The 288,358-nt window shown below is 43.9% G+C and overlaps 1 protein-coding gene across 1 annotated transcript; it reads right to left on the bottom strand.

The window, feature by feature from the left end:
* Positions 1-6,031: 6,031 nt before the first annotated feature.
* On the bottom strand, positions 6,032-235,342 carry ZMIZ2 (zinc finger MIZ-type containing 2). The gene is made up of 19 exons (XM_033948638.1): positions 234,903-235,342; positions 109,607-109,752; positions 107,989-108,103; positions 101,331-101,533; positions 95,582-95,774; positions 92,964-93,230; positions 90,578-90,751; positions 76,033-76,113; positions 72,669-72,840; positions 71,438-71,579; positions 70,595-70,805; positions 70,155-70,260; positions 69,893-70,050; positions 69,498-69,565; positions 61,339-61,407; positions 51,630-51,886; positions 41,770-41,942; positions 21,149-21,400; positions 6,032-8,652 (listed from the first exon to the last, which is right to left on the bottom strand). Exons 2-19 carry the CDS (start codon positions 109,654-109,656, stop codon positions 8,545-8,547), a joined length of 2,799 nt encoding a protein of 932 aa, XP_033804529.1. The 5' UTR covers positions 109,657-109,752; positions 234,903-235,342; the 3' UTR covers positions 6,032-8,544.
* Positions 235,343-288,358: the final 53,016 nt, after the last annotated feature.

A 288,358-nucleotide genomic window follows, 5' to 3' on the forward strand; every position in this document is an offset into this window, starting at 1 on the left:
CTTCCCCGCTGAACATTATGGAACAACCTTCAAACTGAACTTTCATTTTCCAAATTTAAATCGTTAAAAGCCCCTTTCAGCTTGCTTTCAATATCCCGGTCTTGTCATAGAACTCTCAGAGTTGTAGGTGGGCAGTTGCAGATCAGAGAACATGCAGGGTTTGCCCCCAAAAAATTTTGTGTGAATGTTTCTGAGTGATTGGTCTGACCTTTGTCCTTTTATTTGATGGTGTTCTATTCTTTTACTAAGTTTTTTTTTATATTTTATAAGCTTCATTGACCTTTGTAGGGTATCAAGTATGTAACAAACAAAAATATAAACATTAAAACAGGTCAAGCCTCAAATGTTCCTGAACCCTGGTCATATGTTTGATTATAGCAGAAAAACATCCAAGTCAAAAGCCCACCCTAGTTCTACCCATACTATGTCTCTAATATAGTGTCTCGCAAACTATCCAGAGCCACGGCAAGCTAAACAGCGGGCCGCGGCTGGAGGGTACCTAGAAGTATGTAGACATCAACACGATGTCATCATGCCGATGGCTGCGCATGTGCAAAGGCACTGCAGACAGGCTCTGAACCGTCAGTGGGGGTTGCTCAACAGGAGAGGCATGGAGAGGAGAGTCATTGGCTGACTTACAGGACGTGCCTCTCTCCATCTACTCCTTTATGCCACTTTTTGGTTGTTTTTTTTAGAAAATGAGCTCCATCGTCTTTATCTGCCTTCATTTTTTTCTGTTTCTATCTTTATATGATGAAAATCACTTTAAGCCCCCTTATGGGGAAATAAAGGAATATATAAGCCTAAGAACAGAATAAAAAGAATAGAAGCATTGTTATGATTTCCTTAAGGAGAACCACATTTCCATACTTTCAGTTGAGAAGACCTAGGACTGAATCAGTCTGATCAAGCTGACCTGGGTGAGGTGGCAAGCATATTGAAGAAGAATGTGAGGTAGGCTCTGATTACCAGGTGACATATCTTTTTATTAATGAGGAAGGAGACTTGTTTCTGGCCTCTCCCATTAAGTGGAATTTGGATATGAAGAATCATCCCCTGGAACAAGATGAAGCCATCCTTCCAGGTTTGCGTTATCATTGTACTGTATATATAATTTGTTCAACTTTAAAATGAAAATTTAAGTCTAAGCTCTCCTCCCCAAAAATCATATATGTGATATGGTTGTTAGGAACCAGATAACGATATTCCAAGCCACAGAAAAATAACAGTTAAAGAGCACAAATACAAAATCCAAATCATTCAGCTAAGTAGGAAAAACACAACTTAAAAACAATTAAGGACTAGCAATGTTGGGAGAATCTCTCTCTGTCCTCTGTGCACATGCTCAAAGCTGAAAATGGCTTATGGGGGTTGCCATAAATGTGACAATTTCCTTAGCAGGCCCCACTCTCAGCCAGAGTTGTGAGATTAAAGATCAGGTAATGTACAATCACATTTCAACCCAGTATCTGATCACAAGTACACTTTCCAGAAGTTTTGTGATTTGGGCAATCATGACATCACGCTGTTTGGATGATGTCATTGCAATTTTAAAATATAACGCAGGCGCACAATCGGCAGTTTGCCGACGCCATTTTCAGATCTGCAAAGGCAGATCGTGCTATACACGGTGAGTACCGTTATGCAATAAGAATACTTGGTTTTAACCTTTATATGTATTTTTCACACTTTTTAAGTTATATTCTCTCTTTTATTATGACAGCTTGAATAACTAGACCCCTGATGAAGCCTTAATTGGCGAAATGGGTCCCGTTGGGCCATCCGTTCAAGCTTGACAAACAAGTGTTTCACTCAAAAGATAAGTGTGACAGTTTATCACAATTTTTGTTTGTTGTTTACACTAAATTATAGAGTCCTTCAATAAATGGCTATACTGAAAACTGGAATTGATGCGTTATATCATGACAAAAAAGAAGAAATTATTCCAGTATTTGTAATAAACTCCAAATTCATAAGAAGTAAGATACTCAGTCCTCAGAGGGTCAAATTACCCAATGGTTCAAATGAGCAGAAGCTCATAGAACCCGATCTTCATGGGATCCAAATGTATCTTTATATACTTTTTTTTCAATTTTCTTTCATCCATAAATCATTAGTAAAAATGGTTTTTACTTAGCTTTTATCTAGTTTTTAAAGGGGAGCGCCTCCACCAACATGTCCATGTTTCACACGCTTTCCTCAGGGTCGAGGCTCCCAATTATATTCATGCACACAGTAGAAATCGCTCCATTCGAGATAATTTCATGCCGGCATGAAATTATCTCGAATGGAGCGATTTCTACTGTGTGCATGAATATAATTGGGAGCCTCGACCCTGAGGAAAGCGTGTGAAACATGGACATGTTGGTGGAGGCGCTCCCCTTTAAAAACTAGATAAAAGCTAAGTAAAAACCATTTTTACTAATGATTTATGGATGAAAGAAAATTGAAAAAAAAGTATATAAAGATAAATAAAGATACATTTGGATCCCATGAAGATCGGGTTCTATGAGCTTCTGCTCCTTTGAACCATTGGGTAATTTGACCCTCTGAGGACCGAGTATCTTACTTCTCCTTATGAATTTGGAGTTTATTACAAATACTGGTACACTAAATTATAAGCATTATCAAAAAGTTCAAAAAATTATATGTATGCCCGATGAAAGATAACGTGCAAACCTGTACATAGCTGTTTCAGTGTGATTATTTTGATCACTGCACAGGTATCTGAGGGCTAAATTTATCCTTACCGAGTGCTAGCAAGTCCGTTCTTTCTGAATTACTGCTGTTACCTTTGGGACTTGACACCATTGCTTTTGAAGTAGTGAGTCACAAGTACACATACCATCTAAATCTGTATTTTTTCCTCATATGTATGTCTCTTAATGTTATCTGTAAAAAGCAAATGTAAAAGATGTCACTTATGTGTGAAGCTCAGTATCTACTTGTGTCAAAAGATGTGCATCACTTCCATGCACCAATTCAAGCCATGAATTTGTGTTTTAAAGCCACATTTCAGTCTTAAGGGAATAATTCTTCTCTATACAAAAAAATCAAAGCATAGAAATTAGCTGCATGGCACTTTGAAGTAGAAATCTGTAGAGAAGCTGGTAAGAAAAGTTTCATTAAGACCATTGATGGAAGAGGATGTATGGGAGAACTGCTTATTCTATTTCAAGGTAAAAAGTTTTAGAGATTAATTATTCCCTTGAGACTGAGCTGTGGCATGAAACATGAATTCATGTCTGAAAGTGATGAAGTGGTACGTATATGAGAAGTGGTTAGAAGTGGTACGTATATGAGAAGTGATGCAAATCTTTCACACAAGTGGATATTGAGCATCACATGAAAGATAAGTGACATCTTTTTTAGATTTGCCATTTGTTCACCATTGTTTGCAGATTAAAATATTAAGGGAGGAAGTTATCAATATAGCCCATGACTTGTGCTATTTTAGCATAGGTCCCATTTTATGCAATAAGTCTTAGTTACTAATAACTGCAAAATAACATATCTTAATGGTAGCCCACATTGATAACTTCTCCCCTAAGAGAAAAACATTCATAATTTGAATATGTGGACCTATGATTAAACAGAGTTGACATGTGCTCATACATTACATGATTTTTAATTTCCCAACTACATTATTTTTCTACTGATCTGGATGCTTGGATTTTCTTGTTAGGAACCAGTGGTATGGAGGTGAAGGATAACATTGATTAGGCCTGAAACTATATAGCAGTATATCTCAAACTGTGTGCCTTCTGAGATTCCAAGTGTGCCGCTGCACACTGAGGAGGAAGAGAGGCGCTTGCTAGCTGACTTCCCTAAGAAGAAAACCGTCAGCGCTGCCCGATTCACCGAAGGCCTGCATGTTTCCCCCTTCTCTCTAGTGTCCTCCGGCTTCCCCCCTGGCCTCCCGGTCTCACCTTTAAAGCTAATTACAGCAGCCTGCAGAGGCATCGCTGGTAGGTAAAATGATTTTATTTTCAATATAGTGATTGAAATGTGTCAGTTTTGAGAATTTATATCTGCTATTTATGTAATGTAATTTATTTCTTATATACCGCTAATCCGTTAGGTTCTAAGCGGTTTACAGAAAATATACATTAGGGTGCATTAAAATTATAAGTAAGATAGGTACTTAGAAATTCCCTTACTGTCCTGAAGGCTCACAATCTAACTAAAGTACCTTGAGAGTAATAAAGAAGAGAAAAATAGAGATAGAGGAAAAGATAAGAAATTTATATTGTGTGTATATGAAAAATGAATGGAAAAAATTGCATTACAATTAGTAAAGGGGATGGGATCTGGGGCAGAGCTTAGGTGGGCCTAGGGAGGTCTGTGGTTGGGGTACTCAGTTGATATTTGTTAGACTTAGGGGGTACTTAGCTTGAAGTAGTTGAGAAACACTGCTGTAGGCAATCAGCTGGCACCAGTGCCTCTTCTCTCTGGCCCTCTTCCCTGCTGGCACCCCCTACTGGCATCTCAGGGCCCATTTGGAGGGCCTCTGCACATGTGTAGACATCGATGTGATGATGTAGCACATATGCATGATGTCATCACGGTGACATCTGCACACTTCTGGGTGCCTCAAGCCATGGCCACTACCTTTAATGTGCCCTGGCTCGATAAAGTTTGAGAGACACTGCTTTATAGTTTTCCAAAATGGAAGATCCATCCATGAAGATAAAGCAAACATTACCCCTACCCCTCAGAAAAAAAAGCATAAACAATATCTACATTAGGAAAAAAAGGAATTTCACAAGGAATATTATTTTGTAGGTATTTTTGGAAAATAACAGAGTAAAATCACATATATTGTATTTCTATACCCTCATCGTATCCTTTTTTTATAGATCCAATTGTGGTTAATTCATTTTTCAGGTTTATCTGTTTTGGCTTTAATCATAGTGTTTTAGGAATTCCCCTCCCCCTCCCCCCCCAAATTATATTTGGAAAAGCCACTGTAAACACTGAAACATCAAAGCCAGGAAGCAGAGCACCTATAATTAAATCTGCCAGTGCCAACTGCCCTCTGTCCCAAGGTCCCCTTTTCCACTGAAGAACCTGTTCCATGTGCCCCACCTACATCCTAAACTAAAACAGAGAAAATATCCATTTTCATTCATGACCAGTGTGTTACAGCAGCAGTGTAAGCATGACATTGCAAACATCCATCACAAAAAAAAAAACATGGCAACCTTCATTTATAGATAGTTTATATACAGAGAATCAATCAAGATACATAAGAACTAAACAGAGCGTCGAGCTGGACACAGGATTCCATTTTCACAAGATCTTGGAGGAACAGCTGTTTGTCTTTTTTTTCCATTTTGATAACCAGAAGATTTAAAGTTTTAAGGCATACCTGCAGTTCTTCCTCTTCTGCAAAATATGTATGTATGTATACACACACAGCAAAACTACCACAACTACAGTAATGTAGACTCTGATGCAACATGCACCCTTAATAGAGTGATACTCTGTGGGGTCCTCATGACCTTTCTTCACCCAGATTTTTAGGATATCCACAAGTAGGCAGAACAGATTTAACTAGGTTGATTTATTCAGTTGTATCAAATGCTTTTTTGTTATAGATACAGTATCCTAAAATCTAGGCAAGCTGGTACATATTCCCACCCCCACCTGAGAACCAGGTTGTTGATCACAGCTACTGTATATAATTGCCTACTGACTCCAAGTCACTTCAGTAGACCGAGACAATCTTGGCTGTGTCCCACAGTCTATATGGAGTTGTAATTCCACTTTCTCAAAGAAAATCAGGAACTTCAAATCCAGAGATTCAAGGGCAATAAAAACCAAGGAATGCTCAACCTGAATAGATGAGCTGAAATTCATTGATGACCCCACTTCCATGCAATCCTGTGAGAGTGTGAGGGTACAGCAGAAGGCGCTATTGTTTCTGAATATTACTAGACTCTTCTGTACCCAAGACTCTTTTCCCCTTGCAGAGTGTGCTGAAGCTTTGAGTTGTCTTTTAACTCAAGAAGAAAAGCAGGACTACAAATGGTGGCATACTCTGGAGTTTATGAGAGAAAACAAAAATCAAGACTAGGGCAGGGGGTTATCTGGTCTGCTGGTACCAATGGGCGTCACTACTGTGCATGTGTCTATGGCGTATACACTGCTTTAACAAGTTACATACAGAGGCACAATTACAAACAACCATTACAATTTTTGTTTCACATAGGCAAAGTGTGACACACACAGTATGAACAATACAATGCAAAATTTCTCAAACACCGAGAGGATGCATCTGTACTTCCCCAGATGGTACAGAGAGGATGTATAATTTTTTTACCATGACATAGTGTGTATTTTCCCAGATGGTAGACAGAGAGGATGTGTGTGTATATGTTTCCCTAAATGGTGCACAGGGAGGCTATGTATATATACATTTACTACAACAACACAGAGACTGTGTGTGTGTGTTTCCCCAGATGATAAAGAGGGAAGATGTATATGTATATTGTACATATTTCTCCAGATGAGATACTATAAAAAGGCACATGCAGTTTGGCAGAAGTCCAGGAGCCAAGCAGCTAATGAGGGCTTAGAAAAGATTTGGCCATCAGCTTTTATTGGTTGATGGCCAAATAATGGCTTTCTGGCACTCTGCATACATGTGAGTCTAATCGGAAGGAAAATCCAGGACCACACAGAGGATGGAGTGTCCCTGCAAAAGAGGCAGAGGAGCAGGAAAAGGGGAAGAAAACTAGTGAATATTCCACAAAAGAAACAGAATGCTCAAGGGATCAGCATTTATTTCTAAAAAGCAAACCACAATATCAGAAGGAAAAATAATCCAAGAAAATAAGTTTGGACTTCAAAATTCTGGGCTACTAAATCTTGAAAAAAATATACATATATATATATGTATATATGTACATGTATATATATGTTTCTCTTGATTTATTTTCCCAGATTTGCGGCACACATTTAAGAATCCACAAAATAATTAAGAAGATTCCAATATGGCTGAAGTTTCAGGGTCTCCCTGTTCCTATCCCAGTCCCATAATGGAATGGTTTCATCACACAAGCTGCAAAGTTTTCTTTATAATTTCCATATGCAATTTCTCTTAAACAGAAAAAGAAAGTCTCCATGAAAAGAGGCAGTGATACCCAGGAACTGTACAAGAAAAGGATGGTGAGGGCAGGGGAGCCTATTGGTTTTCCTTTAAATATTTTTTGTTACATTTTAGTGTTTCTACACTATATACAATTTTGCTGTATTGTGCTTTATAGTTGGGTCATCCATAGATGAATATGTTGTGTCAGCTTACAATTATACAATAGTCTTATTTTGACCTTCTTAAGCTCTTTTTCCTCCTCCTTGGAATATTGATTTTATTTTCACTTGTCAAATACATTACTCTCTACTTACAAGGATTCAGCAGGGCCCCTTAGGGCATCAATACTGATGCTCCACCTTTTCCTTAACCAACACAATCCCCCAACTGAAAACTTGCTTAGGACAAATGTTCTGAATGGGGTGGTATATTTCCAACACAGCCTATGGACATATGTTCCTAGTGTCGTAAGCACCACAAAACTCTTAGCACAAGTTGAACTGTGCTGGTCTGGTAAAGGCTGTCTGTAGCACCAGGATTTATGGAGGAAAAGGGTTACAAAGGAGGGGGCTATCAGACTGAATTCTTCACCAGGCCTCTGAGATCTTATCAAGAGAAGAAGAAAAGCAGACTCAGCACTTTCAGTGCACCATACCGTAGAAGCTGGTACTAGCCCTTCCTGGTACCTTCTTTATCTGTGTCCTTCGACAGCCCAAGAAAAAGTGGTGGCTGGCAATAGGATTTTTTTTCCTCCTATAGCTTTCACTTGGGCCAATGTGACGACATGGGCCCTTCCCATAAGCCTCACAATTCAAAACAGGCAAAAACCAAACACAATCAATCATGGGGTTGGGGGAAAGACTGGACTGTGTCTGCTGAGTTATGGGGTATCAGAGATGATGAAGCTCCTTGAGGCTCTCCAGTCACAGAATGCAGAGCTTCTTTTTTCCAGCGGAGGCAGTCACCTCACATTTACATAGGTTATGAGGAGGGGGTTAACGACAAAGGTTTCTCGGCCCAGCATCATGAGGCTATGGATATATATATCTAGAGGCTATGGATATATATATCTAGAGCCCCAGTTAAATGGCTGCATTCTTCACGCCAATCTCAAGGAGAAGGTGGCGGTGGCTAGCTTTATGGTTCCCAAAGCAGTCCTTTGAATACAGCAAGAATCTTAACTACCAAGGTCCAGATGTCCCATGTCAACCCAGAGAGGACAACCAAGTCCTCAGTAAGAAAAAAATCCCTGGCTCAGCAAACTATACAAGCACCACAGAGTGATGAGGCAGGCTCTGCCCTGCAACATAACAGAATTCCATGGCTGCTTTCCACTCCAGAGGGAAGAAAAGGTGCTGGAGCTGGCTGACCAGCCCTCACTCTTCCAATTTTGGAAAGTTGATGGATCATTGTGAGCCTGTTCATTTGCACAAGAGCCATGGGCATCATCAGTTGTTCTCAAAGAGTGAGAGAAGATCATCATTGTTGTTGTTGGGTAGGTCTGGGGGGCCAAGGTAGGACAGAAGCTCCTCTGGATTTGTAAGTTCTGGAAGAAGCTGAATAGGGAAAAAAACCAAACAAAACTTTATCAATGCTGAAATTATAATGGACATCAAACACATGCCATGATTTAACAGTACTTTCTCAAGGTCGGGGGAACTGGACATTACAGCATAGCTTCTCCTAGTATAACCAGCCATTCAAAAATATAAAATAGATGGTTATTCTAGGAGATGATTTAACAGTATCATATACAGTAAAGTTAAAAAAAAAAAAATCTTATAGGAAACATATGCTGAGGTTTATCAGAAAGGTGAATGATTAGAGATACTCCAACTACTCTATGATTAGCCAGGTCTAAAAGCTACACTTTCAGAAAGCAGTTGGTATCTATTGGCCTGGCAGTTTCCTCTTGCATTTTTGGGTTTTCTGCTCAGCAACAACAGACTTCTTTTGGGCCAAGGTTCCATGAATCCTCAGCTGTAATCACAAGGCATTTTCCTCCCTATTTTTATATCTCCTGTTTGTCATCTACCAATAGTCACGAACTACAGCTCCCTCCACCCACCTCTACCTTTCTCTTGAGACTATCACTGGAATGCTTGTAATGCTTTACTTTTGAATTGTGCTTCAATGCAGAGGCCAACTGAATTTTGGTTTCGGTGCCAAAACTTTCCCAAAATTTGTTTCTGTCTGGTTTTGATCAAAAGGCTACAGCCATAGTTTTGGTTTTGGTAGAAATTATGTGCTTTCAGTGGAAGCCAATAATTTGTATTTTGTTTTTTTTATCTCCCTCCCTTCTCCTCCCCTCTGAACAGGAGTTGCCTTTCCCCATTGCCCACCTTTGGGCCCCCCTCAAGCCCATTTTACAATCCCAGGTGTTCTAAGTATAGTCACGGCAGGAGTGCTCTCCCAGTCATTTCTGTCCATGCTGGCTCTGCTTTCAAAATGGCTGCCATGACCTCTAGTGGCAATCTTGTAAAACTGTTGCAAGAGGTCATGGTAGCTATCTGACAGCAGAGACATGGCCAAGAGGGACAGGGGATCACTTTTGCCCTGAATACACCACTAGACCACAAATGATTATAAGGTAGTCTGGTGGGGAGAGCTACTCTTTGCAATTTTTTTTTTGTGTGTGTAATGTAATTGCGAGTAATGCAGTTGTGATCCCCTCCCTTTAGGTATAATAGGGAATTCCAGCCAGGAAGGGACACTAATACATTTATCAACTGGGAGGTTAAGGGCCTAGCCTGTGTGGAATAATTTATTGATATGGAAAAAGGAGGAATTGGAACATTTGGGAATCTTCAAAGTAGATATGGCCTGGTTCCTAGAGACCTTTTCCCCTACTTGCAGGTCAAACATTGCATTCCGAGTTCAGGGATTCAGAGGGAGTTATGCCAGGGGATGACTGAATTTGAGAAATTATTAGAGCCGGTGGTTTCCAAGGGAATAATATCAGCTATCTATCAGTGTCTAAATGTTAGGTGGGGGGAAACCTTGAAATATATGGTAGCTTGGGCGAGGGAGTTGGGCTGGGATGTATCCTTGGTGGATTGGGAAGCTACAGTATATAGCAACACACTGCTTCCTTGGCCTGGCAACCAATATGGTGGAAAGTGTATATAAAGCCCTCATGCGGTGGTACTATATTCTAACACTGTTTACCAAGATGAGGGGGGAGAATGTTGGGATATGTTGGAGAGGCTGCAAACAAGAAAGGACATACCTACACATGTGGTGGGATTGTAGGTTTTTTCAAGAGTATTGGAACGCTGTGTTCAGAATGCTATCTCAAATTTTGAATAAGCCACTTTGTGCATCTGTGGAAGTGTCTTTGCATCAATAGGCACTGGATATCAGCTTTTCTAAATTAGCACTGACAGCTGCCAGATTTGTCATAGCAACAACTTGAAAGACACCAATTCAACCAGACTGCCGTCTAGTAGTTCACAAATTAGACTACTGATATACTTTTTATAAACTGACAGCTGTGAAACACCACAAGTGGCATAAACTTAAAATCTGGAAACTAACATTGTGGAAGCCCAGACCAGATATATTCCACGTATAAAAAAAGGTGACAGAAGAGAAAACAAGAGCTGGTATAGTTAAAAGGTAAAGAAAAAGAGGCTATTACAGAAAAAAAAATCCTTTAAAGAACTGAAAAAGGATCCCAATGAAGAAAATAAGAAGAGACATAAGCACTGGCAAGTTAGATGCAAAACATTGATAAAGAAAGCTAAACAAGAATATGAACAACTTGCCACAGAGGCAAAAAATCATAGTAATAATTTTTTTAGATACATCAAAAGCAGAAAACCTGTGAGGGAATTTGTTGGATCGTTGGTTGATCAAGGAGTAAAAGGTGTGTTCAGGGAGAATAACGCCATAGCGGAAAAGCTGAATGAATTCTTTGCTTCGGTCTTTACGGAAGAAGATGTAAGACATTTTCCTGATCTGGAAATGGTTTTCAAGGGTGATGAGGCAGAGGAATTGAAAGAAATCTTGGTGAACCTGGGAGACATACTAAGCCAAATCAACAAGTTAAACTGATAAATCACCTGGACCGGAAGGTATGCATCCCAGGGTACTGAAATAACTCAAACATGAAACTGCTGATCTGTTGTTAGTGATCTGTAACCTGTTGCTAAAATTGTCTGTAGTACCTGAAGATTGGAGGATGGCCAATTTTACGCCTATTTTTAAAAAGGGTTCCAGGTTCTTAAAGTTTTCCAGTTTTAATTACTTATATTGTTCAATCAGCACAAGCCTACAACTCCAGCTGAGTTTCAGTTGAGTTCATCATCAGGGAGGTTGAAGATATACATACTTTTTGGTGTATTTGTCAGCTATTTGTGACCTGAATTGGAAACAGGATACTGAACTTGATGGAGTTTGTCTGTCACACGATGTCAAGACTTACGTTCGTATGTCCTGAATGTGGTTTCTAGTTCATTGCAAATGGAGCACCCCAACCGGCATTCCCTGATGATGGACTCAACTGAAACTCAGCTGGAGTTGGAGGCTTATGCTGATTGAACAATATAAGTAATTAAAACTGGAAAACTTTAAGGAAGAGAGAACCTCAGAACTGATTAAGCATTTTAATTGGACCATTAATATAAGGAACAACTGGCCTGGTCAAACCTACAGATTACTACTCAAGGAGATATTGGGACTTTAATTGACTCATCATCAAGTTAAGTGAGTTTCATTGGGCCTGAATGGCTTCAAAACTTAACATCATTAAGAACCTTGAAGATTGATTGATGGACTCTACTTTAAAGCTTTAGATAGTACCTGTAGGTTTTCCCAGCCTATGATTTTGTTATTAGTAGCACTTTGCATTACATGTTGTTGTAGATTTTAAATGTAGATGAAATAAAGTTTGTTAGTTTTTAGGATATGAATTGAATTAAGGAAATCAATAAATTAAATATTCAATTAATTTTATGTTATGGTATTCTTGGTACAGCAGCCCAAGACAGGTTTACCAATCCTCTCTGCCTCCCTCCAGGGTCAGTAGAACAGAGCTTCCTATTTCCATATCAGCTCTCCTTCCATTGTTTGAATTGTGAAGTGCACTTTTGATTTGCCCAGTTCAAACTGTGGCACTAAGAGAGGAGGTAGCAGGCAAACACAAAACACCACTCACTGGCCATGAAAAAGAGTTGGGGACAGAACTTGTATACTGTCATTTTGTGGTTACACATTCAAAATGGTTTACATATATACAGGTAAAGTGGTACCTTGGAATCCAAACTTAATCCGTTCCAGAATGTTCCAAAATGTTCAAGTTCCAAGACAATTTTTACCATTGAAAATAATAGAAACTGGATTAATCCGTTCCTTGGTCCCACAAACTCAGATCGGGTTCCCACCGGCATAGACAGCAAGATCGGGCCCCCCTGACATAGACAGCAAGATTGGGCACACCAACCAGCATAGATAGCGAGATTGGTCCTCCCTGGCATAGATAGCAAGATCCCAGCAGCATAGACAGCAAGATTGGGCCCCCGCCAGCATAGGCAGCAAGATCGGCAACTGTAACTGCAAGTGTTGCTCAGCCCAAAGCTACCCTCTGCCGCGAACCGTCCAGGCGGAAACAGGAAGCTGCATCAGAGGGGAAGCTTTGGGCTGAGTAACGCTTGCAGTTCCCATATGTTTGGATTCCAAAGCACGTTCGAATTCCGGGACAAAATTTAATAAAAAAAAATAGTTTGGATTCTAAGTTGTTCGAGTTCAGGGGTGTTTGGATTCTGAGGTACCACTGTACTTATTTTATACCTGGGGCAGTGGAGGATTAAGGGCTAGAGTCACTAAAGATAGTGACTCAATCACTGTTGGCCGATTCTCTGGCCAATTTTCCAATAGCAATTGATTAACTATCAAGTTTGCATGCAAATGATTTGCACAGAGGTTTGTTTTGGCCAATCAGGGACTTCCTTAGGCTCCTTCCTCAGGAAGTTCCTGATTGGCTCAGACACCTCAAGCCCCTAAGGGAGGAGCTTGAGGCGTATGAGCCAATCAGGGCCTTAGGCCCCTCCCTGTGCATCACATGATGCACTGGGGAGGGGCCTAAGACCCAGTGTCATCATCAGAAAGGAGGAGCAGAAGGTGTTTTCAGTACCTCCTGCTCTCAACTTCAAAGTACGGGGGCCTGGAGGGGGGCCCTCTGGTGGCAGGAGGGAGTGTGCAACCCTCCTGCCTTTTTCTTTGGGGGGGGAGGGGAGGGGAAAGTTTTTCAGGGCAGGAGGGAGTAGGCATCCCTCCTGCCATTTTTTCTGGGGGGGGGGGGAAGCAGGCACCTTCGTGGCAGGAGGGAGTGAGCATCCCTCCTGCCTTTTTCTTGGGGGAGGACTTTTTCTTCAAGGGGGGGGGGCGTGATTGTCGGGGTCATTGTGGTAGGGCTGTGGCAGTGGTGGGGAATTATTATTATTTTTTTTTTTAATGGGCTGATATTTTGCTTGTGTAAAATATCTGCCATTGGAAAAAAATGAAAAAAAAAACAACAAAAAAACACGCAGACCTGTCGGTAACACAGTTACTGACAGGTCTACAGCAATTGGGTTTTAGGATTGGTAAAACCCGATGCTAAATAGCCAAACAATGTAAGTGAATCAGTACCTTGGCTATTTTGCATGGCCGGATTGGAAAATGGGCGATCGAGGGGAAAAACACGCGGTGGGCCGTTTAGTGAATCGGGTCAGTTAGCTGCGATCATTGCTAAACCTGTGAAAACAGGTTTAGCGACGATCGCTGACTTTAGTGAATTTAGCCCTAAGTGACTTGCCTAGGGCCACAAAGGAAAGCACTGAGATCAATCCCACAACCTCAGGGTGCTGAGGCAGCAGCTCTTTCACTAGGCCACTCCTCAGAAGATCGCCTCAGTGCCAGATGCATCTTGCAGGTCTCGGTGTGCCAGTCCCCTCAGCCTGAGAGTCACAATTTCCTTTATTATTCCCATCAGTGATTTATAAAGCGGAGGCAAAAACCAACCAGTTCTGCTTTGCCAATAGCATGACTGCATTTCAGGTGAGCCTTTGTCAGTAGCAGTCTGAGTGGGACCTGTCCCTCATAAATAAGCCCAGAGCACACTCTGCTGTGTTAAGTGTCTGTGCACATGTCCTTTTTGGCAGCTCATCTCCCTCTTCATCTTCCTCACCTCAGCAAGCCTACTCTGGGGGGTTCAGTGGGGGAGGGACAGAAGGTCAGAAGGCCCAAACTATAATTAGAAATACTCCCTTTAATATTCAAACACCAAGGTCAGCATTGAAACACTGACTTCAGTGTTTAAGTTTATACCAAATGTTCAGCACCAGGCTATACCCAGACATCAGTGATGAATATTCGGGTATAACATGGCCACTGAAGGCTTAGTTGGATACTGTTGATACTCTCCTACTCAGATAATTATCTGAATGAGTTTGGACAGCTATTTTACTAACTCTCCCAACTTATCCAGGTCTCAGCACTGAATATCAACTGTACACAGATAACATCTGATGGCCCCCTTATAGCTGGATATTCTCTGTCCTCATCTCCTCCTCTGCCAGATCCAAGATTAGAAAAGAGTGAAAGCTGTGAAGGTCCTGTAAGCACAGCCCTGTGCTCAAACACTGACATCTCACTCCCTCTGAAACAGACTTGTTGGGAGGGGGAGGATGAACAACAGCAGCACTTCAGCAATTACTCTTCTTAAAGCATAGGAGGAGGTTGTGGTGGGGTTATTAGTGGCCCAGAAGGGGATAGGAAAGGGGAGATAAGATGCAGCCCAGTCTTTAGGGGAAAAGGGAGTAACGAGAAGAAAAGGAAATGCTGGCTACTTTGGCGGGTGGAGTAGAGAAGACAGAGAGATGATGCTTAACTATTTTGTGTGTGTGTGTGTGGGGGGGGGGGGGTAGTAGGGCCTTGAACTATCCCTAGGTTCGAATTTGAAGGCTCAGCTCTACTCAGTCACTGACCAATGAGGCTCTAGGCTGTTTTATAACAGCTGAAATGCAGAAGAGTCTGAAGTACAGTAGAGAATGACACGGTGGCGGTTTACCTGCGGCTACCGTGTTTAGCCGCGGGTAACCCGCCAAAAACGGGGAATGAAAATTAGCAGCCTCTGCGGGGACGGGGACAAGGCCATCACCGCCCCGTGGAGCGGTGAATGGTCTTGTCACCGCAGTGAGGCATAAAGGATTGTGCGGTCCCCGCAGCCCCACCCACCCACCCGCACGCTGGCTCGATCGTTTAACCAGCTTCCTCTCTCCACCTCACCTTAGTTTGCCGGCTTTCTTTTTCGGCGACCGGAACGCTTTCAATAGAGCCGCGCATGCGCGGCTGCTCAGTAGTCAATCTTCTGCTCTGACCCAACCGGAAACAGGAAGTTGCAGCAGAGCAGGAAGATTGAACTTTGAGCAGCCGCGTGTGCGCGGCTCTTTGGGAAAGTGTGCAGATCGCCGAAAAAGAAAGGCTGCAAACTAAGGTGAGGACGGATATAACCATTTTCTGAAGCCTGTTAAAAATGCCAAGGTGATTCTCTCTTCAAAATTCCAGGGCCTGCGGGCTGCTTGTCATTTTGTATGCTGTCAAAATCTTTGATGTACCCCAAATCTTAATGTCGGGGTATGAAAAATGCTTAGCTCAATTTAAGCCTCTCGCAAAAAAGGGCTAACAACTGTAATTAAACCATTAAATTCTTGTTTACGCTTCACATAGAGAAAATTAACTTCCCACCAACCTCATTTTCTACTTGAACATGATTTTTTGGACATGAACACAGTTCAGCTGCAATTACTGCAGAACTATTCATCCCTAGTTGCTAAAAGATTTGGGACATTAAGACAGCTTAGAGTTATTCAAAATGGGAGTGAAAGGGAAAAGGATTCTGGGCCAAGGGGATGAAGACGGAAAGAAAACCACACAGCAGGAAAGAAAGGGGAGGACAGGCAGGTGAGCCAGATACTGGAAGCAGGGGTGGGGGAAGAAAAAGGGAAAAAAGCTAGATGGGGTTGAAAAGAAGAGACACACTGGTATGGAAGAGGAAGATAGGGGAAATCTGGACACAGGAAGGTAACAGAAAGAGGGGAAATTATGTGCATGGGGCATAGGGACAGAGACATAAAGGGGACATGCCATGGGGATGGTATATGGACACAGGGGCGGGGGCAATGGCAGATACATAGGGAAGATATTACAAATGGGGAAAATAGGAGCACAGAAGCGAGATGGTTTGTGGGGATGGGATAGGGACCGAGCTCGCAGGCTCTAGTGGCTTGCACAAATTACATTGTAACGTGGCACGAAAATAAGAGGGAGGAAGGTAGATAGATAGGCCACGCGAGAGGAGCTGAAGGGTGGTAGAAAGGAACAGATGGTAAAGGAGGGAGGAAAGGGTGGTGGTGGAAAGGAATAGAACAGACATTGAAGGAGGGTGGAGAGGAACAGACCCTGAAGGGAAATGTGGAAGACAGAGTGGGGAGAAGATGCTGGAAGGGAAGAAGACAGATGCCAGACTATGGGGGAACGGAGGGAAGAAGATGGGTGCTAGACCAATTTGGGGGGGGGGGGGGTGAAGGAAGAGGCACAGTAACAGCAAATGGAAGACGCAGAGAGAAGACACACAGTGGATGGAAGGAATTGAATGAGAAGATGTGGAAAGCAGAAACCAGACAACAAAGGTAGAAAAAACAATTATATTTATTTATTTATTTTTTGCTTTAGGATAAAATAGTATATTAGTTGTGTTGATAAAAATTTATAAACAAAGCCCTGCCAGTTGAACATCTCTTTCTCTAGTTCAGCAGCAGGAACTTTGATTTATAAGAAAGGAATAAGCTAAATATTACAGTACTAAGGCTTATATGGATGCTGCGGGGACGGTGACGGGGCGGTGAATGGGATGGCAGTGGCGGTGACGGGGCGGTGAAAGGGATGGCGGTGACGGTGACAGGGCGGTGAAGGGAACGGCGGTGACGGGGCGGTGCAGAGGATGGTGGGCCGGGGATGGGTTGGTGACGGGGACAGATTTTTTTCCCCGTGTCATTCTCTAAAGTACAGTATGCAGGGTTGCAGTCTTACACCATAACAGACATCAATAAGCACTAAGGAATGTAGTTACATTTTGGGAATGCTTTGTGCTTTTTACAAAGGACAGAATGGGCTCCTATTTAAGGAAACAATTAGAACCCTAAATATATTAAAAAGCTAGGAGTGTCCTATGGCAGGCCTGAGACACATACTGCAGGAGCTCATGTTTCTTCCATTTGACAAACTCATAGCAATTACTGACCAGCTACAGAATAACTATCAGTGAAAAACTACCTGGCATTAAAGAAAGAAAGAAAGAAACACTCCAGCACAACAACGCTGCACAAACCCCTTGTAATCTCTAAACCACCACAACCTGGGAAGATTGTCTTTTTAAAGTGTGGTCCTCCAACTCCAGGCCTGTCACTGCAGAGAAAGGAAATCAACTACGTCAGCCTAAGAATGCTGAGAAACAGCAACACATCTAGCCCCCTGCTCCCTTCTTTAACTTCTCATAATCAGGAGAAAGGTGCATGATGAAGGCCTAACATGGCTATCTAGAAGATAAATGGAAGGCCCTGCCACACAGGGAATTTTTCAGTCAAACAAAACAGTTGATGATATTCATAAGAGTTGATATTTTGAAGTGATTGGTTCATTTGGGTAGTTGGCGAGATAAATCTTGCTGACTCTGGTCGGCCATAATGTAGGCCTACAATAAACTGGACAAGTTGTTTGGTTAGCTTAACACGCTTAAACATTGCCATCATGGCTAAACATTGCCCGGTCATTCCTGTGTAGAATGCAAGGACTTTTCCCAGCTGACAGCCACACACTTCTGACTGATTGTATTTATTTACATTGCCCCTTATCCAAGTCAGTTTTTATTTCATTCTGCGGTGTTTCTCTTTCATCCCAGGTAGATAATCCTAACAGCCAATCCTCCTGTCTTACCTCTTTGCTTTATGCTTATCTAAATATCTGTTTCAGTGGCTTTTCTGGAGAGCAACCAACCATCACCACCACTAACCTGCTGGGTTACTTTATGGCCTGCAGTGATGTTAACTTGTATTTTTCTTTCTCTGTTCCTTGTTTGGTTCTGATCACTTTTCCCCTTATGCGTGCTCTTGAGGGAATAAAGGTTGCAGCCTAGCCCTATTTATAATATTGTCCTCTATATCTTTCCCAAGCCTGTTGGTAGGTTATTCTACACAAATAGGGGCAATAAGCTCAGAACATTCAAAAGTAGAGTGATGAAAGGAATATCTTGGATACAAAGAAATAATCACTCTTAATAGTATTTACGATATACTGTATCAAGGATGCGTGAACTGTTAGTAAGTTTTATGCTCAGAGTCATGGAGGCAATAACTGGGGAGAACCCCGCCACTACTGCCTCACCGCCCAATCATTGCATATTCAAGAAGGTATTGAAAAGAGATTCAACTATATAAGTTTATAAGGTCGTGTGCCACTTGGGCTCAAATTGCTTGCTTGTGTACGCCTGTAATTTAGATATGAACAGCAAACTTATCTTATAGCTTGCAGGTTCCGATGTGCCATGTTTCGTTCCTGCTTCAGGGAACCAATGAATATTTACAAGAGTTTTCTAATAATGGGCGTAATTGACTCAAAAAGTAGAATATGTCTCACATATTAGTGAAAACAATTTGCAAAGCTTCCTCCTGATGTTTTTGCTAATATGTGAGACATACTCTACCTTTTCAGTCAATTACGCCCATTATTAGAAAACTCTTGTAAATCATCATTGGTTCCCTGAAGCAGGAATGAAACGTGGCACGTCGGAACCTGCAAGCTATAAGATAAGTTTGCTGTTCATATCTAAATTACAGGCGTACACAAGCAAGCAAGTTGAGCCCAAGTGGCACACGACCTTATAAACTTATATAGTTGAATCTCTTTTCAATACCTTCTTGAATATGCGATGATTGGGCGGTGAGGCAGTAGTGTCGGGGTTCTCCCCAATTATTGCCTCCATGACTCTGAGTATAAAACTTACTAACAGTTCATGCATCCTTGATACAGTACCGTATTTTCGCGGATATAAAGCGCACCCGTGTAAAACGCGCACACGGGTATAGCGCGCAGAAACCACACTTGTATGTACGGAAACTTTTGTATACAGCGCTCATGGGTATACCGCGCATGCTGCCCGACTCTCCTCTGGCCACCCCGACTCTCCTTTCGCCCTCCCCGACTCTCCTCTGGTTGCCCCGACTCACCGTTCACCCGCCCTGACTTTCGGTGCACTGCCCCGCCTCTCCGTGCGCTGTCCCGACTCTCCATTCACCTGCCCTGACTTTCCGTGCACTGCCCCGCCTCTCCGTGCACTGTCCCGACTCTCCGTTCACCTGCCATGCCTGTCCCCCCTTGAAGTCCTGTCCCCCCTTGAAGGTCTGCCTGTCCCCCTTGAAGGTCTGCCTGTCCCCCTTGAAGTCCTGTCCCCCCTTGAAGGTCTGTCCCCATCCTGAAAGCCTGATGCCCCCCCTCGACGTCCGATTCTTCTCCCCCCTCGGCAGGACCACTCGCACCCCCACCCCGAAGGACCGCCGACTCCCCGACAATATCGGGCCAGGAGGGAGCCCAAATCCTCCTGGTCACGGCGACCCCCTAACCCCACCCCGCACTACATTACGGGCAGGAGGGATCCCAGGCCCTCCTGCCCTCGACGCAAACCCCCCTCCCCCCCAACGACCGCCCCCCCCAAGAACCTCCGACCCGCGATCCCCCTGGCGACCCCCACGACCCCCCCACCCCCCTTCCCCGTACCTTTGGTAGTTGGCCGGACAGACGGGATCCAAACCCACCTGTCCGGCAGGCAGCCAACGAAGGAATGAGGCCGGATTGGCCCATCCATCCTAAAGCTCCGCCTACTGGTGGGGCCTAAGGCGCGTGGGCCAATCAGAATAGGCCCTGGAGCCTTAGGTCCCACCTGGGGGCGTGGCCTGAGGCACATGGTCGGGTTGGGCCCATGTGCCTCAGGCCGCGCCCCCAGGTGGGACCTAAGGCTCCAGGGCCTATTCTGATTGGCCCACGCGCCTTAGGCCCCACCAGTAGGCGGAGCTTTAGGATGGATGGGCCAATCCGGCCTCATTCCTTCGTTGGCTGCCTGCCGGACAGGCGGGTTTGGCTCCCGTCTGTCCGGCCAACTACCAAAGGTACGGGGAAGGGGGGTGGGGGGGTCGTGGGGGTCGCTAGGGGGACCGCGGGTCGGCTGGGGGGGCGGTCGGAGGTTCTTGGGGGGGGCGGTCGTTGGGGGGAGGGGGGTTTGCGTCGAGGGCAGGAGGGCCTAGGATCCCTCCTGCCCGTAATGTAGTGCGAGGTGGGGGTAGGGGGTCGCCGTGGCCAGGAGGGTTTGGGCTCCCTCCTGGCCCGATATTGTCGGGGAGTCGGCGGTCCTTCGGGGTGGGGGTGCGAGCGGTGGGGGTGCGAGCGTCCTTCCGGATGATGAATCGGGCGTCGGGCGGGGTGTGAAATATGTAAAAAAAATTTTGTATACCGCGCTCAGGCATATAACGCGCGAAGGGTATGCGCGGTACGTAAAAACGCGTATAACGCGCGCGTTATATCCGCGAAAATACGGTATATTGTAAATTTGGTAGATTATTCTAGGCATGTACTATCCTCTCCGTAAAGACCCATTCTCTCACATTTCCTCAGAACTTTACTCCCTATAACTTCATATCATAACCTCTTATTCATAAATTCCCTTTCTAAGGAAAATGTTCCTTTCTGTAATCTAATTAAAAAAATGTCAAATATTTGACACTTTCTATCATACCCCATCTTTATCTCTGCCAGAAATTGCATTTCAACTTTCTCATGTGTTGCAGGCCCTGTATCATAGGCCTTTGCCCTCCTCTGCATGTTCACCAACAAGCCAATGTGATCCATAATGCTAGGTAATAAACAAGAGTGCCATTTTGTGCCAGCTAGAAACAGGCTAGGTGAAAACCAGAATTTCATCCAGCACCTTTCCATGCCACCTTGCTGAAAACTTATCATACTTACATCAAGAGATGGCTCCTGAACTTCTCCGGCCCCTGTCATCCCTGGCTGCCCCAGCATGCCAGGCCCAGGGTTAAATGCCAGGTCACCACTGTGTGCAGGGCCTCCTGTTCCAGGCTGCCCTACGGGTTGCCGCAACTGTGGTGGAGGGTTCCGGTGATGCAGTTGCTGAACTGATTGGCTGCTAAGGTTGGGGTTATGTAGCCCCTGTTGCACAGGATTATGGGAGGGCTCCATTCTACCTGACTGTGCCATCTGTAAGAGAAAGAAAGAGAAACCCCTGAGGAATACTATCACTTACTAATGCAATGAAAAAAGAAAACATGTTTAAAACATGGCACATTAATGTACAACATCACATGCTTAAAGCATGACACATGCATGTAGAATGCACAATTTATACTTAAGGACAATCATGTGTGCATCATGTACTGGGCCGGCCCAGAAGTATCTGACATCCTAGGTGAACCTTCAGACATGTGCCCCCCTCAAATCCCAGCTCAACATCCTTGTCCCCTCACATTTATAATCTTCCCTTTTCTACCTCTCCAATTGATTCCAGCATCTCTCTCTTTCCCTATTCCCCTCTCGCTATGTTGTCCAACATCTCTCTCCTTCCTTTCCTCCCAGGGATGTCCAGCATCTTCCCTACCTCACTCCTTCATGGTGTCCAGCATCTCTCTCCTTTTCTTATTTCTCCCCCTCCCCAAGGGATCCAGCACTTCCCTATCCTCCCCCACAAGGTGTTCAGAAGGTTACTTTCCCTTCCTTATTTCCTTCACAGCAGCACTGCATATTAGTCACATTGTTGACACATCACACCTGACGTGGGGCTTTTAGCTTTGGCACATGCTCAGGGTCCACTGGGTCCCACCCCTTCTGAAACAAAAAAATTAGAGAGAGCAGGACCCATAGGGCCTTGAACATGCATAGGTGCTATGTGTGTTGTGTTGTAAGCTGACTGACATGATAGTGCTACTGCACAGGAGGTAAGGAAAAGGAAGCTACTGGGGGAGAATGGAAAGATGCTGAACACAGATGTGCTGATTATTGCAACTGTGCTGCCCCCCTATCAGTTGTGCCTTAATAGGCAGATGCATATAAAACATGACAGATGATGTTCAAATATAAAGGTACAGATGCTGAGCAGAACTGGTTTTAAGGAAACTGGTATGTGAGAACACAGTCTGCATACAGGACTGACACTACCAATGGGCAACCTTATCACACAAGCTCTGCTTTTCAGCCTCTACTAACTTATGCAAAGCACCACCTGTAGAGCCATGTTCTGTAAAACTGAAGCTTATAACACTGTAGGATGTACAAAGAAGCTACTAGTGAGGTTACAAGTCAAGCAGAGAAGACAAGCACAGGCAACATTTTAAACACTGTAGTGAGCACTAGAATATCAATACACCAGATCAAAACAAGCCAGATTAATAATAATAATTTAATAATAATAATTTAATTCTTATATATTGCCAGGGCAGGATTAATTCGAAGGCCCCTTTGCACACAAGTACACTGGGCCTCCTGCCCCGCCCCACCATGCACCCAGGCGGAAACAGGAAGCTGTATCAGAGGGAAGCTTTGGGCAAGCAGCACCACTTGCACAATTACAGTTCCTGTTGCCTTTCTTACCCACATTGCTTGCTTGTCTTACTTTCCGTCGATGGAGGGGGCTGCGTTGGTGATTGGGGTAGGGCCTGCATTGCCGATCGGGGGGGCCCGTGTTGCTGATCAATGCTGGAGGGGCCCATCGCCGTTTGGAAAAAACAATGTTGATGCCCTCCTTCATCGGGCCTCCCTGACCATTTTGGGCCCTAGGCACGTGCCTACTTGGCCTATTGGTTAATCCTGCCCTGTATACCGCCAAAGCCATGGAAGTTCGAGGCGGTTTACAACAAGAAGTGCTGGACAATCAGCAAAGAGGTCACAATCAGATCATCAATACAATCTTACATAATGAAAGAAGTGGAAAGCTATATAGCTCTTTAGGTTACTGGTTGAATTAGCAGAGCTGTATAGATTCTTAGTTTACAAAACGATTGAACAAACTCATTTTTACCAATTTTCTAAAACTTAAGTAGGATGAGGAGAGGATGATAATGTTACTAAGCCAATCGTTCCATTTGCCTGCCTGGAAGGAAAGAGTTCTGTCGAAGAATCTTTTGTAGTGGCAGGCCTTTATTGTCGGATAGGTGAACAGATGTATTCTTCGTGTGGGCCTAATAGAACTTGCCAGATTAAATTGGGAAACTAGGTAAATGGGGGCCAGACCAAATATTGATTTATAACACAGACAAGAGAACTTAAACAGGATTTGCGCCTCCAGGGGCAGCCAATGGAGTTTTTGATAGTATGTGTTCCCATTTCTTCAGCCCAAAAATCAGTCGAACTGCCAAATTTTGAATGACTTTGAGCCTTAGAATGGTTTTTTTTAAGGATCCCAAGATTAGTACAAATTGATCCTGCACAGTCAGTCCATACTAACAGAAAACCATGCCTTTCATACACATAGAACACAGAAACACCCTTGCCCAATACGGAATAAGTAAACTAAAAATAGAAATATATAGACAACAGTTAAACTGAACAACCAAAAATCAGACTGCTTACACTGCAACACCACAGAAAGAGTGACACATGCCCCCTAATATTGTGCAAAATGTAAATAAAAAGATAGTAGTTGTAAATTTGAAAAAAAAAATGAGAAAAAACAATCATCACTTTACAATTTTTTTTTCTTTGTAAATCTTTATTGGTTTTCAAAATATAAGAACATAAGAATTGCCACTGCTGGGTCAAACCAGTGGTCCATCCTGCCCAGCAGTCTGCTCACACAGCGGCCCTCAGGTCAAAGACCAGTGTTCTAAATGAGTCCAGCAACAATTATACATTCAAAAATATGAAATAACAGCACTTACATTCTTGCAAACAACTGAAACAATTACCCTATCCCCTTCCCCCACCCTTCCCTCCCTCCCTTCCTGGATGTGTGTAGAAACCTAAGGAACTAAGGAATTAATCATTCCATTACTTGACGAATGCCTCCAATGGACTCCAAATCTCTTTGAACCTTTCACTATTTCCAGATTGTTCTGCTATCATCCTTTCATTTCTATAGTACAAACAAAGTGTTTCCCACCAAAAAGAAAAATTCAGCCTATCCCAATTTTTCCAATTTCTAGTTATTAATTGCATGGCCACCCCTGTCATAATAAGAAGTTTATTTTTATATGTGTCAATTGGATTCTTAAGTTTCAACAATGTCCCAAATAAAACCACTAAATATAATAGAGGTACAATCGTATTCAGTTAAGAATAAAATGTAGTTGTAAACGTATTGTAAATAATAATAGCAGCAGGGATTCATTCACACCACAATGACAAAAAGAACTGTTGACAAAATCATAGAAAAAAATGGAGAAAAAATAAACCTCAATTGTGGGTTGCCGGGACTACACAAGTGCCCTAAGCCCCCCACATCATCACAGGTTTATAAAAAAAACTCCGTATAAATATAAATCACTCTCATACATTGAAATATAATCTCAAAAGATTTTCAGAAGGTAAATATTTTCAGTATTTTCAGAATATTCAGTGATTTCAGTGACAACGTCCAAACATGTCTTATAAGATAGTGATTAAATCCCAAGCTCACTACACTATGGCAATCAGCTCAGCTGTAATTCAGAACGGTTAAGTTGCGTAGCTTGTAAAACCCGAGTATCAATATCTCTAAGAAAATATATCACTCATCTGGAGATGAAACAATTCTTCGTCCCTGACAGAAAAGGCTTTCTGTTTCGCCTGAGAGCAGGCTACTTCAGGGGATCCATATTATATAGGTTACTTCCACGCTTCTTAGCAACACAACAAAAAGCTGGCTTCTCTCAAAATGGACCTGGGACTGCGAGACGCGCCCGACTCATTCAAAAAGGAGGAAGGAGCCGGGCGTCATGACATCATCACAAAAACGTGATGTGTAATAGGCTGAGCACCAGGGTGTAAGACATTACACAAAATATAGAAAATCCGGATGAAAAATAAACTGCATTCTCACAAAAAAGGTTGCCATTCATACACCGTATTTAAACCCTGCAGTTCTATGGTGTGTAAGCGATTTATCCATTGTTGTTCTTTCTGCCACAACAACTTTCTGATATCTCCTCTTCTTAAAGATGGAACAACTTTCTCAATAACCCAACATTTCAGATTTTCAAATTTATGCTCGAAATCCAAACAATAAGCCACTATGGGGGCTGTAACCTTACGTGTATTTAAGCAGCTTTTATGCTCTGTTAGCCTTGTAGTAAAGCTATGTGATGTTTGGCCCACATAAAACAGTTCACAGGGGCATTGTATTACATACACGACGTTGGCTGTTTGACATGTAGAAGTGTGTCGTAAAACATAATTTTTTACATCATTCGGGTTAATAAAACTAGAGATCATAGCCATAACCATACAATTCGAACAATGTCTACACGGACTATGTCCTGAAAATACTGAAAATATTTACCTTCTGAAAATCTTTGAGATTATAATCCAAATAAAACCACGTCATAAGACAATGTAATAAAAACACCTAATACCATATTAATTTTACACCAAATTGACTTCCAAAAATTGAGTATCAATGGACAATAAAATAAAAGATGATCCGGTGTCCCTACTTCAAATTGACAGTGCCAGCATCTATTAGACTTTGAATTATCCAACTTTTGTAAACGAACTGGGGTCCAAAATATTCTATATAACAGAAAAAAACAAGTTTGTCTCATAGATGCTGATGCTATACATCAGTGTTTTTCAACCTTTTTACACCCGTGGACCGGCAGAAATAAAAGAATTATTTTGTGGACCGTCAAACTACTAAGACTGAAATTTAAAAAACACATTTCCGCCCCATCTCCGCGAGCTCGGTCCCTGCAAACCATCTGATCCCATCCACACAAGCCTCAGTTATGATTTTATATTGAACGTATTTTATTAAAGTATAAAAAGAAATAATATTCTGTACAATTGTCATTTTATAAATACAAATATACAGAGCAAGGACCAACAAAACCCCTGTCTTCTCAACCCTTCACATATATCCCCTCTACTATCAAGAAAACTGAACAAGCCAAATTATTACAGAATGCTACACAGAAATATCATGCTAACAGAATACTGCAGTCACACATGACAGGAATAGAATTAGGGGAGTGCCCCCTGGTCAGAGAGTCCTAAGCCAGCTTGAAGCTAAAGAAACACTGCCTGAACTTTGCAGTCCCCAGTTATATCTCTAGCAGGATATATTTCAAATCTGATATATTATAATGACAAAATAGAAATAAAATTATTTTTTTTCTACCTTTTGTTGTCTCTGGTTTCTGCTTTTATCTTCTTTTCACTCTTTTCCTTCCAGCGTCTGCCCTGTCTCTTCAATCCAGCATCTGCCCATTCCATCCATTGTCTGCCACTTCCAGAAACTGTCTGTCTCCCCCTGCCATCTCTCCTGTAGACCCCCACACTTTGGTCTGGCATCAATCATCTTCCCTCTGTTACCTCATGGTCTGGCATCTTTCTCCTTTCTCTTTCCCTCCCCCCTTTGGTTTTTAGCATCTCTCTCTTCTCATTTCCTCCGCTCAGATCTGATATCTCTGTCTCCTTCCCTGTTCTCTGGCATCTCTCTCTCCTCTCTCTCTCTTCCCTTCTCTAGTCTTCCTTCTCTATTTTCTGCCTCCGTCTAAACTAAATTATTTCTTACTATGTAGTCCTCAGTTTCCCTCTTTTCACTGTGTCTACCCACAGCATGCCACCCCTTTCTTTCACCCCTCCACTATCTCACTAACTCTATCTTCTTCCCCCATCCAGCATATGTCATTTTTCTTTATCCCTCCTTCCATCCAGTATGTGTTCTCTTTCTCCACTTCCATTTAGCATTTGCTCTCCCTTCTCCCATCATCTGCCCCTTCTCTCTCTTTTCCCCACTTCCATCATCTGTCCCTTTCTCTTGATCTCTCCATCCACCACAGGCCCATCTCTCTCATTTCCTTTCACTTTTCTTTCTGATTTTGGCAACAAGCTCTGCAATGCCGCCCCTCCCCCCCCTGCGATGACACTTAAGATCGGCAACCAGCCTCCTTCTCCCCCTGGCATCAACAGCACTTCAGATAGGCAAAGTGGTGCTCAGTCCAAAGCTTCCCTCTGACTCGAACTGCCTGGGTGGAAACAGGAAGCTGAATCAGAGGGAAGCTTTGGGCTGAGAACCGCGTTGCCGATTTGAAGTGCTGTTGATGCCTGGGGGAGAAGAAGGCCCATTGCCGAACTTGAGTGCCATCGCGGGAGGGGGGAGGCCCGTTGCCAATCTTGAGTGCCGGGGCATCACGGGGGGGGGGGGGGCTGCCAATGCCGCTCATCGCCGTTGCAGGTCCCCAATCGGATCTTGCCAGCCCTGTGCGGACCGGCAGGAATTTTCTGCGGACTGGCATTGGTCCGTGGACCGGCGGTTGATGAACAGTGCTATACATCTTATTCTCCAAATCCAAATCCATGGCCATTGTGTAGCAGAAATATGCTGCTTTGTTTCTATATTCCAAATGTCTCTTAAGCTTGTTTTAGGTTTTTTCGCCAAATATTCAGCTATTAATTTATACCACTTGGCGGCCTGATGTCCTTGAAAATATGTCTGGAAACATAGACCTGGCAAACTATACTGATTTTTTAAGTTGCGCCAGTCAGGGAACCCTTTCTGAATGGCCTGCTTCAACTGTAATCATTTATAACCTTGAGATTTTGATATACCGAATGATTGTTGTAACTGTATTGAAGATACCATTTTCCCATTAAAAATTACATCATCTAGAGTACGTATGCCTGCCTGCAACCACTGTTTCCAGAGGATTTTAGACTCGCCGATTTGAATCTTGGAGTTCAACCATAGGGACTGACATTTGGTTTGCTGTATCGGAATAGGAGTTAAGGCATCTATAAATTTTAAGGTAATCCAAGTTGAGTGGAAAATAATATTGTCCTTATACATTCTAGGAAGCTTGATACTCAATATATGGCTAAGATGAATTGGGGGGTCGGGGTTCCACAGATGGCAATTTAACATTTTTATCAGAGCACCGTTTGAGCACAAGCACTTTATTCAGAGGTCTATGGTCGCCAACAGAAATATCAATTAAGCCACCAACTAATTAACCCACAAAAAAGATAAGTGATAAGCCATACTCTTTATGGTGTTTATATCTTCATTTAGCAGTGTGTTTTTATGTGTAGGATTTAGAGAGTGGCAATGGGACAGTAAAGGCAATGATGGTCCCATTGGCAACCATAGTTTGGTATTATCACTGAACAGTGTGGTTGAGGGTCTGAGCACTTTACTAATTAAACTACATATTTATTTGTAGTATTTATTTAATTTAATATAAAGAGTGAGAGCTGTGATATTAAAAGTGGTTTAAGATGAACTGGGGCCATAAGATGACTTTCCAAAATCAACCAATCCAGCAGATTCTTCATGAGTTCAGGAAGGATCCAATACATACCCTGACGTAAAATAAAAGCTTGATGATATCTGTAAAAATTTGGAAAATTTACTCCTCCCATCGATTGAGCTTTTTGCAGATACTAAGGCCATTCAAGGAATTTTATCAAGCCAAAGGAATTTTGAAAGAATCCTATTTAGTTTTTTGTAAAAAGATGATTGAAAATAAATTGGTAACATACTCATTTGGTAACAAACTACAGGCAAGATCATCATTTTGATGGTTTGGACTCTCCCCCACCAAGAAAGATGTAATGGATTCCAATACTCACACATTTCTTTGACCTTCAACAAAAATGATTTTTCATTTACTGTAATTGTATCTTCCAATGTCTTTTGAATCATTATACCTAAGTATTTTATTCCCTCTTCCTTCCAAAGGAATGGGAATGGATCAAGTATTCCTTTTACACAGTGTACATTCAATGGATGCACCTCTGATTTATTCCAATTTATCTTATAAACAGAAAATTTACCAAAACGATCAATCAATTCCAGTAAATGAGGGATGGTTGATTCAGGATTCTTCAAATGAAGCAATATATCATCTGCATAAGCCAAAACTTTATAATCTCGACCTGCATATGGAATTCCCTGTATCTCCTTTGCCTGCTGAACAAGGGTTCCAAAACAATATCAATAAGCAAAGGAGATAAGAGACATCCTTGTCTAACTCCCCTCTTCAGACAAAAATGCTCCGAGAATGAATTATTAATATATAATCTAGCTGAGGGGGAACTATACAAGGTTTGAATCATTTGAATAAATCTGGAACCCATCCCAAACCAATCCATTGCTTGGTACATAAAAGTCCATTCTACTCGATCAAAGGCCTTCTCTGTCTGCATCCAAGGAAACAGAGAAGGCTGGATCGTCTATTGTTTTTGCTAAATTAAGCATGTGAAGTGTCAATCTGGTATTATTTGCAGAATGTCTTCAAGCAACAAAACCCGTTTGGTGCATTCCAATAACATAAGGAAGAGCCTTAGCTAATCTCAGAGCCAATAGTTTAGTCAAAAATTTTCCATCCACATTAATTAAAGAAATAGGTCTATAGTTTGAAACCAACATGGGATCTCTGTTTGGCTTTGGCAAAACAATTGTTAAAGCTTCTGCCATAGTACCTGATATCTGACCTTTCGCCAATTGTGACTGATACAATTGAAAAAGATGAGGGTGGGTGACGAGATACTTTTAATTAGAGTGCAATTGTTGGGTATGTATAAAGGGGGGATGATATATGTATTTGTCATAAATATAATTTGATAGAATTTAAGGGCTCCTTTTACAAAGGTGCACTAGCGTTTTTAGCGCACGCACTGGACTAGCGCGCGCCAGCTGAAAAACTACCGCTTGCTTAGAAGGAGAAGGTAGCAGCTAGCACGTGGGGCAATTTAGCGTGCACTATTCCGTGCGTTAAGGCCCTAATGCACCTTTGTAAAAGGTGCGCTAAGTGTTATTAAAGTGTAAAATGTCTGTAAAATATGTTGCACTTATTTTTGGCTTTAAAATGAATAAAGATATAAAAAAAAAAAGATGAGGTAACAGTAAATTTTGAAAAGATATGTAGAACTCCACTGTAAATCCATCACTACCCGGAGCGGACCCAGCTCTGAGAGACTTCAATGTTGACTGAATCTCTGTAGAAGATATAGGCGCTTCAAGATTTTCTTTTACATGCTCTAGAATTTTGGGCCCATGAACTGAATTCAAAAAATCTCTTCCATCATTTTCTTTATTTGAATATAGCTCAGAAGAGTATAAAGCTTTATAAAAATTTAAAAATTGGTTTAAAACATCATTTATGTGGGTGTAAATCTTGCCTTTTTCATCTTTAATGGCTGCAATCTTTCCTCTTCTCTTTTTAGCTTTAAGATAGTTAGCCAACACTCTTCCTGCTTTATTCAAGTTTCCATAATACACCGCTTGCTGACAAAACAAATATTTTCTAGCCAATTGTGAGCAAATCTCATTATATTTGTATTTAGTTTTCATAAGGGAAGTTAAATTTTCTGGATTCCATTTTAAAGCCAATTTTGATTCTAAATCAGAAATAATTTTTTCCAAATTATAAAACTCCATTCTAAGTAATTTCCTAACATGCGCCGAATAGAATATAATTTGCCCTCTTAAGGTTGCCTTAAATGCATTCCATATAGTTTCCAAAGGGATCTCCTCTGAGGCATTGAGTTGAAAAAACTCCTTCACTTTTATTTGAATTTCCTCTAGAAAGTTTGAGTCTGCAAGCAGTGTATTATTGAACCTCCAAACAGGTCTCTGGGAATCATCTTTAGTGAACTGATACTCAATCCAAATTCCCGCATGATCTGTCAAAATGATAGGATCTATATTAGCTTTTGTGACCTGTTGAACTAAATGATCTGAAACAAACAAACAAAAAAATCAGTTCTTGAAAATGATTTATGAACTAGGGACCAAAATGTAAATTCCTGAGCTTTAAAATTGAAAATCCGCCAAATATCTTTTTAAACCAGAATTGTTCATGTGATTATCAAGACCTAAAGATTTCAATTGTCTGCTTGGTTGTTTATCAATAATTGGATCTATTACAGCATTAAAGTCTCCAGCGAGTGAAAGAATTACTTGGAGTTTTTAAATAATTCCATCTGATTTGTATTTGGTGCATAAATATTGAAAAGCATCAGGGTATCATTTCCTGAAGTCATATTAACATACAGCCATCTAACCTATTGGATCAGCTTGAAAGTTATCAAACTTAGCAGATATCGTTTTATTAATCAGGATTGCCACACCTGCTTTTTTCCCAATCGCTGGGGCAAAAAACCCAAAGTTTTATCCAGCCTCCTTCTAGTGTAGCCGATTCTATTGCTGACAAATGAGTTTCTTGTATAAAATTTATGTCTGCTTGTTGTTTTTTCAAAAAGGTAAGTATCTTTTTCTTTTTGATGGGATGATTGAGTCCATTAACATTCAATGAATAAAATTTCAAAGCCATTTTATTAGAATAAAAAAAAAATTAAACTTTCAATATTCCAGTTAATACCCTTCAGATTTAATAGTAATTCCACATACATCCAGGACCACAAATATTTAAACTCCCACAACCCTCCCCTCCCCATCCCTTGAAAATAACACAAAAACTTGAGTGCACGCATGAAGACTTGCAATCTATATCTTCCCCCAAGCACTAAAAATTTCTCCCTAAAAAAAAATAAACGCAAATCAAATATCCCAATTCATATAAAAAACTATCTATATTGTGATAACAATTATATGCAAAAGGTAATCAATAGCTAGAGTTTTAGACCTAAACTTTAAATACATCTAATTGAACAAGTAGAATCTATTCAAGGGAATATATCAATTCATAAAGGGAAACTAAAAAAATAATAATAAAATCAATAATTATATGAATAATCAATAGCAATTAATATAATGTCCCTAAATTAATTAACTTCCCAATTTAATATATTAAGCATTGAAGAATTAATTAATATAAATCACATCAAAAGTAATCTAACAGAATAATCAAAATAGATTAATATAACAATATCCTAAATTAATTACATTTCAATGACAATATATCAAGTACTGATATACTAACTTCATAATAATCATAATCATAATAATTGATTCAATGTCAGAAAAATGATCCAGTTGTATCCAAAATAACAAAAGTCTTAAAGAACAGATCAAATAAACTACCCCCCAAAAAAAAAATAACAAAAACTATATATTAACGGATTAAATAAACTTAAGACAATCTGTTAAAGGAGACTAAAAAAACAAAATAAAATAAAGTAAGAGTAAATATCTCAAAGATAGTGTTTATTTTTCAAACAGATTGTAGCCAAGCCGCTGTTCCGTACCAGAACTCAACGGCACCTCTAGTGGCTAAACCTAGTAAGTACAGCAGCGTGTGACCCGGCCTGGAGTCACCCTGCAGGAACGGATTGACATGCCAGTGGAACTCACAATAATCAAAAATAAAACACCAAGAAAGGATAAATGCAAAATACTTCACTTTTACTTGGTCAATAAAAATATGCCAGGATGCCTCCAATAAGGATAATAATGCTTCATGCAAAACTCACAAGCAGGCAAAGAAACAATGTAGACAAAAAAAAAAAAAATCCCAACTTTCCTTGTCTTTAAACACAGTCAGTATTATTTGAGCCAAGGCTCTCCCCAGAGCCAGCACAGCCTGTATTCTAAATCAGGTTCAAAATCAAACTCCAGTCCTGTGTATCACTTTCAAACAGTTCACGCTTTCACAGATAAAGCCTCTAGCAGCAATTTGCAGTTCTGCTAGGATTAGGAGAGTGTCTTAGGTTTGCAAGAAAAAGGTTTTCAAAGGCTTTCAAAATTCCCTCCCTGGGTGACAGCAAACCTCTCCCCAGAGACACTTCCAGCTTCACAAAGGAAAAAACCAAAATAGTAAAGCTCAAACAAAACAGTCCCAAAAACAAACAGTTACAAAACAAAACTCACTGTTTGTAGTTTACTGCTTGTGGCTGGTGGATAAACCAACCTCCATGGCTTCAACAGAATGCTCCAAATCTGTAGGCAAAGATTCTTGTATCTCCATAGGATGCTCCATGTCAGACAAAGATTCATTCAGGGCATCTCCAGCTTCTTCTACCTCCATAGGTGTGGCTTGGTCACTCCTGTTTGGCCCAGGGAGATTCTCAGGGAGAAAAGGCCTAATCCTCCTCCCTAGCTTGCCAGCCTGTTTGTTCCCAACTGCTGGCTTTTCTATCCTAGGGACACGCCCTAACCTGGCTGAGTCAGCAAGGAACAAGGTAGCTCTTGGGCTCCTCCGGTGGTGACCCAAATACTAACTACCTACTACCTTCTCAGCCAGCTCAGGCTCCCCCTGGTGGTTGCCGGGGAAATTATCATAATCAGGGCCAGGAAAGAACTTGTAAACTCCCTTCCTGGGTTTCCCCTTTACTTTACCTTCTGACTTAACTGGGATGCTGGCAGGCGCAGAGCCTGTCTGGTCACAAGATATACTAAACTCAAGACATATATCTGAAGGAAAAGTAACTAAAATTAAATTACCAAATTAAACAAACCCCTGACCCTAAACCATTAACAGTAAAAAACAAAACAAAAACCTGAATTATAGGTCATGGTTTTCCAAACAGATATAATAAGCTAAGGCATATATCTGTTAAGATAACTACAAACCACAAATCTAAATAACTGAAAGGATAATTTTAATAAAATATTATTACATAAAAACCTTATAGTAGAAGTGCATAAAAGAGAACATGGCAATGAATAATTGAGCAACCATCTAATATAGAATATTATTAAAACACTAATATCATTCCCCTTCATTATTATTGCTTTCATGTCTGGAATATAACACCCTTATAGTAGATTCACTTAATCAGATCAGTGCATCTTACTACAATTTCTTCTCCTAATTCAGGAAAAGGCCTCAGAAAAGGAGTCTACGCACAGTCTTATCATAGACCGAGATGATCCATGTAGTTTATACTATTCCAAGACATATTTCTAGTCTAGAATGGGGGGAGTGGAAGAATTAACAGAATTTTTCAGATATATTAACATATGTCATCCTAGAGTGAAATTTACACATACATATAATGCCACTCAAATATCTTTTCTAGATGTTCAAATAACAGTGAAAGATGACATGTTCTATAAGGAGGTCCACACTAAACCTACTGATTGTAATTCTATTCTGCATTTTTCTAGTGTTCATCCTGCTACTTTAAAAAAGAGTTTACCCTATTCTCAAATTTTGAGGGTGAGGAGAATATGCTCATAAGAACATAAGAAGCGCCATCTCTGGATCAGACCTTCGGTCCATCAAGTCCGGCGATCCGCACACGCGGAGGCCCTGCCAGGTATACACCTGGTTTATTTTATAGCCAACCATACTTTATATGCCTCTCTCAAGGAGATATGCATCTAGTTTGCTTTTGAAGCCTAGGACTGTCGATTCTGCAATAATCTCCCCTGGGAGAGTATTCCAGATGCCAACCACTCTCTGTGTGAAGCAGAACTTTCTGACATTAGTCCTGAACTTGTCCCCCCTTAGCTTCATTTCATGTCCTCTTGTCCATGTCAAATTGGACAATGTAAATAATCTTCTCTGCTCTATTTTGTCGATTCCTTTCAGTATTTTGAAGGTCTCGATCATATCCCCACGCAGTCTCCTTTTCTCAAGGGAGAACAATCCCAGTGTTTTAAGTCGATCCTCATATACCAGTTTCTCCATACCCTTCACTAGTTTGGTTGCTCGTCTCTGCACCCTCTCCAGCAGTTTTATATCCTTCTTTAGGTAGGGAGACCAATGTTGGACGCAGTATTCCAAGTGGGGTCTGACCATTGCCCTATAAAGCGGCATTATAACTTTCTCCGATCTACTCGAGATTCCTTTCTTTATCATGCCCAACATTCTATTTGCCTTCTTTGCCGCTGCCGCGCATTGTGCTGACGGCTTCAGGGTCCTATCTATCAGTACACCCAGATCCCTTTCTTGTACACTTTTTCCCAGACTTGCACCTGACATTCTGTACTCGTATTCCTTATTCTTACTGCCTAAAAGCATTACCTTGCATTTCTCCACGTTGAACTTCATCTGCCATTTCTCCGCCCATTTTTCTAACCGACACAAATCGCTCTGGAGTTCCTCACTATCCTCCTGCGATCTGATTGCCCGGCAGAGTTTTGTGTCATCTGCAAACTTGATGATCTCACTGGATGTTCCGTTTTCCAAGTCATTGATATAAATATTAAAAAGGATCGGTCCAAGTACTGAGCCCTGGGGTACACCACTAGTCACTATCTCCCAGTCGGAGAACTTCCCATTAATGCCCACTCTCTGCTTCCTGTTATCCAGCCATTTGCCTATCCATCTTTGTATATCTCCCTCTATGCCATGGCTTTGTAGTTTCCTGAGAAGTCTTTCGTGTGGAACTTTGTCGAACGCTTTCTGGAAGTCCAAGTATATTATGTCCACCGGCTTTCCACTATCAATTTGCTCGTTCACGGTCTCAAAGAATTGGAGTAAATTCGTCAAACACGATTTCCCTTTCCTGAATCCATGTTGACTGGGTTTCATCAAGTCGTGTGTGTCCAAGTGCTGAACTATGCTATCCTTGATCAGTGATTCAATCATCTTGCCTGGGACAGACGTAAGACTCACAGGTCTATAATTGCTCATCCACAATTGACTTTAAGAAGCAGTCGAAGGTGCTTAAAAATAAATTTCTCTGGCATTTTAGAGTAGGGCTTTATCTCCAATGAGATGGTCTGTCTCTCCTCCTTCTTGCCTCTGTCTTGTGACTGTTCCTCTGGCCAGCTCCAGCTGATATTGTGGCAGGCGTCTCCATCTTGTTCAAAAAACTCTGAAAGTTCCGCCCCATTCATACACCATCGGGTTCTCCATTGGCTCTCTTAATACTTAGTACAGCTATTACCAGAAACTCTTTCGTTAAAACAACACTAATTAAAAAAAATTAAAATCAATACTAATCCAGAATTTATTTATTTATTTAGATTTTTATCCCGTTCTCCCAGTAGCTCAGAACGGTCTACAGATAAACATACACAATGGAGAGTAATTAGACAAATAACATGTTCTATAGGTTAAATGTTTGGACATACAGGACTGCGAAGTAGTTAAATACAGGGAGTATACAGTAAATTAAGAGAAGAGTTTAAGTATATGTAGTTTAGTTTAGTATCAGTCGTTTAGTTTGGTATGAGTAGTTTAGTTTAGTACAAGTTAGTTGAGTTTCGGTACAATTTATCAGAGTACAGATTAAGAGAGGACTGTACTGAAATTTAGGGAGAAGTTGGACAGGGGAGGGAAGAGAGAGGGGGGTTTAAGGGGGTGTGGACTGAGGGTGACTTTTAGTTGAAGAGGAGGGTCTTTACCATTTTACGGAATGTCAATAATGATTTCTGTTGTCTGAGTTGAGGGGGAAGTTGGTTCCAGAGATGTGGAATGAAGTGGCTGTAGGATCGTTTGCGGGCAGTTTCTGAGAGGAGGGACCTTCCAGAACAATGTATGTTTCTTCATTTAAAAAAACACACAACTTAACCAAAAAGATTATCTATTTTGAAGAGAAATCTGGACTGTTCTTGTTACTTCCTAAGTCATCGGATCTAACTGCTGATTAATATACTCTTGTAGTTTAGTTGGATCATCATAGTGAACAGTTTTATTGAGGTGCATGATCTTCATAACAGCCAGATATAGAAGTCCATAATTAGCCCCCAACTGCCGCAGCTGAGCTCAGAGAAGCAAAAACTGCTTCCTCAGATTGGCAGTTGCTTTAGGAAAATCAGGCAAAAAGAGAATTTTAGTGTCTTGCCATTTTAATGATTTGTTTGGCAGTAGTTAGGCTATCCAGAGCTCGTTGGAAACAAAGTACTCTGCAGATCAGGGGTCCGATACCATTTTGTCTGTGATCTATACGTGAAGGTACACAATGGGCTCTCTCTATTTCCAACAGTTGTTTCAGTTTGAGGGAGAATAGCTTTGTCAATAACTCCTCTAAAAAATCAATTGCATTTGAGCCCTCTGGAAGACCCAACAACCTGATGTTATTTCTCCTGCTTCGGTTATTGGCATCTTCCAGATCTTTAGTTAAACGAGCCAGTACTTTATGGTCATTTTAAAATTGATTCAAACTGCCTTCTGCCTCAGAAACACAACGTTCTAACTGCTCAGTCCGGGTATCACTTACTTTCATCTGTTGAAAGAGAGTACGAACTTCCTCTTGTAAAGTATTTAACTTGGTGGTATTATCTTGAAGCATTTCTTTTATAGATTTCAGCTTCAATATTACTTGCTCAAACATTTCAGATGTGTTTTTAGGGAGAGGCACTTTTGATGGAGTTAGTGGGTCTGGTTTAGCCCGTTTAGCTGTGCCCCCTGCAGCAAATGCTGAATCCAATCTGGTCTGTCTCCCAGAAGCCATACTTGCTGTAGAAGATGTTACTAATTAAATTAATCAGTTTTAGAGAGAGAATTTGATCTCCTTTGCTGACAGATGAACTGAATAGTGTTATTGAGGGAAGAGCTGTGTGATCACACGTCCATCTTGCTCTGTAGACAAGCCACGCCCCCATCACTTTACAAATTTGCAAATAAAAATAAAACCAAAAATGGAAAATAAGGTAATACTATTTTATTGCATTAATACATTTTTCAAAAACCTTCTTCCTCAGGTCAGTAAAGTATACTGCTGTCCTGACCTGAGGAAGGGGGTTTTGGCTTCTGAAAGTTAGTCAAAAATGTATTAAAATTAATCCAATAAAAGGATTACCTTATTTCCATTTTCTATTTATAAACGTTTATCAACACAGCTACAATACTACTTTATCCTAAAGCAAAAAAAGAAAAAAAATAGAACTTTTTTTCTACCTTTGTCCTCTCTGATTTCTGCTTTCCTCATCTTCTCGTCATTCTCTTCCTACCATCCACTGTCTGCCCTCACTCTGCTCCTTCCATATGGCATCTGCCATTTTCTATGCCCCTTCCGAGAAACTACCTGCCTCCCTCTTCCATTTCTCCCGCCCCCCTATTGGTCTGGCATCCATCTTCTTCCTTTCCCTCCCCCCCATGATCTGGCATCTCTCTTTTCTTCCCTTCCACCTCTCCCTTCCCCCCTTGGTTTTTAGTATCTCTCTCCTCTCCTGTCCTCCACCCAGATCTGGTTTCTCAGTCTCCTTCCCTATTTCCCCTCTCCCCCCACCCCCATTTCCATCCAGGTCTGCCCTTCTCTCTCCTCCCCAATAGCATTCAGCATCTGACTCTCTCTCTCTCCCCTCCCTACTTCCATCTAACATCTGCTTCCTCGCTCTCTCCTCCCCACTAATATCCAATTTCTGCCCCTTCTCTCTCTCTCCATCCACCCCACTTTCATCAGCATCTTCCCCCTTCTCTTTCTCTCCCTTCACACCACTTTTATCCACATCTTCTCCCTTCTCTCTCTTCCTTAACTCCACTTTCATCAGCATCTGCCCTTTCTCTCTACCTCTACCACCATCCATCTCTCCGTCTGTCTCTCTCTTCCATCCCAATTCCATCTATCTTTCTACCTCCTCACCTCCCCACTGCTGCTGCTGCTGCTTTCCTGAACCAGCAGCAGCAGTAGCAGTAAACTTAAGAACATAAGAACATAAGTATTGCCTCTGCCGAGTCAGACCACAGGTCCATCGTGCCCAGTAGTCCACTCCCGCGGCGGCACCCCAGGTCAGCGACCTGTAATTGATTCTTTATTTAAGACATTCTGACCTGTATAGTACCTGCTCTAACAATCCCCTTCAATCCCCTTTTCCTTCAGGAACTTGTCCAACCCCTTTTTGAAACCCAAAATCGTACTCTGCTCTATCACCTCCTCTGGAAGTGCATTAAAGGTTTCCACCACCCTCTGAGTGAAGAAGAACTTCCTAGCATTTGTTCTGAATCTGTCTCCCTTCAATTTTCTTGAGTGCCCTCTCGTTCTTGTTACCCCGGCCAGTCTGAAGAATCTGTCCCTCTCTACACCCTTTATGATCTTGTAAGTTTCTATCATGTCCCCTCTAAGTCTCCGTTTTTCCAGGGAAAAGAGCCCCAGTTTCTCCAGCCTCTCGGCATATGGAAGATTTTCCATGCCCCTTATCATTTTTGTTGCTCTTCTTTGGACTCTCTCGAGTGTCGCCATATCCTTCTTAAGGTACGGTGACAAATATTGAATGCAGTACTCCAGATGCGGGTGCACCATTGCCCGATATAACAGCAGAATAACTTCTTTGGTTCTGGTAGTGATTCCTTTTTTGATAATGCCCAACATTCTGTTCGCCTTCTTTGAGGCCGCTGCGCATTGTGCCCCCGGCTTCATTGTTTGGTCCACCAGAACCCCCAAGTCCCTTTCTAGGTTGCTTTTCCCCAATACCATCCCCCCCTGCTATAGTTGTACATCGGGTTTCCTTTCCCTATGTGCAAGACTTTGCATTTCTCTACACTGAAGCACATTTGCCATTTATTCGCCCAGTCACTCAGTTTGTTCAGGTCCCTTTGTAGTTCTTTACATTCCTCAACAGTTCTAACCCCGCTGGAGAGTTTTGTGTCGTCCGCAAATTTTATAACCTCGCACTTCGTCCCTACTTCCAGGTCATTTATGAATATATTGAACAGCAGTGGTCCCAGCATTGACCCCTGCGGGACACCGCTTGTAACTGCTTCCCATTCCGAGTAGTGTCCTTTTACTCCTACCCTCTGCCTCCTGTCCGCCAGCCAATTACAGATCCATCTGTGCACGTCCCCCTCTACTCCGTGGTTCCACAGTTTTCTTAGCAGGCGCTCATGGGGTACCTTGTCAAAGGCTTTTTGAAAGTCCAGATATATGATGTCTATGGGGTCACCTTGGTCCAATTGTTTATTTATTCTCTCGAAGAAGTGCAGTGGTTCGTTTGGCAAGATCTTCCTTTACAGAAACCATGTTGGCTGGTTCTCAGCAGATTATTTATCTCTATATGCTCATTGATGCTGTCCTTGATTAATGACTCAGCCATCTTCCCCGGAACTGAGGTTAAGCTCACTGGTTTGTAGTTCCCTGGGTCGCCTCTGGATCCCTTTTTGAAGATAGGTGTAACATTCGCTATCCTCCAGTCCTCCGGGATTACCCCTGTTTTCAGGGATAGGTTGCAAATCTTTTGTAGTAACTACGCTATTTCGTCTTGGAGCTCCTTCAGTATTCTCGGGTGGATTCCATCTGGTCCTGGTGATTTGTCAGTTTTTAATCTATCTATCTGTTTGATTACGTCTTCGAGGCTTACCTCTATTGATAATAGTTTTTCCTCTTGGACCCCCTTGAAGGTTTTTTCTGGATTCGGCTTGTTGGATGTGTCCTCTTTCGTGAAGACTGACGAGAAGAACTTGTTTAATCTGTCTGCCACCTCCTTTTCCTCTTTTACCACTCCTTTCCTGTCTCCCTCATCCAGGGGTCCCACTTCCTCCCTCGCCGGTTGTTTTCCTTTCACATATTGAAAGAATGGTTTAAAATTCCGTGCCTCCCTGGCAAGTCTCTCCTACTCTTTTTTCGCTGCCCAGACCACACGGTGACATTCTTTCTGATGTTTCCTGTGCTCTTTCCAGTTTTCTTCGGTTTTATCCTTTTTCCATTTCTTGAATGATTTTTTCTTGTCTCCTATCACATTCTTAACTTCATTGGTCAACCTTGCCGGGTCTTTTGTTTGATTCTTTTTGCTCCCTTTTCTGGGTATATACAGGTTTTGCGCCTCGTTTACCGTGTCCTTGAATAATGTCCAGGTTTGCTCCACCGTCTGTGCTTTTCTGGAGCTGTTCTTGAGTTTTCTCTTTACCATTTGTCTCATGGCGTCATAATTCCCTTTCTTGAAGTTGAACGTTGTTGCAATGGTCCTTCTCCCCTTAAGGCATTTTTATTTCCACTTTGAATCGGATCATGTTGTGATCACTGTTTCCTAATGGTCCTAGTACTTCCATTTCTTGTGTAGGTCCTTTCAGCCCGCTGAGGATTAAATCCAGTATAGCTGTCCCTCTCTGACGAGCTGCTCCAAGAAGCAATCTCGTACAGCCTCCAGGAACTCTGTTTCCTTGAAACACTTCGAAGCTTATATCTAGCCATTGTAGGATCTTCCTGCACCTATCTGCAGCTGCTGGCTGTGCTCCAAAACAAGGAAGCGATGTTGCAGGTGGTGGACTGGCAGCCATGGGTAGGTGAAGGAAGGTCACATGATAGCTAGATATTAGTTTACTACTGCTGCTGCTGGTTTGGGAGAGCAGCAGCAGTAGCAGCAGCAGAGTAGGAGTAGGGCAGGAGGTCCTTTTTATGCCAGCTCAGCGATAGGGCAGCCACACAGCTTAGAGGGAATGCTAGAGTACCACCTTTTTGCTTGCATCTAGGGTGGATTGCTCCCCCCACCCCCTTGGTATGCTACTGGTTATTATAAGAAGAAGTACCCTGAAGAATGGAGGTCATCCCTCTGAAGTACAGGAGCCATTTGGCCACTTATTAATGAACAAAAAATGTAATCATGATCACACACTGGCTGCTTGATTGTTGCTAAATGATCAAGCACTGACCTGTCCAGGTATAGAAGGGGCTGGAGGCTTCTCTGGGGACAAGAGGCTGCTGGGGATGTCAGACTGGTAAGAGATAGGTGGTGGTCCCGGGGTAAACTCATTCAGCGTTGGGGTACTGGGATTCGTAGTGGGGAAAGAGTCAGGGAAACTTGCTGGACCAGAGAAACCGGAACCTGGAGTAGGGAATAAAAGAGTTAGACAAAACCACAGCCAAAAAGAAACAAGCTAAGAACATTAACAATCTGATAGAAAATATGCTGGGCTGCAAGCACCAGTGAATCCACAATAAGTCCTAAGTTATCATAATGGGAAATGTGATAATGAGATTAACTGAATTATATCTTTCCCTCCAAGTTCATTTCACAAGCAATTAGGGATCAATATTCAAAAGGATTTTTAACTGGGCAGCAGAGGCTCCTGGCTGATTAAATCACTTGTGTGGAGCTATCCACTTATACTCACTTAACTAGTCAATGCCGCTGAATAACAGCATTAAGCCCTAAAGCCATAGTTGGCTATTTTATGGGTAGTGTAATATTCAGAACTTATCTAAGTTAACCAGACAAATATCCCATAAAACTCAGTTTTATCTTTGTCTGGTTTAACTTAGGCAGTTAAGTGCTCACCTTGGGTTCTGCATCCTGAATCCTATATGTCATGTCTGTCTGTCCAAGTTAGATTGTAAGCTCTTCCGAGCAGGGACCGTCTATTAAATGTCAAAATGTTCAGCGCTGTGTATGCCTTTCAGTGCGAAATAAGTGATAAATAGTAGTAGTAACAGTAATATATCGCACTTATCTGCATAAATGATAGCTGGCTTAGAGAATGACACGGTGGTTGTTACCCGCGGCTAGCCGCGAGTAGCCGCGGGTAACCCGCCGAAACGGGGAAGAAAAAACAGTGGCCTCTGCGGGGACGGGGACAAGGCCATTCACCGCCCCGTGAAGGGTGAATGGACTTGTCTCCGCAGTGAGGCAATCAAGGATTACGTGGTCCCCACCCGCCCGATCGCAGCGTTCCGCCATCTCTCTCCCTCCACCTCACCTTAGATGTAGAGCACTGTTCTTCAACCGCCGGTCGCAGGAAATTTCTGCCGGTCCGCGCAGGGCCGGCAAGATTAACGGACAGGCGCAAAAAAAAAAAAAAAAGCCTCCCTCCTTTTCCCCTGCTCTTACCGCCCTGCTGCAGTTGCTAAAGCCGACAGAAAGTCTTTCTGACGTCGGAGAGGATGTTCTGGGCCAGCCAATCGCTGCCTGGCTGGCCCAGAACGTCCTCTCCGACTTAAGAACTGATGTCGGAAAGACTTCCTGTTGGCTTTGGCAGCTGCAGCATGGCGGTAAGAGCAGGGAAAAGGAAGGAGGGAGTCTTTTTTTTTTTTTTTTTTGAGCGGCAAGGAGGCAGCAGGCTGGCTATGGCAAGGGAGGGAGAGAGGTAGACAAGCAGGCAGGCAGGCTTCGGGGGTGGGGGTGGGACAAAGTGTGGAAGACAGTGAGAGGGACATTGGAAGGAGGCACTAGGGGCACTAAAGACATGGGAAGGATGCACTGGGGGCACTAAAGACATGGGAAAGAGGCACTGGGGGCACTAAAGACAGGAAGGGGCACTAAGGATATGGGAAAGAGGCACTGGGGGCACTAAAGACATGGGAAGGATGCACTGGGGGCACTAAAGACATGGGAAGGATGCACTGGGGGCACTAAAGACATGGGAAGGATGCACTGGGGGCACTAAAGACAGGAAGGGGCACTAAGGATATGGGAAGGAGGCACTGGGGGCACTAAAGACATGGGAAGGAGGCACTGGGGGCACTAAAGACATGGGAAGGAGGCACTGGGGGCACTAAAGACATGGGGAGGAGGCACTGGGGGCATTAAAGACAGGAAGGGGCACTAAGGACATGGGAAGGAGGCACTGGGGGCACTAGACATGGGAAGGAGGCACTGGGGCACTAAAGACAGGAAGGGGCACTTAGGATATGGGAAGGAGGCACTGGGGGCACTAAAGACATGGGAAGGAGGCACTGGGGGCACTAAAGACAGGAAGGGGCACTAAGGATATGGGAAGGAGGCACTGGGAGCACTAAAGACAGGAAGGGGCACTAAGGACATGGGAAGGAGGCACCGGGGGCACTAAGGACATAGGAATGAAAAAGGGAGAGAATAGAAAGGGACAATTCTTGGGCCTAAGTGCAGAAAGAAAGAAATGAATGAAAGGATACACAGACAGAAGGAAACGCAACCAGAGACTCATGAAATCAATCACCAGACAGCAAAGGTAGGAAAAATGATTTTATTTTCAATTTAGTGATCAAAATGTGTCAGTTTTTGAGAATTTATATCTGCTGTCTATATTTTGCACTATATTTTGTCTATTTTTCTATAGTTACTGAGGTGACCGAGCTCGCGGAGATGGGGTGGAAACAGGGTTTTAAAATTTTAGTCCTAGTAGTTTGCCGGTCCACAAAATAATTCTTTTATTTCTGCCAGTCCACGGGTGTAAAAAGGTTGAAAAGCACTGATGTAGAGTATGCCGGCTTTCTTTTTCGCCCAGCCGCACGCGCGGCTGCTCGAGTTGATCAATCTTCTCCTCTCCTGTAACTTCCTGTTTCCGGTTGCATCAGAGGAGAATATTGAACAAATGAGCAGCCGCACATGCGGCTGGGCGAAAAAGAAAGCCGGCATACTCTACATCTAAGGTGAGGTGGAGGGAGGGAGATGGCGGAACGCTGCAATCGGTCGGGTGTCTGCTTTTTTGTATCACTGCCTGCCTGCGCTCACGTTCCAGATCCTCCTGTTGCTCATTGTACTGCAGCATCTGCATGATTATGTGCTCAGGTGGGCATTTTTAGTGTGCACAATTGACCTGATTCGAGCTATAGGTGAACATGGGGGACACGTCATTGCAAGGGAGGACAAGTCAATTGATTTATTTTATGTTCTGTTTTTACTACAGGGCAGAGACACTGAAACAGATTCTCAGTGCAGTAGTAGTAGTTCTGTCTTCATGGTGTTTTGCAGTACTGAGGCTTATATGGATGCTGCGGGAACGGGGACGGGGCGGTGAAGGGGATGACGGTGACGGTGAAGGGAATGGTGGTGACGGGGCGGTGAAGGGGACGGTGAGCCTGGGACGGGGCGGTGACGGAGACAGATTTTTTCCCCATGTTATTCTCTAAGCTGGCTGTACACAACTGTTTATTCAATACAAGTGACTGGACATGGCCTGACATTGACTATCCAGGCATAATGCCGGTAGTAGTCAAATAAATTCTGACCTCTGACGGCTGAATATTTACCCCTAGATTTTTCCACTAAATTTAGCAGCAGTGGGAGATCACGTGACGCCATGAAGCAGGGCAGACGCTGACCGCGTTCTCTCCTGCCGCTTCCTCGCTCAGCCCCCTTTAATCGGCACTTTTTCACCGCGCCCGCCACCGCGTTGCCGTGCAGGCTAGTGCCTAGCGACCCGACTACAACCGGCGGGGTTCAACAGCCTGCGATGTCGGCGAAAACCCCTAGGAAAGACCGGGACAAGCAGAAAGCGGGGGACAGTAAAATGGCGGCGCCGGCTAGCCCTGAGGTGACGGGGAGCCCGGCGTGGGTGTCGGAGGTGGCTGCTGAGGTGACTGCCGCGATGGAGCTGGTTTTAGAAAAGCGGCTGCTCCCCCTTGATGTTAAGCTGGAGCGTGTGCAGGAGAAACTGGACACGATGGGGCAGGAGGTGTCTTCTTTTCACCAGAGAGTGGAGGCTCTGGATGACCGCGTGCTCGGAGCGGAGGGCCTGCTGAGTAACCATGCTAAAACTCTTGCAGCTTTGGAGGATCGTTTGGAAGACCTGGAGAACCGGTCGCGACGCTGCAATCTGAGGTTTGTTGGCCTGCCTGAGGAGTTGCCAGAGTCTGATCTCCGTTCCATGATGGAATCTTGGATTACTTCCTCCCTCACTCTGCCACCAGGTTTGGGGCCCCTGTGCATTGAAAGAGCTCACAGGTTGGGCCTTAAGCGGTCCATGATGGCGAGACCGCGGGTGGTGATTATTAAACTGTTGAACTATGTACATAAGCAGGCTATTCTTCAGGCTATGCGTGGGGGCCAGAATTTGACTTATAACAACAAGAGAATTTTATGTTTTCAGGATTACTCTGCTAAAGTTTCGCAGCAGCGTAGAGCCTTTGCCCCAGTGTGTACGGAGCTGATACAACGCAATATTCGCTTCGCCTTGCTGTACCTGGCGAAACTTCGGGTCCACAGCAATGGGACTACCACTTATTTTACCACTGTGGCGGAGGCGCAGTCTTTCCTGGCCCAGGAGCCTGCGGCGGGTCCCTCTACCAGTGCAATTTCATCACCGAGGGGCCGCCTGAGTGAGGAGCTACCCTGTTTATCCTGTGGATCTGCGCACCTGATTGCTTGTTGACCGCAGAGTACCGCTAGCCCAGTTGCCATTGTTGTGTTTTTCATTTTATTTTTTTATTTTTCTCTTCTTGCTATTGACCTTGGTTGCTTGGAGGTGCTCTGAGCTCTTTTACATACATATGTGTTCCTGGAGCCATTTATGTTTTCTACTGGAGTGGAGAGCGCCGTGCCTGGACTAGTCCAGCAGTTCGGAGCTCAGCAGTCTGTGGGTCGATGTCTGCCGGTCTCAGGCCTGTGACCGATGTTTTGGAGCTTCTCGAGTTGGGCTCTGGGCATATGGAGCTTCGGAGCTTCGGAGACCCGGAGTTTCTCGTCCATATTTGTACTTTTCTTGTTTGCTGCCTTCTTGTAGACTCTTTGGACGATTTGCTGTTTGGGTTCTACTGGGGCTCCTTTGGTGTGTTTCGGGGGGGTTTGGTTACAGGTTACACTGGGTGCGGGTGATGTGCAGTGGGGTGGGGGGGGTTGGCCTGGGTTCACCTAGGATGTATGTGGAGAGAGCTGGGAGTTCCAGTTGGGTTGGGATTAGTTCCTGCTTGTTTTCGTTGGATGTCTTGCAGAGCTGGGGCTTGTTGGCCTCTTGGCCCTTGTCTTGGGGGGTTCCTTTGGGCTTTGTTGGTATTACCTGCTGGGTTTGGGTGTTGGGCAGTTGCGGCTTCTATGGTGATAGGGGTTGGGGAGGGAGTGGGCGTCAAATGTGATCTGCTTTTCCTTCGGGGAAAGCCTTTCTTGGGGGGTTTCTGGGATGGGTTTGGAGTTGGGATTGGGGAACAGTCGGGGGGTGGGAGGAGTGGGGGTGGGGTGGGGTGGGGGGGGTTTGATTTTTGTTTCGTGGGGTGGTTTTAGTGTGGTGTTTTTTTTTTTGTTCGTTTTTGCGGTGCCTGATCCCGGGAGGCCCTGGGGTCTTGTCTTGTTTTCTGCTGGATGCTGTAGGCTGGGGCAGCATCTTGGCAGCCTACTCCTTTTCATCACTTTTGCACTGTATCTGTTTCATTTTTATGTCAGTTAAATGGTGAAAATTCTTACTTGGAATGTTGGAGGCATTAACTCGCCTGTTAAGCGGGCAAAAATTTTACAAAATTTGCAGAGACAGCGAGCGGATATTGCTATGTTGCAGGAGACACACCTTACTGACTTAGAACACGCTAAATTGAGACGGGGTTGGGTGGAGCGCTGTATTACGGCGGCCGCCGTTGGGAAGAAACGGGGAGTTGCTATTCTTTTTCGGAAAGCGGTGGCTACTCAGATTACCCCGGTGGCTATAGATGCTGATGGTCGTTATGCTTTTTGTACGGCGGTGCTTGGGGGGGTTCAAATGCTGGTGGGGTGTGTCTATGCTCCCAACGCTTATGATAAATCGTTTTACGCCCGTTTGAAGGCATTACTGTTGTCGCGTGCTTCTCTTCCGATGATTGTGGGGGGGGACTTCAATGTTGCCTGGGATGCTTCCTTGGATAGATCTCGTTCATCTGGGGGTGGAGAGGGTACTGAGGCTAGGGGTCTTCCTCAGTTGTGTCATCTTCTAGATCTCTTGGACGTTTGGAGACTCTTGCATCCGGGGGAGCGAGACTATACCCATCTCTCTCGCGCCCATGCTTCGCAATCTCGTATCGATTATCTGCTGGTTTCTCGATCGCTCTTTGCTAGGGTTCGAAAGGTGGAGATAGGGCCCTATGCGATTTCAGATCACGCATGGGTTTGGATGGATTGGGATTCGGGTGGGGGGCCTCGCCCACCTGGGTATTGGGCTTATCCGCTGTGGTTACAGGAGGACCCTAACTTTTTGCCCTATCTTCTAGGGGCGTGGAAGGATTATCAATACCATAATAAGCAGCATGAGGAGAACCCGGTTTTGTACTGGGAGGCGGCGAAGGCGGTCCTGCGGGGAGTGATTATTAGTTATGTTAGCCGGGTGCGGAAGACCAGAGATAGAGAGTTGTTATGTCTGTCGGATCTGATGATGAGAGCTCGGCGTACCTTTGCTTTGCGTCCTACGTCGGAAAACAGACAGAGTCTGCTTTCCTTGCAGGCGGCGGTTAATGCACTTTTGCATCAACGGGCAACTAAGTCTTTGGCTTACTATAAATACCGCTTATACGTCCACGGCAATAAGGGAGGGAAACTTTTGGCTCGTTTAATCTCGCAAAGGGAGAGCCGTAAGAAGATATTGCACCTCCATACGGTAGAGTCTGGACGGGTCACTAGTGATGCGGACATATGTGAAGTCTTGCGCCGTTTTTATGCAACTCTTTATGCTCCACCTCCGGATTTGGGACTTTCTGGGGATCTCTATTTGGAGGGGCTTGATCTCCCGTGTCTTTCGGAGGAGCAGACGGGTCAGTTGAACGCGCCTATTGAGGTGGAAGAGGTGGAACTGGCTATAGCACAAAGTCCTACCTTGAAAGCCCCTGGAGTTGACGGGTATAGAGCTGAATTCTATAAACTTTTGCAATCTGAAATTGGGTCGCCCCTGGCTCACATGTTTAATGTGGTGATCAATGCTGAGGCGATGCCTGAACACCTTAATGTTGCGCAGATTATTGTTCTTCCGAAGCCCGGAAGGGACCCTACTCTGCCAGAATCATATAGACCTATTTCGCTACTTAACTTTGATGTTAAGCTGCTGGCAAGGATATTGGCTAACCGATTGGCACGGGTGTTGCCGCTTCTTCTCCATGAGTCTCAGGTGGGTTTTGTTAAGGGCCGATCGGTGGCTAAGAACCTGCGCAGAATTTTGATTTCTTTGGAGTATGCTTCAAGAGTTGCGGCGCCTTCTCTTCTTATTAGTTTTGATGCTGAGAAGGCATTTGATCGCGTCCGTTGGGATTTTTTGTTTGCTACTTTGGCTAAATATGGGTTCGGGGGTCGTTTCGTTTCAGCGCTACGGGCATTATATGCTTCTCCACAGGCTTCTGTGTGGGTAAATGGTTGTCGTTCATCTTTGTTTGAGATTCATACGGGAACTCGCCAGGGATGTCCGCTATCCCCTTTGTTGTTCGTGTTGACGCTGGACCCCCTCCTTCGTGATATCTATTCGAATCCGACTATTCGGGGGATTCAGTTGGGGGATCAGAGCTTTAAGGTGGCTGCTTTTGCGGACGATCTCTTGGCTTTTCTGACGGACCCTTCTTCTTCTTTGCAGGCTCTTTTGGAGACCATGAGAGAGTATGGGGATTATGCAGGCTTCCGTTTGAATTTGCTTAAATCTGAGGCCTTGCCGTCCTCACAGGCACTGCAGGTTCGGTGGGGCGCCTCTTTTCCTTTACGCTGGGCCCAGGGCTCCTTTCGATATTTGGGGGTCTACATTTCGGTTTCCACGTCTCAGCTTTATTCGCTTAATATTCCCAAGCTTTTGGCTGATACTAAGGTCCAGCTGGAGGCCTGGGAGGGCCTCCCTCTGACCCTGTTGGGCCGCATCTCTTTGGTTCGCATGGTGATTTTTCCGCGATGGCTGTATGTGATGCAGACGTTGCCGCTTCGTTTGTTGAAAAAGGATGTCAACGGTTTATATCGTTTGCTGACCCGTTTTTGTTGGAATTCGCGCACACCGAAGGTTCGTTTATCCTATTTGGTGGGAGGTTGGCGACAGGGAGGACTGGGACTTCCGGATTTTGGCCTTTATAATGAGGCCTGTTTGCTGCGCCATTTGAAAGACTGGCTCCTGGATGAACATCAGTATACTCCGTTGGATTTTGAACGGGCCTTCTATGCTCCTCATACCTTGAACAGTCTCTTACACTTGCCCGCTACGGATCTTCCCCCGGAGTTCCGTGCGTGTGTTTCTTTGAAGTCTATGCGTGCTGTGTGGGAGAGCTTGGTCGGCAGACTGGGAGGGGACCCGAGGGTGTCGAATCAACTTCCCCTACGGGGGAATTTGGCCTTTGCGCCCGGCCGGGATAGCCAGGCTTTTCTCGACTGGGCGGCCCGCGGCTTTCATCTTTTGGAACATCTGTTGACGGAGGAGGGCGGTCTGCAGCCTTTGGCCGCTTTGAGGGATCGATTGGGTGGGGGTTGGGGAGATATTTTTGCCTATTGGCAGGCTAAGCATTATATTCTTTCCCTTCCGCAGGATCGCCTTGCTTTCCCGATGGGGGTGCGTCTTCGGTTATTTTTTGATGGGGTGGCAGTGGCTTTTACTTCGGTGTCGGCATTATATAGGGCCTTGTTGGAGCTTATGGATACTAAGGAGGTGTCGCAGCTTAGGCGAAGCTGGGGTCGTGAACTTGGCCTAGATCTTGGTGCTTGGGATGTTTTGCGAGCGGTGCGTGGGGTCCCTTATCTGATTACGGGGGCGGAGTATCGTGAGTGTTATGTTAGAGTGATTTATAGGGCCTATCTTACTCAAGTCCAATTGCATAAAATGGGAGGTATTGACTCCCCTTTGTGCTTGAAATGTGGCAGGGCCCCCAATACTTTCGCTCACTCTTTTTGGGATTGTTGGACTATACAGGTTTTTTGGAGGGCTATTGCTCGATATTTCCGTGGGTTATTTGTGAGTGCTATTGTGGGTACTGTAGAGCAGCTGGTTCTTGATCTTCCTGGGGCCTTTCGCGGTCTTCCTAGAGGGGGTAGCCTTTGGTGTCGTAAGGTGTGTCTCCTTGCTCGCAAATGCATTTTGAAATCTTGGACTGTCTCGGAGCCTCCCTCTTTTTGGTCCTGGAGAGCGCTGGTGCATAATTTGGCCATGTGGGAGGCCCGTGAGGCTGTTGGCCACCCTCGTCGCCGACGTCATTTTTTGCTTGTCTGGGGAGTTTATTTGGACTCCTTAACTCCTAGAGGGCGTAGTCTCCTGTTGAATCCTCTGGTTTAGCTGGGCTGAGGCTCTAGGCATCTCCTGGGTTCGGGCACCGCTCCCCCTTTCTTTCTTTTTTATTTTTTTTTTTATTTTTTTGTTTTCTTTTTCCTCTTTTTATTAGTTTTCTTCTTTAGGGTTGTTGAGGGAGGGATGGGTGATTCCTTGGGTCAGCTGGGGGCCACCAGAACACGGGCCTTCGGTATTTGAAAGTTACGTCTTTTGGCTTCTGTTTGTTGGGGGTGGGGGTAGGGGCTGTTTTGGGGGGGGAGGGTGGGGTTGGGGGGTTGTTGGCTTTGTACGACTTTATACTGCACGGATTTGGGTATTTTTGGAAGCTTAGCCCTTTTCAGTGTGGTAGTTGTTATTTGTTGCTTTCTTATTCACTTAATAAAAAATAGATTTGAACATAAATTTAGCAGCAGTGAAAATAACTCTTGATCACAGAAACTAACATACACACACTGTCCCAATGCAGAGAAGGTACAGCTCAAGTTTCCTGTATGCACACACACGGTCTCATCCAAAATAGGAACAGCATGAGCAAGAATTGAGACTCTTCAGCTCCTGCATCAATGCTTTTTGGTCGCTGAGGCAGGACACTTAGTTCTCAAATGCATTGTACAGACAAATTTGTGCTCTGGTACACTCACCCTGCCCAGTGTAATCACTGCTGCCACCGCCACCACCTCCTGGTGGCACAGACTGCAGAGCTGCAAAAGGGGAAGAGCCTGGTCCTAGGGCCGCAATCATCTCCATTACATTGGGCATCACCATGTGGATGGGACTCATAGTCCGACAGCGCTTCAGGACTGGCCCATCCTGTTCTTCTTTGATATGGATGTCAGGCTTGATTGGAACTGGCTTCCAGCTGCATGTTGGGTCAATGGTAATCTCTTCATAATCAGAGCTGGAAGGAAGTAAATTGACTTTTCTGTAAATGAGTTGCAGGAAAGTGGCCTAAACAATGTTTAGTCAAGGACAAAACTAGAAGACCAACTTGAGTCAGAGTCAGGCTGAGGACCACTCACATCACAACTGAAATATGGCTTTTAGTCCTGTGGAATGCCAAGCTATTCTGACACTAAAAGTAACTACCAAACAGTTGCATAGGAAGCATCAATTGAGGCTATCTCAAAGGAGATGCTGGAAAACCTGTCTTCTCTAAGGGAGAAAACAGGAAAGCAAAGGTGCTTATCTGTAGCAGGTGTTCTCTGAAGATAGCAGGCCAATAATCTCACATGTATCCATGGAGCCCCCAGGTGCAGACACTTAGAAAAGTGTGTATATGTCTTCAAATCTTCAAGACAGAGCCCCACTGCACATGCGTGGGTGCCTTATCACCGGCCTTGCGAGCATGGGACCAGCAGTACAATGTAGCCAAACTAAATAATTCAGCTCCTAGAGGAGGTGGGAGGATATGTGAGATTACTGGTCTGCAGTCCTCAGAGAACACTTGCTACAGGTCTCTGAGGACAACCAGGCCATAGTATGTAATTTCACATGTGAGAATCCACTGAAAACAACAAAAGTGGGTCAATAGGAACTCACAATGGCGAGTTTAAGAACAATTAACCTCATAAAGGTGCAGCCCAGAACAGAATATAATGGGCCTAGGGGTAGAGTTGGATTCTAGACCCCAAACTTTGCAAGACTGACTAAACCTACTATTGCGTCGAGTGACCAGGTGCAGGCAATAGTGAGATGTAATGAGTAAAACAAATAGACACTTATAATATGGAGAGAAATATTAGTAATGAGTAAAACAAAGCCATGCATATTTCTTCAATGGAGGCTGATCTCAAGTGGGCTTCCGATGCAGCCGTGGCTCGAACAGCATGAGCCATGATGTGACCCTAAAGTATAGAGTCAATCTAGCCTGGGAATAATTAAAAGAGATGCAGTCTGCTAGCCAATTAGAAATTGTGTGTTTACCAATGGCGGACCCCATCCTGTTGGGATCAAAAGAAACAAAAATATGAGTGTACTGTCTGTGGCACTTAGTCCGCTCATTGTAAAAGGCCAATACTTGCTTACAGTCCAATGTGTGCAAAGTGCTTTTGCCCGGATGGGCATGAGGTTTGGGAAATAATGCTGACAGGACATCTGACTGATTCAGATGGAACTCCGACACTACCTTGGGAAGGAACTTAGGGTTTGTGCGGAGAACTACACTGTTGTGGAATTTAGTATAAGGTGGGCCTGAAGCTCACTGACCCTGGAAGATGAAGCAACAGTCACCAAAAACACAACCTTCCAGGTAAAGTACTTCAGTACATAGGAATCCAGTAGTTCAAAAGGAGCTTTCAACAATTGGATGAGGACAATGTTGAGGTCCCTTGACACCAGTGGAGATCTGACGGGGCCTTTGTCAAAAGCAAACCTCTCATAAAATGAACAGCTAGAGGTTGTCCAGAGATGGGCTTACATTTCACATGAAAATGGTAAGCATTAATTGCACTCAGTGGCATAGTAAGGGGGGGGGCACCATTTTGGTGAGGGCGCAGGCACCTGTCCTCCTCTCCGCCCCACCTGCTCCTTGCCTGCCCCCCCCCCCACCTCTGCCCCACGTGCGTGCCGCTTCCCTTCCCCCATACCTCTGTAATGTTCCTGACGTGAGCAGCAACCCCCAAGCTGCTGTTGTGCCAGCATCAGTTCTTCCTCTGATGTCACTTCCTGGACCCACATTAGAGGAAGACCCAACGCTGGCACTACAGCTTGTTGGGGGTTGCTGCTTGCACCAGGAATGTTATAGAGGTACAGGGGAAGGGAAGCGGTTTGTGCACGGCAGGAGAGGGCGGGAAAGCAGTGTGTGGAGGTGAGGGTGGAGAAGCGGGGGAGAGGCACCACCATCCTGGGCGCCTCTCACCATCACTACGCCACTGATTGCACTTTTGAATCCTTACAGGGTTGGTCTTGAGACCAGAGTCAGAAAGATGCAGAAGGTTTTCAAGCAAGGTATGTGTATGGCATGAGAATGGATCTATGGCCTTGCCCTCACACCAGAAGACAAACCTCCTCCATTTAAAAGAATAACACCTCTTAGTAGAATCTTTTCTGGAAGCCAGCAGAATCCTACAGACACCCTCTGGCAGATGCAAAGAAGCCCATTCTATGCTCTCAACATCCAGGCTGTGAGGGCCAGAGACTGGAGGTTGGAATCTAGAAGAGACCCCTTGTCCTGTGTAATGAGAGTTAGAAAACAGTCCAGTCTCCATGATTTTTTTGGAAGATAGTTCCTGAAGAAGAGGGAACCAGATCTGTATTGGCTAGAATGGTGCAATACGAATCATGGTTCCCTGGTCTTGCTTGAGTTTCAGCAGAGTCTTCCCTATAAGAGTTATGGGAGGATATGCATACAGAAGACTTGACCCCCAATGAAGGGGAAAGGCATTCGAAGCTAGTCTGTCATGTGACCTGATCCTGGAGCAGTACTGAGGGACTTTGTGATTGTAAGGAGTGGCAAAGAGATGTACCAAGGAAGTGCCCCAGACTCAGATCTTGTCAGCAACGCTTGAATTGAGAGACCACTCGTGTGGTTGCATGATCCTGTTCAGTATGTCTGCCAGGCTGTTTGATTTTCCCACCAAGTCTGTGGCTTGGAGAACCATCCTGTTTTGGCAGCCCAGTTCCACATCCTAACTGCTTTCTGACACAGAGGTTATGATCGTGTTCCCCCTTGCTTCTCGGTTTAGTACATCACAACCTGGTTCCTAATCCTGTCCTGGGGGACCACCAGCCAGTCAGGTTTTCAGGATATCCCTAATGAATATGCATGAGAGGGATCTGCATACCTGTCACTTCCATTATATGCAAATCTCTCTCATGCATATTCATTAGGGATATCCTAAACTAAACTAAAACTTAGCTTTGTATACCGGGTCTTCAACCAAAATGGAGCTTGACTCAGTTAACAGAAACTAAAAGAAATACGAAGAAAAGAAGAAAAGAAGTGTTTAGCAAATAAAATAGTTTTTAAAGATTTGCAAAAACGTTGAAAAGGACCCTGTCCCCTTAAGATAAGAGGAAATTTGTTCCATAGTTGAGATAATTTGAAGACCCGACTGGCTGATGGTCCTCCAGGACAGGGTTGGGAACCACTGGACTAGTCGATCTCTGAAAGACTTTAGAGCAGGGATGAAACCTGTTTCTGAGCCTCTCTGGATTTCTGTGTTCTTTTCTGCAAACACAAGCAAAGAAGACAGTTTAAATGGCTATGTTCTGGCCTCAACTGAATACACCAGGAATGGATGTCAAGAAGCAGAGCTAGTCCGACTGCATCGGGCACAACGTTTGAAGTCACAGGGAACCTTCAGTGACATGGAAGGAAAAATAACCAGGGCTAAATCAAACGATTTGATGGTAAAAAAAAAAAAAAGGAACACTCACTGTAAAAATGAAGAAAGGGAAGTTCCCAACCAAAGCTCAAGTCTAAGAGGGCCAGTGACCCACGGAAAAAAATAAAATGGGGAAAAAACTCTATAAAACTAGAGGAAAGGGTTAAATAAGGAATACCTGAAGGCAAAATGAAGAAAAAAATTATTTAGGGAAGGCACCCCACAATGAAAATTGACACTTTGAAAATGAGGCTGAGAAGAGCTGCGATATAACATATCTGCCTCTCACCACAGATAAAATTAAGACTGCTTGTCCCATGCTCACAAGGCCGCCGGGAAGGTATCCGTGCATGTGTTATGTGATGCTGAAGATTTAAAGACATATACACACTTTTCTAAGTGTCTGTTCCCAGGGCTCCATGGATACGTCACCCAAATGTGAGATTATTATGGTTTGCTTGTCCTCAGAGAAAAAATGGACACCTGGTATGGCTGCTCCCTGATGAGAGCTGGATGGTCTTAGCAACAGAGGTCAACCTTAAAACCCTGATCGCAACTAGGAGGCAGTAAGGAGAGATGCTAGGCAGGGCTAGGAACCAGAAAAGAACAAAATGTTGAACTGGTATTTGGGGAACAAGATGCTAGGATTGTAAGGCTGGTATTAACTGGTCAACTGTTATTTAGCCAGGCTGGCACATGTTGGAAATTAGCAGTGTAAAAGCTTTGTACATTAGTACTGCAGTATAAGCTGCCTATGTCTCTCTTTCAGTGGTACACCTGGCTTTTCATAGCAGACACAAAGAAAGGAGAAAAATAACATTTAGAGAAAAAAGTCCAACATATCCAAAGGAATAAATCTTTGATGATATATTTTTAACACCTTTAAAAGATTGTGCACAACAATAATCGTTAAAATTAACTTCTAAAATAAAAAAGGGCAAAAAAATTCTAAGGAAATCACTTTGGCATAAGATGTCAACCTATGTTCCCTCTAAGCTGAGCATGTGAGCTCATACATTCTAGCAGCGTCACTCACAGATTTTACAGGGTCGTTCATAAAACTACTTGCGAATCTGGAAAATTGTTGGTTTTAGAACTTGTTGCTCACATGAAAAAATAATTTGTATGCACCAGGCCAATCCTTAAAGGAACAACAATCACAAAAAATCTCCATGTCTGACCCAAGAAAGGTGGGTAGCACTGCAATCCAATACCCTACAAACGAGGGGAACACTGTCTTTCAATAAATATCAATATAATATATTATATTTATCTAATAGTGGGGCCTCAGTGCAACAGTCAAAGCTATGGGGCACTGATTACCAGTGCTCCTAGCTTAACATAATAAAGCAGTGCACCATAACTTTGACTGTTGCACTGAGGCCCCACTATGATCCGCTATAATAATACCCTTAGAGTGCATGTGCACTTCAAACTTCATGGCTCCGTGCATCCGTGGTGCTGTGTCCCCGCATGTGCAGTAGAGTAGAAATCTACCTGCACCGGTTTCCCCATCGCCCTTCCTCGACACAGTTTCCAGGCTCCGCCCCGCGCTTCTAATGTGTAGCGGGCCAAAAGACAACAAACAAACACTGCCCAAGGAGCCGAGCAGGAAGTGAGGGCCGGCCGAACGGAGTCGCACACTCAACTCATTATCCTCCACTCCTTCTCTTCATGATGCTGTCCCAGCCTCCCTCTTCTCCTTCACCTGCCCCTGTCTGATGCGAGGGGGTGGGGAGGGGTATTTGAGTACCCTGGAGCAGGAGCACAGGGAGACGGTTCGAGTGTTGGGTAGAGCTGAACAAAAGTGGACGCTGCAGGCACCCCGGCAACGGTAGGAGGAGGAGAGTGTCCGGGTATCCGGGTGATAGGGGGAGAGAAAGTGGAGGGTGGTGTGGGCACCCAAGTGCAGGCGCTGCAGAACCCTGGACAGAGAGTGCGGTTACTGATGCACAGGGACAGCGAAAGATGATCGCTGGGAGCAGTACTCCTGAAGGAACTGACAGGGGTAGGTAAAAGGAAAGGAGAAGTGCTACTGTTGGACAGGGAAAAGCACTAAAAGAGTATGGATGGACCCATAAAAATAGGCATAAGCATTTCATTTTGTAACAAGCCATCTTCTTTTCCCCACATACTTTGCCTCTGTGAAGTATGAAAGGCAGTGGCAAACCAGACCTTCAATTATTTTCAAAGGGGAAGGAGCTGATCCCAAAGCAGGTGGGCACAAAATTTTGACCTACCCTTGCTCTCCACCTATGTCCTGCTCTGTGCCCCCCCCCTTACTCTAAAATCAAACTTTAAATACCTGAGCCAGTGGAGATCTCCACGTCCGAACAGCTGCTGGAAGGAAGAAAGGAAGAAAGGAAGAAAGAAAGAAAGAAAGAAAGAAAGAAAGAAAGAAAGAAAGAAAGAAGGAAAGAAGGAAAGAAGGAAAGAAGGAAAGAAGGAAAGAAGGAAAGAAAGAAAGAAAGAAAGAAAGAAAGAAAGAAAGAAAGAAAGAAAGAAAGAAAGAAAGAAAGAAAGAAAGAAAGAAAGAAGGAAAGAATGAAAGACACACAGCCAGGGAGAGAGACATACAGACAAAAAAACAGAAGGGCATGAAAGAAAGAAACGCCTCTGCGCCCCATTGTGCTAAACATCTACACATCTATTCTAGCATCCATTAATATAACGGGCTTAAACACTAGTATATATAATATATTATATTGATATTTATTGAAAGACAGTGTTCCCCTCATTTGTACGGTATTGGTATTGGATTGCAGTGCTACCCACCTTTCTTGGGTCAGACGTGGGGATTTTTTGTGATTGTTGTTTGATTAGTATTCCCCTTTGGGTATTTTTGCTAGTTTTCAATCCTTAAAGGAAGCATTGATGCTAACTGAATTTTGGTTTTGGTTACAGCACCAAAACCAGCTCAAAATCCATTTTCTGCCCAGTTTGGGTTTTGGCCATAAGGTTATTTTTATCAGTCATGGCTGAAAATGACCATGTGTTTTAAGTGGAAGATGAAAATTTGTGCTTTGTCTCATTTGTCTCCCTCCCTTCCATGAACAAGAGTTGTCCCTCCTCCCGGACTCCATTGAGTGTCTCCCTTTCTCACCACAGGACCCCCTACTGGGCCTATCTTGGTGGGCTAGGGCTTGAACGGTTTGGCCCTAGTTACTGCTTCTAATTCCGCTTTGCTCTCAAAATGGCTGCCATGACTGGGGAAATCACTCCTGTCCTGACTACACCACTAGATCATCAGGGATTTAAGTTAGTCCTGGGGGAGGGGGGAGGGATATTCCTTGTATTTTTTTGTACTGTGATTGCAAGTAATGCAGGTATGATTTTGCACAACAGTTTTAGGAATGGAGTGGAGGAATAGCTCAATGGTTAAGATGGGTAAATTGAGTAAATTACCATTTAAGGGACATTTACTCTTTGGTAAATGTCTGGATGTTCTTATGGCCAGCATGAAGGATTGTAAGCTGAAGTTTTTACTATCAGACCACTGGCAGGCTTTATTAAACTTCAGGAAAGCGATAAAAAACCCACTTTTTTTATCTAACTCTCACTCTCACCCCCTAACTCTAAACCAACTGTCTAAATCTACTTCTGCAAGACTTGTACCCACTTCGTTGAATGTGCCCTACCACTTGAATCGTAGCTGTAATCAAGTCACAATGCACATGTTCGGTTTTGAACTATGCATAGATATGTCTCTCTACTCCATGTACTCACATCAAGAGCGCCTTAACAACTGCCTTATTACTATGCCTAGTGACCAAAACAAACATCCGATCTTTCATGCTGTGCATCAAATGTATTTTATTGTTGCTTTACATAGAGTGTCTTATCAATTGTCTCTAAAACATGTATTCAGTCGGTATATAGGAATTATCTTACTGTTGCTGTACATCATTTTCAGACCTGATATTTGTTTTCTCATGCTGTATTTAGAAATTGACTCACTACTATATGAGGCCGAGCCCATCTAGTAGCTATCCAAACAGGCTTCCTGTCAACCAAACATCTAGCCCCTTCAGAATATTGCTATGTCTCACTATTTTATGCCTACTATGTCCCTAACTGCTGTTATGTATGTCTGCTGAAATGTCAACTTGTAATCTTGTTGCTAGCCATTCTGGGCTCTTTTGGGAGGACGGGCTAGAAAATCAACTAAATAAATAGTGTTGTGGGTTCAATTCCCGCTACAGTTCCTTGGACGTCACGTAATGTTCCATTGCCCTGGGTACAAAAACAGATTATGTGCCCAATAGGGACAGAGAAAGTATTTGCATAGAATATGTAAACCACTTTGGTTGTACACAGAACAGCAGTATATCAAATTCATTACTCTTTACATGCTAAATAGAGTGCTCCATATCAGGTGTGTAGTCAAACCTCAAATTTTTTTGGGGGGGCCCCTGAGCTCAAAGTGGGGAGCACAAAATTTTGGCTTACCCCCCCTGCCACTCTCCCCACTCCCATCGGAGCCAGTGAGGGTCCCCAAGTGCCACTAGCAAAAGCTGTTCTCCATCCAAACCTTGGCAGTTAGCCATTGCAGTACTGGCCACTCCCTCTTCACATGCTTGGATTTGTGAAACTGAGCATGCATGAGGAGGCCCGCCCTTGCAAAATGATCAGTTTTTGTGGGTTTCTCTCACATATGCTCGGTTTCACAAAAACCAAGTATGTACAGGGGACAGCATGACAGCAGCAGCCAGGAAAAGCTTTGTATAGAGCAGTGTATTTTAAACTGTGTGCCAAGGCATACTAGTGTGCCTCCTGAGATTTCAGGTGTGCCATGGTTCACTGGGGAAGAAGAGAGGCGCCGGCGCCAGCTGACTGCCTACAGGACGTGCCTCTCGTGGCGAGAGGCACATCCTGTAGGCAATCAGTGGGGGCCAGCACCTATTCTTCTCTCTGGCCCTCTTCCCTTTTGGCACCCCCCCACTGGGGCCGCCTGGAGGGCCTTCACACACATGCGGACATCGACATGATGATGTCACGCATGCACGTGATGTCATCACAGCAATATCCGCGCACTTCCAGGTGCCTTGAGCCACGGCCACTACCTTTAGTGTGCTGTGGCTCGAGAAAGTTTGCTGGACACCGGTATAGAGAAAGGCTTGCTCCCCATGTCATTCTCTACCTCTTGAGAAGCAGTCATGGCACTGTGGGGACAACAGTAACCAGTGTGCACACACTTCATCTCTGCATATGAAAGGGCAGGGAGATTACACCCAGGGATTTCAAGCTTAAAGCTTCCACATTCATACTTTACCCCTTTTTCAAAGCAGATGTGGAGTACTGCATCCTCTGGCTGGCTCACAGGGTACAATGTATCCACAGCTCTGCTAGTCCTGCAGGTGGTTTAAATTTCACACTGGCATGTAACTTCATTTACCCCATCCCAAAACTGTCAACTAGCAATTGTAATTAAAGAAAAAATACAGTTAAAATGAGTTTCATCTTCTACATATTCCCCCCCTGGTTCACACATCTGTAAACCAAATTTCAGGTCATTTACCAACATCCCTGCAAAACACACTATGAGTATGCATATCTGCATTTTTGTCCCCATCATTTCTGATGGGCTTTTTACCCTAGAATTAAATAATTTAGTCGGTTTCTGTTTTTGCAAAAGGATAAATGCATAGACAAGACATCTGTATCTGCCTTTTGTAAAGAGGGATATGAATAGGTAAAAGTGTGTTGATTGTGTGGGAGAAAAAAAAGGGGGAAGTCTTCCACATAGTTGGCCACCCTAACCCAGCCAATCTGCCCTGTGCCAGGCTTGAAGCTGTTTGGTGCCACTCCTGTCTTTTCATTTGTGCTACACTGACCTCTGGTGGTAAGAGGGTGCCATTCCTGTTATATACTGTATTTTCAACACACAATGCAGCTTACAGCTTCTTGTGCTTGCCTTGAATCCCACATTAACCAGGAACAAGTACAGGATAATACAATGGTAATTAATAGCCACCTCATGTTTTCTATGTGATAAAGAGGATGAGAAGCAATAAGTGGATCTTACTTTTGGATGTAAATAAGGATCCCCAGCATGTACTGATCGACCTCCAGCCCCTCCAACAATGCCGTTTTACTGTGAATGAGACAGACACACAAAAAACACATATCAGTTCTACCCGTGCCTCACTATTTATTACTTCCAACAATTCTTATCTCCCTAATCACAGTAGTCACGTTTAAGGAGTATCACTATTTATTACACCATATTTCAGTTCAGGTACTTTCTACTGGTTTGGGCACAGAGTATGTGGTTTACTACGAAAAGGACTAATATCCCCTCACCCATGTCCCCTCTAACACAGCTTCAATTCACATCAGGGACTAATGTTATGACCTGGTAATAATGCAGCAGCCATACTGGGTAAGTAAAAACATCCCTAACTTCTTTAGGATAGTGAAGTGTGGCTTTTGCATTTTGGTAAGATGCTCTTTAGGTCAACGTGGATTCTCCCAGGGCCAATATATGCTCCTCCTAATATCAATGGCAGTCTGTACTTCACACAAATTCGAGAGTTGCACAAGGATAGAAATTTCACCCATCCGCAATGGAACCTAATCCACCCCCACCCATACCTGCTAAGATCTATTCCATCCCCACAATTAATCTCCTCCATCCCCACAGGAGCCAATGCTATTATTTATTTGCTCACAGCCCTCTGTTTCCTTCCAACTCCAACAGCCTCCCATAGGTTTTTGGGATGGTATTCACTATTCAACCAATGAATGTTCCAAGCCTCATTCTGCCACTTCAACTGTCTTTCTCAGTGCATTCCAAGTCTCATTATGAGTTCACCAAAGATTTTGACTACAGTCCCATGGGAATCCCATGGCAATTTGCTGACCAATGTACACAATGGCTCACCAGAATAGAAATCTCTAATGTAATTCATGACTCTGCCATGCAAATGACCTCATTAGTATTAAAACAATGTCATTAATATTAAAATGAGCCCTCCAATTGATGCCCTAACATTACTAAGGCATGCACTAAATTTAGTGACGGCTGCTAAGGACCCAAAATTACCAACAGGTCTACTGTATTACCGACAGGTCTACCACAGCGACCCAATAGGCTTGAGAGGCCATTTTTAGTGCATCTGAGCCCCCGTATATATTTTTGCTACAACTACATTCTGTTTGCCACTTTTTAATCACCTTTCTCATAGCTGAAGCTACAAATGACTTTAATTAAGCAAATCCTAATTCAGAATGCCATTTTTGGAGATGAGTGAGTTAAAGTGTGTGGAGTTATAAAAGTCTGAACTCAGAGGTCACGTGATGAAGTGAGCAGCAGCAGATGCGTTTCTGTAGAACTCAGGATCCCTACCATATAGAGATGGTGGGGATCCCTGAGAATGCGTGTTGTCCTACCCTGACCCTTAAATGCTTTGATCATGGGGGTGAAATATAATGGTGATTACTGGGGAGAAGGTAGTTGTGTTAGGGGACTTGGGGGAGGGGATGGGAAGGTGTGGGTTATCAGGGGAACAGGAATGGGTTTAATGTCTTCCTGGGCTGTTCATTTCATGTATTATTCTTATAGGTTGTTCTGAAGGTGTTATGGGGGAACTATACATATACTGGGCATATATCAGAAGTCTGGGTGAGGGCTGAGCACTGAGGCCATCTGATTATATTATACTGTACATGTAATTGGTTAATTTTTAGTACTTTGGCCAGGGATGCCTAAAACGATTCAAATCGTATCTTGGAATGTTGCTGAGTAACATCTCCCATTAAGCATAGGGTGGCAGAGTCCAGTCCAGATCGAGCCCTGCCCACATGTATTCAAAACAGCTTAGACAACCACTGTACAAAGGTGCAACAGCCAGAAAGCTTTTATTTTTCTTGAGACCTGAGTCTGTTTCTTCACAAACTCAGGAAAGGCACAAACAATTGGCTAGATGTTCCACAGTATTGTGAAGTCAGGCACTGGAGATTTCCTTCATATTTGAACACCAATTTAGAATTTTAAAAATTCCTCCATAAAAAATAGGTAGATTATAAAAAGAACAATCAGGCTCACATGGGAAATGCAGGTTTATTTTGGGACACAGCTAAAGTGGTGTTTAGGGGAGCAATAAGATGCAGCAAACTCGCCGCCAGTATGCCCGGTCAGGTAACCTAGCTGATTATGAGGCTTGGGGGGGCAACCAAAGTTGCTCTAAACACTCTCTTGCATGAGAGAACCATGAAGATGATGATCTACTGTAAATATGAATTGCATAAATATGGAAACAGAATGGGGAAATTGTTAGCAGCTTTAGTAAAACAAAGAGGAGACTCTAGATTTATACCAACAATGTGTGGTCCACAGGGAACCTGCTCCACTGAACCAGAAGAGATAGCACAGATTCCCCAAGATTATTTTCTTCTTTTTTTTTTTTTTTATTAAAGGATCAATGCACAAGAGAAAATACAAAAGGCAACCAACAAAGAGAACAGCAAAATACAATGTCTCATACAAGAGACAACAAAAACAGGTAAAGACAGCTATAGAAGCATCTCCTATGCAAAATCCAATTTTGAATAAAGAAATAGACCACCACCTCCCATCCTCCCACCCACCCATGCATCCCAGGACTCCATCCTGCTCTAAAAGGAACTCCAGCAATCCAGGTAAGCTACAGATTTCCAACTGGATGCCCCCTTTCTATGCTGTCTCTCCCAGCTTGCCATCTGAGACATGTTAGCTTCCCACTGTTAAACTGTAGGTCCCCAATGTTGAAGGATGAGTTTTTTTAGTTATTCCCAAAGCCACTAAGAAAAAACACTGCTGAGGCTCGGAAATACCAGCCTCCACCAGGGGACTCGTGACACCCAACAGCAACGTCTTATAAGACCATTCTAAGGACTGACCAATAATATTCTCCAGCACCCGAAGCACAGATACCCACAAGGGCCCCACAAGGGAACATTCCAAAAAATGGTGTACCAACGTATTCCGATGAGCCTGGCGAGGGCAACAGGCATCTGGCCGGAGCCCCATCTTATGCCCTTTACAGCGCGTCATGTAGGCCTCGGGTAGAATATTTAGATGCACCTCTTGCAAACTCACATTTGGGGAGGCTCCTAGATTATTTTCAAATAGTATAGGAGAGGGGCAACCCAGTGAATTCACAGCAAATTCTGGCCTATTTACAAAAGTCGAGCATGCCTCAATTAAAACCAGAGGCAATAGCATTACTAGAGGGGCCTCTCCAAGCTAAGTAACGCCTGACAGAAATCCGCACAGAAAAAAACTATTCTTCTTCAGGCCCGGATGGTTTTACCTATGAATTTCAGAAATTACTGCAGTACTGTGTAAACCTTTATTGGCCTATTATATACTCCGAACCCTTTTGCCTTTCCTCCACTCAAGGGCACTCAGTGCAAAAAGATGTTTGATAACCTTCTGGCGACGCAAGCAGCAAAACTTAACCACTCCATCTCCAACCTGTTGACGGCAACGGGCGACCTCAAAACTTTTCGAAAAGAAATCAAAACCCTACTTTTCAAAAAATGTATCCAGATATCTTAACCCAACCCTTCTCCCTCCTCCTAGATAAATTCTCCCCCAAAACCTCCACTTAAATAATCTCTTCCTCCCCAAAACACCAACCAAGTATTCAGATCCCTGAAATGTAACGTAATCTTATTTGTACTCTAACTGTAATCTATTTGTTATATCACACAGTCAATTTAATATCCAATTTGCAAGTTCTTCCAGAATTAATCCAGGTACCTCTCCTCCCTTGTAACCAAAAAAAACCAAACACAAAACCCCAAAACTGTTGTAACTTCACTGGAAATGTCCAGTTAGCTCTTTTGTAATCCGCCTTGAACTGCAAGGTATAGGCTGAATAGAAGTCCCTAATGTAATATAATGTAATGTAATATATGGAAACAATAGAATGGGAGACATTTATGCCTTACGCAAATCATGCCCTCATTAGTTTACTCCCCAAACCGGAGAAAGCCTTCGTTTTTCCAGCATCATACCGTCCAATATCTTTGTTAAATGTTGACATTAAACCACTTTCCAAAATGTTGGCAGACAAATTGTCTTCCTATTTGCCTTCTCTCACTGCAGAAGTGGGAAAATTGTCTGTCATCAATGTGGGGAAAATATTGCTGGCTATGGAACATTGTCAACAAAATGAGATACCTGCTGTACTTGCAAGTTTAGATGCAGAGAAAGCCTTCGATAAGGTGTGTTGGGACTTTTTGTTCCACACACTGGAACATGGTGGGCTCTTGGGATGGTTCTTAGAGACAATTCGTATACTTTATATAATCTGTCCTAAGCCTCTTTGGTGGTTAATGGAGTAAGAACAATGCCTTTGAAATGCAGGTGGTTATCCGGCAAGGATGTCCCTTGTCCCCCACTCCTGTTTTTATCTTTAGAACTCTTTCTTTGTATAATATGGACAGAGAAAGGAGTGACAGGGGTAATCTTGAATCCTCGTATATTTATAGTCTTGGCATTTGCTGATCTAATGTTAATTCTTACGACCCCCTCAACCTTCTTTAACTTGCTTTTTGCAATTATTGCAACAGTGTGGAGCATTATTAGGCCTTACTCTAAACTTGCAAAAATCAATAGCTTTCTCCCTTCAGCACAGATTAAGATGCAACAGGAGGGTCCATTTCCCTTGGTTTGGGTCTCTGAGTATGTTAAGTATGGGGGGTTCTTAATACCTAGGGAACTGCGAGATCTCTATAAGCTGAATGTAACATCATTATTACAATAAATGCAAGTTAAATTGGCTCTTTGGCAGGCTTTACTTTTATTACTGCTGGGTCACATGCAAGTATTTAATATGATGATCAAACCTTGTTGGCTGTACAAATACCAGATGTTACCTCTATACCTGAAGAGTAAAGATGAACAGTTACTTCTTAAGTCCATTCAGAGGTTTCTGAGCAATGGAAAGAGGCCAAGAATGGCCATAAAGAAAATCATGCAGCCCAGAGAGAAAAGTGGTTTGGGGCTTCTAAACATTAAGCAAATGATGTTAGCTAGTCATATGCATCACATGAATGACTGGTAGAGGAATATCAAGATGTTTTCAATCACTGACTTGGAATCTAAATTTTGTTCTCCAATCCACTTTAGTGCAATTCTTCATGCACAGGCTGGAAAGACTCCAATTCCCTTGAAAAGGTCCATCCTTTTAAAGCCTCTGTGCTGTACTTGGAAATGGGCATGTTCTTACTTAGAACTCTCCACTACTATTTCCCTCTACATATCCATCTGCGGAAATCCTCAATTTCCACCAGGAATGGACCATCAGACTTTTAGGGACTGGAATGCTAGAGGGATGTGTTATTTTATGCACTTTTTACAGGCAGACGGTACTATAAAGACCTTCCAGGAATTGGAACAAGAATTCCACCTTCCAAAATCACATTTTTTGCTTATTGGCCATTACACCACTGCATCCACTCACTGCCAAAGGCTTACCTTACAGACGAGGTACAAGAACGATTGACTACTTTATATATCTTTGGTTCTCAGCGAAAAGTTCACTGCAATACCATTATGTCACTATCCAAGAATCGGCATCACAGACATTTTTTCGAATTTTGACTGAGTGTTGGTCTGAAAACCTAAATGTCACAGCATTAGAGGACTTTCTCCACAATGCCATAAGAAAACTGAGATTTATTAGAGACAATGCTCAGCTGTGGAACACATTATACAAATTTCTCTTGATATTGCAAGAGTCTCTGAGGTGTGCATATAATGCCACCCTTCAACAAAGTTATTATTGTCCTAAATGTGGGCAAGTAGAAGCAATGCTTGGACATATGTATCGGCATTATCTGGCTGTGCAGCAATTTTGACAAAAAGTGGTAAATTTCATAATGCAACAGTGGAAACAGAGGGTGAAGTGCCATCCAATTGATGTTGTTTGCACAGAACAGTATCGCTGCTCCTGTACCAAAGGGCATACAAAGTTTTAAAATGTGTAAAGCCATCTTAATAGCCCAAAAATTTATCTTATTGGGTTGGACAACCCCACATGCATCCACATTAATGTGGCACTCTCACATAATACATCTTATGACTATGGACAAGTACAGTGTCAAGGATATAACATCTGCCAAAGGGATTCAGTGTCAACAGACACAGGAACCTTTCTGGAACATCAGCACACCCGATGCACACAGCAGAATATTAAATTTTCCACGGTTACTATTTTCGATGATATTCAGTTTGTTAGATTTCTGAATTGAACAGCTCAGGAATTAGTAGAAGTGGATAGATAAAGTAGTAGGGCAGGGAATGGGGGGAATAAAAACTTATAATTGTGGAGGTATATGCCTGTTTGATGTAGTGCATAATATTACTCTATAACTAAACTGACCAGAAAGTTGAACTAAAGTGATATGGGAACTGTTAGTATTTAATTTTCCTCCAATAAACATGATTGAAACATAAAAGTCTAAACTGCATAAGCTAGCCCCAGCCTTGGTACTGCTAAATCATAAGAATAGACATATTGGATCAGACTAATGGTCCACCTGTTTCTATGGTGGCCAATCTAGGTCACAATTTATTTATTCAATTTTCTTTACCATTCTCACAGGGGTGCTCAGAATGGTTTACATGAATTTATTCAGGTACTCAACCATTTTTCTCTGTCTGTCCTTGTGGACTCACAATCTATCTAATGTACTTGGGGCAATGGGGGAATTAAGTGACTTGCCCAGGGTCACAAGGAGCAGCGTGGATTTGAACCCACAACTGCAGGGTGCTAAGGCTGTAGCTTTAACTACTGCACCACACTCCCCCCAAGAACCTGGTGAAAACCCAAATAGTAGCAACATTCCATGCTACCGATCCCAGGGCAAGCAATGACTTCCCTTATGCCTGTCTCAATAGCAGAATATGGATTTTTCTTCCAGGAACTTGTTTAAATCTTTTAAAACCCATCTACATTAACCACTGTACCACATCCTCTGGCAACGCTTTCCAAAGCTTAACTAGTCTCTGAGTGAAAAAATATTTCCTCTTATTGGTTTAAAAGTATTTCCCTGTAACTCTGAGTGTCATCTAGTTTTTGTAATTTTTGATGGGGTAAAAAAAAAAAAAAAAAAAAAAAAAATCGATCCACTACTCAGGATTTTGTAGACCTCAGTCTTATTCCCCCTCAGCCATCTCTTTTCCAAGCTGAAGAGCCCTATCCTCTTTAGCCTTAACTCATATGAGAGGAATTCCATCCCCTTTATCATCTTGGTAGATCTTCTGTGAATCTTTTCTAGTTCTACAATATCTTTTTTTAGATACAGCAACCACAACTGAACGCAGTACTCAAGGTGAGATCATACCATGTTGCAATACAGAGGCATTATAATACTCTTAGTCTTATTTACCACCCCTTTTCTAATAATTCCTAGCATCTTGTTTGCTTTTTTGGCCACTACCACACATTGGGAAGGAGGTTTCAGCTTATTTTCTACAATGACAGATCTTTTTCTTGGGCGCCGACCACTAAGGTGGACCCTAGCATTTGGTAACTATAACTTGGATTATTCTTCCCAATGTGCATCACTTTTCATTTGTCTACATTGCATTTCATTTGTGTGTATACCTGGTTCCTATTCCACAGGGTAAATTATAGGCAGCCATCTACAGTATGCAGAATACTTGAATCTGTGGTTACATTAGTTAGATCCTTCTTATGGGGGAATTTTGAGATGTGAAGGAGCTTAGAAAATGTTATGGAATTTAGATGTGATGTGACAACTACCTTACTTTAATCTTGATGGACCAAGGAAGCAGAGGACATATCTCAAAGATGACCCTGCCCCTCACCATTTTGGTGATTCCTAGACCTAGCTTAAGATATGAGGTTGGGTGCACTCTACACAACATACAAGCAAAGTGAGGCTGTTTATATGAGACACACACACTCACTGCTCTAATTCATTCACTGATCCTGTTTTGGACATATTACAGAAGCCAGTGTCACATGGAAGCAACAGAAACACAAGGGTTTAAGTTAGTATTGCCCTTCTCAAAGTAACTAGAGACAGGCCCATTTGCATACATCATTGAAAGCCTGAAGGATTGCCTCTGCAACAAGCTATATCCATTCCCAGCCTCCCAGTCGTCCTACATGGATGTAACTTCCTCAGCGCCAGATGCCTTACCCTCCCCCCACCCGGACTCACTTGCACACAGGACACCTCCAGGTTCCACGCTCACAGTTCAACTGAAGGTATGACTCCAGGTCAAAACACTGAAGGAAGAAAAAGGAAGAGACTGGCGGGGTTAATCCATCACAGACAAGCAAGTGGTCAGACTGACCATCAAATACCCAGCTATGGCAATAAAGATCTATCTCTCCTCCTCACTGACCCTATATTTCAATCTGGCTGGACAAAACTGAACCATCAGAATACTGGATGTCCAAAGGTATAGAAAGGAACTGACTGATTTCAACAACAAGATTTATAAAGGAGGAGAAGCAAGAGATCTACTCCAGACTCCAGCCATCTCTTCCATCAGGATACCCTGAAGTGGCCATGCCTCATCTAGCTAGGGGTGCCAAGAACCTTATACTGACCTGTATGTGCCGACAGTCATGACCTCGAGCTGGAAGCTGGATTCTCCGGAAGGTAATTGGACATTTCAACGAAACTTTGATAGCTGTCTGCTCCACTCCGTCTTCGCCATTGGGGCCAGGGGTCCCAGGGATTGTCCCACTGCTGAAATTCCGCTTTACTGAACAGAACGAGAAAGGAAAGCATTGTTGCTAGAACAAACACTGACACTTTGCTCATCATAATAGAGTAACAGAGGAGGATGGGATGGAGAGAGGGACCCACTTTTGGTGATGCAGTGCTCTGCTGGAAGAAGCCGTTTCTTTATTAACCCTTGAAGGACTGAGCGAACCGACGGCCTGTGCACCAGCTGCAGTACAAAGAGGTGTGACTGCAAAAGGCAAACAGAAGATAAAAAGCAAAAACATTAGACCAGGGGAGGAGGGGAACAGGAAAAAGGCCATATGGTACCATTAATGCACTTTAGTGGAGATTTACAGCTGGTGCCAATAATTCAGTATGACCCTTGACAATAGACTCCCAAGTCTCATCACCCATGGTTGAACTCCCATTATATCCCCAAACTGTACTAACTTTCACCACCCTGGGCCAAGCAATAGTCATACAATTTGGGTCAGAAGATGCGCTGATCCCTCCAGGCCTCGCCCTTCGAATGGAGGAGCCTTCAACTTTCTGTGCACTGCCAAGGGAAACATGAGACTCACGCAGCAGCAGGCGGTGACTGTGATCTGGATGGTATTCCTGCCCGGCTGGCACACTTGCTTCAAGTAGAGGGGCTTGTGTGATGTCTTATTATCCCCACGCTCAATGGTCAATGGTGTGGCATTCACGCTGACCTGCACCGAGGCTGGCCAGTTGGTGTTCATCTGCCGGTCTTCATGGTGGTAGCATTTGAACTGGAGTTCCAGGTCTGGCCTGGAGGACACATGCAGAACAAGAGAGGCATGAGACTTGGATGTCAGAGGACATTTGAGCATGAAGTGAGGCACAAGAGTCAGACGGGAAAGGGAGCGTGAGGCTCTAGAGATAAAAGAAGCAGCGTTTTGTGAGACTCAAGAGATGGCAAGGACAAAGAATGAGAGACAAAACGAAATTGGGTTGGAGTGCAAAGAGGTTGCATGGGATACAAGGAAGAGAGGTTAACATGGGAGATGAGAGAAGAGGTACAGTAAGAGGCAAAGACAGAGAGGATGCAATTTTAAGCAGAGGTCCTAATGCACTTTCAAAAGCAGCCAAAAGGCTAACCAGAACCTGCTGCATTCATCTGTAACCCAACCTGTATCAAACAGTGCCTATTTCACTCTCTCCCATTCCATAGAAGAACTCCACATTCCAGGCACATCTCCAGCTGTGAGCAGTATTGTTCCGTTTCTATCATTTACTGCCTTCTACCAGGGGTCTGGCATATATGGCCACCATATTTAAGATGGTGAGCACATCACCATGTCTCCTCAACCCTACATGTGTACCCTTAGCCCAAAATCAGCCTTGCTGTTCCCCCGAGCTGCAGCCATGCCCAGGACACACAGAGAAGAAGGTGCTCTTACCTGAGCATGAGAGTCTTGTAGACAGTGTCACGCAGCTGAAAGACATGGTTGCTGACTGCCAGGTTGTGTTGCAGGCGGAAAGGCTCTAGGACCACTCCATCACGGACAGGGAAGGTCAGACGCAGCTCATCACTGGGGCTCACTACAGTCAGGAAAAAAACACAAGTGGGGTTGTCACTATGGGGGGTGGAATGGACGTGCAAGGGAGCTCAGTATCAGAGCTGACACAGAGAAGTAGACTCTGAAGTAGAATGTATACTGTGCTATTGTTCCACTCTGCAGATTGTAGTGTTCCACTGCATAGTGTCATAGCTTTTATTTTTTGGGATTTATTAACCGTTTTTATGAAGAAATTTGCCTAAGACGATGTACAGCAAGTACAATTCGACATAAAGCTTACAATTTTGTTAACAGCACAACAGTAGTAAAAGGACCAAATAGAAGCAAATACAGTGAATGAGGTAAACTCAAAATCAGCAAATTGAAACTTACCCCCTCCCCTCCCTTTTACAATACTGTAGCACAGTTTTTAGCGCCAGCCATGGCGGTAACAGCTCCGACATTCAGAGAATTCCTAAGAGCATCAGAGCTGTTACCACCACGGCCTGCGCAATACCTTCCCTCCCCTCCCCCCCCCCCCGGCTTTTACAAGGCTTTTTTTTATCACTTGCCATAGCTCCAACAATCATAGGAATTCTATGAGCATCGGAGCTAATACCGGTGATAAAAAAGCCTAATGCGGATTTTTAAAAGGAGCCCATACTTATTAACAGCACTGAAATTCAAATAAGACAGATATACAGTGTGTTACAATGTAGCTATCCTCTATAACACAACATTCATTTCTACATAGTTACATTATAACATGTAGTACTAACATAGTGTCTCATTGCTCATTACTAGAGAGAAGTATACTACAGTAATTTCATAACGAAATAGCAGAATAGCATTACATGGCTGCTTAAAGCATAATTTGAAGTAATTTTATGCGCTTGTAGGTGTGAATAGTGCCATGGATGCTCAGCAAAAACAGCTCCATACAGTCTGTGCTTGATACATGGCTATTATAAGCTTAGAAGATGCTTCTAGCCGAGCTGAGCTGTGCTCGGTTTCCTGGAGAGATCCTGGAAAAAGTGGGTAGTGGGCACACCACTGGTGACAGCAATAGCGCTGAGCTTCCATTTTTTGGAGGAAGCCTGGAGAAAGCAAGAAGCAGGCCGAGGGTACTCACCCGCAGGCGAAGCATGCAGTGCAGTCATATTCGGTTTGATGTCCGGCAGGAAAGGAGACTTCATGTCCTGCCCTGGTGACATGTATGGTGGCATATTACTTCCTGGAGTCATAGGAGGTGTGGGATTGCCAGGAAGAGGGGAGCTGGGATACCCAGGTATGGTTCTTGCAGGCTATTAAGAAAGCCCATATGTTAATTTTTAGTATACCTACAATTTATTACTTAAGAATAAGTGTACAAGGTTTCTCACGGGTACATCTCTCACATCTCATCTTTTGGTTTTCACCCCTTAATGTCCCAGGATCCTCAAGAGGAAGATATGCCTCTGATCATCCCCAGCCTTAAAATCAGGCTGAAAATTTCAACAGCATTTAGGAAGCTCCACATGTATGGATCAAAATGCTGGTCACCTCAATAGTCCAGGGAAAGACACGACACTCTGGAGGTGGAGATATTTCCTAATTAGCCCAACTGAAAAAAATATTCCCTAGGCTTCACTGGAAATTAACTTTTAGGCCTGACTTGTCCTACCTTTTTCTTTCAGGGGTCACATTTTATATTTTGTAATATTCAGAGAGCTAAAGCACATATGTGCACATGCGTGTACACATACAAACTCATACTCTCCTTTTAAGAATCATACACTCATGCACTCTCTGCGAACACTCAATCTCTTTCTCTCTTATGTACTCCTCGCAGACTTCACTCAGTCTCTCTCTTGTTCTCACGTAGCCCCCTCAGCCTTCACACTCAGTTTCTTTCTCCTCATCTGGCTCCAGCAGCAGAAGCCCAGTGGGATTCCTGCTTCCCTCTGTGACTCTGATCTCTGCAAGCTTGGGCAATGTGGTGCCAGAGGTTTGGGTTGGTCTTGCAATTTCAAGTCTGGTGAGAGTTGAAAACGTGAGACCATCCGGCACAAGCAGCTCAAGCTTGCAGATAGCTGAGTTGTGGTGGGGGAAAGTGGGAATTCTGCTGAGTTTATGAGGGCCAGGTAAAAGCTCTTGGAGGGCTGGGTTTTGGCCCATGGATCGTAGGTTGGCCAAGCATGTTTAAGTCCCTCTCTGGTCTCTTCTGTGGCTACTTCCACAGAGAAGTCAAAGTCACAGCAGCTGATGCTTTTGCCATATCTGGCCTTCCAACTCACACAGAGACCAGAAGGGGGTGCTGTACAATCACAAGAATTTCTAGACAAAGCTCCTTCCTCCCCCTTTCTTATCCATGAACCTCTTCCAAGCCTGGCCTGCCTCCCATCCAAAAATGGTCATCTATCCTGAACAAATGTTGAAATTCCAGAGAAGTCCTTGCTCACCCCTCTCCTTGCGAAATGTGCCTCTCTTTTCAGTTCAGCTGGTTAGAAAAATTACATGTGATGCAGTACGAAAACAAAATAAAAGATGTTGGCAGAGGAGGAGCATTTGGCCCACCCAGCCTGTCCAGCTGCCCCTGCTTGTGCTACTCTAAAGCTCTGACCTTTTCCTTGCCCTTGTCCGTGTCCTATGTACTACAGGAGGTCTGTCAATTCCTCCTGCTTTGCTGGACTTCCAGTTCAATCAAAGTCAACCTAAGGCCACATGAGCCTCAATCACAACCACCCAGAGGGCTTTCCCCATTTTTCTTCTTCCCCCCTCCCGCTTAGCCCAGCAATTGTGACGACTGTACTTAGCCATGTGAACAAATGACTGTAGCTCCTTCATGATCCCTGTAGATAAAAGCTGGCCAGTAGGTGTCACCGCTGAATGATGGCACCTACTCCTGCCATTCCCCAAGGGTGGAACAGGTTAATGCAGTGCATCGCAAACTGTGAGCTGCTCAGTGTGACCCCTGAGATTTCAGGTGTGCCGCGACACACTAGCGAGGAGAGCCATCCACGCTGGCTGAATGCCTACAGGATGTGCCTCTCGCAGAAAGAGGCACGTCTTGTAGGAAGTCAGCCGGCGCAGACGACTCTCCCCCTGGCCGGCATCTCTCCTCTTCTCCCCGCACCTCCCGGATCCCTCCACCGAAGCGGTGGTGGCCAGATGGACCTCCGCACATGCGATGACGTCACGTATGTGTTATGGCATTATTGCGTTGACGTCTGCGCACTGGCCGGGGCATTGGATTTAATGTGCCGCCGGCCGGAAAGTTTGCGAGACCCTGGGTTAATGTTATCTTACTCTGTTCCTGACATGAGGAGGGCACTTCTATGATGAGGTGCTTAAAGAAATGTAGGCACCTATAAAGAAATGTAGGCACCTATACAGAATATTAGTGTAGCAGTGACAAAATGGACATATAATTTAGGTGTAATCAACTACACCAGCCACAGAGCCAGGGCCGGATTACAGGATAGGCCCAGTAGGCACGTGCCTAGGGCCCGAAATTGTGAGGGGAGCCCGCTGAAGGAGGGCAAGCAGATCACTCACCATCACCTTTCTCATTATTTATTTATTTTTTTCCCAAACGGCAATGGAGGGACGACACTAAGATCGGGCCACCCACAGCATAGATAGCAAGATCGCCCCCCCCCCCCGGCATAGATAACAAGATCACCCCCCCCGGCATAGACAACAAGATCGCCCCCCTCCCCCTCCCCCGGCATAGACAACAAGATCGGCAACAGCAATTGCAAGCAGTGCTCAACCCAAAGCTTCCCATCTGACACAGCTTCCTGTTTCCACCTGGGCGATTCGCGTCAGAGGGAAGCTTTGGACTGAGCACCCCTAAACTGTATTACTGCTTTACAATGCATTTGAACACTTTTATATACGTATGGAACGTGTTCAGAGTTAAAGTCCTGGGCAATTAGGTGGGAAGGGAAGGAAGGGGGGGAGGGTTATTCAGAGATGTTTGGGGCTTGCAAAGAACTAAAACTGTACACTGACATTTGTTGTTGTTTTGAATTTTATAATAAAAGAAAAAAAGAAATACAAGTGGAAATAAAGATTTAAATAAGAAAACAGGTAAATAAAAGAGGATGGGTGGGTGCGGCAGGGCTAGGAGGCCCAGTGTACTTGTGTGCCTAGGGGCGCTCGAAGAATTAATCCTGCCCTGCACAGAGCTGGTGTATGTATTCATGCCTAGATTATTAAAAAATGTGTGCAAAGTATTAACATTCTATAATTTAATTGTCTAACTGTGTATCCCCGCCTTCAAATTATGCGCCATTGCATTTGGGCTCCACTTTATAGAACAACGCATAGCTGGAAAACTGGCATTTACATCTACATAGGTGTCCACGTATTTACTGCTATGCTTGTCATTTATGAGCATTCTTGGTGCCTAAATGTTGATGCCCTCGTTACAGAATTGCCTCCATCGTGTGTCGGCTCATGGTGTTTTACCCCAGTCATTGCATGCAGTGAAATGTTTCACGGTATCTTACCCCATTCATGCTGGGCTGGCTGAAGTTACTGAAGTTCCCTCCGTTGAAATTTGCATTCTGCCCATTGTACTGGTCCGTGGGCTGAGAACAAAAGCACAGAGGACAAGATTGAGAAAGCCTGACCAGCTCCCAAGCTTCAGTCAGTGAACAACACCCTCCAGGTATTACAGAGCAAAGTGTGAGGGAGGAAGGGAGGGGTCACCTTCTATCCATTTCTTATCCTATATACAGGTTCACTTTCACACTGTGGGGAGGGAGGAGGTCATCTTCCCCTTGTGTGTTTGGTTTTTAATTGATAATCAGCAAAGCTATCCTGTAAAGTTAGAGGGTGATTTTGTGCAATAAGAACCAGGTGTTTTTTTCTGCATAGATTTGAGCAGACAGTACCCTCTGGCAGTTCTCTCACCTAACTATTATGAGAACACACAAGCAAAGTCCCACCCCACAACTGGCCACATTTTCATGGTTGTTGCCCAGGTTTCCTCCACATTGCCAAACTACACAAAACTACTGTACCTGCCTACATTCCCTCAAATGCAAGTCATCACTCTTACTGCTTCCCACCCCACCTCCGCAGATGCTCTCCCTCTATCCACACAGCCCACTGCCATCTCTCTACCCTTCCCCCACTGCTGCTTTCTGTAGCTTATGACCTCTCTGCTCACTCACTTCCCCTCCCAGGGCTGACTACTGCCAACTCCATTCTCTCTTCAGCAGAAACTACTCATTGTTCTACAGTGGCTGCTATCCCTGTAGACCCCGTCAGGCTGCAGGGTCTCTGCTACACAGCAACTGGATAATAGCAGTCTCAGAGCAAGATGCACAAATGCTCAAAAACCACAGTATTACTTTTCTATTACAAATGTAGTTCCACCCTCCTTCCCTATATCTCTAGTAAGTGAGTTTAGGTCTTAGTACTGTCTTTATGTCTTTACCCTAACTTTTAATGTAAATCGCTTAGAAATATTTTATAAGTGTTTTATCAAATTTTTAATAAAACTTGGAAACAGTAAAAAAAAAAAAAAAAAATACTGTGGTGGGATGTTCAGTCTTAGGTTCCTCCCAGTGCATCCTAGGTAGCGTTACCAAATTTTTATGGCAAACAAGAAGACACATTCCACCCCCAGCCCCATTCCACAATCTCATCTCCTTTTCTTCCCAGAACTTGGGGCCACGTCTGGAAGGCCTCCGAGCATGCGCAGATGTGACATGATGACTTCTTATGCATGCTCAGAGGCCCTCTAGATGTGGCCCTGAGCTCTGACATACCATAAACTAAACTAAATTAAACCTTAGGTTTGTATACCGCACCATCTCCACAAGTGTAGAGCTTGGCACGGTTTACAGGGTTAGGTTGAAAAGGAGCTACAATGAAGGGTTATAGGAAAGGAGCTAGGAAGATAAAGAAGGGACAGGGTACCAAAGAGCGGGAGGTGTTAGATTTTTGAAAAGAGCCAAGTTTTCAGGTGTTTGCGGAAGGATTGGAGGGAGCTTGAAATTCTGAGCGGGGATGTGAGGTTATTTATGTACTGCGACAGCCTTTTGGTTCGAGGCGGTTTACAGGAAAAATCAGCGAGCTACAGCAATGGAAGAGGACTGAAAATTGTATAGATTGCATAGAGGGAGGTGAAGCAGGGTTTTATGAGGGAGATATAGGTAGGTAGGAATGTTCATAGTCTTAGAGCAACAATATGGAATAAAGAGTCAGTGGGTCAGGAGTCTTTTCATGGAAAATTTAAGCTGGGTGGTCCGGTTTGGGGAAGAGGAGCGTTTTTAGGAGGTTTCTGAAGTGCATGTAAGAGTTTGATGTTCTGACCAGTTGGCTTCATTTGGGTTCTTTGAAGGCTGCTTGGTAGGGTAGGAGACTGTTGATGAATCTCTTATGGGTGCATCTTTTAATTGAGGAGAATGGCAATGTTGGGGCCACCCAAAACCTGGACAAAGTGCTGGGTTTTCTAAAACCATCTGGACACTAAAAAGATGACATCTGGTAACCCTAGGATGCACCGGGCAGGGGAAGGGCTGCCATTTTGAAGAGGCAAGCCCAGAGGCAGGAGAGAGTGGACATTCCTCCTGCCAATTTCAACTAAATGTACGAGGGCTGTTGGGGGGAGGGCAACTTTATAATTTCTTTATTCTATTTTGTTGGGGGCTGTAGGGGTGGCTGGGAAGGAGTAATGGGGTGGGTCACTCCCTGCTCTCCTGCCGGGGAGTGGGGGCTGTTAGGGGGATGAAACTTTTTTTAAATTTTAATTTGATCAGCTGTTGCATGTGTTTTGTGTGATCACACAACACATGTGCCAACAGCTTAGCCCATTAAAATTAAAAAAAAAAAAAAAAAAAAAGTCCTTTGCAGCTGAGCCAGCAGGGAAAAGCAGCAGTGGCAGGAAAATTGTTTTTCTTTTTTGGCCTGACAGGAAGGATATGGAGGGAGAAGCTGTGCTAGCAATTGCTCTTCTAAGCAAGCGCCAGGTACAGTTCCTCTCCGTTTTACTAGGGCTGTTTCACACGATTAGCATGCATATAATTTGCATGCTATTGTGCTGAGCATCACCTGGTTAAAAAAAAAAAAAATTTCCACCATGGTATTTTTTTACTGTGGTGTCAAAGCATTTGTGCACTGAGGCCAGAGTGAAGAAGGCAAAAAAGCAAAAAGAGGGAGGAAGGAGGATGAATTTGAGGGATAGAAGCGAGCAACATGAGAGAGGGAACTAGGGCCAAGGAGTGAGGAAGGTGGAAAACGACATGGAAGGGAAGGGGAGGAGAAGGGCAGATCAAAGCCTGTCTCTTCTACTCCTATGTTCATACAGTGCTATCTATATCTTGTTTAGTAGTAGCAGAAGAGGAGGGAGGGGGTAAAGAAGAGAAAGAAAAGAGACAAAAGGAACGACAAAAATACAATACAAAGAAGTACAAAAAAATGAGCATTCATTTTGGATCCTGAGGTTATTTAAAATGTCAACTTTCAAAACAAGTTCTCATTTGAGACATCTACTTTTAAATGTCTGCAAAAATGTTGTACAATCCTCTACTGTTGACTATAAGAAGTATTCTGAAAGGAGGGGGACCCAATTACCTTATAAACCACTGCCCTGCCTTGCCTCACCCCTACCCAAGAACTCCTCATACTTTCCCCAAGAATAAATGCTCTCTATCAAACATAAGGTTCTGTGTAATGAACCATCAACTGCCCCCCTCCATCCCGCCATCCTGTTTGCGCCACTTCTGTGGGACTCAAGAGAGGCTCCATGCGACACAGCCCATTCAATTTTTCGCACTGGAAATCGCTACTGCAGCTTTATAAAAGGGGCACTCCTTTCATGCGTTATTTTAATGTCCTGCTAGGGTCTTCCTTTCTCAGAATGAAAGAATGGGAAGGGATAATATTTGTTCTTTAAAGAATCCCCCCACATGACATGAAAAATGAGATAACCAGTTTGTCAGAGGCACAAATTCACCACCCTTTCCATGAAAAAGTAATTCCTTAGATTACTGAGTCTGTCCTCTTTCACCTTCATCATGTGCCCCTTAATTCCAGAGTTCTTCTTCTGCATCTATGCCATAGATATGAGTATATTTAAATATCTATCATATCTCCTCTCTCCCGCCTTTATTTAGATCTTTAAGTCTGTCCCCATATGCTTTATGACAAAGACCACTGACCATGTTAGTAGCCACCCTCTAGACTGACTCCATCCTGTACACAATATTCTAAATGAGGTCTTACCAGTGTCTTATACAGTGGCATCATTGCCTCCTTTTTCCTACTGGTCATTTCTCTCCTTATACCCCCCAAATACAATGTATCCCAACAGCATACTTCTAGCCCGACAGTATACTTCTAGCTTTTTGTGTGTGTGTGTATGTGTGTGGGGGGGGGGGGGTTCAATCTATTTGGCCACCTTAAAATCATAACACTCTTCATTCATGCAAAAAATACTTCACCCCCTGAACTGTACTGTTCCCTCAGATTTTTTCAGCCCAAATGTATGAATCTGCAATTTTGTTTTTTTAGCATTAAACCTTAGCTGCCAAATTCTGGACCAGATTTTATTCTGAAATGTTGAAATGTATTTTGCACACCCAAGGGTATCAAAGATTTTTAGTCACATTTACAGTATAATGAAATAATTATCTGTTCGCTTTGTATCTATTTGCCTATCCCTACATATCAGACCTGTGCTGTTCCTTAGGGAAGCATGTTGCACTAATGGTGCACTTGTTTTGGATGATATGTATGTAGCTATGTTTGGATTTTCATATTGCTCCTGTAAGATCTGTGCATAGGGTTGCAAAAGTCTTGGCGAGGGAGAAAAGTTTGGAGGGTTGCAGATGTTGCAATAGATTTGAGCTGTGGCACTCCAGCATCTGAATCACTGGATGTTTTCCTATATTTCAGGCCCCCTTGTTATGCCCCTCTCCCAGTGATCCACACAAAGCCAGGAACTTTTTGACAGTATCAGCCCACCCACTACCTCTACACTGCAGTGATCTCAATGATCCTTGAGGGCCGCAATCCAGTCGGGTTTTCAGGATTTCCCCAATGAATATGCATTGAAAGCAGTGCATGCTCATAGATCTCATGCATATTCATTGAGGAAATCCTGAAAACCCGACTGGATTGCGGCCCTCAAGGAGGGAGTTTGAGACCCCTGCTCTACAGCATTCAGATGCTGCAATGCAAAGACTGGGTTATCATTTGTTAGGATGGGCTGCCACTCCAGGCTATGTACAACCTCTCCAAGGGAAACTGTCACAGTGTGCATGACTTCTAATCTCTGGGGAAGGACAGGTGGCTTCACCTGTGTGTCTGCTCAGGACTTTGCTCCAATATGCAAGCCTTGGCCACAGCCCTGCAGTGTCAGAACTTTGGACGCTGAAGATGCTAGTACTTAAGACAGATCCAAGGTTAACATGGGAGGATACTAAGCAAACAGGAGGTAGAGAACTGATGCACACTCACTCTCTCATTATTGCTCTTTCCGGCCCCAGAACTCTCGCTTGTCAGTATGGGGAGCGTGTGGCACAATGGTTAAAGCTATGAGGAGAATATGGCACAGCATTTAAAGCTACAGCTTCAGCACCCTGAGGTTGTGGGTTCAAACCCATGCTGCTCCTTGTGACCCTGGGCATGTCACTTAATCCCCCCACTGCTCCAGGAACATTAGATAGATTGTGAGCCCACCAGGACAGACAAGGAAAAATGTTTGAGTACCTGAATAAATTCATGTAAACAGAACACGAATGGAGCTTTCTTGGGAGAACAGTATAGAAAATTAAATAAATATGGAATCTATCTGCCTTTTGGGATCCTGCAGGCTACTTGTGACCTGGATTGACCAGATGGAAACGGGATCTTGGGCTCAACAAACCTTTGGTTTTACCCAATATGGCAAATCTTATTCTCCTTTATTCCAGCACAATTTTCCTTTCCCTCTGGTTTCTTATTCCAGCATTCTCCCACTCACTCCTATCTTATTTCCAAAGCTACCTCAGTCTTTCCTCCAGTCTGTGTGGGTTGATTCAGTCACCACTATGGCATCCTCCTTACTCAGGCCCACAAAAGCTGCTGCCTCCATAAACTTGCTCCTGCACTGCTGTGTCTTTCCAACTGAAGGGAACAGTCAGCAGAAAGCCTCATTAAGAGAGCTGTTCAAACCCTGGTTAACACAATGTTTTAATTTTCATGGCTGAACTGACAGCATGGCAGCCAAGGAGCAGAAAAGAAGAGAACCACATGCCCCATTAGCTAGCCGTCAGTCCCAGTGATAATCAGCAGTTGTCAAGCTGCAGCTCTGAAAAGTACAAAAATTTGCATCCGCTGCATGCTGCGACTGCCAGTCTGAAAGCAGTAGCCCTAGCCTGGCCTGTTTTTCTAGGTGGAGGTGGTATCAGCCAGGGCCTGAAGGGAGCGGGAAGTGCAGAGGGGGAGAGGAAGGAGGAAGATTAACCCCCCCCCCCCAAAAAAAAAAAAAAACCAACAACTTCCTCCTTCCTCTCCCCCTCTGCACTTCCCGCTCCCCTCAGGCCTGAAAGAAAAGCTTCTTTAGCTCCCCACAGCAGTCATTGCATTTGCCTCTGCTAGGAAAAAAAGGTTTCAGCATGCAATGGCAGAAAATAAACCCTCTGCCTGCTGTCAGTGCCTAGGAATGGAGCACCCAGCTCTTCCTCTTCTTGTGTATCCCAGGTTACACTTTACCACTACTACAGGTTCAAAGTGCAGGAGCAGTGCTGTCACCTCCCAAGTTCCTCTTTGCCTTAGATAGGAGATTTCAGAGCTTGAAGCAGGCACTGCTCTGAAGCTCTCTTGCCTCTCTCCATTGGTTATCTCTCCAAGCTGTATCAGATCCTGTCTTTCCTTACACATGTACTTACAGAGTAATGGGGTTCAATCCAGTATTAGAGAATGACACGGGGAAAATATTTGACACCGTCTCCGCCTTGTCTCGTCCCCGTCCCGTCCCTTCAAGCTCGGTCCCCTTCTCCACCCCATCCCTATGAGCTCAGTCCCCATCCCCATGAGCTCCATCCCTGTCCCGTCCCTGCAAACCATCCGATCCCATCCACACAAGCCTCAAATAGTTTTATACTAAACTTATTTTATTAAAGTATAAAAAGAAACAATATTCTGTACATTTGTCATTTTATAAATCAAAGTTCTGGCTGCCGAACTAGAGAAAGAGATCTTCAGCTGGCAGGGCTTTGTTTATAAATGTTTATCCTCCAACTAACTTATCACCTTAAAATATTTTTTTAACTTGAACTTCTTTAAATAAATATATACAGAAAGATGTGTGTATGTGAAAAGCTCAGACCCAACAACCAACCTCTAGTGATCAACACGGAGCAGGTTGTTAATGTTTATCAACACAACTAATATACTACTTTATCCTAAAGCAAAAAAAAAAAAAAAAAAAAATATATATATATATACAGTGGTGCCTCGCATAAAGAACGCCTCGCACAGCGGACGCTGCACACAACGAACTTCATGTCATGATTCATACAACGAACTTCGTTTCACACAACGAAGTCGCCCGAGCTTCCACGATCGCTGCCGATGTATTGCATCCTTCCGCGCAGGCACTGCAGGCAGTCGTTAGTCACTGCGCTTAACTTAAGCACGTATCGCGGCAATCGTTCTTCATTACGAATTAAATCACGCACGCACGTATCACGGCAGTCGTCCTTTTAAGATAAACTCAATATTTTTTATATATCATGGCTTCTAAAAAAAGCAGGAAGGTGATTTCTGTTGAAATGAAACGGGAAATAATTAGAAGGAGTGAATGTGGGGTAAAACAGTGTGACCTCGTCAAAGAGTTTGGCCTCAGCAAGACCACCATTTTCACCATTTTGACAAATTTATCTTTTTTTATGTCATCTTAGCATATTTTATGCTGCAGAACGAATAATTTTTTTTAACATGTATTGTTATGGGAAAACGCGTTTCACATAACGAACTTTTCGCATAACAAACTTGCTCCTGGAACGAATTAAGTTCGTTGTGTGAGGCACCACTGTATATATATAAATTTTTTTCTACTTTTGTTGTCTGGTTTCTGCTTTCCTCATTTTTTCCTCTTTCAATTCCTTCCATCCACTGTCTGCCTTCTCTCTGCCTCTTCCATATGCTCTGTTACTGTGCCTCTCCCATCTCTCCCTCTACCCCATTAGTTTGGCACCCATCTTCTTTCCTCCACTCCCCCCATAGTCTGGCATCTCTGTCTTCTTCCCTTCCATCTTTCCTTCCCTCCTCCAGGTGGTTTTCAGCATCTCTCTCCTCCTTTCTTCCCCTCAGATCTGGTATCTGTCTCCCCAATCCAGCATGTGCCTTTTTTTCTTTATCCCCTCCTTCCATCCAGTTCCCTTCAGTGTCTGTTCCTCTCTCTCTTCCCCATTTCCCTTCAGTGTCTTCTCCCCTCTTTCTCTTCCCCATTTCCCTTCAGCGTCTTCTCCCCACTCTCTTCCCCATTTTTGTCTTCTCCCCACTCTCTCTTCCCCATTTCCCTTCAGCGTCTGTTCCTCTTCACCCCTCCCCATCTCTCCACCCCCCCCTTCAGCACCATTCATGCGGTCCAGCAACTCTCTACCTTCCGCTTGCTGCAGTCCGAACATCTCCCTCCCTTCCCCTTATCTTCACTGGTGATTTTTTATTTTCTCTGGAGTCTTGAAGTCGCTTGCGGCTGCCAGAAAGTTCTCCTCTGATGCAACTTCCTATTTCCAGTTGTGTCAGAGGAGACCTTTCCAGTAGCCACACGCAACTTCAAGGTTCTGGCTGCTTGTTCAGAGAAAATTAAAAATCACCAGTGAAGGTAAGGGGAAGGGAGAGAGATGCCTGGATGGCGGCGATAGTTAGGAAGGAGGGAGAGGGCTGCTGATCCGCACGATCGGTGACTGCGTGCATTCCCTCCCTTAACAGGGTGGTGAATGGCCGTGTCCCTGTACCCGTGGCGACCACTTTTTTCTCCCACCGTTTGGCGGGTACAGCCACCATGTCATTCTCTATCCAGTATCTCATACCATTCTATCAGCCCTGACCACATCTAAATAATACTTTCTCCAGTTTCTTTCATATTTTTACCAGCTAGTTTCATGGTGTGTCCCTTAGTCTTAGTACTATTTGAGAGGCTAAATAACTATTCCCTATTCACCGGTTTCATCCTCTATCATATCTCTCCTAAGCCGTATCTTCTCTGAGCTGGAGTTCTAATCTCTTTGGCTTTCTTCATAGAAGTGTCATTCTATCCCCTTTATCATTCTTATTGTCCAGCTCAGAACCTTTTTTAGTTCTGCTATATCTTATTTTTTGAGATGGGGGTGACAAGAACTGCACATAACGCTCAAAATGCGATTGAATTATGAATCGATAAAAAAGGTGCACGATGTCTCAGTTTTGTTCTCCACTCCATTCTGGATAGTTCCTAGTATTTTATTTCCTTTTTAAGCTATCGCTGCACAGTGGTGAAGATTTCAACATATTCCCCCTAATTGTACAGTCTTGTGTGCACAATTTCAAGCTTGGCATGTAAAATTGCACACGCAGTTTATAGCAGGGGTGTCAAAGTCCCTCTTCGAGGGCCGCCATCCAGTCGGGTTTTCTGGATTTCCCCAATGAATATGCATAAGATCTATTTGCATGCACTGCTTTCATTGTATGCTAATAGATGTCATGCATATTTTTTCAGGAAATCCTGAAAACCCGACTGGATGGCAACTCTCGAGGAGGGACTTTGACACCCCTGGTTTATAGAATAAGGATGTCTGCATATGCACCTTAATTGTTAAATAAGGTGTTTATTGTTAAATTAGGTGCTAATTGGCATTAACTCTTTCAGGGCCATAAGGATCGTAGGCCAATTTTTGTGGTTTTGACGACATTTTTATGGTAAAAAGGGCTTGCAGATGCCAAAAAATTGATTTTTTTTGTGAAATATCATTATTTTTATTTAAAAAAATCACACTTCTGGCTTATGGACAGTGTGGCAAGTGAATCTTCTCGTCAATCTAGCAACGACGCTAATGAATGAATGTCGGAACCAGTTTGTTTACATAAAGGCAGTATCATATGGAATCCGTACATATCAAATTTAGAACTGTAGACTATCCCAATCAAAATGTATAGGATTTTAAAGTTATGGGACAAATATGTCCCTTGGTCCTGAAAGGGTTAACAATCAATAATTGGAATAACTTGGCACTAATTGGAGGCTTATAAAGGGTAAAAGAGATGGGACTTGATATACTGCTGAACAGTATATCAGTATAGCAGTTTAACATGGGGAAATGAAGTGTTAAGTGACTTGCCCAGAATCACAAGGAGCTGCAGTGTGAATAGAACTCACAAGGGTGCTGAGGCAGCTGCTCTAACCACTAAACCACTCCTCCACATAAACTGAAGAACCTGGGAGTGGGTTCCAAGATGGCCGCCTGGATTAGAATGATAGACAATAGAGGACGGCAGTAAATTAAGTAAAGGCCTTTCATACAATGTCTCAAAATGAATTAATTTTGCGAGTTTCCATGACAGAAATGAATCTTACTCCTAGGAGTGCAGGAATAGCCTAATGATTAATACAGTGGGCAGTAAAACAATCGATCCTAATGGGAAGATATGTAATGAGACCCAAAGATGACGGCGTTGCTTTTCCCCGCACATCTGCACATTTAAGCCTCTTTTCGTGGTGTATTCTGTGCATGTGCCAATCGCTATCACCAACGACTCATCACATGTAACCCTTCGCGAACCTCATCTGCATGCACGTTTTTCTGAGAATGACTCGTCTTTTTGAAATTGGTACAATAACGGCCGTGACAGCGGCTCATTGGATTTTACTGAGAACATTGGAGAATCTTCCCCTTAGACTGTAAGCTCTTTGGAGACAAAACAGCTAATGTACCTGAATGCAGCTCACCTTGAGCGACTACTGAGAAAGGTGTACAGTAGAGTAGACTAAATCCAAAATCCCTTTCTCTTCTCTGGTTGCCAAGCAGGAATGTGTTCATTAACTGACTAAAGCCATAAAGAAGTGCTGAAAAGTAAGTTCAGTGTTTGCTGTATTCATCTTTTACCAAACTTAAGACATGAAGGTAGAAGAGGCCCTAGATTTATGTACAAGTAGATGTGTGTCTTGCTCTGTCTTGTACATGCTGAGAGTGCATCATGCACAGCTGTAGCAGAAGCTGAAGATGTTTCAATGAGTCAGTTTAGGTTAAATTACACATCTTATAACACAGTCTTTTTTTGGGGGAACGTATCTGCTGAGGGACTTGCTCATGACTATCACTGCATTGTCCCAGCTGTAGGTTCTGGAGTCTTGGCTCAGATTCAAGGATTGTTTTAACTGCTCCAACAGAAGAAATCTGGATAGTTGCAGGTGGGTATATCTGTTCTGATACTATCCCAATCCTAAGAGATGGTCTCCTTCCGGCCACCTCTAAAATACATTCTATTTATTTTTATATATTTTTACCCTTCAGACCCTCAGAAATGCCACCAGGTGTTCAATAGCATTTCATAAGAACTGGCTTTACGCATCAGGTCTTCACCGGGTCACTTTTAGATACTTTCAATAGTTATGATATAGACTCCAAAAACATGGATTATATAAATTATTGGTGAAATAATTAAATACAACAATGCTCCTCGAGCTTTAAATCAACTTTATTATTCCCCTCATAAGGCATGTGAGCACTGCAAATACTGATCGTCTATATGGCAAAAAAACTTCGTTATAATCCCTCGAACTAAGAAAAAATATTTCCTTAAAACTAACTCCATATTTCATTGTTCTATGGATTCTCAAAAACTTTGCTCTTGTTATTTAAGACCCCAACTAAATGCCACTAAAGCTTGTTTTATTTCAATTTAAGCCTTTTATTTGTCTTGCCTATGTATCTTAACTAGACTGTAAGCTCTCTGAACCTGGGAGACTTCTCCTGTAAGCATCTTTACAGCACTGTGGGCTAGATGCACTAAAGTCAGAGATCATCTCTAAACCTGTTTTCACTGCTTTAGCAACAATCGCTGTTACTGACCCGATACCCAAAACAGCTCACCGCGTGTTTTTCCCCTCGATCGCCCATTTTCTGATCCAGCCATGCAAATTAACAAAAACCCCATGCAAAGTAGCCAAGTGATTTATGCACTAACATTGCTTGGCTATTCCAAATGGGGTTTTAGTGATCCTAAAAACCAACTGAGCTAGACCTGTCGGTACAGACAGGTCTGCCTGGGTTTTTTATCATTTTTTTTTCCCAATGAAAAAAAGTCCCATACCACCAATGACAGCCCTCACCAATGACTCCTGACAAATGCGGCACCCCCCTCCCCGAGCCAGCCCCCCACCCCCGAGCCACTGTTCCCCCTGAAACCAACACAAATGGCAGGAGGGATGCCCACTAGTGCTGCCCAATTCGCGATTTGAATCGATTCTCCGATTCACTTTGGGTGAATCGATTCGAATCAGTTTGTTTTTTAAGAAAATCGGACTTACCAATTCGTCGGCCCCCTTGTTAGAGACCCGTTCAGGCTTTCCGTCTGCCACTGGATTCCTTGCGTCTGGTGTAACTTCCGGTTTTGCAAAACCGGAAGTTACATCGAAGCAAGGACTCCGGTGGCAGAGGGATAGCCCGAACGGGTCTTTGGTGCAAATTGGCGGCAGCAAGACTCTCTCCCTCCCGGCCGCAAGTATTTATCTTCTCCACCCTGGCCAGGCAAAAGCGGCGGTAGCGAATGCAATTCACTACCCTGCTGCTACTCTGGCTGTCTTCTTTCCATTCGGCCACCCAAGCAGAAACAGGAAGTTTTCACTGAGGGCGGGCCGCAGTGGAGAGAAGATGCAAGGAGTAGAGGCAGGAGTGGATTTCTACCACCACCAGCAGCACATTGTACAATAATGCCAAAATAAAGGTAGTTAAAGCTTTCCAAACTTTTCAAGAAGCCATCAAATGCAACTATGAGCACTGGCAGATTTGGGGAAAGTACATTCTAACCAGTAATGATATAGGAGAGTTTTCAGAAGCTATTAAAGCTTACCACCGACTTATGGATTTACAAGACAAATAGAAAGATATTCAGGTGCTGAACATTCTGATGAAGACAGTGGTGGATGGAATAGTTGATTGAAAGGGAGAATTGGCAACAAGTTGTTTGAAAGATTGACTGCTAGAGAGACAAATGATAGAGCAATCTGAAAACTATATGCTAAACTATATGGCAGCGGAAAGAGTGATAATGAAGATGATAATGAATGTATATTCCCCTATTCATGGAAGCTCAATTGTTCATTGAGGATTTCTTAGTTGGTTGCTCATTTCTTGGAGCTCTCTGATTAAGATGACCATTGTTCTGACATCATTAGCTAACTCGATGCAGACGTCACTCCTTCCAACATCTGTGAATAGTTGCTTTGCTTTGGAAGATAATCCTTGGAGCTTAAGTCATGCTGAAGAGAGAATTCTCATGAAAAAGGTAGATGGAGGGAGAGAGGAGATGGGGGAGTTGGTAGACTGAAGGAGAGATGGGGAGAAGATAGATAGGAGAAATGAACTTGGTGGAGGGGGGAAGATGGATGTTGGAGGGGGGAGATGGACTTGTGGGAGATCATGGAGAGGGGAGATGGGGGAAGGATAGAAGAAATAAAGATCTAAAAACAGGAGAGGGAGAGAGATGGTGGACAATTGGATTTAGGGAGGGAAGGAACAGAAAGGAAGAGAAGTTGGACACAAGAGATGGTGGGGGGATAGAGATACTGGATAGGAGGGTAGTTAGAAAGAGAAAGGGAGAGCTGGTGGGAAGGAGGGAGAGATGCTGGATGACAGGGTAGTTGAGAAAAGGAGAGATGGTGGATCTGGGCAAGAGACCCTGGCAAGCATGTTATCAGAAGAAGATTGTTGCAGAACCTGGGACCAACATGATTTGAAAAATGACCAGACAACAAAAGGTAAAAAAAAAAAAAAAATTTATTCTGTTTTGTGATTATAATGTGTCAGATTTGAAATTTGTATCCTGCTAGAGCTGAGCTAGGATTTAACAGAGAGAGGAAAAGTCTTTTTTGTTTGTTTATACCACAGCACCAGTGTGGGTAGGAGAGGGCAAAGAAGCTATAAAATAAACTCACCAGGATGTTTGGAAAAAACACCCAATTGTGCAGGAAAATCGAATTGAAAAATCGATTCAATAGGCTGAATCGAATCGAAATATTTTTTCCTGAATTGGGCAGCTCTAATGCCCACTCCCTCCTGCCGTGAAAGCCTCCGCACCAATCACTCCCCTGCCAATCATCCCCTACCCTCCCCCTCTCCAAAAAAAGCAGGAGGGATGTCCACTCCCTCCTGCCACCGGAGGCTCCCCCTCAACCCCCCACCCTTTGTACTTTTTAAGTTGGGAGCAGGAAGGGTGTTCAGTCCCTCCTTCTTTGAGGCCGTCAAGTCTACAATGCTGGGTCTTCCCCTCCTGGTGCATCATGTGATGCAAGGGGAGGAGCCTAAGGCCCTGATTGGCTTGACAGTGATCAAGTCAGTATCTTTAGTACATCTAGTCCTTTGTCTGTCTGGAAGCATTTATAGTTTATTGATTTTGATATATCCTCTTCCTGAGAACATAATAGAGCATTTCACATAGATAAAATAAAATGTAAAACGTACTGAAAGAAGAGAACTCCATTACAGGTCACAAAGCAGAATATATAAATACAACTATAAATGACCAACAGCAGTTATACTTTTTGATTTAAAAAAAAACCCCCAAAATACCACAAAATGCACCAAACAGTTTTTGTTGGTTTTTTATTTTTTTTTTACATAAGGCCAGCATACTTTTTCCCAACTTGCTCTTTTTTTTTTTTAACAGACAAGGTAAATTCAGAACAAGTGCAAGCTGTGGATTCTGAAGTGACTCCCTTCTAAAATGCAACATGGGCACAGAAACAAGGCACAGGACAACACTCACAAGCAGCAGTGCTGTAGTGCCAACAGGTGCCAGTTTCAGAACACTTATCTGTGCTCTTTTCTGGATGACATCAGAACCCTAATAGCCCCCTACCTTGTAATATGGTGCCGCAGAGCCTGAGAGATACTGTGCCATGTTCTGTTGCATCAGCATCCGATGCCCAGGATAGGATGGCGAGGAAGCCTGTTGCTGGGGTGCAGTCGTGACATACTGTGCTGCCTGTGAGGGGTACTGACCCCCTTGTAGATACTGCTGTGCTGGATAACCCTAAAGGAAGAGAGGGAGGGACAGCATCAGGAACTGGACACTGGGAGACACCACAGAAAGAAAATGATTCAGTTAGAAACAGAAGAACAAACAGGCGGAAAAGTATGAATCTACTCCAACAGGAGGCCCTACTGCACATCTGCCTGCACTGGATGTAAGCTCTTTTATCCTGAATGTATACTGTTGCACATATTATTAGCCCTGCACACACTGATGAGCACAAACTTTCTCTTTTCTTAAGGTAGCTTTCTGAAGTGTTTTGCCCATGGATGTCTGGGCTATCATATGACTGGAGGCTTTTCTGAAATGCCATCTCTCTACAGTGTTCTTTGGACTGTAAAATCTTCACAAATCATCCAAGCACTCTTGCCACTGATCATACAACTGAAACTGACACAAGAATTACAGCCTCCCCCATGGGAGGGTGTCACTGACAGCTCCAGGTCGTGATGGATGGATTGAGCTGGTCATGACTTTTGCCCCTCTGTGGTTGCAGCTCCAATTATACTTCAAAAAAGCTGTTCTATAAGCCCATAAGGAGAGAAAGTAAATCCAGGAGCAACTTTGAACTCTGGGGAGATTCCCCAGGGGCATACCGTAAACATATACAAGGTATATTGCTGTACTAAACCCACTGTATGGCTCAGTTTTTGGAGCATTAATTAGCTATTACTCTGGGGCTGTTTGAGCTTCCTTTGCTAGCAGCAGGTTGTCCACACAGCCCAAAAGTATCTGATCTCCAAAAGCAAACCTTTGTTTGCATACCCCCTCACCAGGGGTGGCTCAAGGCTCTCCTCCCACTACATTGAACATCTTCCCTCCTCTCCTCCCCTCCCCTCTTCTCCCATTGTACAGCATCTCTCCTCTCCTTTCTTCTCCCCTCCCTTGAGGTGTTCAGCATCTTCCCTTCTCTTTCTACCCTCTTCAGGGTTGCACTGGTACAACAATCATATAGTCAACAGCAGTTCATGGCAGCTGCCATGGGACTTTGAGCATCCATGCATGTTCAATGTCTGCTGGATCCTATCCTCTCTGAAACAGGAAATTCGAATGAAGTGGGATATGATGGTCCTAGAGCATGCATGGATACTCAGGGCCCCACACTGATGGCTATGATTATCCATAGACAGTGATTGCTGCATCCTCCCCCCAAAATAAATAAATAAATAAACAAATCATGCTGCCCTAGGCAGATGCTTAGTCCACCTAGTGGTTGGGCCAGTTATGCCTATTGATGCCACTACTGGACAGGATCAAACAGCAAAAGCAGAACAAAACTTTATCCCTATTCTGAAAAGCACCAATGAAAGCTAGAGATCTTCAGCTGGCCATTTTGCTGACTGTTGCCAGCATTATTTCCAGATGTTCAATGCTGGGCCATGTCTGGGCTTTGGCACTGAACATCCAGTTTTTGCAGCATTGGCTAACACTTAGCTGGTTAAGATGATATTCAGAATATAACTGGCCATTTATTGCTGCATAAAGATAGGATTGTGTTTTATGCGGTTTCATTTATGCAGTTACCCTGGCTGCTTAAGTGCTGAATATCAGCACTTAACAGGACAAGGGCTGACTTTGCCCCCTGGAAAAATAGCCAGTTTTCACTTAGACGTTGACCACTAATTTACAGCAGCACTTGACCTATCAGGTGTCACTGAAAATTAGTGGATGGCCCTAGGGCAACTTCATCTCATCATCTGCTTATAGATATGTAGTGACATGGACCAAGCCCTTTTTTCAGCCTGATCCAATCCTAGTTTTACTCCCGGAACAGCTTACATCTCCATGCGTACATGGGATAAAGGCCGAACCGCATTGGCTGGCCCAGAAAAACTGAAACCAAGTGGCAGAATGATTTTGGAGACTTGATCTAAAAAGACTAGATTCTTCTGGTTGTACTGCAATGACCACCATCTGCTCGAGCATATGGTAGGCTGCTTTATATTCAGTAAAGCATTACGGGAATCTGTAAGCCATAAAACAGGTCAGTGAGCCAAGAAAGACTTTCTGCCGATACATATACCATATATGGTCTTATGCTACAAAGTTAAGATCCTGTTTGCTTGTATCTGAGTTCTAAACTCCACTGTGTTTTCTCCTTGGAATCTTGCTAGAGACCTGTGACCACTGTTGGAAACAGGATACTGGGCTTGATGGACCTTTGGTCTGTCCCAGTATGGCGATTCTTATGTTCTGGCTCCCCAGTACTCACATCACTGGAGTATGTCCTCTTGATGCCCTGCCGTGGCATTTGCTGAGTCTGAGGAGGCCCTGGGTAACCATGCTGAGGCATTCTCACTCCCGCATACAAAGGGTTCATTCCAGGGCCCCTGGAGGGATTCATACTCATTGGAGATATCCCCGAAGGACCCATCACCCCACTCATGCCTCCAGGATTCATCCCGCTGCCAGGTACTGCTGGCCCCCGGGGACCTGAATGGGGCATGAACTGGCTGTTAAAGGACTGCCTTGTCCCCATCTGCAGAGAAAGACAAAAAATACACAAAAGAAACACAAATTAAAATTAGTGTCTGAATAGGTCCAGTCACTGCACCAAAATCTGGACACATGTCAGAAATAAAATCACACCGATTGAGATCCATGCAATGTTTGTGATGTTTATTATGGTTTGCATGCTGTTGATTTGCTACCTTTGTCTGTGCACTGCATATTACTTTGTATCAAGAGTATGTAAATGAATAAAATGGAATGGAATGTCAATTGTGTCATCATAGCCCCTATGGATTAAACTGCTTGCGTAATTTGTGATGTTGGCTAACAGGGCCAGTTCCACTTTAAAGTGTTTATAATTACATGTTAGAGCAGGGGCGGGCCAAGTATAGTTCACAAGCCAGAACTGGCCCACAGGCATAAAAGCTTTGGCCCACCACCTAGCATCAATTAAAATGTGTAAATGGCCCGCAAGGTCCCTTTCACAGTTAGTCATCATCTACCTGCCTCCTGCTGCTGAGGAAGATCCCTCCAAGGCCTCTAACATATCACTACTCTGAGCTGAAGTCCAATTTCAATAAACCAAAAATATCTACTGACTCAGAGTGACGAGGTATTAGAGACTATGGCAAAACCTGTATTAGCAGTGGTCTCCAGGTAGGCAATAATGGGCCACTGAGGGGCTTTGTGGACTGTTTGCAGTTTTTATTTTGTTTATTGATGCTAAGCAGTGGACATGAGGGCTGTAGTAGGAGTCCTGACGTGGTCTGGTTATGCATAACCACTCTCCACCCAGCCCCCCAACCCAACTGCAATTCCAAAATGCGACCCTCAGATCATAAAATTTGTTCACCCATGTTCTAGAGGATAAGCATTAGCACATGTTTTGCTCATCTCTGGTAATACTAAACAGCACATAGAGAGTATGACTTTCCTTAAAAATAAGGCAGAAGCCACGAGTGGGGAAAAAACATAGTAACATATTAGATGACGGCAGATAAAGATCTGAATAGTCCATCCAGTCTGCCCAGCCCTACCCACTCTTTACATTACTTATTTAATTTAAAACCAAAACAAAACTTTGAAGAATAACAGCTATTGTGTGAAAGAAATGCCCTCATTTGCTGGTAAACAAATCCTGAAATCCCTTCTCATCAGAAGCACACTCTTTTATTTCATTGATTTTTAATATACTTGTTTATATTAACTACTCTACCAGTCTCCCATTTCATATAATTAAAGCACAACACCCACCCTGAGAAAAAACACCACACCGCAGTGTGCAACAGGGGAGCCCAGTTCCAACATACTCGTATTACAACTTTACAGCTCCGGAGGCTCTGCTAGGCCTGTTGGGAGACGTTGTCGAGTGCTCTTTCTGTGCTGAGTGATGTTATCAGCCTAATTCATGGTCACCATGAGATGCCAATCCAACCCAGTCTCTATAAATCCCATTCACAGTTCGTTCTGCTTTCTCTGACAGGACCAAATTAAACTCTCCTACGAGGGTAGTGACAAAGTTAACAGGAAATTAAGGACCAAAATGTCCACTAAGCTGGATTCAGCCCATTAAGTGACTGGAAAAAAAAAATCCCACCATCCAATCCTCATGCCTTAGACTTCAGCTGAAAGCATGATGACAAAGAGACAGTGCTGTCAATGTAGGTCAATGGGGAAAATGTAGCCCTTTTAACTGTGGAGGCCCAGGTTCCAATTCCACCTCCATCATACCCCATAGGGTAAATATTCAGTCAGTGGTGGTGGCTTTATGCCCAGATACTCAGTGCCAGGCCTGAATATCCAGGTTTGTGCAGTCGGCTGGCACTTATTTGATTAAGGGCCAATATTCAGTCCTTAACCAGATAAGTGAAACTGGACAAGACAGGGCTGTGTTTTATACAGTCCAATTTGTCTGGTTATTTATTTAAAAAAATGTATCAACCGCCTATTCCTAAGCAGCATTACAAAACTAACACACATAAAATAAAACAAACAAGACTTATACAAATATCTGTATCTGTATCAAGAACATAAGAACATAAGCAATGCCTCTGCTGGGTCAGACATGAGGTCCATCGTGCCCAGCAACCCGCTCACACAGCGGCCCCAACAGGTCCAGGACCTGTGCAGTGATCCTCTATTTATACCCTTCTATCAGACTTGGCTTACGCAGTTAGAGGAAAATTCAATGGCACTATCCAGTTGAGTGCCATTGGATATCCCCAGGCAGCCCCATACAGGCAATTTAACTGCCTGGTTAAATGACTTTCAATATCAACCCTTTTGTGACTTTTTCCACTGCAAGTACGAACAGCAAGGGAAAGAGAAAGAGAGAGATGCACAGAAAGTGACACAAAGAAAAGAGCTTCATTGTCTTACCGCTCCATACTGGCTCAGATCCTGGCTCTGCTTCTCCTGTAAGGCTGCCACTGTTGCTGTGGCCGTTGCTGTGGCTGTGGCAGCTGCTGCAGCCACTGCTGCAGCTGCAGCAGCCTGGGTGAAATCCGAAGGGGGTCTTCCTGCATGGGAAGGAATTGCCATTCCTCCTGGGCCATTGGGGCTTCCGGCATAACTGGGGGACAGATAAAAGGAAAAAAAACACAAGTCACAGTACCAGCTTCTTACGTTTCCAGAAGGGAAAGGTACTGGGGTAGGTCTCAGACTGCAGCTCCAGCTTATAAGCAATGTTTAAATATACTGCCTTTTTTCAAGGTGTTCATGATGAACTGACACTTGTACAATATAACTGCTTTCATCCAATGTTACCAAGTCTATACTCATTCTGTAACTATGTCTTACCCTAAATGTCACGTACCCTCCTGGAAATGTCCAGCTTCTTCTTATGTAATCCGCTTTGAACCGCAAGGTACAAGCGGAATAGAAATCACTAATGTAATGTAATGTAATGTACAATGAGAATAGGGGCAGGACTAAAATAAAGTATGGGAAGATTAAATTCTTACCTTGGTAATCTTCTTTCAAGTAGAACAGCATACGAGTCCAGGCTAATGGGTTTATGTATCTTCATCCTCAAGGACTTGCAGAACTCATCATCTACTTTTTCAGCTCCACCTCCCTGTTTCACCGGGCCAGTGCCTTCTGTAAATATGAGGAACAATTCTCTACATCGGTGGTCCCCAACCCCGTCCTGGAGGACCACTAGCCAGTTGGGTTTTCAGGACAGCCCTAATGAATATGCATGGGGCAAATCTACATGCCTATCATCTTCATTACATGCAAATCTCTTTCATGCATATTCATTAGGGCTATCCTGAAAACCTGACTGGCTGGTAGTCCTCCAGAACAAGATTGGGAACCACTACTCTACATGACAAAGCATGGAGCTCTGAGACTTTTTTTGCTGAGGTAATGGCAACCAGGAACACTGTTTTGACGATGAGGTCCATCAGCAATGGTTACTCTCAAGTAGGTATTGATGGATTTCAGATCCAAAATGGGTCTCCAGTCATCGGAGTCTTTCCTGAACATGATAAAGTATATGGAGTACCTGCCCAAGCCTGATTCATCCTCTGGAACTTAATCTATCACCTGTATTTGCAACAGGCACAGTATCATATCTCGTACTTGATGGCCGCCTTTTACAGCCTTTCTGCAAGTGAATCTATGAAGAAATCCCACGGAGGATGAAGGATCTCGAGCCTGTAATCCTCTTGAATGATGTCCAACACCCAGTTGTCTGTAAAAATGCCTATCCAAGTTTCTCCAAATTCTGCAAGTCTGCCGCCTGCCCAAAACTGTTTGGAGAGGGATCTAGCATCATTGAGACTCCTTAGAGGTGGCTGCAGCCACCTGAACTTGAGGGTCAGCTAGCAGTTCCAAACTTCTATCTAGATCCTTAGAAGGATCTCTGAGCTGAGGAACTTGATGAGATCTGTTGAGATTGCCTGTAGTTTTGAAAGGAGCTACGATTTGATCCCCTTAGGGCCCAAGGTCTACTATCTGACAAGAGCATTTGACCCTTAAAGGGAAACTTTCTTAAAGTGGATTTAGAGGCCGAATCCGCCGCCCATTGTCGGATCCATAGCATCCTGTGGGTAGAAATAGAATATGCAGACACCTTACTCATGACTCTAAAGACTTCATACATTGCATCTGAAACATAATCTACCCCTGAAATTACTGCTGGGAGTATCATACTCTCCTCTGAAGCTGGATCATGACATAACATTTTATGGTAAATGCATACCACAAAGGAGGCCACTGATGCCACCTTGAGCCCCAATCCCAAGGATCCAAACTGTCTTTTCATAAGGAGATTCAACCTGCGGTCCTGAGAATCTTTCAGGACCACACCACCCTTCACTTGGTAGTGAAGTGCGTTCCATCACCTGTGCCACCAGGGAATCCACCTTCGGTGAGACAAAATATTGCTAGAACTCCTGAGCCATGGGATTAAGTCTTGTCATTGACCTGGACCCACTCAAAAGACTTTCGGAAGTATCCCAATGCTCCATCCGCACCCTAGTCACCTCAGGATGTGCTGGGAAACAGGTGGATTGAGAGACTTGGAACTGCAGGGCCTCCAAATCAAGACTGCAATGATTTTAATTTAAGTCCATAGGCTTAAAAAGACTACATACTGCAGGGTCTTTGCCTTAGTCTAACTATGCCAGAGACTCCTGCCAGACACGCCTACTTGAGACCTTGTGTCTCCTATAAAGACACTTCTAGAGCAATCATCCCAGTCCTCCTCCAACTTGGCTTCAGGGTCCTGGTGCCCCTGGCTGCATAGGGACCAAGCTTTTCTGAAGCAAAACTCTCCCCCGCCCCACCTGCTCTCTCAATATTCCTGATTCAGGGAGTGTCGCAGACTTTTTATATTTTAAATAAGCATAAAATATTAAAGTCATAAACTCCAAACCAAAAGCCTGGCTGGGGATTTCTGAGGAGGTCCTTTAAGTCCCTTCCCTGTGGTCGGGGCATCCGTTCAATTTCATTTTGCTGGTGGCCCCTTGTCGCTCACCGAAGGCTCTAGGAGGGCTTTATGCCCCACCTCTCACGCCATTTGGGACTCTAGGCCTCTGAAGGGACCTGGGGAGGTTAAGCTCAAAGCTCCCGCCTCTTCTCACGTGCCCCATGGCAAGCGGTGCACTATCGCTTCTCAGACGACCATCCAGTGCATATTAGGTGTGATATAGTAGTAGAAAGGCCTTGAGAGTTCATCCCTATCGATTATTAGGCAAATCAAAGGGTTTTGATGCAGATGGAGGCTTTTAAAATAAAATCGGAAAAAAACAAAATGGCCACTGTGCCAGCGATTTCGCACCAAATATGGCTTAGGGGAGAAACACCCCAAAATTCTCAAATTGGGATTTTAGGAGTAAGGAACCCTCAAGTAAATCCCAGGAGTGATTAAAACCCCTAATTTAACCTCACCCCGATGTCTCTCATACACAGTAGAGAATGACATGGGGACTGTTTACCGCGGTAAACTGCGGGTCACCACAGTAAATCCGCAGGAATGGAGACATTTGAAACTGGTTTACTGCAGGAATGGGGACAAGACCTTTCACCGCCCCGTGGGAGCGGTGAAAAGTCTTACTCCTGTGGTTAAAAAAATTGTGCCCTTGTCAGACTCGGCATCTTCTCCCCAGCTCCTCTTGTGCATATTTTACCTTAAGGAGCCAAAAAACAAAAGGAATTGACTCCAAAATATCCACAAAGAAGAAAATCCAGAGAAAACAAAAAAAAAAACCTCTGTGAAGTGACAATGTTCCTAAATGGACTTTATTTGAAAGTGTCAGAGTTCCAAAGGTACACTGAAATCATCCACATAAAATAATTCCATCCACATAAAAATAAATCATCCACATAAGAGCCTTAAAGGACCTAGTCTGCTAGGGATACAGGACCCAACAAGGTCCGCGTTTCGACAAAAAGTCTTCTTCAGGGGTCCCTGGGGGTCCTATAAAGGTGAGTACGTGGGAAACAATTGTGTGGTGAGCCGGAAGTGAGACACTGCTTGCATTTCGGGTTTTTTTTTTTTGTTTTCACCTTAAGGAGCCAGCCATGCTACGACGAAGACAGAAGGAACCTAAAACCAAAGCCTGAGACCAATGTGATTTGAAGAATAAAATTACCAGACAACAAAAAGAAAAAAAATAAATTTATTTTATATTTTGTGATTAGAATATTTCAGATTTGAAATATGTATCCTGCTAGAGCTGGTATTAGACATAACTGGGGACCGCAAAGCCCAGGCTGTGCTTCTTTAGCTTCCAGCTGGCTTAGGGCTCTCTCTCTGACCAGGGGGCAGTTGCCCTAATTTCACTCCCCTAACATTATTCTTGCCATGTGTGACTAAAGTATTCTGTTAGCTTGATTTTTCTATGTAACATTCTGTAGTAATTTGGTTTGTTCAGTTTTCACAATAGTGAAGGGGATATTTGTGAAAGGGAGGGGAGATGGGTTTTGTTGAACCTTGCTCTGTTTTATTTGTGTTTATAAAATGACAATTGTCAGAGGAGAAGCTTCCGCCCACACACACGACTGCAGGGCAGCGCAGGCAGGCTTTGCCGGCATCAGTTTCTTTTGTAAAGTGCCGCGAAGGTAAGGGGGAGGGAGGGAGGAACATAGATTTGACCGGAAGGAGGGAAGGGGCTGCGCGCACGATCGGTAACCACACGCCTTCCCTCCCTTAAGTTTCTTTACGTTGTGAAGGTAAGAGGGAGGGAGATTCTCGAGCCACTGAAGGGCGGTGAGGTGGCGAGAGGGAAGGGTGGATGCTGCGGGGACGGGGCGATGAAGGGGATGGCGGTTTCGGGGGTGGTGAAGGAGATGGCGGTTTCGGGAACGGGGCGGTGAAGGTGACGGTGGTCCGGGGACAGGGCAGTGACAGGGACAGATTTTTTTTCCCCGTGTCATTCTCTAATACACAGTAATTGCCTGTTCTCACTATGCTGCCATGTGCCATGCCTGTCTCAGTTTTCACCTCAGCCAGCTAACAGGGAAGCTGTATGCCTCAACCAAGCAGGGATATCTTCAGGCTGTTCTTATCCCAGCTAACTAACCTGTAACCCTCTCCCCCCACTGGACCTCTCACGATTCTTCGGGGGGTTAGGGACGCAGCCAGCACCTGTAAAGTCTCCTAGACTGACACATGCAGCCTGGACTTAAGCTCTTTATAAGATCAGAGCGAGCCACACTCCCAGGGGTTGAACCCTGAGCTGGAACAAGTGTTAGGGCAGGCTGGCCAGGCAGGTGCCCTGTGAACAGGGTAGCCCGCCCAGTAACAGAACTTTGAACGCAGAGTCTACAGCTTCCCTCAGATAGTACTGTCCCAGGACTCCTGGGAAACTCTTTGGCACAGAAAATCCTCAAACTTTGGAATAAAAACTTGAAAATAAAAATTTTGAAGCAGAGCAGATGAAAAGACACCTTCACATCTTGCTTTCAGAAGAAAAACTGAGGAGAAAGGCCACTGCCTAGTGACACAGGGAGGCAGAGCTGAAAAAAGTAGATGATGCTTTCTTCAAGTCCTTGCAGGTGACGGTGCATAAACCCACTACTCCAGACTCATAAGCTGTTTGCACTGGAATAGAAACATTTTCTTAATATAACCTACATCACATGTGCTAGGACTACATTTCTGTCATTGGGCCTCTAATTAGATGAGTCTCACTACAATACAATATAAAGAATTCCCTGAACCTTTGTGTGCATATATCCAGCAGACTCCCCCTAATTAGGTTGCTAAATCATGCACGCATGATAGCTATATCTATTTTGCTTTCTGCATGGCATGGTTTTAAGTTTGTGGTAGCAGCTGCCCACATATGGCTCTAACACATGCCTCTCTGCATCTGACTGCCACCAAAGGTCACTGCCCTGCCTGTTGTGCCTTTGGCCTCCTTCTAGCACAACAGGACATTGTGGGTCTGTAGAAACACATGCAGCACAAGACCACCAAACAAAATCCCTAACCACATGTGGCCTGCAGACACAGGAAAGCAAAGGCTGCCACTTCCTCACATAGGGCAAACTGAGCCTTTTCTATAATAGCACAGGGACAATTTCAGCCTGGGATTTTAAGTTGTGCATTAGGAATATTCATCAGTACATACAAGTACACAGTTCACTCGCATCCTTCAGAGTGCTCTGTCCTTACCTGGCTGTGAAACCAGGACCTCCGGGATAGCTGCTCCTGCCATACACACCCTGCTGCATGTAGCCTTTCCCAGCTCCACTTTCAGAAAATGCCTGTTGTCCCAAAAACTGAGGGGAGCTCATGCCAGGACCACTGCTGCCCATGTTGGGCATCATAGGGCTGCTGTTGGAGTTGCCCCCTGGGCCCATGGGATTCCCCAAAACCTGAATAGCAGGGGTGGGGGGTGAGGAGAGAAAGAGAAGGAAGGTGTGAGGAAGACAGTCTTCACAAAAAAATACAATGCAGGGTTCTCTGTAAACAGCAGGACCCAGAAGTAGGCAATGTCATCCAATGGCATCAAAACACAGACCTCTCTCTCAGAGTTCAGAAAACCTAAAAGAACATGGGTAGAATTCCTGCACTGTGGTTCCTCCTCAGCTTAATGCAGCATAGAAGTCGACTTGCTGGGAAGGTTGACAGCTAGGTGTGTCTATTTTAGCCTACAGAGAACCTCCATTACAGGTAAGAACCTCCATTACAGGTAAGCCAATCACTTTCTGTATTGCCAAGCAGGATGAGATCAACCACACAAGAGGAGAATCCCATTGCCAAAGGTTGTGCATATTCTTCTTTCCTTTTTTTTTGCAACTGAAGAGAATATGTACCATGCAACCGATCAACAAATGAACAATCTTCACAGTCCTGCCTATCTGCTACAAATACATGTTCTAGGCAGTAATGTGCTAAAAAGGAGCAGGCTGCTATGAAGCAAATTTCTTCAACGGCATAGAGTAGGAATAAGACCCTGAAGCTGTCGTAGCTCTAATCTAGGATGCTTTTACTGAGCCCTGCTGGGTCACGTAAGAGGCATGCTGCTAAGCAGTTCATTGAGTTTTCCTTGGCTCCAGGGGTTCCTGGTTTGATTAGGTCACATGATATGAAACTGAATGAGCCATCGATGCAACTGTATTCTCTTCTGATAGCAGCCTGGTACTCATTTGTAATCCCCCTTCCATCTTTAAGCGTGCAACTTCAGAAACAAAGTGAAGAGCAGAGTGCTACAGACTGATTTGATGTAGAAGTCTGACACCACCTTTGACAAGAACTTTAGGTGCAATGAAAGGGCTGCCCTGTAGAGGTGGATTTCAAAGGATGGGAAATACACTACTAGTGCTTGTAGCTCGCTCACTCTTTTGGCTGAGATAATTCCTATTTATCAGTAGATCCTTCTTGATCGCTTTCTCAATGAAAGTATGAAAAGTTCTCAGCCCAACCAAGAAGGGAATGACGTGGAGCCATGAAACTTACAAGTTATTCCACATATTCACCCCCAAGTTCAACCCTTCCAAAAAATACTCTGATGTCCGGTCACTGAAATACTGCTCCGCTGCTGCAATCACCTCCAAATCACTTGAAAATTGATGCCCTTTCAAACTCTAATTAATGCTTGGAAACAGAAAATAGTCAGATGCAGCAAGATCTGGTGAGTAGGGTCTAGGCAGTGAAATCCCAATTGTGTCAAAACATCCATCCTTTTGCCAGCTTTGTGAGCAGGTGCATTGTCTTGCAAAAAGAGAACTCCGTTCTGCAGCTTTCCTCTTCTTTTTTTTCAATGCATCCTTTAAATCGGCATAGCAAGTTATAATAGTATTCTGCATTAACTATTTGGCCCCTTGGAAGATACTCAGTCATTACAACAGCTTTCTGATCGCGATGTCGTTTCTTGTCAGCATTCAAACATTTGGACACCCACTTGTCTGACAGCTTTTGCATACCCAACTACTCATAGATTACATACCCAAAATGTTCTCTAGATATCTGTAGTGTCTCAGCAATAGTTTTAGCCAATGTTCGATGATCTGCCAAAATCAGGTCATGGACATGGTCAACAATTTCAGGAGTTTACACCGTTTGAGGCCTCCCAGACCTTGCTGCATCTTTGGTCTCGAAATCTCCATGCTGAAAGTTTGTACACCATTTCTTCACTGTGGAATATAATGGGCATTTGTCACTCAGTCTGTTATCATAGATTCATGGATTTCCTTTGGAGTTTTCTTCTGCGGGAATAGGAACTTCATGATGGCTCAGAGTGCCACACTTGAAAATTCCACACTTTTCACTGACATGGTTCAATCAATGATCTGAAACAAAGTCAAAGCATAGCATTAAGATTCTGCAAATTGGCACTTTGCAAAATAAAATACCAGTCTTTTCAGCTACAGTGGCAAAAAGACACTCCGAATTTAGGAAGTTGGTTGGGCTGAGAACTTTTCAGCACCCCATCATAGTTTACCAAAACATAACCCCTTTAGAAGTCTAGGAGTAAAGGGTAGTTGATCCTAGAGTCCCATGGCACTGGCAGATTCCTGTGTGCCTATTAAATGGAAAGAAAGGTATATGCTGCTTTTCCCCAAAAAAACATCAAAGTGGTTTCTAAATCATGAATCTAGATGCCAAAGAGTAGAGTGGCACTGCATTCCTGTTAACATCCTCATGATATGCTGCTATGGCACTGAGATACGTTTTCACCAAAGACAGGTTGAAATTCAAGAGGTGGAGTACATAATGAAGCAGGTTCCATGGGGGTTTACCTTTCATCTGAGGCGCTGAATGGAGAACTTCTTCCATTCAAAGCTATAGAATTGCCAGTGTATTGTCTTCTGGATTCTATGAGGAATTTGCTGATTTGAGGAGTATTTATGTATTTGTATTTATTATCCGCCTTTATGAAGAAATTCACCAAAGGCTATCATGCACTCAGCCTCCATGCTATTAAGAGATAGGGAATATACATTTGGAAGAACAGTCCGTGCTCATCCAATGTTATTAGCAAAGGCAATTCCATGATACAAAAACTGGCATCCTAGCTGATAATAAGTGTGCACATCAGACATGTTGAAGCCAGATTGGAATTATATGGATTATGCAAGTCTTGTCCTGTATCACCTTTGGAATGTTTTGGGAAATAATTAAATGAGAGATATGCATATAGAAGGCTCTCCCACCATGAATGTTGAACATATCCCAAGCTAGGCTTCCTGGAATAAAAGATTAGGAGCTTTGTCTTTTCATCTGTCAGAAGCCTCCCTTAGCTTCAAAATTCTGTCTGCTACTCTTTGATTCAGGGTCCACTTTTGAGGCACTAGACAATTCCTGAGTTTGCCTGCAGGCGGAACAGCTACTGCAACACAACAGCAGACTTGACCAATGACCAGCAGACATCAACAAATTCTTCAAAGGCTTTTATTAAACCATAGTCAAGTGTAAAAAAACATCCGACATGGGCCGTGTTTCAGCAAGATGCCTAGGGGGCATGGTGATGAAGCTGCTAAATAGTAATTTTTTTTAAAAACGATGAAAATATTTCCTTATGCAACATGTAATTAAACTTTGGAATGTGGTGAAATCTACTCAATAGTTCAGTAAATCTGGGGAAGCTGTTAGGGGATACCACTGTATAGCATTTTAAATGCAAAGTAGCATAGTTTGAATTCTATTCGTGTTCCTTTGGTAGAACAGCTATAACAGTCCTCACTGAGGGAGGCGTGGATCATGCTATGCCAGAAGCAGCAGCCCTCACATTTTGAAAGCAAGGAAGCACTGAGCCATGATCGACATTTTGGTGCATTTGTAGAAAATCTCAGCAGGTGCTGGTAGCAGGCATCTTCCAGTCATGCTGATCCTTCTAGCAGCCTGACACAATGGCTGGGATTCACTAACCTGACCGATCCATGTCCGATGATTTCAGGAACTAAAAATATGCAGATGGGGGCGATTGGAGGAATGCCCCCATCTGCCTGCACGGATCGCTCTATAGCGATCCCCGCGCATGCTCAGACTATCTGTAAGATGGTCTACGCATGCCCGTCTGAGACGCGACTTTTTTATTTTTTTTTTTACTTGAAAACTTTTTTTGTTAGTTTTTAGCCCTGCGAGCCCGTGGTTTTAACCCGCTTTAAACCTGCAGGTTAAAACCATGGGCTCGCTGGGCGGGGAAGGACAGGAGAGCTTCGGGGAAGGGCAGGAGAATGGCGATGCAGCAGGAGAGCTTCATGGAAGGGTAGGAGAACGGCGATGCGGCAGGAGAGATTCGGGGAAGATCGAGGCAGAGTAGGGCAGCATTTGGGGCGAGAAGGCAGGAGAGATTGCAGGGCAGAGAGCAGGGTTTCCAGACAGTTGGAAAGACGTTTTCGACTGGTCCCCAGCAGTCGCTTCTTCAGGTGAACGGCAAGCCCAGTTGGATCGGAAATTTGGTGTTATGAATCGCATCCCAGCCTACTTTGCATGCGTTTCACCTCATTTGCATGCACGGATTCGAAGTGGATCGAAGGAGAGGTAAGTGAATCAGGCCAGATGGAAATTTGATAGTAAAGGGTTCGCAAACCGATCGGAACACGATCAGTTTGCTTTGTGAATCTAGCCCAATGTCCACCAAGGGGGAGAGGCAGTCGGTCAAATTGAATTCCCCTGCTAACTCAATTTTGTTTTCTTTCTTCTTTTGTCTTTGAGATAGGATGGGGGAGGAGACTAGAGGATTCAAAAATTAAAGCACTAGGGTCACACTAGAAAAGATATCAAAGAGAGTGCTCTTCAAGAAGTCTCTTAGTGCCCTCTTCCTTAGCTTGCGTGCCCGTGGAGACAGGCGAGCACAGTGCAAGCAAACACTGTTCCTCGTGCGTTGGGCCCAAGCAGCGAACGCACAGATCGTGAGGATCCAGTGTATTCATCCTTTTCCTGCAGCCCGGACATTTCTTAGATGTTTCTGGCATCTTCAAGATGGTAAGTAGAAAAAGTCTTGATTGTAGACAAAATGGTGATGGAGAGCTGTGGAAAAATCCGACCGATGGGAACGGGCGGAAACTAAAGACTGGGGATTAGGGGGAAGCAGGGGGAAATGGGTAGGGCTCGGGCATGCCCAGTGGGGCCCGGGCACTGCACGTGCTCAGAGAAAAAAAAAAAAAAAATCTCTCTGAGCTATTGGAGAGCTTATCCGCAAATTGGGGAGCTGTTGGGACAACACCCATATGTGGCTGACTCATCCTGCTTGTCCTAGGAGAATGACTGCATGGGAACTCTTCATTCTTCTGAGCTCCAAGAGAGGAATCTATGTCTGTGCCATGGGATGGTGTCACCCACTTGTGTGGTTGATTTTTTATCTTGTTGTTAACAAAGATAAAACTTTCTGGAGCACTACAAAATAAAACCAAAAACATTTTATGTTGGCTTCTACTAAACTAAAGTAGAGCTTTTTACCATGGGCTGGCAAGGTAAATGCTCCAACTTTCATAGGAATTGAATGAGCATTGAAGCATTTACCTTACCGGTCCAAAGTAAAAAGCTCTACTGCGGTTTAGTAAAAGGAGCCCTTAATTTTAACAGACCTGCAGGCAGAACTGAGGATTTACTAATATCTATATACAAGCCATCTTAAATGTTAAAAGATCCTCCCCCCCACAAACACACTTTTAGTATTAGATCCTTTTTATTAAAGCCATACCTTCCTCTTCAGTCACTAACAACAGAACAGAAATGAGGTGACCAGATGGCTCCAGGTCATCAGGGGCAGGTTGAGCCAGTCCTGGTTTTACTCCAATGGCATGCAGACTTAAAAGTCCTGTCTCTTAGAAATAAACTAGAATTACAAGTTCAGAGACCTGGATCAGAACACACCAGGTAGCCCTTCTCAGAGGCCCACAGCCTGTTCTTACATAATCACACAACAGAGACTATGAGTACCATCCTGCCAACTTCACCACATGGTACCCACTGTTTAAAAAAGCCACACAGTGAGGTACAAAACTCTGTCAGGCTGTGTGTGCCAAGGATCAAGCCAGGTGACAGCATAACCAAATTAAGCCAAACCTGGACAGCCCTTAAGAACATAAGCAATGCCTCCGCTGGGTCAGACCTGAGGTCCATCGTGCCTAACAGTCCGCTCACGCGGCGGCCCAACAGATTCAGGACCTGTGCATTAATCTTCTATCTATACCCCTCTATCCCCTTTTCCAGCATGAAATTGTCCAATCCTTTCTTAAACCCCAGTTTATAAATCTTTCCTTTTGGCCAAGTCTTAATAATAATATTGTAATTTAAGACTTGGCCAAAAGGAAAGATGGTGGCTATACCTTGTAGACTCTTAGCCCTCCCCCAGCAGCATCAATGCAAGCATCATGCATGTAGAAACCCACAATCAGAGTACAAAACATTAAAGGGACGCTTCGGAGGATGAGACCCACTGTAGGCAGCATGACTGCTATCTTTATATGTGACCATCTCTGGGAAAAGGTGGGAAAAGGTGAGTAAAGACACCAGAAACAAAAAATTGGGTGTTAATGAATTCTGTTACAGTAAACAATCTGTTATACAAACCCCATCCTTTTATGTGAAAAAAAAAGTTACAGAAATTCAAAAGTTGTAACTTTTGCAGACTGCATATGGACCCATGACATGAAAAAAATCAGCCATGTTCAACATTTTGGATCCGCTACTTTAGTCACCTTTTCCCAGAGATGGTCACATTATGTGCTATACACCTAATTACAAAATCATTTTCCAGTGCAGAAATTAAAACTAATCCTCACTTCTCTGGTTACAAAGGACCTTCCCTATCTGCCCAGGACTGACCAATTCTTCCCCCATCACTTGCCTTGCTGATTGGATGGCAGAAGGTCTGGCTCACCTGACTCTGGGATGTATTGCTCACGCCCCACACAGTGGTTACCACAGAGAGAGATCCAGCAGGCTGATTGGTGTTCTGTTGCCAAGGAACCGTCTCATATGCAAATGAACCATCACTGTAATTTTGACCAAAAGACAAGACAGTGCAGCTAATTAAATGGCTGCCCAGAACTATGGGATGTTCTGCCCTGTGATATTCACCAGCGCAGAGACGATAGGCGCTTTAGGAAGTCCAGTATAATCTTTCTACAGCACCACTTCCAAATGGACGACAGCCTCCACGTCCATTAAAAGAGATGGAGGGGCTCTGCCAGAGAGAATGTGGTGAATTGCTTTTTAAACTGTTATGCTGCTGTTATGAATTGTTTTTATGAATGTATCATTAAATAATGTTCAATGTGTTGGGGTGGCTAATGCTATAAATCATAATAAAACTACTTTTAGGAGGGGACATGGACACTGAATTTCTACACACTATGTTGGGGCTGGAAATACCAGTTTCTTTCTTTTAAAAAAAAATAGCCAATTGATAGAACCTGGATCTCACTGGCTGCCCTACCCAGTGCTTATTTATTAGACACAAGAGCTAGCCTGGCATTTAGACATTGTAGCTGCCAGCTCTGAGATCAGTGAGGCTGCTATTTCTTTGAACACATTAGCAAACAAAACTAAGTTATTATATTTCCCTGCAGACTGTCTCCAGATAGTTCCCCCCTGGGTCTCTGCAGTCCATTTGTCAGGCTGATAAACAGTTGTTTGCTCCTCCATAATCTAGAGAGCCCACAGAGATGCCAGATGTTGTTGTGGGAACCAGAGGGACCCGTTTCCCTCATCAGAGCAGCATGCCAGCAGTAAAGGTGGGCATCATTCTGCAGCCGGCTTTGTTGGAAGACAGGGCTCAGCTGTCTCTTCTCCCACAGCTTGTCTGCTTCAAGTGTGGGTTTGAGTGAAGGGGATATAGGTAAAGCATAAATAATCAAGTGATCTAACCAGAGGAGCGGACCATTCAGAGAGTGCACGCCTGCTGACCAGAGGAGCCAGCCACAGAGAGCGAGTGTGTATCTGACCAGAGGAACAAGCCACTCAGAAAACGTGTGCATTAGCCAAAGGGGCTAGCCACACAGAGAGAGCAAGCATGCTGATTAGAGAAGCAAGCCACACACTGGCTGGTTAAGAGGAGAACCATGCGGAGAACACATGTACACTAGCCAGAGGAATGAGCCATGGATAGAAAGTGTGTGCACTGAACAGAGAGAGCGAGCATAAAGTGAGACAGCGCATGTGTACAGGTTAGAGCAGTGAGCTACACAGCAAGAGTGTGTGCATAGGCAGAGGAGCAAGCCATACAGACAGCACATGTGTGTTAGTCAAAGGACTGAGCACAAAGAGAAATAGCGCTGGCCAGAGAAGTGAATCACACATAGAAAAGACAGCCTACTAGGTAGAGGAGTGAGCTATAGAGACAGCATGCGGACCAGCTACTGAGAAAGAGATAATACAAGGCAAATATTAATGAGCGTGCTCTGGTCAGAGGAACTGTACATAGGACAATGACGGCGGTATGTCACACACATTTTCCTACAATCCCTGAAATGTCAAGCATGCACCATCATACTTACCCATGTGGCGTGGGTGGTAGCGATGATTTGATGGGGTTCATGGAGTTCATTTGCTATGGAATAGTAAGGGTGGGGGAGGGAGCACGCCTTACTGTCAGCTGAAAGAAGAGCCAGCAAGCAACTCCTGTGTGTTATCTGCACCGCACCTAGAATGAAGGAAAGAGGGAAAAGAAAGGTCAGAGCATCAACCAGTAGTCACCAGGACCTGGCAAGAAGCAAACTCAGAAGCCAAGAATAAGCGGCACTGGAATAGAACATAACCATAACCATTTCACAAAAACACCAGCCCCCCCCCCCCAATCCTCTTAATCATAGTCTCAGCCTCTTCCAGCAGGAGGTGCTGTAAAAGACCTGGCTCTATACGTCATACCTCCTGCAGCCCCCTATATCTCTCATCATGAGGCCCTGTAGGGAATGGTACAGAAGTGCTGGACATCACACCATTCTCCCTTCCACTCTCCTGCACCTTCATACACACCATCTCCCTGGAACAAATGTCCTTTGCCCTTTTCTGACCACTGCACAGCTGGGATATATTGTTTTAGGGAGAATATGCAGATTGCTCTTGTGACCTGCTCAAAAATACTATACCAAACAAAAAAAATTAATTAATGTAAAAGATGAAGATAAAGCTGAAAAGGGAGAACGTGGACCGAGAAACCAAAAGGATGAGGTTGGAGAAGAAATAAAATTAGCTATAGGAACAGAGTTGTCTAGAACAAAAATAATTATAACAGTTTTAAAAAATTTAGAAAGAGTAATAAAAAGGTGGTTCTTGGCTGTGACTGTAAGTTGTGCAAGGCTGTTGCACGCCTGAGTTTCACCTCATCTAACCTCTGTGATTCGTGTCACTCTCTGTAGGCAATAACAAGTGCCAGACCTGGCCCACACATTTCCAGTGTTGTCTCTGCCTCTTTACCTTCCCCCACCCCTCACTCAGTTTGTGGGGAGGTTACATTGGAATTTTCACTCTCTTTTTCCTAAAGGGAAGTTGTCACACTCCCTGTGCAGAAGCCTGGCTCAGAGTGGTACAACAAGTTCACAGGCTGTCTACAAGGAACTTGAAGTCTAGCCTAGTTCTAACAAACACAAGAGCTGCAATGGAAGGGCCTAGTTATGATCAAGTTAAGAGCAGGAAGATACTGATGGAATACTTAGCCTGCACATTATGCAGTACTGCAAGTGGTCCCCTTTGTGTGCACCCCCACCCTTAGTTCTGAAGAGTCAAATGATATGGAGCACAAACGAAAGGTTGACCCTTAGTCCTCCACAGAAATGGAAGTCAGACAAAACCAAAAACACTGTGAAGAGGATGATGTTCAAGAAGCAGGCTTTTATTTGAAAATACAATCCAAGTAATCCACTTAAGAGAAATATCTAGGACCCAGAACATTGGGAACTATGGACCCAACACGGTCCGTGTTTCGACGGAACTGTCTTCTACAGGGGTCCCGAAAGGTCCCGATACAGAAGCTCGTGGATCAAAGGCTACAAACGATCTTGTGTAAAACTCTGCGCGGATGGAAAATCCTCAGGAGCAGGGTTTTGCATAAGATCGTGGGCTAAAGCATGTGTTTTTTCTCCCGCTCCCGAGGATTTTCCATCCGCGCAAAGTTTTGCATAAGATTGTTTGTAGCCTTTGATCCATGAGCTTCTGTATCAGGACCTTTCGGGGACCCCTGTAGAAGACAGTTCCGTCGAAACATGGACTGTGTTGGATCCATAGTTCCCAATGTTCTGGGTCCTAGATATTTCTCTAAGTGGATTACTTGGATTGTATTTTCAAATAAAAGCCTGCATCTTGAACATCATCCTCTCCGCAGTGTTTTTGTTTTAAATGATATGGAGCAAACATACTGAGTATTCTAAACTGTATCACCATTAGCCTGGGAGCTTGCAGAGACCAGAATTATTTAGTCTAGGTTATGTTACGAAGGTAAATGAAAAAGTAAAGGTAAAATGCATTTAACAGCTTTAATAGAGTAACTGTGAGCAATTGAACATATCACTTTTCCACATAGTCCCCACGCAAGATGATGCATTTGTTGTATCATTCGACTAGCTTCTGCGTTCCTGCAGAGAAGTTTTTCAGCTGCTCCCGAAGCCAGGTGAGCAACGCTTTCTTTACTTTATCATGCTTTGTCTTTTGCTCTTCGGGTCGCAGTGATGCACCCATGTTTCGTCACCAGTGACATTTCTCTCCAGAATACTTGGATTTTATTCATGCCGTCTCAGGAACTGGGTTGCAATCTCCACATGCGGTTGATTGTGCAGATCAGTAAGCTTTCCTGTATCCCAAGTCATCATGCATTATGGCAAATGCAGATCCATAGCTGATATCCAAATTTGCAGCCAACTGAGACACTGTTATCCGTTGGTCTTCTCTAATCAAGGCGTCCACCCTGTCAATGTGCTCTTGTGTGCACAATGTTGATGGGCGACCAGCACAACCTTCCCACTTTAAACCTTTTTACCCACTCATAAACCTCTCGTTGATTCATGGTGCTATGTCCACACTGAGTTACTATCCAACAGTGAATTTCCACTCCCTCTGCACTACTGCATGTTGTTCTTCGTTGGTGCAATCTTGCAATGGAGCGTCCATGTTTTTGACCTCGTAGCAGCTACATAACTAAAAGCCAAGTGCTGCACTGTGCGTGGACGAACTATCCAACAGGCAATGTATGAATACATATGTTGCATTTCATTAGCTCTGTTCCAGTTATCACGTAATTTAACAATTGCCTTTAATTTTTTTAAATAAGGAACAGTGTAGGAGTGTTGGCTCTGGGAAAACTTTCAGTTCCCAAAATTCAAACCCTCCTAAGAGTTACTGGAATGAATCATTCAGGACTGCTGGGTGGGGGAGCTCACAATTCCTGCAGTTGTAGTCTCTTTCACCAGGAGTTGCTGTTGGGAATTATATATTTATTATTTTAAAAATTTATGAATCGCTTAAACATTTACATCCACAATTTCAAGCACAAACATTATAAAATGCAATAAACAAATCAGTTAATCTTCCCCACAAATTTCGTTAATATAGAATTCTTTAAATCTAAAACAAATAATAACCACAGGGTTAGAGAGAAAGGTGTCCACAAATAATTGTGTTTTTAACATTTTCTTAAAAGACATACAATCTTTGCATAATCTCATTACACATGGAATTGAATTCCAGAGATTCTTATCGGCAAGTGCGAAAATAGATATTCTAGATTTAACATAACGAATCCCATTTTCTTTTAAAACTGATGAGCAACATCCCTCCCTCAATTCTCAAACATCTTGCGGGTTGATAGATTTCCTACAAGTTTTGAAAGCAAGTAGCAGAAGAGGATATTTGATGAACGACAGATAGCGCTTTGTAGCAAATTAAGAACATAAGAACATAAGTATTGCCCCTGTCGGGTCAGACCAGAGGTCCATCGTGCCCGGCAGTCCGCTCACGCGGCGGCCCCTCAGATCCATGACCTGATAGTGCTCATACCCTAAAACTCTCATATGCTTTTCGCTTAATGTCCTGTAGAGTAACCCTCTATCTGTACCCTGCAATCCCCTTCGCTTCCAGGAAGTCATCCAATCCCTTTTTGAACCCCAGTATTGTACTCTGTCCTATTACCTCATTTGGAACAGGTAACCAATGGAGAGCTTTTAAGATTGGAATAATATGGGCAACCCTAGGAATGCCCATTATCAATCTAGCCGCTGAATTCATTAGAAGTTGAACAGGTTTGCATGTTTTCTTTGACAATCTGAGATACAAAAGATTGCAGTAATCAATTCGAGATAGCAATAAAGCTTGAAGGACAGAGCGAAAATCCACAGGGAAGAGCATCGATAAGATATGAAGTTATGCATCCTCCATTTACCACTTTTAGTATTTATATATACTTATAGCCTAAGTGGTTTACATTCAGATACTCAAATATTTTCCCCTATCTGTTCTGGTGGGCTCACACTCTATCTGATGTACTTGGGGCAATGGGGGATTATGTGATTTACCCAGGGTCACAAGGAGCAGCATGGGATTTGAGCCCACAACCTCAGGGTGCTGAGGCTGTAGCTCTAACCACTGCACCACACTCTCCTGCAGGCCCAGTTTTACCCTGGAAGATGTGCTGTAGGAAATAGTGCAAGCACAATGGACTGCACAGATCCGCTTCAAATAGCATCCATGGAAGAATGCAGTGTTTTTATTTGCTTCACAAAATGAAACAGTAAGACCACCCTCACTAAAGACAGCCCTGCAAGTCTCTAGATCCTGTTTTTGTAAACCACACCCGGTATACAGGGCGTTTAAGTGTTCTGTCTAGGGTCAGGGAGAGCTACAATTTGGCTGCTTTTTAATTTGATTTTGATAGTTATCTGAGGCAGACAGACAAAAGTCACAATGTCACCAAGACCTCTCAGCCACAGGGGCCAATTAGAACAGCACTGCAGAAAGTGAATGATTTCCAGCTCTTTAGCCAAGGCATTTTAAACAAGCCAATAAATCCGGTCTCATCATCGATCAATGAAAGTAAAAGACAAATACCAGCAGGGAGAGGGAATATCAAAGGCTGGCCTTTTGCCAACCTCCAGAGCCCAGGAATGTACGCAAAACAGGCTGGAAGTCCCCTTCTGATTCATATCTTAATGCAGAAATTCACTGCCTGTACCAGGAATCCCAATCCTGTAATTCATCACATACATCCATAGTCTAAGCTTGGAGAACTGGGACCCCCACTATCCCAACTCAATAATTCATTAACCAAATCTCAGACTGGAAGTACTTGGGGCCACAATACCCCAGTACTATATAGACAGTCTTTGACTTTAGGATTTTCAAGTTACAAGGATATGGAGTTAAGTTTTTAAATCAATACCCGCAATTCAACTTAATATACAAGAATCTCCCAGCAGGTGTGCATTGATATGCTGAAGACTGTGGGGCCCAGTGAAGTGACATCAGCAAGTAGCATGCTGAGGATTTCTTTTCCTCAGAACAATGGAAAAATGTGTTTGAAAAGTCTCTGTGCTCTTTCCAATACTATAGATTGCTAAATTCTTAGATATTGTGATACAAATAGAGTCTGAGATATTGGTTCTGCATGCCACTCCCCATTTAAAAGGTTGCTTTAAAGGACACTCATTTTGACTTCAGACGTGTTTTCAGAAACCAACTGTGTTTTAAAACCATGGATTTTTTTTTTTTTTTGTATTCCACGACAAACATTCACAGCCAAGAGTACTAGGACCTTCAACATTCCTGCATTATAAACCATCACACACATATGAACCAAGACCAGGAATGCAGGGACAATGAAAGAGCATACCACATGTTGCCTGCAGAAAGAGTACTGAATAAAAGCGTCAATAATACTAAAAAAAAAAAAAAAAATCCCCCAAACATCTACAGCAGCTAGAAGAGGTTGAAACAAGACAGAATCCTGCAGCATTTGCTGCCATGCCTCTGTGCCCCCTCCTCCTCCTGCTCTTCATCCTCGAGACCCTCACGCCCTGCTCTGATGGGCTGTCTGTTGTCGATGTGATGTTAATGCACACAATACTGCTCAAGACCATTCTCAGGGCTGCCATATTGCTTAGAATCTGAGGCATAGGGAGGTTCAATACTCAGACTGGTCCCCTCTCTCAATCCTGTTGGGTTTTTAGGACATTCTTAATAAATCTTGTTACTGATCTCTCTATGCATAACTTTATTTTACTGTTGTTACTATTACTTTGTAAATGATCTCTCCTGTCTTTTATCTTTCTATATACTAATATGTGTTACTTTAATAAACATATGTAAAATTGTCATGTCAATAAAGTTACCGCATTTGAATATGAATGGCTTGCATACATAAGATAGTCAACATATACAAATCTCTCTTATGTACAGTATATTTATTAGGAATATAGTACTCTGGGAGGGGGGATGGTGATCCAAGGACTGCTTCGAGTATCACTAGAGTAACTATCTCTAAGCACACAGAGTGAATGGCAGCAGAGTAGGTGAATGGAGGGGGGAAGACTGTAAGGTTACCATTTAACTCCAGAAAAAAGAAGGACAGATTGAGACATCTGGGTTTTACTTCCATTGCTTTCCATAGAAGTAAAACCCAGATGTCTCAATCTATTCTTTTTCTGGAGCCATATGGTAACCCTAGGAAAAAGGAGGGAGTTAGGTCTTTAGATATGCAGCTCTAGGCTCAGACCACCAGGCTGCACTGTCAGCTTTAACACAGAAGCAAGATGAGTTAAAAAGCAAGCATCAAAAATTTGTGGTAGAATTAGGGGCTGGAGTTTGTCGTGAGGTTCTACTCAATGGTTTTATAAACAGCCCAGAACAGTTCACTTAAAGGCAGAGGAGCCAACTTTTCAAAATTATTGGGGATGCTAACCCCAATAAAAATTACCTCTCTCTGGATACAGTCAAGGAGGATGTTCAATACTGGGGGGTGCTTAAGCACCTACATAGTTGGCTCCTATGTTTAAAGGTATGATGGTGATGTTTGGAAAGGGGGTGCATGTTTATTCTGGGGCGAGACAGGAAGCAAGCTGCAGCAAGCATGGATTGTGGGGTGATTTTGATGTCTGCTGTGAAAAAGAAGAAGAAAGATGTAGAAAATTGGGAAGAGGGATTCGAAAGTGGGAAACTATATGGTGAACGGAGGGTGGGGTGATTTGGAATTTGATATGTTCCAGCCAAACAGAAATAACCTGTCCCCTGTAGGACTGGATGACTCAGGGGATAGTCATAGCAATTCAGATACACCTCTTCTCTGCATCTCACTTCCACCCCATAACAGCTCCCATTAAGTCTTATGTTTACAGATAGGTTGAGATGCTTGGTACTTTATGACTTCATCGATTTATGTTTCTGTTCCAAAAAATTATTAAAAAAAAAAAAAAAAAGACTAGGCAATCTTTTATTGATGAACTGTTCCTTTATCATATCAATGTTGTTACTCTGACATTAAAATACATCAGAAAAAGTGTCCTAGGGGGGCCGATGGTTACTGCAGGTTTAACTATGTTTTACTGTGGGATAGCACTTGGGTGCTAACTCATGCAGAAACCCTTTACATTAGGGTCCAGGGCAACATAGAAGGCTTGGTTAAGAGGAGAGGGTGTCTACCAGCACCCTCCCTCTCCCTCCAAACTGACCACTATGCCCTGGATAGCTGCGTCAGCCCCCCTTCCTCCCCAATCTCCCACCCCACCTGCTTTTCAAAGGACATCCCCCAAAAATTAAATCCCTCTCGCCTTTGACTCCTTCCCCCAGTCCACCCCACCTTACAGGAGAGGCAGGAACAATAACTACTCCCTCCTACTTCCAGCTCCACTATTTTGAAAAATGGTGGCATCCTACCCTGCATGGGGCACTGGACAGAGCCTGCCGTCTGCTGCTTTTTTCCTGTAAGGCATGGCAGGGTAGGCTGGGCGAACATTCAGGGGGTGGGACAGATTTATTTATTTTTATTCAAGGGAAGGGTATTGAGTCAGAGGAGAGGAGAATAAATGAACCACTAGACTACCAGGAAAATGTGTGAGAGTGTGGAAGGATAGGGGAGAACTAAACTACCAAGGAATCTGTGGGTATGGAGATTGAATTGGTTCAAGTTGGGTGGGGAGGGGGACCCAGTAGAGGCGCATGACTGTGGGGTCCTTTTACTATAATGGATGCATTAGTGTTTAGCGTGCGCTAAAACAGCTAGCGCGCCTTAGTAAAAGGACCCCTGTGTTTGGTAAGGAGGGAGATGTTGCTATGTTTAAAGTTTGGTTTTTGTTGTTGGGTTGTTGTTTTTTTTTTTTTTTTGGGGGGGGGGGGTTATTATTTAACCCTTCCTGTCAATGCCTGAGTGATTTTAGTGTGGCAACAATTTGCATGCTGAGTATAGAATGCCATTGTAATTTTTGTGTGGTATTTTACGGTAGAGCTCCATCTCTACTGTCAGGTTTACTGCATCTCCCCCATAGTGATTGCTCCAGGCATGCTCTATCACTCTTCCACCTACCCACAGGAGCTCTGTTATTTGGCTGAGCCTTCCTTATAATTCAGGGTCTGCAGGAAGACAGTAGAGATGGATCTTGGATTTTAATTCCCCTCCACAAATTTATTAGAAGTAGGTAGAGAGAGTGAGGACAGAGCGCTCCTGCTGCATTGAATGGAGGAGAGCCTGGAGGATGTCCAGCGTCTTCCCCCTCCCTCTCCCTCCTCCCCCCACCAATCGTCAGCCCTCCTCCTCCTCTGCTGCATCAGAGCACAGAACATTAAGTTCTCTCTCCCTGGTTCAGCGTGTTCCCTTCTCCAAGCAAGGACACTATATTTAATGTGCAGCAAGATGTCTGACACACACACATGCACACACCCCTCCCTCCCCCCTCACAGGCTTCCTCACATTCACACAGTCTCCTCTTATCTACGACTCATTCTGGCAGCTATTGCAACTAGTATTTCACCTAGCACCATCTCTCTCTCAGCACACACACACACACACACACACACATTCAGGTAACTTCACTGACATGACAATGTAACATACATTGCCAAGTAATACATTTACAGATTAGAGATAACATATACATGCACACACATGCAAATATACAAAGCTCCCCCTTTATACTCTCTCTCATGTGCTGTTCTTTTAAAGCGCCCATAAACTGACACAGCTAGTCTCTCTCCTGCATACCAGGGTTTTTTTTTTCACTCACTGGCTCTTACTGCTTTCCCTCTGCCCCTCCCTCTGTTACAGTACTCTGTTTGCTCCTCCCTCAGATTTTGCTCTTACTATGCCTCCATATTTCCATTGCTCTGGACCCCTCTCCTCGCCCACAGATCCTCTCTCTCAGCAGGGCATTCATCTCATTTCCATGCGCATAAAATAATCAGTCCAATGCCAGCAGTCTAAGAAAAGAAGACTTTTATAAACAGCACAAGATTTGATTAAACTCTTGCCTTTTAAAACTTGTTGCAATGACCGTCTTACAGTGCAGGCTTCAGCTGGAAGAAGCAGCAGCTCAGACTTCTGACAGCAGAAAGTGAAGGGGGAACCCACATAGTGCTCACAGCATCACCTAGTGGTCAGTAAGAAAATGACACACAGTCCTGTGGAGAAAGGCAGCCCTTCTCATTGATAAGAAAATGCCATGATACATGGTGTAGGAACAGGTGAGAAAAGGAAAACACTAGAAGCATGACGGTTTTACCTTTAAGAATAAAAAGAAGGGGCACAGAATGGTCTAGCAGAATGACAACAGCTTGGATAAGTCATCTAAATAACAACAAAAGGTCTAGTAAAACTAAAAAGTCCAGAGAATGATAGAGGGAATAGAACAACTCCCTTAGTGAGAAAGGTTAAAGAAATTAAGGCTTTTCGGCTTAGAGAAAAGATGAATGAGAGCGATTATGACAGGTAGTATATTTAAAATGAATCAGAGAAAATATTTTATTATTCAAATCACAATTAGGCTATGGATTTTGTTGTCAGTGGTCAAGGCAACATAGTTGCACTATCCATTGCCAGAGACAGCATGCAGAACTTGAAGGACCTTTGGTCTGACCCAAAGTGGCCCAGCTTATGTTCAGCAGACCATCCATTACGCTACACAGTCAAACCAGAAGCTCAGTGATATAAGGGCTTGCGAGAGGGCTACAAGCCAGCTGGGAGCTCTTTCAGCAAGGCTGTCAAACATAAGGCCTGTGAGCCATTTCTGGGCTGCCCACTAGGTTCAGCAGGAAGAAGCAACAGCTGCAGGGATCTGAGTCCCTCAGACTGAAAGTTATGCTGCAATCACCGCCACCGTGGGAGGAAAGCTGGCAGGAGTGAGAGGGGAAGAGAGGCAGCAAGGGAGCATGCCATGAAAGTAAACTATGGCCACCAAGAAGAAGGCTAGTGCTACTGCTAAAAGGAGCAGGTGCCATAACTAATAAGGCCCAGAGGGAAACAAAAGCTGGATAGAATAAAATCAGAGAGAGCAGTCCTATACTGTATGTTCAACCAAAAAACAAACAAATAAAACAGGGCAATATTTATGTAGAGATAAAATTTCTGGTGAAACAGTATTTTTTATATCGAGAGGAGGTAGAAAGAAAGAAGAATAAAGGGAGAAGGAAAGTGAGTTGATGAGATGTGGTGAGTCGTGAAAGTGGGTGACGGTGGTGGAGGGGCACGAGTGAGTGAAAGGATCATAGGTGCTGCAGAGAGAGAGCGAGGGGATGAGGGGATGTGGAATGTCAGTGAGTTACCAGAGGTATTGTTAGGTGTGAAACTGGAGGGGCTATGGAGATGATGAGAGATCATTTCTCTCTCTCCCAATCACAAATATCCTCCTCTAATCCAGGATCCCCTTTCCCTCCTTTCCAATTCCTCCTATCCTTCCCTCTCTCTGCACTTCCTGCCTGAGAGAGATTGTTTCTTCATTCTCCTACTGATATCTCCTCTTTCTCCCCATTCCTCAGATCCCAAAATGATTTTTTAACTAGTGAGAAAATATGGGTAGCAAAGGTTAGGTGATAGTTAATATTTATGCCAAAAGTCTGAATCTCATCTTTGAGTTGAACTTTGTTATCACGAGGACCAATAAATTAGGCGAAGCCTGTTAAAGGTGGATTCAATTTCAGTCTGTTCACTGCCACTTTGGAAAGCTTATATGAAATTTCATCAGTCACCTGAGAAGTGGACGTCAGCCACATAGATAAAGAATGTAATGTTGCATTAGAAGCAATGAGAAAAAAAATGTTGAAGCGAATAGGCCCCAGCACTGAGCCTTGGCGTACACCACATTTTATTTCATGAACTTTAGACAGTGACCTGAAATGAGCTATTAAATAAATAAGAAGTGAACCAGATACCAAGATTTTGTAGGCATTTAAGAAGGATAGCATGGTCAACTAGATCATATTAAAGCAACACAATTGCAGGATCTACAGGGTCAGGAAAAGGCACTATGGGTCAAACTGCAAGAGGGAATCGAAAATGTATGTGAATGGGCCGAATGGTCACCTCCCATCACTCCGCCATCACCAGGTTCCCCTGGTCTTCTTTTCCTTCCACCACCAGTTTCTTCTACATGCTTCACTATTATATGCTCTTCAAAACATAACCAGGTTCCTCCAAACTCACATCCCTGGTTACTCTGGCCACCAAAGATTGCTCCAGTCTCCACCAGTCCCTCTGGTTGTCACCATGTCCTCTTCCACCCTCATGGGACTTCTGAGTCTTCTGGCTGCTCCAGTACTATTACCAGTCTTTCCGCTGGTCACCACTGGTCCCTCTGCTGGTCACTCACCATCAGTTAAGGGTCTCTATTTCTTCTGTCTGCTTCCCTCTGGGTCTTCTGGCTGCTTCTGGTACTATTACCAGTCTCTCTTCTGGTTACCACTGTCCCTCCATCAGTTATTCGCCAGTCACCATCAGCCTAGGACCTCAAACTCCTCTGGCTGCTTCCCTCTGGGTTTTCTGGCCACTTCCTCCGGTCCCTCCACTAGTCACTTGCCAGTCACCTTCAGCCAGGATATCATTGGTACACTGGTCCCTCGTGGACTCTTCTATCATTGGTCATTCCTCAAGGACTTCTCTGGCCACTCAGTCTCTCCCTGAGGACTCTCCTGGTCCCTCATACATGCTCTACTGGTCAAAACCAGTTGTCAAGCTTGAGCACTTTCCAGTCACTGCAAGCTCTACTGGGCACAGCCAGTCAAGGTTAGGCTTACTGAGGGTTAGACTTTCACCAAAATTCCTCCCCTCCATTCTAAAGTGCAATCGTGTAATGGTGCAGTTCAATGTAAATTTGTCCACCATTTTGCCATGATTAATGGCTTCCTTGGGGGTCCTTTATTGAAAATGCATTTAGCTACAGCGCCATTTTGAAAATCAGCAACACTGTAGCTAAATGCATTTTCAATAAAGGACCCACAAGGAAGCCATTAATGGTGGCGAAATGGGACCCATCGGGCAAATTTAGAATGGCGCACTAAGATAAGTGCATATTTATTATATTATATATATTTATTTGAAGTTATTTAAAACAAATTAAAATTAAGAGGTTTTTGGACGATGAATGACAACCTGACCTACATAAGCTATTCCAATGATGATTCATTGAAAGCGCAGGAGCTCTGAGACCTTTTCCTCTTATTAACACAACACTCTAGTTGTATAGAAACCTGTTTTTTGACTGTGGGTTCAACCTAAGAGACAAAAAGCAGGATTGGGGGGTGGGGGGTGGTAGACAGGCAAAAATATCTGGAAAAGTTAAGAAATGCTGGTCACGTAGGCAGGAAAACAATGATGGAAATTGAAGAAAAAATTGCTGACTCGGTAAAACGGGGGAAATAAGACTTTTTTTTTTAGATATATTAGTGATATGAGGAAGTGCAAAAGTGGCATAGTGAGACTCAAAGGTGAGGGGGGAGGAATATGGAGAAGCTGATAAAGATAGGGCTGAATTGCTTAACAAATATTTCTATTCTGTGTTCACAGCTTAAGTGCCAGGAGTGGGACTGCAGAAAACAAAAGCAAATAGGGCTGGAGGTGTGGTAGACCCTGATCAATTTTCAGAGGATTGTGTTTGTGAGGAGCTACAGTAGCTAAACTAAAGGTAGACAAAGTGATGGAGCTGGATGGCTAATTTTTTCATTGCTTCTCTACAGTTGGGAACCTTACCAGAAGACTGGAGAAGAGATGTAGTCCCTCTCCATAAAAGTGGAAGTAAGGAAGAAGTAGGGAACTACAGGCCCTTAAGTATGAATTCTGTGGTAAGTAAATTAATAGAAACTCTTTTAAAATAGAGAATAGTGAAGTTTCTGGAATCCAGTGAATTATAGGACCTCAGGTAACATGGATTTACTAGAGGCAGGTCTTGTCAAACAAATTTGATCAATTTCTTTGACTGGGTGACCAGAAAATTGGATAGAAGGAATGTGCTAGAGGTGATATATTTAGATTTTAGCAAAGTCTTTGATGGTATTCTACACAGGCATCTAATAAATAAATTGATTGCCCTTGGTATGGGCAGCAAAGTTAGACTGGGTCAGGAACCGGTTGAGTGGAAGGCAACATAGGGTAGCGAGAAGAGATTGACTACCTGAAAGCTTCAGGAATGGAGTGTATGTCTACTAGAAAGAAGATAAGCCAGGTGAGAAACTAGTCTTTCCATATCTACTACATTTCTGTAGCTCTACCAGATGCATGCAGGCCTGTACATTAAACACACCAAGAGACGGTCACTGCTCGAAGGAGCTTACAATCTAATTATGATAGACATATTGGACAAAAATTATAAATCAATATCTGTTGTTCATGTGTGGGGAAATACAAAGGGAGAAGAGGTAGGGGGCTACAAAGGGAATGACAAACAAATGTGGTACTTTACAAAATGGTAGCATTAAGACTTAAACGCAGTTTCAAAAAAGTGGGTCTTCAGCCTGGACTTGAATACCACCAGACACCGAGTCTGTCGTACCAAGTCAGGCAGGTTGTTCCAGGCATAGAGCACAGCAAGGCAGAAGGGACGGAGTTGGAAGTTGGCCACAGAGGAGAAAGGTACAGACAAGAGAGAGTTATCTGACGAACAGAGTTCCCAGGGCAGAGTATAGGGAGATATAAAAGAGGAGAGATATTGAAGAGCCGCAGAGTGGAGAGAGAGCCAATGAAGCGAAGGTGGGTGAGGGGTAACAAGAGCATAACGACCTTGGCAGAATAGGAGGCATGCAGAAGAATTCTGAACAGATTGAAAGGGAGAGAGATGGCTTAGCGGAAGACCCATGAGAAGCATGTTGCAGTAATCTAGACAAGATGATGAGAGCGTGGATGAGGATCTTGGCAGCTTGTTTAGAAAGGAAGTTCTGGATTTTAGCGATGTTGTTTAGAAACAGGTGACAAGTTTTGGCGGTCTGTTGGCTATACAAAGAGAAAGAAAGAGTTGAGTCAAAGACTACCTCGAGGATGCAAGCCGATAAGACAGGGAGGATGAGAGTGTTATCTACTGAAATACAGAACAGAGGAAGGGAAGAGGCAGATTTAGGATAAGGAGTTCAGTCAAGATCATGTTTAATTTTAGATGGTGGTGAAACATCCAGGTAGCAATGTCAAATAGGCAGGCTGAGACTCGGGTCTGGATTCCCATAGAAATTTTGGGTGTAGAAAAGTATATTTGCAAGTCACCAGCATAGAGATGGCACTGGAAGCCATGGGAGGAGATTAGAGCAGCAAACGAGGAAGTGTCCACTCAAAGTCGTTTCTCATCAGCATTCAAACATTTGGACACCCACTTGGCTGACAGCTTCTGCATACCCAGCTGGTCTTGGATTATACTCCCAATACATTTCCTGGATATCTGTAGTGTCTCAGCAATCGTTTTAGCTGATATTCACCAATCTGCCAAAATCAAGTTATGGACATGGTCAATAATTTCAGGAGTTGACACCATTTGAGGCCTCCCAGACCTTGTTGCATCTTCACTCTCAAAATCTCCATGCTGAAAGTTTGAATACCACTTCTTTACTGTGGAATACGATGCGCATTTGTCACTCAATGTTTGTATCATATATTCATGGATTTTCTTTGGAGTTTTCTTCTGCAGGAATAGGAACTTCATGATGGCTCAGGGTTCCACACATGAAATTGCTGACATGGTTCAATCAATGATCTGAAACAATGTCAAAATATAGCATTATGATGCTGCAAATTGTCACTTTGCAAAATAAAATAACACTCTTTTCAGCTACTGTGGCAAAATAATGCTCAGAATTTAGGAAGTTGGTTGAGCTGAGAACTTTTCAGCACCCTCTCATAGAGCTGAATGTGCAGACAGGGAAACAGACCTCAGGATCAGTTTCTTTCTTCATATTCTATATCCCTTTTTTTTTTTTTTGGCTCCAAACCTTTGTCAGTTATGGAAAGGTAAAACCTGGCAGTTTCCAACTCAAAATAAGCATCAGAACTGAAATCAGATACCCTCAGCTTTCATTTTTAATTATAGTAACAGAGTATTGCCCCCCTCCATTCTCTCTCCTAACATACACTTTTGTGCATTTTAGATTCTGATAACTTTATTGGCATAACAATTTTACACGTGCTTCCAAACCAACACATTTTGAGTTAAGGTTAAAAAAAAAAATAGTAACTACCATAAAATACCAATTGCCAGGTTCTGGGCCTGGACTGCATTGTCTTCAGTGATTCAGCAACAGTTCTTGACCAGGAGCCATACCCCAGGCTTACTTCAAGGGGAATACTGAACAAAATATTTAAAAGTATGCATCTCTGAGTAATAAAAATGTTCAGTATTGCATTATAAATTACTTAATGATACTGTGAATACAGAATTTTACGAAATTCCCCCACCACAAGCTCCGGTCTACCACCTCCCAAATCCTGCTTTTTGCCTCTTTCATTATGGATTGAACCTCCACTGGCTTCACTCCCCTGCCCCCCCCCACCCACCCCAGCCGGCTCCCTCAGCTCTGTCCCCATTTCTCCTCTTTACCCAGTTTTCTCTCCTTTCTTCTTTTTCCTCCTCCCTAGGTTCTACAGTGCCAGCTTTCTTTGCTCCAACCCCAGTTTTCTTGTTCTCCCCAATTCTATCCCTCTCAAGCAAAACATCCAGCTTTCTTTCTCCATCTGTCCACCCTCCCATACTAGATCCTCTTCCCTACTTCCTGGCAAAACTCCTCACTCTCTCCTTGTGTCTCTCTCAGGCCTTGCCTCATTCCTCCCAGCAACTCGGGCTGCAGCCTCTTTGTTTTGGACTATATTCCTATTGCTGTGGCCTCCACCTTGGACTGGTGAAAGCCTGCAGCTTTTCTACCTATGCCACAGAAATTTATTTTGGGCCACGTGTGCAGCCTTCACCCCAGGCCTACACAAGATGTCTTCTACACCTACATATGGTTTTCCTGAAGCTCAAATGGCTCTGATACTTGTAGTTGTAGCCTACATCCTGGGCCTGCATAATTTGGCTTCCATAGCCATAGCCATCTCTTTCCCTGGTCCAAACAGCTGCAGCCTCTTCATCTCGGGCCCAGGTGAGCTTACACTCATTGCTGCAGCCTTTTTTTTCCCTGAGTAGCAGTTTCCCCTCCTTACCCAGGCAGAACAATGAGTTTACAGGTATTTCACGTTCCCTGTACATAATTCTGCAAGACAAAATGGGAAGAATTCTGTATTGCGTAGTACTTCCTCGGGACTCCTTCCAGGACCATCAATCCATGGACCCTAAATCCAACAAGCTAGATGTTGCCATTTTGACTCCCTCCTTACCTCCAGAGGCTGTGAGTGCTGTCTCTGCAGCATCCTTAGCTCCAGTTCACCTGAGTGTGGTAGAAGACTTGAGCCGGGAAATGAACTGAGGTCCTCTTATAGGGCAGTACACAACAGTGCCACAGAGCCACCAGGCTAGCCTGTCATGAGCCTTCTTGGGGTCACGCCCTCCTCTAAAACCTTGAGCACTGCAGTACTGCTTTCCTGTTTGTTATCAGAAACTAACGGTGACAGCACACTGATCCGGAAACAGCTGAAACAGTCAGAATGGATTTATTTAAGAAAAAAAAACACAACAAAAAACAGAGAGGGCAGCTGCACAATAAGAGAAAGAAATGTGGCTAAGAAATTAATACTTTGTGATAAAGAAAAAACTATAGAGAGAACAAGAAAGAGCAGTATGGTTGATGATGAATGAAAAGATATGAGGCCTTCATTACTTTGAAGCTTCCGCATTACAAGGCCATGAGGAAACAGACAGATGGACAAGACGGGCACACTTACATGGAGGAGGGAAAGCAATGTGAGAGAGATGTTCTGGGAAAGAGGGCCAGACAGACAGATGGGAAAGAAGAGAAAGTGAAAAGGTGACAGATGGGGAGACAAACAGAAATGGGAAATGGAAAAGCAGATACAAGGAGAGAAAATGTGAGAGGAAGAGCAGAGAGTGTAATTTGTACTTTATCTGCGTATTATTACTTTAGTGTCTTCTTAGTTTTTAATCACTTCAGGTATTAATTTGGCAATACGTGCTCAAATTTATATCAATAAAGAATTCTGAAGCTGAGAGGAGGAAAATGGAGTGGGAGAAAGTACACAAGAGGCAAAAGCTAATTCAGAAGATGGTTCAGTGACTAATCAGAGACTACATTTTAGTCACTGCATAGACAGGGTTCCAGGAATGGAGCGTCCCTTGCCACTCCCACGCCAAACAAAATTCTGTGACAGAATCAGGATTTGGGCCTCCTCTTCCCCCTCCCTCTCTCTCCCCCACACACACACACTCACTGTCCCACCCTTGCAAGGGTTGTGTTAGATAGAAATTACATTACTGTGTCTCAATACACTCCCTCACAGATATGGTATGTTGGGGGGGAGGAGGAAGCACATTCCCCAGGAGCCTTATTCCCTTAACAGGACACAGACAGAACAATGACCTCTGCCAGTTCTGCTGCAGGACTCAGGGCAAGCACTAGAAAGGGAAGAATGTAACCCAGGAGAATAACAACAAAAAAAATTCCAGATAACTCAACTCCCAGCTTCACTGTTCCTGTCTCTGCTCCCTATGCCTGCGGCAGCCTCTGGCTTTTCTAGGGGAGTGGGAGGGTCACTTGTGCAGTGGCTTTGGTGAGCGGATTAGTAGGGGATGCTGTAGAAAAGGACAGAGGTGCACTGGCAGAGCAGCAAGGGGGATGGGGTGGAATAGTGGAATTAGGGATGGTGTTGCAGGGAAGGAATCTTATTGTCCCTGTTTCTATCTCAGTGCATTCTGCCATTCTTAATGCAGAGTTTAAGGATTCCAGTCAGAAGGGAACAGCAGTTAGTAGTGATCTGCTTCTGCAATACTCTTCAAGTATCTAACATAAATAGTTGAATGCTGTGATTGAGTATATCCTTATCTGCCATGTGCATGTCTCAATGCCATCACAATCCACGTGTGAGATCATAAGCAGTTAGAGGGAATTGCCACTCATAGTGAAAAGGAAGGAGCTTCTGTTCTCAGTGTGTGCCCCTCCATTGTAAGGAAAATTAAGAGGAAAGAAGAAAGCTGCAAGATGGTAAACAGAGAAAGGGAGAAGAAAGACTTGCGCTCGCCAAACACGGCGCCAAACTATTTTTTCCGTTACTGACCCCCAATTCACTTGCGAGAAGAACTGAACTTGGATAGATTTAAGAGCAATCTAAAATGCTTTCTTTTTAAAGATGCATTTGACAACTAATAAACTTTGATTGAGCCCTGGTTTCTAAATTCTCTGACGCTTTTTGCTCTTCCCTAACGTTTTTCCCTTATATGTTCTTTACTATTTTAAATTGTATTTTTGCACCTACCCCTTCCTTCTGTATCAATTAATTTTGTCCTGTCAGTCATATTTATATAATTTGTTCCCCTTTGATTATTGTAACTCAATATTTTTATCTTTTGTACATCGCTTAGAAGTCGATATAAGCGATTAATTAAATACATATTAAACTTGGAAACAGAACTGGGGAGTAGAGAGTTGCGCGGGGACAGAAATCCCACCCGTCCCCACCCGTCCCCGCCAAAATCCCACCCATCCCCACCCGTCCCCGTGAGGAATCCCTCCGTCCCCACCCGTCCCCGTGAGGAATCCCTCCGTCCCCACCCGTCCCCGCGAGGAATCCCCTCCGTCCCCACCCGTCCCCGCGAGGAATCCCCTCCGTCCCCACCCGTCCCCGCGAGGAATCCCCTCCGTCACCATCCTTCCCTATAAACTTCAGAAATAGTTATTTTATTTAATTATGCTACTGAATTAAAGGCTCTGGTAGAGACCCATTTACAAATAAGCAAAGAGACTATTAATTTGGAAATATTAATTGGGAAGAATACATACTTTGTAAATGGGTTTCTACCAGAACCTCTAATGTAAATATAAAATATAAATACTCAGCTGATGAGAACCCACAAACTGTCAGCTGAGGACTTCCTTTGCAGTTGGGGTCCCTTTTGCCAAGCTTGGCAGGCAGCAGTAGCGTCCCTGAGTCACAGATGCTGGCACCTCAGTGGCTCATGGATGCTGCCAGCGACTGCTGCGCTTGGTGGAGGGGAGTTCTGACCATCTCTAGAGGAGGTCCTCTGCTGGCGGTGCTTGGGGATCCCCACCAGTCACAGCAAGGGCCAACAAGTACTTCAACACTGTAGAAATAAAACCAGAAATGCATTTCCTTTTCTTTTGAACACAAAACAAAGATATCTGCCATATACATTTCCCAAGGCAGATGACTCTATGCAATGTCACCTCGGTAACAAAATACAAAAATAGACAAATACACCCCCTCCCTTTTTACTAAACCACAATAGTAGGTTTTAGCACAGGGAGTTACGCTGAATGCCTCGCGCTGCTCTCAATGCTCATAGGCTCCCTGCGCTAAAAAACAATATTGCGGTTTAGTAAAAGGGAGCCATAGTGCAAAATATAGACAGCAGATATAAATTCTCAAAACAGACACATTTTGATCACTAAATTGAAAATAAAATCATTTTTCCTATCTTTGCTGTTTGGTGATTTCATGAGTCTCTGGTTGCACTTTCTTCTTCTGACTGTGCATCCAATCTTTCTTCCTTTCTTTCAGCCTCCTGTATGTTTCCTCTCCTCCAGACCTCATTCTCTCCCCCAACTTTTTCTTTCTGTCTCCCTGTTCCCCCTTCTTTCTGTCTCTCTGTCTGCCCCCTTTCTTTCTTTCTCCGTGCCCTCCCCCAAGCCACTCGGTTTGCTGCCACCGCCATCGGGGAATAGTCCCCAAGCCACCGCTGTCCCAAGCTTTCCCTGCAGAAGCGTCGCGCTGACCAGCATTCCGCTCCCTGACGTCAATTCTGACGTAGGAGAGGAAGTTCCGGGCCAACAAGGCATTTCTCCTCATTCCATCCAGCCTGAGCCCCATCTCTCCTTGATCCAGCATTTCCCTTCTGTGTCTGTCAGAATTACCATTCCACCTATTTTCCAGCATCACCCTTCTTTGTGTCCATCTCACCTATATCCCTATCTCACCACTTTTTCAGAATCTTCATTTGTCTCTGTCCTTGTCTTTACCCCATATTCACCATTTGCCCTTTCAATGTCTTTATCTCCCCCCCCACACACACTTTTTCAGCATTACTTCTATGTCTCTATTTCACCTCCTCTTCATGTCCCCTCTGTATCTCTATCCTTATTCAGAAGGTCCTGCTTACCCTTTCTCTTCTTTGTGTCACTATCTCCATTTTCAGCTTTCCCCTCTTTTCCTTTGTTACTGCACCCTGTAGCCAGAATCTTTCCACCCTCCCTCCACTCCGGCCCAGCCCAGTATGAAATATTTCCTTTTGTTTCTCTCCCCTCTCTCTTCTCCTCCCTCACCCACGAGTCCTGCATCTGGCCCTCTCCCTTCTACCTGCACCTGGCAACACCCCCCTGCTCCGCGGCTCTCTTAAGCAACTCGTCAGCAGCGGTGATCAAGACAAGCTGCCGACATCGAGGCCTTCCCTCTACGAGTCCCACCTTTGTGGAAAAAGGAAGTTGAAACAAGCGGGACTCGCAGAGGGTAGGCCCCGACGCCAGAAGCTTGTGTCGATCGTTGCTGCTAAGTTGCCGAAGAGAGCCGCAGGTAGAAGGGAGAGGGAGATAGGAAGGCTGTAGAAGCTCCGGAGCATGACACCGAACCCGGCCAGGATGATTTCTTTTTCAGGCTGCTGCTGCCGCTGCCATCCCCCACCCGAAATGACAAAAAAACAGCCTAATGCCCGCGTCGGGAAATAGCCATGCTGAGCAGTGAGCTCAGCATGTACACAGATGAAAGCCTTGCTTGCTGATTGGTCCGGCGGCACGGTGGGGCGGGGCCGCCGGACCAATCAGCAAGCAAGGCTTTCATCTGTGTACGTGCTGAGCTCACTGCTCAACATGGCTATTTCCCGACGCGAAGCCAGACTTGTAAGCTGCATCTTGCATCGCCAGAATTTAGGTAGGCTGTTTTCATCCCCGTGGGAGTCCCGTGGGCAAGGGGGCGTCCCCGTGGGAGTCCCGTGGGTCAGGGGGGCATCCCCGTGGGAGTCCCGTGGGCCAGGGGGCGTCCCCGTGGGAGTCCCGTGAGCCAGGGGGGGAACCCGCGGGATCCCCGCGGGACCCGCGGGATCCCCGCGATCCCCGTTCCCGTGCAGACCTCTACTGGGGAGCAGAAGTACAAACCTCATCCACTATTTTTCTAACCTTGCTTCTGTCCCTTAATCCACTCTCCCATCAGAGCTACAACACAGAATATATTAACTGCCTGCCACTTCCTCAAAAAATTAAAAAAAAACCCCAAATATATATATACACACACACACGAGCGTGAATCAAAAATTAAAGGCAATTGTTAAATTATGTGATAACTGGAAAAGAGCTAGCAAAAAGTAACATATGTACTCATACATTGCCTGTTGGATAGTTTGTCCATGCACAGTGCAGCGCTCGGCCTTTAGTCATGTGGCAGCTACAAGGTCAGAAACATGGATGCTCCATTGCAAGATTGCACTATTAAAGAACAACGTGCAGTAGTGTGCTTTTTGGGGGGCAGAGAGAGTGAAACCTTTGGCAATTCACCATTGGATATTGACTCAGCATGGACATACACCATGAATCAATGAAATGTTTATGAGTGTTAGGTAAAAAGGTTTAAAGCAGGAAGAACAGATGGAACCGACGAAAGTCATGCTGGTCACCCATCAACATTGTACACACAAGAGCACATTGACAGTGTGGATGCCTTGGTTTGAGAAGAGTGACGGATAACAGTGTCTCAACTGACTGCAAATTTGGATATCACCTATGGATCTGCATTTTCCATAATTCATAATGACTTGGGATACAGAAAAGTCTGCGCACGATGGGTTCCCAAATAGCTTATTGATCTGTGCAAGCAACAGTGTGTGTAGGTTGCGACCTAGTTCCTGAGACGGTATGAACATGATCTGAGTATTCTAGACAGAACTGTCACTGGTGACGAGACATGGGTGCCTCTCTGTGACACGGAGAGCAAAGGACAAAGCACAATGAAGTAAAGGAAGTGGTGTTCACCTGGCTTTGGGGAGCAACTGAAAAACCTCTCTGTAGGAATGCAGAAGCTAGTTGAATGAAACAACAAATATGTCATAGAAACATAGAAGATGACGGCAGAAAAGGGCTACAGCCCATCAAGTCTGCCCACTCTGCTTACCCACCCCCTGTCTATGCCCTAATGACCCAATTTCCTTATCTTGACCCTCGTAGGGATCCCACATGGGTATCCCATTTATTTTTAAAGTCTGGCACGCTGTCTGCCTTGATCACCTGCACTGGAAGCTTGTTCCAATGATTAACCACTCTCTCTGTGAAGAAATACTTTCTGGTGTTGCCATGAAATTTTCCGCCCCTGAGTTTGAGCGGGTGCCCTCTTGTGGCCGAGGGTCGCGCATGGGGACTGTGTGGAGAATTGATATGTTCAATTGCTCACGGTTACTTTTATTAAAGCTGTTAAATATAAAGAAATAGAGAGGTTGATAGTCAGTTGGTGCTGCTCAGCAATTTGCTGACCACTGCTGACATTGTGCTGGGAAATTCAATGCTGGGCCACATCTGGGCTTGGCTTCAGTATTGAATTTGAGGGTTTGCGGAGAAAGGTAAACCATAGCCATTTAAGTGCGATATTAAACACTTAATTGGCTAGGGGGCATTGCATAAAGATAGGACTGACTTTTATGTGGTTCTTTTTATTTGGTCACCTTGGCTGGTTAAGTGCTGACTCCGTCCCCAGAATTTCTCCAGAACAGCCAGTTTTGACATAGGCATTAAGACCTGGATTCCATAAATGGCGCCAGGATTGGCAGCAGCCCACATAAGCGGCGCCAATCGTGTGTCAATCAAACAACAGAATGCTTATAGAGTCAAGGCCCCATCACAGGTGCCGGAAATATAGGCCAGGGTATTCAAGGCCTACATTTCCGACACCTATCTGTGATGAGAATCACGGCTCTGGAGAAGCCTACAGGGTACTTCCGGTGTTAACCACGCCTATTTTATCCTTAGGCACTAGTACACTCCTCCGTAGTCAAGGTTCCGGCGCCGTTTGTGGAGGCACCGTCTTTTTTTTTTTTTTTTTTTTAAACGACTGTTTAATTGCTTTTAAACAACAGGATCTATTATCACGTTAATTGAAGGCAATTAAACCGATTAAGTTAGGTGGCAGTTGGGAGGCTACCACCACTTAACTTTCGGTGGCTGTTGTAGATCCTGGCCCTAACTGGATATTTTCAGTGGCACTAACTGGTTAAGTGCTGCAGAAAATGAACAATTAGCCCTAAACAGGCAATCTAACCAGCCAGGAGCCGTTTCTGGACACTTATCCCCCCCCCCCCTTTACGAAGCCACGTTAAGCTTTTTTATTGCTGGCCATAGCGGTATAAGCTCTGACACTCACAGAATTCCTATGAGCATCAGAGCTAATACCGCAGCAGCCCGCGATAAAAGAAGCCTAGAACTGAAAAGGTATGACGGGATATAAATAAAGCTTTATTATAATTATTATTACAAAAGGGGGGGGGGGTTAAATTGCTTGAAAATTGACCTGATAGTTATTTAAATTGTTATCCTGTCCAAAGCTGTAGGCAAACAATTCTGGGCACTGGCATGCCAAAGGGAAAGCGAGCACAAGTCTTTCAAACAAAATAAACGCAGAGCGCAAGAGGCCCAAATGAACCCAAATATACTAGTAAGAAATCAGATCAGTCCTGGGCAGGGAGCACTCACTCCATTGGACACTGATACAATTTTCCAAATTTGTTCCATCTGTGCAGTTCCAGAGAAATCCCGAGTTAGAACTGCAATAATGCAAAACCACAAGGCTTGGAACAGACATGGAGATCCAACTGCTATAATCAGGGTTTCTACTCATTTTCTAGAGGAATAACTTCCATGCATCTAACTCTGGATACATTCAGGGCCTTGATAGGAACATAAGAGTTGCCATACTGGGTCAGAACAAAGGTCCATCTAGACCAGTATCCTGTTTCCAACATTGGCCAATCCAGGTCACAAGTACCTGGCAAAATCCCCAAACATAGCAAGATTCAAAGCTACTTACTCCCAGGGATAAGCAGTGGCTTTTGCCCGGGTCTCCATTAATAGCAATTTATGGACTTTTCCTCCAGGAATTTGTCCAAAGTATAAAAGAAGACTTGAAGCGGTCCAATGAAAAGTGATGAAAATGGTAAGGGGTTTGAACCAAAAGAAGTATGAGAAGAAAACATGTGTGCTCTGGAAGAGAGGAGGGACAGGGAAGATATGATACAGATGTTTAAATACTTGAAAGGCATTAATATAGAACCAGATCTTTTCCAGAGAAGAGAAAATGGTAAAACTAGAGGGCATAATTTGAGGTTGCAGGGAGGAAGACTCAGGAGCAATGCTAGTAAATACTTTTTCACAGAGAGGGTGGTAGATGCCTGGAATGCCCTCCCGAGGGAAGTGGTGGAGAGGAAAATGGTGATGGAATTCAAAAAAGTGTGGGATAAATATAAAGGATCTTTAATTAGAAAACGAAGGATATAAATTAAAGAAGGATGTAAATTAAAGAACTAAGGCCGGTACTGGACAGTCCCATATATGGTGATTTGGTGTAGAATGGGCTGGGGAGGGCATCAATGGGAACTCCACTAACTTGGAACATGAGGATGTTACTGGCCAGACTTATGGTAGATATCCTGCAAACAGGATGGTTGGATAGGCTGGAGAGAGCTTGGATGGCAACGTCAGCATTTGGAACCTAGGACAATGCCAGGTGGACTTTACAGTCTATTTTCCAGAAATATCAAAGAAGAGGCAAGTTAATTTAATCATTAATTTTTAATGGGTATAATTAATGGGCAGACTGGATGGACCGTTCAGATCTACTATATCTGTCGTCATTTACTAAGGGCTCCTTTTACAAAGGCGCGCTAGCGTTTTTAGCACACGCACCAGATTAGCGTACACTAGCCGAAGATCTACCGCCTGCTCAAAAGGAGGCGGTAGAGGCTCGCGTGCGCGGCAATTTAGCGTGCGCTATTCCACGTGTTAAGGCCCTAGCGCACCTTCGTAAAAGGAGCCCTAGGTTTTAGAAACCCAGATACATTAACAGCTTTCACTACTTGCTCCAGCAATGAGTTCCAGAGCTTAACTGCTTTTCTACATTTAGTAAAAAATAATATTTTCTTCAGTTTTAAATGTGCTACTATGTAATTTCATGGAGTGTCACCGAGGGCTCCTTTTACTAAGGTGTGCTAGCGTTTTTGGTGCACGCAGGAAATTACCGCGCGCTACGCTTCTAGAACTAACACCCTCTCAATGCTGGCGTTAAGGTCTAGAGCGCGTGGCACTGTAGCATGCGCTATTCCGCGCGTTAAAGCCCTAGCGCACCTTAGTAAAAGGAGCCCTTAGTCTTTTTACTTTTCAAAAGAGTAAACAATCAATTTGTGTGACATGCTCCACTCTACTCAAGATGTCACAGACTTTTTTCATATCTCCTCTTAGCTGTCTCTTCTTCAAGCTGAACAGCCCTAACCTTTTTAGGCTTTCCTCATGAAAAAGCAATTCTATCCCTTTAATCATTTTGGCTGCCTTTGTATTTAACTTTCGCACTCCGCTATATCTTCCTAAAATTTTGGTTGTTTTCTTGGCTACCAATAGCAAGTTTCAAGTTTATTATACAATTTGATTAATCGCTTATCCAAATTTTTTTCCTCTCTTAAGTAAATAGGGAGGGAATTCCATGGCTGAGGAGCTGTAACAGAAAAGATGAAGTGCCATCGTGTATTAATAATTTTAAGTGAGGGGATGACTAATAAATGTTGGTCATTGGCCCTCAGTAATCTGAATGAGGTATATATGTTTTGTAAATGAAAGCCGGAGTTTCAAACTTAATTTGTACATTATGCGATGTGCGACAGGTAGCCAGTGCGCTTTTTTAAGAAGAGGAGTCACGTGATCGAATTTCTTAGCTTTCATCATAAGTTTGATCGATGCGTTCTGGATAATCTGTATAACCTTTTGGGCTATTCCCTTGAATAGGGCATTGCAATAATCGATTTTTGACAAAATCAAGGAGTGAATTAATCTGTTAAGAGACTCTGGACATAAAAATTTTGAAACTGAACAGAAGACTTCAATGTATTGTCTACAATGACATTTAAATTATTTTCCTTGGTGGTGATTCCTAATATGGAACTGAGCATCATGTAGTCAGAACATGGGTGATTCTTCTCAATGTGCAGCAATTTGCACTTGTCCACATTAAATTTCATCTTCCATTTGGATGCCCAGTCTTCTAGCCTAAGCGCTCCTGCAGTTTCTCAAAGTTTTCATGTGATTTACTATATATATAATTAAATATACAGTGGTACCTTGGATTACGAGCATAATCCGTTCCAGGAGCATGCTCGTAATCCAAAATGCTCGTATATCAAAGCAAGTTTCCCCATAGAAAGTAAGGGAAACTTGCTTTGATATGTTCCCACCCGAAACCTTCCCCCCCCACGAGAACCGGCATTGCCCCCCCCGAAGGCCCCCCCCCCGCGAATGGGCACCCTCCCCCCCGCGATCCGGCACCCCCCGCCGCCATCGGGCACCCCCCGTCGCCACCTGAGATCCCCCAACCCCCCCGAACCCTCTTCTTACTTCCCTCTGCATCGCCGGCATCAGCATGTCCTGTGCCCGAAAATCTTCTTCCTGTGCTCAAGGCCCGGCACAGGAAGAAGATTTTCGGGCACAGGACATGCTGATGCCGATGCGGAGGGAAGTAAGAAGAGGGTTCGGGTGGGTTGGGGGATCTCAGGTGGCGACGGGGGGTGCATGATGGCGGCGTGGGGGTGCCGGATCGCGGGGGGGAGGGTGCCGGTTCTCGGGGGGGGGGGGGGGGAGAGGGCGCTCGTACAGCGAGGCAAGCTCGGTTTACGAGGCACCAAATTTGCGAATGTTTTGCTCGTCTTGCAAAACACTCGCAAACTGGTGCACTCGTAAACCGAGGTACCACTGTATACTGAAATTTTTTTTTTTTACTGCCATCAAAAATTAAATATTGGATACATTGGTTACCATTTGAATCCAGAGTCCTATTCAAATTCGCTTGCTTCTGCTACAAAACAGTTTTTTGCTATATCTCCAAACTACCTCAACCCTCACTTCTATTTAAGTTGCAACAATAAGAACTTCCGCAGAATTCATCTGTTCGCCTTCCCCTCCCTAAAACTATGTCATCTCAAAAGTTTCTTCGACAAAACCTTCGCCTTCCAGGCAGCCAAACTGAACCCATGGCTAACCCCAATTGCACTCGATGCCCCTACCTACCTCCACTTCAGATAACAACTCAAAACCCACCTATTCCCCAAACAGAACCCTTAATACCCCTCTCCTACCTTCCTCACCCCATCAATCATTGAACTGAACTCCATCCTTTCCTTCTTATTGTACATTCCTAACCTGTTAACTTAAATGACCTGCATTTTCCTTTCCTGATAATTTCAACGACTTCATTGTTTGTAACTTTGATTAATTGATGTGAACCGCCTAGAACTCCCTGGATATGGCGGTATACAAAATAAAGTTATTATTATTATTAATATACTAAACAAACTGGGAATATAAATAATAACAGCTTCAGATAAAGACTTTAAATATTTTCAATAAAGAAACCTGTACTTTTATAATAAAAGCATTAATTATCATTCAAAATCAGTAATCTTTATTGCATAAACATATCAAACCACAACTGTAAAAACAATCACAATCCCTGGATAAACATCCCCCACTAAAACCACCCCACATAACAAACATAAGAAAAACAACCCCGAGATTTCAGTCCTTAATAGGAAATCTTGATCGCAAAGGTCCAAAAAAGTTCTTTTCATAAGATCATAAGATTTGCTGCTATTGGGTCAGACCAGTGGTCCATCGTGCCCAGCAGTCCTCTCATGCGGTGATCCTTAGGTCAAAGACCAGTGCCCTATTAGAGTCTAGCCTTACTTGCGTATGTTCTGTTCCAGTAGGATCTTATCCAACCTTGTTTTGAATCCCTGAAGGGTGCTTTCCCCTATAACAGCCTCCAGGATAATTCAAGTTTCCAATTTCCGAATTTCAGATGAAAAAAAAGAGTCCTTAACAACTATGTTGTACCCGTAGTAAGGCTTCCATTGAACCAAATCAGAAAAAGACTGGTTCTGATTTGGTTAAATGGAAGCCTTACTACGAGTACAACATAGTTGTTAGGGACTCTTTTTTCATCTGAAATTCAGAAACATAAACAAAGTTTATGTTGTTATGTGGGGTGGTTTTAGTGGGGATGTTTGTCCAGGGATTATGATTGTTGTTACAGTTGTGGTTTGATATATTTATGCAATAAAGATGACTGATTTCACTGCACAACAAAGTTTTTGCTTCCTGAACACTGCTGGGTGTTTCTTATAGAATTTTGGGTGCTGATCATGAATATTACATCAAAAATTACCCATCACGTACCATTTCAGAGAAATCTTCAATTTTGTCGTGATTTTTTCTTATATTTGGATGCAAACAATTTTTTCTCCCATAAGTGTCTTATCAACAACGGTTTGTGCCGCCTGGGTATGTCCATGCATAAAATCTAGCCAGGTTGGAAGCTGTTTTATGGAAGATGACATCCTGGGCATGTCTGGGCAGGTCTGAACGAGCTTGCGCTGTCTCACCATGCTATAATGGTGGCTTCCATACACCGATCCTGCTCATTTGGTTAATATAGATAGTCCGTGTGTGTATATAGTATCAGTATAGTAAAGTATAGTAGTATAGTAGCTGTAGCAATATAACAGTAAGTAAGCTTGATGCTATAGACGTTTTGGTGTCGGGCAATATGTCTCGTCGGTGTCGTAACAGCCGCGACACATTCTGCTATATCTGTGGGGAATATACACTTACGCCTCAGAGACGTTCGATGACTGCCCTTGTAAAGAAAGCCTATCATCTGTATTTTGGCTGCAAAATAGGTGATCAAGACAAGCAATGGGCGCCTCACATTTGCTGTGCGACATGTGCTGTTAGTCTGAGAGCCTGGCTCAGAGGTACTCGAAAGACGATGCCATTTGCTGTTCCGATGATATGGCGAGAACAGAAAGACCATGTGACGGACTGTTATTTCTGTTTGACTAATGTGTCTGGTTTCTCTGCCAAAAACAAGAAGTCAATTGAATATCCTAATCTGCCTTCAGCAATGAGACCCATGCCACATGATGACAGTCTTCCAGTTCCGAAACCACCAGAGGATTGGACCTTAGACGAACCAGATGAAGAAACTGCAGTGCAGGGTTCTAACAGTGACATTGACCCGGATTTTGAACCATCCTCATCAGGCGATCCACATCTGATAACACAGTCCGAATTGAACGATTTGGTCAGAGATTTGGGTCTGTCAAAAGCAAAAGCTGAGCTGCTAGGTTCGAGACTGCAGGAATGGTGTTTGCTATCACCAGGTACGAAAATTTCTGTGTTTCGAGACCGGCATCATGATATAACCAAATTTTTTGCACAAGTCGACAGTCTCTGTTTCTGTTGTGACATTGAAGGATTGTTCTCGGTCTTTGGTTGTGATCACAACCCGGAAGAGTGGCGTCTTTTCATTGATTCGTCAATGTTAAGCCTGAAAGCTGTTCTGTTGCACAATGGCAACGTTTATCCTTCAGTACCTGTTGGCTATGCAGCACATATGAAAGAAACATATGAGAATATGGAAATGTTACTAAAGTATGTCCAGTATACCAGGTATAACTGGAATATCTGTGGAGACCTCAAAGTCGTTGCTCTGTTACTAGGACTGCAGCTTGGCTATACAAAGTACTGCTGTTTCATCTGCGAATGGGACAGCCGAGACAGAGAGTCGCACTATTCTAGAAAGAACTGGCCACTCCGTAAAAAGTTAGTTCCAGGACAGAAAAATGTAGCACATGAATCGCTTGTTGACCCGACAAAGATATTTTTGCCTCCTCTTCACATTAAACTGGGACTCATGAAGAATTTTGTGAAAGCAATGAACAAGGAAGGGGAAGGTTTTCGTTATTTAAGACAGATGTTCCCAAGAATAACTGATGCCAAGATCAAAGAGGGTATTTTTGTTGGCCCCCAGATCAGACATGTTATGAGTGACAAGCGATTTGAAGATCTGTTAGTTGGGCCGGAAAAAATTGGCTGGAAAGCCTTGAAAGACGTTGTTGACAATTTTCTGGGCAATTACAGAGCCCCAAACTACATTCAGCTGGTAGACAAACTTCTCAAAGCATACAAGAGAATGAAGTGCAATATGTCACTCAAGATTCATTTCCTCCATTCACACTTGGACTTCTTCCCCGCAAATCTCGGTGCTGTGAGTGACGAGCACGGTGAAAGGTTTCATCAAGACATAGCTACGATGGAGAAACGATACCAGGGCAATTGGAATCCGTCAATGCTTGCCGACTATTGTTGGATGCTACAACATGATGCACCAGACACTGAATATAAAAGAAACTCGGGAGCAAAACACTTTTAATTCTGTTTCATTTAGTCGCTTGTGCGAAACGTAAACTTGACTATATATTTTATTGTCAGTAAACATAAAAATGTCTATTTCTCATAGTTCTTACGTGATGCAGTAAAACCAAAACCATATTTGAGCATACCAAGTTGGTACCTGTCATAATCACCAAAAACTTTTCAGGAATCAAGACTTAACCAAAAAATTGTTGTGCAGTGATTTTCAATGATAATGCTTATATTATAAAAGTACAGACTTCTTTACATTGGAGACTACCCAGCATTCCTCCCATTCCCTCCCTTCCCTAAGGTGTCCCTCCTTTGCCTCTCTCCATACCCCCCTCCAAAAAAAAAAAAAAAGAAACTCCCACTTCCTCACTTCTTCCCTTCTTGCTATGCAGATAAAATCTCCCTTACTGTACGTCTCCTGGTGGGGGTGAGCTATGGCAGGAGAGATCCTACCGTCCTGGCTCCAGTACCAAAATGTCTGCTGTGACTTATAGTAGCAATCTTGCAAGACTGCAGCTGGAACTCACAGCAGCCATTTTCAGTATGGAGACCATAAGGGCAAGAGTGTGTGGGAATCATTCCTGCACCCGTTCACTGCTAGACCGTCATGACTGTACAGTAGGCTGGGGGAGGGGTAAAGGACCTACAGGTTGGTCCAGGAGAGGGGGCTTTGTCTATGTGGCAAGGGAGGGAGGAATGTTGGTTTGAGGGAGGGGTCGATAGTGGAGGAGGAGGAGAGAGGGCGGTCGATGGTGGAGGAGGGAAGGTAGGAAGGACAGCAATGCTTGAATATAAACCCTTGGTTTATATATGAGTTAACGTTTTCCCCCCTTTTATAGGGGAAAATTTTTATCTTGGTTTATTCAAATGGGATTATATTCGAGTATGTATGGTAACAACTTTGAATAGTTTTGTCTCATCTCCAAATTTGATCACTTCACTTGTTGTTCCCATTTCCAAATATGTTAAAAAAGCATGCAGAATAGAAATCTAAAACATCTTTTTTAAGAAATCCCTACCAGGGGTTCAAAAAGACTCAAACTAATAATACAAGTCACTTGAAATAAAAACAATGGTCAGCTTCTATTTTTGATGTATTACCTCAGACTGCTTGTACAAATTGATAACTTTATCTAGCACGTATAACCTTTGTAACATGTTTAACTCTACAGAATTCTAAGTAGCAATATGCTACTTGTAACCCACCTAGAACGCTGATTAGTGAGGATTTGTTGGGATATAAAATTGAACATAACATCCCTGTGGCACTCCACTGTTCACCTTCCTCCATTTAGTGAGCTGGCCATTTAATCCTACTCCATTTTCTTTTAACCAATTCCAAATCCACAACAGAATATTTCCTCCCATGCCATGGCTTTTTAATTTTCTTAGTAGTCTCTCATAAGGGAGTTTGTCAAATGTTTTCTGGAAATCTAGTTATACTATCACCTTTTTTCACATGTTTATTCATGCTTTCAAAACAAAGTAGCAAATTGGTTAGGCAAGACTTAATTTGGCTAAATCGATATTGATTCTGCCTCATTAAACCATGTTTGTCTGTGTGTTCAGTAATTTTGTTCTTTATAATTAGTTTCCACCATTTTGCCCAGTTTCATTTTTTTAGTTCTTTCAGTATTCTGGAGTGTATACTATCTGATCCAAGTGGTTGCTGCTCTTTAACATGTCAATTTGGCTTATATCTTCCAGCTCACCTACAACATCCAGGTTCACCAAGATTTGTTTCAGTTCCTCTGCATTATCACCCTTAAGTAATAATAATAGCTTTATTTATAGCCTGTCATACCTTTTCAGTTCAAGATGGTGTCCAGTAAAGGAGAGGTACAATGTGGATACTGTGGATACAGGTACCGATACCAGTGTGGGGAACAGGGAATGCATGAGCACAGGGAAGTTACGGTGTTGGCTTAGAGTGGGAGAGGGTGGGCCATAGAGTAGAGAGATGCAGAGGGAGTGAGAGGAGGGGAAGATGAGTGCATTAATCTGGAAGTATCATTTCTAGTACAGGTACCATTAGCTCCCTCACATCCTCCTCAGGAAAGACAGAAGCAAGTAGTTCATTTAGGCTTTCCACTATGACATTATCCTCCATGAGTCCTTTTACACCTTGTTGATCTAATGATGTGACTGACTCTGAAAAGGGTTGTTTATTTGTTTCTAATGTACCCGAGAAAGGTTTTACTATGAGTTTTTACCTCTATGGCAAGCTTCTTTTTAAATTCTCTTTTAGCTTTGCGTCAAACTTTCCAGTACTTATGCTACTTCCTGTTTTCTTCTTACACCTTATTCCTCCCCCTCCCCAAACCTCTTCCCCTCAACCCATAGATCCAATTGGACAACATTCTCTCTTGGACATATAACTAAAGTTCTGACCTTCGCTGAGTGCAGATGGGCTTTGTTTTGTTTGTTTTTTTTGCGATATGTGTTTCACACTCCATATGGAAAACAAAATCCTGCTCCCAGTCAGGTTTTTCTGCTGTTGTTCATCTATGGCATCTCCAACCTTCCAGATCTGATAGATCCACAGAAACCCACTTCGATATGCCATGCCAACAGAATGAATGGCTTGGTGGAGGCTCAACTGAAGCGCCCAACTCAGGTCAATTTTGTGTCAAGCCTCCTCTTAGGTTTGCCATCATCTTTTTTCTCTGTCGATTGTGTTTTTCTCATCTACAGATCTCACAGTGACAACACACAGTCGGGCCCTCATCCAAGCAGTCCATATACTCTTCATACCACCAACACAAAGAAACCTACACTCTAAATGGAATTCAATCACTGGGTTTCTGGACAATATGAAAAAAGCAGACACAAATAGAGATGAAAGACACTGTGTGGCAATGTCAATCAAATGTGAGTAAGGTCACCACAGCCAATGCAAGTTACCTCTTCATGCTGACTGTCTTCTCCTTTCTGCTGCTTCCCAGCAGACCAATGGTTTCTCTGTCTGCACAGTCCTCCAAATGACACTCCCTCCATAGATGTCTTAGAGCCCTTCTACAGCTGATTTGTTTTGAGATATCAACCCTGAAATTTCTGGAATTCATACTACTTCAATCTGACTCAGTTCAGTCTCGATACACTGTCTTCCTTACCACTCAGGATCAGGTATACATAGTGTGACCATATGGCTCCAGAAAAAAGGGGACGGATTGAGACATCCGGGTTTTACTTCCATTGAAAGCAACCAAGATGTCTCTTATCTGTTCTAATCTAATCTAATCCTTAGGTTTGTATACCACATCATCTTCACGTTCGTAGAGCTCGACGCGGTTTACAGTAGGAGAAATAGGAAGGAACTACAACAGAGGGTTAGAGGTAGAAGTGTGAAGAAAATTTAGAGGACTTGGGATGCCAAGATTTAAGAGTTTCCTTGATTCCTAAGTTGAAGGGAGACTTACATTTTTTGAGAAAAGCCAGGTTTTCAGATGTTTGCGGAAAACTTGGAGAGAGCTCAAGTTCCGAAGAGGGGAGGTAAGGTTGTTCCAGAGCTCAGTGATTTTGAAGTAGAGGGAGGTCCCTAGCTTTCCTGTGTAGGAAATGCCTTTTAGCGAGGGGAAGGATAGTTTTAATTTGTGGGAGGATCTGTTCTCCTTATTTCCATTGCTTTCAATGGAAGTAAAACCCGGATGTCTCAATCCGTCCTCATTTTTCTGGAGCCATATGGTCACACTCGGTATACAGTGCCACATGCATAGCAACATCCTTTTTTAATGTTCCCTTCCAGTTCTCCAACAGGGCCCCACACTGACTCCATTGTTATTTACCTTTATTTTAAATCAAAACCTTGTCATCTCCAAGGTGCTTCATCCTACCACAGCAGACCTCAAAGACTTTAAAGGATTGGGACATAGTTATCTACACAATATCCCTTTATATCCCTCAGCTGAGTCACCTATATGTGGCTGACTCATCCTGCTTGTAACAAGAGTTCTCTGTGGACAGCAGGATAGTCAGCCAAGCAAACCCATCCACCATCCCCTTTGGGTGAACCTGTCAAAGCTATGGAATATGAAGAGAATAAGTGAGCTGGCTCTTGAGTGGGGGCTGCTGGCACATGCTCAGAGGGACATTTTCAAAAGATCTTTCTGAGCTATGGGACAGTAAATCCATCCATGGCACCACTGTTTGACATCACCTAGATGTGACTGACTTATCCTGCTGTCCATGGAGAGTCCCTATAAGCAATCTCACTGAATAAGAGCTTTAAACATCAACACTACATTACTGCAGCATCTTCACAAGCGCTAGCTTTATCTCCATTTCCCCATTCTGGACAATACTCTCTGAGCATGTCTTGAGCTTTCTTGTATTCCCATGCAGGGTCTATCCTGCACTACCATTTCTGTAAAGGAATTCTCCCTTCCAATACTCCTGAACCAATCTCCCTTTTTCCTGCTTTCTAATTCATCACCTGTGTGTGCTTCTGCAGTGTAGGGGGTGGCGTGGGAGTGTGGGAAAATAAAAGATAGGAAATGCAAAAGGATTAAGTGGTGGGGTGTGTGGGGGTTTTTTATAGCCCAAGGCACTGATTCTTTTCTCTGCCCCCAGCCATTTCCTCTTCTCCTTTAAGCCAGATCAGTGGTTCCCAAACCTGTCCTGGAGGACCCCCAGGCCAGTCGGGTTTTCAAGATAGCCTTAATGAATATGCATGGAGCAGATCTGCATACCTGGCATCTCCATTATATGCAAATCTCTGTCATGCATATTCATTAGGGCTATCTTGAAAACCCTACTGGCCTGGGGGTCCTCCAGGACAGGTTTGGGAACCACTGAGCTAGATCAAGTGGAATCAGCCTTAACTTCCAACTATCTGGAGATCCCCCCCCCCTATTTTGTACCCCTCCCAATGTAGTTAGTTCAGTCTTTGCAGGAGCAGTAGCATCCCAGGGCACCATCGGGAGTTCAGCTGTTAAGTGTTGCTGTTGCATGATGACTTGGACTCATATCCCCCAAGGACTATGAACATCATCTTGTTAGCATCCCTAGTCCCAAACAGCAGAGTCCTGACCTGTTGGAGGGGGATAGGGAAGTCTCCGCCCATATCCTCTGAAACACTGCACAGCAAAGACATCAAACAACAGAGCAAGTCTACTCCACACAAATCCCAGGAAATCCAAAAAGAGCAGAGCAAGCCAGGTCTTCAAACAAACCACACTTTAATGGCAACCAATATAGCATATGTAAAATATTGACTAAACATACACAGGACTCGACACGAGCCATGTTTCAGCTAATAAGCCTGCATCAGGAGTCCAGCTATAGTCACTTTTTCATAAAATGAGGCAAAGCCCAAAATTGCAATGCTAAATCATAAAATATGCTAGCTTCCCTTGTGAGCTAGTTCTTGGGGCAGGAGCAGTTTGGCTTACTGTTTTCTTTATTTCCGTGTCCTCTGTGTGGGGAAGCCACACAGAGCAGGTAGAGGTAAAGACCTGGCTCGCTCTGCTCTTTTTGGATTCACTGAAGCAAAGAGTCAGCCCAGGGGTATCACTCCTAAAAGAATCCAATGTTTTCCAGTGAGCCACTGCAGAAACCTACTGGTTTGGCCAGTCTGAGCGAGGGACCAGCAGGGCTTGTGTGCACAGGATATTATGATTTAAGTGATTCATGCTGGGGGGGGGGGACATCATTGCACATCTAACCCTTCTAGTTATAACCTGTTTCCACCTGAACAACATTACCCAATCACCCATTTCAACAGCTTTTTTTTTTTTTAAATCCCAAAGTTGTTTTTTTGTTTGCTGCACAAGGGATTACTTCTCTTCACCACCTCCCAAAATGATTTTAATGACACAGCTAATGGGAAAAAACAAAGAAAAGCACATGATTTTGTTTTTAAACATGGGTCAGTGCAGCCCAGCCCTGGGAGATGGAACTGAGGAGTGCTCAGCCAGGAAAAATCCCACTGCGAAGGCCAATGCAAACACCAGGAAGCATACTTGTAACCGGGCCCTTTTATTTTTGTGGACTTTTAAAACTGTCTTTCCACTGATCAGGGCCAGCTCAGCCAATAGACAGAACTAGGCAAACCTGAAGTAGCTCCTGGAGGATCAGTGTGGGGACAGCAAAGAACTGCTGGAGTCAAAACAAAGTAGAACATGGCAACAACACACTGAAAGAAATAGGAGTACTTTCACTAGTGGGGGTGGGGGGAGCAGTTTCCAAATCACCCATTTACCCAGACAATTCTAGAAGGGTAGCAGTATTGGGGTGACCATGATTGTTTGGGGGGGGGGAGGGAACCTACAAGTTAATCAGAAGGCGTGCAAGGCTGAAGGTTGCCTGTGATCGCTGGGTAGTGGCTGCTCTATGGCAGTTGTAAGCGTAGAAGTCTTAAAGGTCTTTTCACTAATTTTTAAGTCAGGGTCACTTTGGATTTTGGTGAGCTGAAGGAGAGCTACCAAAAATCTTTCCATGTGAGGCAGTGACACTGCTGACCAATGCCAATGACATCTGCTCCACCAGCCTACCTTCAAAATTTTTATTGAGGGTATCCTCAAGGAGGTGAACATTTTCAAATGCATTCTCTTTACCAACCTGAGAAATGCTTTGTCCTTCAACCTTGCAGCTTTTTCTCCCAACCACTTTCTCCTTTCTGTCATGAGCCTGGGTAAACAGGCAAAGAGTAGCAGAATCAAAAGTCTAAATGGTGACGAGGGCCACCATAGAGATCTCTAAGGGCTGCCATTGGCCCCTGGGCCTTGCGTGAAGTATACTAGGTGCACCAATTCCCAGTAATATTCAATATGGAACCAAGGCACCTAGATTCCATTACAGAATAGGCCCCTACCACTCACCCTGAAAGTGCAGCTAGCTAGAGAATTACCAGCCTCTGATCCACAGACAACTTAGGCACAGGCATCTAGGCCTGGTTTTAGCTGGCCTAAGTGGGTATGCCTAAAAGTCATGCGACACATAAGCACTTAGCATAATTCTTTAAAAAGGTATTGGCACCTGCTAGAATCATGCTAAGCGCCGCTCTAGTCAGGCCAAATTTTTGGGTGCAATATGTACAATCAAGCCCTAAGGGTGAAATTCTCTAAATGGCACCTAACTTAGGCACCAATCAGTGCCTTAATCGGGGATGCCTAGCAACACCTATCTGATAAGAACATAAGAAGTTGCCTCCGCTGGATCAGACCAGAGGTCCATCGCGCCCAGCAGTCCGCTCCCGCGGCGGCCCATCAGGACCATGACCTGTAAGGTAATCCTTGTCTAAATCCTTTAATCCACCTTGTTCTTCTATCTATGCCCTATCATAACCTATCTCTATCTCTACCTCTATCTATATCCCTCAATCCCCGTATCCTTCAGGAAATTATCCAATCCTTCTTTGAACCCCGGTAGTGTACTCTGTCCTATCACAACCTCCGGAAGCGCATTCCAGGTGTCCACAATCCTCTGAGTGAAAAAGAATTTCCTAGCATTGGTTCTAAACCTGTCCTCTTTCAATTTCTCTGAGTGCCCCCTTGTTCTTGTGGTATCCATGTGAAACTTAATTTTTAAGAATTAGTTTAACTGGCATGTTAATTGACTAATCTATTAAAAACTAATTAAAAAAATTAATAAACAATAATTAAGAGTTCCGTGTGGAACTTGGAGCAATGCCTAGCAATCCCTAAGTCAAGGTGCCTACCGGTGCCTAATGACGCCTACCTGAAAAGCAAGTGTGGTTAGGGGTGGAGAGCAGGCGTGGTTGCTTGACTTAGGCGTCTGTGATAGGAAAACCCTGGCCTAATATACCGGTGCCTACCATTAGGACGCCTAGTGACGCCTAAGTCAAGTTAGGTGTTGCTAGGTATGATTCTGTAAATGGTGCCTAGCAGTTGATTGAGAACTGCACTGAGGGCTCCTTTTACAAAGCCGCGCTAGGGCCTTAACGCGCAGAATAGCACATGCTAAATTGTTGCACGCACTAGCCGCTACCGCCTCCTTTGGAGCAGGTAGTAATTTATGGCTAGCGCGCTAATCCGGTGCATGCATTAAAACCGTAGCGCGGCTTTGTAAAAGGAGCCCTGAGTGGCACCCAGAGGTTAGGCACCATTTATGGAATCAGGCCCTAAGTGCAAAAGAACATAAGAATTGTCATACTTGGCTAGACCAAAGGTCCATCTAGCCCAGGGGTAGGCAATAACGGTCCAGTGTCTCTGTGATAAAGAATGAATGAAAGATTCTATGTTAATTCATTCTTTATCACAGAACCATAGGCAGGTCAGGTTTTCAGGCTATCCACAATAAATATGCATGAGATAGATTTGCATCTCAAGGAGGCAGTGCATGCAAATCCATCTCATATAGATTGTGGATATCCTGAAAATCTGACCTGCCTATGGCTCTCAAGGACCGTAATTGCCTACCCCTGATCTAGCTCAATATTCTGCTTCCAACAGAGGCTAATCAAAGTCACAAATATCTGGCAGAATCCCCTTCCCCCCCCTAAAAAAAAAAAAAAAAAAAGTAAGAATTTATAATACCGACCCCAGGGGTAGAAAGGGGCAGGGAATGGGCATGGACAGTAACTTATCACTCATTAATTGCTAGCACAGCAAGTAACAGATCATTTAATACTGCCTCAGTAACTGGCATTACATACATCCATGTTATCTGCAATGTAATTAAGGTGTGGTAAGGATATAGTGACTACATTAACTGCATGAGAAGGTGCCAGGCATGCTGTAACCGTTACTGCACATTAGTTGCAAAAATTAACACACAGGAACTGTAAATTTTTACTGCGGGTCCCATTACCTTTTGGCTTTTTATTTTAAATTAATTTTTGAATATTTCCATGTTATTTCACATTGAAATTGTGGAGTTTGTTGACTAGAACAGTGAAAAAAACCATCTTTCTTTAAGGCATTTTAGAATTATGTGTTTTTTCATTTTTAGAATATGAAAAATACACCAAGATATGAACACTCTTACAAAGTACTGTAATTACTTCCTGTGTATCATGGCCCTAAATCAGGCTGTCACAGAGTACTTTCGCTCTTTTTACACCCACTGGGAGCAATTATTACTATTAAAAACCAAAGACAGGAGATTTAGAGTACATAGCACTAAATGAAGAGGTAGATATAATAGGCATCTCAGAGACCTGGCAGAAGGAAAACAATCAATGGGACACCAGGTTATCGGGTACAAATTATATCGCAATGGATCAAATTGAAGGGAGGGTGATTGCACTATATGTTAAAGAGGGAATTGAGTCAAATAAAACAACCATTCTGCATGAAACAGATAGCAGCAAGGAATCCTTATGGATAAAAATTCTATGTTAAGGAGTATATCGGCAGGGCTCTACTACCGCTCACCAGGACAGAATGAACAACCAGATGAAGAAATGTTTATAGAAATGAGGAAAGCTGGTAAATTGGGCAACAGTATAATAATAGGTGATTTCAATTACCAACTTTATATAGTCCATCAATGTTCAATACAATGAAGAAAACTTAAAAACTTATGTTCAGTGGAGAAAAAAATACCACTTTTCAAGAGAAGTCTTACCACTGTTGCCAATGGCTATTATATAGATAAGCTCACTATAATTATAGGTCAAAAACACTCAACAAACTGAAAAAACATTATAAACTTTACTTCCAGAAAGCTTGTATATACTCATAAGTTCTCCAAACATTATATTGATGCAAAAAAGTCCAAACTGTGATGCTAAGTCATGATATTCAAAAATGCAGTTCATTAGACATATAAATACAAAGGTTCTTCAAAAAGTTTCAAAAACTTTCATATTTTCACAGGAAATGTTTAGGGCGGGAGAAGTGGTAAGAGGGTGTGTCGTAGAATGTCATGTGACTAGTCAGTCAGGCAAGTTGGCTCACCTGTGGAAAAGTGATGCAATTTGCTTTTGAAATATTTAATAAATAGTGTTAAAAAAAAATAAAAGTGCAGAAATCTTTTGAAGATCACTTGTATGTCCCCAAAATAGTCCAATATTCTTTAAATAAATCTTTGCACTAATGGACCACTTATCAAATGATACAGAAGTTTTGCAACAGAAAAGCAGTTCATTCGTGCAAAGATGTATTTAAATACAATAGAACTTCTTATATCTCACAAATTTCAACATGGAATCATTGTGGCTTACAGCAAATTGAGTTACATCTGTGATATAGCGTTATTGATAAGCAAGTTCAGTATTACCATATCATTTTGAGGATGACAGTCTGTGGGATGAAGAGGGCTGGAAAGAGTTGAGTCTACTCGGGAAAGAGATATGTCTTTAATATTTTCCTGAACAGGCAATGCGTGGGTAATTGTAGCAGATGGGCAGGTAGACTGTTCCAGATATGTGGTCCTGGGAACTCGAAGGTGGAGTTAAACATCCTCTTCTAACGTACTCCTTGAGAGGATGGAAAAGGTATTTTAAATTGCTGCGTGGTCCTTAGGATGGTGTGCGAGACTGGAATGCTGGAGTTTTCTCCGAAGATGGACTTGTGATTCTTTTTTCACAAGTAGTTCGTAGTACTTTGAGTAGCAATGGGCTAGCCCTCTCGAAGCGGTGGGAATAGAAGATCAGCCTTGCCACTGAATTTTGGAGCACTTGCAGGTGCTTTGGTTCTTTTTCTGTGGCACCATAGTAGAGGGAGTTGCGGTAGTCTAGGTAGGGTAGTAAGACAGCTTGCGCCACCTTCCTAAAGCTGCTTTGGGACAGGGCCATTCTGATTGATCTTATTTGCCTCAATCTGAAGAAAAACCTCTTTGCCAGAGAAGCGATCTGGCCTTTGAAGGCTGGAGAGGAATCTAGTGCAACACCTTTGTGGAGTTAGTTATCTCACGCACTGGTAGCACTAGTTCCTTACCAGGTAGCAGACTGTGGTCGCTGAACCAGAGCACCGTGGTCTTTGTCCTGTTTTGGGAACATATTTATAAGTTGAATGAACTGCATTTTTGAATATCATGACTTTGCACCACTGTTTGGGCATTTTTGCATTAATATAATGTTTTGAGAACTTAAGAGTATATACTGTACAAGCTTTCTGGAGGTAAAGTTTATAATGCTTTTTCAGTTTGTTCTGGAGTTTTTTGACCTATGATTATTATGAGCTTACCTATACAATAGCCATTGGCAACAGAGGTATGACTCCTTTTGATCTGAGGTCTTTTTTTCTCCACTGAAGGTATTCAAGTTCTCTTCATTGTATTTAATATTGATGGAAAATATAAAGTTTGAATGTTTGATTTGAATATTCCAATCGCTCCTTTTTTGTTGATTTCAATTATCTCAGTACTGACTGGATAAATGCTAGATCAGGGAGTGCTAGGGAGGGCAAATTCCTAGATGTAATAAATGTTATTGTAGACACTGCATTGAAATCTTCTGCCCAGTATTCAGTGGCGACCAAAAACCCAAACAAGATTTGAGGAATTATTAGGAAAGAGGTGGCAAATAAGACTAAGAATATTATAATGTCTCTGTATTGCTCTGTAGTGCAATCTCACCTTGAATACTGCATTCAGTTCTGGTCACCATATTTTAAAAAAGATATAGCAGAATTAAAAAAGTTCAAAGAAAAGAAACCAAAATGATAAAATGGAAGGAGCTCCTCTTATATGAGAAAAGGCTAAAGAAGATAGTCAACTCTTTTCCAATCTGAAGTGCCCTAAGGGGGAATATGATTGAAGTTTACAAAATCCTAAGTGGTGTAGAACTGGTAAAGGTGAATTTATTTTTTACTCTTTTGAAAGTACAAAGACTAGAAGATATTCAATGAAATTACATAGAAATACTTCTAAAATCAATAGGAAGAAATATTTTTTCACTCAAACAATAGTTAAGCTCTGGAACTCATTTCCAAAGGATGTGGCAACAGTGATTAGCATAACTTTTATAAAACATTGGGACAAATTCCTGGAGGAAAAGTTCATAGTTGAGGGAGGGTCCAAGATGGTGGCAGCACGATGCTGGCATTACTAGCAATGACTCCAAGAGGAAATTTTACCTTTTGAAATGCTGCATTCAAAGTGCAAGGAGAATGTCAGAGTTGACCCCTTGGCAAATAGGACATCTTTCCTGGCACAACGTTCAATCTTGGACTTTGCTACCAGCACCTCGAGTTCCCTTGTTGAGACCGAAGAGTTGTCTGCATCATCTCTGGCAAGAAGAGAGCCTGGGGATTTGGACCTGGCGGTATCCCTCTCCCCTCCAGAAGCTGTTCCTCTACCGTACCCGTGAAAAATGGAAAGGAGCACGGTGACCTGGGAGCTAGCCTGATGGCTGGTTCTCAGTTGAGGAAACCTGCGGTAGTGAAAGCATATGGGAAGTTCTCGTGAAGCTAAACACTTTGGTCGTCAGTTCTTCTCAGGAAGTCTCCACTCTTGTGAGTACGGTAGATGGCTTAGTAATGTCTCTTAATAATATTAAAGAAGAATTTTCCTCTGAACTAAAAACTGTTAAAAATGTGGAAGGTTTGTAGGTTTTAACATCTGATTTGGTTAAAGATAAACTTTACTAAACAGGAAAGTTGAACAATTGGAAAACTATAATCGTAGATTGAATATCTATCTGTTGAATTTTCCTATATCTCTGGTAATGGCACATATTGAAATGTTAAAAAAAATATTTGGTAGAAGTATTAAAATTTCCTCTTGAACAAATTCCCCTAGTGAATCGAGTATACTATTTGCTTGCGAAGAAGGAAACCACTCCAGAGGCCCAAGAATTGGATTTAAAAGACTCTTTAAATGTTACTGACCTGCTTGAAACTATATTATCTGATATTTCAGAGAGAGTTACTTTACTGGCTTCATTTGTTTTCAAACAAGATGCTAACACAGTATTAAGGTTTTATTTTTGTAACTCTCAAGTGCTGTTTCATGGTCAAAAAGTTTGGATTTTCCCTGATGTCATCAAACAGACACAGGAGCGGAGGAAGTTATTTTTAGCAATGAGAACTGAGATAGTTACTTTGGCAGCAACGTTTCTTCTAGCTTATCCATGTAAATGTATGTTAAATATTTGGATTTGAAATATATTTTTTGCCCCTGAACAATTACAAGCCTTCCTTGATTTGAAGAAATTGGCAGCCGGAAAAGTTTAGTTAGTATGGAACAGTAATTGGGGAATAGGGAATTCAGCTGTTAAGTCTATTCTTGATATGTCAATTTTTTTTTTTCTTTTTTGAGTTTCTCTTTGCTCTATCATGACCTTCCCTTCTTCAATTATTGTGGTCTAAGGAAGATTCAGTGAATGTTTACTGTTTAATTTTCTATATTTCTTCTATCATGTTTCTGTCTGTTTTTCTTGAGCAAGATTTCTCTTGTGAAATACGTATGTTAAATTGCAATAAAATATAAATAAATAAAAAGTCCATAGGCTGCTTTTCAGCCAGACATAGGGGAAGCATTGCTTGCCCTAGAATGAGTAGTATGGAATACTGCTACGACTGTATTTGGGTTTCTGCCAGGTACTTGTGACCTGGATTGGCCATTGTTGGCAGCAGGATACTGGGCTAGATTGACCACTGGTCTGACTCAGTATGGCTTATGTTTTTATACGAAGAATTTTGAACTGCACTCAAAACTTGACCAGAAACCAGTGCAGTTCAGCTAACAATCTTCCCAAAATCAATCTGTGACTAATGTAACCTTCACAATTCCCTTTAACTATAACAACTTCGTGGCTTTCTCTGGTAATCCCACATAAAGAGGGTTCATAGACAGCCCCGCGAAAAGACAAAGGCGCGCGCCGACAACTGAGCGCAAGATGGAGGCGTGCGCCGAAGAAAATTACAGTTTTTAGGGGCTCCGACAGGGGTTTTTGTTGGGGAGCCCCCCAGTTTACTTAATAGAGATCGCGCCGGTGTTGTGGGGGGTTGGGGGGTTGTAACCCTCCACATTTGACTGTAAACTTAACTTTTTCCCTAAAAACAGGGAAAAAGTGAAGTTTTCAGTAAAATGTGGGGGGTTACAACCCCCCCAAACCCCCCACAACGCCCCCACAACGCGGCGCGATCTCTATTAAGTAAAGTAGAGGGGTTCCCCCCACGCCCCCCCCTGTCGGAGCCCTAAAAACAGTAATTTTTTTGCAGTGCGCACCTCCGCGCTGCGCTCAATTGTCTGCGCACGCCTTTGTCCTGGCGCGCTTTTGACCTGTCACCCATAAACAGCATTACAGTAATCTTAAATCAGCATACCAAAAATTAAGAAAAACTAAAAGAAAAAAGTAAATTCCTCACGAAGTCTTTCATCTGAGGACACAAATTATATCTGGAATCTGTGTGAAGAAGGAGATTTTGACCTTGAACTTGCAGATGATCTGCTAAAAAATGTGAAAAGCTAGTGAAACCACTACAGCTTCCAATCTATTCTAATTTAACATCAATTTATTAGCTCTCATCTATCATGAAAGTCCAGCAGAAAAGAACAAAACCAATCTCACTCAACCTGCCCAACAACAGCACATGATCAGTAGTATGAAATGCAAACATACGCTGGGTTTTACTAAACGGCAGTAGAGGTTTCTACCACGGGTCGGCAAGGTAAGTGGTCCGACACTCATAGAATTCATATGAGCATCGAAGCATTTACCTCGCCAGCCCGAGGTTGAAACCTCGACCGCCGTTTAGTGAAAGGAGCCTATAATGAGACAGACTTTACCCAGGGCCACAGAGCGAGACTCCTCTCCGGCATGGACTACTGCAATACACTACTAAACGGTCTCACCTCAAAAAAATCTCCATTGACTATAAGTACAAAATGCTGCCATCCTCCTTCTAAAAAATCTTGACATATATAACCCAATCGTCCCAGCACTGCATGCAGCTCACTGGCTACCTATCAACAAACAAAGTGTATTCAAGGACTTGGTAGTGGCCTACAAAGTCTTCTGCAACCTAGTATCAACCTATATGGCCTCCAAACTATCACCTTACACCCCAAACTGGCTACTTCGCTTCACAAAAAGAAAAAAGACTAAGCATAGCTTCAGGATGCTCCCTCCACCTTGAGAAAGCCTGGAAAAGATCCTACTCACACTATCTACCATGCCTCTAGAACCAATTACCACCTCACATTAGATCACTAAAAAGACTATTGAACTTCAGGAAGGCAATAAAAACTCACTTCTTCCTCTAAATTTCCATGAAATAACTCCAGTCTAAATAACACCTCTGTGCAACAAGATCAACCATCACTGATACTACCATGCCCTGCCATGCATTCCATACCATATCATGCCTAACACATCTTCTCATGTGCTGTTATATATTACCTTGCCATATCATGTACTGTCATGCACTGTCATTGCTGACACTTCCACGCTGTGCCAGACAATCCATGCTATACCATAGCATGCACATATTACTATTCACAGTTATGTATTGTCCTACCAGGCCATGCACTGTTACATACTTGCCATGCTCTTTTATGTGCTGTCTGCCATACCATGAATTGTCATGCATCATAATCCACTACCAAGCTCTATTAGTTACCGCAATGTCATAGCAAATTCATAACATCCACACCACTGTATGAGGTCTTTTTGCCCTGTCGTATACTATTAAGGGTTGCCATGCTTTTTGAATACTACCATGCTCCCCTATGTATTGTCCTATCAAGTCATGATCTGTCATGCTCTACATTTTTATACTCTGTTATGTTTTATTATGTATGTAAACTTGTAACCCATTCCGAGCTCTTCTGGGAGTACGGGAAATAAATAAATACTTTCTGGGCTACCATCTTTTTACATGTATATACATGTACTGTAAGAACCAGATTAATTTGCATGTTAAAGTGATCCTAAAAACTAAACCACTCAGGGAGGGTTCTTAAGAACCTGTTTCAGGGAGCCAAGACCCAGGAGAAGGGAATCTTGCTTGTCAATTCACTTCCTTTCCATTTGTTCAGTTAGCCATTTATACTTCTTCTTCTCCCCAAGGTATCAATAATCCAGGTCTAGAAAAGAGACTGCTGTCCCACAAAATCTCAGGAAGGCAAAGGAGAATGGGAAGGGAAAGTGATTTGGATTTGATTCATGCCTTTCCAGTAGTGGTTTAGGGCCACTTATGCTCAGGTACAGTAGGTCATTTCCCTGTCCCTGGAGGGATTACAGTCTAAAAACGCAATTCTATAACTGGGTGTGTGCAGTCACCAATTAGCACCACTTAGGTGCTCAAATGCACTATTCTATAAAGTAGCATTTAAGAAACATAGAAACATGACGGCAGATAAAGGCCAAATGGCCCATCTAGTGCTATGACATGTAAGTGTGAGGGAGGCATGCACACGGGAGGAGCATGGGCGTGGTGCCACTTCACACACATAACTTACAGGAAACTAAGTTACATGGACAGCAGGGAGCACTTCAGTGCATTAACTTACGTCAGCCATAGATCTGGGTAAGTGGTCGAGTCTAAATGTACAGTAAGCGTCTCTTAATGACTTACACTAGTACCGGTATTCTATAATGCAATCTTGGCACCAAGATGCCATTATAGAATTAGCACTCAGCAGCACATAGCATTGAGGAACTCAACTTGAAGTACCCAGTCTACCAAAGGAACTGGAGGATTAAGTGACTTGCCCAAGGTCACAGGAAGCAATACTGGGATTTGAACCCTGGTTCTCCTGGTCCTGAGCCTATAGCTATAACCACTTCAAAGAAAAAAAAAAGATAGATAATAAGTTTGCTTTCTTTTATTCAGCTATAGATGGTATCTCTAGTGATGGGCATTTACCATAGAAACTCTTTCATCACCTTTCAAATGACAGTCTTATGTCTTCAAGAGGGGCCCTTATGAATTTGACTAACATTATTAGTGCCCACTGGTGAAAAAAATACACCCAAATATTGCTAAAATGCACCATGGCTCTGGAAAATCATATTATCATAAGCATGGAAAACAGCACCTTCATGCTGTTGGTCCATACCTAAAATAAAAAATAAAACTCTCTAAGGCCCGTCATATACCATAAGAAGGCCTAGGTGAAGTGCAGGGATATAGAGGACTTAATATTTTATTAACTGAGGGGGGAAACCCTAGAAATCTATTAATCAGCAAATATAATCCTTGAGATGAAATGTTACCAAGCTGGATTGGCCTAAAACTTACTGCTAACGAACCATATCTTCTGTTCAGAAGAGAAATGACCAAATTCCCCAAAGCAATGTGCTGGACCACTATAAGCCAAATTCTGCCCATCCCTCAAGCCATTCATGAATCATGACCTTCACACTATTTAATTATTTTTTTATATTTATATGTGTATAAAAATAGAAATGCAGCCTCACATTATCCTAATTTCCAAAATTTAGTTGCCTAGCAACAGACACAGCAATGTAAAAATATTACGCCTAATCAGTTAGGCCCAATACACATCATGTCCTTGGACAGACCAGTGAGATGGTCATGGAGCAATGTCTTTGGATTCATCTTCATGGTGGTGGTGGGTGATGAGGGGGCGTATACTGAAACCAGGCATACATTCAAAGGAAAGTAGAGGTGCCAGACTGACTGTTCAAAGTATCAACTCATTTGTTTTATCTAGTTCTCCAAATACTATTCTTTTTTTTAAATTCTTTATTGATTTTCTAAACTTCAAAAGTGCAATACACAAATATATATCATATAATAAGTTTAAAAAAAAGCACATTCAACTTACAAATATGCATAACCAACCATTTTCTCCCCCCCCCCCCCCCCACCCAATGATTATTCAATAAAACACAGAAACATAGACTATCCCAATAACCTTACCCTATTCAGATTAAAAATATCCTCCCACCCCAGGTGGACATACTCAAAAGTCAAATTAGGACAGAAATAGCACCCCACACCCTTTCCTGGATGTGTACGAAAACAAACCAAAACTGACTCAGAATCAAAGACCTACTATAGTGAGGTAATATACGATGTCAACGGCCCCCAAACCAACTTAAATAGATTACTGTGCCCCAAACTATCGGCATTCATTTTTTCATATCTATAGCTGGAGCTATAAGAATAAATACAACAGGGGTGAAGCTGCACTGTTCATCATTAGACAGCTTCTCATTAATGCACTGGTACTGTATTTCAATATTTCAGGAACAGTTGGAGAGGGAAGCAGGGAATGTAAGCATTCACAAAAAGGCAGACATCTTTTATGCCAAAGAAAAATGAAGCATAAGGAATGAATTACAGGCTAGGACTCTCCAAATCTGTGTGGTAAATCCACAGACGGTCAACTTTTCAGGATACCCAAGATGAGTATGTATGAATACATCTGCATGCTTTCTTTATTTACTGGTGTAGCATACTGCCATTCGTTGGGCATACCTTTTATAATATGAAAACTCCACTGCATGGGAGGGAGGGGGGGTCACCATAGCAGATTTGGGAATTCCTGATAGAGTGGGGCAAATTAGAAAGGAAACCCAGGAATAAGAGCAGGTGAGGAGGTAGTTGTTTGCAGGCTCACACGCTGCAGCTCTATCTGCATCTGTTCTCAGCTGCAATTCATCAATATCACGCAGCAAATCCAGATAACTGCCTGCCCTGGCCTAAACAGCAAAAGGCAGGTTGGCATGCTAATAACTGGCCCACAAATAGTCAAGTACTGCTCTGTTAAAATCTGCACCTTGAAATCTGCTTTACTGTTAAACACATTTGTAAGCTTTTTAATTTTTATACAGTTCACAGACCTCAATTTGCAGTAAGAGAGCCCTACTAATTTCTGTCCCTAGTGGACTAACACAGCCTCGCTGGGTCAGGGTGGCGCTGCTGGCACTAGCTTGGTCTTTAGCAGCACTAGCTCCACCAAGAATCTCACTCAATATGGGCACCAGCTGTTTGGTGGCCTTGGTAAATATCAGCACTCCTATTTGTAAACCTTCAGAAGAGAAATAAAAACCCTGCTATTCAAAAAAAATGTATCAAGACAAACTAATACCGTATGGATGATTTCTGTCTTCTCCAGATCCTATAACTTTCTAATTAAATTATCTATCTTGTAATGATGCTGAAAATGTCATGATCTCCCCCGAAGTGATCCGCTCTACTCTGTAATGCTCCTGGAAATGTTCAGATAACCTCTTATGTAATCCGCCTAGAACCCAAGATAATTGCGGAATAAAAGTCACTAATGTAATGTAATGATATTTGATCTACAGGGCTTTAGCAGGTCTATATTTGGAAATTCAGGCCCCCTTTTATCAAGCTATGGTAGAGCGTTTTACCATGGGCCGTCGAGATAAATGCTCCGACGCTCATAGGAATAAGCGTTGGAGCATTTATCTCGCCGGCCCACGGTAAAGCGCTCTACCGCCGCTTGATACAAAGGGGCCTCAGTTAATGAGGACCAGCCTGCCACAAGGATGACTTGAGTTTCATTCTCGTGTTGAGTTTTCTACTCCCCAGGACGATTGGGACTGTGGAGTAGAAACTATTTACAGGGAGAGGGAAGCCCCATCCTGAACTGATTCAGAGTATATGGTTTCTGGAGGGAAATGTAGTCTGATCACAAGGCAATCGGTTAACTGTAGAATCCAATGTGGAACAGATGACAATAAGCAGACCATATGGAGATAAAATAAGGTTTTATCATCGAGATCTAAGCATTCCACCATATTTTAAGTGTTTTTAAGCCTGTTTTTACTATTTTATAGCGTTTTGATAGTTATGAGCTCTTGAACATCTCAAAGTTATTTTTAGTTGGTTTTTATTTTATTTTTCAAATGTACCTCTGATGTGGGGTTTTTAACACAAGCACAATATCACATCTTTTTTATGGGCTCCTTTTTTCTTTTTAACATGGTTTTTTTTAAATATTATATGATTTTAAACCATGTTTTAAAGAGATTTACGTACCATGTTTTACATAATTTTTTGTTGTTCTTGTTTGAGATCTTTTACTTCATTGTCATTCAAGACATCAGGCTTTTTATATATAAGTTCGTTTTTTTGTTCAGAAGTTTGCCTGTTCACCAGTCATAACAGACCCAGGACTATGTATCTCTCTAGGTTTTTTAATTGAAAATCTTTGGAATGGCTCCTGTGGTTCTGCTTTAGTTTTCATGAATTGTGCACAGATTTTTGCTCAGCATGCATATTTTTTATATGGTACAGTCCCTGATTTTAAGTATCTTTGACAGTTTTTATTTAAGTTGGTGGAAGCTGTTTTTTGCACACTATCTCACTGCTATTGCTTCTGGAAGCTGTTCTGTCATTGCAGCTAGGTAAGCCATTCTTTTTACAGACTTTTGTCCGTATTCTATCGATGATGTTATTTTATTGAGTTTTAATGATCTAATCTAATCTAATCTAATCCTTAGGTTTGTATACCGCATCTTCTCCACGTGCGTAGAGCTCGGCACGGTTTACAGGAGATGAAATAGGAAGGAACTACAATAAAGAGTTAGAGGTCGAAGTATGAAGAATATTTAGAGAACTTGATTGGTTCAATATTTTAATTAAATGTATATTTGTGTTTTATTATAACAGTTATAATAAAACACATATATACATTTAATTAAAATATTGAACCAATCAAGTTCTCTAAATATTCTTCATACTTCGACCTCTAACTCTAACAGTTATATGCCCCTGAGGCAACCTTATTGACAAAACATGTTGGCCATTGTTCCTAGGACCATCTTGATTAAACCTTGTTTTATCTCCATATGGTCTGTGTATTTTTCTCTGTTCCTCGTCTGTGATCACAAGCTAAGAAATGCCACTGAAGTGGCTGGGCTAGAGCAAGGGGGTAGGGCATGAAACAAAGAAAATCCAGAGAAGTACAAATGAAGGCTCATGGCAATGTAGGCCCCTTCCCATTAAGCAGGAAGAAACTGCCATCCAAAAATACAACTTCACAAATTTGTTAATATGCTACTACACAAAATATGAAACTATTACACATCCTAGGAAGCACAGAACAGTTGCCACTGCTATCCAACAATCTCAGTCTCGGCATAAAAGCAGGATTCAGGTCTAGATTTCAGGATATTCAGATCTGCCCTGGTCCTGCTAGAACTGGATTAGACATCATGCACAGAGCTGCTGTGAGTTGATAACCAGATTCAGAACCCTCTTGCCCCATATTATCAGGCCATCACGTGGCACCAAATCCACTCAAGATGCATGTTTGCCTGAACACCTGCAACAAGAAAACACAACTTCCTTCCTCTTTCCAACCACGCAAAGACCAGTGAACAAAGCAAGTCTAGGCTAGCACTCCCAATCAGTGTTCTTTTCCCCATCATCTGCACCGATTGGTTATCCCACCCAAGAGACAAAAGGAAAAAATAGATGAATGACCACAAGCCTCCATGGTTTTAACCATGGCCCAATAGCACTGTCTTTTCTAAAATAATTTTGTGGCTGAGCCAGATTGACACCCAGCAGAGGAAAATAAGGCACAGCGTGAGAGCCAAGCAACAATCGAAAAGTGTGTTACCAGATACCTTCAGGGCTGGGCATGACCAGGCTCGCAAAAGGACAGATATGTGTGCCCTAAATATGCAACCAGCTGTGAGGAGTTGCATTTTATCACAGTTTTCTTTCAGTGCCACAATGCCAGTTCTCATTTTAATTCTCTGATCAGATCCTAATAGCAGTGGTCAAATCCAGCTCCAACATGGATGCTCTACACGCCTGCAAAGCTACAGGATCAGGGTGTTGTAGCTCAACATACAGTTACTTTCAAGGCAGATCCCTTGATGTCTACTAGGGATCACAGGAAGAGCAGTATTTACATCCCTACCCCTACTTGCATTCTCATCTTAAACTTTAATTTTACAGTGTAGCAAGGATCTCCCATGCCTGGGGGGGGGGATAGAAAGAAGAGAAATACACTGTATTTGCAGCTCCCCCCCTCTCCTCCTCAAAACTGCCACCCAATCCCAACTGGCCAAAGAAGCACCCAGCTGGTGGCCTAGTAGGTTAGCACCTTAGATCAGCTGACCACTTGGATTTCTACAGTGCACCATGTGGTCAAAGAGCTTTGAATATAGTAGAAACAACACTGACAGCAGGAGCAGGTTAGAGAACTGTATGCCTATCACACCACTAACTATAAGTAAGAGGAAGAAAAAAAAATTTGGAGCACTTACAGGGGAGAGGTAGGAAGGAAATGCTGAGGGCTACTCGGGAGTTGGGCTCATGCACAGAGCCTATGAGCTGCAGGGAGATCATAGAGATGAGAAACAGAGTCTCCAGCAGTAAGCTTCATTAAGAACCCCAGAACAACCATTAGTGTGAGAGGAAAGCAGAGAGTTTAAGGCAGCACCAGGAATTAGTGAGAAAATGATGGGGGTGCTGAGAGAAGTTTCTAGGTCTGCTCTGGAGTTTGTTTGTGTATGTGTGGAAGGAAGGGTATTTTTGAAATAGTATTTCCTGTAAATGTTTGATTTCATGAGAAATGCTGTAAATTAAACTTGCTTATGAGCTGTTGAACTAAGTTTGTGTGAGTTTTGGGTCAAGAACTTATCTAATACTTGCTGATTTATTGAGATTTCTAAACTAAATTTGGTAGTTTAAAGAAATAAAACAAAAAACAAAGGAAATAAGATTATACCTTATTTTATTGTTTTAACTCAATGCATTTTATGAACTTTTGAAGGTAACCCTTCTTCTCCAGATCAGAAAAAAAGCAAATGTTGACAAATATCAGTATATATAAGGAAAACATGAAAGCATTTGAGGGAGGGATAGGTGGGCAGGAGACAGAAAGGTGGTAGAGCAGTTTTAAATGTTTTTATAGCGGGAAAGAAAGCCCAGATCTGTTAAGTCCTGTCTGGTAGATGTCAAAATGCGGAATGTTTTTCCCATATGAGTGACCATGGGATCCTTTGAGATGTACTCGCAGTTTGCTACACCACAAGTTTCAAGTTTATTAAAAGTTTGTTGTACGCAATATCAAATACTTCAATGCATAAGTACATAAGTATTGCCTCTGCCGGGTCAGACCAGGGTCCATCGCGCCCAGCAGTCCGCTCCCGCGGCGGCCCCCCAGGTCCGTGACCTGTAATTGGTCCTTACCTAAATTATTCATCCCCTATTCATTTAGTACCTGTACCTATACCCTTCAATCCCCTTCTCCTTCAGGAAGTCATCCAATCTTTTTTTGAAGCCCAATATTGTACTCTGCCCTATCACCTCCTCTGGGAGCACATTCCAGGTGTCCACCACCCTCTGAGTGAAGAAGAACTTCCTAGCGTTCGTTTTGAATCTGTCTCCTTTCAAATTTTCTGAATGCCCTCTTGTTTTTGTTGGCCCGGTTAGCTTGAAGAATCTGTTCTTCTCCACCTTCTCTATGCCTTTCATGATTTTATAAGTCTCTATCATGTCCCCTCTAAGTCTCTGCTTCTCCAGGGTAAAGAGCCCCAGATACTCTAGCCTTTCAGCATAGGAAAGGTTTTCCATGCCCTTTATCATCCTTGTCGCTCTTCTCTGGACCCTCTCGAGAATCGCCATATCCTTCTTAAGGTACGGCGACCAGTACTGGACACAGTACTCCAGATGTGGGCGAACCATCACTCATACAATGGTAGAATAACCTCCTTTGTTCTGGTAGTGATACCCTTTTTGATTATCAGACAATTTAAAATTGGGAGACAAAATAAAACAATTTGTACACATAAACATACAGAGGGGTATAATCGAAAGGGACGTCTAAGTCCGTTTACGTCCATCTCGCAAGTCGTCCAAAGTTAAAAAGAGCCTAAGACACATTTTCGAAAGATACGTCCAACTTTTTTTTACTTTCGAAAATTGTCAAATTGTACATCTGCCGATCTGATTGTCCAAGTCACTAAATCGTCTATCTTTATACCACATTTCCGTCCAACATTCCATCCAAGTCCAAAACGCCTAGAATAAGCCCTGTTGGACGTGGGAGGGGTCTGCAAAGTGATGGACTGCACACCAAGACATACCACCTAAATAGTGGGCTACCTTACAGGGCACTGCTGTGAACTTCACAAAAAAGGGTGCCATGGCTTCTCCTCACTATAGCTCCCTTATAGGTGAAGGTTAGCCCCCCAAACCACCTGCAGAATCCCCTAGACCCACTTATCTACCACCCCAATAGCCCTTATGGCTGCAGGAGCCACTTATATGCCAGTAAAAAAGGGTTTTTGGGGTGTACAGGGCAGTGCACATGTTTCAGTATCAATGCAGTGATTATAGAGGCTTATGGGCATGGGTCCCTAACCCACCCCAAGACGACTTAAGCTGCCTCGGGCTGGATGACTAGGCTTTCCTATGCCAGGCAGCCAGGTGATGATGGTATGGATGCTGAAATTTAAAGTTGTGAATAAAATTTTTATGGGGGGTGGGGGGGTTGGTGATCACTGGGGTAATGTGTGGGGGTCTGTGTTATGTGTTTTCAGTACTTATCTGGTGAGTTTAGGTGGATTTGTGTGACTTAGACCATGTTTTACATGGTCTAAGTCACAACGTCCAAGTCCCGTCTAGGCTCTGTTGTTAAAGTTTCGGTTATACATGCTGTACGACTAATTCTAAGCCGGCCCACGTCCCACCCAACTCCCACCCTCGACATGCCTCCCAAAACGCCCCATTTAGCTTTGGACATTGAGCAGCATTATGAAGGCCTAGGTCGTTTAGAAATACGTCCAAAACCCAGTTTTATTATCAGCGCTTGGACGTTTTTGAGACATGTTCGTCCAAGTGCCGACATAGGCCGGTTTTTGGACATTTTTCTCTTTCGATTATGAGCCCCACAATGTATGTACACAAGTAATTAGCGATACAAAAGGGAAGGGGGTGAACTACAATCTTTAAGGAAAGTAAAGGTACATTTAAAGAAAAACAACATCAGGAGGGTAATGAAGAATGTTTTAAAAATATGGCTAAGCCTAAAAAGAGGATAGGGGAGGTTGTGACCTATACATAAGGTCTAGTTAAAATTAGGTATTTGAGCCTGGGATTAATGATAAATGAATTATCCTATCTATGACTCAAATGTGTGCCATTCTCTTCTTCATGGGTTTGTGTGGGGAGCTTACTTTTTACCAATTTTTGTTTCAGATTAGGTGGCTGATGGAAGGCCAGCACAGGTGGAGCTAGGAATATTTCAAAGGAAAAATGATAAGAACTTTTAAATTGCGTTTCAGAATTTAAACTGGATTTTTGTGACTCCTATTGCTAAAAGGAGGTATTAAGTATTGGGAAATAGAGAGTTTTAATCCCTGCACTATGTAAGGCCACCGATTCAACTAAGATTGTCTAGTATTATTGGTGTTTGAGGCAAATGTTTATTTAATTTGGTGTTCAACTGTTTTTCTACTGAATTTCATTCCTGCAGTCTTTTCTGATTACTAATCTGCTGAGCCCTTAACCAGTATACATCATTGTGTAAAGTTTGGAAAATCTGAAACTATTTTTTTGAAAGCTAAATGTTCTTTTGAGAACTGAGGATCTGGAGTCTTGGGAGTGATTTATTGTCTTGGGATTCTAGGAAGTTCTGTGGGACAGAGCTGTTTCCAGTCAGTATTACTGAAATACAGCACTGTCAGACTCTGAGGGAGCTGTGGGACTGTGAGATACTGAGGAGTTTCATTATTTCTGAATCAAACTACTTGGATATGCAGATAAAGCTGAGGTTGCTCATATATTGTGTGAATGTGTGTGTTGAAACTCTGGGAGCTGATTTTATATCAGAAGCATTTGTGTGTGTGTGTGTGTGGGGGGGGGGGGTGTTCTAGGAGAGTTAGCTTAGGGATAAAAGAATTATCTGTTCTTTTGCAAATGTAGTTTAGAAATACATGGCCTTAGCCTAAGAAGACATTGACTTTAGCCTGCATTCATCCAGGGAGATTAGGGTTTTGCTTCCTTTAATTTGTTTACAGATAGGATAGTAGCAACTGTCTGGATCTTCAGAGGAGCTTCTGGTTCCAGACAGGTGATGGGACAACAATTCAGCGGTACGGTACCCAATACAAGAAAGCAGTGATACCAGTGAAAACAGGATTTAAAAAAAATACTTTATTTTTGTGTGCACATAGATACTATATGCACTTTTTGTATTTTATTGAACTTCAGAACTGAGAAACACTCTGATTTTAAGAGTCACCTAGTCGAACACTTACCTGTGGTTTTTGATATCCTAGTACAAAGTTAGTATTAAGCTGAAAAGATGACATGTTTGTTTAAGGTTTGAATATTATCACTAACTATAATGGTGTAATTAATGTAACTATGATCACACGTAAATGGTAAACTAGCATTGCTATCTATGTTTATAAAATCAGATGTGTGTATGTATGTTCCAGCATAAATCTGAAACACATGGAGAGATTTTAACCAAACTTGGCATACATAAAACTTACTAAGTGGGAAAAATACTGTGGGGGTGGGAAGGGGGTGACATGTAAAAATTTTCAAAAATGATAGATTTTAGTGTGTACCCCATAGTGTTTTTGTGCTTGCTGAGATGAATAATCAGCATAACTCTGAAACGCATGGAGAGATTTCAACCAAACTTGGTATACATATCACTTACTATCTCGGGACAAATACTGTAGGGGGTAGAAGGGGGGGTAACATGTGGGTGGGGGCAGGGGGGTGGGAAGGGGGTGACATTGAAAATGACGGATATTAGTGCCTAATCCATAAATGCATGGAGAGATTTCAACCAAACTTGGTACACATATCAGTTACTATCTGGGGAAAAATACTGTACAGGTGGGAAGGGGGTGACATGTAAAAATTATCAAAAACAACAGATATTAGTGTCTAACCCATAGTTTTCGGGCTCACTGAGATGAACACTGACACTCCTGATGCCGTTTAAGTCCAAGTTCAGTCCCATAGAGGATATTCCTGTGGGACATGTAGGGAGTGGGACATGTGGGGGTGGGTGGAACATTTTGGGATAAATAAATATCTGGGCAACGCCGGATAATCAGCTAGTTCATTTATATTTAAATTTAATTTACCTTATTTAAACAACATCTGATAACGATTGTTGGACATAAGAACAGAAGAATAGCCTTACTGGGTGAGACCAATGGTCCATCAAGCCCAGTAGCTCGTTCTCATGGTGGACAATCCAGGTCACTAGTACCTGGCCAAAACCCAAGGAGTAGCAATATTCCATGCTACTGATACAGGGCAAGCAGTGGTTTCCCTCATGTCCTTCTCAACAGACTATAAACTTTTCCTCCAGGAACTTGTCCATACCTTACTTAAAACCAGCTACGCTATCTGCTCTTACCACAACCTCTGGCAACTATTCTTATTTAGGCCCCCTTTTATCAAGACATGTTAGGGTTTTTTTTTTATCATCAGCTGCTGCGGTAAAAGCACCAATGCTCATAGAAACTCTATGAGCATCAGAGCTTTTACTGCAGTGACCAGCGCAAAAAAAACAAACACCTTAGTTTTCTTTCATCTTCAATTGTTATTGGGGTTATTTTTATTTGCAAAAAATAAATACAAATATTTAAATGTTTAACATCTGTGTTGGTGTGAATTGAAGGGGAAACTTATTAAAACACCTGACAGTGATTATAACATCTCATACATTCAATTGTAAAAATTAAATTGCAATATAATTGCATCATATCACCACTAGGGGTTTTTACATATATTCTCCTGCTGTCAGCTGAGATAAGGCTGCAGGGACAGGGAGGAAGCCAATAAGATTGGAAAGAGAGCGATTCAACAGAGGGTGCCTGTGAGCAGCAGGCATAATACTAGATAAGCAAAAAAGCCGAGGCCCACTACAGAACCACCATCTAAGATCTTGATTAGTAAAGTATTAATTTCCATCCCCACCCCCAAGAATGATCTTATAAAAACACATTCATGGATACTGTACATCATTAATAGCACTATAGCTTCCCTCTACTGTTAGGCACATTACAGAATAATAAAACCCTCTGCACCTATAGAATAACAAACCTGCCATACCTTAACTGTACTATCTGCCAGGACTCAAATAGTACCAACTCTACCTGTTAAAAGACACTACTTCAAATATTACATCACTACCTAGAGTCCCAATATTCCTTTAGGGAAAACAAGATAAACCAGACTACTACATTTTCCAGCACAGAAGCTTTTAGTTCATACCTTTTTCAAGGTGAGTTATATTCGGCTTCAGTATTTTCCTATCTTTATTGGGCTCACAATCTAATCTTGTAAATAAGGCAATGAAGGGTTAAGGGACTTGCAAGTAACACTAGCATAATCACCACATTTTGGTCATACAGAGAAAGCATGAACAGATCTTCCGCTTATGCAGATTAAGGGATCACAAATCAGAAGCAGAAATATTCAGTCAAAATCTAAACTGGAAACTCCAAGAAGGCTTGGCTCTGTATGCAATGCACCACAAGAGACAGCAAAACAGCAATGTATTTCCTCTCTTAGCGAGCATTAGAGATGCACATATCCCAAAATTGACATATTCCAATTTATAAATTCAAACAAAATACTTTTCTACCTTTGTTGTCTGTAATTTATTTTTCTAATCTGTTGGTCTCAATCTCTGGTTTCTGCTTTCCTCTGACTTCTCTTAACTCTTTTGAGGGTCTACCAATTACCATTTTTTTCTCTCTCCTCTCCTCTTCACTGCCTTCCCTACATCCATTTCTGACATTTATCTGTTCCATTCAACTTTCTTCCGTTTGTTTTTCTCTCGCTATCCACACATTTCATCCCTCCTCCCCATCCAGTCCTTAATATTCCTCTCACTGCATTTACATCCAACTTTCCATATATTTCACCCAGTCCATTACCCCAGCAATCCCCATTACCCTTCCTCCAGCCATCCAATTCCCCATGTCTCTCATTTTTCAGGAGTATCTCATGAGGAACTTTGTCAAAAGCTTGATGAAAATCTAGATATAGTACATTGGTTGACTCACCTTTATTCACACCTTCAAAGAAGTCAAGCAAATTGGTGAGGCAAGACCTCCCTTGGCTAAACCCATGCTGACTCTGTCCCATTATTTCATGTTTGTCCACGTATTCTGTAATTTACCCCCTCCTTTACAAAGCCGTGCTAGCTTTTTTAGCGTCAGCCGCCGCGGTAACAGCTCTGATGCTCATAGAATTCCTATGAGCATCTGAGCTGTTGCCACATTGGCCAGCACTAAAAACGCTAGCGTGGCTTGTAAAGGAGGGGGGTTATTTTTTTATTTTTTTTTTATAAGTTTCCACTATTTTCCTCAGTACTGAAGTCAGGCTTACTGGTCTGTAATTTTCTGGATCACCCCTGGAGCCCATTTTAAAAATCGGCATAACATTGGCCACCTTCCAATCTTCAGCTACTACAGACAATTTTAGCAACAGGTTACAGATCACTGTTTTCACTAGCAGCCGTTTCAGACCTTGTCACCTTCATATATTATTTTTGTAAGATCAATGCCTCAGTCAACATTCAGGTACCCTTCTCTGTACCAGGTCATGGTAAGTTCTCACCTGGAATACTGTGTCTAGCACTGGTTGCCGTACATGAAGAAGGACAAAGTACTACTCGAAAGGGTCCAGAGAAGAGCGACTAAAATGGTTAAGGGGCTGGAGGAGTTGCCCTACAGTGAGAGATTGGAGAAACTGGGACTCTTCTCCCTTGAAAATAGGAGACTGAGAGGGGACATGATCGAAACATTCAAGATAATGAAGGGAATAGACTCGGCAGATAAAGACAGGTTGTTCACCCTCTCCAAGGTAGAGAGAACGAGAGGGCACTTGATCGAAATGTTCAAAATACTGAAGGGAATAGACTTAATAGAAAAAGACAGACTGTTCACCCTCTCCAAGGTAGGGAGAACGAAAGGGCACTCTCTAAAATTGAAAGGAGATAGATTCCATACAAACGTAAGGAAATTTTTCTTCACCCAGAGAGTGGTAGAAAGCTGGAACGTTCTTCTGGAGTCTGTTATGGGGGAAAACACCCTCCAGGGTTTCAAGACAAAGTTGGACAAGTTCCTGCTAAACTGGAACATATGCATGTGAGGCTGGACTCATTTAGAGAACTGGTCTTTGACCTGAAGGCCGCCGCGTGAGCGGACTGCTGGGCAGGATGGACCACTGGTCTGACCCAGTAGTGGCATTTCTTATGTTCTTATTAACTGCAATCAAATTTATCGGAACTGTGGCAATAAAAAGAAGATCCATGTAGATATGGGGGGGGAGGGGATATGCAGTAATAAGAACATAAGAACATAAGAAATGTCTGCACCGGATCAGACCATGGGTCCATTTAGTCCGGCGATCCGCACACGCAGAGGCCCAGCCAGGTCTACCCTGGCGAATACCTTAGTTACTCAATGTGTCTTTCAAGAAGATATGCATCCAACTTGCCCTTAAATCCTGGAATGGTGGTTTCCCCACAACCTCTTCCGGGAGAGCGTTCCAGGCATGTGTGAAGCAGAACTTTCTGACATTTGTCCTGGCCCTTTCTCCCCACAGCTTCAGTCCATGACCTCTTGTCCGAGTCACCTTCGACAATGTGAATAAAGGTGTTTCCTGTTCTATTTTGTCGAATCCTTTCAGTATTTTAAAAGTCTCGATCAGATCCCCTCGCAGTCTCCTCTTCTCGAGGGTGAAAAGTCCCAGTTTTCTGAGGCGATCTTTGTAGCTCAAATTCTCCATACCTTTTACTAGCTTCGTCGTTCGTCTCTGCACCCTCTCCAGTAGTATTATATCCTTCTTTAGATAGGGAGACCAATGTTGGACACAGTATTCCAAGTGTGGTCTCACCATCGCTCTGTATAACGGCATTATTACATCCTCAGATCTACTCATGATACCCTTCTTTATCATGCCCAACATCCTGTTTGCTTTTTTTGCCGCCACTGCACATTGAGCCGAAGGCTTCAGGGTCCTATCTATCATTACCCCCAGGTCCCTTTCTTGTTCACTTATGCCCAAAGTTGCATCAAATAAGGTATACTGGTGCTCCTTGTTTTTCCTGTCCAGATGCATCACTTTGCATTTTTCTACGTTAAACTTCATTTGCCACTTCTCTTCCCATTTCTCCAAATGTTGTCTCAAATCTTTCTGGAGTTCCTCGCAGTCCGTCTGTGACCTGATTGCCCGACTTAGTTTTGTGTCATCAGCAAACTTGATGATTTCATTTGCTGTTTCTTCTTCCAGGTCATTTATGAAAATATTGAACAAGATGGGCCCAAGAACCGAGCCCTGAGGCACTCCACTAGTTACTTTCTCCCAGTCCGAGAACTTTCCATTTACGCTCACCCTCTGTCTTCTCTCTTCCAGCCATTTTCCTATCCATATTAGTATGTCCCCTTCTATTCCATGACTTTGAAGTTTTCTGAGAAGTCGCTCATGTGGAACTTTGTCAAAAGCCTTCTGGAAGTCCAAGTATATTATATCCACCGGTTCTCCGCTATCAATATGTTTGTTCACCGTCTCAAAAAACTGAAGTAAATTCGTCAAACATGACTGCCCCTTCCTGAATCCATGTTGACTAGCTCTCATTAGGTCATGGGTATCCAGATGTTGGACTATGCTATCCTTGATCAATGCTTCAACCATCTTCCCAGGGACTGATGTGGGATTTGATATACCACCTTTCTATGGTAGAATCAAATTGGTTTACATTTATTATATGCAGGTACTGTCTCCCTAGTAGACAATGACACGGGGACAAATTTTTCCCCGCCCCGTCCCCACGAGTTCTTTTCTTGTCCCTGCCCCATTCCTGCAAGCTCCATCCTCATTTGCACAAGCCTCAAAAACTTTAAAATCAAAAGTGTTCAAAGCTTGTGCAGTTAAGGCAGAGCTTACAGGAATAGGGCAGGGACATGGACAGCGATAAAACTTGTGGGGACAGGACAGAGAAATTGAGTTCCTGCTGGGACGGGGACAAAATTTGTCCCCGTGCCATTCTCTATTCCCTAGCCTTCTTAGAAGTCCAATGCTCTTGCATCACTGATGTTTATGGCTATAACCTCTGCTCCACGTTGGTTAACTTAATGCTCTCTTTTAGAAAGTATGCAGAATTCCTACAATTAGCCTGATCCACATACAATAACTAGTTGCCAGGAGGACCACCCAGTGCAGAAAGCATTTAAGCAGAGACTGGAATAAACCAAGACAAGTGCAGGCAGATACATTCTGTTCAGTAACCTACAGCACCCATGAACACAGCCTGTCATCTTAAACAAGGGTCTACACAGCAAGAAAAACAATTAAAAACCTAGGTGCATATCATAAATGTAGGAATGGTGACCGTGTGCTGCTCTCACAACATGTATCCATGCTTTTTTTTTTTTTTTTTTTAATAGCTAGCTAATCCAAACCATCACCCAAAGGAAGACTTGCAGGCTTAATTTTCAACTGTTTATTGCAAATAAGTGGAACAGATAATGCTGCATTCAAATAGTGGGGAAAAAAAAAAAAAAAGAGAGTTCTGCTCAGCAGGATGAGTTCTTGAGGGTGTCAGGTCAAAAGCGCGCCGGGACAAAGGCCGCGCAGACAATTGAGCGCAGTGCGGAGGTGCGCGCCACAGAAAATTACTGTTTTTACGGCTACGACGGGGGGGGCATGGGGGAATCCCCCCACTTTACTTAATAGAGATCGCGCCGCATTGTGGGGGCATTGTGGGGGGTTGTAACCCCCCACATTTTAATGAAAACTTCACTTTTTCCATGTTTTTAGGGAAAAAGTTAAGTTTACAGTAAAATGTGGAGGGTTACAATCCTCCAAACCCCCCACAATGCCGGCGCGATCTCTATTAAGTAAACTGGGGGGGCTCCCCAACAAAACCCCCGTCGGAGCCCCTAAAAACTGTAATTTTCTTCGGCGCGCACCTCCGTCTTGCGCTCAGTTGTTGGCGCGCGCCTTTGTCTTTCGCGGGGTTGTCTATGAACCGTTCTTGAGACTTGATCCTGATCAACTGGATGCAGACTGCCAGACTGAAGGAGTATGTTAATTAAAGTATTTGCTATACCACTCTTCCATGTTGGGTGACTGGACAGATTGATTCTGAATTATTGCAGAAGTATATCTCTGGCGAGGATATTGATCTTTTTGGTGAAAAAAGGAGAGAAAGGGCAGAGGAGTGAAGAATTCTGCTCTGCAGAAAATGCACATAAGACTAAGGGGCTGTGGAAAGGATCAAAAGGGTCAGAGCATTTCCTTGTCGGGACGAAGCTAGAACCTTGCAGGTTTCTCAGCGACTGGTGAACTAGGAAAATGCAGATTACAAAGTCCTACCAGGAAGCTGATGTTAGCTTAAATTATACAATACAAACACAACAAATGTAAACATTCATACACAATTGGTGAGGCAGAACAGAACTTTCCTGAAACACCTGCAAAGTTACGCAGCTCCAGAGGAGAAACTGTACCAGTTCTGGATTTCTGACAACCCCATTCTGATGCATTATGGGACTTGCATCATTTCTTTCAATGGGTGGAATGCTTTGGAATTTAAGTACAAAATTAGGACTGGATAACTCGTCTCCCTCCTGGGTCACTGCACCCAATTCCAGCAGCACTTTATTTACAAATGAAGAAGCAGTCACTGCATGCCTTTCCCTCCTATTTTTACACCAGAACCAAGGGATGCAAAGTCAAGAAACAGTGCCTATGATGGAGATTCTCATCCTTAGGAGTCAGGACCTCAGTTTAGTGCTGCATGCCAGATGTAAAAAGACCACACATGCCATTCAAATTGCACAGCATGAAAAACAGCACCTAACATGTCTGAGCTGTTTACTCCAAGCTGCAAGAGTGGCACAACGGTAAGACAAATCACCAGGCTTCTTTTCAAGGCTTTAAGTAAAATTAAACAATCTAAGATGCCAGTGCCTTCAGGGTGTAGCTGCAATACCTCATCTCACCTCTGGAACTATTTCATCTTGCCTCTATTCAGTTTTCTTCCTTTCTCCAATAGAAACCCTACAAGTGGCTCTTTATAGGACTTACTTGCACATATGTATATACAAGATGATTAAAAAAACATAAACCCCTGCAGCTGGCCAGATTGCCAAGTGGGGATCCAGATTACATTCCCAGCCCCAACTTAGACTGATCTGGTGTTGAAGACTGGGGTACAGCACCCACATAGGGAGTGAAGGTGGAAGGATTGCAGTGCCTCCATGCCATCTATTCCAGCAGGGAGAATTTTTGGCAGCTCCTGGATTTCTGCCAGTCTTGTCTTAGTGGAACCTGCAGCACTAATTTCAATGGATAGAATCATGGACTGCTTTGAGGTATCATTTTAAAACCAGGACCAGCCAAAAAGTCTCCCTCCTGGAATGAGTAACTTGGCAGCTCTGGGATAAGAAGGTCCCACTCACAGTTCACATGTACCAGATTTCACAGAAGCCACAGTCTATGGCTTGAAGATGCTCACTGTGCTGGAAGAAGAGTGTTAAAAATGACATAACATAATAAATTTTTATTTATATATTGCATAAGCCTTGCGGTTCTGTGCGGTTTACAAAAGAGGCAAAACTGACCAGGAGAAGGAGATTAGCAGCGGAGTTACAAAGGTGGCTGACAGTATATATTTACAAAGTGGTAGAAAAATTAGTGACAAGGGGCTGCCATAGAACTTGGCAACAGTGGTAAACTGTAAGGTTTAGAGGTAGGCAGTAGAGAATGGCACAGGGAAAAAATTTGTCCCTGTCTCCACCCCGTCCCCACGAGCTTATCCCCGTCAGCTTGGTCCCCGTCACCATCTCATCCCCGTGAGCTCGGTTTCCATCACTGCCCTGTCCCATCCCCGCAAACTATCTGATCCCATCCACACAAGCCTCAATTAGTATTATACTGAACTTATTTTATTAAAGTATAAAAAGAAACAATATTCTGTACAATTGTCATTTTATAAATCAACATGCTGAACTAGAGAAAGAGATGTTCAACTGGCAGGGCTTTGTTTATAAATGTTTATCAAGACAACTAATATACTACTTTATCCTAAAGCAAAAAAAAAAAAAAAGAAATTGAAAATTTTTTTTCTACCTTTGTTGTCTGCTTTCTAGTTTCCTCATCTTCTCCTCATTCAATTCCTTCTATCCATTGTCTGCCTTTTTTCTCCCTTCCATCTCTCCCTCCACCCCTCACCCCCAATTGGTCTGGCACCCATCTTCTTCCCTCCACTCCCCCCATAGTCTGGCATCTCTCTCTTCCCCATTTCCCTTCAGCGTCTTCTCCCCTCTCTCTCTTCCCCATTTCCCTTCAGCGTCTTCTTCTCTCCACCCCCCTTCAGCCTCTTTTGTGTGGTCCAACAGCACCCTCCCTCCCGCCATCCATCCAGGCATCTCCCTCCCTCCCTTCTCCTTACCTTTGTGACAATTCAATTTTGTTTCTACAAGCAGCAGGAGCCTTGAAGTCACGTGTGGCTGCCGGAAAGGCTCCTCTGACGCAACCGGAAACAAGAAGTTGTGTTAGAGGAGACCTTTCTGGAAGCCACATGTGACCTCAAGGATCCAGCTGCTTGTAGAAACAAAATTGAAATTGCCACGAAGATAAGGAAAGGGAGGGAGGGAGATACCTGGATGGACGGCAGCGATCGGACGGACAGTTGTGGTAATTGGTAGTAAGGATAGAGTGGGCTACTGGACTGCACGATCAGTAACCACCTCCTTTAACTGCGGAGACAAGGCCATTCACCGCTCCACGGGGCAGTGAATGGCTTTCTCCCTGTACCTGCGGCGACCATTTTTTTTTTTGTCACCATTTCGGCAGGTTACCTACGCTAACCGCGGGTAACAGCCACCATGTCATTCTCTAGTAGGCAGTTGAGGCTTACAAAGGCGGTATAGCAGATCAGTATCAGTGAGCTATGTCATAAGTGACAAGTGAGGTTAGCATTAAGAACATAAGAAATGCCACTGCTGGGTCAGACCAGTGGTCCATCCTGCCCAGCAGTCCGCTAACGCGGTGGCCCTCAGGTCAAAGACCAGTGCTCTAAATGAGTCCAGCCTCACCTGCGTATGTTCCAGTTTAGCAGGAACTTGTCCAACTTTGTCTTGAAGGACTGCTGAGAATCCAGAGTAGGTATGAAGGCTAGTTGGCTTATTCGTTTATTGGAATGAAGAAATTCACCCAAGGCTGTGTGCATAACAATAGTAAAATGATCAAATATAAGAATAAATACAATCAGTGAGGTAAATGGGTTAAGAAATGTCCCTGGTCCCAAAGGGTTTACAAAAGGGGTGGACAACCTTGATATACAGAGGGCCTCATGAATGTTCGTATATCCCTAATGGGTCGCAACATTATGTACTCTTGGAACTGTGATAAATAATTAACTTAAATTTTTAAAATGATGGAAACAAACTGCTTCAGCAGCTATTTTGAAAATATTCACAAAATACAGTATTTAAAATCACCAAAACTCAGGTTAATGATGTTTCTGGGTATACTTCCCATGGTCTTGCGGGCAACCGGTTGCATCAGTCACTACCCCAAGAATTACAAGTTGCACAATATTTGGTGATACTATTTTGCTGATCATAATCAGAATCCCATAGGCATCTATTGCCCTAGAAGAGCCTTTAGCTATGCATGCACCTTCCCCAAAGTCCAGCATCTCCCCCTTACCTTCCCTACCTCACCCCCAATATTTCCAGCATCTCCCCTTCACCTCACTAGACCTATCTCACCCCTCTTCCCACTCTGTTGATGCTGCTGTGGTGCCACTGCTTATGTCTGCAAAAGTCAGCATTGTAGGGCTTTGAACATCTGCACAAGCTCAACACTTGCCTCCTGCCATTTCCTGCCCCCTCCAAACTTTCTGTTTCAGAGTGGATGGAGAGGTGGCAGGCCTCGAGCATGAACAGATGCTCAAGACCCCATGCTGGCTGCGTTGACTTTTGTCTAGTGGCATGAGCGTTACACTGGTGCCGCCTCCAAAATGCGCTACCCTAGGTGGATATCTAGTTTGCCTAGTGGTTGGACCGGCCCTGGACTCTCATGCAGATGTCACACATGAATACAGTGTATATCACAAAAGGTGTTGGCAAAACTAAACTTACTTAAAACAAAATGTTTAACATATTTATTAAGTATATATTGATTTATCAAATTCTTTGCAAAAATAATCTTATTAATAATGTTACTAAGGGCTATCATACTAGAAACCTGTTCAACGTCTGCTAATGCAGCTCAAAATATGGATACTTTTCGGGCTCCTTTTACAAAGGTGCGCTAGCGTTTTTAGCGCACGCACCGGATTAGCACGCGCTACCCGAAAAACTACTGCCTGCTCAAGAGGAGGCGGTAGCGGCTAGCGTGTGCGGCATTTTAGTGCACGCTATGCCGCGGGTTAAGGCCCTAACACACCTTTGTAAAAGGAGCCCTTAATCCTTTATCCTCAGTTTAAAGGGAGCAGAAAACTGCATTCTCAGTAAGATCTTTAAAGTAAAAAATACTGTCATCCCTGAGTTTTTTTGTTAACTTTTGAGTTGGTTGATTTTTTTCATATTTTCTTTCTAGGTTCTGTTTATTAAAAATGAGACAAAGCCAAATCAAATTCCCTGACATAGGCGAGTTATTCATTGAAATGCTAGTGTCAGGACATATAGCAAGTACTGCTACATCCAGGGCTGTGGAGTCGGTAGATAAATGTTCCGACTCCGACTCCTCAGTTTTTTGTACTTCAGACTCCGACTCCAGGTACCCGAAATTTCCTCCGTCTCCGACTCCTCGACTCCGACTCCACAGCACTGGTTAATTTTCAGATCGTTAAAATGGAATGTCAAGTTGAGAGAAATGAGCATTTTCGACACCACCTTCTTTTTGCTTTTAATCAAGGTTCTAAGGCCGCAGAAGCTGCTCGCAATATTTGTGCTGTGTATATAGTGGGTGCTATAGCTGAAAGAATCGCTCGTGATTGGTATGCCAAGTTCAAAAATGGAGTTGGTAGATAAATGTTCCGACTCCGACTCCTCAGTTTTTTGTACTTCTGACTCCAACTCCAGGTACCCGAAATTTCCTCTGACTCTGACTCCTCGACTCCGACTCCACAGCCCTGGCTACATCTGAAGATAAGTACTTTTGTTTTAGCCATAAGACGCATTGGGGCTCTTTTACTAAAGCCATGGCAGAAATGGCCTTAGCACACTCTTACCATGGGTCTTTGCTAGACACCAAGGCCACTTTTGCCACGGCCAGAAATAGACTGATTTTCCCATTTTACTAATTAATGCACACGTGCTAATTTTGTCATTAACACAAAGCCATTAAAAATTGATCAGGTGAGTCCCTACTGGCACCTATTTTAAAGGTGGTAAGGGTCCCTACGCAAACCCCCACACTAATCAATTAGTGCGTGGCAATGCCTCACACACTGATTAGTGCTGTCATGCCTACTCTCCACTCCCTAACACACCCCTTCCTAAAAATTTAGAAATATTTTGAATGTGTGCTCGGCACATGCAAATTGGCCACCTTACTGTGGGATGTCAGCGCATATACCAAGATAAGTCTTTTTAACATCCAGGGCTCCTTTTACAAAGCCGCGCTAGCGGGGTTAACGCACGCGACTTTTCATCACGCGCTAACCCCTGCGCTGGCCAAAAACTACCGCCTGCTCAAGAGATAGCAGCTAGCGCATCCGGCAGTTTAGCGCACGCTATTATGCGCGATAAACCGCTAGCGCGCCTTTGTAAAAGGAGCCCCCAGTAAGTGTGCGTTAGCACTTACTCTAGTTTAAGGACCCCAACAGAAGCTATGTTTATGATGCAAAACAAAAATATTTTGGAGAATTTGAGCAAAGGTATCCGTATTTTGGTTGCATTAGCAGACATCGAGTGGGTTTCTAGTCTTTAGTTACATTATTAATGAGATTAATATTTTTTAAAGTAAGAATTCAATGAATCAACAACATACTTTTATAAATACATAAAAAAAATTTGTGAGTTATAGTTTTGCCAATATCTTTTGTAATATACAGTGCATTGATATACTTTGATGACTGGGAGTACCATTCTGACTTTAACATTTACGTAAACACGAATACAGCACAGACAATTAAAGGAAAAAAAAACCCTCAGAACCAAATTCTATATATGGCGCCTAACAAATCGGTGCCAAGCAGAACGGTGGTTAGTATGATTCTTTAAAAGGCATGCACCATATATAGAATCACTCCTAGCATCCATATGTGTAACTAACATTTTAGGCACATCCATTTAAGCCAGTGGTCTCAAACTCAAACCCTTTGCACGGCCACATTTTGGATTTGTAGGTACTTGGAGGACCTCAGAAAAGATAGTTAATGTCTTATTAAAGAAATGACAGTTTTGCATGAGGTAAAACTCTTTATAGTTTATAAATCTTTCCTTTTGGCTAAGTCTTAATAATAATATTGTAATTTTATAGCTAAAGAGACAGATGATCAAGAAACTTTTATTTAATTTTGTGATTATGATAAACATACCGAGGGCCTCAAAATAGTACCTGGTGGGCAGTGAGTTTGAGACCACTGAAAATATTTGTGCCTAAGTTGTGCGTGGATTCGGCGTATTCTGAAACAGTGTACCTCATGTTCAGGAATGCTCACGATCTGCCCATGCTCCTTCCCTGGACACGCCCCTTTTGAGATTCACGCAATAGAATTTACACATACCACTTTATAGAAAGCGCTTAGAAGTTGTCTGCATCTTTCTCTCTACTTCAGGAAGCAGGTGAAAGCTTGGCTCTTTACCCAGGCCTTAATGGAAGAAGTACAGTCACTAGCTTTCTAGTCACACACACGAGCAATGAGACATGGCTGAACATGCAATAGCAGGACATGTTTATCCACTCCTACCTGGATGAGATAATTTTCAAGCACCAGTCTGACCTCATGTGCAACTTCAAATTAGTCCCTTATTCTCTATCTCTTCTGTCTATATACTCCTTCTCTACTTACACCCTATGATGTCTATTAAAACACCCCCCTCCTTTTATGAAGCCGTGTTAGGGTTTTTGTTTTATTGTCGGCTCCGACGCTCATAGAATTTCTACGAGTGTAAGAGTTTTCGGGGGGGGGGGAGACGGGACACTATCGTGGCTTCATTAAAGGGGGGAGGGAAAAATGTTTTAACACACTTTGGGCTCCTTTTACTAAGATGCCCTTTGTAATATACTATGCCATACTTTGAATTATAATCTGAATATTTTTTTTTACTGCTGTAATTGTCTGTAATTGTTTATAATACATTGTAATTGTTTATAATACATTGTATTTTCCTGATCTGTTCTGGCAGGCTCACAATCTGGGGCAATGAAGGGTTAAGTGTCTTGCCCAGAGCCACAGGGAGCAGGCTTTTTAGAGGACTGTCCAGGTATCCGGACGGTTTCTTGGACTGGAGGGAGTTTGTCTGGGTTTTGGACTCACTTGAGTCGAGTCTGGCTCTTGTAAGTCTCCCCTATCCCTAATAACTTCTCTGGCGCTGCAATTTAAAACCTTTGGGCAGCCATCAGCTTTAGTGACAAGATCCTTCTGACATCGGCCTGTCCCAGAAGCCTTCACTCTGCAGCACTTCCTGTTCCTGCGTAGGCAGGACGCTGCAGAATAAAGACTTCTGAGGCAAAAGCAGATGGCAGAAGGATCATGTTGCTAATGCTGCCGGCTGCTCGAAGATTTAAAATTGCAGCACCGGAAAAGTTACTAGGGATAGGGGAGACTCACAAGAGCCAGATAGCCCGTCCTCCCAAAGGAGCTCAGAATGGATTACAAATCAGGTACTCAAGCATTTTCCCTATCTGTCCTGGTGTGCTCAGAGTCTATCTCATTTACCTGGAGCAGAGGATGATAAGTGACTTGCCTAGTGTTACAAGAAGCAGTGCAGGGCTTGAACCCACAACTTTGGGGTGTTGAGGCTATAGCTCCAACCACTTTTCTCTCTGGGGTGGCCTGGGGGGGGGGGGTGCTGGAGAGAGTGAGGCTAGTAGTAGTAGAGGCTGTGCTGGAGGGTGGGGCGATTTAGGGGGAGACTAGGAGAAGGCAGGGGTGGGGTGTGATCAGGGTGGAATGGGGCACATGGACAGGGTCACGTGTCCTCTTATTTGACTTAGCAAATATGGTAACCCTAAGCATGCTGAGATTGAATTCACAGCAGCTCTAACCACTAAGTCACTCAATTCAGCACTGATTAGTCTTTTAAACAATTAAGTTGCAAGTGCAACTTGGATCACACACTATACAGAGCCTGGGCTTCAGAGAAGATGATTAATTCTATGTCTCTCCTTTCTTTTTAAAAATCATCCACACTTATTGCCTAAGTAAAATACAAAATAAAATATTAAGACCAAAAAAAGAGATCTGTAGTGGGTATAAGACCAAAGCAGAAAGAAGCAGCTCTTATTAGACAGACATGATCCTACTGTTTTTATTTCAGGCATGCTCTAGAATAGCTTATGTACTTCAGGAGGTATGTTCTTGGTTTGAGGGGGTTTTAAACAAACCCTCCTCTTCTCCTGCTCTCCATCCAAGCTCCCTAGTTCCTGATGCTATGTGAAGCTTTATCCCTGGTAGCTCATCTGGTTCTGCTGCCAAAAACCCAGTCTAATCTTATGTGATTAGACTGGGTTGAGGGCTAAGGCATCTTCAAAACTATTTTTGAGTGGGTGGAGAAGAGGCCAGGAGGGAATGCTGCAGTACTTGAATACACAGGCAGAGCTGGAAACTGAATAATCTTAAACTAGCTAATTATGATACCCACTATACCTCCCCCCACACACAGATGCTAAGCGCAGAGCCTGTACAGAGAAGAAGGAGGAGGCTTAAAGGAAACTCCAGAGGGCATGCTGCGAAAGAGATAAGGCTTTACCAAGGAGGCATAATACCAATTCCATTTCAAAGGGGTTCTTTAGCCCTTGAGGAACTCCACCCATGACTCTGCAGGAGGTTGATATTTGCTTTGTCTATCACTAATTCCATCAAATTTCCCCTCCCCCAAATCTGCCAAGACAGCTCTAACCTAAGACTGAAAAACAAGACATTAGAAATAAAAACCAGAACTGGAAAAAAGGGGAAGGGGAGTGCTCCAAACAGGAACCTTTAGTGAGCCTGCTCCCACATCAACTCAAGTAGGAGGAGCCCAAATAACATTTGCTTCCAGATCTAGGACTTATGGTTCTGCATTTCCTAGAGAAAACGGAACTACAGATCCATAGATGCAATGGGGCAAAAGCAGAATCAGCTCATCCTCTTCAGAGCTGACCTAGGTTGGGTGGCAAACCTTGCCTGCTCTTCACATCAGGGCACATTAAAAAAAAATCTTATTTAAATCACTTTTAATTCGTATTTTAGACTTCCCCAGTTTCAATATGAATTATATGCTACCAGAAAAAAGAGGTTTGATTCTTGAAAACTATGAAGGTATATATTTCAAAAAGAATAATTAGTGTAAATAATTCTCATTGTTCCTTCCCTTGGGTGGCTGAGATCCCAGAAAGTATGTCAGAATTTAAAATCAGTCCATCTTTTTAACTTACATTTTTTAAAATTTGGTGCCGAAGTGGTAATTGTTCACTTATAGAAATCTTACTGAGATGATAGAACTGACATGATAGAACTGAGATGATAGAACTGACATGTAGCTGGTAATGTCTAGCAGGCTGCAAGCACAGTAAAGTACAAGTGGAAACACATGCGACCCTTATGTCTGTCACGCTACATGTTTGAATTGAACTAACAGCTGGTTGGATCTGTCTGGCAGACTGCACGTTCTGTAATTTTTCTCTCACATTTGCTTCTTGTCTTATGTTGTAATGCTCAAAAAGAGCTACATCTTTAATTTAAAAGGAAAAAAAATCCTATGTTCTCACAGCTATACACTAATCCAATACCATAACACAAAAGATCACAAAACTAAAACTTCCAACATCCCAAATATACCCCCCCCCAAAAAAAAAAAGCTCAGGAAAGACAAAAGCCTCAACCACAGTGCTACAACCAAGCCCATGTCCCATAAAATCACTCAATCAGGTACTCTCAAACACACTTCCAACCCTTAGAGGGTCTAGATTCCTATTTCAAACCAAGACCTATCAGATTGAAAGCTTCTATACCGCTACTAATGACTGGGGAGTCAATGCAGAGCAGTTTACATGAGCTTCTGTAATGGTGTTACAATACATGAGCTTCTGTAAAGATGTTACAATACTAAGTGTGAGATGGTTTTCAATACAGACACATTTATACCATAGTCAATCACCCTATGAATATACACATATAATACTAGTATTGTGTACTATGTTCATACTAAATCCTACTTATATGAACACATATACCTGTATCACGTTGTTCTATGTTGTATTCCTAATGGGGATTAGCCAGCTATCTCCTCTATGTTGCTTTATTAGTTAAAGTAGTCTGTGAAGAGGATGGTCTTTATCCCTTTCATGAACTTTCCGGTGTCCTTTTCTAGTTTTAATTCCTTCGGGAGTTCCACCACCTTGGAGCCATTACTGAGAACATTCTTGTCCTAACGCTTTTGTATTTGATGTCTCTGAAGGAGGATATTTCCAACAGATTTTCTTGGCTCAAGCGCATAGCGCATGACAGTGTATGGTAATGTGGTCTGGCTGCTAGATATTGTGGTTTCAAGAGATGAATGATTTTGTGTGTCAGCAGCAAGATCTTGAATTTCACCCTACTTTCAATCGGGAGCCAGTGTAACTCTTTCATAAGCGGGGTGGCACTAATCTGCCTCGATTTTCCCAGCTGCATTTTGTACCTGCCTGATCATGTACCTGTGCATTTGAATCTGCCTGATCATGTACTTTGGAATTCCCAGCAAAATAGCATTGCAGTAGTCAAAGACTGAGGATATCAGGGTTATTATTAAGTTGGACATTGCTTGATGGGTGAGGTAGGGTAACCCAGTAGAGTTTGCCATAAACATTTTTCACGATGCATTTGATCTGTAACCTCATGTCTAGGTTCAGGTTCAACCATACTCCTAGGTTCCTCACCCCTTCCATGGATGATTTTATGGTATTGCCGTTCAGAGTTAGTTGGTATCTTAAACTATTTCCTCCCCATTTGTTAATTAGAAGTAGTTCTGTTTTATCCATGTTAGCTACTAGTCCATATGTTTGGAACCATCCAAAGATTTTCTCTAAGCCAATCTTAATCCACTGTTTAGTCTTCGTGTCCTGTTTCTTCAGCAGGATGATCAGTTAGACGTCGTCTGCGTACATATAGCATTTCCACCCAGTTTTCTGATGAATTTCCCCAGCGGTTGGAGGAAGACGTTGAACAGCAGGGGTGACATAGCGGATCCCTGTGGTACCCCTACATCTGTTGCTTTCCAGTTGCTTGTGTTCCCCTGCCATTCTACCCTCATTAGTCTTTTGGATAGAAAAAACTATCCATGCCATGACTTTTCCTTTGAGGCCCAATTCTAAGTGTCTTGATTTTAGCAGCGTGTGTTGAACTACGTCAAAGGCTGCCGAGAGGTCCAGGAACCCTAGCAGTACGTCTTCTCCTTTTGCATTGTGCTTGAGGACTGAATCCTGTACTGCTACTAGCACAGTTTCCATGCTCAGGTGTCTTCTGAACTCTGATTGGGCCTGGTCTAGCTTTGATGAGTTTCCTAGGAAGTCTAATATTTGTTGGCAGCTTAGTTTGTCTATTAGTTTAGATATCCACTACCTAATGAACCCTGCCCCCATTCATCAATACCTCCCTATAAAGCCAGTTCAGAAGTGCTTGTGGAGATGCAGATCTGAATATACATGGGTCTATCTGGCACTGAGCTAGTGCGAGGCCATCAGACACTCTAGACCAGTGGTCTCAAAGTCGTGGCCCGCCACGTACTAATTTTGAGGCCCTCGGTATGTTTATCATAATCACAAAAGTAAAATAAAACAGTTTCTTGATCATATGTCTCTTTAGCTATAAATTACAATATTATTATTAAGACTTAGCCAAAAGGAAAGATTTATAGACTATACAAAGTTTTACCTCATGCAAAATTGTCATTTCTTTAATAAGACATTAACTATTTTTTTCTGAGGCCCTCCTAGTACCTACAAATCCAAAATGTGGCCCTCAAAGGGTTTGAGTTTGAGACCACTGCTCTAGACCAGTGTTCTTCAATGCAAGACCTGGGAGATCTCTGGAGGTGGCCCTTATTATCATTCTGGTTTTTTTTTCTTCACTACTCTCTGCCTCTCTTCTCAAGCTTATGACAGAAAACAGGAAGTGGATGGGGGAAAGATTCACACGTTTAAAGGATAAGGCATTTCTCAACAGAAGAAGATAACACTTTTGAAAACACCTATCTCCTTGAGGATCCCTCCCAATGAAAAGTTTGAAGGTAGCCGAGTAAGAATGGATGTCATTGACTTACATTGGTCAGCAGTGTCATGTCCCTACATTGGAAGACATTTGGTGGCTCTCCTTCAGCTCATTTGGATCCAAAGTGGCCCTGGTTTAAGCATGAGTCAAGACCACTGCTCTAAATGAACCATCAGCCTTGCAAAAAAACCCAATGACCTTTCAGGTCCCTAGGCTCCCTCATAAGATTTTAAATTAAATAATCATGATAACTCCAATATTATCACCCCTCCCAGAATGATCCTGAAAAACACAAACTTGAACATTGTAATGTTAAATATGAAAACAATTAAAAGCACAGGATGATAGTTCTAAGAATTTGTATGACTATCATGATCTATTTTGCCTTCATGGCAGCTGCACTTTGCCTTTCCCTCTCTCCCCCCCCCCCCAGTGGGCACTGCCCTAGTCAACCACCTATTTGCATAATTGCATAATTCCCAGTGTGGCAGGTTGCACAGTGCATACTCCTCATGCTAATTCAGTCAATTGAGCCAGTTGGTGATAGCAAGGAGCTGTTTGGAATTACCATGGGGACTTGGAGCTAGGGGACCGATCAAAGAAAATGGGCAAATGTAGGCAGGTCCTTTTTTTGACAATTTCATCAACAGCTCTCTCTTGTACCTGCTGCCCACAAACACATGGGGCTGGCCCTCTGGTTCCCAGTGTGCTGCTCTAAACATTGGACCCTACTCCTCCCTTATCAGCAGCTGAAACAAACAAAAATTTTGTCATGTTCCCTTACCTTACGGGGGATATGCCCCATTTTTGAGGAGTGTAGATAGTAGCTGAAAGTGTTTCATCTGATCTAGTCACATGAAAGATGCTAATAAATCTGGGTGTTGCTGTGCATTTCATCATCAGAAGTTTCTCACAGCACCACCCAAATGCCTGCACAATGTGTAGCAGCATTGAGTGCCAAAAGCATCTTTAAAACGGTTGCAATCTTTACAAAATACTGCAGCATGTTTTGTTTTGTTGTTTGTGTAGAGTGAGATGCTATGTAATATTGTGTATTTAGCAATTCCCAAGAAAGACATGGTTCGACTCATATTGATTCAGAATACAGCGGTTAGAATGATCTACGGTCTTAAAAAATATGATCATTTGACTCCATTTTATTGTGAATTGCATTGGCTGCAATGGAGGCTCATGTTTTGTTTAAGTTGGGTTGCTTTTGCAATAAGGTTATGCATGGTACTGCTCCTTTTATATGGTTAATAGATTCTCTCTAGCATCGTATAAAAATAGTAGAAAATCTCATGCCCTATTCACCTTTCCGTCAGTACAGGGCTGTAAAAGTAAGAAATTTCTGGACCATACTTTAGCATTCCAAGCAGCTTCACACGACAGAGAATTTCGATTGTTATTGCTTGGAGCTTGTTCTTATAAATATTTCAGAACTCAACTGAAAACTTATCGCTTCTCAAAATACTTGGTCAAATTATTTCTTTCTGTCATTCTTAAATTGTTTTTAGTTTATAATCTTTTGTAAACCGCGTTGAACTCATGGTTACGCGGTTAAGAAGTATGATGTGGAATCTATAAAAGAGTGTATATCCACAAAAGAGCACGGAAATGGTATGTATTGCATTTAAGTTGTGAACAGAACAAAAAGTAATCTGTATTACAACAGTTGAACAATATCATTGATCAATTGTTTTTAGAAGAAAGCACAAAGAAGTCTATTCTAAAGTAAAAACCTACTATTTTCTTTCTTACATTACTTTTGAGTCTAAAGATCAGGAAGGGACATGGTCTTATTAACCATGTATCAGGTGTATACCTGACTGGGCCTCCGTGTGTGCGGATCGCCGGACTCGATGGACCATGGGTCTGATCCGGAGATGGCAGTTCTTATGTTCTTATGTTATGTTTAAACAATTACACTGGCTTCCAATAGATTACCATATTAGATTTAAGGTTCTATTGTTAAGTTTTCATGCCCTACTAAAGGGCATCCCAGACTATCTCTCATGACATACTATTCATTATTCTGCCCCCAGAGTTCTCCGTTCATTAAATAACCAAAGGTTAGTTCTTCCATCTCCCTCTCAAGTTCAATGGGAGACTATACGATCATCAGACTTTTATTTTTTAGTACCAAGTGTATGGAATGCTTTACCCTCATTTACATTTAGAGACATCTTTACAACAGTTTAAGATCTATTTAAAAACTCTATGAGAGTGTGCCGATCCAAATTCCCCTAGTCTTCTGATGAAGTGCCCCAACCCTTGAATCTCAAATGCTAGGTAATTTATCCTATGCTAGACCATACCATATTCTCTCATTCAATGTTCTTCCACACCTTGTCATACTGTTCACCATCTCTGTTCTAATACACTAGAATATACTCTACTATACACCATGTTTGCCATACTATGTCCTCCATGCCACAATCTCATACCATGTTTGTCGCTCAATGTTTTCTGTACCATATCTTCCATGCTATGCCTCACCATTTTTGCCAAGTTATGTCTCACTTTGTCAGCCATGCTTGTAATACTATGACTGCTGTGCTATGCTCTGCCATTCTACGCTCACCATACCATGTTTTACCATTTTATGTTTTATCATGCTTTGTTAACTATCCCCACCTTTTACAGAAACCGTAGCGTGGTTTGTAGCGCCAGCCATGGAGGTAACGGCTCCAATGCTCATAGCCCTATGAGTGCTGGAGCTGTTACCGCCGTTGCTGAAAACCATGCTACAATTTTGCCATCTCTTTCAAACAATTGCTACCTTGCTATTTTCTACCATTCAGTGTCTGAGCGTGTGGTGCAGGGGGTATAACTATAGCCTTGACACCCTGTGGGTTCAAGCCCATGTTGTCCCCTATGACTCTGAGCAGGCCACCTGGTCCCCCATTGCACCAGGTATATTAGATAGATTGTGAGCCCACTGGGATAGATGCTTGAGTACCTGAATAGTACAAGAAAACTGTTCTGAGCTCCCCTGGGAGAACGGTATAGAAAATTGAATTAATTAAAAAAAATTGGGGGTTTTTTTTTTTAAGCTTTTAATCTATATTAGCTGTTTGTATGTTATTTTTGTACGATTGGTCTTGGAATGTACAGTCTTTACTTTTAATTTATGGAGTTCTTTTCTATTTTTATCTAATATTTTATTATACATCGCTTAGATGTGGTTGTACCACGATTTAGCAATTAAATCAAATTTTTAATAAAGATAAAGACAGACTTCTAGCAGGGCACCACAAATCAGATTAATTCAGAGTATATCCTTAAATCACCTCTAACATATTGCCTCTAAACTAAAGGATCTAAAACAGACCTCAGAGGTGTTGCTACTCAGCACATAACTCAATCTCACAGACTGACAACACCATAATCGTCAAAGGTCCAACGGCAGCCATTTTGATGATGGCTCTGCCCAGGGCAGGAGCGTAGGACGATCGATCCTGCCCTGCGTCACCGCTAGACCACCAGGTAAGGTCTGGGATACAGCATTTCTTTAAAAAAATAAATTGCAAATAACCAAATCCATGGGTACTAAGGGAGAAATCCGCGACAGCATAAAAGGAGACAAAGATCAGATAAAAACATAAAGTTCAACAAAATCATCAGTTCTAAATAACTGATGCCCCCCCCCTCTCTTTTCCAAAACCGTAGCATGGTTTTTAGCATTGGCCTCAGCGGTAACAGCGCCAATGCTCATAGAATTCCAGTTTTGTAAAAAGAGGAGGGGGAGGGTTGAGTTAAGCATTTTAATTTGGGTTAGTAAATAGGCTGCAATGAGAATTGCATTAATGTGCATTAAATTGCACTAAATGAGGCTCTATATATTGCAAAAGAAATAAACATAAACAGGGCTACCACTCTCTTGAAATCTGATGCTATAGAAGGGTAACATAATCCACCCCTTGCTGCACAATTAATTTTTGGCAGAACTGTGGCAGGAGCCTGGAAGCCAAGTTGAGCAGCAGCAATGTTGCACCGTATGCATAGAACAGACTGCTTGAGTCATTACGTCAGGCTCCATCTCTAACAGTATTCAAATCCAAGCTAAAAGCCAACTTTTTCAAGGCTGCTTTCAGCTTCTAACTTCTACTCACTGTAACATACCTATGTCCATCCTATCATTTTCTCTGCAAGAAACTCCCCAACCCCTATATGTCCTGTCTGTCTGTCCAAATTAGATTGTAAGCTCTTCTGAGCAGGGACCGTCTATTACATGTTAAATATACAGTGCTATAGAAATGATAGTAGCAGCAATGATAGTTCGTGCATATTCTTCTCTCTCTCTCTCAATCCCAAAATAGCAGCAATGGCACTTTGGGCCACTTCCTCTTCCCTTGCACAGCTTGGGACTGGAATGTTGTGCCACAAGGCATATCACAGTGACATTCTAGTCCCAGGCTACAACAGAAGAGGAAGTGGCCTTCAGCCCTCCTACTGCAGTTTCTAAATTACCAAACTGGGATCAGCAGCCAGCAGGAGGAGGAGAAATGCACCCACAACAATGGGGGACTATGTGTAGTAAGTAATGCAGTGGTTAAAGTTACAGCCTCAGCACCCTGGGGTCGTGGGTTCAAACCCATGCTGCTCCTTGTGACCCTTGGCAAGTCACTTAATCCCCCCATTGCTCCCAGTACATTAGATAGATTGTGAGCCTGCCAGCTCAAGGAAAAATCCTTGAGTACCTGAATAAATTAATGTAAACTGATCTGAGCACCTGTGGGAGAGCAGTAGAGAAAATTGAATAAATAAATAATTATGTGAGGGATGGAACTGGGGAAGGGAGTTAGTGAGGGATCAGTAGGAGTGTGAATGAGAGGGTTGAAGGGTGTGTGGGGTAGATGTAACCTCAGTGAGGGGTATTTGCTATATACACTCATTCTGGACCAGGACAAGCTTGCTATACACATTGTAATTACATAAATCAATTCCTTATATCTTGTTTAACTGTTAATCAACTCGCATGAGTTTAGCCTCCCATCTATTTATTCCACCCATCTTAACCCCATCTAATAACTGCACTTGGCCCCTGGGATAAGCTGTATTGTAGAAAATCATTAGCATCATATCTCTGCTAGCTGAATGTTCTGATGTGGACATATTAGTTCTTTCATAAGTATTATATCTCTCATTTGTTATAAGTATATTTTTGAAACTGCTTCATGGTAGTCCTATTATTCAGTTTCAATTTGTTGATTTTGAGTTTACCGCACTCGTATTTGTTTATATTTGATCTTTTTACTACTGTTATGCTGTTAACAAAACTGTAAATTTTATGTTGAACTGTACTTGCTGTATACCGCCTTGGGTGAATCTAATCATAAAGGTGGTTAATACATCCAAATTAATAAATAAAATAAATAAATATGGCAGGTGAGTGAAAAAGAGGTTTAGAGATGGTGTGGGTGTGCTTGAGAGAAAAGGACTGGAACTAGGAGGGGGGCTGTGAGGAAGTGATCTATTCTCCCCCGTCTTGATTCTGAATTTCTAGTACTGTATCTCTTGCCATCTCCTTTCTCCTATCCCCATTCTCTCCATTTCCTGTCCCTATCTCCCACCTCTTTTGCTATTCAAAAAATTCATCATGACAAACTAATTCATTACCTCTAATAGCTCTTATCCTATGACCAGTACATAACACTTTATCTCGCCTGGTAATGTCCAGCAACCATCTTCCTCCTCAGAAAGTCTCTCTTCCCCCTTCCCCCCCCAAAAAAAAATATCATCCCAACATACAAAATTTGTCAGAAAATGACTACACTTTACAAAAGCAAACTAGAGTAGCATTACAGTATTTAATACTCAAATCTATGAATATTTTATGCAAATATACCTCACAACTGCTACAACTCCTTTACAAAAATCTGCCGCAGCAGATCTGGAGCTAAGAACATAGACTATTGGGCGGGGGGGGGGTTATCACTACTACTATTTATTATTTCTATAGTGCTATTAGATGCACGCAGCATTATATATTAAACACACAAGAGATGGTCCCTGCTCAAAAGAGCTTAATTATAAAAGATACACTGGACAAAAATGGTGAATCAATAATTCTGTATAGGTCGTCTAAAGTTAGGCATCAGAATGATGTACACTAAGCATGAATTCTGTTTCGGCAATTACCTGTGTAATTGTGGTTACATTAGGTGCAAGCACTTACACTAGCTCAGTGGGGAGTGTGTGGCGCAGTGGTTAAAGCTACAGCCTCAGCACCCTGGGGTTGTGGGTTCAAACCCACGCTGCTCCTTGTGACCCTGGGCAAGTCACTTAATCCCCCCATTGCCCCAGGTACATTAGGTAGATTGTGAGCCCACCGGGACAGACAGGGAAAAATGCTTAAGTACCTGAATAAATTCATGTAAACTGTTCTGAACTCCCCTGGGAGAACGGTATAGAAAAATTGAATAAATAAAAAAAAATAAAAATACTCACACTTAACTACTACAACTATTACTACTACTACTACTACTACTATTTATCATTTGTATAATGCTGAAAGGCATACGCAGCATTGTACATTTAACTTTCAATAGATGGTCCCTGCTCAGAAGAGCTTACAATCTAATTTGGGCAGACAGAAAGGACATCTCGGGGTTGGAGTATTTATAGCAGAAGGAATGATTCGGGGGGGGGTAGAGGTAACTGATGGTGAGAGAGTTAAGAGTTGAAAGCAGCTTAAAAAAAAGTGGGCTTTTAGCTTGCATTTGAAGACTGCTAGAGACAGAGTATGGTGTACTGACTCTGGCAGCCTGTTCTAGGCATATGGCGCAGCATGAAAGAAAGGACAGAGTCTGGAGTTGGCAGATGTGGCGGTGGAGAAGGGGACAGATAAGGAGAACTTCGGCTGGAATCAGACACTGAGCCCTGGAAGCAGCAGCCTAGTGAGCACATGGCGAGACCAGCTGAGGTGAGCGGAGGGCGGCCTTTGACTGCGACGGAAGAGGTCCAACGGTGGAGAGGAACAGCCAGAAGATGCAAAAAGTGGTGTGATGGAAGTCCTCGGCCAGCACACCATCAGGGACCATTGGACCTGATGTTTTGATGCCAAGGATTGTCTTGCTGGACTGTTTTTTAGTTTTTAGTTTTATTTTAATTTTATTCTTTTTTTCCTTTTTTCTTATAAGCAATATTTTTTTATTATTGAAATTTGCTATCTTTACTATTAATAATTTTTTTAAATCTTTATTATTTTTAAAATATTAACAGTGCATTACAAAGAATTTAAACAAACGAATCAGGAAAAGCACTTTAAATAGACAAACATTTTGAAAACAATCATTTTCTCCCCCCCCCTTTCACCAATAAAAATAGAAACACCTATATAATTTCAATAAATAATAATGCTTTCCCCCTCCCTCCCTCCTTGGATGCATAAGGAAATCAACTAAAAAAAAAGGTACATGACAGCTAATGTGACGCAATAAATGATGTTTACTATTAATAATTGTTACTCAGGTACTTTAGCTAGATTGTGAGCCTTTGGGACAGATAGCACAGTTACTTACCGTAACAGGTGTTATCCAGGGACAGCAGGCATATATTCTCACATGTGGGTGACGTCATCTACGGAGCCCCGATGCGGAAGCATTTTCAAGCAAACTTGATTGAAGATTTAAGTTTGCTCTGCTGCTCCACGCATGCGTGCCTTCCTGCTTCACTAGGGGGCGCATCCCCTCGTGGTCTCCAGTTCACTTAACTAGCAAAGAAGCCAACCTCGGGGAGGTGGGCGGGTTGTGAGAATATATGCCTGCTGTCCCTGGATAACACCTGTTACGGTAAGTAACTGTGCTTTATCCCAGGACAAGCAGGCATGATATTCTCACATGTGGGTGACCTCCAAGCTAACTGAAAAGGGATGGAGGGAAGTTGGCAATTTAAGCAAATAGATTTCGCAATACCGATTGGCCGAACTGGCCATCGCTTCTGGACAGTGAGTCCAGACAGTAGTGGGAGGTGAAAGTATGAACCGAAGACCACGTGGCAGCCTTGCAGATTTCCTCAATAGGTGTGGACCTGAAGAACGCTACGGAGGCTGCCATCGCTCGGACCTTGTGTCCCGTTACTCGACCATGCAGCGCGAGACCAGCCTGAGCGTAGCAAAAGGTGATGCAATCGGCCTAACCGGTTTGGGTCGAAGGACAAAAACAATTGTGGGACTTTCCGGTGTGGTTGAGTGCGTTGGAGGTAAAAGGCCAATGCTCTCTTACAGTCAAGAGTGTGAAGCGCCACCTCTCCGGGGTGAGAGTGGGGCTTGGGAAAAAACACGGGCAAGACGATGGACTGATTGAGGTGAAAATCAGACACTACTTTAGGCAAGAACTTTGGATGTGTGCGGAGTACCACCTTGTCATGGTGGAATACAGTAAAGGGTGGGTCCGCTACCAGAGCCTGTAGCTCACTAACTCGCCGAGCAGAAGTGAGTGCAAGCAGGAAAATCACCTTCCAAGTGAGGAATTTAGGATGGCATTTGTCTAGGGGCTCAAATGGAGGTTTCATTAGTTGAGCCAGAACCACGTTAAGGTCCCAAACCTCCGGAGGGGGTTTGAGAGGAGGGTGGACATTCAGAAGACCCTTCATGAAGCGAGAGACTAAGGGGTGGAGCGAAAGGGCTTTTCCTTCCAGGGGCTGATGAAAGGCCGCAATCGCACTGAGATGTTCTCGAATGGAGTTGGTCTTTAGGCCGGAGTGAGATAATTGAAGTAAATAGTCAAGGACCAGAGGGACGGGGACCGACACCGGGTCCTGGCTGTGAGAGGAGCACCAGGCTGAGAATCTGGTCCACTTTTGGGAATAGCAGGTTCTCGTCGAGGTTTTTCTAGAGGCCTCCAATATCTCCTTGACTGATTGAGACACGGGGAGAGAAGTCAGGGGGAAAGAAACCAAGCATTCAGATGAAGAGATTGAAGATTGGGATGTAACAGCGAACCCTGACTCTGTGATAGTAGAGAGGGAAACCGAGGCAGAGGCAGTGGATCTCTGATACTGAGTTGAAGTAGAAGGGAAAACCAAGGCTGGCGTGGCCAGCGAGGAGCAATCAGAATCAGGGTGGCTTTCACCGTTTTCAGGTGGACCAGCGTCCGCAGGATCAGAGGAAACGGCGGAAACGCGTACAGAAACCTTCCCTCCCAGTCGAGGAGGAAGGCGTCGGCCTCGAGTCGGTCCGGGGAGTGTATCCGGGAGCAGAAGAGGGGCAGTTTGTGATTGTGGGGGGATGCGAACAGATCTATTTGAGGCGTCCCCTTCTTTTCGAACACCTGTCGTAGGGTCTGAGAGTGCAGTGACCATTCGTGTGGCTGGAGGAGGCGGCTGAGTCTGTCCGCCAGACAGTTTTATTCTCCTTGTATGTACACCGCTCGAAGGAAGGTGTTGTTGGAGATTGCCCATTTCCAGAGGCGCATGGCTTCCCGACAGAGGGACCAAGACCCTGTCCCCCCTTGTTTGTTTACGTAGTACATTGCTACCTGGTTGTCGGTTTGGATGAGGACCACCCGGTCGTGAAGCAGATGTTGGAAGGCTACAGCTGCGAGATAGATGGCCCGGAGCTCTAGCACGTTGATGTGACAGCGGCGGTCTTCTGCTGACCACATCCCCTGAGTGCGGAGGCCGTCCAGGTGGGCTCCCCAAGCGTACTCCGACGAGTCCATGGTGAGTACCTTGCTATGGGGTGGGGCGAGGAAGAGCAAACCTTTGGAAAGATTTGAAGAGTCGGCCCACCAGCAGAGCGATCGTTGCAAGGAAGGAGTCACTGTCACGGGACGATCGATCGGGTCCCGGTCTTGACGCCATTGAGAGGCCAGGGTCCATTGAGGGATTCTCAGATGGAGACGGGCGAAGGGTGTGACATGGACGGTGGAGGCCATGTGGCCCAGGAGAGTCATCATCTGTCGAGCTGATACCGAGGTCAGCTGTGAGGTCCTTCGGCTCAGACTTACTAACGCCTCTAGACGCGGAGAGGGGAGGAAGGAACGGAGGCGAACCGTGTCCAGCGTGGCCCCGATGAATTGTAGGGTCTGCGAGGGGCGTAGTTGGGATTTTGGGAAGTTTATCTCGAACCCCAGACTCTGTAGGTAGATAATAGTCTGTTGGGTCGCTGAGATAACCCCTTCCCTGGACGGGGCTTTGATCAGCCAGTCGTCCAGGTAGGGGAATACCTGAAGACCTTGGGAGCGTAAGGTAGCTGCGACCACCACGAGGCACTTGGTGAAGACCCGAGGTGACGATCCTAGGCCGAAGGGGAGGACTCGGTATTGCAGGTGCAGGTCTCCCACCTGAAAACGCAAGAACTTGCGGTGAGCGGGGTGCACTGGAACATGTGTGTACGCCTCCTTCAGATCGAGGGAGCAGAGCCAGTCGCCCTCGTCGTTCAGGGGGTAGAGGGTCGGTAGGGAAAGCATCCGAAATTTTTCCCGTACCAGAAATTTGTTGAGGCGCCTCAAGTCTAGTATTGGGCGAAGGTCTCCCGTTTTTTTCGGTACCAGGAAGTAACGGGAGTAGAAGCCCTTCCCCCGTTGGCCGGGGGGAACCTCCTCCACTGCTCTCAGGTGAAGCAGATCTCGAGCTTCGGAGAGGAGTAGGGGTAGCTGCGTCCGGTTGGGAGGGCAATTCCTTGGGGGGTTGTCTGGAGGAATGGCCCGAAAGTTGAGAGAGTATCCTGATGAGATCACGCCAAGGACCCATGCGTCCGACGTGACTTGTTCCCAGCGAGGGTAAAAGGCTTTGAGGCGACCTCCGATGGGAAGGAGGCCTGGGACTATGGCGGAGGGGGCCCGCCCCCTTCCGCGTATCCCGTCAAAAGGACGGAGATGGTTTGGTAGTCGCAGGCGGTTGGGACTTGGGCAGAGCCCGATGGTGGGCTTGCGGACGCCTGGGCGGAGGCCATGAGAAGGCAGGAGTGGATTTTTGTGGGTAGCGGCGCGGAGGGGCCCTGAACGGCCTGGACGCGGGCGGTTTAGGCTTTTGCCGCACGAGGGAGGCAAACGAGCATTCGTGTTCGGAGAGGCGTTTTGTAGCCTCCTCGATAGTGTCATCGAACAGTTCTTTACCCATGCAGGGGAGGTTAGCCAACCGGTCCTGTAAGTTGGGGTCCATCTCGACCAGGCGCAGCCAAGCTAGTCGGCGCATGGCGATAGCAAAGGCTGCCTCTCTGGAGGAGAGTTCGAAGCCATCATAGGCCGCGTGGAATAGATGGAGGCGTAGGTTGGAGAGGGATTCTGAAAGCAGGCTAAACGCTCCTTGGCGGGAGGCCGGTAAGTCAGTCTCAAAGGCTCTCAGTAGTCCAATGAGGTGTTTGAGGTAGGATGTGAAGGTGAAAGTGTAGCTTTGCACCCTAGAGGCCATCATCGCATTTTGATATAGTCTCCTGCCGAACTTGTCTAGGGTTCGGCCTTCTCGGCCTGGGGGGGACCGCCGCTGAGACCCTGGAGGGGTGAGCCTTTTTCAAGGAGGATTCTACTAACAGCGACTGGTGGGAGAGCTGTGGTTGTTCAAATCCCGGGAAGGGTATATGACGGGGCGGAGGGGGGGGGTTAAAAAGGTAGTAAGGGGAGCTAAAAATTTGTATCTTCGCTACATAAGACACACTGATATTTCCACCCACTTTTGGGTGGAAAAAAAGGGCGTCTTATGGAGCGAAAAATACAGTAGTTAAAACAGATTCCCTTTATTCTATCTGATTGTAATTTTTAAGCAGATAATAAAAGGTTTAGTTGAAAGCTCCTTGTACCTATGCCTATTCCCAACAGAGCTCTACACAAGTACCAATCATAAAGGTACAACATGAAGTCAGCACAAACAACTGACGAGCCGATGCAGACATATTTCAAAATAGATCACGGCCACAGTATAAGAGAAGGCATGTTCCCAACAGTGTACAAATAATAATCATAAATATACATGTGATAAGTTGAGAGAAAACACCAAAAGAGACATAGGAATGAGACTCTACAGGTCCATAGCAAAGTTATGAGAAAACAAGACTGATATGTTGAGCTCTCTGGCTAATAAAAGATTTTATAGATAACATGTGTAAAGAAGAGCTTATAGTCTGGAGCAGATGATTATCACCCATTCTGTGATCTTTTCAAGCACTTCTCAGTATTAAGATGATATTTAATTTTAAAAGATCCGGATACTTTCTGGAGCCCAGTCTCCCTCCAAGAGTAGCTCCAAATTGCCATTGGAAGAGGGGGTGGGGGTGGGAATAGAGAGTGACCAGACAGAGATGACAAAAAAAGAGCAGAGAGGGAGAGGAAAAATTTCCAGGAAGCCCCAACCTCCTCAGCATCAGGAAAAAAATATATATTCTGCCTACCCTTATTCACCTTGAGTTGTTCTGTAACCTAATGGCTAGTTCAGAGGCCTGAGAACCAGGGGAACTGAGTTCAATTTCCACTGTACAGTACTTCCCTGAAATTCGCAGGGGTTCCGTTCCAGTTGCAGTTCCAAATGCAGTTTAGGAACAGATCAGAGGCAGGAGATGGCAGCTGGGGCACAAGTGAGTGCAGAAAATCGGGTAAGGGTTCATTCTTAGTATTTAACGACCGCCTCTTCTGGGAACTAAAGTCAGGCTACACCAATCAGGAGCTGCTTTGACACACTATCTGGTGTGTCAAAGCAGCTCCTGATTGGTGTAGCCTGACTTTAGTACCAGGAAGAGGTGGTCGGAAAATACTGAGAAAGACTGAGTCCGCGATTCGCGAACCGCAAATTTGCGGGGGTATACTGTATTTCCTTGTGACTCTGGGCATGCAACTTACCCCTTCAATGCCCTGGGGACAAAATAAGTACCTGTATATAGCATGTAAACTGCTTTGATTGTAACCACAGAAATACAGTATATCAAATTTCATTCCCTTTCACCTTCCCTCACACTTCAGGACTCCAGATATCACTTTTGCTGACACACAGGTATTGTAATCAGCCATATCAGCTGCTGAAAAGCAGGCTGTGTTTACCCTCTGTCATACTGAATGACAGCAGCAGACCTCCAGCACAAAGAAATCTTGCTGTCCAGCAAACCACACCCTGATCCTGACACTCTTCCAAGTTTTTCCTAGGATACATTTATTCCACAGAGAATTACAGAGAGAGCTATGGAACTCTCAGACTCCATTTTCTATGAATGACAGTAAAGAGAAGGAAAGCCAGATCTGAACCCTTTCCCTAGGTCTCAGCTGCACATAAGCTATAAGGATGAACATAGTGCCGGCTGGACCGCAGAATCTCTCTCCTCAATGCAAGTTTTCCTTTTGAAAACAAGAACAGTAGTGTCCCACAATGAATATTCATGAAACAAATTTGCATACACTGACCCCCCCATTGCATGTAGATTTATCTCATGCATATGTAACCCTAGAGCTGCCTGCATGCAGTTCATAGGCTCTGGCCAGCTCTTTGGGTCGGGACACCTGCAACTAGGGTTCACAAAAAGGGGTCTAGGACGATTCATCGTGGCTGTCTCATTGTGGCCGTTTCAACGTGGCTGGGGCATCTCTGTCCGGAATGGGATGATTCACTGCGGCAATTTCATTGCTGAAGCATCCCACGATGAAACAGCACAAAAATTTATTTCGTGGGACACAGTCCTCACAGTCTGAGTTGGGAGTAGGCCGGAGGACTGCATTCCCAGGGTCTCAATTACAGCCTTCAGACTCTCCCCCCAACCTAGCTTCAAAGAATTAAATCACTTTGAGGGCTAATAGTCCCTGTGAAGATCAGTCTCTATTTGCATGAACTCAGCAAGGGGTGCTGGCAAGGGTGGCTGGGAGAGCTGCCACTGACTACAGTTGTCTGAGGGGACGTATGGCCAGCTTCATATGTCTTCAGCTGATGGGGCTTGAGGAGCCTTACCTATACTATGGGTGTGCCACTATTGAATGGGACTGGAGAGGGTTAGGGTTTACTGGAGAGATCACTGGACACTCCATAAAGCCCTGTAAGGCAGGCATTAGGGAATGACAACTAGGGTAATTGTCTAAGGTCCCCCATGCTATTCACCTCAAGCAGAAGGATTTAGGGCCTGAAGGGAACACCTTGGGGGCCCCTCCCCAGTTTCTGCCTGCGATCCTGCATATCTAACACCAGCCTTGTAGATGTGAATTATAAACATTTTAAAGGGGGTAGAATTGTCCTCTTTTTTCTAACTGTACCTATATGATAATGTTCTATAGAAGTTAGTATTAGTTTTGCTTTTAAGCTTACAATCATAGTGCGGTCACCCTGTCATATCAGTCTCACTCTTACACGACAGAGGTGTGTACTGGGACCCAATCACACTGCCATGTAAGCAACAACATCCCATTACATCTGATAATTTAAACCGATAAAACTTGAGATGGTTACATATGACCTACCTAAGCCTTCCTCTGTGCCCAGTCATGGCTCATAGCTGTTGAGCTAAAAACAACTCCATGCACAAACTGCTAAGAAACACACACAGCAGGTTGCCCAGGGGAAAGAAACCAATAAAAGCTCTGTATCCTTCCTCAATTCTGCTATATGTATGCTTGCCTTTTCTCATGCCACAGGACTACATTGTGCATACCCTCAGGGCCTAAAAAGCAGCAGGAAAGGAGTTAGAACACCAAAAGTGATTGGAACACGTACACTCATCTGTTACAATTTGGGTTTATCTAGCAATAGCTGCACCTCCTACTCCTACTGGATTTACAGATGACTATGGCAATTGCTACTTTGACATTCAAATTGCTCTTACTATTCAAATGATCCTGGGAAACTGGAAAACTGCCTCAAATTTAAATTCCACAGTCTATCTGTCAAATCTGAACTCAAATCACACAGGCCCCCTTTTATGAAGCTGTGTTGGGATTTTTTTTTTTATCGCAGGCCGCTGCGGTAAAAGCTCCGCCGTTCATAGAATTCCTATGAGCATCATGACTCGTGATTTAAAAAAAAACAAAAACCCTAACGCAACTTCATAAAACGGAGCCATATATGTAAGAAATTCAAAGAGATTTGTGCAGACATAGATGAAAGTTCTTTGAGTGTTAAGCCAGAAGATTGTTCCACAATAACAAGAATATTTTCCAGTACAGTGCTCCCCCGAGATTCCGTTCCAGGAACCCCCACGAATCGTGAAAAACCACGAATACGGTTTTTCATGGGGGAGCCAGGAGAGAGCAGCTGGAGCGCCGTGAGTGCAGGAAATCACTCGCGGTACGCTCCGACCGCCTCTTCTTGCACTAAGTCGGGCCTTATCCAATCAGGAGCTGCGTGTCAAAGCAGCTCCTGATTGGATAAAGCCCGACTTCATGCAGGAAGAGGCGGTTGGAGCATACTGCGAGTGATTTCCTACACTCACGGCGCTCCAGCTGCTCTCTCCTGCCTCTCCCACTGCCCTCTTCTTGTCGGCAGTTCGCGGTCGGAAAATACCGCGAAGGACCGGGACCGCGAACCGCCAACCGCGAACAATTGGGGGAACACTGTATTTAGATGTGTGCTCCTGAGTTCTTTGTTAGCAGGTTTTCCAACAAGCTTTTTTTGTTTCTTTTTTGATGTTTTGTGTTGTAGCGCTCCTTTTACTAAGCTGCGGTAGCGTTTTTAGCGCGCGCTAACCCCCGCGCTACATGGAAAAACTAACGCCAGTGCAGCTTAGTAATAAGAGCCCTTAGTTTTATTTTATGTTTCTGAGTGGATAATTGTTTTGTAAGCTGTCTAGTATTAGGCAGGGTATTAATTTAAAAAAATAAATAAAAATTTGAAAATCAAGAGAATTATTTTTAGTCCAATCTAATCCCCATTGATATAAAGGGCTCCTTTTACAAACCCGCAGTAGTGATTTCTACATGGCAAATGCAACGAAGCCCACTGAATTTCTATGGGCTTCATTACATTTGCTGCGCTAGGAATCACTACCACGGCCCATGGTTTACAAATATAACATTGTAACTTAACTGTACCTTTTCTTCATATTGTCCTTCCTACTATGAGCCTGCTATAAATTTCATTGAATGTTCCCATCATACTACTGATACGATTAATTCAGGTTTTGTCATTCTTGACTTCAGTTATGTTTGTTATATTTTTATAAAATTAATAAAAATGTTTGAACTCTATAGTGAAAAATAGGAGTTCGCTGGGTTTCTGCCAGGTACTAGTGGGTACTGTTAGAAACGGGATACTGGGCTAGATGGACCATTGTTCTGACCCAGTATGGCTTTTCTTATTTTCACTTTCAAAACCAAGAGAATCCATTTCACAGTACAAAATACAGCTCTCAGAATGATCTACTCACTAAACATTTACAACCACATCTATATAGCATACCTGGACTCACACTGGCTCCCAATACAATCCCGAATACTATTCAGATTCTACTGTCTACCATGTTTCCACAAAAATAAGACACTGTCTTAAATTAATTTGGGGCCCAAAAAAGGCACTAGGTCTTATTTTAAGGGATGTCTTTTTTTCATGTAATGATCATCTCTCCCTTCCTCACCTCCACCCCAGTTCTTCCTATTTCCTTTCTCTCCCCCACATGGGCAGCATCTTTCCTCTCCTCTCACCCATCCCCTTGTGCAGTATCTTTCTATCCCTGCCTCTGATCACCCCGTGCAGCAGAACCTTTGCAGCTTGTATCCCTCCCTCCCTCTCTCAAATCCCTTGTGCAGCAGAACACTTGCAGCTTCTATCCCTCCCTTCCTCCCATCCCCGTGTAGTATCTTTTCATCCCCCACTGCCCGATGCCGCCACGCTGCCTCCCCCCCCCCCTCGCTGCCCTATCTCTCCCTCCCATCCAAATCACGAGACAGGAATACCTTATAACAGCATCGGCAGCAATCTACACAGGCTGCTTCGTGGCCTTCTATCTCCTGGGTGTTCCTCTGCTGCGTTGCTGATGACTTCATCAGTGATGCGGCAGAGGAACGCCCAGGAGATAAAAAGCGCAAAGCAGCCTGTGTAGATAGCTGCTGATGCTGTTATAAGGTATTCCTGTCTTGTGGTTTGGATGGGAGGGAGAGAAGAGTCAGTGGGTGGGGGGAAGTGCTGCTGCTGCCGGCAACTAGCGCTTATTTTCGGGGTAGGTCTTATTTTCATGGAAATACGGTATTATTCAAATCCCTAAATGGAGCCACCCCCCACCTACCTGAACGAAGGCCTCATTCAAAACATCTCAACAAGATCGAGAAGGACTCAAACCCCATTCATGAATCCCTACCCCACCCCCACCCAATCAAAGGCACACAGCAAAAAAAAAAAATGCATGACAGCATACTAGCCACCCAGGCAGCAAAGCTTGCCCAACACCTTTCCAACCTACTGATGAAAACACCAGACTACAAAACCCTCTGAAGGGAAATAAAAACTTTGCTATTCAAAAAATTCATCATGACAAACTAATTCATTACCTCTAATAACTCTTATCCTATGACCAGTACATAACACTGTATCTCGCCTGGTAATGTCCAGCAACCTTCTTTTGTTTTAAATATATGTTTATTAACAGTGAGGGAATACAAACAACCAGGAGTCAACAATACAAGAACACAAAAGCATATATCACAAGTTACACAAGAGCAGATGACATATTCAAAGCAAGCCAGAATACGAGAAGCCAGAATATGAGAACCCACGATACATGCCATCATCATTAAGTACAAGAAAGGCCCATGCCTGGTGTCAGGGCAAACCCCACCTTTTACAATTTTCTCCCAAAGGGCCATAGAGGCTCTCCCCCAGACCTCACTCAGAATCCCACTCACATTTTGTAATCTGCCTAGAAATGCAAGGTATTGGCGGAATATACCATATATACTTGAATATAAGATGAGATTTTGGGGCTCCTGCCCATACACCGCTGGACTACCAGGGATGCAAGAAGAGGTACGCGGGGGTGGGGGAGGGGTGGGGGGAAAGTAATTAGTATCGGCCAGGACGGGAGATGGGAGGGATCCCTCCTGTCCCGGCCTACCACTAGATCACCAGAGGAGGAAGAGGGTATAAGGCAGCAAGGTGGAACAGGGTGCAGAGCCTGGCAAGGCGTGGGGAGGACAGGGTGCAGAGCCTGGCAAGTACTGAGGGGGGCTGGGTTCAGAGCCTGGCAGGGAGGGGGACTGGCTGCACAGCCTAGTAGGGTAGGGAGGGAAGGGGGGCTGGGTACAGAGCCTGGTAGGGAAGGGGGCAGGGTTCAGAGCCTTGCAGGGCAGGGAGGGAAGGGGGCTGGGTGCAGAATCTGGCAACTAATGAGGAGGGCTGGGTGCAGAACCTGGCAGGGAGGGGGGCTGAGTGCAGAGCCTGGCAGGAGAGGGCGTGAGGGAGGGGACACTGGGTGCAGATCCTGGCAGGGCATGGCACTTGAATATTAAGTACCCATCTTATATTCGAGTCAACCATTTTTCCTCCTTTTTGGGGGGAAAAATGGGGGTTTCAACTTATATTCGGATCGACTTATATTTGAGTATATACAGTAAGTCACCAATGTATTGTAACGTAATATTATGTGAACTGGCCATTGTGTCCGATTTAAACTGTTGCATCTCCTATGGGATCTTCTAGGAAAGAACTTGGTGCTTGCTCCCTTCTCAGCAGCAGAAACATACCAGCAGCTATAGGGTAGCTCAAATAGCCATGGTATGAACAGATTTCTAGGACACTGAAGAGTGCTGAAGCCACAGAAGACATTTCAACCTTAATTCTCTGGCTTCAATTCTGCAGAATTCCTGAGCAGCCACATTATTAGCAAGACAGAGATCTGGAGACATATTCAGCCCTGCTGGAATGTGAAAGAGATATGCAGGGCCAGCTTTTGGGGTTCTAGGCAGATAGCATCCTGGACATGATGCATGCCTCCAAAGTTCAGAGAACAGAGGTACCAATTGTTACCATGGGAACAGATTTCCCCTGACACTGTAGGCCTGGTTTTGGCCTGGCTGTTCTACATACTTAGAACACCTGTGCTTACAAGTCTCCCTTTCTCTCTTTCTACTGGTGAGCAGGTCCACAGTTTATACAGAAGATGAGGACTAACTACATAGAAATCCCACCTCTATGCATACTAATCTTATTTTTACTTGCATGTAATAACACCATGATCTCCCACAAGTGGTTAGAGCAGCAGGTTCGATACCAGGAAAGTTAAAGATCAAATCCTGTTTCTTCCAAAAATGCTCACTATGACCTTAAAATGTTTTATTTCACCCTCCATTACCTGAGGTAAAACCTTAGGGCTAGAATTACTAATATGTGTTAATGCGATTTAATATATGCCAATTATTCCAATCCCTGCATTACTCTCAATTGGATTTATTTGCTAAATAAGTCCATAAGGTACTTTATTGTACATGTGCAAGTTTTAAAACACACATTAGTAAAGCTAGCCCTTAGATTGTAAGCCCTCTGGGGAACTGTAACATGCTTTCAGTACAGATTTAGATAAAATCCAGATCTGTTTTAATTCACTCCTAGTACCTGTGCTCTCAGCACCATGTATGATTTCCTACTTAGTTTAGTAATAGAAAGCATAAGAATTTCACTGCTATTTGATGTTTCAGGTATGGACTACATCTGTATTTACGTCAGGTCCTCTCCTATTAAAAGCTTCCGGAGAATGTTAAAGCTTTATCGCTTCTCCCTACAATGAATGATCTCTATCCAATACACTCTCATCTAGAATCTAATTTCTAATGGTAATAACCAATCCCAGTCTTCTTATAGTTGACCGATCTCGATCCAATACACTCTCTAGAACCTAATTCTAATGTAATAACTTATTCCAATCCTATTGTAAGTCGCAATGATTCCTTGCTGAAAATTGCGGGATATAAGAAACTATATGGTATGTTACACTATCTTTGTCAATGCCCAATCATCTTGGAATGCCTCCCAGTCTTAGTTTTCTGGAACAGGAGTAATTAAGCCAGAATTGGAGTCTTGCATCCAGAAGAAAGGGAAGCTAGGCTGACAGCATTAGTCAGACAGGATCCCAGATTAACCCTGTGTGCAAAAAAGAGAGAGAGAAAGAGACCCAAGGCTGTCAGTCTCATATGACTGCCAGCGCAGACATGGAGTAATACTTTTGGCATTCCTGTGGTTCTACAAGAAGCAGTTTGCAGCTCTTCACATAGCCAGATTACACACGGCTCTACTATTCCTCTGGGTCAAACCTTTGATATAAGAGAGAGTAATTTATCCTAGGAGAAAACTTCCCCCTTTGCCCAGGCTTGGGTAGTATTTTGGGGGCCAGATGATCTCTCTTGACCATTACAACTTAAGCCCACTTTAAAAGTGCTGTAGTCCTTCCCAAGGGTTTAGCCACTTTCAGCTCCGATCACTGAACAGTAGTAGCTGGTGGGAATCCCCAAGTGCCATCAGCTGAAAACAGAAAACCCACCATAACCCTCCTCAGTCAAACTCGGCAGTCAGCCATAGCGTTCCCGAGCCACTGACATTGGCATCCCATGCATTCTCAGTTCGAGTGTGAGAACTAAGCACACACGGGGTACTCCCCCAGCATTAGTGGCTCAGAAATCCTGCTTCTGAACTCTCTAGCCATAGACAGATGGTAAGCAGCCTTAACAATAGCAGCTAAAACTAGCTATTTAAAAATAAACATTTGGGACCTGAAAGCAAATTGAATATTAGGAATTATAAGGAAAGAAATGGAAAACAAAGATGAAAATGCCTTTGTATCGCTCTATGGTGCGACCGCATCTCGAATACCGTGTGCAGTGGGTCACCACATCTCAAAAAAAGATAGAGCAGAAAAGGGCGATAAAAATGATGGGATCATATGCTAGGGCTCCTCATCCTGGAGATGACTCAGGAGAGATATCTTTCAAAATTTCTAATGTATACACAAACAGTTTTTCACTCATTTCACCACAACAGCCTAAACCACACAACAACACTGGGTGTGTTATCAATATTTTCTAATTTTTCATTTCAAGTACATCTTAGGAATTCAGATATCCACCTTTATCAACAGACACAGGTGGTCGGATTCTTCATAATTCCTAGTGTCATTTTCCACTATTTATCACTTATTTATTATTTCATGTGTTTCATATATATTATAAAATAATGGACTTAGCTTTATTCAAAGTTCATTCCCCTTCCCGACGCGTTTCGTCTAACTTTCTCAAGGTCGGGGGAATGCCGCGGCCATTTTTGAAATCGCTGACGGCTGGTGATATGAGGAGAAGCTACGCTATAATATTTAGATAAAATATAAGTTAGTCTTTATAGTATTTTTAACAATACTGGGATTTTAATGATTATAGATTAACTTACTCACTTGTTGGTTTTTGTATTTTTGCCTTTTAGTTCCCCCGACCTTGAGAAAGTTAGACGAAACGCGTCGGGAAGGGGAATGAACTTCGAATAAAGCTAAGCCCATTATTTTATAAAATATATTAAACACATGAAATAATAAATAAATGATAAATAGTGGAAAATGACACTAGGAATTATGAAGAATCCGACCACCTGTGTCTGTTGATAAAGGTGGATATCTGAATTCCTAAGATGTACCGTATTTTCACGCATATAACGCGCATACATGTATAACACGCATACGCGTATAGCGCGCGGGTCCAAACCATTTGTGTAAAAAAATTTTTATATAGCACGCACATGCGTATACCGCGCATGCTGCTATAACCTCCTCCCGCCACTCCCGCTTACTCCCTCTTCTGGCCTGTGAACCGGCATCCTCCCCCCCCCCGCTCGCGTCACCCCCCCTCCCCCGCGATCCTACATCCCCCCAGCACCGCAAAGACATCGGTCGCTTACCCGATTGGGCACCGGCACCAGCACCAATGCACAGGACGTGCCAGTGCCCGAAGATCCTCCCTTGTTGGGCTGGGCTGGGCTGGGCGGTGCGAGGGAGATCCTCCCTCTTCCCTGTGCCGGGCTGGACTGGGCTTTGAGCATTTGCGCATGCTCAAAGCCTTCTGGTCTTGCTCTCTCCAAGATTCTGAATCTGAGAATCTTGGAGAGAGCGAGACCAGAAGGCTTTGAGCATGCGCAAATGCTCAAAGCCCAGTCCAGCCCGGCACAGGGAAGAGGGAGGATCTCCCTCGCACCGCCCAGCCCAGCCCAGCCCAACAAGGGAGGATCTTCGGGCACTGGCACTGGCACGTCCTGTGCATTGGTGCTGGTGCCCAATCGGGTAAGCGACCGATGTCTTTGCGGTGCTGGGGGGGAAGTAGGATCGCGGGGGAGGGGGGGTGACGTGAGCTGGGGGAGGATGCCGGTTCGCAGGGGGGATGCCAGATCGCACTGGAAAAAAAAATTTGTATAACGCGCTCACACATATAACGCACATGGTTATACTCAGTTTGTAAAATCGTGTATAACGCGCGCGTTATATGCATGAAAACACGGTACTCGTAATGAAAAATTAGAAAATATTGATAACATACCCAGTGTTGTTATGTGGTTTAGACTGTTGTGGTGAAAAGAGTGAAAAACTGTTTGTGTGTACGTTAGAAATATTGAAAGATGGCTCAAATGCAGACTACTAAAGAATTATTTAGTTTTACGGAGGAAAAACAATCAGAACTAATAAAAAGACCAACTTTATATGAAGGCAATCTATCCACTGCTAATTCCCCCTCATGGTATGAATTGGAAATTCAAGATAAAAAATTAATCCGTGCTGAGCTGCATGCTAATACGTTAACTCAATACGTATCAACTGCCATGATACCGAGGGGGTTGCGCATACAAAAATGTCCTACTCTGTTTTCTCAGGATCAGCATTTTAGAGAAAAATGGTGTGCGATATTAAATAAGTGCAGCACGGATTTGATGCTACTAATTATAGAACAAATCACTGCTTTAGAAATAGAGCTGAAGAAGACTATTGCAGACCTTAAAACAACTATTAAACAAACATGTGCAACAGAAGCAGATTTTAAAGCAGTAGAAAGTGATCATCAATTAAAAATGGATACCTATAGGGACTCTATAAAACAAACTAAAATAAAAAAATATAAAAGAGATGAATGGGACTTGGTATCACTATCGATTCCTCTCTCTCCCTCAATGACCACCTCAACTCCTTGGCAAAATCATGCTTTTTCAGCCTTCACATGCTGAGGAAAGCTAGATCCTACTTCAGCCAACAACACTTTGCCATCCTTGTCCAATCCATCATCCTCTCCAAACTAGATTACTGCAACGCCATCTATTTAAATCTATCAAAAAAAAGTATTCTAAGACTCCAGCTAATCCAGAATACTGCAGCCAAACTGATCTTCTCAAAACGCAAGTCTGACCATGCCTCCCCACTCCTTGCCAAACTTTATTGGCTCCCAATAATCTCCAGGATCCATTTCAAATGTTCTTGCCTGGCTTTCAAGATCATTCTCGGAATCCTGCCTCCTCTTATCCCACTGTCTTTCAACTCCTCCAGTCCCGACTCCTCCAGAACTGCCCAAAGGCTTAAACTAGCCTTCCCCTCTCCACGCGGCATCCACTATTCAGGCAAACTGGGAAAATCCCTTCTCTTCAAAATCACAGGTCTTTGGAACGACCTCACCACCCCGCTGCGGAACCTGAGCTCCCTTCAGTTATTCCGCAAACAACTGAAAACCTGGCTTTTCAGCAAATTGTAGCTCTATCCTTCCCCCCTTTCTCTCCCCCCTTCTACACATAAGTTCATGTAATCCTTTTTCTTCTTCTCTACCCACTATTTTAAGTTCTTGTAAATCGGGTCGAGCTCCATTCTCATGGAGATGATGCGGTATATAAACTTAAGGTTTAGATTAGATTAGATTAGATTAATAATCAAGTTTATTTATGGCTGTTTCGTGGAAATCATACTGGATCAAATAAACAAGTGTTTGATGATGATCAGACATCTACAGATTCAAGTTCTACGAGCGGACAGAGTAGAGGCCGTTCAATGACCCGAGGTCAACAAGGACAAGGACAAGCGGGTTTTCAGTATCAGCGAGGACAACGGGGCTGACAGAAATCACGTGGCCAAAGAAGGGTCGGGTTTCAGGCCCAGCAGGGATATACGCAAGGCACCCAAACTCGGTTGCAACAACGCAACAATCAGCCATAATAAATTTTTCATCCAAGAAATTAACCTCAGCCCAGGAATCTTTGTTAAACCTGGGGCTGGGTTTTGTCCCTACTGTAAGATATACTTTTGAAACAAGACTGGCGATTTATAGTCTCCTTAGGAAGCTTTATTTAAAAATTTAGGGACCACCAATGCGCCCATGATGGTACTTTAATATCTAAGAAATCTGGTTGGTGCCCTACATCTCCACTGCACCCGAATTTGGTGACGTTTCGGGATCTGGTTATAGCTGACATTGAAGGTATGGAAAAAGACTATGGCAATCAGCAGCCAAAGTTTAACCTTACTAGTGATGAGTGGAGAGCGCTTCAGGACTTTAAATATGATACATCATTGGTGATTACTAGAGCCGATAAGGGGGGAGCGACTGTCGTTCTCCCCAAGGAAGCATATTTGCAAGAAGCTTATAAACATCTTAATGATAATCTGCCTATATATGTCGTAACATCATGACAATTGTTATGTAATCTGCCTTGAACCGCAAGACAATGGCGGAATAGAAATCACTAATGTAATAATCGCTTTTATCAAATGCTTTCAGGGGACCCTTAGAGTGAATTGAAAAGTGAAATTTCGGCCATTGTTTCCAAAGCATATAAACAGAAGATGATCACTACTCGGGAAGCAGCCTATTTAAATCCAGGGTTCTATGTAACTCCAAAAATCTACTTCCTCCCGAAAATACATAAAGATGTGAAACCCTCCAGGACATTTCATAGTATCCGTGCAAAATTCACCTCTGGAACCTTTATCAAAGTTTCTGGATATCTTTCTTCAGAAAGAAGTGGCGACAATCAAATCATATGTGAAAGATGCCACGCATATGCTGAAAATGCTGTCTGAGATTCAGGAAATAGAACCTCATTGGATATTAGTCACTCTAGATGTTACAGCGTTATACACAATGATGCCGGTAGACCAAGCTTTGAATTTACTTCAGAATATTTTCCAAAAGCAAACCATCAGATCTAATATTACTGAAAAATTTTTGAGCAGGTTAGCAGAGCTGGTACTTACTAAAAGTTATTTTTGGGTTTCTAATCAATTTTTCTTACAAACCCATGGGATAGCAATGGGTGCATTATTAGCACCATCGCTAGCCACTTTATTTATGGCTAGGATTGAAGAAGAGCATCTATAATAATAAAATGCTAGCCACGCATGCGCACTCACACCACGTGTTCCCTGATCCCTGTTCTGGCGGGGTGTGGCGGCACGAGTGTGCATGCGCGTACTACGTCACCAGCCAACGATCGCCTCCACAAGCCCGCTCCCAGCCAGCTGACAATCGCCTCCACAAGTTTCCACAAAGAGCGCCTCCTGCCCCCCCCCCCCCTCCTCCGGGACGAAACGAGAACTGGAGCCGGGCCGCCCTCCGCAACAGACCAGAGGAGTCCGAGTCCTTTGCCGCCCACCCCCCTTCCCTTCCCGCGGACCCGACTACGAACCCGGCGATTCAAGCAGCATGTGCAGCAGTCTTCACACGCTGCTTTGGGCCCTTCTACTGCCCTGATTTGCTCTGCCGCGTCATCAGGGACGTGCCAGAGTAAATCAGGCTGGTGAAATATGGAGCCACCCAACTATGGGTAAAATTTATCAAGCCAGACATTTTACCAACTGTAACTCCCACCATGTTATATATCTTATACAATGCCCCTGCCCCAAGTTATATATCGGACGTACAACTCGTACGATTAAAACAAGGTTAACTGAGCACAAATCTAGAGTTAATACGCAGAATGAGGCTTCTCCCCTGGTCCGCCATTGGAAACTATGCGGACACAGGCTAGTAGATTTGAAATGGAGGGTCTTAGATGTTATACAGATTGGGTGGGAGGGAGGAAATAGCGAACGTACATTAAACCTTAGAGAACTGAGATGGATGTTCGAACTCCAGACCATGGCCCCGGAGGGTTTGAATGAAACTACGGACTGGATGGCCCAAGTGGATAGCTGATTTTTTGGCTGCCTCTGTCAGCAATTGATGCGATATCATGTGATATTATGACATCATAATGAGGAAGGGTTTATAGCACTAGTAGAGAACGCCGTGGCCATTTTTGAAATCGCTGATGGCTGGTGATATGAGGAGAAACTACGCTATAATGTTTAGATAAAATATAAGTTAGTCTTTATAGTATTTTTAACAATACTGGGATTATAATGATTATAGATTAACTTACTCACTGTTGGTTTTTATATTTTTACCTTTTAGTTCCCCCGACCTTGATAATTGATATCTGAATTCCTAAGATGTACTTGAAATGAAAAATTAGAAAACATTGATAACATACCCAGTGTTGTTATGTGATCAGGAGAGATATGAAGAGGTCTATAAAATACTGAATGGAGTGGAAGGAGTACATATATTTACACTTTCCAAAAATAATAATAATAATTTATTTTTATATACCGTCATGAGTTCTAGGCAGTTCACAACAGTTAAGCATAATATAAACAATGCAAATCGTTTGAGATTCGACAGATTAAGGGCAAATACTAGGACTAGGGGGCATACGATGACACTACTAAGTAGTAGATTTAAAACAAACTGGAGAAAATATTTCTTCACTCAATGGGTAATTAAACTGGAGATTTGTTGCCGGAGCATGTAGTGAAAGTGGTTAGCTTAGCAGGGTTTAAAAAATGTTTGGCTATTTTCCTCCCAAAAACCATTATTAAAATGGCTTGGGGAATTCTACTGCTTATTCCTAGGATAAGCAACATAAAATCTATTTTTATCCTTGGGATCTTGCCAGGTACTTGTGACCTGGGTTGGCCACCATTGGAAACAGGATACTGGGCTTGATGGACCTTTGGTCTGACCCAGTATGGCAATTCTTAATTCTTATGCTCCTATGGTGAGCTGGCAAGGCTTGGGGATCCCTGCTAGATAAGGTATTTAAAATTTAAGTTAAGCATGTGGCAGGGAGAGGGGAGCCGAGACAGGAAGTCAAGAAAATGTGTATCGGGGCCACCCAAAATTTGCTATCTGGCTATGCCACTGGTCAGGGTTTAATTTGTAAACAAAAAAGAAATGGGATTTTGGAGTTCGGGGAGGGGGGTGTATATACGGTTACAAAACATCTGGATTTACCCAGAAAAGTCCTCTTCTTAGAGGATTGTCAAGATGTCCAGACTGTCTGTGGTATGACTCTCTCATGTCCCACACCTACCATTTATACTCGCATATAAGTCGATCCGAGTATTAGATAAGGTACCCTTTTTTCCCCAAAAAGGAGAAAAAAGGTTGCCTGAAATATAAACAGTGTGTGTGTGTGTGTGTGTGTGTGTGTTAATATTCATGTGCCCTGTCCTGCCAGGATCTGTGTCCTGCCCCCTCCTTCATTCCCTCCCCTGCCAGATTCTACACCCAGCCCCCTCCCTCCCTGCCTGGCTCTGCACTCAGCCCTCCCTCCTTGCCTGGCTCTCCATCCTGTCCCCCCTCCCTCCCTGCCATACTCTCCACCCTGTTCCTCCTTCCTGCCCTGTACCCCCCTCCCTCCCTGGCTCTGCATCCTGTCCCCCCTCTTTCCCAATGTCCTGCAGGCCTCCACTGGGCCTGCCATATGACCTGTTGGGCCGGGATAGGAGGGAACCCTCCCTTCTCCTGTCCCGGCCAACTCTGACAATGTTTTTACCTCCTTCCCAGGGGTTAAGACTCATGGCATTTGATTATTTGGACTTTCTGTTGTATGTTCTCATACATCGGGATGGGTATGAGGGAATATGGGGAGTCGAAGATGGGTTCTTAGAGATGGGGAAATTATTGTGGGGTTTCGATTCTTTGTATGGTTCCCCCGCGTACCTTTTTGAATCCCTGCTGGTCCAGTAGTGTACCTGGCAAGAGCGAGATTTACATGTTCCTGTCCTTCGCTGAGCCCCTCCCTGAATAGCTGACTCGTGTTCTCACAGCCCAGTGATGTACCAGGCATGAGCGAGCTTTCCGCGCTCCTACCCGGTGCTGAGCACTCCCTGAATGGCTGCCGTGAGTTCTCACGAACTTGTGGCAGCCATCCAGTGAGTGGCTCAGTGCTGGGCAGGAGTGTGAAAGCTCGCTCATGCTCAGACCTCGAAGCAGCCATTCAGGGAGGGGCTCAGCGAGGGGCACGAGCGCAGAAAGCTCGCTCCTGCCCAGTACACTGTTGGACCACCAAGTATTCAAAAAGGTACGTGAGGAAGGTGGGAAGGAGGTAAAAAAAAAAAAAACCAACTGTCAGAGTTGGTCAGGACAGGAGACGGGAGGGATCCCTCCTGTCCCGGCCCACCCCCACCAAGTCATACGGCAGGCCCGAGAGAGACCTGCAACAAGTCTGGGAGGAGGGGAGCGGGTGGCCGTTGACCCGAATATAAGCCGAGACACCCATTTTTGGGCCTTGAAGAAAGCAACTTAGGGTTACGATATGGCTCCAGAAAAAGGAGGATAGATTGAGACATCAATCTGTCCTCCATAGCAGAATATCCCTATTGCAGTGATGAAAAAAAGTGGTGGAACTGCAATCCAGACAGTTCCCCCAGAAATTGGTTCTTCCCACAGTACAGAAAGCGTGAAGCAGAGGTATCATGGACCATCACTGCCCCAGCGCATGCAGGGAGCTGTAATTATGACTTTTTCTATGCAAAGTAGAACCACTTCTTCTTTCATGACAAAGCAAAACCAGGCTGTTTGGGGTCACCTGGGTAAAGTGGCAAGCCTAGCCTGACACACTGTGGAATTCAGTTCCAAGCTGGCAAGGGAATTTCTAGCACAAAACGCACCAGAGCTGGAGAAACAAAGCCACACAAAAACTGTAACTTCTAATGAACTAAAAATAACCCCACACAAGGTTCCTCCAGGCTTCTAATCAGCCCCTTCTCCGGAAGTGGAAAGTGAACACATTCAAACTGCTCCCTTCAGGCCCACACCCCTGCCTCTGCATTGTGGTCTCCATTTCCCCCTCACGCCCTCGGCCCTTCCAGCCTATTCTCTAGCTTCAGATCTTCCACCCACCTCCTCTTCCTCCAGCTAAAGGGCCCCCCTCCCACCCTTGCTTTGGTCTCGGAGCTCCTCCCAGAAACCAGATCAGGGGAATTTTTCTCTCCCAACATGCAGATCACATAACTAAAGTGGCTTCTCTTTCTCTGTCAGGGTTTGGGGGGTTTTACATTTTACTGATGAAAGGCCAAGCTGTTAGATCAGACCACACACTGGCCACGATAACCCCAAGAAAAGGGAGACACAGGGCACTTCCTTTTCTGATTGTAAATGGAGAAATCACTAGCCAGACAAGCCCTTGCCCTACCCCCACCAACAAAGTCATTTTAAAAAAATAGGTCCATAGAGCTCTGTGGAGCCTGGGCTACTGTCAAAGAAGGGGAATCATCCAGCAATTTCAAATACCTTAAAAGCTTTAAAGCTGCAACTTGCTTTTCATTTCATGTAGAAAGGCTGATCCTACACTGGCTTCAGCCCAGCAGGTTTGTAGTTCCTGCTTCCCTGAGAAAACCTTATGAGTCCATGAAAGCAATGGAGATTAAAAAAAGCAGAACTGGTTCAAACTTGTCTCTTGTCATGTGGAGATCCTAGCTAGAACATTCAGTACCTGTGCATATGATCTGATATCCAAATACAAACCCTTGAAAACTGTTCTGATCACCAAAAGCATCATGAGAAAAAAGACCGCCAAACTCTCATGGGTTCCTCTCAGCCCAAATACCATTCATAGACCATGAATCGGGTACAAACAGCCCCCTCCCAAAAACAAACATGCATACAACACATAGGACAATTAAACTCCATCTCAGAACAGAAGGTTAAAAAAAAAAAAAAAAAAAAAAACAACCCAGCACCCTGCCTTCCAAAATATAATAGGAAAACTGGGAGGGTTTCCAATAATTTCTTACTATTTAAAACAAAAAAGGCTATGATTTATTTTTAAGTAAAACATTAACATGTATACTTTCCCTATCCTAGTATCAGCACATCTTTTAAATGAAAGTGTGGGTATACAGTACTTTCACTTTGAAAATTACCCCTGCAAATTTATGCATATACAGTATCTACACCTGTTCTTTGGTACACACAAATTTCCTGTCTTCCCCCCTCCTTTCGTAACGCGTAGGACGGGTTTTAGTGCCGGCAGCGGCGGTAACTGCTCCTACGCTTGTAGGAATTCAATGAGCACCGGAGAAGTTACCGCGGTGCTAAAACCCGCATTATGCGTAAGTAAAGGAGGGGGTTAGTTTAAGCATATACGTGCCTATTTTATAAATACTGTACCTAAGCTCAATTCACACAGACTGCACTGCATATAAGTTTTCAAAATATCAGGTAGATAATTTTAGAAAAGCCCTATTTCTACACATGAGACACTGCTATCCATGTAAATGCCTAAATTTACCCTCTAAGTACACATGGCCCAATTTTTCAAAATGAATAACACTGGCTTTCACAAAGCTATGGCAAAAGTTTCTACCCTGGGCCAGCAAGGTAAATGCTCTGACTCTCTTGGCATCAGAGCATTCACCTTGCTGGTCCGCGATAGAAACCTCTACTGCAGCTTTGCAAAAGGAGCCTTAAGGGTGCTAAAAAAAAAAAAAAAACCCCACCAAATTACCCCTCCCTGACACAGTGAAGAAGTTTGCTCAGTACTGGGAGTGCTCAAGCACCCACAGACCTGGGGACTAAAAATTCAAGATGCAACATTCAGTTACAGTCTTAGAAAGTGGGAATAGAGTTTGCCGCATGGACCTAGAGCACGATAACAGCACCAAAAGAGCATACATGAAAAGGGATAACCCCAGGACCTGATGGATTTCGGCAACTAGAACATCATAGCCAGCAGATGTCACTGGGTGTTGGGACTATGGCAAGCATATTTTATGAAATCTGTACATAAAATGATCCTCCACTGCAGTTCTATCCAAACTACACTGTTGAGAATGCCTACACACAGACTGAATAAACGGTATGCACAATCTTGCAATGCAACTACTTTATGTGACTAATAGGGGGCCGAAAAACTTGTATAAAAAAAACTTGTACTATAACTACGGCAAATTGTAACCTGTATACTGTATATTATGTATGTTTAACCTGTAACCCATTCTGAGTTCTTTTGGAAGAACAGGACAGAAAATGAATTAAATAAATATACCAACCCTCTTCTGCACTTAGCACAAGCTTTACAAGCAGTAGAGGCTTAATCAAAATTACCCACCTAATGGCCAAACTCACAGCCCATAACTGCAAGGATTCTGAAGGAATCTGGTGTATGGCCCCTGCCCTAGGACCATCACTGCAATATCTGGACTAATGTAAGTTAGGAAGGGATATAAAATAGGGGAACCCCCATGTAGTTGCAAATAAAAGTCATGGTGGCAGATCTCAGTCCTGACTGAGCTGACAGCCCAAAAGGAGAAGGCAGAGAATGGATGGTAAAAAATAAATAAGTTTTATTATAACTCATTATCGTAAAAAAAAAAAAAAATGTAGCATACAAAAAATATACATAAAACAAGTTTAATTATCCTATATTTTAAGTTTGTGAGCAGTGATGTTAATTTTCGAGGCTTCAACTGTGGCCACTGTCCATCTGCGCATCTCGTAATCTTGAAAGTTTCTGAAGCAGGCAAGAATGGTCAGGAGCTACAACTTATAACGCAACAGTTGGTGCCACATCTGTGCTATCAGGGCCAGCTTTTGGGAGCTACTAAGCTGGCACCCCACTGCATGTGTTTCCACATCATGTAGCAGATAAGAGATAGGGGGTGGTGGAACTAAGTGTACTGGAGCTGCTGCTATCACTGATGTGGGGATGCCAATTTCAGTTTTAGGCTAATTGGCACCCTGATCAAGAGTCAGCCCTGACAATTATTATCATGATTTATATAATGAATTCTGTTTCACAGTGTTCACACAAACCTATCATTCTGGGTAAAATATAGTAATGGAGTAGCTACCAGCATATAAACATTTCTTCACACAATCAACCTGCCTGGTTATCCCTCCTGTCTACTGTATCCATACGGATAATACAGTATTTTATTTTCAGTCACCTCCTTCTCTTTCTTGTCCCTATCAACCACCCTCTGGATTCTAGATGTATCCACAGCATGCCAGAATTCTCAGGGCAGCTCTGCCACTAGGGCAGCAGAATTGGAGTGGGTTGGGGGGGGGGGCAATCTGTCCCAAGAATGCAGCAATTTAATGTTGCTTCAGCACAACAGCAGCCTTTCAATACAAGCTTGCAGACAAAATCTGCCACATCTCACACCTGTCTGACAGGAAGTTGCTATGTGAAGGGGAAGGGACTGGCATGTGAGCATTTTAGAGTATCTTTGCAGCTTTTTAAGACCTGAGCAAGTAAGCTGGCAATGGTGGAGATAGGCCTGGCAGGAAGAAAGGAAGAGGGTGTTGATAAGGGAACTTGGCGAAGGAGAGACAGAAAAGGGGAGATGAAGTCCTAGACACTTTGACAGGGGAAAGTAGATGCAGGACTTGTGGAGGAAAAGAAACATACTGGACGTGTGGAGGGAAAGGAAAGGGAAATAATGGTTTATGAGAGTACAGAGAAGGGCCTTGAGTCACCCTAAAGGAGAATATAAGGATGGTGGTTTATTGGCGAGCCCTGCAAATTCTGCTTTCTATCTCCTCTGCCTGAAGACAGCCCTAGTCATGCATCACTCACTCTCTCTCTCTAAAGTCCTATTAACTCTGAACCTCCCTCCTTCTCCAAATTAAGACCTAGACCCTGAGTTTCTTTTTCTAGGGGAAAAAGCTTCCTTCTGTCATTTTACTGAAGTCTTGATAGTCCTTTAAATCACAATACAGAAGACACTTAAGATGCTAAAGTAACCTTGCTAATATAAATTGCACAGTTTCTGTCTCCACAAAACTAAATACATACTATTTCACTGGGCCTTAATATTTAGGTCTTTCCCTTTGGCAAGCTAGCAATTGCTCGAGTACTTTGCCAACCCTTCTACAAATGTACACTAGCAAACACAGGGACCTGAATGAGACAACAGAGGTGCTGCCAAACTAAATCAGTAGCTACAAGTACAAAGGGGAAACAGAGTTCGTGAATCCCACCAGCAAAAGGAACGCTGCTCCTGACACCAAGCACCCCCTCCCTCCTTCCAAGATGCCTGTGGCATTGCTTAGGTTTACTGCACTGTGCCCCACTCCCTGACACCGCTGCTGTCTCCAGTTATTGATGACACAAAAGCCGTGCTCTATAGTTTGTAGTACAGGAAGTCTCCATGGCCTGCCCTTTCACCCACTGATTCTAAGACACACATCACCTACTTACCAAACACAGGAAGGATGGGGTTAATTAACAGGTTGCTGTCTGGGTTCAGCCTGACATAGCTGCCCTATAGTGTAACTCTACTGAGATAACAAAATATCACCACATACCACTGCAGAAAACTCTTAGTGAACTCTGTGCCACTAAATAGTGTCCCCTCAGTGAGGGTTACCATATGGCTCCAGAAAAAAGGAGGAAAGATTGAGACATCCGGGTTTTATTTCCACTGAAAGCAATGGAAGTAAGTAGGACACATTGAAAGCAATGGAAGTAAAACCTGGATGTCTCAATCCATCCTCCCCCTCACCCTTGGTGAAACATGGGCAGCCAAACTGCTGACTTGGGCTGATGAAACACAATGTCAACCAAGCTCAGTCAAAGCATGATAAGACATCAGGCTCAGAAATCAGGGTCACAGAACTGCCAAGTTACCGAGTTAGAGGAGGGAGAATTTTGGGTCAATCCTAGTTTTAAACTTATCTCTAAGCAGTTTGACATTTGTGGCCCCTGATTCTACTCACTGAAATTAAAAATGCAGCGGGGTGAGGTTGTCGCTAAATCCAGGACTAACCTAAAATCTCCCTCTGAGAACTGGGTAACTTGGAAGCTCTGCAAGTCTGGCCTGCTTGATTTAGGCTTGCTACTCAGGAATACCTTTAGTGCCAAGGGAGCTGAGGCTCGAATAAAAATTTTTTAACTTCTGCAAAAATATGATAACACACTTCACAATTGCTCTTGATTTTTTAATACTGTATTTTATTTATTAATACTCCACAAATTTTATGCATCTTGAACATATTTTATTGTTGATGATTAGGTTGTTTAGAAGTGTACTGACAGGCAGGCTACAAGAGCAATAAATGAAATATTATATATCTAATTAGTGGCTAAACACTGCAGCTAAACATACGAGTGACTGCTCTGACTTTGCCCTGCACAATGCCTGCCCCTTTTTATATGAACAAAATCTGGCCTTTTAAACAGTTTGATTTTACACATATAAAGAAACATGTAAGCAAGTTAGGTGCTTGTCACCAGCCGGCAAATGCATAAAAGGGAATTTCTTCACTCTGGCCACCTAATTGTTAATGTTCAGGGGCACCAAACTGGACAGGACTGCTGTATATCACCACAGACCACCCCTGCACTGTCCAATTAGTGCCAGATCAGTCCGTGGGCAAACATTAGGCAGGGCCTTGGAGGAGCCAGGACTTAACTGGTTAGTGACCAGATTCAGACTCCTAACCAAGTGGCTAAAGTTAGGACAGCAAAAAAGCCTCAGGTACCATCATCTTCCAAATGGCAGTACCCTTCCCTGCCCAGTGCATCCTGATTCTGCAAGGTCCCAATCCCCACCCCCCAGCAAAACAAAAAAGTCCTGCTCTGAGCCCATACCCCAGAAGGACACATGCCCTGTGTAACATACAACTTAGAGTGCCTATCTTGCCCACTGTGTCACAGCCGAGCAGGGCAGGCAACGGTCAGTATATAATTTTGGAGCCTCCATTTCCCTTGTACCTTATGTGGTTGCACTGCTCGCTCATAGCTCACTACTGCTTTGACGCAACCCCTCCATAGGCTCCCCTGGACTTACCTCATAGGCCATGGTGTTCCAGCAGGGATACTATAGGCAGGAATGATGCCCACTAGCTCCTGACCATGGTGGCTCCATAACCAAAATGGCTGCCACAACCAAGACACATGGATATAAAGTGATGGGTTCAGGATCACAGAGAGTCAGTAACTGAGGCACAGGGAGATAAAGTGATGACCACAGGGTCACAAATACAAGATTAGTGTCACATGGAATTCTAAAATCACATCCTAGAACTTTTCCTGGACCCTAGTCCAATGCTCTTATATAAAAAGAAGTCATAGCAGCAATTAAAGGTTTATTGAAAAACAAGTCACCTGGTATCAACGGTATTCCAATTGAATTAATCCAAGGCTCAGAAGGCTATCATGGCTCTCACTCGACTGTGTCAACAAATTTGGAAGAAAAAACATTGCCAACTGATTAGAGAAGATCACTGTTCATACCTATACCAAAGAAAAGTGATGCCAAGGACTATAACGACTACAGAATAATTGCATTAATTTCACACGTCAGCAAAATATTGCTGAAAAGAATACAACAAAGGCTACAATCATATGTTGAGCAAAAACTACCCAAAGTTCAGGCTGGTTTCAGAAAAGATCGAGGAACAAGAGACATTATGGCCAATGTTAGATGGATACTGAAGAAGCAAAGAATATCAAAAGCCTCTATACTTTTGCTTCATGGACTACAGCAAAGGAGGAGAGTGTGGTGCAGTGGTAAGAGCTACAGCCTCAGCACCCTGAGGTTGTGGGTTCAAACCCACGCTGCTCTTGTGACCCTGGGCAAGTAATTTAATTCTCCACTGCCCACCGGGACAGAGAGGGAAAATGCTTGAAGTACCTGGATGTAAACTGCTTTGAGCGTGGTTGTAAAACTACAAAAAGGCGGTATACAAGTCCCAGTCCCTTTCCCTTTCCCCAAAGCTTTTGATTGTGTGCTTCATGATAAACTATAGAGAACTCTAGCACAAATGGGAATACCCAAACACATAACTCAGCTGATAAAGAGCCTCTATGAAAATCAAGAATCTGCAGTGAGAACTGAATATGGAAACACTGATTGGTTTCTAATAAAACGTGGCGTCAGGCAAGGATGCATCTTAGCACCTTATCTGTTCAACCTCTACGGTGAAGCCATCTTCAGAAAAGCAAATTTGGAAGAAGAGAGCATTGATTTCAAAGCTGGTAGCTGAAATATAAACAACCTGTGCTATGCAGATGGCATAACGCTCATCACCAGCAGCAAAGAAGACATTCGGTATCTACTAAGAAAAGTCAAAGACGAAAGTTATAACATGGAATTAGAACTGAACATAAACAAGACGAAGATCATGAACATGGAAAATGATGAAGATTTTGAGTCTGAAGGCAATAGAATAGAAGTTGTAAAGGATTTCAATCTCCTGGGCTCTTTCGTAAACAAAGAAGCAACTAGCAGAGAAGAAATACTCCACAGAATAGCACTTGGTCGCTTTTCAATGAAGGCTCTCAAAAAAGTTTTCAAAGGCAAGGAAATAACACTCCAAATAAAGATCAGACTTGTCCACACACTCATTTTCTCAGTAGTCAATTATGGTTGCAAAAGTTGGACACTACAGAAAGAAGACTGACTCATTTGAGCTTTGGTGCTGAAGAAGGATTTTGTGCATGCCGTGGACTGCCAAAAGAACAAATCAATTTCCGGAAGAGATCAAACCGGCTATGTCACTCGAAGCCCAAATGATGAAGTTACACTGTCAGAAGAGAAAGATCATTGGAGAAGGACATCATGTGAAGAAGATGACCTGCAATCAGATGGCTGGACACATTGAAAACAACTATGGGGATGACGTTGGAAGACTGATTTCTTTTTAGATCGATGGCACCTAACAGTCCAATGCTCTTACCATTAAGTCATTCTTCCAGGGCCCTTGCAAGGGTCAGGAGTAGCCAACCATTTTGGCCTGAGGGAGGAGGCATAAATGGGTAATGTTTTTGATATACCACCTTTCTGTGGTACAACTAAAGCGGTTTACATATTACATACAGGTACTTTCTCTGTCCCTAGTGGGTTTACAATCTAAATTTTTGTACCCCTCTGTACTCCTCTGAGGTAAGGGGGAGCAGAGGTTAAATGAATTAAAAATCTATATTCACCAATAGGGCCAGCTTAAGACATGACTGAAGCGAGGCATTGGCTCAGAGTCACCGACTCACCCTTGACAACAGTGAGAGTTGTGCTCCTTTGATCTTGCAAAAGTTGGCACAGAGCGCCTCAACCACTTGAGAAACCCTGCACACTGGGCCAGTGTCATTAAAAATTTGCACCAAAATCCTGCAGTATGACTTCTTACTTTGCTACTGTTCTTCTGACATTATCACTGAACATCTAAAGTATTTACTTTTGAAGACCCATGAATATATGGAACATCCTTTAAAGAGAACGTTTTGACCTTTGAATATTAACATCACAAGAGTAACTATGGAGTTAATGTTGACAGGCTGGAGGTAATGCAATTTTCTCAATGTCAAACAGGCTACAAAAATTGAGCTAGTGGACAATTTGAACCTGTAGGTTGTAAGTGTGCCCACCACTGTCCTAAGGAAACCTTTAGCCATGCCATCCCTCCCCCCAAAATCTCCAGGAGTATCTCACCTTACTTATTTCTCCCGCCCCGTTTCAAGAACATCCACTCTATCCTCCCCTCCTGTCCTAGGAGAATCTCCATTCTCCACACCCCAGTTCTAGGTGCACCCCCTTCCTTCTCTCCTCCCAGCATCCCATTCCCCCCTGTCTCTCCCTCCCTCCCTCCCAATTCCAGGGGCAACCCCTCTCTTCCCCTTCATCATAGGGGCATCACCATTCTTTTGCTCTCTCTTATTATTATGTTTTTAAAAGTATTTTTAGAAATTAATTTTACCCCCTTACACTAAACTTCTGTTTATATTTTGCGGTATATCAAATAAATTGAACTTGAACTTCCATCTTTTTCTCCCCCCCAATTCCAGAAGCACATCACCCTCTCACGCCTTCATCCCCAAATCCCCGGGGCATCCCCTCCACACAATCCCAACAGCACTACCATTTCTTCCACCCCTAATCCCAGAGGCATCTGCTCTCTCCCCTACTTTTTCTTATGCATATCCCTTTCTGTCTCTCCCTCTCCCCCATCCTGATGGCATCCTTCTATTTTTTTTCTCCTTCCCCAATCCCTCTCTCCCACACACTCCAATGGGCATTCCCCTCTGTCCCTCCTCCACAATCCCAAGGGCATTCTCATCTCTCTCTGTTTCTCCTTTCATCTGGGGTTTCATCCCTCTCCCCCTAAATCCCAGGGGCATCCCCCTTCTCTATCCCTCCAATCTCAGATGTATTTCTCTCTCTTCCTCTTCCTCTGTCCTCTCCCCCCCAAAAAAAAAAAATCTCAGGACCATACCCCTTTCTTTCGCTTCCCCAATCTCTTCGGAGTACCTTTTTCTTTGTTTCTTTGTCTCTGTTTCCCCAATCTCATTGACATTCTGTATCACTCTCTCTCCCTATCTCCCTTCTCCTCTAATCCCAGAGCATCCCTCCTTTCTCTCTATCTCTCTCTCTCTGTGTTTCTTTCCTCCTCCTTCTCTCCCAAACCCTGAGGCAGCCCCTGCTCTCCCTTCCCTCTATCCCAGGACAAACCCCTCTTTCTCCCTCCTTCAATTTCAGGGACATAACCCACTCCTCTCTATCCCCCCTCCAATCTCAAGAGCAAACCCTTTGTTCCTTCACATAAACCAGAGACACCCCCCTCTCTTCCCCATATCCAGCTGCATCCCTCTTTTCTCTCCCCATCCCTCAATCTAAGGGACATCTCTATCTCTCTCATTCCATTCCAATCTTCGAGACTCCCACCTCCTCTCTCTCTACCTTCCCCCCCCAGTCTCAAGAGCATCTATCCCTCTTCTCCAGTCCCAGAGACATCCCCAACCTCTCCCTCTCTCACCCCTGTCACCCTTTCCTCCAGTCTTAGCAGCAACCTCCCCTATCTGCCTTCCTCCAGACCCAGGGGAATTCCCTCTCTTTCCCCCCTCATCTTGCCCTACTCTCTCTTCATCCCAGAGGCATCCTCTCTCTACTCCTTTTTCTCGCCTTCCCCCAATTCCAGACATCTCTCTTTCTCTTCCCCCTCCACACAGCCCAAAGCGATTCTCTTTTATAACCCCCTCCTTCTTTTGGCTCTTCTTCCCTCTCAACACAGCCCTAGGATTACCTCCTTACAGTGCACCAACTGGATCTGGAGTTGGCAGTAGGGAAAACATTTAGTCCAACATTATCTCCTGCTGCCATAGAGTCAACCTCCAGTTCTTACCACACAACTTGTCCTATGGAGCAGGAAATGATATCAAACTAAACACTTCTACTACCAGTTTTGGGAGATAAGAGCATCATGTCAAAGACTGATCACAAGAGTAGGATAGCACCTTAGCGTTGGATTGGGAAGGGAGTTTGTCTAATCCAATGCACGAATCGTGAGTGTGGGTGAATTGGGCAGGGGGAGTACAGTACCAGAAATAGATTCCACACAATTAACCAGGCCCCAAAATCACAGAGAAAATGATGCAAGGCCAGTGGAAGCAGGTCTGCTGCCCCAAAATTAGTGCTTTCACCAGTCTTGTGTGTTTCCCTCTGTGACAGTTCATGCTATTTTTCAAGGAATAAGCAAGTTTGATAGGATAGATTAAGGGCCTCTTCTATCAAACTGTGCTAGCAGTTTTTAGCTCAGAGAGCCACGCTGAATGGCTCGCGCTGCTCCCAATGCTCATAGGAACTCTGTGAGCATCGGGAGCAGCATGGGCCATTCAGTGTGGCTCACCACGCTACAAATTGCTAGCGCAGTTTGATAGAAGAGGTCCTAAGTTTTGACATTTGTCAGGGCTTGCTCCATTCTCTGTTCCTGGGATTCCAAACTGCAAGCCTATGATTTTAAGCTACATATTCCACCAATAAGCACACAGATGGTCCTCCACATTATCTTGCTTCTCATCCAATGTACTTGCTTCATCTTCAGTTGTACAGTATGAAGATTACAGTTATCAATGAGAGTGTTTTAAGGGCTACTGGTACCTCCAAAAATAAACTGGTAGTTACAGTGGGGCTCCAGCTCCACATGTCACTGGGGAACTTCAGTCATATCTACACATTTGGAAAATCCCTCCGATCGTGGTCACAACAAATCCTCCCACTTTTATTACTAGTACACTCAGTAATAGTCCCCACCTGCATTTTCCCCTGTGAAAAGTGACATCTCCTACTAGTGACATCACAGTTTCTTACCACTGTTGTTACTATTACTTTGTAAATTATCTCCTTATGTTTTCCCTCTCTTTCTCTGTCTCCTAGTAAATGTATTACTTTGGCAACTCATGTAAAATTGCCATGCTAATAAAGTTATCTGAATCTGAAATACATGGAGGAATTCTGATGTCACAGGCAGAGAATACAATTATCCTTTTCTTCTGCTTTGCATGTAAGGCTTTAATACAAGGAAGGGTTCTTCTAAAACCTCTCATGTTACAGCTGGAAGATGTGTCCCACTTCCCACGGTTATAGGGAGAGAGAAGTAGAAGATGGGAGGGAGAAAGAGAGATGGGGAAAACCCAGGGCACAAAGCCCCTTGGAGGCTAAAAGTGACTGAAATGCAAGCATGGATCAGCAGTGGATGAAAGGCACAGGAAGAGTGAAGTTTTCCACACGAAAATGAGGGATCAGTATGGAGGGACAGAGGAAGGGGGACTGGGGTGGAGGCACAAGGCACAAATCATTTGCCTACCTAATTATGATTCTAGGAAAAACCTATCAAGAAGCAATAAATAAAGACTCAAAGCTCTGTCACCTCAATTGGGCTAAAAGCCCAAAAAGACAGAAAGAAGCTTCAGGGCCAAAACAAATAATCATAATCATAATAGGTGACTTAAGTTATTGCTACTATAAAGATGCTTCAGTACAGATGAAGGATCCAGTATTCAAAGCTTTAATAGTGGAAAGATTATGTATTTAACAGCTTCAGATTCACAGCCAGTTTACATGCTCATGTTGATACAATATCATATACAGTATACCATATATAAGAAAATTCATAGCCAGGCGTGTCCAGGTATGACACCATGCCAAGACTTTTTACTTGACATCACCATTTCTCTCTCAGGAAACCAAAAAGCCCTTGGCAAGATAAACCCCACCACTACCACAACTTTTACAAAACTGTAGTGTGTTTTTAGCACTGGCCGCAGCAGTAACAGCTCCAACGGTCATAGGAATTCTATGAACGTCGGAGCTGTTGCTGCCACAGCCGGTGCTAAAAAGGGGGAAAGGGAGAGATAAATAATAGGGAGGGAGATGGATTAATACTGAAATCCCAACAAAACACAGGTCGCGCAGGTTTAAAACCACGCTGCATCATATGACACAAGTACAAAGTATTTTTGGTTTGTTCTTGCATTACTAGATCAAGCATTTAAGAAATAAACCCACTGACAAGTGAAAAATATTATAGCAATAAATAAATAAATAACCACCAAGATCTCCCTGTTCTATTCTCACCTCCGTTTCAGGCCAGAGAACATATTAGCATATCTGGTCCTTTTCGTGGTCTTTCTTAGTCACACCCACTATTAATAGTTCTAACTTAAAAGAAGAGGAGCTACTCTGATGATTGTCATCAGAATATCCCTAACCTACCTAGAACTTCAATCTAGAAAATATTAGTTACAATATAGCATGTTATTGAGGATGGTTTTGTATGATCCAGATTTCTCAATAAAAACTGGCTAATTAAAAATTTATATACATATATATATATATATATATATCCTTAGACCCTCTTTTACAAAGGCGCACTAAGCGTTTTAACGTGGATTTAGCATGCACTAACCGATAACGCATCCATAGGATAACATGCACGTGTTAGCGTTTAGCGTGTGTTTAGCGTGTGCTAAAAAGCTTAGCATACCTTTATAAAAGAGGGGGTTAGTTTTTACCCCTCACCCCCAAATCGTGAGGAATTGCGCCGAGATGACCATTATGAGGGTGAACCGGTCTAAAAATTGTTTCAAATCCCAAAGGCACAAGGCCATAATATGCAGCCAATGGACCTAGTATACATGTATGCACATATTAAATTATAAAAAAAGAAATTAAACTTATAAACATTACCAAAACAGGAAGAACATGCCCCCTTTAAGATTCCAATGAATAAAGCCAAAAAAAATATGGAAACACCAAAACAACTGGGGGTCATTCAATAATCTTTTATTTACCAGAGACCTAAATTAAGTGCTACTAGAGTGCTCCCCAATGTCAATGATTTCCACAGACAGACATATATCCACTTTTACACATTTCCAACTAAGAACATGACCCCTATGGGACATCAGCACATCAGGCCTAATATCCATAACCACCATAACTAATGTTAGAAGATACTCATGTTAAAATCTTGCTACAAGTAGATTACTAGATCACCACCAGAGATGTAGAGAGCTCAGACTTCACTAGAATTCCTGGGTTATTCCCAGTTGTAAAAGAAGTCAAATCTGCCATAATACACTACATATATGGGTAGCTCAGCAGTGTGGAAAAAAAAAGAACAGGCCCAATAGCCAGGAGATTCATCAAAGGTGCTGCCCACCAATAAGGCATTACTCAAGGGTTAAGGCCCCCTTTTATCAAGCTGTGTAAGGGCTTTTTATTGCAGACCACTGTGGTAAAAGCTTTGATGCTCACAGAATTTCTATGAGCGTCAGAGCTTTTACCACAGCGGTCTGCGATAAAAAAAACAACCCTTACGCAGCTTGATAAAAGGAGGGCCTGAAAGATTCTTGATGTTTGAAATTCAGAGCCTGGAACTCAACAGAAAAGACTTTGGGAGGGCCAAGGCTACAGAATGGAAGCAATGGAAGAGGGAGGGAAAAAGGAGAGAGCAGCAGAGGAGAGAAAGAGAGTGCAAAGGGAAAACAGAAAATAAGATTAAAAATACAAAACGGGAAAAGCGAAAACACCAGACCAAAACAGAGCAGAAAGCAGCCAAAAAAGTGGAAACAAGTTTTGTAGTGTCTAGAAATTTTTGGCTGGCATCTACATTTTCTACCTCCCAGGAAAGCCGGGGCGGTACTTGGAGAGACCTCCCAAGAAAGAGACTTGGGAGTTCTGATCAACAAGTCGATGAAGCCATCCGAGTAATTTGCGGCGGCAGTGAAAAGGGCGAACAGAATGCTAGGAATGATTAAGAAGGGGATCACAAACAGATCAGAGAAAATTATCATGCCGCTGTACCGGGCCATGGTGCACCCTTCCCTGGAGTACTGCGTCCAGCACTGGTCGCCATACATGAAGAAGGACACAGTACTACTCGAAAGGGTCCAGAAGAGAGCAACTAAAATGGTTAAGGGGCTGGAGGAGTTGCCGTACAGTGAGAGATTGGAGAAACTGGGCCTCTTCTCCCTTGAAAAGAGGAGACTTGAGAGGGAACATGATCGAAACGTTCAAGATACTGAAGGGAATAGACTTAGTAGATAAAGACAGATTGTTCACCCTCTCCAAGGTAGGAAGAATGAGAGGGCACTCTCTAAAGCTGAAAGGGGATAGATTCCGTACAAACGTAAGGAAGTTCTTCTTCACCCAGAGAGTGGTAGAAATCTAGAACGTTCTTCCAGAGGCTGTTATAGGGGAAAACACCCTACAGGGATTCAAGACAAAGTTGGACAAGTTCTTGCTAAATTGGAACGTACGCAGGTAAGGCTAGACTCAAATAGGGCACTGGTCTTTGACCTGGGGGCTGCCGCGTGAACGGACTGCTGGGCACGATGGACCACTGGTCTGACCCAGCAGCGGCAATTCTTATGTTCTTTTTATTTTCTGCAGGTTCTGTTTTATACAATGGGACCTATTTACTAACAAGGCAGATGAACAGCTACTTAGCATGCATTAAAGCAGTAGAGCATTATAGTAAACAGGGATGGGCTGTCATATGAAACGAATGTCGTTCACCAATAATGGTGCACACTATGTACTCAAAGGCCCTGATTCTATAAAATACGCCTAAAGTTAGGCATTTAGATCGCTATGCCTAGTTGATTTAGGCACCTAACTTAACTATTTAAAAAAGCTTAATTGATGCTGATAATTAGCTATTAACACTTTATAATTAATTTAAATTAAAATTAATTGGGCGATAGGCACCAACCAAAATGTAGGCATGGTTAGGGGCGGATCATGGGTATGTTTTGCGTGTAGGTGCCTAAGCTGGACTTAGGCTCCAGTAGGCATCTAACTTAAGATGTCGGTATTTAGGGGGGCACTTAAAGTTTTGAGGCCTACTGATGCCTAAGGCCTGATGCTGCTAGGCGTGATTCTATGAACAGTGCCTAACTTGAAATGAGGCATTCCTCGTTGCCTATGTTTTAGGTGTTGTTTATAGAATCTGGGCCAAAGTGTTCCCTTTTCTTAAACACTGCACACTATTTACACACGCATACTTGCACTATAGGAAAGTGCACATAGGTGCAAATAGTATGTCTGTTTTAAGAAAAGCACATGGGGAGTAATTCTCTATAGAGCACCTAAAGTCAGGTGCTAGGATGATGCGTGCTAGCCAGAAATTCTATAACATGCAATTGCCATTATCTAATCTAATCGGGACTTAATTGTACTTTTCTAGTTCAGGTTCAAGGCGATTTACAAGTTAAGAGGCCCCTGTAGCAACATGGGGAGATTATACAGTATATAGAAGGGAAATACAGTATATTACTAGGGAGGGTTATATTGTTACAGGAAAAGTAATTAAGAGGCACATGAAGCTACACAGTATATAAAGGGAGATATTACAAAGGAGGTTATGTTGTAGGAAAGAAAACAATCAAATATGAATATAAGAGACTGCATGTAGGAGTGCTGCTTGTCAAGGAGAGAGTGCGAAGACTCTAAAGTTGTAGGGAGTTTGTCAAATAAGTAGGTTTTCAACTTCTTCCTGAAGATGAGATAGTTTAAGAACAGAAGAATAGCCTTTCTGGGTCATAAGAACAGAAGAATAGCCTTACTGGGTCACACCAATGGTTCATCTAGCCCAGTAGCCTGTCTTCACAGTGGCCAATACAGGTCACAAGTACCTGGCAAAAATCCAAATAGTAGCAACATTCCATGCTACCTATCCAGGACAAGCAGTGGCTCTCTCCACATCTGTCTCAATAACAGACTATGGACTTTTCCTCCAGGAAATTGTCCAAACCTTTCTTAAAACCAGCTACGTTAACCGCTCTTACCACAACCTCTGGCAACATGTTACAGAGCTTAACTATTCTCTGAGTGAGAAAAATATTTTCTCTTATTGGTTTTAAAAGTATTTCCCTGTAACTTCATCGAGTGTCCCCTAGTCTTTGTAATTTTTGCTGGAGTAAAAATAAAAAATTAGATCCATTTGTACCTGTTCTACACCATTCAGGATTTTGTAGACTCCAGCTTGGAAAAGAGAAGGCGGAAGGGAGATATGATTGAAGTGCCCTAACCTTTTTATCCTTTCCTCTTATGAGAGGAATTCCATCCCATTTATCCTTTTGGTCGCTCTTCTTTGAACCTTTTCAAGTTCCACTATATCTTTTTTGAGATAAGGCAACCAGAACTGAATGCAATACTCAAGGTGAGGTCGCACTATGGAGTAATACAGAAGCATTATAACATTCTTAGGGCTCCTTGAACAGGCGGTAATTTTTCAGCTAGCGTGCACTACAGTGCGTGCTAATCCGGTGTGTGCTAAAATGGCTAGTGCACCTTCATAAAAGAAGCCCTTAGTCTTATTAACTATCCATCCCTTTTTAAATAATTCCTAGCATCTGTTTTGGGTTTTTTGGGCTGCCACCGCACGCTGGGCAGAAGGTTTCATTGTACTGTCTACAATGACACTCAGATTTTTTTCTTGGGCGCTAACCCCCCCCCCCCCCCCCCCAAGGTGGATCCTAGCATCTGGTAACTATGATTTGGGTTATTCTTCCCAATATGCATCACTGCATTTGTCCACATTAAGGGCTCCTTTTACGAAGGTGCGCTAGCGTTTTTAGCGCACACTATAGCGCACGCTAGCCAAAAAAAACTACCACCTGCTCAAGAGGAGGCGGCAGCGGCTAGCGCGCATGGAATTTTTGCGTGCGCCATTGCGCGTGTAAAGGCCCTAGCGCGCCTTCGTAAAAGGAGCCCTAAATTTCATCTGCCATTTGGATGTCCAGTCTCCCAGTTTCCTAAGGTCATGGCTTTTAACAAATTTGTATGCTAGTCACTCAGGTGCACAACTTTATAGAATTTAGGGGGATAATGCACATTATTAACAACATTCATTTTGAAAGAAAACCCCAGAAGAAACCAAAGCGGCTGTCCATCTCTAATAGTAAATATAGCCCTATATTCCAATTTCTGGCAGTATTTTCTTAAAAGTATCAATGCACCATGCCACCAACTTTATAACTGCAATATTTGCACGAACCAAGCTTCTATGTACAACTGGAAATACAGAAGAGAAGGGTTTAGGGACCTGCCAAGGTCACATAACATCAGGATAACTGGGTTATGACAACTGCCCCCATATGTTTTCTTTCAAGACAGCCAGATTCCATTCTGGTTTTGACCCAGAAGCTCCGATTTCTCTATGAAAAGCAGGCCAGCTCTATGCCTGCTTTCAAACAAAACAAATCAGAAAGAGTGAGCCAACTAGTGACCTTGGCTGAGAGTTTGGATCCACAGCTGTATTCCAAGTGCCATGCCCAGTAAAAAGCACTCATATTTAAGCTACTGGTGGGTGCCAGTAGGTTCCATAGAAAGAGGTAAATGGTAAGAGACAAACAGAGAGGATGTAGCAGTTGCTTACTCAGGGAAACTCAGTGGAAAACCCTGCAGTAGCAATGAGAACATTATATAAGCCTGTGTCACTCTGCTGGCTTACAAGACTAGCAAAGAAATAATTGTTAAGGAAACCCTAGGCAAGTTAACATCCCTACCAATTTGCCCAGTGATTAGGCTGTCAAGGACTACTACACATTTTCACATGTTAATTTTCAGTGTGTGGGGTAGAGAGTAACCAAGACAGGATGGCTGCAATGCAAATGCTACTTCCGATGCAGTAGTGAGCTCTGGAAACAAAAAACAGATGGGGGGGGGGGGGGGGCTGCGGTTTATCTGTTCAAGCTGGATCTCAGAAAACCATGCTCCGGTTACTGAAAAGGTACAAGCCTGTCACCAATGCAGAGGGCAGCAGGGTTTCCAACTGGCTCCAGAATTTCAGGTTCATACAAGAACTCAGCATGCAGGCCTTGTACATTTCAAATGGATTCCCTGAGAAAGATAAGACTACAAATCCCTACATGCACTGGGGTAAAACCAGCAGCAGACTAGAGCAGTCTGTCCCAAAAATCTAGAGCCAGCTAGCTACACTGCAGGATAGTGCCACACAGCTCACTGGATTCTTGCAGAAGTCCTACTACCTCCAGAGAAACATATTTAGGATACCAGTGAAATGGTCTGGATCAGGGATCTCAAAGTCCCTCTTTGAGGGCCGCAATCCAGTCGGGTTTTCAGGATTTCCCCAATGAATATGCATTGAAAGCAGTGCATGCACATAGATCTCATGCATATTCATTGGGGAAATCCTGAAAACCCGACCGGATTGCGACCCTCAAGGAGGGACTTTGAGACCTCTGGTCTGGATGGATCTCAACTTGATATCTAATAAAAATTAGTAGGGAATACTGAGTTATATGAAGGATCTGAATTGGTATAGCACAAAAGGACTGAGGTGAATTGGTAGAACTGTGGTGGTGGGAGGCAGAGTACAGGAATAGCATGGGATACGGCTGAACTGAGGTGCACTGTTAAAGCTGTGTGCATAGGGTTCTCATTACTGGAAAGCAACTTGGCAGTGTATGGCAGGAATGAGGGTTTTACAGGAAGAAGGTTCCATAATGTCTTCATAAAAGTGTTGCCACCTTCAATGAGCACTAAAGTTCCACCTGCATTTCAGCACAACTCAGACAAGACTACGATACTTAATATTAATGCAGAAAATACCACCCAACAAGCATCTCATGTTGCCCTATAAACTAACTGCAGTAACATGCCTTTGAATACTCAAGGTGCTTGGGGACCTTCATGGGCATTTAATAATACCCAAGTATTTCAAAGCAGAAGCAGTCTGTCCCAGGCTGAGGAGACACAAGAAAAGCCTGACTCTAAAAGAAATTTTATCCCCCATTCTCTTAAAGAAAATTGTTATTTAAAATAAAGTCTAGGAAATGGCAAAAAAGAAAAAAGCTGATCCACCTCTTACCAACCTATGTCAGTTTTTATGTTATCAAAACAGGAAGTCCATTCCAGCACTGAGTTGTATGAAGCCATTAAGAGAAGTTAAACTGCAAAGTGGCATGAGTGATCATAAGCTTGACCCAATCTAACCCCACTCCTCCACCACTTCCAACCCAGGGAAAAAAAAAATTGTTTGCAGCCAGATTTACTCTTCTTGTTCCTTGACCAAATTTGTGGGCACGAAAGCAAATGGCACGCTGCCCGTTCTGTTGCCACCAAGATCAGTTTGTGCCAGCACTAATTCACCTTAGGTGCACTGCTGCACAAATATTCTAAACAACCCACAGAGCGCAAAGCTAAAAAAGCCAAACAATTCTAGTCCACCTGTGCCATTAATTGTACACTGAAGCCCATGATAGGTACCTAGTTAAAGGCTGGCTGCTCTAATCCGAAGCTGCTGCTTCTTAATAGGCGACACATAGGGCATCCTTTATGAAAACAAATGCACATTCTCCAGTATCAAAGCGCTGGCTGGCTTGCAGACAGGGGTCATGGACTGCAGCACAGGGAGTCATTAAAGGTGCGGATCATGACAGCTAGTAATCCAGGCGGATCCGGCACAGGAAGCATCCCCTTCCCCAAGATACCAGCATCACAAGAAGGGACAATCAAGTCCTCTCGGATGGGGTGGACGATGCCCCTACATCTCCTACTGGCATGAGCGATGTTGCCATGGAGACCTTCACCTTGTACTAACTCCCACGGACCCTCAGCATAACAACCCCATCCCCCCCCCCCCCCAATAAGAAAGGTAGGGACCACCGATAGGAGTCAGTCCACCCCAAAAAGGGAATTTTAGATCCCTGGGTGCAGCGAGACCTTACAGTACGCCCCCCACCCCCACCCCAAAACAAGCTGCTATTTACACATTTCTCCACCATTAAGGCAAGAGGATGACGGCTTCCCCCAAATCAAAAACATCGTCTCCGAATTACAAGTCAGACGAGAAATATCTGTAGACAAGATGGGAAAAGAAGCCTACTCCTTCCTGAAAGACACAGAATCAGAGGCACCCGCCCCTATCCAGCAAAAAAAAAAAAAAAAAAATCAAAGATGCCTCAGCCAGTGTTAATAGTACCGAGCCACCCACAGCTTAGAAAGCGAGCTGATGCGATCTGCTCCGAGCCGGGCCAGGCTCTGCACATCCCCCCTTCCTTCCTTCCCTCCCTCCTCCCCCTCCCCCCCCCCCCCCCCCCCCGTGTGCAGACAGCAAAAGGGAGGCGAGAAAAAGGCTCCGACTCTCCGAGCCCCCATGCACAGCAGCTGCCTCTTACCTTCCAAGGCGACACCAAAAATGGCCCTCTCCGGCTCGGGCTGCTGCCGCTCTCTGCTCCTCTCGATCTCTCTCCTCCCTCCCTCCCCCCCCTTCCCTTCTCCTCCTCTCACTGCTCCCGCTCCATGTTGACCGAAGAAGAGGAGGAGAAGGAGGTGTAAAGAGGGTGGCTGGTGGCGTTACGCCTAATCTTCCACCCTTCTCTTTTTCAGGCTTTCTGCCTCCGAAGCGTGCATAAATAAATCCCCAAAGGGGAGGTGGGGGAGGGGGGCTCCGGGAGGGGGGAGGTGCGCTGCCAGCCCCCGTCGGATTTCGCTCGGGCTCCTCAACAGCTCCGGCTACTGCTTGGCTCCATTCTGCCTTTCTTTCTGCCCGAGGAGGACTCCAGGCAGCGGCAGCTCCAATTGCACAATGGCCATCATCAATATTCATGAGCTGCCTCGCCCCGCCTCTTTCCCCTCCTCTCCCCTCCCTCTCTTCCTTCTGATCGCCTGTCACGTCCGACTCACGCACAGATCTAACTACCTACCCAGGAGATAGATACCTATACACATGTGCATGCACACAGAGAAGCACATAAGATTTGCTATTCTGAAACGGTCAGACTGGGGCACAAGGAAGTAGCCAGTCAGGGGATCCCAACGAATAGTCTCGTTTATTCCTTGTTGATCAGAGATAAGCGATAGTTTTCGCAAGTATACAAGGCTAATTATTTATGGACTTTTCCTCCTGGAACTTCTCCAAAGTCCTTAAAAACCCTGTTATGCTAGATAACCTTGACCACATCCTTTGCCTGCAAATTCCAAAGCTTGCAAGTGAACTAAGAAAAACATACATTCTTAATATATCTTGAATCTGTTGATTTCAGACAGATGCACCGAGAGGCATTTTCAAACGGACGTCTAAGTCAGACTACGGATGCTTCCGTGCAACTCGTCCAAAGTCGTGGGTGGCGAAAAAAAAAAACAGCACAAAACGTTAAACATCCTACTAAAAAAAAAAAAAAAAAAAAATTGCTAATTTAGTCGTCTCGGCCACCGGGCCATCCAACGTCTAACTTCATTCGTCATTTTCAACCACAAAAGCATCCAAGTTCAAAATGTCAAAATCCAGACCATTTAGATGTGGGAGGAGCCATACAGACATGCCAACAGAGCAGAGGGGCACCCTTATAATTTATGCAGAGCTCTCCAAAACTCTCCCAAAACCTATACCCACATGTCTACCACCCCAATAGCCCTTATAATAATAATAATAATAATAATAATAACTTTATTTTTGTATACCGCCATACCCAAGGAGTTCTAGGCGGTTTACATTAGATTAACAAAAAATTACAAGTGGTTCGAAAACAATTGAACAATATTTGGAGCAAGGAGGTAGAATGAAGTTAGGAGAAGAGAGGGGGGGAGGTTAGGGGGGGAGGGGGTGGGTAGGTTGGGAAAAGAGAGGTGGAAGGGGGGAGGAGGAGATTGTTGTTCATTGGAGAGGGGTGTTAGGTGTCTTGTCCATGGAATAGGTGAGTTTTGAGAGATTTTCTAAACCCAAGGTAGGTGGGGGCCTCAAGGACAATTTGGGCTAGCCATGGGTTCAGTTTGGCAGCCTGGAAGGCAAAAGTTTTATCAAGGAATCTTTTGTAGTGACATAGTTTTAGGGAGGGGAAGGCGAAGAGTTGAATTCTGCGGGAGTGCTTGTTTATGTGATTCAGACAGAAGTGAGGGTTTAAGTAGCTTGGGGATAGGCCAAATACTGTTTTATAGCAGAAGCAGGCAAATTTGAATAGGACTCTGGTGGTACCTATATGGCAGTATAGTAGGGTCTTGGTGGCCAGTGGCCTCACACTTTCCACCCTACAGGTAATGTGTTAGACTAGAGCAGTGTATCGTAAACAGCGTGCCTCCTGAGATTTCTGGTGTGCCGTGACACACTAACGAGGAGGAGAATCGTCCACGCCGACTGCCTGCCTGCAGGACATGCCTCTCGCGGCGAGGCTAGAGGCTCCTGGCTAGCGTCTCTCCTCTTCTCCCCGCACCTCCCGGATCCCTGTAATGATGGGGTGCTGGCCAGACGGGCCTCCGCGCATGCGCGGGCGTTGACACAATGACATCACGCATGCACGTGACATCATTGCACTGACTACCAGGTTCCTTCCAGCCGGGGCACTGGTTTTAGTGTGCCGCCGGCCAGAAAAGTTTGCGAGACACTGGTCTAGAGAATGACAAATTTTGTCCCCGTCCCTGCAGGAACTCCATTTCCCCATCCCATCCCCGTGAGTTTTGTTGCTGTCCCTGCCCTTGCCTCATTTCTGTAAGCTCTGCCTTAACCGCACAAGCCTCGAACACTTATGATTTTAAAGCGCTTGGGGCTTGTACAGATGAGGACAGAGCTTAGGCATTGGTGGAATGAGGTATTATGACATCACAATCTGAGCTCTAGAATGTTGCTACTTATGATTTTAAGGCTTGTACAGATGAGGAAGGAGCTTGCAGGAATGGGGCAGGGACAGGAAAATAACTTGCGGGGATGGGACGGGAAAATGAGTTTCCGCGGGGACGGGGAAAACTGTGTCCCCCGTGTCATTCTCTAGTTTAGACTGGTTTATGAGCCTGGGTCCTCTTCTCTGCGGTTCACTAGCCCACCCACCAGGCTGCTTAAGCTTAACCTTTTCCTATCGTATGTCCCGGATCACGGGACATTCCAAAAAAATGTCGTTGCCATTGTATGTCCTATAGCATGGGACATACAGTACACCTTCTACCTATCATTTGTCCCATCTATTGGGCCATTCTGTTTACAATAGTCGTAAATGATAATGGTGAATAATACAAAACTTTGCTACAATAATTACGATTGGAACCAGCGTAACGTAAAATTTATTATGATAGGAAAAGGTTACGTTTTGGCAAGAAAAATGTCTAAGTACTGATTTATGCCATTTTACTACTATTATTTATTATTTCTATACCGCTGGAAGGCATATGCAGCACTGTACATGTAATATGTAATAGATAGTCCCTGCTCTGAAGAGCTTACAATCTAATTTGGACAGGCAGACAAGACATATAGGGGAATGATAGGATGGACATAAGTATCTTACAGTGAAGTGGGAGTTAGGAGTAGAAAGAAGCCTCGAAACAGTGGGCTTTTAGCTTGGATTTGAATACTGCTAGAGATGGAGCAAGACGTAGTGACTCAGGCAGTCTGTTTCAGGCATGCATACAGTGCAGCAAGATAGAAAGGACGAAGTATGGAGTTAGCAATGGAGAAGGGTACGGGTAGGAGGGACTTACCTGATGAATGGAGTTCGGGGGAGGGGGAGATAGGTGAGGAGAGATATTGCGGGGCTGCAGAGAGAATGCACTTGTAAGTCGGTAAGAGGAGTTTGAACTGTATTTTGGGAAATGGATGGGAAGCCAATGAAGTGACGAGGAGAGGGATAATGTGAGTATGGTGGCTCTTGCAGAATATAAGTCGTGGCAGAATTTTGAACGGATGGAAGGGGAGAGAGAGATGATTGAGTTTCCAGTGTGTTTTACTGAAGGCTGTGTCTGAACATTCAGATGAACAAGCAGTGCCTGCACCTAGTTAATGTGGAAGCACTTAGACTCAAAGTCTATAAAAGACGCTTAAAGTCAGGCATCTTGATTGGTGTGCCATGCCGATCTAGGTGCCTAACTTAATTATTTAAAAAGCTTAATTGCTGACGATAACAAGCAATTAGCACCTCATAACAAGCTTAAAATTAATGTTTGGACATCTTACTAGGAGATGCACAAAACTTACCAATCGTGTCCCGATCGTCGCTAAACTGGTTTAACTAGTTTAGCAATTGATCGGATTCCCCAATGTACAAATCTGCCCACCACGTGTTTTTCCCCCCGATCACCCATTTAACGATCCAACCCATGCAAATTAGTAAAACCCCATGCAAAATAGCCGATCAACTGTGTTACCAACTGGTGTACTTGGGGTTTTTTTTCTTTTTGAATGGCACAGATATTTTGTGTGTATTACACACACAAAATATCTATCCCATTAAGAAAAAATGAAAACAGTCCCCCACCACCGCTGCAGGCCCTCCCCAACGACCCCCGACAATCACACCCCCTGACAAATGCAGTGACCCCAAACCAAAAACATATGGCAGGAGGAATTCCCACTCTCTCCTGCCACGATGGACCTTCCCCCTCCCAAAAAAAGGCAGGAGGGATGCCCACTCCCTCCTGCCATGAAAGAACTTCCTCCCCCACATCAGAAAAAAAAGGCAGGAGGGATGCCAACTCCCTTCTGATATGAAGGCGTCCACTTCCCCTCCAGGTCCTTCTGCCCCGTACCTTAAAAGTTGGGAGCAGGAGGTACTGCTCCTCCTCTCTCGATGACAACACTGGATCTTAGGCCCCTCCCCAGTGCATCATGTGATGCACACGGAGGGGCCTAAGGCCCTGATTGGCTCAGACGCCTCAGGCCCTCCCTTTAGCCAATCAGGGACTTCCTTAGGCTCCTTCCTCGACGACATTGGGCCTTAGGCCAGGAGATGTTTTCAGTACCTCCTGCTCCCAACCTTTAAGGCAGGGGGACCTGGAAGGGGAGTGGGCACCTTCATGGCATCCCTCCTGCCTTTTTTTCGGGTGGAGGGAGTGAGCTCCTTCATGGTAGGTCGGGGGTGGGTGGGCAGTGGCTTCGGGTGCTGGCGCAGGGTGGGAGGGTATTTTTCTAAACACCAGCCACAGTGTTTATGTAGCCACTATTACATTACATTAGAGATTTATATTCCGCCATTACCTTGCGGTTCAAGGCGGATTACAAAAGATTTATTAATGGGGGTTACAATGGAAGAACAATTGTCATTTCTAGAGTTGTAAAGAGTGAGGTCAATTGTCAGTTCTCAAGTGGTAAAAAGTGGTGAAGAGTAGCTAGATATTTATGAATGGAGGGTAACAAAGGAAGATCATTTGTCATTTCTCAGGTTTTACAGAGAAGGTCAAGTAGTTTCAGTGTGGTGGGAGGAAGGAATGACGGAGTAAGTGAAGTTAGGACTGTTTCTTGAAGAGTATAGTTTTTATTTTTTTTCTGAATATCTTGTAGTCTGGGGTGGTTATCGGAAGGTTGGAGATTTGGTTATCTAGTTTTGCGGCTTGAGTGGCTAGGAGGCCATCGTTTAATTTTGTCTGTTTTACTTCTTTGATCGGGGGGGGAGGGGGGGGAATGGGGGTGCGTTTTTCTATGTCTGGTTGAGGTTGCTTGGATGAGGCGGTTGTTCAGGTCGGATGGGCTGTCTCTGTTTAGAGTTTTAAATAACATGCAGTAGAATTTAAATAGTATTCTTTCTTGGATTGGTAGCCAGTGTGAGTTGATGTAAGCTTCTGTGATATGATCATGTTTCCTCAGTGAGTAGATGAGTCTCAGAGCTGTGTTTTGGATTGTTTGTAGTTGCTTGGTCATAGTAGCGGGGCATGGGAGGTAGAGGATGTTGCAGTAGTCTAGCAGTCCTAGGATTAGGGATTGCACTATGAGCTGGAATTGTGTTCTTTCAAAGAATTTCCGGACTTGTCTCAGGTTCCTCATGACTTTGAAGGATTTCTGTATTGTTTTATTTATTTGCAGTTGCATGGTACAGCATCTGTCTATTGTCATTCCTAGTAGTTTTATGGTGGTTTGTATGGGATAGTTGATTGAGTTGAGTTCTATATTGGTTATGGTTGGGACTTTGTCATTTTCGAGGAAGATGAATTTAGTTTTGTCTGGGTTGAGTTTCAGTTTGTGATTTTTCATCCAAGTCTTGACTGATTCTAGTGATGTAGTATATTTATCAAGGTGGTCTTTGTGCTGATCAAATGGTATGAGAATGGTAATGTCATCCGCATAACTATAGGTGGTTATTCCTAGATTATCCAGATATTTTCCGAGAGAGGCAGTGTATAGGTTGAAGAGAGTAGGGGATAGAGGGGATCCCTGTGGTACGCCGCAAGGGTTTGTCCAAGGTTCAGATTTTTCTTTGTCTGATTTAACTCTGTATGTTCTGGATTTTAGGAATCCTTCAAACCAGGAGTATACTTTATCTGAGATACCTATTGCATCCACGATTTGCAGGAGGATGTTATGGTCTATTAGGTCAAATGCTGCGGTCAGGTCCAGTTGTATGAGAAGCATTTTTTTTTCCCTGTGCTAAGGTGTTGTTTGGCTGTTATCTGTGCAGTTATGCAATTTAAGTTAAAACTGCCTTTTTGCTGCCCTAAATTCATCTTCATTGTTGTATGAATAGTGGTTGAATAATGCCAATTGTCTTGGATTTAAGCAGAAAGCACTCCGGTACTATCTGTATTAATTTTCAGTATTCCTATGCATATAGTACTACTGAAAATTGGCAGATAGAACGTTTATTTCTAGAGTGGCTGATTTTGGAATACGGATCTAATGGAATATCCCTAGTAACATAGTAAATAATAGCAGGTAAAATCTGAATGCTCCATCCAGTCTGCCTAATAGGTACATGCATTATAAATTAATGATTACATTAAATAGTCTTCTTTCTTTGATAGTTCTGGGCCACTGACCATAGAAGTCTGCCTGGTACCGTCCTTAAGTTCCAACTACCGGAGTTGCCAGCGAAGCTCACTCCAGCCTATCCAAACCATTCCAGATTGATGGAGTTCCCGTTGAAGCACTCCCAGCCCATCCTAAACCAAATTGCCATATAGGGGATACAGATTGTGCACGCCTGCCCTGTTCTGGCCTTAGTTCTTCAATTTATACCACTCATTTGTTGATTAGAGATCCTCTGTTTCATTCCACACTTTTAAGAATTCTCTCACCGTTTTGCTCTCCACGTTTTGCTCTAGGCATGGGTCCAGAAAGTGACATCAGAGGAAGAACTGATGCTGGCACAACAGCAGGTTGGGGGTAGCTGCTCATGCCAGGAATGTTATGGAGGTACAGGGGAAGGTAAGCGGTGAGCAAGCACGTCAGTGGGGAGGGGGGAAGGAGTGGCGGAATGGAGAGAATTGGTGCCTGTGCCCTCACCAAGATGGCGCCCTGGGTGGACCACTCCCTGCCCCCCTTCCTTACTATGCCACTGCCTGTATTAATACCTTTTAAGTATATAAACATCTATATCATATCTCCCCTGCCCTCCTGGCCTCTAGAGTATACATATTCAGATCTTCTAGTCTCTTCTCGTACATCTTGTGGCTCAAACCCCCTACCACTTTCGTCAGCTTTCTCTGGACCACTTCAAATCTTCTTATATCCTTCACTATATACGGTCTCCAAAACTGAACACAATACTCCAAGTGGGACCTCACCAATGACCTGTATAGGGGCATCAACACCTCCTTTTTTTCTACTGGTTATGCCTCTCTCTATACAGCCTCTGGTTACAGTCACACTGTTTTTTCACCTTCAGATCCTCAGAAACTATCACCCCCAAGGTCCTTCTCCCCATCCATGCATATCAACCTCTCAACTCCCGGTACATACAGTTCTCTCAGATTTCTACTCCCCAAGTGCATCACTCTGCACATCTTTGTGCTGAATTTTAGTTGCCAGACATTAGGCCATTCGTATAACTTTTTCAGATCCTTTTTCATGTTTTCTACTCATTCTGGAATGTCCACTCTGTTACAAATCTTGGTGTCATCCACAAAAATGCAAACCTTATTTTCTAACCCTTTGGCAATGTCACTCACAAATATATTGACAGAATCGGCCCCAGCACCGATCCTTGAGGCACTCCACTACTCACCTTTCTCTCCTCTGAGCGAATTCCATTCACCATCACCCTCTGACGTTTGACCGTCAACCAGTTTCTAATCCAGCTCACTACTTTCGGTCCTAACTTCAGCCCATTAAGTTTATTCAAGAGTTTTCTATGAGGAACTGTGTCAAAGGCTTTCCTGAAATCTAAGTAAATTACATCTAGCACCAGTGGTGTACCAAGGAGGGGGGAGGGTTCACCCTGAGTGTAGAACATAAGGGGGTGCTCCCAGGGTCAGTGTTATGGTCTGGGAACATCACTGCTCTATTGGCTTCGGGCCTTCCTCTCTGCCGGGTCCTGCCTTCTCGGAAGCAGGAAGTAGGCGGGACCCAGCAGAGAGGAAGGCCCAACACTGGCAGAGCAGCAAGTTAAGGCTGCCAACAATGAGAGAATACTCTGAACAGGCTTCTTGTGAGCCATCGGGGCCTTTTCCTCTGCTGTGTCACTGATGACACGGCAGAGAGAAGCCCTGGCCAAGCAGGCTGCAAAAGATTTCACAGTGGGATGGGGGGAGTGGGGTGTCAATCATGTACATAAGTACATAAGTACATAAGTATTTGCCTCCGCCGGGGCAGACCAGAGGTCCATCCTGCCCAGCGGTCCACTCACGCGGCGGCCCATCAGGCATATTGCCTGAGCAGCAGTCCCTGACTAATTTTATGCCTACCTCTACACTTATCTCTAAACCTTCCACTGCTCTTATCTGTACCCCTCAATCCCTTTGTCCTCCAGGAACCTATCCAGGTCTTCCTTGAAACCCTGTACTGTGCTATTTCCTATCACGGCTTCAGGAAGGGTGTTCCATGTGTCCACCACCCTCTGTGTGAAAAAGAATTTCCTTGCGTTTGTTCTAAACCTGTCCCCCTTCAATTTCATCGAGTGACCCCTTGTTCTTGTGGTTTCTTTCAAATTGAAAAATCTGTCCATGTCAACCTTTTCGATGCCCCTCAGGATCTTGAAGGTCTCTATCATATCTCCTCTGAGTCTCCGCTTCTCCAGGGAGAACAGCCCCAGCCTCTTCAGTCTGTCAGTGTATGTAAGGTTTTCCATACCCTTAATCAGTTTAGTTGCTCTTCTCTGGACTCCCTCAAGCATTGCCATGTCCTTTTTGAGGTACGGTGACCAGTACTGTACACAGTATTCCAGATGCGGGCGCACCATAGCCCGGTACAGTGGCAGGATGACTTCCTTCGTTCTGGTCGAGATACCCTTCTTAATGATACCTAACATTTGGTTTGCTTTCCTCGAGGCTGTGGCGCACTGTGCCGATGCCTTCAATGTCGTGTCTACCATCACTCCCAGGTCTCTTTCCAGCTTACTGACCCCTAGCGTTGATCCCCCCATTTTGTAAGTGAACATCGGGTTCCTTCTCCCTATATGCATGACCTTGCATTTCCCCACGTTGAAGCTCATTTGCCACTTTTTCACCCATTCTTCCAGTGTCGTAAGATCCCTTTGGAGATCCTCGCAATCTACCGTGGTTTCAACCTTGCTGAATAGTTTGGTGTCATCTGCGAATTTGATGACCTCACATTTTGTTCCCGCCTCCAGGTCGTCGATGAATATGTTAAACAGGAGCGGTCCCAGCACTGACCCTTGAGGAACCCCGCTCGTGACCCCTTGCCAGTCTGAGTAGTGGCCCTTTACACCAACCCTCTGCTTCCTGTCTGACAGCCAGTTTTTGATCCATCGGTGGACCTCCCCTCGCACCCCGTGATTCCATAGTTTCCTGAGCAACCGCTCATGTGGTACCTTATCGAAGGCTTTCTGGAAGTCTAGGTAAATTATGTCTATGGGTTCACCTTTGTCCACCTGGCTATTTACCCCCTCAAAGAAGTACAACAAGTTTGTGAGGCACGACCTACCCTTGCAGAACCCATGCTGGCTCGACCTTAGCTGTCCATTTTTTTCGATATGATCACAGATGCCGTCCTTAATCAGCGCCTCCATCATCTTTCCCGGGACCGATGTGAGGCTCACCGGCCTATAGTTTCCCGGGTCGCCCCTTGAACCCTTCTTGAAGATGGGCGTGACATTAGCTATTTTCCAGTCCTCCGGGATCTCTCCAGTTTTTAGGGATAGGTTGCATATTTGCTGAAGTGTCTCTGCTATTTCATTCCTTAATTCCTTGAGCACCCTTGGGTGAATGCCGTCCGGACCTGGCGACTTGTCGCTCTTTAGCTTGTCTATCTGCCTGAGGACATCCTCCTGGCTCACCTCTAGTTGGACCAGCTTGCTATCTTGATCTCCATTTTCTATTGCCTCTGGTTCCGGAATGTTGGATGTGTCCTCCCTCGTGAAGACCGACGTAAAGAAGTCGTTTAACTTGTCAGCTATTTCTTTTTCCTCCCTCACTACTCCAGAGATTCTGCACAGGGAGATGGGAGAGAGGGAGGGATAGATGAAAAGCTGCTGCACATGGGGATAGGAGGGAGAGATAGAAAACTGCTGCATATGGGGGAGTGAGGAAGAATTGTTGGATATGGGGTGGAGGAGATGAAAGGTGAGATGCAACAAAGAGGTAGAAAGGGGTGTGAGGGAGAAATTCTGCAGATGGTGGAGGGGAGGGACATATGCATGGAGAAGAGAGAAGGAGAAATGTTGGACATTGGGTGGAGGGCAGGGAGAGATGGTGCATAGGGAGAGAGAAAGAAATGTTGGGTAGGGAGAGATGCTACATGGAGGACCAACATGATTTGAATAATACAATGACCAGACAACAAAAGGTAGAAAAAATAATTTTATTTTCTATTTTGTGATTGCAGTATGTCAGATTTGAAATGTGTATCCTGCCAGATCTGGTGTATTAGACAGCAAGCGCAAGCTAGGACCTACAAGAGAGAGGAAAAGTCTTTTTTTTTTTTTACACCACAGCACCAGCATGGGGTTGGAGAGGTTGTAACTCTATGTAATGTGATATTGTAACACTGAAATCCAAAGGAAAAGGGCAGAGCGTGCCTGGTCTTCAAAACCCTCTGTATTAGCAACCAATAAATCAAATCCATGTGCAAAGCAGTCTTTGCCAATCATAAAAGCATAATGCAAATCCTGGACTCGATATGGCCCGTGTTTTGGCTAAGGTGTGACACAGCAGCTTCAGTCCCACATACTTAATTTGGATCTCATTGTTGGTTTTTCACTTATCATTTTGGGACTCCTGCTGCAGGCACCTTAGCCATAACACAGGCCGTGTCCGGTCCTTGATTTGCATTATGCTTTTATGATTGACAAAGACTGCTTTGTAAATGGATGTTATTATTGGTTGCTAATAAAGAGGGTTTTGAAGACCAGGCACGCTCTGCCCTTTTCCTTTGGATTTTGCTGCTCTTTGTGCAGAGGTGATTGTCTCCTTTGATACTGTAACATTGTAAATGTTAAACTGTAACCCATTCTGAGCTCTCTGGAGAGGACGGGATATAAAAATAAATTACTAAATTACTAAAAATATTTTTTTATTGGGGGGGGGGTTAAAAATGATTGGCCCCAGGTGTCAAATGCCTCTGTCTAGTAAACATCCTTGATCCAATTCCAATCTAATCTAATCTAATCTTCGGTTTATATACCAGATCATCTCTCGTCGGAGCTCAATTCGGTTTACAAATAGTCAGAACAGAGTAAACATAAAAGATGAAGAATAGGATAGAGTTTAAAATTAGAAACTTGTCATAAAAAAAAAGATCTTACATTGTTATCGGTTAGTGGATTCTGCAGGTAAATTTTTTAAATATTGTGAAAAAAGCAAGGTTTTTAAGGTTTTCTGAAATAATTGTAGTTGGCCTATTGTTCTTATAGGACCCGATAGTCTGTTCCAAATCTCTACCAACTTAAAAGTATAGGACTGACAAAAGTTTCCCAGTTGATTTAATTCCCTTAAGAGAAGTTTAAAAATAACGCTTGTGCATTTAAATTGGATCCTCTCGTCACCCAGTCAAAGAATTCAATCAGATTAGTTTGGCATAATTTACCTTTAGTAAAATCATGTTGCCTCGGATCTTGTAACCCATTTGAATCTAGGAAATTCACTTTCCTTTCCTCCAGCAACACTTCCATTATTTTTCCAATAGCCAAAGTGAGGCTTACTGGCCTGTAGTTTCCTGCTTCATTTCTGTGACCACTTTTGTGAAGATGGACCACCTCAGCTCTTTTCCAGTCCCAGGGAACCACTCCCATCTCCAAAAATGTATTGAACAAAACTTTAAGAGGACCCGGCAGAATGTCTCTCAGCTCCCTCAGTATCCTGGAATGTATCCCGTATGGTGTCATTGCTTTGTCCACCTTCAGTTTTTCAAATTGTTCATAAACACTTTCTTCCACGAACAGTGGGGTATCCTAGTGCTATCTGAAAGGATAAATAACCATTTCTTACTGTATTTACCTGCTTCACCACTTTCATGATTTTTTAAACCTCTATTCTTCTTCACCCAGAGAATGGTGGAGAGCTGGAACGCTCTTCCGGAGTCTGTTTTAGGGGAAAACACCCTCCAGGGTTTCAAGACTAAGCTGGACAAGGTCCTGCTAAACTGGGACGTACGCAGGTGAGGCTGGACTCATTTAGAGCACTGTTCTTTGATCTGGGGGTTGCCGCGTGAGCGGACTGCCGGGTAGGATGAACCACTGGTCTGACCCAACAGCGGCAATTCTTATGTTCTTGTGCGGTTAAGGCAGAGTTTGCAGGAATGGGACAGGGACACAAATCTCAGGGACGGGATGGGGAAATTGAGTTCCTGCGGGGATAGGGAAAAATTTATCCCTGTGTCATTCACTAGCTCTAATTTCTTTACCTTTCCTTCATAGGGGAGCTGTTCTATTCCCCTCCCCCCCCTTTATCATTTTGGTTGCTCTTCTCTGTACCTTTTCCCTAATTCTGCTTACATACCTATCCACAAAAGTATATATGCATATACAATACTTAGATACTAATACAGAAATGCACAATACCTGTATAGGGTGCACACACACTAGAAACACTGAAAATGGTCATATGGCCCAGCCAGACATCAGCCCAGTCTATTCAACTCCATCTCCCTACAGAGATCCCACATGCCTCTTCCAATCCACCAAACTATGACAATGATCTCATCTCTACCACCTCCACCTGGAGACTACTATATGCATCCACCACCCCTCCTGTAACGTATATACCCCCAGATTACCCATGAGTCTGCTCCCCTTCTACCCATCACATGACTCCTTGCTCCAGAGCTTTCCTCCCACCTAAAAAGCCTTGCCTCTTGGAAGTATTTAAATGTCTATAGCCCTTCCTATCTCCTCTCTGGGGGAGGGGGGCACATTCATCTACATCTGTTCAAGTCTGTTCCCACAAGATGAAGACCATTGACCTCCCCAGCAGTGCCCTCTAGGCTGACTCCACTTGATCAACATCTTTCTGAAAGCATGGTCCCCAGAATTGCACACCACACTCAGGGCTTAATTTCTAGGGGAATGGCCTGGAACATGGTTTCATGTCTTCTTTTCAGACTTCAAAGAAACAGGAATGCCCTGCTCCAGTCCCTCCTTTCCAGGTAGCTTGCTAGGAAGACGACAGGGAGTAAGTCTGGAGAATAGGACAATCATTAGGCAAGACTAGGCAGTTGCTTATGGAAGCAACTTCTTGGTGGGGGTGGGGGTGGAGAAGTGCTAATGAGTAGCTGCAGTCAACACAAACCAATGGGCCCTGATAACCAAACTCAAAGAAAGAACAGGTGGTACTTTTACCAGCAGTGAGGGTGGACATTTTCAAAAAGCCCATATACACATATTATTCTGTTAGGTGTTTTGTTGGAGACAGGGTGTCATGAGTCCATTAAAGCAGGGAGTCATGGGGCATGAGGGCACAAGATTGAAGATTTGCCTAGGGCAATATTCTTTCACTGATCACGCTGGAGAACAAAGAACAGTCATGCTACTCCCTAATCCTCCCCTCTTCTCTTGTTGATCCTGTCCCTGTCCTACTGCCCCTCTCCTGGTTCCACAGTTTAATTTCTTTTTTGTCTAGAAGTTAAACTGTGACAGCACTCCAAAGGCCCAGCAGAGGCAAAGCCTTCCCAGCCTCAACAATTGCCTTCCTGCTACCAATCCTACAGTTTCTCCAAATAGGCAACAGCTGTGGCAAAACAATATAAATGGTTCTGCAGTCTCTATGCACACTCTTTCAGCTCTCTGGTCCCCCACCTCCTTAGATGTCAACTTCCTGTTTGGAAGAGCCAACAGGATATGCATGGAGACTGTAGACCTGTGGTCTGGGGAAGCAGCAGAGGCAGGTGGGGTAAACAGAAGGCACCAAAGGTAGACACAAGAGGAGTGAGAGAGATGAAGAGAGAGAGAGAGAGACAGACACTGGATGGAAGAAGGGCAGAGGGAGAGGGGTTAGCTGGATGGACGGATGCAGAGAGGAGGGAAGACATTGGATAGGATAAAGAAAAAAGAGGGCAGCTGCTGGACGCAAGGGAGAAGAGAGATTATGAACAGAAGGAGGGGAAAAAGAAAGAAGATACTAGAAGGAAGGGTGAAGAGAACAGAATTAAAGGAATAAGAGGAAGGGGAATAGGACAGCTGGGGTGAGGGAAAGAGATGGAAAGCTGTAAGTAGACACTGCAAGAAGAAGAAAATCGATGATGAGATAGTAAGAATTAATTAAATCTGGATGGAGATGCAGAAAACAAATTGAAGAAAACTGAAAGAAAAAAGAGGAGAGGAAAATGATAAATGGACAGGAAACCCTGCCAGGGAAAGGAGAAGGAGAAGTGAGAAAACTGACAAGAGAAATCAGAGGAAAGCAGAAACCAGAGACTGGGGCAAACAAACACAGTTAGAAAAAGTAAATTGCCAGATAATAAAGATAGAAAAAATAATTTGGGGGTTATTATTCAACTGGCAGTGGTGAGCATTTTTTTTAACCACCACCAGCATTATTCTTGGATATTCAATTTTGGGCCAACTCTGAGCACTGTCACTGAATATCTGAGTTTATTCAGCTGGCTATCTCTTATGTGGTTAAGTGCAATATTATACACTTAGCTGCATAAGTGACACAACATAAAGATAGGACTGACTTTTAAGTTGTCCGAATTGAGACCAATAAGGCAGTTAAGTGCTGAATATTGTTTTATTAAAACTTGTTATACCACTTATTCATGCAACTGGTTCAAGCGCATAAGTGCTGACTCTGCCCATGGACAGTCCACAAAATAATTGGCCATGAGTATAGCAGTCTGTGGCACTAACTGGTTAAGTACAGATTACATAAAACTATTCAAAGTTGTTAAAACATGTGGACTGTGAAAAATTGCAGGGAGATCTAGGGAAATTGGAAGACTGGGCATTCAGACAGCAGATGACATTTCATGTGGACAAATACAAAGTGATGCATATTGGGAAGATTAACCCAAATCATAGTTACTGGATGTTAGGATCCACTTTAGGGGTCAGCACCCAAGAAAAAGATCTGGCAGTCATTGTAGGCAATACAGTGAAACTTTCCACCCAATGTGCAGCAGCAGCCAAAAAAAGCAGACAAGATGCCAGGCATTATTACAAAAGAGATGGTAAATAAGACTAACCCCCTCTTCTATGAAACTGTGCAGGCAGTTTCTAGCGCAGAGAGCCGCACTGAATGGCCCAAACTGCTCCCGACGCTCATAGGAACTCTATGAGCATCGGGAACAGCACGGACCATCCAGTGCGGCTCCCTGCGCTAGAAACTGCTAGCGCAGTTTCGTAGAAGAGGGGGTAAGAATGTTATAATGTCTCTATCACTCCAAGGTGCGACCTCACCTTGAGTATTGCATTCAGTTCTGGTCACTGTATCTCAAAAAAAGATATAGCGGAATTAGAAAAGATTCAAAGAAGAGTGACCAAGATGAAAAAGGGGATGGAACTCCTCTAATATGAGGAAAGACTAAAAAGGTTAGGGCTCTTCAGCTTGGAAAAGAGACAGCTGAGGGGAGATATGATTAAGTTCTACAAAATCCTAAATGGTGTAGAGCAGGTACAAGCGAATTGATTTTTTAAGAAAGGAAGGAGGACTTGTATACAGAGTAGCCCGAGACCTCTGTGTCGATGGGCGTATGATAGCACAGGGCTGGCAGGCCTGCGTGTCGCCCATCGGCTGGGGCGGTCGGGGGGGGGGGGGGGGCGGTGAATGAGGGTGCGGCGTGATTGGGTAATTTAGAGCAGGGCGAGTTTTAAATTAATTGGCGGAGGTTAGGAGCGCGGGGGGGGGGGGGCGAATGTATAAAAGGGGGAGACAGTGGAGGACTCAACCGTCGTGGGTCCTCCAGAGCTGATTTTTTCATTTCCGTGGCGTTCCGGCGAGCCCTCTTACCTATATCCATGGCTGAGAGATTGGCGGCGGTGGAGGAGCAGGAGCGCGACGAGGTCGAGATTTCATTCTGTGCGGGGGACTCGTTGGTGGAGGACCTGGATGAGCAGGTGGGTGCTGGAGGCGGGCTCGAACGGGGCAGGCCTGAGCGACGCTCTAAATGCGATGCGCTTTCTGCGATCGCTTTGGCAGGCTCTGCGGGCCTTGCGAGTGGACGGGCTGCTGGGAACGGACGGTCGGAGCACGTCGTGGTGCAAAAGGGGGCAGGACACAAGAAGGCCAGTGGGAAAAAGAAGTCGGGCGGGCAGCCGCCTGTCCGGCCTGAGGACCGCAGCTTGGCAGCTCCTAGCTTCGTGCAGGAGCCTGTGAGGGAGGTGCCGGTTGCTGTGCCGGCTCCCAGCGCTGTGTCGGGGTTTCCGCGTGCAGCTTCAGGGGCTAGTGCGGAGGACCTGCGTACAGCCCCCTTGTTGGGGGTGGATGGGTCGGCCCGCGTTGAGGGGAGGACTTTTCAGCCGTCGCCCCAGCCCTCTACTAGCTGGGGGTCTAGTGTTTGGGGTGTGAATCCCATGGGTCCTTGGGGGTCTCCTTATGGCACTATCCCTTGGTGCTCTGGGCAGCAGGGTTGGAATTCCGGTTCGTTTCCCCCCTCCTGGGGGGGTAGTATTGCTCCAGGATGGATGGGTGGATCATTGCCTTGTGGGGTTGGGAGCCCTGGTTGGGGTGTGCCGGGTGGCGGTGTTCTGGGCTCTGTTCCTGGTTGTGGTTTCTTTTTGCAGAGTCCATTGATGGTTCCGGATCCCCAGTGGAGTGCAGCGGGAGTGGTTCCGGGTCCCTCTACAGGCAGCGCGGATGGCATCTCTGATTGGCAGCGTGGTGTGAGAGCTTCGGTGACCTCGGTGTTGGAGTCAGCGGCTGTTGGCGGAGGCGCCGCTGGTCCCTCTTCAGATGTGGTGGTTGCTGACCGGGGCGTCACTGTAGCAGAGCGAGGATCGATGGCGGCGGCAGAGGTTGCTTCTGGCGGCCTCTCCTTGGCTGAGGCTGGACCTTCAACTTCGGGTAATGTTGCGCCTGCTGTGGTTACTGGGGGAAAAACTTGTGGGAGGAAGGGTAAGGAGAAGCGGCGGCGCAGGAGGGATTCGTCCTCTTCGAGTAGGTCTTCTTCTTCGTCTTCCTCTTCCTCTTCGGCATCTTCTTCTCCTGGGGCTAGGCCGGTTAGGGAGGGGAGTCTTGTGGGACCTGGTGGTGTGACGCAGCAGGGTGATGGTAGGAGTGTGCCGGCATTGGTTGCTCTGACCGAGCTCTGGGAGCGGGTACCGCGCGACTTACGGCACAAGATTCGGCGACGTTCCTGCATAGACATCTTTCGCCTTATGGAGGGTAGGGCACATCGGCGTAGCCGGAAGAAGTCCAAACGGGAGGCGGGCACGGCTAAACCTTTGCCAGTCTCACGGTCCATTCTTAATTGGATACGGGCCTTCATGAGGCTGGCCAGTGTTTGGGCGAGAGCCCGTCCTGAGGATTATGGTTTATTGTTAGCGTATGCTGATTCCGTGCTTGATGCGTATCAGCGCTTTGGTGGCTGGACGTGGTTGAACTATGACGAGGCGTTTAGGGATAAGATGGAGGAGAACACCCATATGTCGTGGGGCACGCAGGATGTCAATCTGTGGCTCACGCATATGTCCTCCAAAGTTGGGGCTGCCTCTTCGGGTGTGGGTCGTGCGTTGGCAGTTACTCAGGGCGGCGGGCTGGGATGGGGGCGGGGTCTGGAGGTGGAGGGATCAGTGATGTGTGCTGGAGGTTCAACAAGTCCAGCTGCTCCTTCACGGACTGTAGATTTCGGCATGCGTGTTCCCAATGTGGGCAGCCGCATTCCCTTCTTAAGTGCCCCAAGAAGCAAGCGGGAGGTTCTACAGGGGTTGGCAAGTAGGGGTGGGTCGAGTGCGGTTCCCACTCCGGTTTTGGTGGGTGTGTTGGTCCCGTGGCTTCGTCGTTATAGGCCTGTGCGTGTGGCTCTCATATTGGAGCGCGGGTTTTCCTTTGGTTTTGAGATTCCATTTCGGGGGGAGTTGATTGGGGTTCGGGCGCGTAATTCGTCATCTGTTAATCATTTGGGTACCATTGTCCGCAAAAAATTGGATGAGGAATTGCGTCTGGGTCGGATTGCTGGTCCTTTTCGGGAGCAGCCTTTTCTGGTTATGATGGTGTCTCCTTTAACGGTAATCCCTAAGAAGGAACCTGGTAAGTTTCGCCTCATTCACAATTTATCCCGGTCTGTTGGGTCTTCTGTGAATGATGGTATACCGCGGGATCTTTGTACTGTGCGTTAGTCCTCCGTTGATTGTGCTCTGTGGCTCATTATTAGAGCAGGCCGTGGTGCTTTGTTAGCCAAAGTTGATATTGAGTCTGCCTTCCGGTTGCTGCCAGTTCATCCGCAGTCTTATCCGTTGTTGGGTTTCCGCTTTGATGGGGCTTATTTTTACGATCGTTGTTTGCCTATGGGTTGTTCTATCTCGTGTTCTTATTTTGAGATGTTCAGCTCCTTCCTTCACTGGGTAGTGGTACAGCGGTCCGGGTTGGATGCAGTTGTTCTCTATCTTGATGATTTTCTGTTCATTGGACCCGCGGATTCGGATGCCTGTTCGCGTTTAAAAGGAGCCTTTGAGTCAATGGCTGCTGAGTTTGGGATATCATTGGCGCAGGACAAGTCTGAGGGTCCTGTGACGTCTCTGGTTTTCCTAGGGATTGAGTTGGATTCTGAGGCTTTGGTGACTCATCTTCCGGTGAGTAAGGTTCAGCAGCTGCTCGGTCTTATCGAGCGTGTGTTGTCGGCACGAAAAACTACTTTGCAGGTCGTACAGTCCTTGGTAGGCTCTCTTAATTTTGCCTGTCGGGTTTTGCCCATGGGTCGGGCTTTTTCGCGTAGGTTGGCTGCTTCCACGGCTGGGGTGAGGGATAAGCGACATTTTTTGCAGCTGTCTGCGGGAGTGCGAGCTGATCTGCGTAAGTGGGCTTGTTTTTTACGCGACTTTAATGGCTATTTGCCGATGCAGGCTCCTGAGGTGTCTAACTGTGACTTAGAGCTATTTTCTGATGCGGCTGGAGGGGTGGGATTCGGTCTGTATTGTCAGGGGGCGTGGTGTGCTGAGCGCTGGCCCCAAGCTTGGGTGGAGAAGGATATCACGAGGAATATTACGCTCCTGGAATTGTTTCCTTTCATTGTGGCCTGTAAATTGTGGGCGGACAGATTGCGGAATAGGCGGGTAGTGTTTTGGAGCGATAACCTGGGGGTGGTGGAAGTGGTTAATAGACAGGTGAATGTGTTGGTGCGAGCCTTGGTTTTACGCTGTCTGCGTCTTAATTTGTTTCTCAGAGCACGACATGTTCCTGGTTTGCAGAATGGCATTGCTGACGCTCTTTCTCGTTTCCATTTTTCGCAGTTTCGTCGTCTGGCGCCGGAGGCTCACGAGGAAGGTTCTTCGATGCCAGCACATTTGTGGAGCCTGGTCGAGAAGGAGTGTGGGAAATGCTCCGCCTGTCGTTAGCACCGGCTACTTGGACTCATTATTCAGCAGGGTTCCGTGCGGTGGCTACCTTTTTGTTCAGCAGGGGTTGGGTGCCTGGGGATGTGGCCGAATCCTTGCTGGAGGATTTCGTGCTGGATTCATACAGGGTCAAGGTGTCCCGTCGGGTGGTGCAAGGGCGTTTGGCTGGGTTTACCTTCTTCTGTCGGGCTTTGGGTTAGTCTTGTCCTGCATCGGGTTTCCTGGTACGACGCCTGCTTCGTGCTCTGGGGAGAGTGGTGCCTTGCAGGCCTGATTCTCGTTTGCCTATTCGGCATGACTTGCTTATACAGCTGTTGGCAGTTTTGCCGGATTTGGCCCGCTCCCCTTATGAAGCTGGGCTGTTTAGGGCGGCTTTTTCCCTTGCATTCTTTGGTGCGTTGAGAGTGGGGGAGTTGCTGGTGAGTGCAGCTGACAGGGCTAGAGGGCGCGGGTTGTGTGTTCAACATGTGCGGTTAGGTGCCAGCGAGGTGGAGATTCATGTTGTCAGCTCCAAGACGGATCAAGCGGGACGCAGTCAGTGGTTAGTACTTCGTAGGATTGCGGGTTGTATTTCTTGTCCGGTGTCTTGTATGCGGGAGTTTTTGTTGGTGCGAGTTGCGGTGTCCCCGATTTTGTTTGTGCATGCTGATGGGGTTCCTCTTTCTAGGTTTCAGTTTCTGGCGATACTGCGTCTGGCTCTGGCTCGTTGCGGGGAGGATCCTCATTGGTACGGCACGCATTCTTTCCGTATAGGTGCAGCCACCAGTGCTAGTGCTGCTGAGATGCCGGAAGCTGGCATCCGGTGGTTGGGGCGTTGGGCCTCAGGAGCCTTTCGCTCTTACATTACACCGGCGGAGTCTGGTAGGGGGCAACAGGGGAGAAGGGAGATTCAGTAATTTGTGGGATTGTTGGGTGGCATGGGTGTGGGGTCATAGTTCTGGACTGTTGCAATTTGTTTTTTGCTTTTCAGATGCTGAGCGGAGCAGTCCTTCATTCATTGGGCTGGCGAGAGGGCCTTGTTGCGCCCTGGAGGTCGACATCTTGGGCTGGGGCATCTGGGCATCCGGGTATCCTGGTGGGGGCAGCGGGGCATGAGGTGGCATCAGCTTTTGCCGTTTTTGTCTCATTTGTGGTCCTGCCCACGTCGTCCAGACGTGCTTATTCTTCATTTAGGGGTAATGATGTTGATACATTGTCGGCTAGGCAGTTGCTCAACATCATTAAGGATGATTTACAGGGTTCTTTTTGCCTGGTTCCCGGGTACGCGGGTGATTTGGTCTGATGTTATTCCGTGGCCTCGGTGTTTGGCGTCTCGTCGCTGGACTCGGGGATTGGCCAAGTTTAATCGTCAGGTCGGAAAGTGGGTTGAGTCCCAGGGAGGTAAGCAGATTTTACACGGTTGGGTTGAGGTCGGTTGTGCGGGGCTTTTTCATAAAGATAAGGTTCATTTGTCTGATGTTGGGTGGGACCTGCTTTTAGATGACTTTGCGGTGAGTTGTGAGAGTGTGTTGGGTTTATGTTAGCCGCTGCTCGGTTTCTTGGGGGGGGGGGGGCCTGTGGGATCACAGGCCTGTGGCGGATCTCCCGAGCTACTGGGTCATTGGGGCTCATCAGGTGATGAGCGGTGGGCCGGCGGGGTGCCGTGCCTGGTGGGTCAGGTGACCCGGATAATGGGGCATGAGGGACATGCCACCCCTCTGACCCTTGCTGTGGTGGCAGGGTCGAGGGCACTGAATTTTATGGGTAGCTCGGGAGGAGCTCTGTGTGTTTAGGTTAATTAATGTTATACTTGAAATTATATTATGTTAATTGTTATGATTAATAAATTGAGCTGCGGCTAATTACCAACAATTATAGTCAGTGTGTTTTTGGGATAATGTTTGGGGAGTATGGGGAGTCAAGGTGTTGGGTTATAGGGTGACAACGGGACTTGTCCAGATCCCGCTGTTAAGAGTAGCCCGAGACCCCTGTGTCGATGGGCGTATGATAACACAGGGCTGGCAGGCCTGCATGTCGCCCATCGGCTGGGGCAGTCGGGGGGGGGGGGCGGTGAATGAGGGTGCGGCGTGATTGGGTAGTTTAGAGCAGGGTGAGTTTTAAATTAATTGGCGGAGGTTAGGAGCGCGCGGGGGGGGGTGAATATATAAAAGGGGGAGACAGTGGAGGACTCAACCGTCGTGGGTCCTCCAGAGCTGATTTTTCCCTCCCACCCACCCCATGTTTTTTCTGGTAGTCGGGAGTAGCTCGGGGGCGGATCTCCCGAGCTACTGGGTCATTGGGGCTCATCAGGTGATGAGCGGTGGGCCGGCGGGGTGCCGTGCCTGGTGGGTCAGGTGACCCGGTTAATGGGGCATGAGGGACATGCCACCCCTCTGACCCTTGCTGTGGTGGCAGGGTCGAGGGCACTGAATTTTATGGGTAGCTCGGGAGGAGCTCTGTGTATTTAGGTTAATTAATGTTATACTTGAAATTATATTATGTTAATTGTTATGATTAATAAATTGAGCTGCGGCTAATTACCAACAATTGTAGTCAGTGTGTTTTTTGGATAATGTTTGGGGAGTATGGGGAGTCAAGGTGTTGGGTTATAGGGTGACAACGGGACTTGTCCAGATCCCGCTGTTATGCCTTTTACATTCAGGTACTTCATTCATTTTCCCTATCTGTCCTGCTGGGCTCACAATCTATCTAATGTACTCGAGGCAGTGGAGGATTAAGTGATTTGTCCAGGGTTACAGGGAACAGCACAGGGTTTGAACCCACAACCTCAGGGTTCTGAGGCTGTAGCTCTAACCACAATGCCACATTCTACAAAATTTGCAAAGACTAGAGGATGCTCAATGAAGTTGCATGGAGGAGAAAATAATTTTTTCACTCAAAGAATAGTTAAGCTCTGAATCTCACTGCCAGAGGATATGGCAATGGCAGTTAATGTAGATGGGTTTAAACAGGGTTTGGACAAGTTCCTGGAGGAAAAGTTCATATTGAGACAGACATTGGGGGAATAGGGGGCATCAGTTTTGGAGATGCCATAATTTCAAAAAGCACTAGTGAAAAGATGATATTATTTATTTTATTTTATTTCTTCCATTTGTGCGTTGCACATACCTATACAAGTTCTAGGCGACATTACAGAGGAAGGGTTTAGAAGAGGGTTGGGAGGACTATGGAGGGCAGGAAGGAGTGGAGAGGAGAGAAGCATGTAGAATATTTCATAGAAATTGCTAACTTTACAGATAGGAGCATCTAAATGAATTAAAGTAATATGTAAAAAGGGAGGAACCGTTAAACAAGAATTCAGTTAATAAAATAAAAAGAATAGGGGTACAAACAATGGAATAAAATTTAAAATAATTCATAAACTGGAAGAAAAAATTGAAAACCAAAATCAAATAAGTCTGGCAGAAGTCCAATTTCCTGAAGCAGCTCTGTTGCCTCAGCATATTTTAAATATTATTTCATGTGGAAAATCAACAACTAGCTTTTAATTTTGTGTAATATATTTCCCTATCTGGAATTCCCAATGTTTCACATACATATCACAGTCCCTCCAATTCAGCCCCCTCACTTAGACCCCGCAGCAACTTCAGTTGCCTAAGTCACACTCTTGGCTGCCTCCCCCACTATTCAACTAACAGCCCTTCAATCTCCTCACTTACTCTTGCTCCTTCCCCAATTTCACTCTTGTTTCTTCCCTCTGACTCCTCCCACTGTATTTACCAGGAGTGAGGTGATAAGGCCAGGAAGACAATACACCAGGTAGCAAAAGAAGCTGCCCAGTAGAGCAACAGGAGGAGCATATCAGAGGGGGTAGAACATGGCAGTGCCTTCAGTGCATTGAGGAGAGGAGCCCAAATGACCTCTACGACGGGCAGCTCTACTAATGATACCTAGTCACCAGCGGATTTTCAATATGTATCCTTACCTGTGACCTCTCAAACTCTGTTGAATGTGGATTTTAACACAGCGCATAAACTCACATCTCCTCCATTGATGACTGAGTTTGTACAAATTACATCGTGCCCTTGGTGAATATAGTTTGTTTTGCATCGTCCCCCGCTGTGTGTTCGACATCCTTCCCTCACGATTCCTATTTCTGGAGTGCCTTCAGTGCCACAAGAGCATGAAAGCTCTGCAGTGCTTGTAAATGTTTTTAAATTTGCTGTCACTGTGCTGCCAGAAAGAAAGATTTGGAAGGAAAGGGATGAGATTTGATATACCACCTTTTTGTAAGTACGGTATAATCAAAGCAGTTTACATGTTACACCCATAACCAAGAATTCAAAAGAGTCTTTAGCCTTCGTTAACAATTATTGTCCAATTGCAGCTATTCCTTTCTTTATAAAAATAATGGCAGGACTAGTGAGTGTTGAATTGAGAAATTATCTAGACAGTCTTACATCCATCCCAATCAGGATTTTGCTCTTTCCATAGCACAAAGACTGTACTAAGGTTACTGCTAGATCATCTTCACCAACTGTTCAGTATAGATAAAAGTGCCTTAGTTCTTCAGTTTGATCTTAGCAATGCTTTCGATCTCATTGATCATGAGACCTTACTGAGATGTCTGGATGCTATAGGAATATCAGGACATGTTTTCCTATGAACATAAGAACATAAGCAGTACCTCTGCTGGGTCAGACCAGAGGTCCATCATGCCCAGCAGTCCGCTAACGCAGCGGCCCATCAGGTCCAGTAACCCTCTATCTATACCCTTCTATCCCCTTTTCCTTCAGGAAATTATCTAATCCTTTCTTGAACCCCAATACTGTACTCTGTCCTATCACACCCTCTGGAAGCGCATTCCAGGTGTCCACCACCCTTTGGTTCTGAATCTGTCCCCTTTTAATTTTTCCGAATGCCCTCTCATTCTTGTAGTTTTCGAAAGTATGAAGAATCTGTTCCTCTCCACTTTCTCTATGGCTTCATGATCTTATAGATCTCTATCATGTCCCCTCTAAGTCTTCGCTTTTCCAGGGAAAAGAGCCCCAACTTCTCTAATCTTTCAGCATATGAAAGGTTTTCCATACCTTTTATCAGTCGCGTCGCTCTCCTCTGAACCCTCTCGAGTATCTCCATATCCTTCCTAAGATACGGAGACCAATATTGGACGCAGTACTCAAGATGCAGGCGCACCATCGCCCGATACAACGGCAGGATAACTTCTTTCATTCTGGTTGTAATACTTTTCTTGATAATACCTAGCATTCTATTCGCCTTCTTAGAGGCCGCTGCGCACTGTGCCGACGGCTTCATTGTTTTGTCCACTAGTACCCCCAAGTCTTTTTCTAGGCTACTTTCACCCATTACCAGCCCTCCCATCATAAAGGTGTACATCGGGTTCCTGTTTCTTACATGCAAGACTTTACATTTCTCTACATTAAACTTCATCTGCCATCTTTTCGCCCTCTCTCCTAGTTTGTTCAGGTCGCTTTGTAAATCTTCATAGTCCTCTTTAGTCCTAACTCCACTAAATAGTTTGGTGTCGTCTGCAAATTTTATTACTTCACACTTCGTCCCTGTTTCTAGATCATTTATAAATACATTGAACAGCAGCGATCCGAATACTGACCCCTGCGGAACACCACTCGTGACCCTCCTCCAGTCAGAGTAGTGGCCCTTCACTCCCACCCTTTGCCTCCTACCTGCCAACCAATTTCCCATCCATCTATGTACGTCTCCTTCCACCCCATGGTTCTTCAGTTTCCACAGTAGGCGTTCATGGGGTACCTTGTCAAAGGCTTTTTGGAAATCCAAGTATACAATGTCTATTGCGTCCCCTTTGTCCATCCGTTTGGTAATTCCTTCGAAGAAGAGCAATAAGTTCGTTTGGCACAATCTTCTCTTGCAGAAGCTATGTTGGCTTGTTTTCATTAGTTTGTTCCTTTCTAGATGCTCATCGATGCTGTCTTTTATCAGCACTTCACGCCTGTTTCCAGGGATATATTGCAAACCTGCTGTAGTAGTTCTGCTATTTCCTCCTTTAGTTCTTTCAATACCCTAGGGTGGATTTCGTTCAGGCCCGGAGATTTGTCAGTTTTTAATCTATCTGCTTGTTAATTTTTCTGCTTGATCTCCCTTGAAGATTTTTTCAGGTTCCGGCACGTTGGATGTGTCCTCTTTTGTAAATACTGACGAAAAGAACATGTTTAGTCTATCCGCCACTTCTTTTTCCTCCTTCGCCACCCCTTTCCTATCTCCGTCATCCAGCGGCCCCACCTCATCCTTTGCTGGCTGCTTCCCTTTAACATATCTGAAGAACAGCTTGAAATTTCGTGCTTCCCTGGCTAGCCTCTCTTCATATTCTCTTTCTGCTTTTCTAACCATGAGGTGACATTCTTTTTGATGCTACTTGTGCTCTTTCCAGTTCTCCCTTGTTTTGTCATTTTTCCATTTCCGGAATGAATTTTTCTTATCTCCTATTGCTTTCTTCACTTCTTTAGTTATCCACGCCGAGTCTTTTGTTCGGCTCTTTTCCTAGAGAGTCGTACCTATCAGGTTCGTAAAGATGAAAACTATTCATTTGAATGGAAAAATACATGTGAAGTGTCACAGGGATCACCTTTTTCTCCAACACTGTTTAATCTTTATCTAGCTTCTTTAGGAACTCGATTAGCTTCCTTTAAAATCAAACACTATAGCTATGCGGACAATATAATAATTGTAATCTCAATCCTATCTTTATCAGCAGACACTTTACAATTTATCTCTTCTATAATTCAGACTGTGAACTCATAAGAACATAAGAAGTGCCATCTCCGGATCAGACCTTCAGTCTATCAAGTCTGGTGATCCGCACACGCGGAGGCCCAGCCAGGTGTACACCTGGCGTAGTTTTTAGTCACCCATATCCCTCTATGCTTCTCGTAAGGAGATGTGCATCTAGTTTGCTTTTAAATCCTAGGACAGTCGCTTCCGCTATAACCTCCTCTGGGAGAGCATTCCAGGTGTCAGCCACTCTTTGTGTGAAGCAGAACTTCCTGATATTTGTCCTGGACTTGTTCCCCTTTAGCTTCATTCCGTGTCCTCTTGTTCATGTCAAATTGGACATTGTAAATAATTTTTTTTCCCTGCTCTATGTTGTCGATTCCTTTCAATATTTTGAAGGTCTCGATCATATCCCCTCACAGTCTCCTTTTCTCAAGGGAGAACAATCCCAGTCTCTTGAGTCGTTCCTCGTATTCCAGTTTCTCCATACCTTTTACTAGCTTCGTTGCTCGTCTCTGCACTCTCTCCAGCAGTTTTATATCCTTCTTTAGGTTGGGAGACCAATGTTGGACACAGTGTTCCAAGTGTGGTCTGACCATTGCTCTAGAAAGCAGCATTATAACCCTCTTCGATCCACTCGTGATTCCCTACTTTATCATACCTAACATTCTGTTTGCTTTCTTTGCCGCTGCTGCGCATTGTGCCAATGGTTTCAGGGTCCTATCTATCAGTACGCCCAGGTCCTTTTCTTGTTCGCTCTTACCCAGAGTTGCTCCTGACATTCTATTCTCATGTTCCTTGTTCTTTCTGCCTAAATGCATTACTTTGCACTTTTCCACATTAAACTTCATCTGCCATTTCTCTACCCATTTCTCTAACTGACACAAGTCGCTCTGGAGTTCCTCACTATCCTTCTGCGATCTGATTGCCCGGCATAGCTTTGTGTCATCTGTAAACCTTATGATCTCATGGGACGTTCTTTCCTCTAGGTCATTGATGAAAATATTAAATAAGATTGGCCCAAGTACCGAGCCCTGGGGCACACCCCTAGTCACTTTCTCCCAGATTGAGAAATTCCCATTTATGCCCACTCTCTGCTTTCTGTTCTCCAGCCATTTGCCTATCCCTCTTTGTATATCCCCCTCTATTCCATGGCTTTGTAGCTTCCTGAGAAGTCTTTCATGTGGAACCTTGTCGAACGCTTTCTGGAAGTCCAAGTATATTATGTCCACCGGTTCTCCACTATAAATTTGTTTGTTCACGGTCTGAAAAAATTGAAGTAAATTTGTCAATCATGATTTCCCTTTCCTGAAGCCGTGTTGACTAGCTCTCATCAGGTCCTGGATGAGGAACTTTAAACTCAAACTCAACCCAGACAAAATTAAAATCTTCCTGGCCTCACCTTCCAATAAGATCACAGAGAACACTATAAAGTTAAACAGCATTACATACTCTATTGTGCCAGTTATAAAAATTTTAGGAGTGTACTTTATTATATTTTAAATGATGTATTTTTAAATGATGTAAACCACATAGAACTTCATGGCTTTATGGTATATAAATAAATTATTATGTATTTAGACCAAAATCTATCACTCAATGCTCAAATTAATGTACTAGTTAGGAAAACCTATTTTATGCTATGGAAATTGAAAACAGTTAGGGCATATTTTGATCCTTCCTCATTTAGACTACTGGTTCCCTGGTTTATTGTAACATCATTTATCTAGCCTCCTATAAAAAGAATATCCAAAGTTTGCAGATCATTCAGAACACAGCTGTGAGGTTGATTTCCAACTTGAAAAAATTTGGTCTTGTAACTAAATTCTATAGGCTCCCAGTTGAGGCAAGAATATTATTCAAGTTAGGTTGTACCTGTTACAAGACATTGGGGTCCTTTTACTAAGGTGTGCTAGACGTTTAAGCCCATGCTAAATATTAGAGCACGTGCTAAATGCTAACATGTCCATAGAATATAATGGACGCGTTTGCGTTTAGTGTACGCTAAAACGGCTAGGGCGCCTTAATAAAAGGAACCCATTATTTGGCCTTATACCTGACTATCCCCTCATATGAGCATCAGAGCTGTTACCGTGGAGGCCGGTGCTAAAAATGCTAACGCGGCTTTGTAAAGGAGGGGGTATGTTATTGATCACTTTAAATTTAATAACAGAAAATGTTTTTCTTGGCATTTTACATTTCCTACTGTGAAAGGTTGCATATGCAAAATATTTTTCCATAGGATTTTATCTTTTCAAGCTGGATCATGGGATAAACCCTTTTCTGATTAGAGGTCTGCACGGGAACGGGGATGGCGGAAATCCCGCGGGTCCCGCGGGGTCCCAAGGTAATCCCCCCTAACCCACGGGACTCCCACGGGGATGGAAGGCTTTGGAAGCAGGGTTCATCCATATAATGGACAGGTCAGCCTTAGTAAAAGAGGGGGTTTATAAGTTAATTACCTGAACAGAAAACCAAAAAAAGGGTTCCACCAAAGAGATTCCACAAGGAAAAGAGCAGCGCAAACACAAAAGAAACTGGAATTGATGATCCTGTCAGAAGTAATTGCTGCTCTTAATGGGGACGGGTGGGGATGGAGGTAATTCCTTATGGGGATGGGTGGGGACGGAGAGGATCCTGACAGAGATGGGTGGGGACAGACAGGATCCTGGCGGGGACGGGCGGGGATGGGTGGGATTTCTGCCCTGCACAACTCTCTATTTCTGACCTGATAACGAACTCCAACTGAATGTGATTTTAATACACAAGATTCAAACATAGGGCTCCTTTTACTAAGGTGTGCTAGCGGTTTTAGCGTATGCTACACACTAACACCTCCATAGAGCTTGCGTTAGTATTTTTCGTGTAGCGCGGGGTTGGTGCGTGCTAATCTTTAGCACACGCTAAAAACGCTAGCGCACCTTCGTAAAAGGAGCCCATAGCTGCACGTCTGATCATTAATTTGAGAAAGTCGGATCACATTACTCCCTATAATAGAGAGCTGCATTGATTGCCTTTTGAGGCCAGGGCATTATTTAAATTTTGGACTTTATGTTATAAAGCCTTACACGGTCAAGCTCCCAGTTATTTGCTGGATCAATTTGTGCTCTTTAAAGTCGAAAGCCCACTGCGGATTAATTCAATGCTTGTATTTCCTTCAGCGCGTGGATGTCTATACAAGAAATCTATACATCGAACGATTGCATTCCAGGCAGCCAGTCAGGATTCCAAGTTACGTATCTTGTTTGCTACCTCAGGCACTTCCGAAAATTATTGAAAACATCTTTGTTTGTAAGATTTTGGGGAAATTAATGATTAAGGGCTCCTTTTACGAAGCCGCGTTAGCGGTTTAACACGCGTAATAGCGCGCGCTAATTTGCCGGCTGTGCTAGCCGCTACCGTCTCCTCTTGAGTGGGCAGTAGTTTTTCGGCTAGCGTGGGGGTTAGCACACGCTAAAAAGGTGCGTGCGATAAAGCCGCTAACGCGACTTCATAAAAGGAGCTCTAAGTGACATATTTTGTAATTCGCTGATTTGTACAGTCTCTTGCTTATGTAAACCACATCGATCTGGAAGGTTTTGCGGTCTATAAATGTACTGTAATGTAATGTGTTGAACTGAAAAGTTACTGCAGTATATAAGTGAATATGCTATGTTATATTATTATATACAGGTACCTGAGGCAACGGAGGGTTAACTAACTTGCCCAGAGTCACAAGGAGCTGCAGCGGGAATCAAGCCCAGTTCTCCAGGTTCTCAGGCCTCTGTACTAGTCACTAAGCTACTCAAGGGAGGAAGTAACAGAACAAAGGGGCAGCCCCAGTAGTAAGGGGGGAGGGGAATGTAGATGAGCTAGGAACCATGTGCCCTTCCCTTTCCAGTAGCAGTCTGAAGTGTTTAGGGGGCTTCCTTCCAAAAAGATATCTTTTGGAAAGTAGAGCCAAATGTAGACAATTAGGAAAGCACATGAGCCCTAGTAAGTTAGATGTAAAGCATTAACAAATTAAGACAGGTCAAAACATTTTCGAATATATTAGATGGAAGAAGTCTGTGCAGAAGTGGGTTAGACCACTGGATAAAAAGGAGCGCTTAGGAAGAGCATGACCAGAGCAGAAAACCAAAATAAATTCTTTGCTTCAGTTATTATCAGGCAGATATTAGGGAGATACCCATGCTAGGGACATTCTTTATTCTGATGATTCAGAGCAACTGTAAAACTGAAAGATGTGATGGAGCAAACTAACACACTAAAAAGTAACAGTTCCCTAATGGTATTTATCCCAAAGTTCTGAAAACTATAAAAAAAAAAAAAAAAAACAACCTAAAAAACTAAAAAAAATTGCAGCTGTTATTACTATTAACCTGCAATTTATCATTAAAATCATCTACAGGAACTAAGGATTGGAGGGTGGCCAATATAATATGAAAAAAAAAAATTACAGATCTGCTGTCTTAAAAGAAAACAAAAGCTTTCTGTTTATAGATGCCCTCAACCTATAATTCCTTGAAAAAAATTGTTTCTATTTCCCTCTTTACATTTTCCCTCCCCTATCCTTATTGTGCTTCCCATATATGTTACCTCTCTCTTTTCTAAAACAAATTGTAGTTCTACCCCCACAGTCCTTATGTAATAGTTAGTATACGTACCCGTATTGTCTAAAATATTTTATTGTGAATAATTTTTAAGTTGTATGACTTTTTATGTTCTTAAAAAAAAATTTTTTTCTCTTGTACTTCACTTAGAAACACTTAATAAGCGATCAAATCAAATTTTAATAAAACGTGAAACTCGAAAATGACCTTAGAATAAACAAGCCTGTCTAAAGCCTGAGTAAATTTACAAGCCTATGTTTTTGGACATGGATCTAAAAACCTCCTGTAGCTGTGCTTGATAAACCATCCCATCATGCTCTACAATCCATTTCTTGTCACCCCAATATGGCCTACATTTCACAAAGAATGCTGCTTCAGGGGTAACTGTTCTTTCACTGATGTTTTGAATTCTGCTCTTGCCATATGGCTCAATGGGGGCAGGACCAACACTACTTTGGCAAAGAGAAGTTTTGCCATACCAGTCTTAGATTTATTTTTTTTTTAAGGGATTACTAAACATGTGGTTCAGCATGAAAAAGTCAATATGGTGTTTCTGGATTTTCAGAAGACATTTAGCAATGTTCATCGTGACAGAATCCTCAGGAAATTTTTTTTAAGGTATTCTAAGAGGTATTGGCAGTATACAAATAAAAATTGTATTGTATTGTATTGTATTCAGTTGAAGGCAGTGGCTTCCTGTGAAACGGGAACTGTTAAACTAAACTAAACTAAACCTTAAGTTTATATACCGCTTCATCTCCAAGAAGACTAAAGAGTTGGCTGTGACTAAACAGAGTTGTATAGTAACTAAGTAAATGTAACTTATTACTGTACTTAAGTAAAAGTTTTGATAAATTCATTTGTAAAGAAGTACAGGATAACATTTGTTACTTTTACTGAAGTAATAATTTTGCCAATTTTTACTACTTTTACGTAGTTACATTTGATGCTTGCAGTTAAAAGTAAAACGTTAATGTGGAAGGAAGATGTAAACAACAATTCCTCAGTGAACAAAATGAAAGAGAAAACTGGGAACAGGATTTTGCTATTGCAAACCTCGTCATAAAAACAATCATTTCATCTTAAATTTTGCTGTTCTGTGAATATAGCCTATAAGAATAGTGGAAGAAACATTTCTCTCAGTGCACAAACTTGAGAAAATCTTTAATTTTAATACCTTCTGTGCGTTTTGTCAAAATCTTTTCTCATGTTGAATGCACTTGTATTTTCTGAAATTTTCACACAGCTTATCCTAGAAGACTTACAAGTGGGGATTTAGGATTAACTTTAACATATATACTTCCTTTGATAACATGTATTTCATCAGCCTTGATTAACTGGGGAGAATGACAATTGGAAGTGCGACAATTGATAGCATGACAATTGGTAGGTTGCACAAAGTCCCTACCAATTGTCATTTTACAAATTGCCTTTCTGGCTAAAGGATTACCTCTTATATGTGCCACTGAGGGGTCCCATGGAAACTCTTCACAAAGCCGCGGGCAGCTGACAGGAGTACTAAAGAGGTCTTACCTCTGACATCACAGGGAAACTCCCTCTGACATCACAGGGAAGGCATCCTTCAGAGCCTATGAGAAAGACTGTTTCCTTCTGCACCACCAATTGCTTCTTCAATGGGACTGCTGATGGAAGGGAGGGTGTGCCACTGTCTACTTATTCAATGGGGCCAGGATCGCTGATGGGAGGGAGGGGAGGCAAATGCCAGCAGAGTATCACTTCTTCAATGGGGCCGCCGATGGAAGGGAGGGAGAAGAGGCGAGTGCCAGAAGAGTCAACTTTTCTTCTTTGTCTACAGCAAAAAAAGAACTGAAAAGGGGGAGTTACCGGGCCAGAGGGGAGGCGGGGAGCACCATAGAGCCTGTGGTACAGCTGTAAGCTGTAAAAAAAAGAACCAAAAAAGAGGGAGCCAAGCCAGTCAGGTTATTTTATGTTTCTTACCAATTGTCGTAGATCCAATTAAATGTATGCTACAGCTGCTATAAAGTCTCCTCCTAATACTTTTCTTTCTTTGTACTTGATTCTGATAGTGTGAGCAGGAATTGAGCATAGAGCTCCACAGACACAACCAAACTATAGTATAAATGTCAAATAAAATTTATTATTGGCAAACAAATACATGCTAAAATCTGTTCTTTTCACAGGCTCGGTAACATAAAAGTAAGAATAAACTCTTGCAAGTCAGGTCCAATATTCATAAGGGACTGGCTCCTGCTAGGCCACAAAAACTGCACGTATAAGTTTGAAGTCAGTATTAAACAAAGACAGGCCCAGCACTTGCCAGGCCACAAAGGTCAGGAGTTTCACAGTGTTGCAATGAGAACCTTTTCTTATCTTAGCTAGTCTTCTGGTACTTTATATATAAGTTGTAAAATGGTGTGGTAGTTGTGTTAGTCCACTTTTAAATGTAATGTATATAGAAATAAAACAAAACATCAAGGAAATACAATGATAACTTTTTATTGAACTAACAATACATTTTATGATTAGCTTTCAAGGTAACCAAGTTTATTCCAAGTTGTTGGTTTAAAAAAAAAAATCTTTATTGATTTGCAAAACTTATACAAAGTGCAACAATTATGCATACAACAATATCAAATAACAGCACTTATATTCTTGCAAACAACTGAAACAAATTACCATATCCCCCCCCTTCCCTCCCTCCCTACTTGACAAATGCCTCCAAAGGACTCCAAAATCTCTTTGAACCTCATACTATTTCCAGATTGTTCCGCTATCATCCTTTCATATCTATAGTATAAGCAAAGTGTTTCCCACCAAAAAGAAAAATTCAACCTACCAAAATTTTTCCAATTTCTAGTTATTAATTGCATGGCCACCCCAATCATAATAATAAGAAATCTATTTTGATATTTGTCAATTCCATGTTTATTAATAATTTAATATACTGACCATCTACGTGTATCTGGCTGGTTTAGAATGCTAAAAGTATTAAAATAAATGTATAGCGGGGTAAAATAAAAATTATACAAAATGAAGATTAAGACATTGACATAACTGGACATGGGAGGAGTTGGGGTGAAGAAAGTTGATAATTACATCATAAAAAATAAAAGTAAAGGGAGGTACGAGGGGAAGGGAGAAAACAGCATGGAATGGGGGTCGCTTCATAGAAGTGGTTCTTTATGAAGAGTGCGGTGCAATTGGAGAAAGGTTTTTATCTTGTGCTATGGAGTGTGTTTTGGAATAAAAAGGTCTTGAGTTTGGTCAAGACAATTTTCATGACGATGATGAGATGGCATGGTATGCCAGAGTGCAGGGGCCATGGCGGAAAATATTGTATTTCTAGTACTGTATAATAAAGTTCTTTGATTGGTGGAATGGTCAGTAAGTTCTGGTCTGCTCACCTGAGGGCCCTAGAAAAAGAGTAAGGAATGATGTGTTTATTTAGAAATGCTGGAGAGCACGTAAGTTTTATTTTGAAGACGAGCAAAATAATTTTATATGTGGTACGATGTGAGACAGGTAACCAGTGCGTTTCTCGGAGATGAGGAGTGACATGGTCGTATTTTCTAGCTATGTATATAAGTTTGATGGCTGTATTTTGGATAAGCTGCAGACGACGTGTTTCCTTCTGAGTGATCCCGTAATATAGAGAGTTGCAGTAGTTGAGATGAGAGATGACTAATGAATGAATTAGAGTTTTGATGGAGGCGGTTTCTAGGACAGAATCTGGACAAAGAAGATCAGTGTCTGAGACTACAGCACAGTGCATGTCACTAAGGGCACCGATGCAAGCATCTGCCAGGACTTCAGTGATTGGAGGGAGTGGATCACATGCAGATGCTGGCCTATAAGAGAGCAGAATTCAAGGACAAACAGGGGATAAGGGATAGGGGCTTGAATACTGTCTTTTTGTAGCTATACAACCACATTCAAAGTGGTTTACAATGGTACTCAAGAATTTTCCCCATCTGTCCCAGTGGGCTCACAATCTAATAGTCTTGGGTCACTGGAGGATTAAGTGGCTTGCCCAGGGTCACAAGGAGCAACACAGGGGTTGAACCTACAACTTCAGGGTGCTGAGGCTGTAGCTCTAACCACTGCACCACTCTCCTCTTCCTTTGGAACTACAAAAGTGGATCATCACTGGACTAAGTATATAGCCCTCGACAGGGACTGCTCCAACTTTGTTGGTTGGGCTGAGAAATTTTCAGCAGCCCCCTCATACTATGGACTTTTACCACAGGTTAATAAATTCTGTTATGAGAAACATGTGATAAAGTTGTGCAAGGCTGGGGGGATGAACAGACGAAGCCGCATCAGGGTGAGTGTGCCAGTTTGATATGCCAGCAGAGATTTCCAGGACTTCCTGGCAAAGAACTGTGCAGCTAGAAGTGCCAATGAATAAGATAAGCTACGATAAGCTTTGTCATACTGGGATAGACTGAAGGTCCATCAAGCCCAGGATTCTGTTTACAACAGTGACCAATTCAGGTCAGTCAAGATCCCAAAAGAATAAAACAGATTTCTTGGGCCCCAGTGGTGAAGATATGTCAGACCAATGCAGTGCAACTGAAAATGCTGCAGGAAGTTCCCAGTCCTTGCTGGCAAAGATGTGGCCCAGACTTAAAGGGATAAGAACAAAGCAGGAGGGACAGAAGGGAAGAAGGGTATGAAAGGAGTGGGAGGGTGATACCCTTCCCTCAGCTTGGCATCCAAGATGGTTGCCTTTTTTTATTCAATCCTTATTACATTCTTGATCTGACATTTGGGGGATGGGAAGGGACGGATGTCCTTTATAGCTGAACCACCTTCAGGAGCCCCACTAACCAAACTATCCTCACCATGATCCACTAGTCTTCCCACACTCTGCTCCACTCATCTGGATAATGACTGCACTGCAGTAAACATTATAAAAATTGACAGGATGGTTGTGCCAATCTTGTGCATCATGAGATTGACACAGCCAGTCTACAAAGTCTGAAAATTCTCTTTCATGATAGCAGCATTGTTTGGCAACATATATACCTAAGCAGAGCTCTGGACAGCTGCATCGAAATGTAAGCCAGTGTATTGATCAAATCTATCTGACCTGAACCCACCCTGCAGCTCTTTTACACATACAAAGGGGAAGGATTCAGTTTAATTTAAATTTTGGGGTGTTAAAGAAAACCTTATTGACCCATACTGACATAATTACTGACAAGGCCACAGTTTGTTTTTAGAAGAAATAAAATAACAATTTTAAGAAGTCAAGTTAAAATGTAGCATTTCAGTGTTGAGGAAAGGGATTTCCACCTAGAAGGAATAGCTGCCATTTTGCCCCGGGGAGTGTCTCTTTTCTCTAGTTTTAAAGCCTGAAAAAAACTCATAAAGGCCTGAAACCTAAAATCTTCCAAAGTAAGAAACTGAGGCTAGCCAGAAGGGTCAAAAGAATTGGTAAATAGCACAAAGGAATAAAGCTCATGGCTTTACTTGCTTTTTGCATGTCAAGTAGTGAACCTTTGGACTCACCATTTAATTTCCTGCAGCTTACGAAAGAATAAAAAAAAAGTTTCACTAAATAAAACGAGAACAAGCAAAACTGAATCCTAAAAGCATTCACATTTAAATGGAGCTAGAGTTCAGTAAATTATTTGCTTGTATGAATTTTTCCTGTGGAATTATATTTGCCCTTCCTGAAGTTGAAAATTGTACAAAAGCAAATGGACCGAGATTAGGCAGAATGAAATAAAGAGGGGCATTTTTGATATGATGTTTAAATCAGAGCTTACACATACCCAACTGAGTCAAGTAACGTGAAACCAACCACGTCAATATCACACTGAAGTGAGAAGTGAACCTCAAACACCTGCTGTGCACTGGTGTCTTTACCGGGGTAATATATATCATCATCGGTTCACATATACCCACTGAGGCTGTAATTATAATCTGATAATACTTAGCTTTCACTCGACGGGAACTCTGCCGTTTTGCTATCTTAAGCTTCATCAGGGGTTAATGTTTTCTACAGTCTTAATGTATCTCCACAGCCTTGATATTTTAACACCACTACACATCAGACTGCTAATCTCTCAAAGCTTTCATCTTTTTCAAAACACAAAAACGTCCATCTTTTTGTTTCAGTAATGGCCCATTTCTCAGATGTGTTTGTGCACAGTGTATCTATTTTCTTAAAAAAAAACCAAAAACAACAACTGAATGAAAAGAGCACAAAACAAGCCATTAGGATGTAGGAGGGGCCACACAGACATCCCAGCAGATCAGTGAACCTCACATAAAAAGTCCCAGATACACATTTCACCATAGCCCCCTGTATATTCTTTGGTAAGCCCTCCAAAACCTACCCAAAACCTACTGGACCCAACCTTATACCACACCAATAGTCTGTATGCCTGCAGGTGTTACCAATATAGGGGACAACACCCTTCAGGGACTAAAAAAAAAGGTTAGATAAGTTCCTGCTGGACCAGAACATACGTAAGTAAGGCTAGACTCAAATAGGGCACTGGTCTTTGATTTAAGGTCTGCCATGTGAGCGGACTGCTGGGCACGATGGACCACTGGTCTGACCCAGCAGCGGCAAATCTTATGTTCTTATATGTAGGTACAGTAGGATTTGGATGGATTTTGGAAAACTCAAAAATTCCACCATATGTGTAGTAGTTAGAATGGGATTTGGACTTGAGTCCCTATCTCTACAGTCCACTACATTGCCCACTAGGCTACTCCAGAAACCTGCTTGCTGCTCTAACAGGACTACCCATAAGTTGTCATACAGACAGGTATGCACTGCATCATTCACATCTTTGAGGGGTGGGAGGCAGTAGTATGGTAGGGGTGGGTGAGGGGGCAGTCCGCCATAGGCGCCATGTTGGTGGGGGCGCTAACACCCATCCTCTTCTCCACCCCCCCCTTCATGGGCTAACCTAGTTCCCTTCCCCATACCTCAAGTTGAAGTTGTTGTTCGCGGTAGTCAACAGCGTGCTCTTCATGATCCCGTCAACTCTCCCGCTGATGTCACTTCCAAGTGCCATGCATAGGAAGTGACATCAGAGGGAAAGCTGATGGGGTCGCGAGGAGCACATTGTTGACCACCACGAGCAACAACTTCAACTAGAGTTACAGTGGAAGGGAAGGGAAGGCGGGATCAGTGAAGGAGTACCCCCCGTCAGGGAAGGAGCAGGGGGCAGAGATGAGGGCGGGGGAAGGGCACCACTGCCCTGGGCGCCTCTCACCCTCGCTACACCACTAGTGGGAGGGGGTCACTGACCCCTGGGGCGGGGGGGTCATAGCTTCATCCTTCCAGTGGTCAGTTAGGGTACCTTTTTGGCACTTATTTGCTGTTAAAAACAGGTCTAGCCTCAAATGTCCAAACTATATCCTGGATGTTTTCTAAAATGTTCGATTATTGCAGAAAAACATACAGATCATAAGCCCGCCCTAGTCCTGACCAAACCACACCTCCTACATGCCCCCTCGAGATTTAGATGCACTACAGATGAATAGCATAGAAATCCATCTACAAAATGGGTTTTCAAAATAGCAAATTAGAAGAGTTTGGTGAAAAAATGTCCATTTGCCCCTTTATTCCACTTTTTGGATGTTCTTTTTTTTTTTTTAATGAGCCCTAAAGTGACTTGCCCAGGGTCAACAAAGAGTCAGTGTCAGGGAGTGATTTTGAACTCAATCCTGACACTTCTGCTTTCTAATGAATTAGAAATTAGAGCCATCAGGAACAGTATCACTTTCCTCGGAAAGTATTACACTTTTCTTTTAGAGGGTCATTTACAAGTACTAACAGTTCATGCTAACACTGTTAACCTGCTTTATTGCAGAGCTCATTGTGTAAAACAGACCCTGTGTTGGTAAATAATGCACAACGTGTGATTAGTAAATGACCATTTAATTTATTTATATGCATATATATGCAATCTAATTGGACAGGGGGAGAGCACTGAGAATTAGATAGAGGTTGTGTATTTAGATTATAGAAAAGCCAGTGTGACAGTTTTCTACACAGGCATCTAATAAATAAACTGAGTGTCCTTGGGATGGCCCCAAAGTGATGGGCTGGGTCAGAAACTGGTTGCGTGGAAGATGACAGAGGGTAGTGGTCAATGGAGATTGTTTTGAGGAAAGGGAGGTTACCAGTGGAGTGCCTCAAGGTTCAGCTCTTGGGCTTGCTCTTTTTGATATTTTTGTAAGCGATATTTCTGAAGGGCTGACTGGTGAGATTTGCCTCGTTGCAGATGATACCAAAATCTGCAACAAAGTAGACACCCTTGATGGTGTGGAAACTATGAGGAAGGACCTAGTGAAGCTTGAGGAATGGTCTGAAATTTGGCAGCTAAGATTAATGCTAAGAAATGCAAGGCTGTAAAAACCCAAAGGAACTATACAGTTTAGGGGGTGGAGAATTTTGTGCATGAAAGAGGAGCAGAACTTAGGTTTGATAGTATGTAATGATCTTAAAGTAGCCAAACAGGTGGAAAAGGTGACGGAGAAAGCTAGAAGAACGCTTGGTTGCACAGGGAATAGCCAGTAGGTAAAAGAAGGTATTGATGCCCTTGTATAAGACTCTGGTAAGACCTAATTTAAAATATTGCATAGAATTCTGGAGACCACACTTTCAAAAACATGGTCTATGTCAGTGTTTTTATCTACTCGGTCCTGGAGTACTCCCTTGCCAGTCAAGTTTTCAGGAAATCCACAATGAATATGCATGAAAGAAATTTGTATGTAATGGAGGCAGTGTATATCAATCAAGTTTATGCAGGTTCATTGTGGATATCCTGAAAACTTGACTGGTAAGGGGACCGATTTGAGAAACACTGGTCTAGGTCAAAAGGCATATGGGGACAGACTTAAAGGCAGGGGAGAGGAGATATGATATGAGAGGTTTAAATACCTAAGTGGCATAAATATGCATGAGGTGAGTCTCAATTGAAAGGAAACTCCAGCGTGAGAGAGCTTAGAATGAGGTTAAGACGTGATAGGCTGAGGAGTAATCTGAGGAAATACTTTATTACAGAAGCATGGAATAGTCTCCCCATAGAGGTGTTAGTCACAAAAATTGATTGAATTTAAGAAAGTGTGGAACATGCTCATGGGATCTCTTAGGGAGAAGAGATAATGGATGCTGCAGATAGGCCGACTGGATGGGCCATTTGGCCTTTATCTGCCATCATGTGTCTATGTTTATTTATTGGTGAATCATTTCACTAAATAAAGCTTGCATTCCGACATACAGATTGTTTATTTTGATCGGTCCAGCTGTTGTTTGCGATCTGAGATGTTCCTCTCTTACTGTGACTCAGATTAATGGATAATCTACCCCCTCCCCTTCAGATACGAGGGAACTCCTCTTGCGTGTCTGTTTCCATGACAAACTGGAACTTAGGTAGGATTGTGCTGCTGTAGGAGTCAAATTGCTTCTGTCTTGCAGGTGGTAGTATGTTCTATGTTCAGGAACTAATCTTCTCCTTTGCTCACCTTTTACAAATGTATCTTAGACACAAACTAGTATCACAGTTTCCTTATTTTGCTCCTGAGTTAGAGTAGGATAAACTGGCCTTGAAGACGCTGTGTGCCCACATATGGTGAGCTGGTCTACTGGTCCCCAGCCTAGAGACCAAAGAGATGCCGATACATTTACTGAGTCACATGATTAACAATATGCAGTGCCTGAAAAAAGGTGGGAAGATGAAATAGCTACAAGTTCTGGTCAGCAAATAACTTATTCCTACAGCTTTAAAGCACAGTTTGGTGTATTAAAATTACTTCCAGTGCGGGCAGGGTTGTAGCGCACTATAATGTATGCTACAAAAAATGTCTTAATATGAGCACACTGTATTTGCTAATTCATGGAAATGGGTTGCAGGAAAGATTGGTGCAAATTATGACACCACATTATTTTAGTATAGGTGCAGAATCTTTAGAAGACCTCTGAAGATGAAGTTTTAACTTTCATTTACTTCTCAGTGGAAGAAAATGGAAGGTTAAAAAAAAAAAAACCAAACAACAACTCACAGATCTGTGATCTCATAAGAACATAAGAATTGCCGTACTGGGACAGACCAAAGGTCCATCAAGCCCAGTATCCTGTTTACAACAGTGGCCAACCCAGGTCCCAAGTACCTAGCTAGATCCCAAGTAGCAAAACAGATTCTATGCTGCTTATTCTAGGAATAAGCTGTGGATTTTCCCAAGCCATCTCAATAACGGCCTATGGTCTTCTTTTTTAGGAAATTATCCAAACCTTTTTTAAACCCCGCTAAGCTAACTGATTTCACCACATTCTACCACAATGAATTCCAGAGTTTAATTACACATGTAAAGAAATATTTTCTCCAATTTGTTTTAAATCTACTACTTAGTAGCTTCATCGCATGTCCCCTACTCCTAGTATTTTTAGAAAGAGTGAACAAGCGATTCACATCTACCATTTCCACTCCACTCATTATTTTATAGACCTCTGTCATATCACCAACTGAGCCCTGTCGTCTCCAAGCTGAAGAGCCCTAGCTGCTTTAGCCTCTCCTCATAGGGAAGGCGTCTCATCCCTTTTATCATTTTTGTCTCCCTTCTCTGGACCTTTTCTAATTTCACTATAAATTTTTTGAGATGCAGCTCACAAGTTAGGGACCTGTGGATGTAGGATCTCCAACTTGGGATGCCTGGAGTCAAGGCCACCAAAATCCAGGCCCCCCCAGACCTCAGGATTCTTACTCTACAACCCTTATAGCCATATACAGATGGTAAAGTCTCTGACTAAGGGATCCCAGAACAGAATCCTTCCTATTAATAGCTGGCTCAAGAAGTTGTGGTATCCAGGACCAATTTTTTGTTTTGTACCTCCCACCATGCTCCCATCTGCACATCCCTTCCCTTGCAGTCCATCATCTCTCCTTCCTCTACTGTCTGATGTGTCCCTCTCACCCTACACCCCACAGTCTGACTCGTCCTCCTCTCTTCACCACTAGCCTCTCTCTCTCTACCTCCCATGGTCTGACATTCACACATCCCCTGTTCCCTCACCTAAGGGCTGGTATCTTTGCTGTTCCCCTCCCCCATACAAGTCCAGCACCTCTCCCTATCCCCATCCTGTGAGTCCAGCACTTCTTCCTTGGCTTCCCTCACCACCCCTAGTCCAGCAAATCTTTCTTTACCAGCGCCTCTTCCTCAGCCCTCCCCAGCAAACTTGTTCTTCACCGGCAGCAGCAGTGGTAACACCTTACCTGAGTCAAGCCAGTAACTTCCCTCTGCAGCGTCCCACCCCTCTGATGTAACTTCACCTTTACATGTGGATGAGAACTACAGAGGGACAGAGCCATCTCAACTCTGGCAGTGTTACCACTGCTGCGGGAGAAGAACAGGTTTGCTGATCTGGGGGTACTGAGGGAGGCCGAGAAAGAGGCACTGGACTCAAGGCAGGAGAAGAGGAAGTGGTTCTGGATTCACAGCAGGAGGGGAGGAGAAAGAATCACTGGTTTAACCTATAGGACCGGTAATGTCCCTAGCCTATACATTTAAGGCCCTTTTTTTTTTTTTTTTTTTTCTAACAATAGCTCTGCAAGTTCACTTTTCAATTTTATCAGTACTCTGGGATATATACCATCAAGTCCAGGCAATTTGCTACTGTTCAATTTGTCAAACTGACTCATTATATCTTTCAATGTTGCAGAGCTTTTGTTAGCCTTGCATTGCTGAGTGCTGGTTGTCAGCATCATTTTCTGTTGGCCTAACCAATGTCAGCAAAGGCCTATGGTAGATTATATTAAACAGATCTGACCCTTGAATGTCAGTGTAGACAAACCTAATGGCTCTTGGCCAGTCTCAGAAAAGACATTAGAATGACTTATAAATGACCAGTACTTAAGATTAACAAAGAGCCTTGGCCAGAAAGCTGGGAAGATCAACAGATGTGTTAAGGTCCAATGTTTAAGACATAGCATGGCTCCAGGTAACAGGTAGTTATTGTCAATCAAAAGCCATTGTCACAGAAATATACTGGAAAATAACAAAAGCTCATATTTATGGGGGACAGTTCTCACCCCTGTTTTCTTTCTTTCTCTTCTCCTCTAGCCTTTTTGCACCTCATACACCTTCAACCAAGCAGGCACACACATATCATTTAGATAAAACCTCAGGCCTGCCTTTTCCACCTTCTTCTTTCTATTTTCATCCACACACACACAATTTTTCTCTCTTTTTCTTTCTGGACTCTGGCTTATTTATTTGTCCCCTCTCTTCCCCAAACAGCAACATCTCACCTATTTAGAGACTCAAAGGAAAACCTGCCTTTTCTCGCTCATTCACAAAAGCACAAGAAGCAGCTCCATAATAGAATATCTTTCTGTATATTAGTAACAAGCATATGTTTGGTGCATCTTTCTTTTAAGTATTGCATTTCTGTAATACTAAGCTTATTTCTGCACAACATAGTCATTATGCAAACACTGTTGCCTATCATTGCCTGATCCTCTGAGGGCATTATACTCAGGACCCCCCTCCACATACACACACACAATAGACTAGCCAATTATGGGGGCACATCTTTACAGATTTGTTTCAGTTTCTCTTGCTCATCAGCACTGAATACCATTTCTGGCATTGCTATCTCCCCCATATCAACCTCGGTGAATACCGAAGCAAAAGATTTATTTAATCTCTCCACTATGTGGGGTGGGTGGGGAGGTGGAGAGTACCAGGGGGGGGTGTGTGTGTGGAGGGAATAGTTCTGGTGGCTGGTGGTCCATTTGAAATTTGGGTATGCGAGAGCGCTATTTGGGTGGGGAGGGGAGTGGGGGGTGTTCTCTGTTTCGGGGGGGGGGGGGTGCTTTTTGTACATTATGCATCTGATATAACAGTTTACCAGTCAGAGTGGGGGGAGGGATGATGGATGACCCACTCCAGGGCTCATAAGAGTCCAGGGCCCTGGGGTGCTTTGTTTTGCTTAGGGACCTAGGTCTGTTAGTGGGGAATAGTTGGATAGGTGATTTTTGCATTTTATGTATAAAATTGATGATGACTGTTTCTCTTTGCTGCTGCTGATGTTCCATTGTTTCTTACTCGACTTTGATATGTATAATCTGTTTAAGATTGTTTCATTGTTTTTATCAATAAAATTGTATGAACATAATCTCTCCACTATGGCCTTGTCTTCCCTGAGGACTCCTTTCATCCCTTGGTCATCTAACGGTCCAACTGATTCTTTTCCCAGCTTCGTGCTTTTAATATACCTAGAAATGCATTTACTATTTTGCTTCCAGCACAATCTTCTTTTCAAGGTCTTTCTCTGCCCTCCTCATTAGCGCTTTGCATTTGACTTGCCATTCCTTGTGCTGTTTGCAATTATTTTCAGTCAGATCCTTCTTCCACTTTCTGAAGGATTTTCTTTTAGTTCTAATAGATTCCTTCATCTCACTTGTTAACCACACCAGTTGCCTTTTGGTTTTCCTTCCTCCTTTTTTAATACAGGAATATATCTAGACTGGGCTTCAAGGTTGGTATTTTTAAATAACATCCACACCTGATCTAAACTAAACTAAACCTTAAGTTTGTATACCGCATCATCTCCATAAAGATAGAGCTCAGCATGGTTTACAGATAAATTCAATAAATGAGGGAAGGACATAATAAGAAATTGGTTCATAATCATTCGCGCGTGAGACTTCAGCGTGTCGACATTGCAGCGCCGACAATTCGGCGCAAGACACCAGTGCACCGCCTAAAAAGTGACTTTTAAAAAGCTCCGACGTGGGGTGTGTGGGGTATGAGTGGGGGAAACCCCCCCCCAGTTTACTTCATACTCTTTGCGCTGCCGTTGAGGGGGTTGGTGGGGTTGGAACCCTCCATTATAGAGTAAACTTAACTTTTTCCCGATTTTTTAGGAAAAAGTTAAGTTTTCTCTATAATGTGGGGGGTTGCACCCCCCACATCCCCCAACAGCAGCGTGAACAGTGTGAAATAAAGTGGGGGGTCCCCCCACACCCCCCATCGGAGCTCTTTAAAAGTCACTTTATAGGTGGCGTGCTGGTGTTAGAGAGGAAGTTTAGGCCAGCCAATCGCTGCCTGGCAGGGCCGGAACTTCCTCTCCAATGTCAGAATTGACATCGGGAAGAAGGCTTCTGGGCTGCAAGAAGCAGCGGCTGCGGTGGACTGGGATTTGATCGGCACTGTAGGGAGGGGAGGAGGGAGGCAGGCTTTAGTGTGGCAGGGAGGGAGGGGAAGCGATCGCTGGTCCGTTGTCCCCACGCACAGCTTCGGGACGCTGTCCCTGAGAACAGGACATTTCGGCATCCCAAAGCAGTGGGTCGGGACAACGGGACGGTCAGTCCCATAACGGGACATATGGTCACCTTAGGTAAAGAGGACTTGTCTGACAATAATAGAAAAAGAGGTTTAATAATGCATTATTCAAGCAAAGCACATGAAATATATATATTGCATACTAAACGTCATTTCCAAAAGGTTTAGAAAAGAAGAAGAGAAACCCTACTCACAATGGCTGTGATTCAGAGCAAGTGGACATGTCTGATGCACAATCTTGACATCATCAATATGCACCTGATGGTAGAATGTCACTAAAAAATAAAAGGAACCCCTGCTTAAAAGGAAGCGCTTGTGGTTCACTGGTTAAAGGCACTTCTTCCATATTCCACAGGTCATGGGTTCAAATCCCCACAACCCCCAGTACCTTGATAGCTTCCTTTTGGTCTCATAAGAGAGTATGGGAGTTGGACTTTGCCATTTACATTTACACTCTGCCCTTTCCAGGGCCCAGATGGAAACTTATTTTTACCCTGAGATGGCTATGATCTCCTAAGGTATCATCTCACATGGCAGGAACCCCTGCTTAAAAGGAAGCACCTGTGTCACAGTGTTTAAAGGCACTGCTTCCATAGGTCATGTGTTCAAATCCCTAGTATGGTCAGGTACCTGAGCACATATTACTATATATTTGTAGTGACAATCTGCCATCTAGGTACATATTGATGATGTTACAATGATATCCACTCGTTCTAAACCACAGCCATTGTAAGTAGGGTTTCTCTTCTTTTCTAAACCTTTTGGAAATGAGGTTTAGTATGCAATATATATTTCATGTGCTTTGCTTGAGTAATGCATTATTAAACATCTTTTTCTATTATCATCAAAGACGAGTCCTCTTTACCCCCCAAAATAGAAGGCGTGGAGGGGCATAATCGAAAGGGACGTCTAAGTCCCTTTTCGTCTAAGTCACAAGTCATCCAAAGTAAAAACAGCCTAGGACACATTTTCGAAAAATACGTCCTGCTGATCTGATCGTCCAAGCCACTAAATCGCCCATCTTTATACCACATTTTTGTCCAACTTTTCGTCCAAGTCAAAAACGCCTAGAACATGCCCTGTTGGACGTGGAAGGGGTCTGCAAAGTGATGGACTGAACACCCAGACATGACACCTAAATAGTGGGGTACCTCACAGGGCACTGTTGTGAACTTCACAAAAAGGGTGCCATGGCTTCTCCTCACTACAGCTCTCTTATAGGTCATGGTGAACCCCCCCCAAACCACCTCCAGAATCCCCTAGACCAGTGGTCTCAAACTCAAACCCTTTGCAAGGCCACATTTTGGATTTGTAGGTACTTGGAGGGCTCTGAAAAAATAGTTCATGTGTTATTAAAGAATTGACAATTTTGCATGAGGTAAAATTCTTTATAGTTTATAAATCTTTCCTTTTGGCTAAGTCTTAATAATAATATTGTCATTTATAGCTAAAGAGACAGATGATCAAGAAACTGTTTTATTTTACTTTTGTGATTATGATAGACATACTGAGGGCCTCAAAATAGTACCTGGTGGGCCGCATATGGACCACTGCCCTAGACCTACTTATCTACCACCCCAATAGCCCTTATGGCTGCAGGAGCCACTTATATGCTAGTACAAAAGGATTTTGGGGGTGTATAGGGAAGTGCACATGTTTAAGTATCAATGCAGTGATTACAGGGGCTTATGGGCATGGGTCCTTCTCTCTATGGGTCCCTCACCCACCCCCAAGATGACTTAAGCCGTCTCTTTGCTGGATGACTAGGCTTTCCTATGCCAGACGGCCAGGTGATTATGGTCTGGAGGCTGAATTTTAAAGGTGTGATTAATATTTTTATGGGGGGGTCAGTGATCACTGGGGTAGTGTGTGGGGGTCTGTTTTACGTGTTTTCAGTGCTTATCTGGTGACTTTAGGACTGTATAACTTTCGGTTTTATATGCTGTACGACTAAGTCTAAGCCGGCCACGTCCCACCCAGCTCCCACCCTCGACACTCCTCCCGAAATGCCCCGTTTAGTTTTGTCATTCATTGGCACTATGAAGGCCTAGGTTGTTTAGAAATACATCCAAAACTCATTTTTATTATCGGCACTTGGACATATTTGGGAAATGTTCGTCCAAGTGCCGACTTAGGCCGGTTTTTGGACGTTTTTCTCTTTCAATTATGAGCTCCTTAGTATGCAATATATATGTTGCCCGCAAGGCAAGCTGGGGGAGGACCATTAGTAGGATAGGCTTAGAGAAGTAATAGGGGAGTGGTTCGCGCCAAAAGACGAGTGTAGGATTGGGCAAAGTGGGATGATGGACGGCGCGGGGAGTAGATAAAACCGGGACCTTGGAGGACTTGGTTTGTCTAAGGTCCGCCAGGGCGGTTTTTCTTATCGGTGCCCGTGGTTGTTTCTTGGCTGCTCAGTGCTGTGTTTTTTGGCGGTGCTGCGATGGCTTTGGGTAGTCGGGCTGATGCGGGAGTGGTGGAGGAAGAGGCTGAATTGTCCCTGCTTGCTGGAGATTCGTTTTCGGAGGAGCTGCTACAGCAGGTGGGTGTTGGCTGTCGGGAAGAGCGTGCGCAGCCTGCGCGACGCTCTAAAGTTAATGCTAAGTTGGCTCTGGTCATTGCAGGTTCGGGTGGGATTCGGGAGAGTCGTTCCACTTCGTGGATTGCTTCAGGGAAGGCTCGGCGTAAGACTGGGTTGTCGGGAAGCGGGAGGGGAGCTGTTCCGGCCGGCCGCAGTTCGTTGGCTTCTTTTGGGGGCGGGGCTTCCTCAACAGTTTCTGGTCAGGATGAGCAGAGAGGGGAGGTTTATGGGAGGTGTCTGGTGCGGCGTGTGCCACTGGGTCAAATTTTTCCGGGGTTGCTGATGCAAGGGCCGTGTCCTCTGAGCCGATGGCTGGCTGCAGTGGTGAGCCCTGTGGGTCTCCTGGATTTTTTGGCTTGGGAAGGGGACTTAGCGCTCAGTGTTTTATGTCTGCACCATCTGGGGGGTCTTTGGGGTCTTAGCCTGGTTTGTTTCCGGGCAGCTGGGCTCCGAGTTGGGGGGCAGCTTCTTGGGGATCTGGGTCTACCGTCAGTGGTGTGGGGCCATCTGTTTCTCAATGGGGTGCGGGCGTTCCTGGGAGTATGGCCTGGGGGTTGGTTCCTGGGGGAGGTTATGGGTCAGTTGGGGAGTCCCGGTGGGTATGCCTGGGGGTTTGTTTTCCTGGTCCTGCCTCTGTTTCTTCTTGGTCTCCGCAGGTGTCGTCCATCCTTCCTGGAGGTCGTGTGGTGCAGCCGGATGGATCGGGAGCAGATGGCAGTCATGGAGGCGCAGAGAGGCTTGGCTGTTCCGGTTTGGAGCACGGTTCGGTGCTGAGTGCTACTATGGTTGCTGGCGGAGGCACCATGGGTCCTGAGCAGAGCTCGTCCGTGATGCCTGAGGTTGCTGTTCGTGGCGGCTATTGTTGGCTTCCAGTACCTCTTCTGTGGCAGGGATTGCTGCCCAAGGCTTCTCTGGAGCGACTGGTTGGTGGCTCTTAAGAGCTTTGGGAAAAGGTACCGCGGGAGTTGCGGCGGAAGATTCGGTGGAGGTCGTGCCTGGATATTTTTCGGCTCCTGGAGGATAGAGCTCATAGTCACAGGAATTCCAATAAGGATAGGAAGGACTTTAAACCTTTTTTGGTGGCTCGTTCGATCATTAATTGGGTGAGGGCCTTTTTGAGGCTTGCAAGTGTCTGGGGCCATTCTAATCCACAGGATTATGGCTTACTGTTGGCTTACACGGATTCGGTTTTGGATTCTTATCAGCGTTTCAGCGGGTGGGCCTGGTTGAATTATGACGAGGCGTTTCGAGATAAAATGGAGGAAAATTATTTTATGTCTTGGGGTACGCAGGACGTTAATTTATGGCTTACCCTTATGGCTTCCAAGTCTATGTCCGGGGCGCCTGTACATGCTTTGGGGGCTACTGGGGGAGGGCGGCCCTTTCGTGAGGGGTCGGAGGGGAGCTCGTCAACAGGCTCCGATGTGTGTTGGAAATTCAATAAATCCAACTGCCCCTTTACTGACTGTAAGTTCTGTCATGCCTGCTCCATTTGTGACCAGCTGCACTCGGCCGTTAAGTGTCCCAAGCGGAGTGGTGGAACTGGTGCAGGACCTGGGAAGTGAGTTTTCTGTATCGGTGCCTACTCGGATTCGGGTAGGGGCTTTGCGGACTTGGTTGCGCTGTTATGGGCGGCGGAGGGTGGCTGCCCTTTTAGAAGCCGGTTTTACCGTAGGTTTCGATATTCCTTTTCTGGGAGATTTTGGGAAGGTGCATGTTCAAAATTCTTCTTCAGTTTCCAAGTAGCGGGACGTGGTATGGGGTAAGTTGACAGAGGAGATTCGCTTGGGGCGTATTGCGGGGCCGTTTCGGGAGCGTCCATTTTCCCCGATGAAGCTTTCGCCTTTGGCGGTGATACCTAAGAAAGCGCCTGGTCAGTTCCGCTTGATTCATAACTTGTCACGGCTGTTGGGCCAGTCGGTTAATGATGGAATTCCGTGGAATCTTTGTTCGGTGCGTTATGCGTTGTTGGACAGTGCACTGCGGTTTATCGTCTGCGCGAGGCGGGGCGCTCAGTTGGCAAAGATGGATGTCGAATCGGCTTTCTGGTTGTTGCCTATCCATCTGCAGTCCTATCCATTGTTGGGTTTTCGTTTTGACAGCTGGTATTTTCATGACCGTTGTTTGCCAATGGGCTGCTCCATTTCGTGCGCTTATTTCAAAATGTTCAGTTCTTTCTTGCACTGGGTCTTGGTTCAGAAGGTGGGCATGGACTCTGGGGTACATTATTTGGATGACTTTTTGTTTATAGGTGCGGGAGGTAGTGGGGTTTGTGCGCAGCTTAAACAAGTTTTTGAGGAGCTTGCAGAGGACTTCGGCGTTCCTTTAGCTCGTGAGAAATCGGAGGGTCCTGTTACTTCCTTGGTGTTCTTGGGAATAGAGCTGGATTCTGAGGCTATGGTTACCCGACTTCCTGAGGTGAAGGTTCGTCAATTGCTCATTGAGCAGGTGGTGTCAGCTCCGAAGTCTACTTTGCATACGGTACAGTCCTTGTTGGGTTCCCTTAATTTTGCTGCCTATAGGTAGAGTGCTGCCTATGGGTAGGGCCTTTTCGCACAGGTTGGCAGCTTCCATGTCGGGGGTGCGGGATCGTCGGCATTTTTTGCGTCTCTCAGTGGGTGTGCGGGCTGATCTTCGTATATGGTCTGTTTTTCTCAGTGAATTCAATGGGACTGTTCCTATGCTGGCGCCTGAGGTGTCTAGTGTTGACCTGGAGTTATTTCAGATGCGGCTGGGGGTGTGGGTTTCTGCTTGTTCTGTGGTGACGAGTGGTGCGCCGAGCGTTGGCCGGAAGAGTGGGTGCAGTCTGGCATCACTAAGAATATTACATTGTTGGAGTTGTTCCCACTCGTGGTTGCTTGTGAGCTCTGGTCGGAAGCCTTGCGTGATCGACGTGTGGTGTTTTGGTGTGACAATTTGGGAGTGGTGGAGGTCTTTAACCGTCAGGTGGCTCGTTGTTTGGTGGTGAATGTGCTCATGCGGGAGTTGGTTTTGCGCTGTTTGCGGCTGAATTTGTTTATTCGAGTGCGACATGTTCTGGGTTTGTAAAATGGCATTGCTGATGCCTTGTCTTGTTTCAATTTTTTGCAGTTTTGTCGGTTGGCGCCAGGAGCTCAAGTAGAAGGTTCGCCGATGCCAGCGCATTTGTGGAGCCTGGTCGGGAAGGAGTCTGGGAGATGCTCCATATGTCTGTAAGCCGCTTCTACTTGGTCGCACTATTCCGTGGGGTTTCGGTCGGTGGCAGCCTTCTTGGCTGATCGGGGCTGGTGCCCGGGTGATGTGGCTGAATCCTTGTTAGAGGATTTCGTGCTGTCTTCTTTTCAGGATCGAGTTTCTCGGGGTGTTGTGCGTGGGCGACTGGTGGGTTTTGCTTTTTTCTATAGGGCCCTGGGTTGGGCTTGCCCTGTTTCTGGTTTTCTGGTACAGCGGTTGCTGCGGGCTACGGGTCAGGTGCTTCCTCATCCCCGTGACACGCGGCTGCCGATTACTCATGAGCTGCTACTTCGTTTGTTGTCTGTGTTACCAGAGGTTGCCAGCTTGCCCTTTGAAGCCTGCTTGTTTCAGGCAGCTTTCTCTATTGCCTTTTTTGGGGCGTTGCACGTCAGCGAGTTGGTGGTCTGCCCATCCTCATGGGTTGGCCCTTGGGGGCTTATGGTTCAGCATGGAGCATCCAGGACTCGGTTTTACGGCTGTATATTGTTAGTTCCAAGATGGAACAGTGCGGTCTTGGGCACTGGGTTGTCCTTCATGCCGTGTCCAGATGTTTTTCGTGTACGGTTTCCCGGCTGCATGCGTATCTTGCTGTTCATCCCGCGGGCACACAGATTTTGTTTGTTCATGCGGCTGGCTCTCCTCTTACGCGTTATCAGTTTTGGGCTGTTCAGAGTTTAGCTTTGGCGCGCTGTGGTGAGAATCCGGCGGGCTTCGGGACCCATTCCTTCCGGATTGGGGCAGCAACAAGTGCCAGTTTGGCAGGTATGTCTGGTGAAGGCATTCAGAGACTGGGCCGCTGGGTTTCGTATGCCTTGCAGGGTTATATTCGTCATGGGGGTCTGGGAGCAGGGAGGGGTTCTGGGCGGGGTACCCAATAATTGGGGGTCATTTTGCAGGGGGAGCATCCTGATGAGTTGTTTTGCTCTTGTTGTGTTTTTCTTTCAGCTCCTAGACAGCGTTCTTCTTCTCTTTGGATTGTGGGCCATTCCTTTGTTCACTGGGCTAGTGAACGTGCGGTTGTCTGCCCTGGAGGGCGTTGTCTTGGTTTGGGTCATCTTCGACTCTGTGTTTCCTGGTGGGGACAGCGAGGGATGCGTTGGAGTCAACTGCTGTTATTGTTGGAGAATCTGCGGTCTCGGACTCGGCATCCTGATATTCTTCTGATTCACTTGGGGGGGGGGATGACGTGGATGACTGTACGGGAAAGGACTTGGTTAATATGATGAAAGATGACTTGAGGGTGGTGCTTGATTGGTTCCCTGGGGTGCTGCTAGTTTGGTCTGATATAGTGCCACGTCCCAGTCGTTTGGCATCTCGGCGTTGGAGACGGGGACTGGCCAAGCTTAATAGGCAAGTAGGGAAATGGGTTGTGGTTCAAGGTGGGTGGCAGATCTTGCATGATTGGGTGGATGTTACTTGTGCGGGATTGTATCACAGTGATGGTGTTCATTTGTTGGCGGTGGGCTGGGACCTTTTGCTTGATGATTTTGCGTCCAGTTGTGAGAGGTTCCTTAGTGCCCAATAGTAGTCGCAGCCCGATTTTCTTGGGGGGGGGGGCCTGTATGGATACAGGCCTGTGGCAGGTCTCCCGAGCTACTGGGTGCTGGGGCTCATCCGGCGATGAGCGGTGGGCCGGCTGGGAGCCGTGCCTTGGGGTCAGGTGAAAGGGGCATGAGGTCATGCCACCCCTCAGACTCTTGCTGTTTGTGGCGGGGTCGGGGGCAAATGTTGATATTTACACAGGGTAGCTCGGGAGGAACTTGCTGATGTTGTTCATTTGAAGTTCAATATGTTAATGATGTTAATATATGCAAAATTAATTTATTGGTTATTGTGGATTAAATAAAGAGCTGCGGCTATATTCCATAATAATGTGTGTTGGTTTTATTTAGGGATGGGTCTGGAGAAAAGGGGGTGTTGATGGACAGCAGCAGGAACTATCCAGATCCCACTTTTAATATATATTTCATATGTTTCAAGGAACACAGAGGCCAAAAGAGGAACTGGACAAGTGTTGCAGGTACATGGTTAATATTTATCTGCTTATGAAGCAAGAGGATATAAGCTTGGCTTTTGAATTGAAATGTGGTTTACTATCTGAGTGTGTATGATGCAGAGATTGTGGGTTCAAACCCTTCAATGCTCCTTGTGACCCTGGACAAGTCACTTAATTCCCTTGAACCCACCAGGATAGAAGGGAAATATGATAAAATAGCCAAATATAAAATTGAGCTGCCTTCTGCATGCCATTTTACTGTATAAAATTTTAATGTACAAAACAGCATAAAATCGCCATTCTAATAACATAATGCTAAAATGCGATAACATTATAGATATTGTGAAGGCGTTTATACGATGCCTAAAAGGTGATTCTATAAAGGAGATTTCGGCAGTAGGAACCCAAACACAGTACCGGGTAGAGCTTTGGATTCTTACTCAGAAATAGCTAAGAA

This window comes from Geotrypetes seraphini, chromosome 6 (assembly GCF_902459505.1).
Source record: "Geotrypetes seraphini chromosome 6, aGeoSer1.1, whole genome shotgun sequence".
In the NCBI taxonomy this organism is placed as follows: domain Eukaryota; kingdom Metazoa; phylum Chordata; class Amphibia; order Gymnophiona; family Dermophiidae; genus Geotrypetes; species Geotrypetes seraphini.

What these genes read in the sequence shown, in the direction of transcription:
- ZMIZ2 (XM_033948638.1), bottom strand. Translation starts at nt 109,656, where the DNA reads ATGAACTCCATGAACCCCATCAAATCATCGCTACCACCCACGCCACAT. An exon ending in CTACCACCCACGCCACATGG is followed by an intron (nt 108,104 to 109,606) that starts GTAAGTATGATG and finishes TCAAAATTACAG; the next exon opens with TGATGGTTCATTTGCATATG. An exon ending in ATCTGAGCCAGTATGGAGCG is followed by an intron (nt 93,231 to 95,581) that starts GTAAGACAATGA and finishes CTTTCTCTGCAG; the next exon opens with ATGGGGACAAGGCAGTCCTT.